Source organism: Mus musculus, chromosome 4, assembly GCF_000001635.26.
Source record: "Mus musculus strain C57BL/6J chromosome 4, GRCm38.p6 C57BL/6J".
In the NCBI taxonomy this organism is placed as follows: domain Eukaryota; kingdom Metazoa; phylum Chordata; class Mammalia; order Rodentia; family Muridae; genus Mus; species Mus musculus.
The window spans coordinates 132,583,127-132,851,383 of record NC_000070.6 but is presented as its reverse complement, the minus strand read 5'-3'; the positions used below and the strand labels follow the sequence as shown (position 1 = coordinate 132,851,383).

General features: G+C 45.5%; 6 protein-coding genes and 1 non-coding gene across 18 annotated transcripts; 5 read left to right on the top strand and 2 right to left on the bottom strand.

The window, feature by feature from the left end:
* Positions 1-8,214: 8,214 nt before the first annotated feature.
* Positions 8,215-24,460, top strand: Ppp1r8 (protein phosphatase 1, regulatory subunit 8). 4 transcript variants are annotated; one of them, NM_001290725.1, is made up of 7 exons: positions 8,215-8,327; positions 10,680-10,740; positions 16,594-16,747; positions 18,267-18,487; positions 20,615-20,759; positions 21,947-22,011; positions 23,181-24,460. In NM_001290725.1, exons 1-7 carry the CDS (start codon positions 8,272-8,274, stop codon positions 23,529-23,531), a joined length of 1,053 nt encoding a protein of 350 aa, NP_001277654.1. In that variant the 5' UTR covers positions 8,215-8,271; the 3' UTR covers positions 23,532-24,460. The 4 variants fall into 4 exon arrangements, with proteins under 4 accessions (NP_001277654.1, NP_666266.1, NP_001342128.1 ...); NM_146154.3 differs by having other exon boundaries at positions 23,178-24,460; NM_001355199.1 differs by having other exon boundaries at positions 8,250-8,575.
* Gm22767 lies at positions 12,837-13,001 on the top strand. The gene has a single exon (XR_003955485.1).
* A 30,559-nt stretch (positions 24,461-55,019) lies between the features above and the next one.
* On the top strand, positions 55,020-69,541 carry Themis2 (thymocyte selection associated family member 2). 2 transcript variants are annotated; one of them, NM_001033308.2, is made up of 6 exons: positions 55,020-55,124; positions 58,766-58,906; positions 61,432-61,839; positions 65,114-66,201; positions 67,886-68,036; positions 68,379-69,027. In NM_001033308.2, the coding sequence occupies exons 1-6, from the start codon at positions 55,031-55,033 to the stop codon at positions 68,486-68,488; spliced, it is 1,992 nt and encodes a 663-aa protein (NP_001028480.1). In that variant the 5' UTR covers positions 55,020-55,030; the 3' UTR covers positions 68,489-69,027. The 2 variants fall into 2 exon arrangements, with proteins under 2 accessions (NP_001028480.1, XP_011248532.1); XM_011250230.3 differs by lacking the exon at positions 55,020-55,124 and adding an exon at positions 55,412-56,285 and having other exon boundaries at positions 68,379-69,541.
* Positions 69,542-72,637: 3,096 nt separating this feature from the next.
* Rpa2 (replication protein A2) lies at positions 72,638-83,024 on the bottom strand. Its single transcript, NM_011284.3, has 9 exons — positions 82,918-83,024; positions 82,598-82,704; positions 80,737-80,838; positions 79,430-79,543; positions 77,483-77,557; positions 76,251-76,367; positions 75,029-75,136; positions 74,637-74,731; positions 72,638-73,594 (listed from the first exon to the last, which is right to left on the bottom strand). The coding sequence occupies exons 1-9, from the start codon at positions 82,925-82,927 to the stop codon at positions 73,510-73,512; spliced, it is 813 nt and encodes a 270-aa protein (NP_035414.3). The 5' UTR covers positions 82,928-83,024; the 3' UTR covers positions 72,638-73,509.
* An 11,188-nt stretch (positions 83,025-94,212) lies between these two features.
* On the top strand, positions 94,213-118,418 carry Smpdl3b (sphingomyelin phosphodiesterase, acid-like 3B). Its single transcript, NM_133888.2, has 8 exons — positions 94,213-94,399; positions 104,693-104,906; positions 106,199-106,296; positions 109,853-109,996; positions 111,583-111,755; positions 112,967-113,147; positions 113,232-113,365; positions 117,625-118,418. The coding sequence occupies exons 1-8, from the start codon at positions 94,339-94,341 to the stop codon at positions 117,988-117,990; spliced, it is 1,371 nt and encodes a 456-aa protein (NP_598649.1). The 5' UTR covers positions 94,213-94,338; the 3' UTR covers positions 117,991-118,418.
* Positions 118,419-118,769: 351 nt separating this feature from the next.
* On the top strand, positions 118,770-126,483 carry Xkr8 (X-linked Kx blood group related 8). 3 transcript variants are annotated; one of them, XM_006538989.4, is made up of 3 exons: positions 118,770-118,969; positions 120,312-120,508; positions 122,814-126,483. In XM_006538989.4, the coding sequence occupies exons 2-3, from the start codon at positions 120,325-120,327 to the stop codon at positions 123,527-123,529; spliced, it is 900 nt and encodes a 299-aa protein (XP_006539052.1). In that variant the 5' UTR covers positions 118,770-118,969; positions 120,312-120,324; the 3' UTR covers positions 123,530-126,483. The 3 variants fall into 3 exon arrangements, with proteins under 3 accessions (XP_006539052.1, XP_006539051.1, NP_958756.1); XM_006538988.4 differs by having other exon boundaries at positions 118,770-119,211; positions 120,245-120,508; NM_201368.1 differs by having other exon boundaries at positions 118,838-119,211; positions 122,814-126,480.
* Positions 126,484-126,618: 135 nt separating this feature from the next.
* Eya3 (EYA transcriptional coactivator and phosphatase 3) lies at positions 126,619-212,359 on the bottom strand. Of its 6 annotated transcripts, XM_006538538.4 has the most exons (19): positions 212,229-212,359; positions 194,596-194,691; positions 193,768-193,806; positions 189,446-189,489; positions 184,150-184,229; positions 181,129-181,195; positions 178,352-178,488; positions 170,491-170,628; positions 161,594-161,679; positions 158,239-158,422; positions 156,501-156,637; positions 152,271-152,354; positions 150,274-150,363; positions 146,974-147,032; positions 144,261-144,421; positions 141,325-141,439; positions 139,421-139,542; positions 132,072-132,172; positions 126,619-130,105 (listed from the first exon to the last, which is right to left on the bottom strand). In XM_006538538.4, the coding sequence occupies exons 4-19, from the start codon at positions 189,472-189,474 to the stop codon at positions 130,025-130,027; spliced, it is 1,671 nt and encodes a 556-aa protein (XP_006538601.1). In that variant the 5' UTR covers positions 189,475-189,489; positions 193,768-193,806; positions 194,596-194,691; positions 212,229-212,359; the 3' UTR covers positions 126,619-130,024. The 6 variants fall into 6 exon arrangements, with proteins under 6 accessions (XP_006538601.1, XP_006538600.1, NP_034296.2 ...); XM_006538537.4 differs by lacking the exon at positions 193,768-193,806; NM_010166.3 differs by lacking the exon at positions 170,491-170,628 and having other exon boundaries at positions 212,229-212,338.
* Positions 212,360-268,257: the final 55,898 nt, after the last annotated feature.

Sequence of the window (268,257 nt, the reverse complement as noted above, 5' to 3'; positions counted from 1 at the left end):
CAAGAAGAAATGTTTAGTGATACAGGTTTTTATCTGTGGAGAAATGAGGATAATGCTACAGTAAGGTTTTGTTTTGTAATTTTAATTATGTCGGAGAGAATATTCTTTCCAATTTTTTGTATTGTGGGGCAGGACTGAGGGAAGTTCATACGTATGTGTAGGTGTGCCCATGCATATGTGTAGCGTTATATGCTACAAATAACAACAACCTTGGGTATTGTTCCTCAGGTGTGTCATTTTTGTTTGAGACAGAGTCTCTTACAAACTTATTTTGCCAAGTAGGTGAGACTAGGTGGCCAGGGAGCTTTCCGGGCTTTGCCTTTCTCTCCTTTCCACCTCCCCCCATAATTTAGTGATGTGTGTGTGTGTGTGTGTGTGTGTGTGTGTGTGTGTGTGTGTATTTCATATCATTCACCCCAACCAATCCCACTAATGTTTGCTTTCCACCCTTGTAACCTCCCCCAAAAGAAAGTATTTCCATGGAAACTGCCATGCGTCCCAGAGTCTACGCCTTTGTCCACACAGCTTTACTTGCAAATATTCATTGTGGTGAGTCCTTGGTCTGCTTCCAGGCCTCTGGCTTCTGCTGCATTATCAATACTGGGTCCTCACTGGAACTCCTCTCCCATACCCTGCTGCTGCCCTGTGTCATGGAGATCCTGCAGCTCTGGTTCTGCAGGGCCCATCCCTTCACATGCTCCAGCAGTTCCTAGATGGGGTACTTGTTGGTGTGAGCCAGCTCAGTGCCCTGGATCTGCCTGCCTGCCATTCAGACTGACATTCACCATCATTCCCAGCTTTTCACTTGGGTTTGAGCGTCCTAAACTTAGGCCCCCAGGCTTGCCAGACAAGTGCTTTATTGTCTGAAACATCAACTCCCACCCACATTTTTGTTAATGCTGGAGAACAAACAGGCTTTATGCATGACAGGTACAAGGCCCTGGATGCTGGATCCAAGTCTCTGTGCTACAGGCCCCCCCCCCTTTTTAAAGGAGTATTTAAATATTAAAATGAGAAGATGGCGCTTGGCTCTTGGCTACAGCTCAGTAGTAAACTGCCTTGGAATTCAACTCCAAGCACTGGCAGGAGAAGGTGATGGTAGATGGCAACTTCATTTGTAGCTCTTCATTGGCAAAATAAAAATTGAGACACCTATTACACCTCCCCACACTTACACATCTGCCAAAGTTTCAAGGCAGGAATGATAGCTTGAAAGAGGATCTTAAAGACGAGGTACTTTGCATGTAAATATCCTTTGTGGAATATTTGACCCTTTAGTGACAGTAAACTACTGTGCTAGATTAAGGCTATCTGTGAGATTTATTGTAGCCCTTTTCTGTCTTTTATTTTTATTTTACATGTATTTTGCCTTCATGCATGTCCATGCACCATATGCATTCCTGGTGCTGGGGAGTCCTAAGAGAAGGATTTGGAGCCCCTGGAAGTAGAGTTACAAATGATTATGAGCAGCCATGTAGGTGATGAGAATCAAACCCAAATCTTCCAAGAGAGCAACAAGTGCTCTTTATGGCTGAGCCATTGATAGACCCCTTAATTTTTTTATTATGTTTATTTGGGATAGTCAAGTATATGTCACATATATGTAGGAGTGAGGAGACAACTTTCAGGAGTCTTCTCTCCTTCCACTGTCTGGTTCTAGGGATTGAACTAGGTTGTCAGGTTTGGAAGCAAACACCTTTACCTGCATAGCCATCTTGCCAGCCCTTGTGTACTCTTACAGTGAATCAAGAAGCTTAGACAGGTAGCCTGAGCACAGCTTGTAAGGATGGTCATCTTGAGTGTTCATACTTCAAACCACCACTGTCCAGTACAGACAGTCTGCAGCACCAACAGAAGACGGCCTCACCACATTCTGATTGCTTCCTCTAAGACAAAGCTAGAGAAACAGCAATTTCTACTTAAATTTTCAGGAGCATTGTCTCCTGCACTTTTTATCTGTTACCCTGCTAAATGAAGCTTCCTGCTTGTAATATCTAGCCATATGTCTTTGTTAGGATTTTACTGCTATGAACAGACACTATTATGACCAAGGCAACTCTTTTTTTTAAGATTTATTTATTATTTATTTTATAGGAAAGTACACAGTAGCTGTCTTAAGACACACAAGGAGAGGGAGTCAGATGTCATTAAGGATGGTTGTAAGCCATCATGTGGTTGCTGGGATTTGAACTCAACCTTCGGAAGAGCAGTCAGTGCTCTTAACCACTGAGCCATCTCTCCAGCCCCCCAAGGCAACTCTTATAAGGACAACATTTAATTGGGGTTAGCTTATAGGTTCAGAGGTTCAGTCCATTATTATCAAGGCAGGAACATGGCAGCATCCAGGTAGGGATGGTACAGGAGGATCTGAGAGCTCTACATCTTTATCTGAAGGCTGCCAACTGAATACTGACTTCCAGGCAGCTAGGATGAGGGTCTTAAGCCCATGCCCGCAGTGACACACAAACTCCAAGACCACACCTTCAAATAGTGCCACTCCCTGGGCCAGGCCAATCATAATTCAAACCACTACATCCACTCCCTGTCTATGAGTCTATAGGGGTCATACCTTAATATAGCATAATACAAAATACATTTAGTCCAACTTAAAAGGTACCCATAATCTATAGCAGTCTCAACATTGTTAAAAGTTCAAAGTCTCTTCTGAGAGCCATCCAATCACTTAACTGTAATCCCCAAACCAAGACAGGAAACCAGCTGGGCAAACTCCAAACTCTGCATCTCCTTGTCTGATTTCAAGGCAGTCTTCAGATCTTCAACTGCTTTTTCATCTTTGTTAACTGCAACAAACTTTCTCCTGGGTTCGTTGCACTACCTGTTAGCAGCTTTCCTTGGCAGATATCCCATGGCTTTGATATATCAAAAATCTTGGGGTCTCCAAGGCAACTTCAACTTCACAGCTTCATGTTCCAATGGTGGGATCTACATGTGATCTTCTGGGCTCCTACAAAGGTGATCATCCCACATAGTACTGGCATCTCCAATACACTGGGGTCTTCCATTGAAACTAGACTTCAACAATAGCCTCTCACGGACTCTCTTCATGGTGCCAGACCTCAACTTCTTTGTATGACCCCATAAGTCCTGGGCTATCAACTGCAACTGAGCCTGTACCTTCACCAATGGCCTTCCATGGCCTCTCACAATGCCAAGCCTCAGCTGCTCTTCATGACCCCTTCATGCCTTCAAAACCACTACCAGCTGCCGACATGAAAACATGAGGTACAACCTTGGCTATTTCTGGAACACAGTTTCTTTGTGCGTTCAAAAAACACTACCTAGAAGATTTCACTTAAGTGATGCTGGTCTCTTTTTAGTCACTACTAATTTCTTAGCTCCAGTTAACTGGCATCAATTATCCCACTAGTCCCTTCTATTTTTCACTCTAAAGCAAGAGCCATGTGACCAAAGCTGCCGAGTTCTGCTGCTTGCAGGTGTTGGAACATGCCCCCCTTGTTCTATTACATTATCACCAGCTTTCTGTTTTCTAACTCCTTCAGTGCATAAGCTTGGCTGTCCTGGAACTTGCTCTGTAAACTGACTCAGAGATCTACATGCTTGTCTCCCAAGCACTGGGATTAAAGGTGTGGTCCACTAAACCTGGATTTTAATTTTTCTTCACCTAGAAATTGCTCTGTTCTAGGCTGGCCTTGAATTTAGAGATCTGCTTGTCTATGCCTAGGATTAAAGGCATCTACTACCAAGCCAGGACCTAAACTTATCTGGGTGGGATCTTGCCCCAGGGTCACTACTCCCTTAATTAAATCACAGGATTCAGCTTCATTTCACTTCCTGGTACTCCTTTAAGATTTGAACCATTTTTTTTTTTCTGTTTTTCCTTTATCACCTTCTTATGCTTGTTTAAAATGCTCTTCACGAGACTTAACCAGAAAACAAAGTATATCTATGATGGGCGTTACTGAAACTTCCTTTTCAATGCAATTAATAGTCTCTTCTCCATAGCCTCAGGCAGACTCTTCAGACAAGGGCAAAAAGTAGCCAGATTCTTCACCAAAATACCACAAAAAAACAAAAACAAAAAAAAAAAACAGTCTCTAGGCCATATATTGAAATTCTTCACTAAAACCTCCTGAGCCAGGTCTGCAAAATTCAAATCATTCTCAGTAACAAAGTCTTTCATATTCCTACTATGATAGTCCATTGAGCCACATTTAAAGCATTCCACTGCTTCCCAAATGCAAAGTCCCCAAATCAACATTCTTCCAAACAAAAGCATAGACCTATCACAGCAATACCCCACTCCTGGTACCAACTTCTGTCTTAGGGTTTTATTGCTGTGAACAGACACCATGACCAAGGCAACTCTTATAAGGACAACATTTAATTGGGGCTGGCTGACAGGTTCAGAGGTTCAGTCCATTATCATCAAGACGGGAGCATGGCAGCATTCCGGCAGGCATGGTACAGGCAGAGCTGAGAGTTCTACATTTTCACCTAAAAGTTGCTAGTGGAAGACTGACTTCCTTGCAGCTAGGATGAGGGTCTTAAAGCCCAGGTTACAAACCTATTCCAACAAATCCACACCTTCAAATAGTGCCACTCTCCGGGCCAAGCATATTCAATCCATGACATTCCTCTTCCTGGCCCACATAGGCTTGTTCAAACACATGAGTCTATGGGGCCATATCTAGCCATTCAATAATTTAAAAGGTACACTTAGCCCAATTTCCAAAATCCCCATAGTCTATAGCAGTCTCAACAATGTCAAAAGTCCAAAGTTTAAAGTTTCTTCTGAGATCCATCCAATCACTTAACTGTAATCCCTGAATCAAGACAGGAAACCAGCTGGGCAAGTTCCAAACAGCACCTCTATGTCTGATGTCAAAGCAGCTTTCAGATCCTCAACTCTTTTTTCATCTTCGTTGAGTGCAACAAACTTCTTTTCCTGGGCTGGTTCCATTCCCTGTTAGCAGCTTTCCTCAGCAGATAGCCCACGGCTCTGGCATCTCAAAAACCTTGGCATCTCCAAGACAACTTCAATGTTACAGCTTCTTTTTCCAATGTCTGGGATCCACACATGATCTGGGCTCCTCCAAAGGACTGGCATCACGTCTCCAGCTCTGCCCTCTGTAGCACTCTAAGCTCAGGTGGATCCACTTCACCACTGCCACTCCTGTTCTTGGTGATCATCCCATGGAACTGGCATCTCCAATACATCGGAGTCTTCTGTTGCAACAAGGCTTCACCAATAGCCTCTCATAGGCTCTCTTTACGGTGCCAAGCCTCAAATCCTTTGCAACTTCAGTCCTGGGCTATCAACTGCAACTGAGGCTCCACTTTCACCAATGGCCTCCCATGGCCTCTTCCAGTGCCAAGCATCAGCTGCTCTTTATGACCCCTTCATGCCTTCAAAACCACTACCACCTGGGTGACTCTTACAGATTACCAAGTACAGCTGCTGCAGGAGGTACAACCTTGGCTATCTCTGAACACAGCTTTTTTGTGCTCTCAGAAAACTCTACCCAGAAGATTTTCACCTCAGTGATGCTGGTCTCTTCTTAGTCACTGCTAATTTCTTAGCTCCTGTTAACCAGTTAACCAGTTAACCTTGTTAACTAATCAATTGTCCCAGTAGTCCCTTCTATTTTTCACTCCAAACCCAGAGCCACATAACCAAAGCTGCTGTGTTCTGTTTGCTGGGGTTGGAACATGGCCCCCATTATTCTATTACCAGGTTTCTGTGTCCTAACTCCCTCACTGCCTAAGCTTGGCTTTCCTGGAACTTGCTCTGTAGATTGATTTTGAACTCAGAGATCTGTTTGGCTGTCTCTTGTAATGCTGGGATTAAAGGCATGTACCATCATGCGTGATTTTAAGCTTTTCTTCGCCTAGAACTTGCTTTGTCCCAGGCTGGCCTTGAACTCAGAGATTTGTTTGGCTTTGTCTTCTGAGATTGAAGGTGTATGCCACCATGCCTGGATCTAAATTTACCTGGATGTGATCTTGCCCCAAATCCCTTAATCTGTTATCTCCTAGAACATAGGTTTCAGCTCCATTTCATTTACTGGTGCCCCTCTAATACTTGAACCATATATTTTATATTTTTCCTTTCTAAGCTTCCTACTCTTGTTCAAAACACTCTTTATGAGACTTAACCAGAGAACAAAGTCTCTGCTGGGCTTTTTTGAGACTTTGTCAATGCAATTGATATAAATCTCTTCACCTTAGACGCTGGTAGACTCTTCAGACAAGGGCAAAAAGCAGCCAGATTCTTCACCAATATACCACAAAAACAGTCTCAAGGCCACATGCTGAAATTATTCTCCACTGAAACCTCTTGGGCCAGGTCTGCACAGTTCAAATCAATCTCATCATATTCCTATTAGGATGGCCCATTAAGCAATACTTAGAGCATTCCATTGCTTTCTAAATTCTAAGTCCCAAAATCCACATTCTTCCAGACAAAAACATGGTCAGGCCTATCACAGCACTACTCCACTACCAGTACCAACTTCTGTCATAGTTAACCTTTTACTGCTGTGAACAGACATCATGACCAAGGCAACTCTTTTTTTTTTTTTTTTTTAAGATTTATTTATTGTTATATGTAAGTAAACTGTAGCTGTCTTCATACACACCAGAAGAGGGCATCAGATCTCATTACGGATGGTTGTGAGCCACCATGTGGTTGCTGGGATTTGAACTCAGGACCTTCGGAAGAGCAGTCGGTGCTCTTAACTGCTGAGCCATCTCGCCAGCCCGACAAAGGCAACTCTTATGCTGAAAACATTTAATTGGAGCTGGTTTATAGGTTCATAGGTTCAGTCCATTATCATCAAGGCTGGAGCATGGCAGCATCCAGGCAGGCATCGTGCAGGAGGAGCTGAGAGTTCTACATTTTCACCTGAAGGCTGTTAGTGGAAGACTGACTTCCAGGTAGCCAGGATACAGGACTTAAAGCCCAAGCCTACAATGATACACTTATTTCAACAAGTCCAAACCTCCAAATAGTGCCACTCCCTGGACCAAGCATATTCAAACCATGACATGTTCTATTGCTGTTGCTTACTGAAACCTGGAGAATTTATTATTATTATTATTATTAATTTTACTGTCTAGCAGGGCATAGTGTTGACTACCTTTAACCCTGTATCTCAGGAAGCAAAGGCAGATGGAATTTCAGATATGTGCTGCCACACCCTCCAACCATTTGTTTCTTTTAAAAACTGTGAAGTCATCATCCCATCTTTCTGCAAAAGTGAAAAAAGGACCATCCACTGCATACGAAGGAATGGTATGTTGTCAGAAACATATGGGACTAGTAGAGCCTGGCTTTTGGCTTTACATAGACTCAGGTTCGAATACCACTCCTTGTAAGGTGAGGCTAGAGCCTCTCTTCTGGAATCAATCTGTCTTGAGTTTTGGGAATACCAAGTGAACTGATCCATATGAAATACATACTTCCCCATAAGCACTCAATAGACAAAACCATTACAACCAGCAAGCTAATGGCTTAGAGGAAGATGGTAACCCTAATGCTTCCTATGTCACTATGACCCACAGAGAAAAATCCTAAGGGGCCATGAATTAAACATTTTTGAGAATTGGTTAAGTTACTAAAAATTGGAGGCTTTTTTTCCTTTTGAGTCTGTGCCTTGCAGCAGTTTGTCCAAAGTTTTCAAAAACAGACTACATGATTTCTGACACAGTCGCCTAATCTATAGATTCTCCCAGATCTAAGAAAATTACTGGTTTTGGGGAATTGAATCAGTGGCCTCATTCGCGCCTGCTGAACACACTACCACTGAGCCGTACACATCAGACTTGGGATCAGAAAGGACAAATGAGTAAGGATTCTGTTTTCAGATGCAGTGTTTCGAAGGAAGGCTGGAAAAAGGGGGAAAAAAAAAGCCATCACTTCTTATCTCTAGCCATCACCTGCTTATCGCTAGATGAAGCCCGAGGGGGTGGGTAGCTGGGAGTTAATGCAGATTGCAGAGCTCTAGGGTTTCTGGCGGAAAACGCAGCGCGAAAGCCGCATCAAGGTACAAACCACTCCTGACCCCGTGACCAAGGAGACACCCGCCCCCAGCCTCTCCAGCAAACACTGCAGACTTCAAACCCAGCCCCTGATGCCCTCCGCCAGAGGCGCTCCCAGGAGAGCGTCCTTGCGTTGCGCGTGCGCACGCACGCGCTGCGCACAGGCTGCTGGGATGCCGCCTCTTCCCTCCCGAGCTCTTAGTTTCCCGGCGTGCTTCAGACCCGCCAAATGGGAGGGGGAGACGCAAGATGGCGGCAGCCGTGAACTCCGGCTCCAGCCTCCCGCTGTTCGACTGCCCGACTTGGTGAGTAATGAGGTTTCTGGGACTGGAGCGGCTTGGCGTGAGTTAACCCGGACAGAAAGGAGAAGGTTGTATTTTTTTTTCCTCTTCCTTTTTTTTTTTTTTTTTTTTTTTGCGATGAAACGAACGTCTCAGAAAGATCCTGGAATGATTGAGGGAAAACTGTCCGCTGTGAGGGGCCGGGCGACGTGTGGAGGATCCTGGAGCTGGGGCCCAGGCTCTGCGGAAACCCGAGTTTTGGGGGCTCGAAGGTATTCAGTTTATACAGCGCTTGGGAGGTCAGCCGCTCACCGGGGTGCTTCAGGCCTTGGCCCCTAACTTGCCCTAACTCATCACTGAGTGCCCGATGCTCTCGGGGAGCATCAAACCTTCCCCGGGTGCTGAAGGTCTGGAGCGCGCACGAGCTGGCTTCCCTACCTCAGTCCAACCTGATGCTGCATCCCTCCGTGGCTGCTGCACCCTCCAAGCGGACTAGGTGCTCCTTGCGGGCAGGGATGGCGCGGGACTGTTCCCCCTTGTTCTCTGACCAGACCAGCACGAAACCCGGTACAAAAGACAGCAGAAGTTGTTAGCATACAGCATTTTCATCCCCTGGGAAGTTCAGAGAAGTAGTAGGATGGTTTCCGCGTTGAGTGGGGTGCAAGATGAATGAATAGGAACTGCTTTGCACGAGGATGCATCGGGGTTAGAGCCCTTTCTGCTGTTGCGGCTCTTCCTGGTTATTAACGTGTTACCTCTCGGGCTTCTGTTACATTGAGATCTTCAAGGGCAAAAACCCTTGCATCATGCTCAGCTCCTAGGCCTGAGTCAATCACATGGTAGGATATTCAGACAAAATATTTTGGCTTTAATGTTCATTTTAATCTGTATCTCGAAGCAAATGGGCTTTTGTTCGATGCACTGTCCTTTTAGCCACTGCCATGAGAGATTGGAGCGGAGCTGTGAGATGTCTGTGTTGAATCTTCAATGAGATAGACTCGATATCGTTTCTTCTGTGCAAATGTAAGGGCCCTGGAAGGTTCAAAAGAACAAGCCCAGGAAGCGAATGAATGCTTGGCTGTTTCCTGGATTTCTTTATTCTTTTAACATATCCATGTGCTTCAGCCTACAAATTCTTTATCCACACTGGTCCCTGGCTGCACTTATTTCAAATTTGGGCCAGCCAAATATAAAGAGACTCTTTCTTTGAGATCACCTGTCATTACCTCAGGGTCTGGTGTATACCAGGAACTGTGTCAGGTGATTTGACATTTGAGCATCCATCCCCTTGAATGATGAAGCGAGGTATAGAAAACAGTCTGATGACTTAGATTTTTTTTCACAAACACCTGTTCAGGGTGCCCCCACACCTCCCTCCCTTTGGAGCTTGGTTTCGTGGGCGTGGTTTTGATTTGCTCTAGTTCCCTAATTACAGATCTCTGATTTGGTACCAAGAGTTCATCTGGGTAATGTTTTTTTGTTTATTTTGTGATGAGAATGATATTGATCAGCCCCCAAACAAACAATTTTTGTTATTTGGTTATTTTAACATATATTTGTTTTAAGGCAAGATCTCTATATGTGATTCTAGATGATCTAGAACTCACCTGTTATACAAACTAGGATGGCCTTGAAGTTGCAATGGTCCCTCTGGTGGGAATTCACATGTGTATTTCTGTACCCAGCAAAACAACTGGTTTATTCTTTCTTTATATTAGGAGTAGTAAATCTTAGATGAAACCCCAGGTTAGACCAAGCATGCATCACAATGTAATTTAGCACAGGGAAGGTGGAGGAGGAGGTTAAAGGTCGTCCTCAGATCCAATCCCACAAAGGTTTGAGCCTAGCTTGTTTTTGGAGACGTGAGACTCTGTCTCCCAAAAACAAGAAGGAAAAACCTTTCCAGGGAACAGGACATTGAGCTGCGTTATTTCTGAAGGGCATAGCCAGTATTAAAATGCAGGAGTTTGGGTGGGGGGTGCTCTAAAGACAGACCCACTGAAATCTCTGAATAATTGAATCACTTGGGAAGAAAGTGTTAAACACTGAAAGAAGCTCTAGCCAGGCAGTGGTGGCGTACGCCTTTAATCCCAGCACTTGGGAGGCAGAGGCAGGCAGATTTCTGAGTTCCAGGCCAGCCTGGTCTGCAGAGTGAGTTCAAGGACAGCCAGGGCTACAGAGAAACCCTGTCTCAAAAAAATCAAAGGGGGGGGGGTGCGGGAGGAAGGAAGGAGCAAGCTCTGACAGTGAATTCATGACGTTTCTGTTTGAATATGAACTAACTCTAACTGTAGGAGAGCCTCAGTGTTGACGGGACAGGGATTGAAACAGTCATGGACTCATCCTTAAAACTGCTGTTTCGCTCTTCTTTTTCAGGGCAGGTAAACCACCACCTGGCTTACATCTGGATGTGGTGAAAGGAGACAAGCTAATTGAGGTAATGAAGCACACCGTTCTAAAGGTTTTCCACCGGGACTCACTTCCCACCCTCTCCTTTACTTTGTCTTCAGCAATGTTACTTCCCTTCTGGGTTTCTGCTTTTTAAGACAGGGTCGGCCCTGGGTATCCTGGAGCTCCCTATATAGAGCAGCCTGGCCTTGAACTCAACAAAGATTGATTGCCTCTGCCTCCTAGTCCTGTAAATAAAGGCATGGCTACCACGCCTGTCTCATCTTCCTGACCTCTTTTTTGGTTTTGGTCCCCTGTTAAAAGCTCATAGGGACCTGGGATGGAGCTCTGTAATAGAGTGGCTGCTTAGCATTGGGAAACCCTTTTGGATTTATTCTCCAGCACGCAACACTCTCACAACTCCTCTCATTACTCCTCTCCCCTTACAAATGAAGATATTTTTAACAGGTCATAGGCCCAAGGCACCCACACAAACCGGAAACCCACTGATTTGTAATTTGTGGAATGCATAGTTCATATTAACTAAAGAAGGTTATGTTATAGATTGAGTTTAACATTTCAGCGACTTCTGTGAGATTCAGGGTAGTATAGTCAGGAAGGTCACTTGTCGAAAAAGAACATAAAATGGAACTAAAATTCATTCGTTTAAACTAAGGGGAGAGGCCAGCTCTGGTGCCACATGCAGAGGCAGGCTGGTATCTGAGTTGGCGACCATAAGGGCTGTACATTGGGGTCCTGTCTTAAAAAATACTAAGGAGAGACAGAATCATACATAAAAATATGTAATTGTAGTTAAGTATTATAAAGGAAAAGTTTAATAGAATTCCAGCTAGAGTCACGTCAGATTTTAGAGTACAGTAACTAGGTATTTTGTTCAACTGGTTTTGAGATAGGGTCTCACTCTATAGCCCTTGTTGGCCTGGAATTCACAGTGATCCACCTGCCTCTCCCTCCCAAGGGCTGGATGTTCTTTTATATTTGAGATAGATTTCTACTCTAGCCTGTATTGGCCTTGAACTCACTGTGTAGCCATAGCTGGCTTTACCTCTTAATGATAATCCTACCTCCGTCCCCCAAGGGCTGGGGTTGTGTGAGTCACCATATCTGGCTTACTTATATTAAGATATATAATTATTTACCAAGAAAAAGAGAGTAAGCCCACTGATTTAATAGTTAGAAATTAAGCTCGAAGCTCTGTTATTGATTATAATTATTTTTCCTTGGTGCATTCAATAAAAAAACATGACATTTCACAGACTTTTAAACTCAAAAGTAAGGGGTTGTTTTGGGGCTGTGGCAGAGGAAATGCGCAGTCTCACACAGTTCCTTTGTCATGGGTTCTTTTATTCAAGGAAATAATTAAAAATATCCTGAAACCTCTTTCACTACAGGTGGTTCCATAGATAGAAAAAAAAGTTTTGTTGTTGCTACACAGAATAGTGAAATTTGAAGACTTCTAGAGATCTACTTTGTGGGCTGGGGAGATGTCTCAGATGTAGAAGCCTTGCTCTACGAGCCTGACAACTTGGATTGGATCCCTGGGACCCATGTAAACATGGAAGACAGGAACCACTTATACACAGTTGCCCCTTGGTCTCTACTTCGTGTTTCCTCCAATGCACACAGACACAAAGAGAAATAATAATAGCATATTAAGTTAAAAGATGAAATCCATTTTGTTATTAGACTTTGGTAAATCTTTAATTTGCAACAAGAGTAAATAGGCAAAGAGGCCCAGTGATGACATTGGGTTCCTTCATGGGAGATGTATCTTTCCAAAGTCCCTTTACCTTCTTCAACGCCCTCTGGCTACTCGTCTCCTTCTGCTGCTGCTGCTCTTCTGTCTCAGGGTTTCTACATATGCTGAATTGCAGAACGTTGTCAAGGTATAATTTTTAGATATCACTATATGGCTCTTATAAGGAGTGGGCCTGAGGGGTGTGTGTGTGTGTGTGTGTGTGTGTGTGTATGTATGTATGCATGCGTGCGCATATATGTTCATGAGTTGTATTTATTTTGCCATGTTTGTGATCAGACAAGGGTCTCATGCATTCTATTTAAGTGTGTTACTGCTTAGCTAGAGCCCTCAGCCTGCCTCAGTGTATTTAAGGATTTAGATTTGACCAGCACTTGATACTAACCGAGCTATCTGTATCCTCGTCTTGTTTAAAGGCTTGTGATATGCTGTGGTAGTTGGGTTGCAGAAGTGCGATATTAAAGTAAAAGCCATGAGTCTTTTAGGCCCAGTGTGTAAAGACACATTCTGAGTTATAACTCAGAGGCACATTTGGATAGTATCAGCAGTAGCCAGCCACAGGTCACAGCCTTGGGAACCAGAAGAACAAGGCACGATTCATTCAGTTTTTATTATAGTTCCTTAATTCTAAGAGGTATTATTTTCATTTAACTTCCCTTTTAATGTTTTTGTGCTTGGGGTGCTGTTGATGGTGAATGTGTGCCTGTGACATGAGAGCCCTTCCTCTCTTTTTCCTTAGTTCAATCTCTGACACATCTTTTGCACTCTAGAATGGTTACTTGTGACACACTATGCTTATTAGCAAACAAGTCCGTGAGGACACCTGATCTTTATAAATAAGAATATGAGTGGAAAGTGCAGTGAGATAAACCTGCATGCGTGCATCCTTACAAGACAGCGCTATGCTTCAGGCCCTGCCACTAATTCTAAAGCAATGTTGTCTTAGTAAGTGGGGCTTTTGTTCTGTTTTTTGAGACAAGGTCTCATCATGTAGCCCTGACTGGCCTGTAATTCACTATATGGAGATCAGGCTAGCTCTGCACGCACAGAGCTCTGTCTGAGTGCTGAGCAAGTTCCCCAGTCACCACTTTGAGATAGGGTCTTTAGGCTGTCTATGAAGCCCAGGTGGGCCTTGGATCCACAGTGGTCCTCCTGTCTCAGCCTCCAAAGTGCTTGGATTATAGGCAGCAGCTACTTCACCAGGCTTCCCATGTCTTCTTAGGAATAGGGATCTTTTTGCTTGGTTTGTTTTGGGGTGTGGGGAGGTGTGTTTTTGAGACAAGGTCCCAGAAGCTGCCATCCTCCTGCTTCTGCTTCCTGAATGCTGGGGTTCCAGGTGTGCACAGACCTGCCTACCTTAATCCATGCTTTAAAATATAACATTGGGGTGACTAATTGGCTGTCAGGCCATTGCCAAATCTGGGTCTCCATAGTAGCATGGCTTTGAAATGAGCTGTAGCAGCAGCAGGTATGTCCTGTCCGAATCTTAAAGCTAAGCTTGGCAGAGCTCAGGTATAAGTGCTTTCATGGGGCAGGGAAAGAATATGAATACTCAAAATATTTATTCCTACATTTTAGTACAAGTGGATTATGAAATTATATAATGTGGTTAAAAATGCTCAGACTTGGGAGACTGGAGAGATGGGTCAGCAACTGAGAGCCCTTCCTGTTCGTCCAGAGGACCTGAGTTCAGTTTCTTGCACCCAGGTTGGGCAGCTTTGAACCATCTGTAACTCCGTATCCAGGGGATCAGATGCCCTCTTCTGGCCTCCACAGGTACCTTCTCACATGACATACATTGCACGCAAACACATAAAATTAAGCTTTTTTTTTTTTTTAATAAGACTAGGTCCCACTATGTAGCCCTGGCCTGGAACTCACTCTGTAGACCCGTGTAGCCTTAAACTCACAGAGATCTGCCTGCCTCTGCTCTGGAAGTAAAGGCATTCACTGCTGTTCCTGACATTTTTAAATGCTCAGGTTTAACTGGGCCTTGTGCATGCATGAAATCTCAGCACCTAGGAGGTAGAGGCAGGAGGGTCAGAAGTCCAAGGCCATCCCAAGCTCTGTAGCTTGTTTGTGGCTAACCTGGAATATAGGAAGTCTTGGTTTTAAAAAAGAAAAGAATTTTAAACTGTAAAGTCATACAAATTTGAACTGTATTTATTTACTTTAAAGAAATTATTATCATGGGGGTGGTATGTCTCAGTATTCTAGCCCTACAACTGGAAGGGCTGTCAGCCGCAGGGGATTGTCCCCACCAGTGATGCAGTGTAAAGCTCATGGCAAGTGTGTGGCAGGTAAGTGCGCAGGAGATTGGAGGACACTAATGTGTGTATCCAGTCAGGAGCCTCTCCCTGGGCACTGCCTGCTGGGGTTCACAGGGGAGGGGACAGGGGACAGCTCTCGATTTCTAACCCGATGCTGACGTCACTTTACATCCTTCCTGAGCGTTTGTCGAGCTTTTCTGGGAAGTTTGTTTTGGTGGTGGTGTTGATGGTGCTGCTGCTGGTGGTTTTGTGTGTGGGGTGTGTATGTGTGTGTCTGTCTGTCTGTCTTAGAGCAGGGCCTTACTGTGTGTAATCCAGGCTAACCTTGAACTTGGCATCATCCTTGTCTTAACATCTGAAGTTCCTTTTTTATTTTGTTTTTTTTTGTTTTTTTTTTTTTTCCAAGATGGGGTTTCTCTGTATAGTTGTAGCTGCCCTGGAACTTGTGGGCCAGGGTGGCCTCCAGCTCTACCTGCCTGGGATGAAAGGCTCGCAGCACCACGCTTGCCTTGAAGTTCTAAAACAAAAGTGCCGTCATTACTGGTTTCTCAGGGGTTAGGAATTTTGGGTGGAATGTGAGCTAGAGCTTATAAGACCTTGTGTTTAAAGGGAAAGGACAGCATGTTGAATGGGGTCCTCAGGTGCTAGACCACTAATATTGGACTAGAATTAGAAAAGGGTTAGTAACAATTCACCGAGTATCCTTGATCTGCTGACTGGTTTATAACCATGACAACAGTAACTTGTTATACAGCATGATTCAGCCCAGAGTACACTTTTTCTGCCCTTCTTACTCACTTGCTAATCAAATAATCTTTTTTTTTTTTTACTTTATGTATATGAGTGTTTTGCCTAAATTTTATGTGTACTGTGTGCATGCCTGATGGAGGCATTTCAGACAGTAATGAGCCACCTTGTGGGTTCTAGGGATCTGAACCTGGACAGCCAGTACTCCTAACCCTGGTGCCATCTCTCCAAACCTCTTTCTTTGTTTTTCCTGTGAGATGGGGCCTTTCTTTATAGCCTTGGCTATCCTGGAACTCATTTTGTAGACCAGGCTGGCCTCAAACCCAAAAATCCACCTGCCTCTACCTCCCAAGTGCTGGGATTAAAGGCGTGCGCCACCACTGCCTGGCTAGTTACATTTAGAAAAAGAAAAAATTCTAAGAATTCTTATCTCACAGGGAGAGGCTACTTACATCTGATAGAATTAAGAGCAGTTTTTATTTTGTTTGTTTTGTTTTTTTCATACCAGCACTATACAGTGGAAGATGGTATTTAGGGAGATGTAATTTAACTTCCTGACAAACAGCGTTAGCTTAGTAAACTGCTGTGTGGGTGCATACAGGTGGGCCATACGTAGACCGTCCATGCGGTGAGTTCATGCCACTGACTTAAGGAGCACGTAGAAACGCACACACAGGGTTTGCTGCTCAGTAGCCCAGATCCCAGTTCTTCATCTGACAGTCCGTTGCCCTGGGGAGGATTTCAGTGGCATGCTTGGAACTGGGTGAATAATGTCCCCTAGGACCCAGGACTGAACAAATGGAATAGCCTGCTATTAGCCTTAGCTAGGAGGAGGAAGAATGCATGCTGGCTGTGTCACATATGAAAGATATTTGGATCTTACGATGGTCATAAGCTTGTATAGGAAAGACTGGGACAGTTGGCTGGGGAAAGCGCCTACAGTGAGCTTATTAGACACTAGAATTTAAAAAGACAATGAGGGATGCTTTTCTTGGTTGCCAGAGAAGCAATGATAGCTATTCAAGTCCCCCTACTTACATGATTGGAAGTTTTTACTAAGCTTGCTTGGAGTAAAAGTGAAGTAATATTTAATCTCATATTCATTTAGAAGCTGATTATTGATGAGAAAAAGTATTACTTATTTGGGAGGAACCCCGATCTGTGTGACTTCACTATCGACCACCAGTCATGCTCTCGAGTCCACGCAGCGCTGGTGTACCACAAACACCTGAAGAGAGTTTTCTTGATAGACCTCAACAGCAGTAAGTTCGCAGCTCCTGCGTCCTGTCGTCTGTGGGGTGGAAATGCTATTTGGGTCTTGGTTTGGGAAGCTTTTTTTTTTTTTTTTAATTTTAATCATCTCATCTTTATTTATGAGTCAGCTATTCTCCTGCAATAGTTGGCTAAGGCAGGAAGATAGTTTGAGGGATTCTTCTAGGAGACATTTATATACAGAGAGTAAAAATGTCATGGAAGATCTTGGAATATTGATGTTCCTCATTAGGCTGGGTGATCCAGTTTAAGCTGAAGTCATGAGTAGGGTCATTAATACGCAGCAATACAGGATGTTTACAAAATGCTTGTTTTGAGCAACATTTATTATTTACAATAGGTTATTTATCCCAGATACACTTTGCTTAAACTGAGTTTCAACAATTTAATTTCATAAGTACACTGAAATTCATAAGGTTTTAAAGTTTGCCTAAAATCTTCTACAGCAGTGCAGTTGAGACTGGACTGAGGACTGCTACAGTTTGCTTTTGCCATGATAAATAGAGTAAAACACACGATCGTACTTCACACACGTCCTCTGCTCTTCAGGTTGGCCCTCCCCCGCTGCCCCCTAAGCAACACACACAGACATACAGCCCCATCTGCTTACGTACAGACTGGGTGAGCCTTGTCTTACAGGTACTCATCTCTTTCCATTTCATAACGTGCAGAGATGCTGACGTGGAAGGATTCAGAACCCCTGGTAGGATTTTTGGCTGGCCTTGGCATTGGCATTGCATCTGTGTTGGCTAATCTCTGCTGCCCTGTCGAGAAGCTAAAGCGTAATGCCACCAGACCACAGTGTTCACGGTCCTTAGAGTTGGAGCTAGAGAGGGCAGCCCACAACCGATGTGTGCCTCATGCCTTGGAGATCATGGCTTCTGCTAGGTTGGAGCCATTTCTGTTGGACCCAGAATGGAGCCAAGCCTTTCTGGCAGCAGAGAACAGGCAATCCTGTTCATGTGGAGAGCAGCGGATTTGAAGGTGTGTAACAAATCCGCAGTGTCCCTGATATAGTGTGAGACAGGAAGAAGTAGACCCAGTGGCATAGCATCTTTACTTTGTTTCTTTTTGTATTTCTGCATACATAGTGACACCTGTTTATATTCCGGGCACTCAGGAAGATGAGGCAGGAGAATTATGAGTTCAGTCAGTCTGGTTGACATAGTTTGTTTGACTCCAAACTGGCTACATAGTAAGTTGGAAGCCAGCCCTAACTATATAGTGAGACTCTGACTCAGAAACCAAGGGCTGGGTTGTACCTCAATGGTAGGGTGCTTGCCTAGGATGGGCAAAACCCTAAGGTTGACCCTAGTACTGTAAAAGAAAAAAGAAACAAAAAAGGTGCTTTTGTGTCAGTGATCCTGAATATGACACTTATTATCATTAAACACTAACAGTTAGGGAGGCTAACTTGATGAACTGTGGGAGCTGCCTGACATCCTGCAAGGGAGCACTGGCTGCCTCTGCGCTGGTCTCTCCCCTTACACTTAAGACTTGCCTTTGCAGCACATGGCACTTTCTTGGGTCACATTCGGCTGGAACCTCACAAGCCTCAACAGATTCCCATCGATTCTACGGTCTCATTTGGCGCGTCCACGAGGGCATACACTCTGCGAGAGAAGCCTCAGACATTGCCATCGGCTGTGAAAGGAGATGAGAAGATGGGCGGAGAGGATGATGAACTCAAGGGCTTGTTGGGACTTCCCGAAGAGGAGACCGAGCTGGATGTAAGTCTGTGTCATTGTCTTTTGGGATCCTTGCTTTAGCAGCGTGGAGCTGTTCTCCCTAATTTGAAATGAAGTGCTGTAGCATCAGGAGGCTCTGCTCAGTCTAGTTCTAAGCCCTCAGTGATGCGTGTGTCAGCTGTGTGACCAGGCTTCCCTGCACTAGTTCCTCTAGGAGACCGTGTGCTGCTCCACTGGCTGTTAGAGGCTGGGACTTACTTTGTTTTGTTTTACATTTTATTTATTTAATTTATGTGTTTGAATGTTTTTGCTTTTGTGTGTGTATGTGTGTGTGTTTAGAATATGGCATTAGGTACCCTGAAACTACAGATCGTTGTGAGCTACCATGTGGCTCTGGAAATCAAACCCAGGTTCTCTGGAAGAGCAGCCAGTGCTCTTAGCTGCTGAGCCGCCTCTGCAGCCAGTTTTCTCCTTTCTTCATGACTGTGTTGAGCTGCACTGTCCAGTGCGGCCTCATTAGGCACGTTTCCTGCATCCCATCTTTACATCCCTAGTGAACATGTTGGTAATTCAGTCAGCTGTGTCAGGAGAGTCTCTGTGACAATATAACTTCTTAAGGATATTCATATTGCAATAGGTATTAGAAATTCTCATTAGCTATGATCTAGCACTGCCTGTGGGAGACTGCCTTAGCATCTGAGAGTCTACATATTTAGATATCCACGGGGAGTCCCTGAAAATACACACACACACACACACACACACACACACAGGGGGTGTGGGGGGCAGGCACGCCTTGGATACCCATGGAACACTATAATGTCCATCCTCACAGAAAGGTCTCTTGAGAAACACTAGCTTACCAAGCCAGTATTTTCATCCATTTAGCCTTTTTGGTACTGACCAGACAGCCCAGGGATCTTTAAAAAAACTAGGCTTCTTTGGGACTGGAGAGATGGCTCAGTGGTTAAGTTCACAGGCTGCTGTTCCAGAAAGGGCCCTGGTTGATTCCCAGCTACCACATGGACCTGGGGTAATTTTAAAGGCCAGCTACTGAGACACATTCAGTTGTCGTTTCCTTCAGAAGCAGCCCACATCTGGGCCGTGGTGCTCGCTGTGTTCCCTCCAGGCTCAGTGCTTCCCTGTCTTTCTGGTCAGTGTGTGGAGTATCTCAGGCTGCAGTGCAGGCTGGAACAAGTCCAGCGCGTTGGAAGCAGCAGGAAGCAGTGCTAAGGCCACACTAATCATGAGATGGGTGGATGGGTGATTGTGAATGGAACTGGGGCCAGGTGTAGGATGGAGAGTCTGCCAAAAGTTAAATGCAATACCGGTGTCCTTAGGAGTTTCAAAGGAGACAGTCAGAGGTGGTGACTTACTGTGATCTCAGCACTGCAGACATTGAGGCAGGAGGATTGCTATAAATGTGAAACCAGTCTAGTCTACATAGAGCTTGTCTGTCTTACCACCACCAGACACATGCACACACCACACATAGCATTTACACGGACATACACATGAGCACACACAAACACAGAGACAGACAGACAGACAGACCAGGATGGTTTTAAAGGCCAGCCTCTGAGAAGCATTCAGTTTTTGTTCTCATTTTTTTGTTGCTTTAGAGTAAATCTTAGTATTCCTTTCAATAAATTCTACTTTAATTCTTAGCATAGAGTCATGCTAGTGTTCCTTCAAAGCCAGGAAAGTAAGCAGCCATACCTCATCTCAAGGGTGACCTGTTCTCACGCGCAGCCTTTCACCTCCTTTTAAACTCATGGCCAGGGAGGATGTTCTGTGTTCTGTCTATTTTTTTTTTTTTTTTTTTTTTTTTTTTTGGGTTTTTTGGTTTTTCGAGACAGGGTTTCTCTGTATAGCCCTGGCTGTCCTGGAGCTCACTTTGTAGACCAGGCTGGCCTCGAACTCAGAAATCCGCCTGCCTCTGCCTCCCGAGTGCTGGGATTAAAGGCGTGCGCCACCACGCCCGGCTTGTGTTCTGTCTATTAATGGTCTTCACTAGGGCAGTGTGGGTCCTTTGAATGCAGAGGCTGTCTTGCTGACGTTGGCAGAGCAGAGTGAGCCCCAAGTGGCTTTTTGCACATTACTTGGTGTTTTCCCCATGAAACTCCCTATGTATTAATTCTGGGCTTTGCTGTGTGAACTTTGACCTAGAACCTGACAGAGTTCAACACTGCCCACAACAAGCGGATTTCAACCCTCACTATTGAGGAGGGGAACCTGGACATCCAGAGACCAAAGAGGAAGAGGAAGAACTCAAGGGTGACCTTCAGTGAGGATGACGAGATCATCAACCCAGGTGAGAGAGAGAGAGAGAGAGAGAGAGAGAACACGCTACCTGCACCTCAGGAGTGAACACGGCCTCCGGAAACTAGGCCAGCTCGTGGGCAGATGTGAACGTTTGTGTTTCTAGCTGGTTGGGTCACTCTGCTTGTGTTTTGAGCTTCTGTGACATTTTTCAAGTGCTCTGATAGATGGTTACACAGAGTGGCAGCTCGTGCTTAGTGTACAGATGCTGTGTAAGTAACTTCTAAGTTCTGTGAAAGATCTCCACTGACAGCCAGGCCATGGTAGGCTGTGGGATAGGAGATGGCCAATGACTTTGGGGGGTTTACAACATGGGCCATCGGGGTATGTAGAAACCAGTCAAATGCAATTTAAAACTTGCATTAAAAGTCGGGCGTGGTGGTGCACGCCTTTAATCCCAGCACTCGGGAGGCAGAGGCAGGTGGATTTCTGAGTTCGAGGCCAGCCTGGTCTACAAAGTGAGTTCCAGGACAGCCAGGGCTACACAGAGAAACCCTGTCTAGAAAAACCAAAAAAAAAAAAAAACAAAAACAAAAAAACTTGCATTAAGAGAAAGTTGGGGATATTCACCCCAGTTACTCTCTCAGGTGTGTTGTGCAGTCTGAGTGACCCGCTGAGCCCTGCTTCTCGGCCATGTGTAGACTCCTCTGGATGCTGGGGTAGAAGAGGACAGGGGCAGAGCACAGCTCCAATATGCCAGGGCCTATGGGTACCGGGGAGTTAGCCTACAGAAAACAGAAACAAACCAGCAAGTCCAGGGCTCGGAGCCTCACCTCCCTTGGTGGACACTCCCTTTGGGGAGAAGCTAAATGTCCTCTAGGGTGGTAGTGCACGTCACAAGCCATGACAAGAAATTGTTTTAATGGGCCACTCAGACCCTCGGGTGAGAGCTGGGACCGTGAAGCCCTGGCTCTGAGTCCTAAATCTGATGAGCAAACAGGAGTGTGTGGTCGCAGCCCCCTGTTGTGACACTGTAGGACAGTGCATCACTGTGTGAGACAGTGATGTCTGCTGCTTGAGCTGCCTTGCTCTGCTCCTCGTGTACTCGGCGCTGTTGGAGCCGTTGGGAAGGCTTAGCACATACGATCCCTAGCATTAGCTATGTTTCCTGTTTGAACGGGCTGACGGCTCTTTGGCTTGATGACCCCATATTCTCCCAACCTTGCTCCGTCTCTGCAGAGGACGTGGATCCGTCTGTTGGTCGGTTCCGGAACATGGTGCAGACAGCAGTGGTTCCAGTCAAGGTAGGCAGCACCCTTTGCGAGCGAGCATTTGAGATGTCATGTGGCCTGGCCTCCAAGCCCCGCTTTAGGATCTAGCTCAGGTGTAGTGCATACACTTGCAAAGTCCTGGCTTTGATCCCTAGCAATGCAAAAAGGAAAAGGAAGAAAACCTGTGGTGTACAGATGAATGTTAGTGTTTGTAATCTTAAAACACATTCTGTGCTTCTCTCCCTATAAAAAATTATTTTTATCTTTTTCTTTTGTGTGTATGAGTGTTTTGACTGCATGTATGTGTGCCACATACATGTCAGGTGCTGTAGGGTAGGAAGTAGGGCCTGGGTCCTCTGGAGGAGCAGCCAGTGCTCTCAGCTGCTGAGCCAGCTCTCCAGCCCTCTTCTCCCAGTTTTCATTCTCTGGGAATACCCTTCCCCTTACCCAGGAGTACTGCAGAAGGACTTCAGGTGGCCAGCCAGACTACAGTGCACTGACCACTTGCTCTGGTGCCGTAGCTACCTTCCCTAAGGGTGCAGAGGGCCACCTTCCTTCTGCCTTCCCTGCTGGCTCGGGATAGAAGAGAAGCATTCACATGTGGCTTTTGCCATGTCCTCTCAATTTATTGTTACACCCTTCAAAAGATTTATTTTCTTGTTTTGTGTATGAGTGTTTCCCTGCACTGCATATATGTATGTATGTATGTATGTATGTGTGTATGTATGTATATGCATGATGTGTGTGCCTAGTGCCTTCAGATGTCAGAAGAGGGTGTCTGATCCCTTGGAACTGGAGTTACACAGAGATGATTGTGAATTGTCATGTGGGTGCTGGGAGCTGAACCTGGGTTCTTTACAAAAACAACAACAGGTACTTTTAACTACTGGGCTCTGTCCTCAACCCCTAGCCATGCCCTTACCTTATGCACAGGGGTGTCTAGATCCTGGGTCAGGTATCTTTAGGAATGGAGAAGTAGAGAAAACCAGGATGCCCTGACTTGGCATATTGGCTTCCTGGTGGGTAGAACTGCCTAAAGGTGGTACATTGCCCCTTCAGTGACAGAGGCAATCATCAGTGATGGGGGGAGTTCAGCTTTGTAGTCTCTAGGATGCAGTCATCTCTATAGCTAGGATGGAGAAACAGCAGCCTCATCTCATGTGCTTTCTGTTTTTTCCCCTCCCTGTGGCAAACCCCAGAAGAAGCGGATGGAGGGCTCTGGCTCTCTGGGCCTGGAGGAGTCGGGGAGCAGGCGCATGCAGAACTTTGCCTTCAGTGGAGGACTATATGGGGGCCTGCCCCCCACACACAGTGAAACGGGCTCCCAGCCGCATGGCATTCATGGGACAGCGCTCATTGGTGGCTTGCCCATGCCATACCCGAACCTCGCCCCTGATGTGGACTTGACTCCTGTTGTGCCATCAGCAGTGGCCATAAATCCCACACCAAACCCTGCAGTCTATAACCCTGAGGCTGTGAATGAACCCAAGAAGAAGAAATACGCGAAGGAGGCTTGGCCGGGCAAGAAGCCCACACCTTCCTTACTGATTTGATATTTTGGTTATGGAGAGGGTGGGGAGGGGGGTGGAGGGATGACAAGGGGAGCTACTGAACTAGGGAGAAAACTTTCCATGTGTGCAGTATCGTCTTTCAGAAAGTCTCCTGAGGTCCCAACCATGTAATACTGAGACCAGGGGTGGGGCTAAAGTACCAGTAAGGACTGAGTCAGGCAGCTTGAAGTGTAGAGAGAGGCTTCCCAGTCCCTTCTGAGCCGACTGTCCTGGCGATGTCCCTGTGCCACCTATTAGGACTGTTTTATGTGAAGTCGCTCATGGGAGGCATCTGGAGCAATGAGAGGGTAGAGCCTCATTAGTTAATATTCCCTTCCCTCGGGAGACCCAAGTAACAGAGCGGTTGCATGGATACCAGGTTGGTTGACACTGTTCATTTAAACCACAGTAAACGAGTGTCCTCTTGTGCCTGTGGTTTTGAGATCTAATAGGCCATTCTGTGTCATGTCTGGTGGCATGAGGCCATTTTGAGTTCCCCTCATCTGTAGCCAGTGTCACAGGACAGGCTAATGGGTTTGTACAGTATTGTTGGACTTTACCTATGTTTCTTGTCCACACTGAAAACTCATTTAGTTCGAGTGCAGCCTCCTCCCTGTGGCCTCACTGTTGGTGTGTGCCCTGAGGCAGTTCCTGGTGAACAGGAAGACTATACTGCAAGGACCAGGTGTGTGTTAGGAGAACACCTCAGTTTTGGTTTGGAGGCTCCTCTCCCCTGACCCCCCCCTCACCCCCCATGAGAGTTCTTCAGATCTCCAGAATAGACCTGGCTAACAGGAGACAAGGTAGGAACCATTGTACGAGCTTTGTACAGATTTGTACATTTGTGTAATAGGCCTTTTCTGCTTTAAGTGTAGCTTTTTACCTGTAACCTTTATTACATTGTAAATTAAATGTAACTTTTGTCAATTGGGTATGGTCTTGAGTCTTACTGCCGGAGGACACTTGTCAGACCCAGGACAGTTGTCCTGAGAATTGGTGCCCTGCCCCTGTTAATTACCACAAATAAAATCAGCCCCTAAAGAATACAAAAATTATCATTAGCGATTCTAATCCCCGTCCTGAGACCCCAAGGTTAGTGTTTGAGGAGGTTGCCCCTTCTGAGGTGTGCGAGACATTAAGGCTGGTGTGTCCTGGAGTCTGATTCACTGTGCAGAGACACAAGGCTTTCTAGAAAGGGACCAAGTTTCAGTCGCACAGGTGGACTCAGCATTTGTGGGTTGAGGACAGAAGGACCAGGGGCTCATTGTCATCCTTAGTTTCGTGAAGAGTTCAGGGCCAGCCTGGGCAACACAAACCCTCAACAACAAACCCAACTTCTAAAGAATGGAGATGTGTAACCATAGCACAAAAGATTGGCTTCGCCAGTTTACACAGGCAAGTCCTCTCATGAAGATCTGCAGTGACCCACTGAGATCCTGTGGCGCCATTCACAGCACATCCACTTTGCTAAGGAGACTTGGACTCACATTAACCTGTCTGTGAGCGCCATGGGGAAGTGACATCTGAGTTCAGGTCTGTAGCTGCTTGTGCGAGGGAGGTCCTCTAAATTGTCTATTGCTGATGCTCTCCTGTGCCTGGCTTCGTCTCAGTTTTCTCTCCTGTTCTGGAGTTTAAAATATCCAGTGCCTTTAAAACTACTCAGGAGGCAGAGGCGGAGCGATCCTAGAGTCAGCCTGGTCTACCGAGGACAGTCGCGGAGTTACACAGAAACTGTCTCAAAAATGAATAGAATAAAAACTAGTGGGTTTGGCTAAAGGAATGTCTTCGGTTAAAAGTGCCTGCTGTTCTTGCAGAGAAGCTCAATTCTGTTCCCAGTACAGTTACAACCTAATTGTAATTCCAGGAAATCAAAAGCCTTGACTGCAAGAGCACCCATACATACACATAAAAATTTTGAAAAAGGATCCAGGAGTTGTCTCAGTAAAGTGCCTGGCACCATAAGTACATGAGTCTGAGTCCAAATTCCTTGTCCTCAACTATGTCATAGGCAGATGACCCCTAGCATTGGGAGGGAGTGTGGGAGGCAGGGACCCCACCCCCACCCCCACCCAGAGCTCGTTGGCTATCCTGTCAAGCCAGATCCAAAAATTGGATGCTCAGTGAGAGACTCTCAGAAAACCAGTTGGAGAGTAATGGAGGAATATGTGCACATACCCCACGGGAATGCACACACCCTCAAAAAGTACTTAAAACACAGCTGGGTGGATGATACATGCCTGTAATCCCAGCACTTGAGAGGTGGAGGCAGGAGGGTCACAAGCCCCAGCCTATCCAATGTCATGAGTCTAAGGTCTAGCCTGGGATAGGTGAGACCTTGTTTTAGATGAGCCAGAAAGAAGTGGCCATGCTAAACTGTCTAACTGGAAGGCTATGATAGAGCTCGGAAGCCCATCGAGACATAGAAGGTCAACATGGTTTCCGGATGACGCTCTAGCCGAGCACTGAAGAATTGTACCCGGAAGAGGAGGACCAAGGCTTTCCAGGTAGAGGAACCACTGCGAGGAGCCATCAAGAGGGGAACATAAACAATGGTATAGTCAGTCGCTGGAGGGGAGCAGAGGCTACCACACAAAGGGTCTCTCCTCCCTGCTACTTGAAAACTTCAGCTGGATGCGGTGGCTCACACCTGAAATTTCAACCTGGGGGTCTGAGTTGGGAAGATTGCAAGTTCCAGGCCAACTGGGGCTACATAGCAAGACTGCCTCAAAAAGGAGGACTGGGGAGCTCAGTGGGTAGCGCACTGCTGCCCACACCTGCTGGTGGGATTTCAATCCCTGAAATCTACTGCACACAGCTGTCCTCTGACCTCCAACTGCTATAAACATTCAGGCACACATGTACAAGCAAATATACACACATACATATATACTTGGGAGGCAGAGGCAGGCAGATCTCTAAAGAGTTCAAGGCCAGCCTGATCTACATAATATGTTCTAGATTCCCCAAAGCTAAAACAGTGTCTCAAAAATATTTTTTTGTTTTTTGGGTTTTTTTGCTCGCTTGTTTGTTTTTCAAGACAGGGATTCTCTGTAGCCCTAGCTGGCCTCAAACTTGCTCTGTAGACCAGGGAGGCCTCGAACTCAAGAGATCGGCCTCCCAAGTGCTGGGATCAAAGGCATGCGCCACCACCGTCCAGCTCAAAAAGTGTTCCTAAAGAGTACAAAAGGCATTCTCAGGTATTCAGGAAGACGCAGAAAAGGGTGTACACATGTCACCTCACCCACACTCACCTTCCTCCTAGGGATTTCTGGTGGGACAGTGACTACTTGTGCTAGAATGAGACCCTGATGACAGGTAAGGCTGGCCCTGGTCTGGGGGAGTCTCTCCCAAGTAAGAGACAGGCAGATGTGCTAGGTCCTCCCCACATCTGTCTGTCTAGCAAATTTAGTTATTAGTCCAACTATTTAGAAAAATGAAAAGAGAATATTTTATATTCTTTCTGGCAGAGGTAGAAGGAACAATGTAGCTGTAAATTCTTCCAAAGTGGGTGACACTTGCTGTCGCCAAGAAGTGGAGGAGAGGCCACTTCATTCTGCAGAAGCAATGACATGACACAATGGATGTGAGCCCTGGCATGTAATGGGTGGGAAGGTCTAGTGGCCTGTGTCCTAAAGGGAGCTAGCTGTACTGGGGCTGGGTGCAGTTCCAGCTATCACCAGCAGGAGGGGCTCTGTGTTTACCATTGGAGCCACTCTGCAAGCATACAATTTCCTAAGGCAATTGCTAGGCCAGGACATTGGAAGGAGGGAAGGGAAGGACTCACTGTTGAGCACCCTGCAGAGAATGCTTTCTGTGCATTGTCTCCAGCAGCCCCAAGGGAGGACTGCCTCCACTTTACAGAACTCAAGGGTTAGTGCACACGGCTCACGATGATAGCTACCACAGCACAGGCAGTTCCTGGCTATTGCCGCTGCCACCACTGCCCTTTGTATTCCCAGGACAGGAGACAGTCTAGGATTTTTTGTTCCCTTCATGATGATGATGATGATGATGATGATGATTAGCCTCTTGGTTGTGTCTATGGTGGAGAAAGTGTTATGTGTACACAAGTGCAGTGCCTCCAGAGGCCAGAAGAGGGCAATAGATTCCTTAGAGCTGGAGGTACAGGTGTTTGGAAGAACAGAAGTGCTCTTAACTGCTGAGCCATCTCTCCGGCGGCGGTTTTTAAAATTTTTTTTCTCGTAGCCATTGCCTACCCATCTGTCTCCATCTCTGGGCCTTTTGGTGGTGGGTGAAGCTTTCAAGTACTGAATCCACGCTTGGGTCAGGTGTGGGTTTGGAATGCTCTCCGCTGGGACAAGGGTACTGCCAGGAGGGGCAGGTGAGATGTTTAAAACCACCCTCAAAAGGCTCTCCAGGTACTCCTTGTCACACCTTGCCCACTGCAGTGGCTCTGTTGGAGGCTTCTGCTCTAACCTGCTGTTGACACATGCAGTGCTGACATCCATGCCTCCCTTTTTTTTTTCTGGTTCATCTACAGCAACATTATTATTGTCTGTGGGAACCTGGGAATGTAGTTTAGTTGCTGGAGAGGTTGCTTAGGATGTATGGAGCTCCATTTCCCGGCACCACATACACCGGACGTTGGAGCACGTACCTTTTTTTTTTTTTTTTTAAGACGTATTTATGTATGTGAGTGCTCTATTTGCGTGTATGCCTACATGGTAGAAAATGACATCAGATCTCATTCTAGATGGTTGTGAGCCACCATGTGGTTGCTGGGAATTGAACTCAGGACCTCTGGAAGAGCAGCCAGTGCTCTTAACCCCTGAGCCATCTCTCCAGCCCCGGTAGCACATAACTTCAATGCTAGCTTTTGGGGAGTGAGGATAGAAGAATCAGGAGTTCAGAGATGGAGAGATGCTCAGAATTTAAGATGCACTGACTGCTCTCCCAGAGGTCCTGAGTTCAAGTCCCAGCAACCACATAGTGGCTCACAACCATCTGTAATGAGATCTGGCACCCTTTTCTGTCATGCAGGGATATATGCAGTCAGAACACTGTGTACATAATAAATAAATCTGAAGGAGGAGAGGGAGTTCAAAGCAATCCTGGGCTATGAAGTAAACTCCAGGCCAGCCTAAGCTACATAAAATCCCATCTCAAAAAGGGTGGGCATTAATCCTACAATGCAGGAAAACAAAGCAAAATTGTCTTGACTCTAAAAATAAAAAGCCGGGCAGTGGTGGTGCATGCCTTTAATCCCAGCACTTGGGAGGCAGAGGCAGGTGGATTTCTGAGTTTAACGTCAGCCTGGTCTACAGAGTGAGTTCCAGGACAGCCAGGGCTACACAGAGAAACCCTGTCTCGAAAATCCAAAGGGGGGGGGGGTAGTGCCTTGACTCTTAAGTCCTTAGCAGCTACCTCAGTTCCTGTCCACTTCTTTGCTCCGCTGTGCCCTCCAGGTCTTCCCCCGCCCCCATCCCTCAGGGAATCTTCTCTAGTCCCACTATGGCTCAGATGGTCACATCTGGGTCTCTGCTGAGAGTGCTCTGAAGGCCTTCCATCTGCCTCAGTGACAGGCAACCTAGTGGTTTACAAGCGCCACATGTTCCTCGGGACTTCACCTGTCAACACCCCCGCACCCCCCCACCCCCCCACCCCCCACCCCCACCCGGGGTTCTGTTTCTCCCCTCTGATTCACTCTCCTGTGTTTCCTGGATTCAGCTGCTGCTCCAATTCTCAAAGCCAGGCTCCTTTCCAGGCCCTGTGGAGAGAACTCGCTACAAAATGTCAAATTGGCCCTGGGCTTTCTGTCTCCAAGGGACAAAGAAAGAAGCAGCCTCCATCTGCAGGAAACAATGTGGGTTGTCTCCAGCTGATCAGAAACCATTGGACTGTGTAGCAGGGCCCCAGACCTTCTTATGCTGTAAGACCTTAGCACAACTGACTCCATGATGGAAGTCCCATTCGGGCTGTAAAACTCAGCATGGAGACAGCAGCACCGACAAAATGAACACACAGCTCTAATCCATCAAAGTCCATATAGTTCTGGGAAAGTCTCTAAACGACTCACCTTGTGTTTTGTTTTTGTTTGTTTGCTTTGGGCTTCTGTAGTTTTGCTTCTGGCTAACTGCTCTTGCTAACTGAAGTGCGTCAACCTAGAACATGGTTTATGTGCTTAAAAGCTCATCCCGAGAAAGGCTCGCTGCTACACAGGGATCCAAACACTTGGTGTAGTTCTTGCCGGCTAGTAAAGGCTGTTGGCTCAAACCCATGTCTGAGCCGTCTTCTCTGGTGGCTACCTCACAACACCAAGGGCAAGAGAGCACTGGTAAGATTGTTTTTGTTTGTTTGTTTTGTATATTTGACACAAGCCAGAGGAAGAGGAAATCCCAACTGAGAGCACACCTTCACTAGATCAGCCATAGGTAAGGTCGGGGCATTTTTCTTGATTAACGGTTGATGTGCCAGCTCTGAGGGGGTAAACTGTCGGGAAGCTGTGGTTCTCCCTGGCCTCTGCTGCAGTCCCTGTCTGCCCTGACTTCACTCAGTGACAGACTAAAAGCTATAAAATGAAATAAACCCTTTCCCCCTCAAGTTGCTTTTGGTCTTTTTTAAAGATTTATTTATTATTACATCTAAGTACACTGCAGCTGTCTTCAGAAGAGGGCATCAGATCTCATTACAGATGGTTGTGAGCCACCATGTGGTTGCTGGGATTTGAACTCAGGACCTTCGGAAGAACAATCAGTGCTCTTAACCACTGAGCCATCTCTCTGGCTCTTTTTTTTTTCCCCCTTCGGTCTTGATGTTTTATCACAGTAACAGAAAAGTAGTGAATACCACAGCAAGGCCACTCTGACCGTGATGGGTCCCTGCACAAACAGGACTACTATGTGACATCTGAGCACAGACAAGACATGAACGTAGTGTGTTGGGGCCTTGATGGACTAGAGTTGCCTTCTTGGTACAAATCCTGACCCTGGATAAAGTCTAGGAGGACTGTCCTATGTGGTAAAGCAGGACCACAGGGCAGGGACATTCGGAAGGCAGAACTCATACAAATAAGGTCAACAAGCTCATTTGCTCAACCTCCGCTGGCAGTGCAATCTCTACTGGCTAGCTGAACTATGTAAAAAGTAATGGGAACATTTTTTGCTTTCAAGGTAGGGTCTCACGCTGGGTGGTGGTGGCACACGCCTTTAATCCCAGCACTTGGGAGGCAGAGGCAGGCGGATTTCTAAGTTCGAGGCCAGCCTGGTCTACAGAGTGAGTTCCAGGACAGCCAAGGCTACACAGAGAAACCCTGTCTCGGACAAAAAAAAACAAAAAACAAAAAAACAAAAAACAACAACAACAACAAAAAAGATAGGGTCTCACCATGTAGCTCTGACTGTAGGGAACAGGTTATGAAAAGCAGGCTGGCCTCAAACTCAGAGCTCCTCCTGCCTGTGCCTTCCAAATGAGTGCTGGGATCATAGGCATGCCCCTCTGTGACTCACCAAAACCTCGCCTAGACTACACAGTTCACTTTTGAAATGAGCCCACAGTCTTTCGTCTGTGTCTACCATGATCCTGACTCTCCTTTCCAGACCCCTTCAGGCTGACGGTTGTTTTGACCATGACACCTAAGCAAACTTAGGCGCTCCTAACTGTAACAGGGTCCCAAACTTTAGTAGGCCCCTCAGACCTTAGCACAACTGGTTTCATAATCGAAGTGCCAGCCAGGCTGTGAAACTCAGCATGTAGTCAGCACCACCTGCCAAAAATGAAAATAAAGAACTAACCCATCAAGTCCACAGTTTTAGGAAACCAGGATGTGCTAAAAATAAAAGCTCGCCGTGATGCTTGGAGAGATGGCTCAGAGGTTAAGAGCACTGGTTGCTAACATTGTCATGGCAGCTCACAACTATCACCAACTCCAGTTCCAGTGGGTCCCAAGCCCACACAGATACAAACGCAGGCAAAACATCAATACATTAAAAACAAAAAAAGTTCACCCTGAGAAAGACTCAAGCTACATTGGGATCCAGAACACCCAGTGTACTCTCTGGCTGGCTAATAAAGACTTTTAAATTTTATTTATGTATTTATGTATCCATCCATTCATTCATTCATTCATTCATTCATTCATTTATTTAATGTGTTCTGTCTTCACACACATACCAGAAGAGGATATCAGATTGGTTACAGATGGTTGCAAGCCACCATATGGGTGCTGGGAATTGAACTCAGGACCTCTCAGAAATACAGTTAGTGCTCTTAACCACTGAGCCATCTCTCCAGCCCTGATAAAGTCTTTCTATTGGCTTAAACCCATGTCCAGACAGCTTTCTGGTGACTACCCCACAACACTAACTTGTTCATAAAAATGGCTTCCTTTGAGAAATACTGTCGTTTGTGGCTGGAGTGTTCTGTTACTGTTGTCTTGATTCTATGGTTTAACAATATTGCCTGAGCTGGCTTCAAATGCCTGGTTTCAAATGATCCTCTTTTTTTGATCTCCTGAGGAAATGGGACTTCAGTTGTGCCACCGTGTCCAGCTAAGGCTGGGACTTGAAGGGCAGTTAGAGGTTATCCAGGCACAGAGTGAAGAGTATCCCATGAGTCTATGGTCCAGGGAAGCAAGAAAGTACTCCAGGGTTAAGAGCATATGCCTGGAGCTGAAGAGACGGATTAGTGGGTAAAGGGTTTGTAGTGCCAGCATGAGGACCTGAGTTCAAATCCCCAGCACCCACATCAAATGTGCACTAAGAGCCCCAGTGCCTTGTGGGGGAAAGGCCTTGCTTCCTTAATGCCATCTATTGTCACCTGCTCTATCAAGTTTTTTGTCTCCTTTGCAAAGTTCCCTGAGTCCTGAAGAGAAAGGTTTGATGGAGACTTTCCATCTAGGACTGGATGCTCCAAGGTAACTAACTTACTCTCTGCATATTGTCCAGTGTTGTTCTCTACTTGTTTATATCTATTACAGGAAGAAGTTTCTCTGATGATTACTATGCAAGACACTGATCTATGGATAGAGAAGCAGGTTACCAGGAGTCATTTGTCTGTTAGCAGAACAAACCTTTTTGGTTTTCTGCTAGATACCTGGCTATTCACAGGTTCTTGGCCACTTAACATGTGTCAGGCATGAGTTCCAATTCGTGGAGTGGGGCTTAAATCCAATTACTATGATGGATTATTCACACATCTTCTTTAAAATTATTTATTATCTCTGTGTTCTGCCTGCATGTATTCTTGAAGGCCAGAAGAGGGCACTAGATCTCCTTATAGATGGTTGTGAGCCTCCATGTGGTTGCTGGGAATTGAACTCAGGACCTCTGGAAGAGCAGCCAGTGCTCTTACCTGCTGAGCCATCTTTCCAACCCTGTCCCCACATCTTTCAAGCATCTATTGCACCAGCATATGATGGAGACAGTGCACCATTGTAGATCAAAGCTGAGTCGATGGCTGCCTTTCTCTTTGGGTGCAGGATACCTTCCAGTAGAATGAACACTAGTCAAGAAGAGATGAAGGCTCTAGTTAGACAGCAGCTCAGATTCTCTGTATTCAGTGAGATATGTAGGTGTTGTCTTTAGATATAGGGTTTACTATCAGTTTGTGGAAAATAACCAATAGACTTGGCAATAGTTTGAGTTGTTGGAGTAACTTTAAAAGGGACCCCTTTGGCCAATGACCCAATGAGATGTAGTATGTTCCTGACACTGAAGGTTTCGTTTAGTGGTGAGAGATGTCTAGTGTGGGCTTTGTCTCTCTGCTATCTAGTGATTATATTTAAATGTTTTTGTTCATGTGTGTGTGGATAAATATATAAATACACATACATACTTACACACACACACACACACACACACACACACACGAGAAAGAGGGGGGAGGGGGATGCATACACACACACACACACACACGAGAAGAGGGGGGAGGGAGGGGAGGGAGATACACACACAAGAAAAAGGGGGGAGGGGAGGTAGGGGAGGGGGGAGAGAGAGAGAGAGAGAGAGAGAGAGAGAGAGAGAGAGAGAGAAAACAAGAATGTACCAGGATCCATGGAGCCATGTTATTAGGGGCTCGAAATTGAGCCCCAGGCCCATGGGGAACCTTGACCAATGTGACAAATTCAGAGCTATATTTTAAAAGGCCATGGTGGGTGGGAAGCTGTAAGGGGCAGGGATCAGCAGCTTGCTCCACTGTGGCAGGAATGTGGCTTACAAGCTCTGGGAGGAGGAGGAAGAGGAGGAGGAGGAGGAGGAGGAGGAGGAGGAGGAGGAGGAGGAGGAGGAGGAGGAGGAGGAAGAGGAGGAGGAGGAGGAGGATTCAGGGCCTGGAGGCTGCTGGCCCAGACACTGGATTCTTCAGAGATGTCATTCAGTCTAAGGACAGCACCTGAGGAGTTGGCTCTAGGAAAGGCACTGAGTTGAAGGTTCTCTGTGCCACAGGATACAGGAGTGGTGGCGCATTTACCTGGAGCCCAACGTCAGGCTACAGACACAGGCTTGCAGATGGGCGCAGAGAAGCTAAAACCGAGGAAGAGAAGGATCCTGAGTGGCATAAAGTGAAGCCACAGGCAGGAGGCTCAGGGTGCAGGGACAAGCAGAATCAGTGTGCCCCACCCCTACTCCTCCATCCCATGTCTCTCCACCCACACCAGTCACTTCTCTGATCTCTGGCTGTGTGGGTCATATTGGTCCCCTGTAGTTCCCTGGCTCATGTCTGCCCCTGTGCCCAAGCACCTAAGCAAACCCAGAGTTCAGGTTTCCTCCACACTCTGCATTCTGTCCCCCAGAATGCCTCTCCCATCTGCTTCCCTCCCAGGCTGGTCCTCTATGGTCTCTCGTCTGACTCACTTCCTAGCCTCCATCCTGCCTCTTCCTGCCTGTCAGGCCACTTTCTACACCAGGACCAGTCTGTTGAAAATCCCACAGGCTTTCTGAAGCTCCTCACTCAAGTAAAATGGGGCTCCCCCACACCAGAACTTTTTTTTTTTTGTTGTTTTTTTTGTTTTTGTTTTTCGAGACAGGGTTTCTCTGTATAGCCCTGGCTGTCCTGGAACTCACTCTGTAGACCAGGCTGGCCTCGAACTCAGAAATCCACCTGCCTCTGCCTCCCGAGTGCTGGGATTAAAGGCGTGGGCCACCACGCCCGGTTCCCCCAGAACTTTTTATGATAAAAGCCAAACTCTGCCTCCCACATGAAAATTCTTTCGGTTCCTTGTTGTCCTCTTGTCTTGCCTCCTGTTGGTCTCCCCCTCTGAAGCCCCAATACTTCCTCTGACCAGCTTTCTCTGGTCCCCAGGCTGCAGAAGCAGGAAGGCCACTTGAGTAACCCTTACACACGGAAACTGCCTTGTCTATTGTGACAACTGTTTCTCCAGGGAACTACACTTTGGCCTTTAAACAAGACCCGCTTCAGGGTCTCCTTTTCCTTCTTCTCCTCTTGGTTCCTAGATCCTACCTCAGCTGAGAACTCCTCTCCCTCCCAGCCAGAAGGAGCAGCTTGCTAGTGTGTAAATTGACAACATGACTGTTCCACGGTATGGGAAATGGGAAGGTTTTCATTTTAGATAGGAGGGAACAGCTGGAGACATCTGGAAGAGTCCAGAGCAGAGAGAGAAGTAGACTGAACAAGGCCAGCAGACTGGCTGTGGCCAGGGCTATCTGCAAGAGGGGCTTGGGGGGGGGGGAGCAGGAGAGAGGGAATGAGGAAGACACACTGGGAGGAGCAGGAGCAGAGCAGAACAGAGAGTGAACATGGCAGGGTTAGCAGGGTTATAAGGAGGAGGGGCTGTGGAGAAAGCAAGAGAGCAGGAGGAAGTTCAGGGTCCGGGTGTGAATCCCAACCATGGAAGAAGAAAGTCCCCCAGCCCAAATCACCATGGCCAAGTTAGTTAAAGCAAGCTTTTTTATTTGTATACAAGGAATGTTTCCCCCTAAGGGTGGGGTTTGCAAGTTCAGACTCTGACTTGAAGGAGACAAGGTTTCTATAGCTCAGGAGTAGGGTGTTTTCAAATGGGGGATTTGGTGGGCAAAATATGTATGGTTGTAAGAGCAGATCGTAAGCATAACAAGTTAGTCAAACCAGCCTTCCCTCCCCAGCACAAAAGTGGGGTTGCCAGGTGGTCCTAACAAGGTAGTCATAACAACGGGTAGTCATAACAACCTTTTTGAAACAAAGGTAGGGTTGCAAGATGGTTATAAACAACTGTCTTAAACAAAGACATGGTTGTGGTTTCTCTAAACAGGCAAGACAGAAATGGTTGTAGTTAAGGCTACAGGTGGGGCATACCTTGAAGAAGAGAGGTTTAGTCATAAACAGGAATGAGCCCAGCTTGACTTTACTTTAAGATTTTAAGGTGGCTTTTACACCTAAGGTGGAGGCAGACGAGTTCATCATTCCCTCCTCGCCTTACCTGCCCCTGCCAACTTTTTGATTGGGTCTTAATGTTCTTTATCTAGGAGTTGGAGGGAGGGACAAAGTTTGTAATGCATCAAAAGATGCACGGCCTGCTTATGAATTATACCTATTTGGTGAGCATAGAACAGATGTTTTAAGGCCCTATGGTCCACCACTAGGCCACCATTTTGTCCCCTTCACCACGGAGTTTCCTTTGGACCTAATATTCCAGCTCCTTGCTGAGGACAAGAGGTGACATCATCTGTGTAACTACTTCCTGCTGAATTTAGGAAGCTGTTGTCAGGGCCCAGGAAGGCTGTAATATTAGCCAGTGGCCAGGATGAGGTTAAGGTGATGGGGGACTCATCAGAAGCATCTTGTTTGCTGACCCAGCTGAAGATACAGGGAACCATCACATCAGCTGGACCGGTTTACATCAGCTTCCAGCAAGTCTGGGCCTTTCTGGTTTTCTAGGTCTACCTGGGACTGGTGTGGTGTAGATCATCTTTGGGGCAGTTTGTAGTTGGTAGCTGATTTCTCGGTGGTGTCTACCAGCCTGGTGGAACTCTGCCAAGGCAGATATAGAATAAGGACAGAAGCTAAGGTTCAAGAACTTAAAGAAAATGCTTTTTGGAGCTTCCCCGTCAGGAATAGGAAATAGTCAGGGAAGCTTAGGCTGTTGATTGACAGATGTATTTATCTGGAGTCTGTTTGACCTCTGAGAGGTGGATTCAAGTCTTACAATGTTTTCAGTTTCTTGACGCTTATATTGTAATCTGCATTGAAATCCATGGTGAAGCCCATACTCTGTAAAACATCCTGAGTAGACCCAGGCCTTTGGGTCATAGCAAATAAAAGCCATGGCTTTTGGTTAAAAGCATGAATGTTTTCTGTCCAAAGGGCTGGATATAGATTGGAGAGAGAGATTTTTAGCATAAGGAGAGGCATCTTTAAGTCTATGTATATACAACCAAAAGAAATTTAAAACCTTGTGACCGATAAAGTGGTCAGTCCTTGACCAGATTGTCAGAACTTCACTGATCAATGGTAAAACTCTGAGCCTTTGAAATCTTACTATTTCAATAGCATAGAGTGAGTTGTATTGATATATCTTACGTCATTTTTAGAGTTTCATCATTTATTTAGACTTTCATATCTTCAGATGTTTATAGTTTAAATTATGTTTAGACCTTTGTAATTTATATAAACCTTAAACTTTTTATCTAATTGTTTATATTTAGACATATCTAAGTGGCGAAGCAAGTTCCCGTCTAAAACTTGTTTATCCTTTAATACAAAGCTTGTTAGTCAGGCAAACCTGCCTATGAGGTTGCCCTTTTCATCAGGCGATTTAAAATTAAGGCCTGGTTTTTATATATGAAATGCATTGACCAGGCACCTGCTGCTAAATTGGCAAAGCTACAGCTAACCATCAACACCATCAGAGGTCAGAGAAGGATAAATTATAGAAGGAAGTACAGGGGCTGGAGAGATGGCTCAGTGGTTAAGAGCACTGACTGCTCTTCCAGAGGTCCTGAGTTCAAGTCCCAGCAATCACATGGTGGCTCACAACCATCTGTAATGGGATCTGATGTCTTCTTCTGGTGTGTCTGAAGACAGCCACAGTGTATCCATAAAAAAATAATAATAATAAATCTTAAAAAAAAAAAGAAGGAAGTATAATCCAAATGGCCTCTGTACCAATTAAAATGACAGAGACTCCTCCCCATAGGGTTGCCCTAGGTTCCCATGGTCTTGATGGCTTTGTTGGGGGCAGTGGACATAGGTCTTCATCTGTCACATTGGGCAGTATTACATATTTAGTTGCTGCACAAGACAATATAGGCCTTTGACTGCCACACCTAGAAGGTCCAAGAGATATTCCTGTGGATGAGGAACTGGGAAAAACTGACCCACTGTGACTACGCAGAGCAGGGCAGTCAACCCAGCAGTGTCCACAGTGTTTCAGGAACTCACTCTGTAGACCAGGCTGGCCTCGAACTCAGAAATTTGCCCGCCTCTGCCTCCCAAATGCTGGGACTAAAGGCGTGCGCCACCACTCCCAGCTGGGGTTTGTAGTTGTATTCCTGTTAAAATTAGCCTTTAAAAACCCTACAGTGCTTGAATCGAATTCTCCTCCATGAATGCCACCCATATGGAGACGGGCAACTTTATTTTCCTGTTTTTTTCCTAGTGCACCACTGCAGAGTATCACAGTTTCTTGCATGACTCGGTTTATCAAAATAACTAAATAAAGTTAACAAAGACAGGATGTTGGATATACAGGCTTAAGTCAGCCTCTGTTAGCCTGCATAGGCCAGGTAAGGAGGGACAGTTTACAGGCCGTGGGTCAATGTCTTGTTGCATCCTAAGAACATTCCAGTAGTTAGTAGTTGTGGTCCTAACTTTAGCTGACTGAGGACTACATTGGGTGTTTTTGATTCTGGTGTAGTCTTGAGCCTTCCTCAGGGTGAGCCCTCAAGCATTTAAACTATGTTAACAAGAACAATTAGCCACAAGCAGAATAAGACTTGCCCAAGACTATGGACATCGATGGATTTGGTCTTTGCTCTTTAAGACCTATGTAGCTTTCTAATTATTAATTCTGTGTTATACTTTTTGTTTTTGTTTTTGTTTTTGTTTTTTGGTTTTTTGGTTTTTGGTTTTTCGAGACAGGGTATCTCTGCATAGCCCTGGCTGTCCTGGAACTCATTTTGTAGACCAGGCTGGCCTCGAACTCAGAAATCGGCCTGCCTCTGCCTCCTGAGTGCTGGGATTAAAGGCGTGCGCCACCACCGCCCGGCATGTTATACTTTTTAAGTCAACCTTTGTTACAGATTCTACATAGTTCTAACCATATCCAATAAACTCATAAATAAACCCTGAGGTACAGTTTTAGACAGTAAAATGAGCCAATATTGTAATATTTTTAGCTGTTCTGCCTTGGTTTTGTTTTGATTTTGTTTTGTTTGTTTGTTTTTGTTTTGGGGGGTTTGGGGTTTTTTTTTGGGGGGTTATTTGGTTATTTGTTTTTAGTTTTGCTTTTGTTTGCCATTAAGTCAGGTAGTTTGCCTGACATAGGACAGAAACTTTCCAACTCCAGAGCCAGCATCCAAGGTTTGTGGACAACAGGTGGGCTGGGACATGCAAAGTTCACCAGTTTGACCGAAGTGGTTTCTGTTGTTGTTTTTGTTTTGTTTGTTTCTTTTTTTTTTTTTTTCAAACAGGAGGCTTTTTCTCAAATGCCTCTTTCTACAACCCAGGTGCTGGGAACCTGCCAGAGACTTCCTAAGTCTTCCATATTCCTACTAGGATGACCCATTAAGCCCCATTTAAAGCATTCCATTGCTTTCCAAATACAAAGTCCCCAAATCCACATTCTTTCAAATAAAAACATGGTCAGGCCTATCACAGCAATACCCCACTTCTGGTACCAACTTCTGTCTTAGTTAGGGTTTTACTGCTGTGAACAGACACCAAGACCAAGGCAAGTCTTATAAAAAACAACATTTAATTGGGGCTGGCTTATAGGTTCAGAGGTTCAGTCCATTATCATCAAGGTGGGAGCATGGCAGTATCCAGTCAGGCACGTTGCAGAAGACATAGGTGCAGGCCTATGTCTTCATCCAAAGGCTGCTAGTGTCAGTTTAGATGATAGTCTGGGCCTTTCTGATTTCTGTCTCAGCTCCTGGAAATGCCTGACACTTTATTCTGGGCCTATCCAATCTCTTGCACCTCCTCCCTCATCATGGAAAGTCCTCACGGTTCCTGAGTTCTGTTGTACAGCCTAGGTATTAAAACCCTACCAACAGGCACTTGGGTGACAAGCTTTTCTTATTTCTCAGCCCTCAGTCTTGTCAGGGTGTCCCCAGAGTCCTAAGATGGGTCAAAAAAAGAACTGGTGGCTCTGACTGAATTCCCAAATAACCAGAAATAACCAGAAATAACCAGATGGGATACACAACTTCTTGATGTCCTGGACAATCGAAATGTTAGATCTTATCAGACACCCCTCTCCATGGGCCCAGAATGGGATCCACAGAACCAAAACAGAAACATAAACACAAACAGATGTTACAGAAAGAGTTAAAAAAGTTTCTGTCTGTGACTTACTAGAGGAGGTAGGAAGGAAGGAAGGAAGGAAGGAAGGAAGGAAGGAAGGAAGAAAGAAAGAAAGAAAGAAAGAAAGAAAGAAAGAAAGAAAGAAAGAAAGAAAGAAAGGAGAAAGAAGGGAGAGAGGGAGGGAGGAAGGAAGGAAGGAAGGAAGGAAGGAAGGAAGGAAGGAAAAAAGAGCTGCTTGCTGTTTTCTTTTTGTCAATTCTCTCAGGCAGTCTGCCAAACCAAAGTGTGCCTCAGAAAGTTGAAATGTCTCCAAGGTGTGTAGCCTCTAGAGCAGCTCCTCAGTCCCAGAGGGCCAGGGGAAGATCTGGCTTTTGAATCTCTAAATTTGAGTTATGGTCTTGATCTCGCTGGGGCCTCCAAATGTTAGTCTCAAAGATGGGAGGAAAAATACCACTAGTCCAAATCATCATGGCAAATTAATTGAAGCAAACCAGTAATTAAAGCTAACTTTTTTTTTTTGGTTTTTCAAGACAGGGTTTCTCTGCGTAGCCCTGGCTGTCCTGGAACTCACTCACTCTCCAAGTGCTGAGATTAAAGGCATGCACCACCACTGCCCTGCTAAAGCTAATTTTTTATTCATATAAACAAGCTCTCTTCCCCTAAGGTGGGATTCAAGAGGTCAACCTTGGATGCAAGAAAGGCAAGGTTTTTATAGCTCAAGGGTAGGGGGTTTCCAAATAGGAGATGTGTTGGGCAAAATAAGCAGGGTTATAGGAGCAGAACATAAGCATAAGGAATTGTCATAACAACCTCCTAAACAAAGATACAATGGCAAGGGGGTTGTAACATGGAAGTCATAACAGGTGATAATAACAACCTTCTGAAAGGAAGATAGGGTTGCAGGATGATTATAAACAACTTTTTGAAACAAAGACGTGCTTGCCATTTCCTGGAACAGGTAATACAGAGCCACTTGTAGAGGGATGGGTTTATTTGGTCTTTACTAGAGGATGTCTTTTAAGCCTAAAATGGAGGCAGTCTTGTTCATTAAGTGGAAGAGGTGAGAAGGGCTAGGTTGTCAGCATGGACTTTGAAATGTGTTAACAGGTACTTGGGATACTGGTGCTGAGGGCGCCTAGAGGCCAGCATAAGCTTTGATAGGCTATAGGAACCACAGGTAGCCATATGTTCTGCCATATATAGGTAAATGACTCATTTTGGCAGATGAGGACCAGTTTCACAAGTTCCTGAGGGAATTCTGGCTTTTACCTAACCACCAGAAATCCTCCTGTAGTCCAGGTTGAGTTCACTGGCCTGCCTTTTAAAGTTTGGGGACCTAGAGTTTCCTTTGAACCTAATGTACAGCTTTTCACCTATAACATGCACAGTCTCAGCCATGAATCTAGAGATCCAGGATGTGCTGGGGGAGATGCAGACAAGCTAAGGTTGCTTTCCACAAAACTTAGGCCTTTGGGGGAAGTAAGAGCAGTCAGGAAATAGACAAGAGTTGTGGGAGGCATCCCTGGCCTGAAAAGGGAACTTGCCAGGAGCCTTCCCACATGTGTGGGCCTCTCACAGGCTGCGGAACTCTGCAGTGAGCTGATCCTGGCCAGGCAGGCTTTCTAAACATTGCTGGGAGCAAAATGAGCCACCAAGGGAAGATGCAAATGTGTGCGATATTCAGACAGAACCCGATTGGGACAGACCCAGCAGCCGGGAACAGAGGGTGTCTGAGCAGATGTGCTGCCTGTGGGACGGGCCCTGGTGCTGGGTGTTAATTCCAAAGAGACCTCCCCAAACCATCAAAAATGGCTTTGGCATCGACAGTGTCCTACATGACAGCCTGGCTGAGCTCACGATAGACTCTGGCAGGGTAAACAGATGGACTGCTGGTGGATACACAAACCTTACACTCAGCCATCCTTAGAAATCTGTCTATCAGAAAGAACTGCAACTTCTCCTGTGTTCCTTCACCTCAGGCAAATGAGGAACATACCTATTAGCACAAACCTATAATGCATCAAAGCTCTCACGACCGACCCTCCTGGATCCTCTGTGTCAGTCAGAATGCAAACAACCCCCATTGCTACTCTAACTTCCTTTTTTTTGTTTGTTTGTTTGTTTGTTTGTTTGTTTTGTTTTGTTTGTTTTTTTTTGTTTGTTTTTTTCAAGACAGGTTTTCTCTGTTTAGCCCAGGCTAGCCTCGAAGTCAGAAATCCGCCTGCCTCTGCCTCCCAAGTGCTGGGATTAAAGATGTGCACTACCACTGCCCAGCTCCTACGCTGACTTCTAACCTCCAGGCTGTTCCAGTTCACAGGCTCCGTCTCTGTCTCTGCCTGTTACCTCTCTAACTGGCAAGGCTTTCCTCATCTTTTTTGATATTCTCTCTGCCCCTCATAGGCGGCCATGGAAGCCTTGAACTTCCCTCCAAATAAACCTTCTTTCCTCCTATGGTGTGACCTGGTTTGATGGTTTTACTGTGCCTTGGCTTACTCTGGGAAATCCTAAAGGACAGAGGGAAAGGGACCTTTGCTTTTCAACATCAGTCCCTTTTGTCTGCTGCTGGGGAAACTGAGTCTGAGAGGCTACAGTAGCTGTTACTGACCCTAAGGAGCCTGGTCCCTGGGAAAGGAGTGGGAGACAGGACAGGTACCCAGGCTCGAGATGCCGCAAGTCCCATCACTCTGCCCTCAGGGGAGTCACACTAAGGCGTGTGGAGTGGAGGAGTGAGGGAGACCTCACATCCTAGAATCTTCCCATCCATTAGTCAGGAAAACACCAGGCTCTGTGTGTCTAAGAATAAAAGAAAAAGTCCAGGCCTCAGGAGCTGTCAGTGGAGTGAGAAGAGAAACCACAGATGTACATGCTGGCTGAGGAGAGTGTGGGAGAGAGGTCATCCTGCCACACTGGGCTGGAAGAGGGTGTGCTCTGGGTGGAGGCTCAGAGGGCAATGCTTAAGTTGAAACTGTAAGCACAACAAGGTGACCAGCTAGGGCTGCCGTGGACTCTAGCAGAGATGATGCATAAGTGGATGTCCTGTGGTGAGGAAACAGGACTCCTGGACCTCAAGTTTGCCTCTTCAAGAAGGAGCTGGGAGGGCACTGCCTTTTGCTTTCTCTCTCCACAATCACCCCTGCGTCCCTCCCCCACACCCCCAAGTGAGAACAAGAAACAGGAACTTCATCTTCTCTCTAGGGAGATTTGCTGTCTTGTTTGTGGGTTTGGCTGGTTGGGTTTTTTTTTTTTTTTTTTTTTTTTTTCAGACATGTTCTCATTGCATTGTTCAAGCTGGCTTCAAACTTCTGGACTTGAGGCTGGAGGTGTGATGTGGTGTTAAGATCCTGTAATGTTCTTGCAGGGGACCCAAGCTTGGTTTGCAGCAACTGAGTCAAACAGCCTGTAGCTACAGAAGAGAAGCCTTTTGGCTTCTGTGGATACCTGCACTTAACACACATGTCCAAATATAGACACACACGCGCATGTGCACACACACAGTGACACAGGGTCTCTCTATATGGCCCAGGCTGTCCTGGAACTTGCTATGTAGACAAGTCCATTCTCACACTGGTAAGAAGATCCACATGACTCTGCCTCCAGAGGTGTGCCCGAATGTCAGGCTGATTTTTTTTTTAAATGGGAGGTCCTCAAGCAAGCTTTGCAAGCAAGCACACACTTTCTTTCTTTCCTTCCTTCCTTCCTTCCTTCCTTCCTTCCTTCCTTCCTTCCTTTCTTCCTTCCTTCCTCTCTCTCTTTCTCTCTTTCTCTCTCTTCCCCCCCACCCCAAAACACCCCCACCAATCTTTTTTTTTTTTTTTTTGGAAACATGGTTTCTCTGTGTAGCCTTGGCTGTCCTAGAACTTGTAATGTAAAACAAGCTGGCCTCGAACTCAGAGCTCTGCCTGTTTCTGCCTCCTAAGTGCTAGGAGGAAGGTATTTCTTTAAAAAAAAATAAATAAATAAGCCGGGACTGGAGAGACAGCTCAGTGGTTAAGTGGCTACTCTTCCAGAAGACCTGGGTTTGAGTCACAATATCTACGCGGTGACTTATGACCATCTATAACTCCAGTCCCAGGGATCTTCTGGATTCCTTGGGTACGAGGCATGTATGTGGTGCACAAAGTTACATGTAGGGAAAACATGTAACACACAAACAATTTTGACATTTCCTTATTGTGTGTGTATGTGCGCACAGGTGTCACGGGATGCTCATGGAGGACAGAAGACACCTTGCTGGAGTCAGTTTTCTCCTTCTACCACGCAGGAGCCAGGGATCAGACTCACGGTGTCAGGCTTTACCCACTAAGCCATCTTGCTAGGAAAGGACGTTATTTATTTATTTATTTATTTATTTATTTATTGGGGGTGGGATTGTGGCAAGTTGTCAGATGACAACTTGCAAGACTCAGTTCTGTCTTTTTATCATGTGGTTTCCAAGAATTTGACTCAGGCTGTTTTGTTTTTAAAAATACTACTGAGTTCATTTTTTTTTTTTTTTTTTTTAGCGATCATTTACTACTGGCCAGGGAGACCGAGTTTGAGAAACTAAATTTTCCTTTGTAAGCAGATGTCAATTGGAGATAGCTCTTTGGTTAGGGATGAGACCCCCTTCTGTCTTAAACCTGCAAGGCTGGGGTTGGAGAGATGGCTCAGCAGTTAAGTGCACCGCGACTGCTCCTCCAAAGGTCCTGAGTTCAGATCCCAGAAACTACATGGTGGCTCACAACCATCTGTAATGAGATCTGATGCCCTATTTTGGTGTGTCTGAAGACAGCTATAGTGTATTTATATATAATAATAAATAAATCTTTTTTTAAAAACCTGCAAGGCTCTTGTTAATCACACAGATTTGAAGAGAAAGACCATTGACCCGAAGCACACAGCCAGATTCATCCAAGTAAGCTTTTTTTTTTTTAATTCATGTACACGGGGCTGTCTCTTCCTAAGGTGGGGTTCAAGACATCGGCCTTGGGCATAGAGGAAATAAGGACTTTTGTATAATTCAGAAGTAGGAGGTTTCCAAATGGGGGATTTGGCAGACAAATAAATAGGGGTTCAGACACAGACTATAAACATAAGGAGGTGTCATGACAACCTCTTGAAACAAAGACATGGTTGCAAAATGGTCATAACAAGGTAGCAACATGATGATCATAGCAACTTTGTCCCACTGTGAGAAACTTTGTCCCACTGAGAGAGCTTTGGGTATGGGACACTTTGGGTATAGGACAAAGGTCAGCAAGTAAAACATCTAGAAAATTAAGTTCGAGGGTCCTGGTAAGGAAGAGTGATGGGGGAGGGCCAGAGGAGAAGGGTCAGGACGCCAATGCCTTTCTGTAGCAGCCAAGGAGCTGATGCTGATGGCGGGTCTGCTACAGTCTGCTGGAGAGCTGTTGAGAGCTTCATTCTTACCTGAAGGCTTCAGCCCCGCTGTTTCACTTCTAGTCCCCAAAACAATGTCCAGAGCGGCAAGAAGAGGGATGAGTGGGTGGCCCAATGGCCCATTAGTCCCCTTTTAGAAGTCACCCAAATTTCTTTTAGCGGCTTAGGGGTGATGATTACTCAGTAACTGCTTCAAAGTTAACAGAAAGGCAAAGAAGGCAGCAGCAGTTAGCTCAGAAGAGAGTTCTCCAAGGAACTCGGGAAACCGCGATAACAATTGGCAAAGATCCAGAACATAAGTCAGGAGGGAGTAACTGTATAACCTTGTGGGGAAAACTAAGAAACAAAGTTACAAGAAGAGAAATCTTTACACTAAAATTAGCGGTAGTCAGCCAGGCTTGGTGGCGCATGCCTTTAATCCCAGCACTCAGGAGGCAGAGGCAGGCAGATTTCTGAGTTCGAGGCCAGCCTGGTCTACAAAGTGAGTTCCAGGACAGCCAGGGATATACAGAGAAACCCTGTCTCGAAAAAAAAAAAAAAAATTAGCGGTAGTCAGTATAACATGAGGTTAAATATAAAGTTAACACAAGGTTAAAAAAGTAACTGAGACTGGCCTTGTATCAGGAACCAGACCTAAGACCTCTGAAAAAAACAAACAAGCAAACCGAAAGTGCTCTTAGTTGAAGGGTCATCTCTCCAGCATGCCCCGCCCCCACCACCCATTTAAAAAAATACTAACACTGGCAGTGGTGGTGCAGCCTTCAATCCCTGCACTTGGGAGGCAGAGGCAGGTGGATCTCTGAGTTCAAGGACAGCCTGGTCTACAGAGCAAGTTCCAGGACAACCACAACAAACAAGCAAAACAGACATACATTTAAAATAAAAATAAAGGCGAAAAAGTGGAAAAAGACAGAGGGGGTGGGGTGGGGTGCCTATACACACGTTAGGTATCTATCTACAGAGGGTAGACAAAGGGAGTCAGAGCCTCTGGAACTGGAGTTCTGGACAGTTGTGAACAATCTGTTGTAAGTGCCAGGAACTGAACTAGAGTCCTCTCCTCTCCTCTCCTCCCCTCCCCTCTCTCCTTTTTAAGACTGTGTTTCACTCTGGAGGCATACCTGGCTGACATGGAACTCCCCCTGTGTAAACAAGGCTCCCCCCAGTGCTGGAATTTAAAGGCATCATCGTTACACCAGGTTCTCACCAGACTTTTATAAAGTTTTATTAAATAATTCTAGGTTGTTGGGGGAAAAAATTGGACATAAAATTTACAATTTTCTTTTTCAAAATGAAACCAGGGCTTCAGCACATTCCAGCTAAGCTATTCCCTGCAATAGGGTAAGCACAGAAAGTATTTATAGTGTTCTGTGACACTATTTCAGTTGGCCTTGCACAACTGAAATTCCCCCCACTGAGCAGCTCCGCCCTGCTTAAGCTCAGCTGCTGTGTAGCCCCTGCTTACCTTTATTCCGCTTTCTGTTTCTGTGGCTTTGACCGCTGTAGCTTCTGCATGGGAGAGGAACCCATGCTCATTATCTGTGAACCCCAAGATCTTCCCATGCTACGGCGTGTAGCTCCATCTCAACAGATTTTTTTCCTCACTATAGGTAAAGTCTACATTTTGTTATCAGCTCATCCATCTCATGACTGACTGCCTCTCCCGTTGGCCACTATGAACATGATGTGCAAATGTCTCTTGGGAATCTCTCTCTTTTTTTTTTTTTTTTTTTTTTTTTGGTTTTTTGAGACAGGGTTTCTCTGTATATCCCTGGCTGTCCTGAAACTCACTTTGTAGACCAGGCTGGCCTCGAACTCAGAAATTTGCCTGCCTCTGCCTCTGGAGTGCTGGGATTAAAGGCTTGCGCCACTACCGCCCGGCGCTTGCAAATCTCTTGGTTTAGATTTATTTGTTCTATTTTTCATGTGTGTAGCAGTCTTACCTGTATGTATGTATGTATGTATATATTGTGCCACATATGTGCCTGCTACCAGAGGTCAGAAAAGGCCATCAGGTCTCCTAGAGCTGGAGTTACAGATGGTTGTAAACCACCATGTGGGTGCCGGGATCTGAACTCAGGTCCTCTGTGAGAGCCGTCACTGCTCTAACCACTGTGCAATCTCTCCAGATTCCCTATTTTCAATTCTTTTTTTTTTTTTTTTTTTTTTTTTTTGGTTTTGGTTTTTCGAGACAGGGTTTCTCTGTGTAGCCGTGGCTGTCCTGGAACTCACTCTGTAGACCAGGCTGGCCTCGAACTCAGAAATCCACCTGCCTCTGCCTCCTGAATGCTGGGATTAAAGGCGTGCACCACCACTGCCTGGCCCTACTTTCAATTCTTTTTTTTTTTTTTAAAGATTTATTTATTTATTAATTACATGTAAGTACACTGTAGCTGTCTTCAAACACTCCAGAAGAGGGAGTCAGATCTCGTTATGGATGGTTGTGAGCCACCATGTGGTTGCTGGGATTTGAACTCGGGACCTTTGGAAGAGCAGTCGGGTGCTCTTACCCACTGAGCCATCTCACCAGCCCCCTACTTTCAATTCTTTTGAGCATTATCTAGTCATATGAAATCGCTGAGTCATAAATTATTCCTTTTTTTTTTTTTTAAATGTAGGGTTTATTCTGTAGCCCAGGCTGATTTTGAACGTTCCTGTTCCAGATACTGAGATTAGAGACGTGTGCTACCATCACCAGCTCAAGAGGTATCTTTACAAATAGCAATCATAGGCTGGAGAGATGGCTCAGCACTTAAAAGCACTGACTGCTCTTCCAGAGGTCATGAGTTCAATTCCCAGCAACCATATGAGAGCTCACAACCATCACCATCTGTAATGGGATCCAATGCACTCTTTTTTTTTTTTTTTTTTTTGGTTTTTCGAGACAGGGTTTCTCTGTATGGCATGGCTGTCCTGGAACTCACTCTGTAGACCAGGCTGGCTTCAAACTCAGAAATCCGCCTGCCTCTGCCTCCCAAATTCTGGGATTAAAGGCGTGCGCTACCACTGTCCGGCTCCAGGGCACTCTTCTAGTGTGTGGCTGAAGACAGCTGCAGTGTACTCATATAAATTAAAACAAACAAACAAACAATCACGGTGGCATGTATGTAGGCTGTGGGAAAAGAAGGCACTAGTCCTGTGGTGGCCCGTGGAAGTCAGAGGACAACTCTGTAGAGTTGATTCTTGCCTTCTACCGGGATCAAACTCAGGCTGACAGGCTTGCTGGACAAGCGCGCTACCCACAGAACCATCTCTTCAGCCACTAGAAGTTTACATACATAATGTGTGTGTGTGTATATATATATATGTGTATATATATATATATATATATATATACATATATATATATAAAATGTTAAGGGAACAGGAATCACAGCTGCCTCCATGAATCTCAGAAATGACAGAAACATCTGTGGTGGCAGTGAAAATAAAGTTCCCGGAATGAGGCCCATTGTTTGGTACTAGCAGCCCAAGGGCCCCTTCCTGAGAGGCACATCTGGCATAGTGAGCAGGGCTGTGGCTTCTTCCTGTTCCAGTTCGGAAGTGACAGATGCAAGGCCGCCTCTGGACGGGGTGAGGGTGCAGCGCCCTGGATTTGATCTGGGAATCACCAAAACAGGGAAGAAAAAAAAAAAGTTAAAAATCCTCTGCATTCTAACCCACTTCCCCAGACCCAGAACCAGTTTCACTTTGGGTTCCGGCTCTGGTCTGAACGCTTCCCCAAGGCCGCTGGCTGTGGGGCTTCCCAAGAGGTACCTGCCTGGGCCTCTCAATTTAAATACCCAACTCGTGGAGCAGCGCCAAAGACAATGGCAGGCTTGGCGTTGGTGGTTCGGCTCGGCTCGGTGTCTGGGGTATGAGGGTCCTGTGAACCCGAGGCTTCGTCTCAGACTCGTCGGAGAGCATAGATATGGGCGCTGGCTCCAACCGAGAAGCTGGTGGAGCCTTCAGAAAAGGAGAAAAGGCTGAAGAGGGTCGGTACTTCCGAGAGAAGACTAGAGTACAGCTGGCTGCCCTGAAAAAAACACCATGAAGATGAGATTGACCACCATTCAAAGGCGATAGAGCGTCTGCAGAAGCCGATTGAACGCCGCTGCCGCCGTAGGAAGATTCAAAGCCTAAAGAGTGGTCATTAAGTGCACGCAGTCGGTCCCTCACTGAGCGGCCCCCGTATCACTCCCCACGTCTGTAGACACATGGCTTTGAATGATTAATATTTGGTCTGTGTGCTACTAACAGATAATAAACTATCACCAGGAAACTTGAAAATAAATAAATACCCAACTCATATTTTACCACAATTACAGTATGCCGATTAACAAAGGGATATTTTACAAAAGAGCATATAGCAGGTGGCAGCTAAGAGGAGAGTCTGGGGTGCTTAAGGGACACAGGTGGGGAAGATGGCTGTTGACTAGGAAGTGCTCTGTTAGTGTGAGCATAAAGGTCACACTTCAGTATCTGTTCTCAATGTGGCTGCTGTGGGAAGTTCTCTATACCTCCAAATTTGGTGGTTTCAAACAAATTTTATTTTTAAATTATGACTCTGTGTGTGTGTGTGTGTTTGCATTCGCAGGCGTGCTTGGGAGGCAGAGGCAGGTGAATCTCTGAGTTCAAGGCCACCCTGGTCTACAGAGTGAGTTCCAGGACAGCTGGGGCTACACAGTGAAACCTTGTTTCAAAAAACAAAAGAAGCCAGGCATGGCGCACGCCTTTAATCCCAACATTTTGGAGGCAGAGGCAGGTGGATTTCTGAGTTTGAGGCCAGCCTGATCTACCGAGTGAGTTCCAGGACAGCCAGGGCTATACAGAGAAACCCTGTCTTGGAAAAGAAAAAAAAAAAAGAAAGAAAGAAAGAAAAAGAAAAAGAAAAAGAAAAGAAAGAAAAAAAGACAAAGAAAAGAGTATGAAGAGGTGGAGGAGGAGAGAAGGGGGAAGAAAAGGCAGAGGAAAAGGAGGAAGGAGGAGGAGAAGGAGGAGGAGGAGATGGAGGAGGGGAGATAAACAAAAAAGAAAGAAAAGAAAAATGAGACACAGTGTCTCACTGTTCAGCTCTGGCCAGCCTTGAACTTGCTATTACACCAGGCTGACCTTGAACTCACAGAGATCCACCTGCCTCTGTCTGCTGAGCGCAGCATGGACCACCAGCCTTGTCAAAAATAGGTAATATATACAATCTGTATTTTCAGGCAGGGTCTTATGTATCTCCGGCTGATCTTGAACTCACTGTGACCTGATGACAGTGAACTTCTGAACCTCCCGCCTCTACCTCCCAACACCATGCCCTGCTGGGGATTGAACCCAAGACTTCCTTCTTGCTGGGAAGACTTCTACAAGCTGAGCTACATCCCCAGCCACAAGAAGTATTTAAAAAAAAATGTTGCTGGGCGTGGTGGCGCACGCCTTTAATCCCAGCACTCGGGAGGCAGAGGCAGGTGGATTTCTGAGTTTGAGGCCAGCCTGGTCTACAAAGTGAGTTCCAGGACAGCCAGGGCTACACAGAGAAACCCTTTCAAAAAAAAAATGTTTTTGAGACAGAGTCTAGCTATGTAACTCTGACTACCTATGTAACCTATGTACCCTGGTAGACCAGGGTGAACTTGAACTCACAGAGATTTGTATACCTCTGCCCATAAGAGATGGGCTTAAAGATTAAAAGTGTATGTCACCATGTCTGGCTTTTTAAAGATTTAAGACTTAAGATGTGTGTGTATATACACGCGTGTGCACATATGTGTCTACAGAGTGGCCAGAAGAGTGTGATTTCTGGAGCTGGCCTTAGTAGTAGTAAGGAGCTAACAGACTTGGGTCCTCTGTGGAGCAGCCGCTGTTCTTACTCACAGGGTCATCTCTCTCTCTTGCCCTAAGAAGAACATTTTAAACTTGGAAACTTCCTAGCTCTTAGGCGTTTCTCTCATTTCTATCTTTTCTGTGGTGAATGCTAACAAAGCCTGCTTCTGCTTTGAGTAAAGTGGGAGGAAAGGATGGAGAGATGACTCATAGGCTAAGAGAACTTGGGGCTTTTGCAGAGGACCCAGGTTGGATTCCTAGCATCTACATGGTGGCTCGCAATTGCCTGTAACTCCAGTGCCAGAGCACCTGACGCCCTCTCTTGACTTCTGTGGGCACCAGGCACAACTTGATGCAAGACACACATGCTGGCAAAACACTCATACACATAAGGGAAAATATGTAAATCTAAAAAGGATTCATTTCAGTTTTCAGTTTATTTTGGATTTTTTTTTTTTTTTGAGACAGGGTTTCTCTGTGTAGCCCTGGCTGTCTTGGAACTCACTCTATAGACCAGGCTGGCCTCAAACTCAGAAATCCACCTGCCTCTGCCTTCCAAGTGCTGGGATTAAAGACATGTGCCATCACTGCCCAGCCAATTTTTTTTTAAAGATTTACTTATTTTTATTTATATGAGCACACTGCAGCTGTTTCCAGACACACCAGAAGGGCATCAGATCCCATTACAGATGGTTGTGAGCCACCATGTGCTTGCTGGGAATTGAGCTCAGGACCTCTGGAAGAGCAGTCAGTGCTCTTAACCACTGAGCCATCTCTCCAGCCCCTTCTTCAATTTTTTTTTAAAAGTAAAGCTGGAGCTGAATATGGTGGCACACGCCTATAATCCCAGTACTTAGAAGACTGAGGCTTCTGGCCAGCCTGAGCAACAAAGTTCATCTCAAAAATTATAAAATAAAATACAAAATGATTTAAAAATAATTAAAAGGCTGGGCAGTAGTAGCACAGGCCTTTAATCCCAGCACTCGGGAGGCAGAGGCAGGCAGATTTCTGAATTTGAGGTGAGTCTGGTCTACAGAGTAAGTTCCAGGACAGCCAGTGCTACACAGAGAAACCCTGTCTCAAAGAAAACAAAATAAACAAATAAATAAATTAATAATAATAATAATAATAATAATAATAATAAGAATCTAGGGCTGGTGAGATGGCTCAGTGGGTAAGAGCACCCGACTGCTCTTCCGAAGGTCCAGAGTTCAAATCCCAGCAACCACATGGTGGCTCACAATCATCCTTAATGCAATCTGATGCCCTCTTCTGGAGTATCTGAGGACAGCTACAGTGTACTTACATATAATAAATAAATAAATCTTTAAAAAAAAAAGAATAAGAATATAAAGACAACAGGAGGGGGCTGGAGAGATGGCTCAGCAGGTAAGAGCACTGACTGCTCCACCGAAGGTCCCGAGTTCAAATCCCAGCAACACATGGTGGCTCACAACCACCTGTAATGAGATTTGATGCCCTCTTCTAGTGTGTCTGGAGATGGCAACAGTGTAATAATATAATATTATCTATAATAATAAATAAATCTTTTTTTTTTCGAGACAGGGTTTATCTATATAGCCCTGGCTGTCCTGGAACTCACTTTGTAGACCAGGCTGGCCTCGAATACAGAAATCTGCCTGCCTCTGCCTCCTGAGTGCTGGGATTAAAGGCATGAGCCACCATGCCCGGCTATAATAAGTAAATCTTAAAAAAAAAAAAAAAGACAACAGGATAAGCCCCCAGAAATCCTGTGTTCTCAGCTTCACAGTTCCCTAAGCATCCCTGAGTGCAGGAGCCTCCTCCCTTCCTCCGCCTTCTTTGTTTTCCCTTCCTCCCTTTCTTCCTTCCTCTCCTCCTCTCTTGTGCTCCCTCATCGTTTCATCCCCCTCCCTGCCTCTCCTCTTCCACCCCTGCAGTAGTGCTGTGAAGATGGAGGTATTCCTGGTGATCTCCTCCATGTCCAGTGACCCTTGGTGAGCTGTTCACAGTACCTGTTAATATGAAAAATATTCAATCCATCATGGAAAGGTCTAGAAAACAGTTGAGAGACAGTAGACAGCCCTTCACCACCAGGGTTCCCTGGAGCCATGAGAACTTCTGTTTTTCTACTTACACATTTTTTTTTTCAGCCACAAGGAAGTCAGTTTCCATTTCATCTTATTTCCGAAAACAGAAGACAAGGCATTAGGAGAAACTGCATTCCGTTTTTAAGCTAGGCTCTCATGACGACCATGTTCTTTGTAACCCAGGGATGACTTGAATCCTGAGCCTCTCAAGTGCTGGGATCACAGCCTGTGCCACGGCACCATTTTTACTTACCTATATCAGAGGACTTGAGTGTCCTAGAGAGATCGGTAGCCATCTCTGCATCACTAGAGGTGTCCAGACAGAGGTGTATCTGGGGATAGACAAGGCATGTCTTCTTCCTCAGACCCAAAGGGTAAGGGTGTGTATGTCCTAAGAGACCCCAACTACACTAGGGAGCTGTGTACCTTGTTTGAACTTGGAGTACTGTGGAAGAGGCATCTGGGGGCACATCTCAGCTGGGGAAGTGGGATCGTTTTTATCTGTTCAACATCTTCATGGTCTGAGGTAGTTAAATGGTACATGCCTGTTATTCCAGAACCTGGCAGGAGGAGGCATCAAGAGCATCAGGAGTCTAAGGAAGCCATTCTCAGCTACACAGTGGATTATGTGAAATCCTGCCTCAAAAACCCAAAACAAGGCAGAGGATGCAGCTCACTTAGTAGAGTGTTTGCTTTGAATCCATGAAGCCCTAGGTTTAGTCCTCAGCATCTAATAAAGTGTGTGTGACCACACTCATTTTAGATGGTGGAAGAAGGAAGATCAGAAGTTCAAGGTCATCTTCAGCTACACAGTAATTTAAGTACAATTTGTGCTAAGGGATACTCTCTCTGTCTGTCTCTGTCTCGGGTCTGTCTCTATGTCTCTGTGTCTGTGTCTGTGTCTCTGTGTCTCTGTGTCTTTGTCTCTCTGTGTCTCTGTCTCTCTCTCTGTCTCTCTCTCTCTCTCACACACACACACACACATACATACACACACACACACACACACACACACACACACACACACACACACACCAGACCTCTGGGTATCAAATTATCAAGTCTTGCCAGGTGTAACTGCACACGCCTTTAATCCCAGCACTCAGGAGGCAGAGGCAGGCGGATTTCTGACTTCGAGGCCAGCCTGGTCTACAAAGTGAGTTCCAGGACAGCCAGGGCTATACAGAGAAACCCTGTCTCAAAAAAAAAAAAAAAAAAAATTATCAAGTCTTGATGTTAGATCTGTTCGATGGAGCCAAGTAAAGAAAGGTGTGGGAATTGTCCTGGTTGTTCTTTGGTCAATTTGACCCAAGTTAGAATTATCTGGGAACCTCTGTTGAGAAATGCCTCCATCAGACTGCTTGTAGGCAAGCCTGTAGTGCATTTTCTCCACTTATGATTGGTGTGGGTGGGCCCAGCCCATAGGGTGTAGGTAGTGCCAACCCTGGGCAGGTGGTCCTGAGTTGTGTAAGAAAGCAAACTGAGCAAACCAGTAAGCTGTGTTTCTTTATGGCTTGTACCAGTCCCAGTCCCTTTATCTCTCTCTATCTGTCCGGAGTTTCTGTTCTGACTAACCTCTGTGATCCCAGAGTTGTAAGATAATAAACCCTTCCCTCCCCAAGTTGCTTTTGGTCATGGTGTTTTATCACATTAGAAACCTTAAGAAAAGATTCAATTTTAGAGATGAAGAGACAGGTCAGGGGAAATAAAGTCCCCATTCAAGAGTTCGGGGCGCTTCAGAGAACCCTGTAGGGCTCCCGACCTGAGGGGCGTGGCCTCGGTGGGCGTGGCTTCCGGACTGTCCTCTGCAAGCTGCCGATCAGTCTGAGCAAATCTAGTCGGAACGCGACCATGGAGCCGGTGCCGCTGCAGGACTTTGTGAGCGGCCTGGACCCCACCTCCCTTCCGCGCGTGCTGCGGGTCTGCTCCGGAGTCTACTTTGAGGGTGAGCGGGCTCTGGGTGGAAGGAGCTAGGTATGATGGGTCATGCCTGTAATGCCAACACTGGGGAGCTGTGGCGGGAGGATGAGTTCGAAGCTAGCCTGTTCTATAAAGTGATTGCAGGTCAGTTTGGGCTACAGAGTTAGACCCTGAGGGATCTGGGGTTGAGTTCAGACGCTGCTGTCCGAAGTTTTATGAATCCGCACCAAAAGGCGCCACCTCCCTGCTCTTCAGCTTTTGTCCCATGGGTGATGAGAAGTCCTGAGTTTAACTCAGGCTTTTTCTCAACTGAGGCTCCTCGGTAATGCTAACAGAAATTGTGTGGCAGCTAGGCAGGAGCGATCTGAACAGCCTAGGAAATCCTGTCTCAAGCAACAAGAACAATTATAACAATAAATGGACAAATAAGTGGGGATAACTCGTCCATCGTTTCAGACAGGCACTAGGGTGCTCACTGTCGTTATTGGGGTTGTTCTGAGAGGACCTTGTTTTGTAGCCCAGGCTGGCCTTAAGTTTGCAGCGATCCGTCTGCCTCTGCCTGAATTTGCCATGCCTGGTTCACTGTTCATTTTTCTTTCTTGCTCCCTCCCTCCGTTCTCTTTTATTATCTTCTTTCCCTTTCTGCAAGGATCCAACCCAGGACCCTGAGCTCTCACCACTAAGATATATTCCAGTTCGTTATTTTAGCACCAGATCAGCCCTCCCGCTGAACTCTCTGCTCCTTGCCTCTGAGTCTCTCTGTTCCTCTGCTGGATTCTCAGATGGAGTGGTCCTCCTACCAGGGGGATCCTTCCCCGCTTTTTGCCTGTACATTTGCTCCTTGCCCATGGCTTTCCGCAACCCATAGCAGAGAAGAGATGGCCATATCAGGACACAGCCACCAGTTACTGGCCAAATAACATGTGACCAGGGACTGACCACTTGGGTAAGGGAGGGAAGAAAAGGGACCGACCGGGCTGCTCTGTGGAGGGCAGAGGCGAGAGTGGAGGGAGATGCTGAGATTCAGGGCTCCTCCCTCAGACAGCAAGCTGTCTCATGGATGCCTGCTTCATTCTACTCCCTGGAGTGAGCGAGCCAGGCTCTGCCACAGCAGCTGCCAGCAAAGTGTTCTGATGGCCAAGCGGGTTATAGACTGACCTAGGAGGATCACACAAGGGCCACCACAGTGAGTCTCTCTGGTCCATCGGAATCTGATGGGTCCCTGAAGTGGGACTCTGGGAGCCTGGTCATTCTTTTCTCCAGCTCAGAACATCCTCCCAGCGTCTCTTGCTTACCTGTGTCACAATACCCGAGTTTCCTCATCTGCTATGACCTGGGGTGATGGGAAGTGGAAGGACTTGGGGTGACGTGAGGACAGACGGATGTCACAGAGTGTCGGTATGCAAATGAGGTGAACGGGAAGGTAGATGACCCTATGGGGCAAGGTGTGGTAGAATTCCTGACCACATGGGATTCCAGTTTTGGAGGTTGATACCCCATGTTCTGCCTCCAGCCACCCTCACCTCCCCCTCCTCCCACCCCCACATTACCTGCCCTGCTGCAGATGGGACCTGGGCCATCTTACATCCTAGACTACTAACACTCTAGCTAGTTCTTAGCTAAGATCCTTAGCATTTTTCTTTCTTTCCGTTTAAGACAAATTCTTCTTGTGTAGTTCAGACTTCTCCAGAGTAAGAGTTCTGTGGTTACAGATATGTACCACCACAGCTGGTCTTCCGAGCCTTTGTTTACATTGATTGACTGATTGATTGATTGATTGATGGGGGGGCACGCATGTGTCACGGTATGAATGTGAAGGTCACAGGACTTTTGTTTTCTTCTTCCTCCACCATGTGGGACTTAGGAAGGGAAGGGTCTTTACGATATCTTGCTGGCTCTTTTCTGTTCATTTTGAGGCTGACCCGGCACTCCCTGTTCAGCCAAGGGTGAGCCTGAGTTCCTACCCTTCCTCTTTACCAATCATTGGAGGAGCTGACGCCACCTCTCTGAGCTATCACTTTTAGGAAGGAGAAACTGCTGTTGATATTTTTTTAGAAAAGGGAAACTGCTGGCCCGTTCCGGAAGGGCAGTCACGCGTCCTCAGGGCAGTGAAGTGCCAGTCACACTCAGCACAGGGCCAGGTATATATAACTCCATGGCTAACAAGCTCCTCTTCTTCGAGGTCCACCTCCGAGCAACTGTGTGCACTTTCCTGAGGGGTTAGGTTGAGGTTGACACCAGTTTCTCCTGACCCTGTGAGCAGCTCTCCAAAAGCTCTCCCTGGGAGAGGGGCTCCAGGTGGTCAAAAGGTCCTGCCACCTGCGGTTTCCCATCCTCTGCCACTGGACACAGACCCTGGGCACACAGCACTGTGAGATCTCTATTGCTTAGCTTCTAGTGTTCTTTAAGGCTTTAGCACTTTGCATCAAGCAAGTGGCTGCTGAACTTGGAGGTGGTGCTCAGAGCCTCAATCTCCTCTACATCCTCTTAAGAACAGCTCACCAGGGGCTGGTGAGATGGCTCAGTGGGTAAGAGCACCCGACTGCTCTTCCGAAGGTCCAGAGTTCAAATCCCAGCAACCACATGGTGGCTCACAACCATCCGTAACAAGATCTGACTCCCTCTTCTGGAGTGTTTGAAGACAGCTACAGTGTACTTACATATAATAAATAAATAAATCTTTAAAAAAAAAAAAAAAAAACAGCTCACCAGAATGGCGGGCGGAGTGAGCTAGCTGGTAGGCATGGTTACTGCCAGTCCAGACAACCTGAGACCAATCCCTGGATCCCACAGGGTGGAAGGAAAGAACTCCCTTCCAAGAGTTGTCCTGACTTTCACACCTATGCTGTGGAATGCATTCAAGATAAACATTTTAAAAACAGAAGCTAAAAGTGACTCATCGGGACGGGGGGGGGGGGGGGGTGTTGTAGCTCAATTGGTCCAGTGCATCTCGCATGCATGAAACCCTGGAGTTGAATCCCGGTACCACAAAGAATTCGGCATGGTGGCGTACACCTGCCTTCGAGCACTCTGGAGGTAGAGGCAGGAGGATCCGCAGTTCAACATCAGTCTTAGTAGAAAGAGATCCAGGACAAGCTGAACTACAGGAGAGTCAGCTGAGAGAGAGAGAGAGAAAGAGAGAGAGAGAGAGAGAGAGAGAGAGCGAGAGCGCGAGCAGCTCACTCATCTGAAGCAGAAAGCAGGCGGTGAGAAGAGCTGTATCTATGTGAAGCCCACCTACCCTGAGCCTGATTTTGTAACTGTAATATGGGAGTCGGGAGTCACTGGCTAGTTACTTCATCACGGGTGGTATCTACCCCCAGAGGCTGCAAGGATGTTGAAAGGGACCCACCCTGACCATGCACACACTCCAGGAGAGCCAGGAGAAAGTGCACCATCAGGCCTGTGGTGGTCAGTGAAGACCGGGGAAGCTGTCCGAGGATGGCCGGCTGAGCCAGCTGCCCTTTAGCAGGGAGAAGTAAGGAAGAAGCCTGAGGGCTACACTAGGGGGGATATGTATGTTTGGAGCCCAGTCCAGACCCCAGTACTTCGAAGCAGAGAGAAAGATATATGGCAGCAGAAAGAGCTGAGTAGAGTTTATACGGAACAGGGTACAGGCCACTCAGGCCTTTGCCAAAAGGAGAAACTGAGTCCATGTCTCCACAGGTTCCGTCTACGAGCTCTTTGGGAATGAGTGCTGCCTCTCCACCGGGGACCTAATCAAGGTCACTCATGTCCAGCTCCAAAAGGTTGTGTGCGAGTATCCAGAGACGGGTCAGACGTTGGAGCTCAACCCCAATTTCACAGGTAAGGCACGCACTCCACCTCCCCTGGTGCTGTAGCCTCCTGTAGGTGTGTCTTGAGCCACTCGTGGGTGGGCTTGCCACTCTCAGCAGCATGCCCGCCCCCCTGGCTTTGCATATGAGGGTGACATATCTACTGTTAGGTAGCCACAAGGCCAAGGGCATATTCAGACGGCAATCTTGAGGATGCCCCGAGTCTGGCTTGTCCCACCCTCTTCTGATCACATCTGCTTCTAGGACTTCAGGTTTGGATCTTTGGATTTGCTCACACATTCACTCATCAAACATCTGCTGACACCCTCGTGTCCTGTGGGGAGCTGGGTGTGTGGACTCAGGATGACAGTACACGATGTCCCGGGGTCCTATCCCCAGCACTGCCTAACCCAGATGTGTGTGCGGCACATGGCTGAATCCTATAAGGGAGGCAGAGGCAGGAGGAGCAGGGGGAGGTCTCAAGCCTGGGAGATATCAGTGGCAGATGCTGCTGCCAAGCCTGATGATGATCTGAGTTCAATTCCTGGCACCTCCATGCTGGAAGGAGAGAGGGACTCCTACAAATAGTCCTCTGGGTTCCACACATGGGCTGTAACATACACATGCATGCACACACTAAATAAATGCAATTTGTTTTATTTTATTTTATTGGTACAAGGTACCGATCGCTGTCTAGCTTTGGTCAATCACCATGTAGATCAGGCTGGCTTCAGACTCATAATGATGCACCTCCTGAGTTCTGGGACTTAAAGGCATGCACTGACATGCCTGGCTTAAATGTGTTTTTTAGTTTTTTTGGTTTTTTGTTTTTTTTCACATTTTTAAAAAAAGATTTATTTATTATTATATGTAAATACACTGTAGCTGTCTTCAAACACTCCAGAAGAGGGAGTCAGATCTTGTTACCGATGGTTGTGAGCCACCATGTGGTTGCTGGGATTTGAACTCTGGACCTTCGGAAGAACAGTCGGGTGCTCTTACCCACTGAGCCATCTCACCAGCCCTTTTTTACATTTTTTAACGTAAGAAAAATGAAAGAGCCGGGCGTGGTGGCACCTGCCTTTAATCCCAGCACTTGGGAGGCAGAGGCAGGTGGATTTCCGAGTTCGAGGCCAGCCTGGTCTACAGAGTGAGTTCCAGGACAGCCAGGGCTACACAGAAAAACCCTGTCTCGAAAAAACAAACAAAAAGAAAAAAGAAAAATGAAAGATCTTTTTCGAGGGCTGGAGAGATGGCTCAGTGGTTAAGAGCACTGACTGTTCTTCCAGAGGGCCTGAGTCTCTGTTTCCTTGGGATGCTTTGACTGTAGCCTGCTGGTGTGGCACCTCTTTCCAGATTCCATTTCCCCTCGAGAACATTTGCTCGCAGAACCACTGAGAGGGTAGTGATCAAAGCCAGGGGACTTAATTTCAATACCATGCTATCGTCTAACTCACAGTTTAAATCCAAAATCCACCAATTATCCTGAGATGCTGGCAGCACTCCCTCCGCCTAAGAGCAAACTCAGATTACAGATATTTTCTGCTTTCTGTCCCTTAGTCTGTTTCAGCTTGGCATGCGTCCTTACACTTTCTTTGTCCTCATTTGGACTTTTTTTTTTTTTTAATCCAGATCAACACTTTTTTTCTTTTTTAATTATTTATTTATTATATGTAAGTACACTGTAGCTGTCTTCAGACGCACCATAAGAGGGCATCAGATTTCATTAAGGATGGTTGTGAGTTGCTGGAATTTGAATTCAGGACCTTCGGAAGAACAGTCAGTGCTCTTAACCGCTGAGCCATCTCTCCAGTCCCAGATCAACACTCCATACCCCCCTGACCCCGGCACTGAGGTCTGGTTCTGGGCCTCTCACACACTAACCGAACAGTCGTCTATCACAACTGTATGCCGAGGTCCCAGACCAGTATTTCAGGAGGATGTCCTTCAGCCCAGACTCTGTGATATTTCCTTAGTTAGATTTGGGTCGTGACTTTTGGGACAGGAAATCACTCTTTCCAGAAGTTGGGCAACTGGGCAACCTGGTGGCAGGACTTCTGGGAGTGGCAGAACCGCAGGCGAGCCGTTGGTTGGTCCTGGCAGAGTGACTGAGGGGTGGGGTGTCAAAGGGTCCCTGGGCTAGTAGATCCTGGGGCTTTAATTTGGGAGAGACAATGGTGCTACCCCAAGATGGAGAGACAGACTGGGTGTATGGGCTTGGAGCTATGGGGGAGGTGTCTAAGTAAAAAAATTATGGGGTAGCTAAGTTAAAGACAGAAGTCAGGAGGTGGGAATGCTCAGGAGTTGTGTGTGTGTGTGTGTGTGTGTAAGAATGTGCCCCGATTCTGTTCCCTGTGTCCCTTGTGTCACCATTTCTGCCCTCACTATTCACACACTCCATCCTTAGACCTCCATCCTTAGACCTTTTAGTCTCAGTGTCCAGACGCCGGCCCATCCCTGCAGCCTGTCCTGGGAGGGATTGTGGCTGGGTTATCTGCAGAGCCTGTCCCCAGCACCCTCCCTCCACATTCTTCCTTCTTCTGCTGCATCCCACAGGCCTCTTCAGCCCACTCACCAGCCTGCGAAGCTACAGAACCCTGGAGGACCTTGTCTCTGCCATGCCCCAGAACTCCACCCGGTGGCCCATTTACTTCAAGTCAACTCAGAGAATTGTCACCAAGGCCAGTGTGGTGCCTGAGGATCAGCCCCTCAGACTTGAGGCTGTGGAAATACACCATGGGATCCGCTATGCGCGCTGCGTCCAGGTCTCAAAGACCAAGGAGCTCCTTCATCTGCCCCTTTCCCAGAAGGGACCCTTCTGGAGATGCAAGCCCAGTGCTCCACAAACTCTGCACCAAATCCTGCAGGACCCAGCTCTGAAGGACCTCACGCTCAGCTGCCCCAGCCTACCCTGGAACTCCGTGATCCTAAAACCCCAGTATATGCTCCAAGCCATCATGCACAGTAAGTTACCTGGGGAGGCGGGAGTGGGAGTAGCTGGGAGCCGTACCATCGAAGATACCCCCAACTCTGGGGCTCCAGATTGCTTACTCAATGTCTGCAATGTAACGGAATATGAATGAAACCAGAAACGTGGTGTAAAAAGAGACAGGAAAAGGGATAAAAACATAAAAGAGGATTTATCAAGGTTAAGTTCCATGACAGCTGCATAGATGCTGTCTCAAAATTGAAAGGCAAAACAATTAATTAATTATTGGGGGTGGGCGGGCAGCTCAGTGCATAAAAGCACTTGCTGTGAAAATTGTCCTCTGACCTCCATGTTCCCTTTGGCATGTGCATACACACACATGCCAATAATAAATTAATTTTTTAAAAAGATTTATTTATTTATTATATGTAAGTACACTGTAGCTGCCTTCAGACACACCAGAAGAGGGCGCCAGATCTCGTTAGGATGGTTGTGAGCCACCATGTGCTTGCTGGGAATTGAACTCTGGACCTTCGGAAGTGCTCTTAACCGCTGAGCCATCTCTCCAGCCCCAAATTAATTTTTTTTAAAGCAGGGTTGGGACAGTGGCTCAGCAGATAAAGGTGCTGCCACTGCCATGCACAAGTTTCATCCCTGGGACCTAAATGGTGCAAAAGAGAACTGGCTTCTGCAGGTTGTCCTTTGACCTCCACTCTCACACCATGGCATGAACACACACCTATCCATATATATAGATGGACTGACAAAAAGACACACAACCATACAAATAAAATAAATGAACAAATGTGAAAGCAAAGATTTTAAAAAGAGTAAAATCAGTAAAGGGGGGTGGGGTCAGGCAGCGGTGGTGCATACCTTTAACCCCACCACTCGGGAGGCAGAGGCAGGTGGATTTCTGAGTTCGAGGCGAGCCTGGTCTACAAAGTGAGTTCCAGGACAGCCAGGGCTACACAGAGAAACCCTGTCTTGAAAAACAACAACAAACAAATAAAAAAAGAGGTTGGGGTCTGGTTCAATGGTAGAGTGTTTGTTAGCCCTTGCATTTCCAAAAATAAATAAAACAAAAAGAAATGTTTTTAAATGCAATTTTTCTTTTTTGAGACAGGGTCTCATGTAGCCCAGGCTAGTCTCCAACTCCTGATCTTCCGGCCTCTGCCTCCCAAGTCAAGTGCTGGAGTATCTAAATGTGGCACCATACCTGGTTAAAAAACAAACCCAAAAGCTTTTAAACTTAGTTATCCCCTGTTTAGTAGATTTCATTTTGTTTATGGAGAAGAAAAGGAAGAACACATGTTCTTCCAGGTCACTCTTGAAGAGGCGGACACAAGCAGCTCCAGGTATCTCTTTTCCTACCACAGCCATTTTACTTTCTCTGTTCGAGTTCACACTACCCCTAACTTGGTCACCGTTTTCATCCTCAAAGTTTCAATTTAAGCGCCTCACTTTGCCTTCCCTGGCTCCCTCAAACATAGTGCCACCCCTTAAATTACCCTTCAGTGATATTTTGACCCTCCCCACGGCCTCCTTAAGTTAGCTTGTTTTTTTTTTTTTTTTAAATTTCTGAGACATCTCACGCAGCCTGCTGTCTTAGTCAGGGTTTCTATTCCTGGACAAACATCATGACCAAGAAGCAAGTTTGGGAGGAAAGGGTTTATTCAGCTTACACTTCCATGCTGCTGCTCATCACCAAAGGAAGTCAGAACTGGAACTCACACAGGGCAGGAAGCAGGAGCTGATGCAGAGGCCATGGAGGGATGTTCCTTACTGGCTTACTTCCCCTGGCTTGCTCAGCCTGCTCTCTTATAGAACCCAAGACTACCAGCCCAGAGATGGCACCACCCACAAGGGGCCTTTCCCCCTTGATCACTAATTGAGAAAATGCCTTACAGCTGGATCTCATGGAGGCATTTTCTCAACTGAAGCTCCTGTCTCTGTGGTAACTCCAGCTGTGTCAAGTTGACACCCAAAACCAGCCAGTACACCTGCCTAGCCTTGAACTCCTTCCTGACCATCCTGCCTCCATTTCCCAAGCTCTGAGACTGCAATGATGCACCATCACACCAGGTTCATGTGTTTTTAATTTTTATTTTAATAAGGAGGTTTTTTTTTAGGCTGGGTGTGGTGGTGCATACCTTAATCTCAGTGTTCAGGAGGCAGAGGAATGAGGATCTCTGTGAATTTGAAGTCAGTCTGGTCTAGAAAACAAATTCCAGGACAGCTAGGACTGTTACACAGAGAAATCCTGCCTCAAAAAACCAACCAAAGAAATAATAATAACAATAATAACAACTATTATTATATTATTTTTAAATTTTGGTATGGGTGTTTTGGCTGCATGTATGTCTGTGCAGCATGTGCATGCTTGGTGTCCATGGAGGCCAGACAGGAGCATCATACCCCTATGGAACTGGAGTTACATGTTAGATGGCTCCCAACCCCCTGTAACTCCAGCCCCTGAGGGATCCAACTGCTCTGGCCTCTGTAGTCACCTACACTCACGTGCTCACATCTATACACAGTTAAAAGTAATAAAGACAAATTTAAATTCTTTTTTTTTTACATTTTTTATTAGGTATTTTCTTCATTTACATTTCAAATGCTATCCCAACTTTTTTTTTTAAGATTTATTTATTTATTATATGTAAGTACACTGCAGCTCTCTTCAGACACACCAGAAGAGGGAGTCAGATCTCCTTATGGATGGTTGTGAGCTACCATGTGGTTGCTGGGACTTGAACTTAGGACCTTCGGAAGAGCAGTCAGATGCTCTTATCCGCTGAGCCATCTCACCAGCCCACAGATTTAAATTCTTTTTTCTTTTCTTTTTCTTTTTAAAGATTAATTTATTTATTATATGTAAATACACTGTAGCTGTCTTCAGACACTCCAGAAGAGGGCTGCAGATCTCGTCACCGATGGATCTGCCAAATTTAAATTCTTAAATAAAAAAATAAATTAAAAATAAAAGACTGAGGGCTGGTGAGATGGCTCAGTGGGTAAGAGCACCCGACTGCTCTTCCAAAGGTCCGGAGTTCAAATCTCAGCAACCACATGGTGGCTCACAACCATCCGTAACGAGATCTGACGCCCTCTTCTGGTGTGTCTGAAGACAGCAACAGTGTACTTACATATGATAAATAAATAAATCTTTAAAAATAAATAAATAAAAGACTGAGCTAAAAATCTATAGAGTAGGAAAAGGGTGGCAGAAAAGAAGGAGTCAGAGCTGAGGTTGGGGCTGTGACTGGGTGACGTGTGCCGGGTCCCTGAACTGCCTTCTCCCCACAGTGCGCAGCAGCATCGTCAAGATCCCGTCTACGCTGGAGGTGGAGGTAGAAGACGTCACTGCTTCCTCCCAACACATCCACTTCTTCAAACCCTTGCGGCTGAGCGAGGTGTTGGCTGGGGGAGGCCCCTTCCCTCTGACCACGGAGATCCTGGAGGTTCCTGAGGGTCCGCCCGTCTTCCTCAGCCCGTGGGTGAGCTTCCTACGCAAAGGCCAGAGGCTCTGCATCTATGGTCCAGCTTCACCATCCTGGCGGGTTGTGGCCTCCAGCAAGAGCCGAAAAGTGCCCAGATACTTCATGCTCTCTGGGGCCTACCAGGGCAAGCTCAAGCGGAGGCCCAGGGAGTTCTCCACCGCCTATGACCTTTTGGGGGCTCTCCAGCCAGGCCGGCCCCTCCGGGTGGTAGCCACAAAAGACTGTGATGGGAATGAGGAAGAGAATCCTGACTTTTCTTTCTTGGCTGTGGGTGATCGGCTGGAAGTGCTGAGGTCAGGCCAGGTCTGTGGGACCAAAGGCCAGGACATAGATGTCCTGGTATGTCAGCGGCTGAGTGAGCAGTCTGGGGAGGAAGAGGAGGACTTGGAGGAGATCGAGGACGAGGCAGAGGACAAAGAGCAAATTCTGCTACCCCTCTACCTCTCTGGGAGCTTTGTGGAGGAGGTGAACGACAGCCGACGCTATAACCTAGTGGATCTCACGGCCCAGTACTCCCTGCCCTGTGAGGTCAAGGTGGTGACCAAGGATACCCGTCACCCCACTGACCCCCTGGCTTCCTTCCCTGGCCTGCGGCTGGAGGAGAAGCTCACAGAACCCTTTTTGGTGGTAAGCCTGGACTCCCAGCCAGAAATGTGCTTTGAGATCCCTCCCCGGTGGCTGGACCTGACTGTGGTGGAGGCTGAGGGACAGCCAGCCCAGGTGGCTCGGCCGCTGTCCATCGCTCCGGTGGAGGAACTGTCAGAAGCTTTCTACTACAGCCTCCGGAAGCTGCCAGCCTCTGAGAGCCAAGCCCCCCCGCCCAGGCCCCCAAAGAGCCAGGGTATCAATAAGAAACAGCAGAACATACAGAGCTGTAAAGAGAGCAGTGTAAAGGTATGGACAGAACCTCACGGGCGGGGAGGGGTCACCCTGGGTCCTTGCTTTGCTTTTCGCCTGGGATGATTCTCAGTTGTATTGAACTTGCAGCTCACTAAGTTCTACTCTTTGTACCAGTTATTCCCACTTGGGCCTCATGATCTTAAAGCTGGTATAGTTAGCTATCAGTATTTTATGATTGGGAAAATGAACTCTGACGGGCATCCGAAGTCAGGGTTACTAAATGGAAGGCCTGACTTTGAGTGTGGAAATTCTGACTCCAAGTCCCTGGTGCTTTTCCTTTCTGTCACCTTCTGGCCACTTCCCAGGGGAACATCGTCTGTTCTTCCCTAGACCTTTGCAGTCCTCCCCCATAGCTCTTAGGATGGCCTCCTGACCTATTTTGATTTATGTTGCTGTGACAAAATGCACCACTGTAGGGAAGGCACGGAGGCAGGGACTCCAGACAGCTGGCCATGACACGTTGGAGCAGAAAGAGCGGGTGCATTGGTCTGTTAGCTTTCTTGCTGACTTTCTTACTTTCACAGAATTCAGAGTCCAGCGTAGGAAATGGTGTCACCCATAGTGGGCTCAGTTGCCCTACGCTGATTGGCAGTCAGGAAAATCCCCCATAGATAAACCCACAGACCTAAGCGATCTAGGTAATTCCCCATTAAGACTCTGTCCAGGGGTGATAAGTGAACAGTTAACACTAACCTCCAAAGCTCCTAAATCTGCTGGTCACCTGCTGGGCACTGGGTTCAAAGCTTCAGTGCTCCACATGGCGTCAGGGTCCCTCATGAATTGACTGCAGCCTGGCATTCCTGGGCCACCTCCCACCACTACTTCCTGCTTCCCACTCCTGCCACTGCAAGGCTCTGGTTTGGCCTGTTGTAACCCATTAGACCCACAGTTAGGACCTTTACTCCTTCTTCAGGCTCCGGAAGAGATGAGGCCCTGACTCCCGGGCCGAGTTGGCCCTGTTCTGTCACCTCACTGCTATGTCCACTGCCATTTTCCACTCACTATCTCTCTCCCTTCCTAAAAAGAGAGCAGAAATTCCACCTCTCCAAGGCTGGTGGGAGCTGCTGAATGAGTCAAGGAGAATCAAAGGTAGGAGAGTGGGGATCCTGGCCTAGGTATCTTTAGGCATCCATCTGTCTTAGTGATTGACATGCTAGGACTTCTCCCACAAGCCCTTTAGTTACTTCCTGTTTATCTATAGCTTGCCAACTTGGTGGCTGACCCCACCTACCCTTACAGGTTGCACTCCTACACACACACACACACACACACACACACACACCAGCATTCTCTTTACAACTGAGATAAGAGAGCCCCAAATCATCTGATCTTACATAGCTAGGAGGATGGTGCGGCTGGGTTTGAACTCAGCCTTGACTCCACAGCCAGTGTGTCTGAGTGAGCTCTCCAAAGTATTCGTGGTGAACTCAACAGAACAGGTACACTGTTCCGGGACCTCAGGAGGCCTGGATTTATTATCATATAGTCACTTGGCAGTGGATAAAACGACGAGTCCTTGAGTAGTTTCAGTCTCACGAGGAACTTCTGTCCACGAGAAGCCTGACCCGGAAAAGCGCACAGCGAGTTGTCACTGTGGGGTGACTCTGTCTCGTAGCCTCAGCAGCTGACTCTTGAACCTCTACTGCTTTCTAGTTTGTTTGTTTTTAATCTTGCTCAGCCTCAAGTTGTAGAACCGCAGAAATCCTGCCCGCAGCCTCAACTCAAGGCGAAGACCTTGGAAGCCCTTCCCAAGAACAAATCAAATGTGTACAGCAAGATTTCTGTCCACAAGAAAGACCGCAAACCCAACCCCCAAACACAGAATTCAGGTGAGTTTGGCCCATCAAACCCATCTCTGATAGCTCTGCTCAGGGGACCCTACTGTGGTCCTAGTTTGAGAGCCAAGCTAATAATGGAATGGGACAGGTGGAAAGGTCTCTCTAGTCTTTGTAGATTCCAGACCCTAGCGATGCAGTCCAGTCCTAGACATGATGCCCTCTGCGACAAACAGGACAGTTAAAATGGCCGCAGAGTTCAAGGAAAGTGAATTGTGGTTTCTGAGCTACAGTCAGGCCCATCCGTCCCCTGTTTAGGAGATGACACTGAAGGGGGGAAGGAACTTGCCTAAAGATAAAGACTTGGAACGACCTGGACTGTCTTTTCTTCTTCAGTGCTGAGTATGAAGCCCAAAACCTCGAGCTCCCTCGGCAAGCACTCTACCATGGAGTCACATCTCCTGCCTGACCCGGATATGGATGACCATGACTATGAAGAAATTTGAACACGTTCAGAAAAAAGTCATCTAAAGTGTAGGGAAGCCACATTTCCAGTTGCCACCACACAGGACTCGGATACTAGCTAACTCTTGGAGGACCTAGGGCAAAGTCTCAGGGGACTTAGACTCCAATGGGCATGGGACCGATACTATCCCTGCCTCTTTGGGTTCCAGGTCGGCTTGTTGCATGTGACACCCTCAGCCTTAGAGCGTTGGTGTCCAGAGAAGCCATTCAGGTTCTGGGCCCTCCTATGCCCATCAGTTGTCCCACTACTAGGCACAGAGAAGGATCAAAGGCCACCAGCTTCAGCATCGCCCTGCCTCTCAGTAAAGAGAACTCAGTTCTGATTGAACTACCCAATGTAGGCCACCTCCTTTGTTTGCTCTGCACTTGTGCAGTGCAGGCTCTGTGCCTAGGGGCAGACAGTATTCTCTTGTTGGTAGAGCCCAGCTCATGATCAATAATACCCAGTAAATGGGCTTGTGTGACTGAATGTAGGGATCTGCCTCCAAGAATAAAATCCTAGGTAGGACACTAGTACTCCAAATCTGTAAGTGGAACTAAGAGAGCTAATTTACAAAGGTGGAGGGACTGGAGAGATGGCTCAGTGGTTAAAAGCACTTTGCTGCTCTTACAGAGGATCCAAGGTCAGTTCCCAGCACCTACATCAGGTGGTTCACGACTGCCTATAACTCCAGCTGCAGGGGATCCCATGCCTGCTTCTGGACTCATGAGCACTCCGTTCATGTGAACACCAAGCCCCTGCAACCCCCCCACACAGTTAGACACAATTTAAACATTTAAAGCTGGGCTTGGTGGTGTACACCTTTAATCTCTGGAGGCAGAAGCAGGGAGATATCTGTGAATTCCAGGTCAGCCTGATGTACATGCTTATTTATTAAACAAAATCAAGAAACTCTGGAGACCCAAAGTTGTGGAAATCTGGCAGGCCTTGGGTGGTTCTCTGACACTGTTAAAGAAAGCTGTTAGATGACTGACTACCCAAGATCACCTTATGCTAAAGCCTCAGAATAAAAATGATACACACTTCTGTATGAGTGAAATGTCTTGTCTTGTCTGTGCACTAGACTCTTTAGAAACCACATCCAAACCTTGAACTATTTGTTTTGGTTTTTTTTTTTTTTGTTTTTTTGTTTTTTTGTTTTTAGAGATAGGGTTTCTCTGTGTAGCCCTGGCTGTCCTGGAACTCACTCTGTAGACCAGGCTGGCCTCGAACTCAGAAATCCACCTACCTGCCTCCTGAGTGAATGAGGGCCTAAATCCTGCCTCCTGAGTGCTGGGATTAAAGGTGTGCGCCACCACTGCCCCGCCAAACCTTGAACTCTTACAGCGAAATAGCTGCCTGATTTTTAGATTGGGCAACAGGCTTAGTTAGTGACTGATGGTCCAAGAGGTAGACTAGACCAGTGGTTAAAGGAGAGGGCTCCAAAGGCAACAGTCTGGACTTGGGTTCCCAGCTCTCCATGGACCAGCTGCTATTTCACTTTAGGCTTTAGTTTCATGACTTGTAGACATGGATTTGAGGATTCAAGGATCAACTGAGTATTTACAAGGCATTTAGTACCTGTACCTGGTACTCACTCAGTATCACTGTTAACCAAGGTCACACAGCTGTGTCTCCCTCCAGTCTCTGGTTTCCAAGCCTGTCATCTCCTCATGGAAGTCACTGTGTTAAAAAACAAACCTGTCCTGGTTCCCTGGACTTTTTTTTTTTTTTTTTTCCGAGATAGGGTTTCTCTGTATAGCCCTGGCTGTCCTGGAACTCACTCTGTAGACCAGGCTGGCCTCGAACTCAGAAATGCACCTGCCTCTGCCTCCCTAGTTCTGAGATTAAAGTCGTGCGCCACCACGTCCGGCTGGTTCCCTGGGCTCTTAACGGGGAGTCTTAAACCATGCTCAGAGCTGGAGACAAGAGGACAAATACAAACTTTGTCCATGCAATTTCCAAGGTTGGTCTAGGCGTGTTGTGTGAAACTATCCATCACATCCTGGGAAATGAGAGAACTGCAAGCTAAGGAAGCCACAGAATTTAGCTGTAGGCCACCAGCTTACAGCTGTTTTGAGACTGGGTCCAATTTGAGTCAGATTCTAGACACTGTACCTGTGTGTGCTCCTGTGTCTGCTCCTCTCTGGGCTGCCTGGACCTGTCCTTGCAGGTCCCCTGACCTTTCTACCTTGGAATGGAATTCTTCAGGTGATTCCTACAAGCTGTTGGCCAGTCCCAACTATGGGGCCCTCATTCACCAGCTTCTACTCGCCTCTCCCCAGAAGCCAGTGTTCACTGTCCTGGAAGATCCAGGGACAGGCCCTAAAGAGAAGCAATATGCAAGATCTTGAGGAAGTTCCGTCCTGGCACTGAACTACCAGTGGGTGGATCAACAGTCAAGGTGCCTCTGGCTTTCACTTCCTCATGTGTTCAATCTTGGCATGCGGTTGAATATGCCTCAAACAGAGGGCAGAAAAGAGGGAGACCAGTTCCTCTAAAATAGGATTTCTGGGTCTGGTGAGATGGCTTTCTTACAGAGGGCCCCTGTTGGGTTCCTCACACCCACCCAGCCACTCACAGTTGCCATCAGTTCTTGGGACTCTCGCTCTTCTGGCTCTGCACAAATATGCACATACGGGCTGGCGAGATGGCTCAGAGGGTAAGAGCACTGACTGCTCTTCTGAAGGTCCTGAGTTCAAATCCCAGCAACCACATGGTGGCTCACAACCATCTGTAATGGGGATCTGACGCCCTCTTCTGGTGTGTCTGAGGACAGCTACTCACATATAACAATAAATAGATCTTTAAAAAAAAATATGCACATACACTAGGCAAAATGCTCATACACATAAAAATAAAGGATTTTTGAGTAGTCAAGTTGCCTCAGTGTAGAGAAAGGAAGCAATTTTTTGTTTGTTTGTTTGTTTTTTTGAGACAGGGTTTCTCTGTATAGCTCTGGCTGTCCTGGAACTCACTCTGTAGACCAGGCTGTCCTCAAACTCAGAAATCTGCCTGCCTCTGCCTCCCAAGTTCTGGGATTAAAGGGGTGCGCCACCACTGCCCAGCGTAAGCGATTTTTTAGCTTGGAAGCTGTGTTTAAAGCAGAGACCAGGGAGTTATCCACTGGGCAGTGCTTGCTGTGTAAGGATGATGACCTGAGTGGGGACCGAGCACCTTTAATAGCCAGGCCTTGTGATACACACCTGTAACCCTAACCCTGGGAGCTGGGGGCCTGAAACAGGCACATCTCGGGGTCACTGGGCAGCTGGTCTAACTGAAGCAGCAAGTTCTGAGTTCAGTGGGTGGCCTTATCTCAGTGATACGTTTGAGGGAGATACCTGTGTCAGCGTTCCTGAATGGTTCGGTTTGGTATCCAATAAAGGCATTTAACAACTTGTGTGTGTTCAAGCAAGTGCCTGAGTCATTGGAACCTCTAGAACTGGAGTTACAGTTGTGAGCTGCCTGACGTGGGTGCTTGGAACTGAACTCAGCCCCCCTGGAAGAGCAGCAGGAGCTCTTAACCCGAGTCATCTCTTTGGGTCTCCCTGCCCCCCATCCCCCCACCCCCGGAGACAAGGTCTCACTATGTAATCCTGGTTGCCTAGAATCTGGTATATAGACCACATTGGCCTCAGAGCTGAGATCTACCTGCCTCTGCCTAAATCGTGATTTGAATTCTATGGAATTCCGCACAAAACCACAACTTTGCTTACCTGGTAACTAGAGGAAACCAGGAACCTGTGAAAGTACCCTGTCATACAACCCATACTGGAACATGTTTTGTTTTTTTCTCAGTCATTTCCGTTATCTAAGAATAGATCCATAACTAATAACATAACTGGTTAGCTGAGCCTTACCTAGAGGTGTGGCTGCTCAGAAGGAACTAGCCTGTCTAGTAAACAGCCAAGTGCTTACCATTATCATTCAGGGTGGGAGCTCAATTAGAAGCAGGCAGTTCTTATTTGCATGTTCCACATCATGAACTCCACTCCCAAATTAGTTTCCATTCAAGACCTTTGACATCTGTGAGCATTTTTCTTCTCCTTCAAGGACAGCTGTTGTGAAGTCTCACCGCAGACAGCTCAAGATCACAGTCAGCACCAACATTAAAGGCACAAATCAGCACGGCCAGGGGCGACAGTTTTGTGGATGGCAGGCAAGTGCTTTACTACTGTGAGCTGTAGCCCCAGCTCAAGGTCTAGTCACAATCTGCGGTGGCCATGGCACATGCTATGCACACCCACAACCCCCCAATAAGCCTGATGACCAGAGTTGAACCCCTGGAATACACGATAGAAGGTGACTCTGTACACTGTACAAAGAGAAAGCAGACTCCACCAAGCTGTCCTCTGACTTCCACACTCACACAGTAAGTAAGCGCTAAAAATAAAACCAACATTTCAGAAGCTATTACAATCGAACTGTTTTATCAAACATATGAACACTTATATTACAGACCACGCAATAACATTTCTTTCTCTCAGCCGCACGAGGCCTCCAGGTCAGAACCTCAGGCTCACTTAAACCTCCTTCCCACGGCGGGCAAGACAAGGGAAGGAAAGTGCAATTCCGAAAGTAACCCCGCAGACCCAGAGGGCAGCGCAAACTGGCAGAGGGTGGTAGGTTCTTCTTTGGCCCTTGGCCCTAGCAGTGCTTGTCCTCAACACGAAGCCTTGGAGAACAGTCGCTCTCAAGCAAGCTGAAGCCCTGCCCTGACATCTTGGCAGTGTTCCTCTTTCAATTCCGACCACCCATCCTGGAGTCCTGACTAGCTTATTGGAATTTCTTACAAGAAATCCAGTCCTGGTTTACTTCCTTCTCAACTGTCTATCTCCCTCTGAACCTCTAAACAACAAGCAACAAAACAGAGAGCACTAAGTTCCAAAAGGACTTCAGCTGAGTGAGACCTTCTACAGCAAAGTTCTGTCCTAGAAGCCTCTGGCCAAAGCCCGCAGAGCTGGGGCCGACAGAGGAACACAGGCCCAGCTGGACAGATTCCAGGCACCCAGGAAACTCCAGTCACTCTGCATCTGTAGACTTAAAGTGATCGTCGTCCACAGTAGAGTAAATGTGGCCCTCGTTGCACAGAAAATCCACTGCTTGCCTGAAAGGAAAAAAAAAGGGGGGGGGATCCCCACATTAAAACCAGCGCCTTTTGAACATAGCTAAATGAGCAAACATCACTTGTTTGTGTACTTCTCTTAGCTGTGAATTCCTCAGTCACTTTGTTCATGGAAGTCTCTCGTAGAGAAATGTCGATACAACCCAAGGGTTGAGGTTATCCATGCAGACCAGAGCTACCAGGGCTGCCTTGGATCCCGGACTCAAATTCCAAAATAAAACAAGGCTTCACTTAGATGCCAATCTAAGTTGACGTAAGATCCTGAAGCTACAGTCAGCTCGCACATGAGATGTGCACAGGGGTCTTACAGCTCCCTTCCCTGGATTCAGGCCCCAGAATCACACACTGAGATGCCGTTTGCTTTGCCTATGGGCAGTAGAGTGGCGGGAAGGGAAAGGTAAGCCAGAAAGAGACTCCTCCAAATCCTTAGGTCCTCAGAGACAGGAAGATGTCTAGTACGAGCCATTTACAGTGTAGCTACCTCAACACAATGACTTTGAGATGGGCGTTATCGACCACCATTTCACAGCATAAAATGGGGAACTGGCCTGGGCATTTACTCCATCTCGGCATATAGTTAGTAAATGGGTTTGCTTGTTTGAGACAGGGTCTTGGTCTCTATGTAGTCAGAGCTGTCCTGGAACTCGCTATGTAAACTCGGCTGGCCTTGAACACACACACACACACACACACACACACACACACACACACACACACACACACACCCATCTCAGTTCACTGCAATGGAATCAGGAGTCTGGAGTAAGAAGGGCTGCCTGATGCCTTCAGGTCCCAACAAATCAGTAAGCGGTGCAACAGCGCCACCTGTGAGTGCTTTTCTGTTTTCTTCCCAGCAGCTGACTCCTGTGTGAGTGAGTCTCAGGCAGCCCAGGTTGGCTCTGAACTCCCAATCCTCCTGCTTCTATCTTTCAAGTGCTGAGATGATAGATCCGGCTTCACCTTTTCCACTCCCCACCAGCAGAAGGTTGTGGACAGATCCAAGGCCACGGACAACAAGACTCACTTGATTGAGGGAACAGGCATATGCTGGAGCTGGCTCCTGAGGTCCTGGAAGTTCAGGCCTTCAGGTCTTGGGCAAGCCTTGATCAAATTCAGCACCTGACAGTTCAGAGTAAAAAGACTTTAGCAACCAACTACTCTGCATCAGCTTACTTACGATAAACAAAGAGGAGCTGGAAAGATGGCTCAGGAGACCCTGGGTTTCCACCCTCTCTATCCTCTACTGGTATCGGGCATTGTGGACATACACATATCCATCTGTACAAGCAGGCAAGCACACACAAGTTAAAAAGGAGGGGTGTTGGTGTGAAGCAGGCTGCAAGATAACCTCCCATCATTTGGGAAGAAACAAACTATCAGACTGCCCGTGCTCTGCAGGGTAAGCAGGCAGCTTACCTGGTTTTGGACCACAGTGAGGCCATTTGCTGGCATGAAGTTATTCCCGCTGAAGTTCCCCGGCTCACTCATTCCTGGGTTGCTCATCGATGGTCTCCCTGCAGAGGCCTGAATTAAGAACAAGATCAGAACATTAGAAAAGCCACCACATCAACCCTACTCCACCTAACTTACTAATAAACAGCAGCAAACAATTTAATCAGTTTCCCTAGTAACGACTGATATAGGAAAACTCTAACAATGAAACCTCGTAAGGAGCGTTAACTAACCCCGAGGCATGCATTCCCTGTCCCCGGAAAGGAGGCTCTGGCACTACGACTTCACATGCCAGCTACAGCGGCTTCCCTGGGCTCGCTCAAGTGAGCATTTATTATCGTGAAACCCTGTTGAGAGAGAAAAGGGCCCAGGCTTGCCTGTGAGTACAGATCCCTGGCAGAGGGCTTGCCCACTATGGATAAGACCGAGAAAGGCACAGATGCTTCACCCTCTTTTAGGTCACTCCTTCTCTGCCTACCACTAGCTGGATTATCTCAAATCCTCTGAATTGAGTTCTACCAACGTCTCTAGTCCCTGGCTGCTCCAGCCTTTTGGTCACCACAACATCTGACCTCTTAGCAGCAGACAATGCTGCCCACTGCTCCCCAGTGGCCCCTCCAGGCTTCTCTGGCTCCCACTCACTCCCACTGCACCTTCTCAGAAGCCTTCCTCTCTGCAGTGCTGATGAACAGGACATCCGCTAAGTCTTGTACCCACTGAACTGAATAACAGGGTCACACGGCCTGTGAGGTTTAACACAGTGCGACCACACAGAGGACAAACTCTATCCTATTAGGCCATCCAGTCAAACACCCATTAGATGTCTGTTGTTGAGATGTTTTTATGGCGTACAGGTTGGACGCAAAATGCTGTTTGGCTTTGAAACTTTTGGTCAGCTATCTTGGTATTGGGTGAGAAACAACTGGAAACTCTGAGAAACATGAGTGTTTCACTTAGACTAAAGGACAGTGGCGAAGCTCGGGGAGAAAATGTGCTGAGGACCACGTGATGGCTGAAGATGGCTCAGCAGTGGGAGCTCTTTGAGCTCTTCCTGAGTTTGGCTGCAGGTGGCACACAGCTTGTAGCCCTACCTGCAGGGGATCCCTCACACACCACACACAGACACGGAAATATGAATGTTAAGTTTGGTTTCCCAGAAAGGGAGGAGTCAGTTGCAGCTGCTCACCTGGCTGTTGGGCTTGCTGAGCATCATGTGTGAATTGACCACTTCCAGGATGTGTGCGGTGAACTCATTCATGTCTTCCAGAGGAATGATCTTAAAGGCCACCAAGCTCTTTTTGTTCTATTATAAGTAAGAGGAAAATATAAGTAAAAGGCAAACATATTCAAGTGACTTTCTGGGCAAAACGCCTGTTAGACTTAAAAATGTGAATATGAATGTGGGCACATGTACCACTGTATGCAAGGGAAGTCAAGAGGGTAGACTTGGTGTGTTGGTTCTCACTTCCTACCTCAAACAGGTTGTCTTTCTAGTATATACACCCAACCAACTAGGTAGCCCCAAAGCTTCTAGAGATTCTCCTGACTGCCTCCCAACTCCTCAGGGTGCATTACAGAGGCTCTGGAGAGTCATCTGGCTTTTACACAGCTCCTGAGGATTGGAACTCAATAACACAGGTCCCTGACATTTGCATGGCACGTGTTAGCTACCCAGTGGGCAATCTCTTAGCTCTACTTAATTTTCTTTTGTGAGGCAAGGTTTCACTATCTTTAGCTATCCTGGAGCATACCTTGTACAACAGGCTGACCTAGAACTGATCAGCCTTTTTGAGACAGGGTCTCACTATGTAGCCCTGGTTGTTTGGAACTCACTATGTAGATTATAGAGTGTGCTCAAACTCAGCTATTTATCTGCCTCTGTGTCCTGGGGATAAAGGAAAACACCTATGTGCCACCACACATGGCTTTAATGTCTATTTTAAGATAGAACCTAGATACTTCCTCTCAATGAAGAGAACAAAATATCTTCTCATTTAATATGCAGACTTGATTATTAAGGATAATTACCCATTCTTCTTATGAAGACATAAATTCAGAAATTTTTTTATTATTTTTTTGTTTTTCCAGACAGAACTTGTTTAATAGCCCAGCAGTCGTGCAACTCGCTCTATCTTACAATTCACTCTATAGACTAGGCTGGCCTTGAACTCACAGATTATCTGCCTGCCCCTGCCTCCCTCGTGCTGGGGTTAAGGGGGCACACCACCACCCCACACGTCACGAGACAGGTTCTCTTCTTGTTCACCAATGTGTGTGTCAAGGCAGCGTGCCTGTGAGCTCCAGGGGCTGCTCCGCCTCTCTCTCCATCGGCGTGCTGAGGTTACAAATCTGGTGAACCTCACGTCTTCATCTCCACCATCTCCCCAGCTCTGAAGCTACCATTTTATTTGACTTTACCTGGAAAGACCTGAGGTGACCAGCGACTTTCACGTATGTTTCGGGAGGAACCACGGCGTTCTCACCACTGGCATCCTGACAGATAAAATAGAAACACATCACTGGTTCTTTTTCTTTACTTTTAATTTTTTGATAGGGTCTCACGTAACGCAGGCTTAGCTTCAAACTTAATATACAGCCAAGGACGACTTTGGGCTTCTTCCTGTTTCTATCTACCAAGGACTGGAGTACAGCCCTGCAAGGGTCACACACAACTTATTTGGTGCCGGAGATAGAACTGCCTGTAATTTTGTTAGTGTTTTTTTTTTGTTTGTTTTTGTTTTGTCCTCCCTTAAGGTGTGAGAGAGACAAACAAGAGAGAGAGACAGGGCTGGCGAGATGGCTCAGCGGGTAAGAGCACTGACTGCTCTTCCAAAGGTCCTGAGTTCAAATCCCAGCAACCACATGGTGGCTCACAACCACCCGTAATGAGATCTGACGCCCTCTTCTGGTGCATCTGAAGACAGCTACAGTGTACTTACATATAATAAATAAATCTTTAAAAAAAAGGGAGAGAGAGAGGCAGATAGAGGGTCTTCTAAATGCAATCTACGTGTCTTGGAACTATGTAACTCAGAATGGTCTAGAACTTATAGCAAAATCCTTCTGAATTAGCTTCCCGATTGCCAATATAACACACATGATCCAAGCACTCCAGGCTGGTCAACAGTATTTAATCATTTCCCCCTGCATTTTGTACGTGTGCCCCTCAGTGAGTGAATGGAGGTCAGAAGGCGTGGGAAGTTGGCTTCCTCCTATCACATAGATGATCATTAAGTTCACCAGCTGAGAGCTGGAGTGATGGCTCAGTGGGTAAGAACACAGACTGCTCTTCCGAAGGTCCTGAGTTCAATTCCCAGAAACCACATGGTGGCTCACAACTATTTGTAATGAGATCCGATGCCCTCTTCTGGTGTTTCTGAAGACAGTGACAGTGTACTTACATATAATAATAAATCTTTGGGTCAGAGCAAGCTGGGCTGGAGCAGGGCCGGAGCAAGCAGAGGTCCTGAGTTCAATTCTCAGCAACCACATAATGGCTCACAACCACCTGTACAGCTACAGAGTTCTCATATACATAAGTAAATAAATCTTTAAAAAAAAAAAAAAAAAGTTCACCAGCTGAGCCATCTTATTAGTCCCTGGTCAATACTTCTTTGCACATTAATTTTATGTGTTAAAGGTATAGGAGTGTATCTGTGTGCTAGGTGTGTTCTTGGTGCCAATGGAGGCCAGAAGAGGATGTCAAATCCACTAAAACTGGAGTTACAGATAGCTGTGAGCTGCCGTGTGGATACTGGGAATTCTCTGGAAGAGCAACCAATGTTCTTAACTGCTGAGTTATTCCTCCAGCCTACCTGGTCAAAACCCTTAAACATGATCTTGGTAGATATCCTTGGTTCCTGGCTGTCCTGGAACTCACTCTGTAGACCAGGCTGGCCTCCAACTCAGAAATCCACCTGCCTCTGCCTCCCAAATGCTGGGATTACAGGTGTGCACCACCACTGCCCGGGCCTTGTCCATTTCTCTAAGGTGAAGCCTCTTGTTTTCACTTCGCAGAGTTTTCTAGTAAAGTGATTGAATATGTCCCAGTAAGCTTCCCGTTCATTTAAACAGTATCTATCCAAGGCCCACTGTGGGATGGGCACCATTCTAGGTACTGGGGATAGCAGTGACCAAGAGAAAAACTGATCTTAAGAGAATTTACTTTCTACTCTCCTACACAGTATTTTGGGTGGTTTTACATTTTTTGTGGTCAAATCAGTTAAGCTCTCGCTTTATGGGTTTTACCCTCGGTATCTTGCTTATGAATGTTTATACAGAGAAACCTGTAACAGGCTAAAACTGAAAGAGCTCAACATCCAAAGCCCAAAGTCGCCCCACCTCGACCCAAGAGAAGACACTCACATCCGTGTCAACCCACTGACGAACATCCATGGGCGGAGCTGTCATATCGTCTATCTTGTAAACAATGTTGGTTGGAGCCTTCTCCGCATGTCTGATTATCCCCACAATAGTGACCTAGGATAGAGGAAGAAATAAACACAGTCTGATTTCCCTGGGGATCAAAGCAAGATGCACATATACACACAAATAATTTATAAACTTTTTTTTTTGAGATAGTCTCACTTGTTTCATGGGCCGGACTGGCCTCATACTTGTGGTAATTAATCCTCCTGCCTGCCTCCTGGGTGCCAAGATTATAGGTGTGAGCTGCCATGTTCAGTCTAAAACTTACTTTTATTTATCTGAACAGATCATATTCATTCAGGAAAACTGAGAAACAACTCCTACAAGTAACAGAGGCTCCAAGGGAGAATACCTTCATATTCTTTTTTAAAATTACTTTTTGTTTGTTGGTTTATTTGGAGATACGGTTTCACTGTGCAGGCCGGGCTGTCCTGGAACTATAATAGATCAGGCTGGCCTTGAACTCAGAGGTCCACTTGCCTCTGCCTCGCATTGGTGGGGTTAAAGGTGTCAGCCACCACTGCCCAGCTTTAAAAAGTACTTTCCACCGGGCGGTGGTGGCGCACACCTTTGATCCCAGCACTTGGGAGGCAGAGGCAGGCGGATTTCTGAGTTCAAGGCCAGCCTGGTCTACAGAGTGAGTTCCAGGACAGCCAGGGCTATACAGAGAAACCCTGTCTCGAAAAATAAATAAATAAACAAACAAACAAACAAAAAATACTTTCCACAAAAATATTGTTATTTTACCATTGTGTGTATGTGTGCCATGGCCCAGGGGTCAGAGGCTATTTTAGGGAGCTGGTTCTTTTTCTAATGTAGAATATGGAGGCTGAACTCAGGTAATCAGACTTGTGCTAAAGGCCCAAGCACTTTCACCCACAGAGCACGTCACTTGCTACATACTTTTCGATTAAGCAAGTCTTACTCCTTTTTCTTTGCATATGCGTGAAGGGTATGCACAAATGAGCAGACAGATGAGCAATGCCCTTGCTGGAGGACATTGGCTGTCCAGGTCTAGCACTATTGCTTTTATTCCCTTGAGACAGAGTCTCTCACTGAACCTGGAGCCAGCAAGGCCCTAGGACCCTCCCGTCTCTGAGCTTCGTAGTTACAGGACCCAGGGGAAGCGAGCCTGGCCTTGTACATGCATACGGATCTGATACTGGGCCTCACGCTTGCGCAGACATCTTCCCACCCCTCATATTTCCTATCTCTAAACGGTTCTTCCACAAAATCTTACAGACCTGTGAAATCTCGACATCTCCAATTCTGAACACTTCATCAGTCAGAGTAGCAGAAAGCAGCTGGGATATGGTACAGGGCACAATATGCTGGGCTCGGACTCTCTGAAAAGAAAAAGTACGCACAGTCAACCCAAGAGAGTAACAATCACTCATTTAATATTTCCATGTGCCAAGCACTTGAATATACCACACTCCTGGAATTGCAAAACCAAGTTCTCCTTACTTTAAAAAGAGACAGAAAACAGGGCCAGAAAGTTAACATTTGTTTCATCTTCCTCTCCCTCCTAAGTGCTAGGATTCAGAGTGTGTGCTACTATACACGGCGAATGCCACACTTTTGAATTCAAGCCCACAGGGATCTGATGCTAGACCTCCAGGTGAATATATGTTTGTATCCTATTGTGGGTTCACAAAGAAAAGGTCAGACTAGAGTCAGGACAACATAGGATAGCCTGTCTTTAGAACGCATCCCAGGTGGGGGCTGGTGAGATGGCTCAGTGGGTAAGAGCACCCGACTGCTCTTCCGAAGGTCCGGAGTTCAAATCCCAGCAACCACATGGTGGCTCACAACCATCTGTAACAAGATCTGATGCCCTCTTCTGGAGTGTCTGAAGACAGCTGCAGTGAACTTACATATAATAAATAAATAAATCTTAAAAAAAAAAAAAAAAAAAAAAAAAAAAGAACGCATCCCAGGGCTAGGCAGTGGTGGCAAATGGTTTTAATCTCAGCACCCAGGAGGCAGAGGCAGGTGGACTTCTTGAGTTCAAGGCCAGCCTGGTCTATAGAGTGAGTTCCAGGACAGCCAAGGATACACACACACACACACACACACACACACACACACACACAGACACCCAAAACAAAACAACAACAAGAAAACAACTGTCTCAGAGAGGTAGGGGTAGAAAGAGCACATCCCAGACATAGCAAGAGCAGTGTTCAGGACACCACGGAGACAACAGGGCCTTGTGAAAAGGCTTGAGAAATGACAAGCAGAAAAAGGACTACGAAGATGCTCTAGGTTTCTTGATAAAATGGAAGAAGTTAGAAGTATAGCTTCTTTTAGGAGATATTCTGGCAACCAGATGGCAGTCTCTGCAGAAAACCTGGTGAGTTTCGTCAAGCTGCTCATCTTTGGGCATCTTAACAGGAGAGTCAGATGGAGTGGGCAGAGGAGCATCTAGCAAAGACACTTGCCTCTCAAGCCACCTACGAGCAATGTAGTTTGTTTGTTTTTTAAGAAAGGATCTTTTTGGGCTGGAGAGATGGCTCAGCGGTTAAGAGCACTGACTGCTCTTCCAGAGGTCCTGAGTTCAATTCCCAGCAACCATACGGTGGCTCACAACCATCTGTAGTGGTATCTGATGCCCTCTTCTGGTGTGTCTGAAGACAACTACAGTGTACAGGCAGGTGGATCTCTGAGTTCCAGGCCAGCCAGAGCTACAAACACCTCCAAAACACTTGGTCATACAATGAATATGTACGAGGCAGAAAAAGCCCAGCAGATTAAGGCTTAGCGTGTCCTTCCTGTCAGTTACCAACAGGAAACAACCCCAAACCTGTTCTGAACACAGTGGACTCTTGTTCTTCAGGGATTTTTGTGCCCTGGGGACAGCGATATTAAACTCTACTAAAGCATACTTTCGAGTGGTAGGGCCAGGAAAATGGAGGCCGGGCGAACCACTGCAGGCTTGCCAAACAATAAAATAATAAAAACCCTGTTCCCCACTTGACCATACAAAAGACAAGGTAGGTAACGGACAGCTTCTGACACCTTGGGGTGTGCCACCCTCCCGCACGAAAACACGTTCCCTCCTGGCCAGGACACAAATGAGAACGGAGCCGTCAGTCTACGTACCGATTTCTTCTCCGCCTGCGACGGTGTGGGCGACCCGAAGCCACCGGGGGACTGCGTGTAGCCGCCTGCTCCGCCATAGGTGGAGCTGCTGAAGCTTTCGAATCCGCCTGCGGGGAACGACCGTCGTCAGAGTCTGCGCTGCGCTCCCCATCTCTATACCTGGCGACCGCTGTCCCCACCGCCCCAGCCGCGACAATCCCCCTGCCACCCCGCGAACGCCGCCGAGCCCGCCTCGGGCCTCTCGCTCCGTCCCGGCCTTCCTGCGCCAGACTCGCCCACTCCCAACACCCTCGCGTGACTCTCCCCACGCCCGCCATTACTATTCCACATCCTGGTCGCAGTTCTCCGGAGAGAGCGGCCCAAGACGCTCGGACACGAAAACTAAGAACACTTGGGAACTCTGTGCCGCTCTGGCGTGGCAGCCTTCTGGCTACTTTGCACTGGCGCCACAAACTCCTTCCCGCGAAGGGACAGCCAATCAGCGCCCTGGACACATTTACCTTCAGCCAATCAGAACTCATGAGTCCCCTCCTTTTTTTTTCGGTATCAAGGCCAAGCTTAGGAAAAACACCCGGCCCCAAGAAGGAATGGAAGCATGCGCGGCCATCTTTACTGAGGGCAAATTTCCGATAGGACAGTATTCAAGAAAACAACCAATCAAAACGATACTTCCGGGGCCATCCTCAAGCATTCTTCACACACACCCCATCTCCGTCGCATGCAACCCTACATCACTTCCGCCGCTCGCTAGCCCCCTTTTCCCGCCAAACTGCTAGTTTTCTGCTCTTCCAGAACTCCCGAGTTCAATTCCCAGCAACCACATGGTGGATCACAACCATCTATAATGGGATCTGCTGTCCTCTTCTGGTGTGTCTGAAGATAGTGATATTGTATTCATAAATAAATACCTGCGTGATGGTGGAAGGAGAGGCTCAACTGTTAATCCCACTGAAGATGAGTAGAAATGATTAAACAATTTTTGGTCAAATTAAGCAAGCTTAATTTTGTCAGAGATGGCTATCTCGCTAAACTGGGGTTTTGAGAAAACAGCATCGCCGGGCAGTGGTGGCACAGACCTTTAATCCCAGCATTTAGGAGGCAGAGGCAGGAGGATTTCTGAGTTCGAGGCCAGCCTGGTCTACAGAGTGAGTTCCAGGACAGCCAAGGCTACACAGAGAAACCCTGTCTCGAAAAAACAAAACAAATACAAAATGAGAAAACAGCATCGAACACAAGAGGTGAGGTTTATATAACCCCCAAAACTGCAAGAATATGGACATTTTCAAGGGTTATGTAGGCACTTGGTCGAACATTTCAGCATTATTTGGCAGAACGTCTATCAGACTGAAATCAGGGTATAGGGTGTGGAACCTGTCGAAATTCAGAAAGTTGGTCAAGACCTGGTCAAATTAAGTTTTATAGAAAAGAGGAATGGACTTATTTTGGTAGTATGATAAGATGGCTTCAGAACTTAAGGTGGAGTCAGGCTGCTCCATCACAACTCCTACAAGTTGTCCTCTACACACACACACACAAGCACACACTCCAGCACACATGTTCATACGCACACACAGGCTTGTATCCAGGGCATAGATAACATGTTCATGTTTTCAAAGAAAGAAACCCTACCTGGGGGAGGGGTTGGCACACGCCTTTAACCCCAACACTTGGGAGGTGGAGGCAGGTGGATCTCTGTGAATTTGAGGCCAGCTTGGTCTACAGTGTGAGTTCTAGGACAGTCAAGGCTGCACAGGGAAACCCTGTCTTGAAGAAAAAAAAAAGAAAACAAACAAAAGAAACCTCATGGCCATACATGGCCACAGTTAAAAAGATCCAAAGATGTCCTGCTGTCTTGCCCCCAGTTTTGTCTCCCTCTCAGTCTCCCGTGATTTCAACCAGTCATTATATGAGTCATACACCTTCGTCTAAAAGCTGATCGAGCACTAGAGCATGTGTTTAGTTTTCTAGAAAGTATGTGGGTACGTGCACATGAGTTTAGGTGCCTCCAAAGCCAGAGGAGGTCTTGGGGGGTCCCTAAATGTGTTATAGGCAGCTGTCCCTTGGCCGTGTCCGTGTCCATTCTGTAATGCTAACTCAGGTGATCAGCAAGAGCAACATGCCCTCTTAACCCCTGAGCCATCCCCGCAGTCCTGTGTGCTCAGTTGTTTAATGGTCATTGGGTAGAGCACATGAGGGGCAAGCCTGCCGACCTGAGCTCTAAACCCTGAACACACAAAAGGCCAAACGCAATGGCACATCTGCAATCCCAGCACTCCTGTGGCAAGGAGGACGCTCCTGTGGAGGAGGCCTCAAGTACCAGCTCCTGAGAGTTGTCCTTTGTCTTCCAAGTGTGCACCATGTCTCACACATTTGACAAAGGTTATTTCAAACCATTAAATGTGTGTAGGTGGGTATAGGTGTGTGTGTGCATGTGTGCATAGGTGTAAGTATATGTGCATATGTGTGTAGGGGTGTGTATATATGTATATATATGTGTATGCATGTATGTGTATATGTGTTTATCTGTGTGTGGTTATAGTGGCATTTGTATAAGTGTATGTGTGTATAGGTGTAGTGTATGTATATATCTATATGTATGTGGTATATATTGTATATGCATATGCATGTTTGTGTATATATGTATTTTGTGTATGCATGTACATGTGTGTATATGTAGGTGTACTGGTGTGTGTTTGTGTATATATATGTACATGCGTGCATTTGTGTGTGTATATGTGTACATGTATGTATGTGCTATGTATGTAAGTATTATGTATATGTGCATGTGTATTGTGGCTGTAGTTTAGTAGAAGATCATTTGTCTAGTATGGGCTTGGGCTTGGGCCAAGATCAGAATTTCTGAGGTTCCTTTTTCCTTCTTTTGTTACAGGCTCCCTGTACTGCCCAGGCTGGCTTTTAACTTTCTTTTACTTACTTTTATCCGTGCTTCTGTGTGTGAGTGCATGCTATGTATGTGTGGATACCTAAGCTTTCCAGAAGAGGGCGTCAGGTCCCCTGCACCTGGAACCATCTGACATGGTGGGTGATGGAAACTGAACTCGGGTCCTCTGGATGACTGTCAAGATTTATTTTAAAATTTAAAAAAAAAAAAAGATTTAAAAGATTTATTTCTATATATGAGTGCTTTATTTGCACATACGCCTTCATGACAGAAGAGGGCATCAGACACAATTATAGATGGTTGTGAGCCACCATGTGATGCTGAGAATTGAACTCGGGATGCCTGGAAGAGCAGACAGTGTTCTTAACTGCTGAGCCAACTCTCCAGCCCCAGTAAGCTTTCTTAACCACAGCCATTCTCCAGGCCCTGCTCTCATCTTCTTGGGTAGCTGGGATTACAAACCTGTACTATTGCTGTTTGCCCTGTAACCTTTCACACTGTGGGCTCATTAAGGAGATGCCATCTTCGAAACCCCTGCTTAGATAGAATATATACATATCTTGGTATAAGCTGAACGTCCTAAATTTAACCATTGGCTAGTTATTTTTAGTAAGGCGTGTTGGTGCAGACCTATCCTGGCAACACTTCCTGAGGTTGGAGGCTCTTGAGTTTGAAGTCAGCTTACAGAATCCCCCAATAAAAAGAGAGATTTGCCACCTAGAGACTGCCACACCCGGGGATCCATCCCATAATCAGCCTCCAAATGCTGACACCATTGCATACGCCAGCAAGATTTTGCTGAAAGGACCCTGATATAGCTGTCTCTTGTGAGGCTATGCCAGTGCCTGGCAAACACAGAAATGGATGCTCACAGTCAGCTATTGGATGGAACACAGGGCCCCCAATGAAGGAGCTAGAGAAAGTACCCAAAGAGCTAAAGGGGTCTGCAACCCTATAGGTGGAACAACAATATGAACTAACCCCTGGAGCTCGTGTCTCTAGCTGCATATGTAGCAGAAGATGGACTAGTCAGCCATCATTGGGAAGAGAGGCCCCTTGGTCTTGCAAACTTTATATGCCTCAGTACAGGGGAACACCAGGGCCAAGAAGTGGGAGTGGGTGGGTAGGGGAGTGTGTGTGGGGGAGGGTATGGGGGACTTTTGGGATAGCATTTGAAATGTAAATGAAGAAAATACCTAATTAAAAAAATAAATGTTTGCCTAATATCTGGTAAAAGAGAGAGAGAGAGAGAAAGAGAGAGATTTGTTAATCTCAGCACTTGGGAGGAAAAGGCAGGTGGATTTCAGAGTTTGAGGCCATCCTGGTGTACAGAGTGAGTTCCAGGACAGCTAGAGCTATACAGAGAATCTTTAAGGACCATTTTATTATAATTTGAGAGAAAAATTGGAATAAGGCATACAATTTAAACATCTTTCTTTCTTTCTTTCTTTCTTTCCTTCCTTCCTTCCTTCCTTCCTTCCTTCCTTCCTTCCTTCCTTTCTTTCTTTCTTTCTTTTCCGAGACAGGGTTTCTCTGTGTAGCCCTGGCTGTCCTAGAACTCACTTTGTAGACCAGGCTGACCTCGAACTCAGAAATCCGCCTGCCTCTGCCTCCTGAGTGTTGGGATTAACTGCCCAGCTCAAGTTAAACATCTTAGGAGCTTTAGAGAGAAGGGGGATGCATAAGAGAAAGGTTTTTTTTTTGAGTCAGGTTTTTTTTTTTTTTAAGATTTATGTATTTTATGTATATGAGTACACTGTTGCTGTCTTCAGACACACCAGAAGAGGGCACCAGACCCTATTACAGATGGTTGTGAGCAACCACGTGGTTGCTGGAAATTGAACTCAGGACCTCTTAACCGCTGAGCCCCTTGAGTTAGGCTTTATGAAAGATTCAGCAGTAAAGGTTGGCAAGGCCTTCAGAGAAAGAATGAGAATGTCCAGAGGATCAGAGCACGTGCTCCCAGGGTTCTGGCCAGTAGCCAGAGAAGACAGAGCCAGGTGGAGACGGTCTACACTGTTGATAGAGCACAAGGAGGCAGAATTTTCTCAACTTTTGATTGAGCAAATATTTATGTGCCACATATTGGGCCATCTGGGGATCCCAGGTGAGCCAAATCAGTTTTCTACCCTCCAGGAGCTCAAAGATAGAGTGAAGGCCAGGCGACAGTGGCACATTCCTTTAATCCCAGCACCTGGGAGGCAGAGGCAGTTGGATCTCTTGAATTTGAGGCCAGCCTGGTTTATATAGTGAGTTTCAGAACAAGTCAGAGCTATGTTGAGAGACCTTGTCTCAAACAAAGAACCCCCAAATTTATTTGTTTGTTTTGTTTTTTGTTTTTGTTTGCTTGTTTGTTTTGTTTTGTTTTGTTTTTTCAAGACAGGATTTCTCTGTATAGCCCTGGCTGTCCTGGAACTCACTCTGTAGACCAGGCTGGCCTTGAACTCAGAAATCTGCCTGCCTCTGCCTCCCAAGCACTGGGATTAAAGGCGTATGCCACCACGCCTGGCTACCAAATTTATTTTATATGTAGGAGTGTTTTGCCTGCAGGTGTGACTAGTGCCTATGGAGGCCAGAAGAGGGCAGCAGGTCCAACAGGGAGTGGGGTTACAGATAGTTATATATATAAGCCATCAGGTGGGTGCTAGAAATTGAACCCAGGTCCTCTGGAAGAGGAGCCAATGCTCTTAGCTGTGGGCCCATCTCTGTAGGCGCCCTAACAATTATTTTATGATCATTTCACTTCTGTGCTCTAAGACCTTTAGTGTCACCTTCCTATGAGTTCAAGATCTTTAGAGCAGCATCCCAACCAGGAACACAGCCGCTATCATTTTATACGTAGCTGTATGAATCAATGCAAAGCCTACATCTCTCCCTAAACTGTCAGCTGTGTGTTATTGTTTCTCCTGCACCCAGCAGTGTCTGGCACGAAGAGGCTGCTTACTGAATACTTATCAAATGAGCCAGTGAACGAAGTGTCTCATGGATGAGTGCAGAAGGGCAACTTGCCTGTGGCTTTCATCTTCCAGGTTAGATATCAGCTCTTGTAGATTCAACCCTGGTGCCGTCATTCATCATCTCTTCCTGGATTAAGTTCTCTGTGGACTTGATCCCCAGATCGGAGGCCACATGTGACCAAAGGTCACTTGCACCTGAGGGCTGCTTTCTCTCCACGTCCATGAGGATGTTGTCAGCAGGTGTTTGCTTTCTATACAGAGATCAGGTTCTAGGCTTGGGGGACGGGGAATGGGAAATGTCCCTGGGGAGTATTCAGCTCCTAGCTGCTGCCCAGGCTACCTCTAAATCCATGCCGCAGACTCCCAGATGCTGGGATTATAGGCATGGGCCACCATATCTGATTCTTTTGTCAGCTTCACCCCAACAAGCTTTTTTGTTTTTCCCCATAGCGTGATGGGTATTGCAGAAATTACAGTTGTAATTACAGTTGTAGGAGTCACACACATACTGGGGAGTCCTTTTAAGAGCCACTGTTAAAAAAAAACAAGTAAAAGCCGGACGTGGTGGCGCACACCTTTAATCCCAGCACTCGGGAGGCAGATGCAGAGGCAGGCGGATTTCTGAGTTCGAGGCCAGCCTGGTCTACAAAGTGAGTTCCAGGACAGCCAGGGCTACACAGAGAAACCCTGTCTCGAAAAACAAAACAACAACAACAACAAAACCCCCAAAAAACCCAAACAAACAAAAAAAAACCAAGAACAACAAACAAACAAACAAACAAACAAACCAAGTGAAACAGCAGCAATAGCTTGGTCCTCAAAGGAAAGCCAATGCCAATGCGCAAGTCCCCTGCAGACTGAACTTTATCAATAAAACAGCTCATGGTCCTGATGCTATGAGGTGGGACGGAGAGCACTAGACAGAAACAATATAATATGTGACAATCCAAGCAACTTAGCATGGAGAGGAGAGGAGAGGAAGAGAGGAGAGAGAGAGGGAGAGGGAGAGAGATGAGAGAGAGGGAGAGGGAGAGGGAGAGAGGAGAGAGAGGGAGAGAGAAGAGAGAGGGAGAGGGGGGAGGGGGGAGAGAGAGAGAGAGAGAGAGAGAGAGGCATCATGAGAAACATGAGTGGGCAGCAGAGGTTGCTTAGAGAAAACACTCCAGACAGAATCCCCTAAGAAAGTCTCAGGTTAATCCCCAGAACAAAAGGAAGGTTTGTTTGTTTGTTTGTTTGTTTGTTTGTTTTATAACCTCTTAGGGGTGTTGGGATCTTTCATGTCACATCATGTAGTTCAGTGTAGCTCATGTGACAGGGAACATGAAGAAGAGCTGTCCAGTCCCAGCACTGACTGCTTCCTAACTCTGTCTCAAAGAGAGCTGCATGGATTTGTGTCCTGATCCAGGCTATGGGATCAGGCCTAAAGGTACAGGCCGGTGTTCTAACAGAAGGTTATTTTGTTCTTAAGAAAGCAAAGTCCAAACACTTGGATTTTTAAAAATCTACTTCCCTTTCCGGTCAGTCATAGATGGAGCCACCTGGTTCCAGCTCAAGAAACACCATAACCACTGAGGCAGCAGGTTCTGGCAGAGGACTGAGTCAGGGCAGCAACCCTACTCCCCTACCCCCTAGATTCAGTCTGAGGTCCACCTGTGTCTGCTGGGATGAGAGCATCTTTTCTTTATTCATATAAAAGCTTAGGGAAGGCGGGCTGGAGAGATGACTCAGTGGTTAACAGAATTGACAGCTTTTGCTGAGGACCTAAGTTTAGTGTCCAGGACCTGTGTTGGGCAGCTCACAACCCCTGTAACTGCAGCACCATCTGCCTTACACCTCTGGCCTTGGAGAACACTAAAAAACAAAAAAAATTAAGGCCTATTCTATGTGCACATGATGTCTTATGAGTTAGTGGTGAGAGTGATGGGGCTTTGTGGGGGAACTAATAAAAAAAGACCTGAAGCCCCCTGCACCTGGCCAGAAGATGCGTGGGTCTCTAGCACCACTCCCCACCCCCCAAGATGGGTTGAGGAGGAGCCGTCCCCATTCATTACAGTTCCAGCTCTAGTGGTTGCTAACTCCCCGTCAGCCCTGGTGCAAGCAGCCCTTGACTCCTTGGTCCCTAGTTCCATGTCCCAGCATGCTTCAGCCCCTAGTCCCCTGTCCCAGCATGCTTCAGCCCCTAGTCCCCTGTCCCAGCATGTGTCCTAGACACCTGCCAGCACTTTGACTCAAAGGAGAGCCACACTGCTTCACTAAGACTAAGTCAACAGCACTCACTCTCTGATTCCATTCTTTCTCTACCCTGGCAGAAAATTCAGATTTGGAAGTTATTTTGACACCCGCTTCCTCTGGGTGACTCAGAGCTCTGAACGGGGACAAAACTTAACCCCGTTGGTACTCTACTCACAGGACAGAGTCTGAACCATTCCAAGGGACAAAGGTTGTTTTGCCTCCTCCCTTCCCCCTTCCCCTTTCAGTTCCTCTTTTCCCCTTGCTTCCTTCCCTCACTTCATTTCCTTTCTTCCTTGCATGTGTAATGCTAAGGATGGTTGGTACCCAGGGCCTAGGCAAGCAATTGGAGCTACATTCCTTGCTATCTACCTTGCTTTATTTTGACAGGGTCTCCTGTAGCCCAGGCTGACTTCAAACTCTCTATGAGACAAGCCTTGAACTAGCCAGGGGGTGGTTGGTTCATCTAGGCAAGCCCATCTTCCTGCTGGAACCTCATTGGCATCATATATACTTTTTTTTTTTTTTTTTTGGTTTTTTGAGGCAGGGTTTCTCTGTGTAGCCCTGGCTGTCCTGGAACTCACTTTGTAGACCAGGCTGACCTCGAACTCAGAAATCCACCTGCCTCTGCCTCCCAAGTGCTGGGATTAAAGGCATGTGCCACCACCCCCCGGCTTCATATATACATTTATTTGTTTATTATGTTTTTTGAGACAGGGTTTCTCTGTGTAGCCCTGGCTGTCCTGGAACTCACTCTGTAGACCAGGCTGGCCTCGAACTCAGAAATCCGCCTCCTCTGCCTCCCGAGTGCTGGGATTAAAGGCATGCGCTACCACCCGGCAGGCAGAACTCACTCTTATGATAAAGGTCTCAGGTACTTTGCTCCAGGGGGGTTATTTTACAAGGGAGTTTTGACACAGCCACCCCGAAACTTTGTTGTGAGAACTGTCATGTGGAGAGGGTTTTTTTCCTCCCAAAGTTTTATGATGTTTAAATGTGTAAGAAATCAAACCGTAGGATCAGAACCTCTAGCAGTTGCGATGCAGTCTCATTGACCAAATCTGACTGTACCGAGGTTTGGTACCTTTAAGGTTTGGTTCTGTGCCATAGTAATACCTGCAGACACCCCACAACACATGAGCACCCTGAACATAGATTTCCGAGATTCCAGGAATGGGAACCAATACATTTCTGCTCTTTACAACTATCCAGTCCCAGGTCTTATGTTAAAGTAACAGAAAATGGGCCAAGACAACTTCTGTACCTCAGACACCGTGCCCTTTTCTTCCCGTGTTCATCCTTCGGAGATGCAAATTGGGCTGTCTGTTTTTTCTTCTCTTTTTTAAGATTTATTGGGCTGGAGAGATGGCTCAGTGGTTAAGAGCACTGACTGCTCTTTCAAAGGTCCTGAGTTCAATTCCCAGCAACCACATGGTGGCTCACAACCATCTGTAATGGGATCCAATGCCCTCTTCTGGTGTGTCTGGAGAAATAAATAAATAAATAAATAAGAAGGGGCTGGTGAGATGGCTCAGTGGGTTAGAGCACCCGACTGCTCTTCCGAAGGTCCAGCGTTCAAATCCCAGCAACCATATGGTGGCTCACAACCATCCGTAACGAGATCTGACTCCCTCTTCTGGAGTGTCTGAAGACAGCTACAATGTACTTACATATAAAAAATAAAATAAAATAAAATAAATAAATAAGAAGAAAGAAGGAGAAGGAGGAGGAGGAGGAGAAGGAGGAGGAGGGGATGCTGGAGAGATGGCTCCACGGTTGTTAAGAGCCCTGGGTACTCATCCAAAGGACCCAGGTTCAATTCACAGCATCCAAACAGCAGCTCACAACTGTTGGTAACCCCTGTTCCAGAGGATCAGCCACCCTCACACAGACATACATTCAGGCAAAACACCAATGCACATAAAATAAAAATAAATTAAAAAAAAAAGATTTATTTAGGCTGGGCGTGATGGTGCACAGGAGGCAATCCCAGCACTCAGGGTACTCAGGAGGCAAAGGCAGGCAGATCTCTGTGATTTCCAGGCCAGCCTGGTCTATGGATCGAGTTTCAGGACAGTCACCCTGCTACAGAGAAACCCTGTCTTTAAAAAAGGAAAAGAAGAAGAAAAGAAAAAAATCATGTTTTATATATATGAGTATTTTCCATATATATATATGCATATATATACATACACACACACATATATATGCATGCATATATAATATATATATATATGCATGCACTATGGCACTGTGTGTGTAGTGGCACTGAATGCCCTGGAACTGGAGTTAAAGACCGCCTTTACCCTCTATGTAGTTGATGGAAACCAAACCTGAGTCCTCTGCAAGAGCAGCCAGTGTTCTTAACTGCTGAGCCATCTCTCCAGCCTCAACTTTGCCTCTGATCCTCTTCTTGGCTTCCCAAAGCTCCCAGCTCAAACATCTAAGCACAGCCTGGCTCCTGCCTGCTTCAGAGCCTCAGAAGCCCCCATCACTCTTTGCAAAACTCTTCCCCCTCCACTCTTCCTCCTGCCTCACTAACGCTCCTCTCCCACCTCCCACACAACCTGTTTTCTCCTGTGTTCATCAAGTTCAAGCTGGTTAGGCGTGGGAGTGTGGCGGTGAGCTAGACAGTTTGCCTTGCTTGAGTGAAGATCTGGGTTTCATCCCTGTACGGACAACAACAGGAGCAAAAAAACAAAAAGAACAAATAGAAATAAATAAACCACAAAAAGACAAAGCCCAAACCATCCCTAACTGCAAGGGAAAAAAAAAATCAAAACAAAGGGAGTAAGTTTATGTCATCTCCTTCCAGAAACCTCTCATCGCCTTCCTCAGACTTGAGTCACAGCTCTCTCTGTCTTCTCAGGTTAGGTAACTTGCTAAGGAGTGATTCAGCCCTCAGGCTCTCAAGGCATGTTCAGGGGGACAACACCATCTTATCTCCCTTTTGCCCAGTTTCTAGTAGTCCTCATCTCCTGGCACGATCAGCAAATAACTCTGTTTGTTGTTTGTTTGTAATATCGTTTCAGGTAGCCCAGACTGGCCCCAAAGTCATCAAAGTAGCCTAGGATGGCCTTGAACTCCTAATCCTCCTGCCTCAAGAGTGCCAGGGCTATCCTTGAGAGAGGGCTTGCACATCTGGTTTTAAGGCTAGCTTTTAAGGCTCTTTGGTTGCCACAGGTAGCTAATTCATTCATCCATCCGTGTTGCAGCTCTGCAAGGAGAAGACAGTAAGTCGATGGTGCTTCCTGCATTTTCTGGAGGCTGACTGAACCGAAATGCCTTCAATTCGACTAGAAAACTTTAAAGCGTACCTCGAAGATCCTATCATTTTGCTCCTAAGTACTTATGAATTTCTTTCGAAAAGTCGGGGAACTCCAACACAGCACCTTGCAACACAGATGCGGTTTCCACAGAGACCTACAAGCTATTCCAGCGCTCACTGGTGCGTCCCTCCTCCAATCAAGCGCACGCCCTGCTGGGCAAGAGAGGGAAAAGCAAGAGCAGCCATCCGCCAAGGATAACTTGGAACACTGGAAGCAGCCAAACGAGTAGTTCTGCCCAGACACGTGGCTGGCCACAAGGTGGGAACCCGCGGCGCAGACGGACTTGGAGGAGCTTCGGCCGCCCGCCGTGGGGGGATCCAGAGGATGACGCTGCTCGGGTGGCTGATATTCCTGGCCCCCTGGGGAGTCGCAGGGGCTCAACTAGGTAGGGCTGCGGGGGAAACCTGCTTGATTTTTGTTTCGTTCTAGGAACTGGGGCTGGGGTCTGTGCTGCCGGGAACCGTTCACAGATCGTGGCTTTAAAAGGAAAGTAGATTAGAGGTTGAAGCGCAGAGACTTAGCCATCAAGGCTGTTTGTGTGTGTAGCTCAGTTGGGAGACAGAGTTCAACGGCAGTCTAGGATGCATGAAACATTGTTCCAAAAGCAAAACCAAACCAAAAAGTGCTCAAGAGGATTTTAAGTGCCAGGGGCAGGACACAGACTTTGCCAGGGGGACAAGGATCTAGTACATGAAAGCTAGACACTGAGAGGGAGCCGGTGGTCGGGAAGATTCGCGAACTCAATCAGGACACTCAGATAGAAGGCTCTGAGGTACAGTGGTTGTTCAAATGAGCGCGTTCCATCTCTGGGACTCCAGAAAAGAAACACAAAACATTGCCACCGAGAGGTCCAGTTCCCCAAACCCATACGGTGGAAGGAGAAAATCTTATTTCTGCAATTTGTCTTCTGTGGTGTCTGTCCACCCAATAGATAAATGTAAAAGAAAACAAAACCAAACCTCAAACAAACATAAACACAAAAGCATTAGTTAGAAGCCCATCTCTGTACCCTGGATGAGTGTAGGAACCAGGAAGACAGAAAGAAACCAGGAAAAAAAAAAATCAGGACTTAAAGGAAGAAACATTCCCTCAGCTGGGATGACACGATAATCACAGTAATCCAGGTTTTGTTTTTGATTTTTAAAGGCATAGTATTCCAAGGTGACCTTGAAGGGGTTTTTTTTTTTCCCTTGAGATAATGGTCTAACTGTGTAGCCCTGGCTAGCCTAGAACTTACAATGTAGATCAATCTGGCTTTGTACTCAAAGATCCACTAGCTTCTGTCTCTCAAGTGTTGGGATTGAAGATTTGCGCTATCACACCAGTCAAAAGTTACACTTGCTTTTTGAATTACAACTCAGAAATAGGAGGTAGATGTAGTCCAGAAGATCTGTAAGCCACTGCCTAAGAAAGTTTATTGTTTTTACCTGTGTGAGTGTTTTGCCTGCATGTATGCACATGTGTGCCTGCTGCCCCATGGAGGCCAGAAGAGGCCATCAGATTCTCTGGGTCTGGAGTTAAAGACAGTTGTTGGTGCTGGGGAATTGAACCTGGGTCCTCTGTGAAAGCAGCCAGTGCACTTAACCACTGAGCTATCTCTCCAACCCCTGTGCACATGATATATTTTACATAATATCATCGCAACAGCTTAGCTTGTGAAGTATCTTTAATGTCCGTTTTACCCAGAAAAACTGACCTTGAGAGAGTAACTAGCCCAGGGTTACACAGCTGCTGAGTCTGGCCTGAAGCAGGCTGTCCAGCTGTGCTCCGTGTATAATCCGGCACTTTGCCGGAGTAGCCCACTAAGGAAGGCCAGAGGCAATTAACAATTGTTGAGCACTTTCAGTGACCCTAGACTTGGCATTAGGTTCTTGGAAAACTGTCTCTTTAAAACTTATTTGAAAATGAAAAAAATAAAAGTCTTGATCATATATATATACACACACACACACACACACACACACACACACATATATATCATGCCTACACACACACTGTGCGGAGATCAGAGGAGAACTTGCTTGGAGGAGATAGTTCTCTCCTTCCACCTCGTGCGTGACTCATGGGTCCTAGGGATGAAACTCAGGTCATCAGACTTGGTGGCAGTTCCTTCACTGCTGGGCCACCTGGCTGTGCAGGTTATTGAATCTCAGGGAGCTCCCTGTGTTGCTCAGGTTTACCTTGAACCTCTGAGCTCAAGTGAGCCTCCAAGAACCTCCTTAGTAGCCAGCACCACCGGCCCACACCACACCTGGATGTTCCCAGGAGACTGGGTACTGTTACCACCATATTCATTTCACAAGAAGCTTGAGGGACACAACGCCTGTCTGCAACCCCGTAGTCAGGGCGAACGTTGCTTATTTGCTGTAAGCCAAATGCCCTTCCGCGCTTTCCCTGGAACTGTGGACTGAATTTTTTTTTTTAAGACTATCTTCTATTTTCTTCACATTGGCTGGAATACACACATGTATAACTTTAAAACAGAAAGTAGATTTAAAAGAGAATTTCAGTGCTGGAGAGATGGCTCAGTAGTTAAGAGCACTGACTGCTCTTCTGATGGTCCTGAGTTCAAATCCCAGCAACCACATGGTGCCTCACAACCATCCGTAATGAGATCTGATGCCCTCTTCTGGTGCATCTGGACTCAGCTACAGTGTACTTAGATATAATAATAAATAAATCTTAAAAAAAAAAAAAAAGGAATTCCAGGGCTGGAGAGATGGCTTAGTGATTAAGAGTACTAACTGCTCTTCCGAAGGTCCTGAGTTTAATTCCCAGCAACCACATGGTGGCTCACAACCATCGGTAGTGGGGTCTGGTGCCCTCTTCTGGTGTGTTACAGTGTACTCACATATAATAAATAAATCTCAAAAAAAAAAAAATTCCAGGAGCTGGATGGCTCAGTGGTTAAGAGCACCCATGTTGAGAGGCTCACAATTGCCTGTTAACTCTAGCCCCAGAGGATCCCACACTTCTGGCCCCCACAAGCATTTGCACTCACAAGTGAACAAACACTCTCACATACACTTGATTAAAAATAACAAAAAGAGCCGGGCGTGGTGGCGCACGCCTTTAATCTCAGCACTCAGGAGGCAGAGGCAGGCAGATTTCTGAGTTTGAGGCAAGCCTGGTCTACAAAGTGAGCTCCAGGACAGCCAGAGCTATGCAGAGAAACCCTGTCTCGAAAAACCAAAACAAACAAACAAACAAACAAACAAACAGAAAGAAATTTGTAAGAAAAAAAACAAGAAACCAGGATCCCATAGCAGCACCTGCAAGTGTCTTCAGGGTCTTCCTGGTGCACAGGGGACGGCCGAGTTCCCGATCAGACAGCAGCCATCTCCACGTTGTGCGCAGCTGTGTGGCCTACCATCCTTACCCAAGAGTTGGGGTGCTGTCCCATCATGCAGCTCCTTGTCCCCCCATGCAGCCCGTGTAACACACCACCTATTCCCCTGCATCATGTGACACAGAGAAGAACAAGTCCACCAGTGTGGGTCAGCAACATTGGGAATGTCCGGAAGGCTGCATCAGGGCTGAGGGAGAGGGACTGGTGTAGTACTGACCAGGGCCATGGCAGCAGCTTCCTCACCTGTGTGACAGGATGGGTACACCTAACTGGGGAGCTGTTTTGGGGGTGGTTATGTAGTTACCATAGGAGCAGGAAATGTTAGTGTTAGCAGAGGAACCTCAACTATTTCATGTGCTTGTTTTGGTTTTTTCAGACAGGGTTTCTCTGTGTAGCCCTGGCTGTCCTGGAACTCACTCTGTAGACCAGGCTGGCTCCAAATTCACAGAAATCCACTGACATCTATCTCCTGAGTGCTGGGATTAAAAGCATGCGTCACCACTGCCCTGTTTACCTCAAGTCTTAGTTTATAGAGAAGGAATTACAACTGAGGTACATTTATTTATTTGGGGTGTATGTGTGTGTGTGTGTGTGACACACTTGAGCTTGTGTCAGGGTGCACACGTAGAAGTCAAAAGGCAACTTACAAAACTCAGTTCTCTCTGTCTACCATGTACAACCCTAGGATCGAATGCAGGTGTTCAGGGTTGGCAGTAGGTGTCTGTCTACGTGCTGGGCACTCATCACGTCCTTTAGATCATTGCTGAATGTCAACAGCAAAGGACTGAAGCCAGAGCAAGGGCACTTTGTGGTGTGGGTTACCATGGTGACGGACAGATCTTGGAGTCAGAGGACCTAGAATTGCAGAGGAACCTTGTGCAATGTTATCGCCTTACTCTGTGGGAAACAGGCCTAAGAGGGAAGAGAGTGGAGGGGCGGGGAGGGGAAGGCCCACTTTCAGAAACAGTGTGGGTCTGGGAATGGTCCTGAGGCTGATGTCTTAGCCTCCACTCCTACCCCTACTCCAGGCTTCTCAGAAGAGCACTTTCATCTGTATCCTTTCCTCTGGGCTTCCATATGCTTGCTTTCCCAGAGAGGAAACGAAGGCTCAGCTAGGGAAGTTCCTAGTTCAAATCACCAGTGCCTGTGTGGATGAGCCTGGCTGCAGAAACAAAGGTGTGTGGTTCCCCCGATTCCAAACATCATTAATCTCCTTTCAAAAAACAACTCCCTGCCTCGGGAAATCTGAGGCCGGAGTCACCAGGGTGACCTTTTTTTTCTTTGGAGACCTAGGGGACCTCGAGCCCCTCTCATGATCTAAAGGTGAGGTGAGGGTAGAGGGGGAGGTTAAATGCGATTGTTAAGGGGCTGGAGAGGTGGCTCAATGGGTAAGGGCACTTGTGGCTCGTGCAGAAGACCTAGGTTCTGTTGCCGGTACCCACGTGGCATCTCACAACCAGGGGTAATTCTACTTCTAGGAGAGCCAACCTTGTCCTTTGGTCTTGACAGGTTCCTGCATGCATGTGGTACTGATGAAGTCATGCAAGCACACACACACACACGTGGCAGAATAAAGGCAACTAACATGTTAGAAATGTGTTAAGGGAGGCTGGGCTTGTGCACGGGGACGTGCCAGAAAAGCTTAAGGAGAGCCAGCACGATGGCTGAGGGTAAAGTCGCTTATTGTCAACCTGAACTGAGTCTGGACCCCACACGGTGAAAGGGGATATCCACTATCTGAAAGTTGTCCTGTGGCCTCTCCATGTAAATGACCCTGAGTAAAAAGGTCTTTGTCTCCGATCCTGAGGACCAGAGTTTAATCCCTGGGATCCACCCACATGATGGAAGGAGAGTCTTGAAAGTTGTCCTTTGACTGCCACCCATGCACTGTAGCACAAACACACACACACACACACACACACACACACACACACACACACACACTGACATACAAAATAAACAAGTAATATAATTAAAATAATTTGATAAAGAATTAAGGGATTAAACTGGGTTTACCTTTTGTAGTCCCAACACTTGGAGACTCAGGCAGACAGAATCAAGATGGTGAGAATAGCCGGGCAGTGGTGGCACATGCCTTTAATCCCAGCACTTGGGAGGCCGAGGCAGGTGGATTTCTGAGTTCGAGGCCAGCTTGGTCTACAGAGTGAGTTCCAGGACCACCCAGCTTTAATTTTTTAAAAGATTTGTTTATTATTATTTATAAGTTCACTGTAGCTGTCTTCAGACACACAGAAGAGGGTGTCAGATCTCATTACGGGTGGTTGCTGGGATTTGAACTCAGGACCTTTGGAAGAGCAGTCAGTGCTCTTACCCGCTGAGCCATCTCGCCAGCCCGAAATTTTAATTTTGATAGAGTAGTTTCCATTTTCTTTTTTAGGTCATAGATATTTTAGTATGCCCTGGGCTCTGGGTCTATGATCAGTAATGGTTAAAAGATCCTGGAGCACTGTGGGTCGATAGGAAGAGGGCCAGGAGCTGAGCTGAACTGAACCAAACTTTCTTTCTTTTTCTTTTTTTCTGTCTGTTTGTTTCCAAGACAGGGTTTCTCAGTATAGCCCTGACTGTCCTGGACTTCACTCTGCAGACCAGGCTGGCCTCGAACTCACAGAGATCTGCCTGCCTCTGCCTCCTGAGTGCAGAGATTAAAGGCTTGCGCCACCACTTCCCAGCTCTTTCTCTGTTTTTTAAAGATTAATTCCTTGTTTCTTTTTAAAAATGATATTTATTTACTTATTTATATACGTGTGCACACGTATGTGCCACTGCATGTCTGTGGGTGCCCGAGGACCATCTTGGGGACCTAGTTCTTTCCTTCTACCATGTGGGTCCTGGAGATTGTCTCCACGTCTTCAGGCTTGGTGGCAAGCGCCTCACCTGCTCTGTCATCTTACTGGTCTAAATTTTCAAAGCGAACATGAGATGGCCTATTGGGTCTGGAGGCCCAAGCAGAAAAGACAAAAATCAGTCTTTCTTTCCAATAGGCCCCATTACCTGCAGGGGACAGTCCCAAGGAGACACACTGGGGAGGCAGGATGTGTCCTTTTCTGCAGTGAGAGGGAGACTTTCAGACCCCCTCAAAGACTGAATGCAATGTACCCAACGACTCTTCCCCGCTTGCTGCATGCTTCTCCCACCTCCCCTGATGCCATCTTCATCTACCCCCAAGATGCTTCGCAGAGACAAACCAGAGTAAAGCCGCCCTCATCCTTGCAGCAAGCAAGCAGTAAACCTAGAATTCCTACTTCCTGCACCTACCCTCAGCATCTCACTGAACCAGGCTTACTTCTATCCATAATAATTAACTAACAATATCCATGAGCAATAATGACTCACAAACAATAGCCACGCGTGGTTTAGTTTTGGTTGGTTTGTTTAAGACAGGACTTTGGAATGTTGCCTGGCTAGCCTGGACATCAGTATGTAGATCAGGCTGACCTACAGTTGTATGTTGTCTTCCTTAGTCTCCTGGGTGCTAGGATTACAGATGTTTGCCACTGCATAGGATAGCTACTTTCCTTTTTAATAGTTCGTTCCCTATTCAAACAGTGTAAGTCTATAAAAAGCATCTGAATTCAAACAAGATCCTTGGCCTGAGGCCTCTGCTCTTATTATTTATTTATTTTGGTTTTTTGAGACAGGGTTTCTCTGTATAGCCCTGGCTGTCCTGGAACTCACTCTGTAGACCAGGCTGGCCTCGAACTCAGAAATCTGCCTGCCTCTGCGTCTGCCTCCCGAGTGCTGGGATAAAAGGCGTGCGCCACCACTGCCTGGCTGCTCTTATTTTTTTTAAGATTTAATTAATTACGTGTGTGCCTCTGTAAGTGCAAGTGTGTGGATGCCCAAGGCAAGCGTCGGGTGTCTGACGTCTGTCACTCTCTGTCTATTCTTTTGAGGCAGGGTCTCTCCTTCAAGATGGGGCTTGTGGGTTTTTTTTACAAGTCCCAGACATCCTCCTGTCTCTTTTCCTGACAAAGCTGGGGTGATGATTAATACTTTTTTTTTTAAGATGTATTTTATTTGTGAGTACACTGTAGCTGTCTTCAGACACTCCAGAAGAGGTCATCAGATCCCATTACAGATGATTGTGAGCCACCATGTGGTTGTTGGGAATTGAACTCAGGACCTCTGGAAGAGTCATCACTGCAGCCCCTTGGTTAATACATCTTAACAGCCAGTTTCCTGGGATCAAAGAATTACAATAGTCCCATTTGCCACCTCTGAGTCAGGGAGGTTGACTTATCTCTCAAATCAGCATAAGAATCCTTACTTTAATCCCTGCACTAAGAGGCAGAGGCAGGCGAATTTCTGAGTTCAAGGCCAGCCTGGTCTACAGAGTGAGTTCCAGGACAGCCAGGACTGCACAGAGAAACTCTGTCTCGAAACAAAAAACAAAAAAACGAAAACAAAAACAAAAAAAAAGAAAGAAAGAAAAAAGAAAAAGAAAAACAACAATAACAAAAAAATCCTTACTTCAGGCAGTGGTGGTGCATGCCTTTAATTCTGGCATTCTAGAGGCAAGGGCAGGCAGATCTCTGAGTTCAAGGTCACCCTGGGCTACAGAGTGTGTTCCAGGACAGCCAGAGCTCCATAGGAAAGCCCTGTCTTAAAACCCCACTCACCCTCTAACCTCTTCAAAAAAAAAAAAAAAAAAAAAGAGTCTTTACTTCAACTGCTTAGTGGTGGCACACACCTTTCGTACTTGGAAGGCCGAATGGGGGAAGGTTCACCTGAACTCGTGCCATCTGTCTGAGCACTGTAATATGATTTTTCTCAAAACAAGGCAATGCGGGGAGGGCTAGGAATATGTTCAGTAGTAGAGCATGCAGGACGCCCTGAGTTTGATTTACAGCAACACACACACACACACACACACACACACACACACACACACCCAACTCACACATACACACACCACACACACCAGACACACACACCCACCACACCCAACATACCACACACACACACCCAACTCAGAGGTGTTGGGGCCTCTGGATGTAGTTTCACTTTGACTAGTTACTGACAACTGGTATGGCCTCACCACTAGCCAGGACTTTCTGGAATGAAGAAATGTTCACTGTGGCTGACATCAGAGAGACCAAGTGGTTGGTGCTTGTGGTTAACTGAAAAAGATCATCCTTGAGGCAGGGCAATGCCTCTGCCCGGGTCCTCCGAGGACACCAGACGGAAGTTGGTAACATTAGGCTGGTTGCATTAGGCTGGCCAGCTTGGCCTAACGCATGGCCAGAGGCACGAGCTAGCAGATGCCATGGCACTTGGAAGGTACACTAACCCATCCACTTGCTGAATAGAATGAGGCATTTAATCCCTTTACCCTGGCTTAGGGTTTTGCTCCTGTAGGAATTATTTCAAATATATTAGGGGTTGAAATCTGTATGGAAAGGTTAAATCCCTTCCTATTATAAATAAAAATTTCGGGCTGGTGAGATGGCTCAGTGGGTAAGAGCACCCGACTGCTCTTCCACAGGTCTGGAGTTCAAATCCCAGCAACCATATGGTGGCTCACAACCATCCACAACCATCCGTAACAAGATCTGACTCCCTCTTCTGGAGTGTCTGAAGACAGCTACAGTGTACTTACATATAATAAATAAATAAATAAATCTTTAAATAAATCTTTAAATAAATAAATAAATAAATAAAATTTTCATTTGGGTAAAAAATTCAAAATGTAAGCTCACACTGTCAACTGAGACACCCATCTAAGACAGTAGGGTACTGGGCTCACCAGACAGCAATCACATCTCCTTAGAGAGTCTGAGCCATAGGACCGGACCCACTGGCCACGTGATCTCAGGCCTGGTGACCTCTGAACTTTGCTTCCTTATCAGGAAAGTGGACCTTAGTAATCCAAGCTTCCCAGGGCTGTGGGCAGGGCAGCGGTACTGCGTACGGGAGGGGTAATGATTTGCTTAATCAGACATTCATACCTTAGTGTAAGCAAGTTTTAGGTCCTTTCCACAAATCAGGCATAGGTCAGGAAAGGCAGGCAAGGTCTTTTTCTTTCCCTAAGCTCCTAAGAGCACCTGTGAAGAGAAGTTTAGGACTGACAGGAGCCAGGGCCTGTTTTGGTTTCACATTCAAGTTCTGGTCCCAGCCTTAGACTCGGCTTCCTGTAGGGAAGGAAGCAGGCTTCATTCACAGTTTGAGGAAGTGGAGGAGGAAGTTACATAGGCGGTGGCTGGTGAGGTAATTCCCCCGGCTTCTCCCAACACCAGCCCAGAACACTGGATCGAGGGCAGAGGCTACACCTACTTTCAATATGCAGTCTGCAGTCATGGAGAGCTGGGTGTGCTGGTGTGCACCAGTAGGCCTAGCACTTGGGAGACTGACGTAGGAGGATCTTGGGTTCAAAGCCAGTTCTGTCTCAGAGAGAGACAGACAGACAGACAGAGACAGAGAGAGACTGGTTATGCAGCTCCGTGCTCCACCTTGCTGGCTTCTATTTCCTTTCTCTGTGTTACATTAGATTCCCTTGGTTTGGAGCAAAATCCTGTCAAACACTATAACAAACTTGCCTCCCACAGTGCATGCTGACGTCCTGTCGTGGTGAGCACACCCATGTGAGGAGCACCGTCCCATGGGATAGTCCATCATCCTCTGTTGTGCTCCCCTCTCATTCCCACACAGACTCCCCAGGGTTTCAAGGTCTCCCAACTCATTTGTGTGTAAGCCTTCTCCCCCAGGTCCAATTTTGGTTTTTTTTTTTTTTTTTTTTTTTTTTTGCTCATATCTCACTGAGGTATGCAGGGTCTGGACCTAGCCATAGGCTCTCTGAGTGACTGAACTTGCCCAAGGCCATCCAGCTCCTTGGTGGATCCCGAGTCTGACTGTTCAAACCTATACACTTTTCTCACCTTAATTTGCAAACCAGCACCTGGTTCAGCACTTTGAGGGTCATATGACCCCGTCTCTTATGCACCTTCTGTCAGTACAGGGATGGCAATGGTAAGAACCTTCAACAGGAAGTCACTGGCGGGGGCTGGAGAGACAGTGGTTAAGAGCACCGACTGTATTTCCGCGAAGGTCCTCAGTTCAAATCCCAGCAACCACATGGAGGCTTACAACCATCTGTAATGACATCTGATGCCCTCTACTGGTGTGTCTGAAGACAGCTACAGTGTACTTACATATAAAAAATAAATAAATCTTTAAAAAAAAAAAGAAGTCACTGGCTGAACAGAGCTGGTCCGTAGAACTTTTTCTGGAAACCTGGTGTCCAGAGGAGCCTGTGTTTATCTCAGGGCCGCTTCCTCATCCAGTATTGAGGGAGGTTCTCTTTCCCCACAGGGAGGTTCTGGCACATCTCCGACCTGCATCTGGACCCCAACTACACCGTATCCAAAGACCCCCTCCAGGTGTGCCCGTCGGCCGGCTCCCAGCCTGTGCTAAATGCTGGCCCCTGGGGGGACTACCTCTGCGATTCTCCTTGGGCCCTTATCAACTCGTCCTTGTATGCCATGAAGGAGATTGAACCAAAGCCTGACTTCATTCTCTGGACAGGGTAAGAGCAGTCGGATTTCACCTGTGAGCCGGGCCCCTCACCTCCTCTGTCTCTTTTAATCTTCATCTCAGGTGAATATGCAGGATGTAGAGAACTTGGCCAATCAGCCTGGCACTTGCTCAGTCCTGGGGTAGACACTGGGGAACTGAGATGGTAGAGACAGGGACTGGCCCTCAGAGGGCCTTAGACTTCCAGAGGATCCAGGTGAGCCCAGGGTCCATACTTTTCCAGCCAGCAGGGAGCCACCTGTGGGGGTATGCAAATTGCACAAGGAACCTGATCCACATAGCAGCATAGGAAAGGACTTCCTACAGGATGTGGTGACCCAGGTGTGAGGACCAGGTTCAAGGACAGTTCCAGGTGCTCCCTCTGCCAGTCTCAGTGGATGATTCTAGGAGCTGGGATGAACCCATGACGTTCTTGACTGTCCCTCATTATGAGATGGGAGTGATCATGCCATGGGCTCCATGCAGGAGGAGTGGAAAGGCTAACCCCCTTAAGGAATATGGCAATGTGTCAGGAGGACCTGGTCAGTCCTCAGTTTCTTTGTTTTGGTGGCAGGTACTGGGGTGGGGCTCTGTTTCCAGACAGGGTCTCTCTGTGTCGTCCTGGCTTCCCTAAAACTCACTTTGTAGACCAGGCTGGCCTTGAACTTAGAGATCTGCCTGCCTCTGCCTCTGCCTCTGGAGTGCTGGGACTAAAGTCATGTGCCACCACTGCCCAGCCATTTCTCAGTTTCTTGGGCCCAGAAATCAATAGACTCCTTTGAGGGGTCTTGCTTGGGGGGAAGGGCTCTGAGGAAGGGCCCTTAAAAACCGTAACACTGTGAAATACAGACTCTGGGAGAGACACTGGGAAACCTGTGATCCCTCCCCAGGTGGAACATTTTTCTAGAAGCCTCTAGGAGCTTGCAGCACCGAATGCATGCCTGTGGAAGATGACTTTTAGGGTCGTAGCTCTTTTGTTATAAAGACATCTCCCAGAGAGCTGTGTAGAAATCCAATGTTTTATTTTTATTTAGTATATGACTCTATGGTTAGGTATCCATTATTATCCATTTTACAGATGAGCCCATTGCAGCTCAGATAGGCTACCAACCTACCCAGGGCTTCATAGCTGGCAATGAAAAGGCAGAATGTGGGTTGTAATTCTGTCCTGCCTGGCTGCCCTGTAGATTGTCTCTCCTGGTCATGGGAATGTGCAGGGCTCATAGCTACAGCTTTCTTCTCATGTACTGTCCTTTCTTTCTCCTGCACCTGTCCCGACCCAACTGCCTCACTGATGTTTTACAGGGACGACACACCGCACGTCCCCAATGAGAGTCTAGGAGAGGCAGCTGTGCTGGCAATTGTGGAACGCTTGACCAACCTCATCAAGGAAGTCTTTCCAGGTAGGACTCACTGTCTGATTGCCAGTGTTCCCTGATTACCTGGGGGGCCTGGCGCAGGGGGTACAGCAGCGATAGGAGAGCTGGAATATGGACCTTCATTGACAACAATGGCCGCCTCCAGTTTTCAAATGCTTGACAGCAACTGTTTCTTACTTTTTACACAGTTGCCCCAGTTCACTGACCCGTGGAAACACAGGCAGCCACTAAAGAGGTGCCTGATATTTCTGTGTCTTACACTCTTCTCTAATGCCAGTCTTACATCTCACGGTGTGTACAGTTACACACAGATGTCCCTGGGCAATCCTCCCCCAGGCTGACACAGGGCCTTGTGTCCTGCCCTGACACTAGCGCTGGTGTCTGCTGTCCTCTGGCTGCCAGGCATCTGAGAGATGCAGCTTGCCTGCCAAAATGGTATTGCTCAGTGTTTCCTAAGTGTTTCAAGCAAGGCAGAATGGGCAGGGAATGGGAGTGTGTGAGCCACCCTAAGGGACATGACAGGGAAAAGAGGCTCTGTGTGCTCCAGCTATCAGCCCTTGAAGATGGTTTTAAACAGGCCATGCAAAACAGAAGGTCCTGAGGGTTGAATCAGGTCCACAGGCTGCCAACTGGGAACCTGAGATAGCAGCCTATCTAGTATCCACCCTATTTCCCTCTGTTCCTTCTAAAAGTCATAGTCATGGGCCCCCAGGACCCATGTACAGAATCACGATGCTGAAAATAATCAACAGCGATGTATCTATCGAGTGCTAGGGACCAGGAACTGCTCTAAGGATTTGGCAGACTTTAGCGCATCCATTGTCATGACAACCCACAGACAGGAGCTATTATAGTTTTCCTAATGAGGAATGTGAGTCTTGGCATCAAGTCAGCTGGTCAAGGTCATGTGGAAGCGTGGGGGCTCTGTGCTCCCATCTGAGCTCTTGTTCCCATGGTTTCCTCCCTTGACAGCAAGCAACATCTGCAAAGACGCCTGGATCTGTCTCCCTTATCTGTCTCAGCCCGGCTTGTTCCACAAAGATAGGGCTTGTTCATCTTCCAGCAAAGGCCGCTACTTAGGATCCAATCTTCCAGCTATAGGCATTATTACCCACAATGCAGCTAGGGAATGGTGGCTCAGGAGTCCCTTTCTAGTGATGAATTCAGACGCATATCCAACCCCAAGCCTCTTTCCTTTGGTCCACATATCACTTCTAGAGTAAATACGGAATCATGGATAGGGAAGCATTTTCCTGAGACCTGGTAGAGGGGTACCTTGTCACACAGGCATGAAGACCTGAGTCTGTTCAGATCTCCTACAATGGCATTAAAGTCAGGGTCAGCAGCAACATCGGTAACACCAGCACTGGGGGACCGAGATAGATTTTGAGGGCTTGCTGGCTAGTCAGTCTAGCCAAGATGACAGCGAGAAAAGCCAAAAAAATAAGGTAAGGTAGAGAAGTGTCTGGGGAAGGCATCTACTGTCCACCTTAGGCCTCCATCCACATGGGCAAGTGTACCCATGCACACCTATGCAGACACACAACACACACACACACACACACACACACACACACACACACACAATCAGAGAACACTTCACTGGCCATGACTTGACACGTGTGTGGACATTACAGATTTTATAAAGTCTATGTGACATCTATTAAAACTGCTAATGTTGAAGGTGCCGCTGACTATGATGTGGCCCTGAGAAAAAGTGCTCCCATTAAAGAATGACGCGGCACCCACTTACAGCCTCAGTGGGAAGACACAGCTCATTTGGAGAGATGTTAAAATGAGATCATAGTGGAAGATATGAGAGCGAGTTAAAGCACGGGCCTGGCAGGATGGTTCTCATTCTGCAGATGGAAACTGTAGTATAGAGAGGTCAAAGAACTCATTCAAAACGAGCAATGTGGCTCCGTGGTAGAGGGCCTGCCTGCCTGCCGTGCACACACGGGCCCTGGGTTGGAGAAGGAGTGGCTGCCCTGGGGAGTTTTGCTTCTCCAGTTTTGATGCACCTATGTTTCCTACCTTCACCTGGCACATTGGCCTTGCCTCTCTAGTGTATCGAACATAGGTGGGCAAGGTGAGACCAGGAGGGCAGCAGCCAAACAGACCTCAAATTTTCCTCTGCCCTCAGCTAGGGGATCCCATTCAGCAACTGTTTCCTGCCTGGGCAAATGGGGAAATGGAGACGCCTGGCCCATGGCTTGGTTCTGAGGATGAGATAAGCTAGTCTATTCAGAGACAAGCTAGTTTATTCCGCCATCCGGTCAGTCAATAAACAGGTTCTTACCGAGCTAACAGCATTCTTATTGAACAGAAAAGGTCTGGCCTTCCTTCACACAGCCTTTGCTTCTGTGGAACCTGGCCCCGCAGTGGCAGTGGTGGACACGGTAAAGGACGCTCCCCTTCCCCATCAGCACTTGGGTTGCCGGGGCTTCGTGTTTTCTCTCAGATGGGTCCTCCTCCTCATTCTGAGGTCTTAGAGCTGGATCTAAGGATTCTTGCTAGGTGAAGCCGACGCTGTTATCTCTCACTTCAGCCTCTTGTGTAGCTATGATAATAATAATAATAATAATAATAGAATTATTTCATAACTAATTATATTAATCATTAAATAACAACAATATTTAATAATATCTTCTTTTTCTTCTTCTTCCTCATCCTCTTCCTCCTCTTCCTCCTCCTCTTCCTCTTCCCCCTCCTCCTCCTCCTCCTCCTTCTTGGTTTTTTGAGGCAGACTTTCTCTGTGTAGCCCTGACTGACTTAGAACTTGCACTCTGGGGCTGGTGAGATGGCTCAGTGGGTAAGAGCACCCGACTGCTCTTCCAAAGGTCTGGAGTTCAAATCCCAGCAACCACATGGTGGCTCACAACCATCCGTAATGAGATCTGATGTCCTCTTCTGGTGTGTCTGAAGACAGCTACAGTGTACTTACAAATAAATAAATCTTAAAAAAAAAATTTAAAAAAAAAAAAAAAAAAAAAAAGAACTTGCACTCTGAAGACCAGGCTGGCCTCCCCCGCACAGAGATCTGCCTGCCTCTGCCTCCCAAGTGCTGGGATCCAAGGTGTGAAGCACTGAGCTTAGCTTTTTCTGAGAATTCCTGTTGTTGTTCATTGTTAAATATTTATTGGGCCCTTACTGCATGCCAGGCCCAGAGCCTAAATGAAAGTGGCAGTGAGTCGGAGGTGCTGTAGCAGGTCCATAATTCCAGCGCTCAGTAGGAGGAGGCAGAGGATGCTGAGTTCAAGGTCAGCCAGGGCTTCACTGTGAGACCGTACATGTCTCAGAGAAAAACTCCCAAATAAACATAACCCTCCACAACTCAAGACATAAAAAGCAAGCACGAGTCTGTCTGGGCTCCCCTACACCTCTTGGTCTCATGACTCTTCCCTCCCCATCCTCAGTGATGCTCAGTCAGATGTTATCTGATGCGGTTTTCTGCCTGTCTTTGCTTTTCTCCTCATCTGCGCTCTCCCTCTTCCCCTCTGGCGTGGAGGCCCAGCACCTACTGAAGACAGCTGGGCGCTTTTGCACATTTCCTTAATGTTTCTTCTTCTTTTCCTTGTAGACACTAAAGTCTATGCTGCTCTGGGAAATCATGACTTCCACCCTAAGAACCAGTTCCCAGCACAGAGCAACCGCATCTATAACCAGGTGGCAGAGCTGTGGAGACCCTGGCTTAGTAACGAATCCTACGCTCTCTTCAAAAGAGGTATCAATGGCGCTTGTTACCCGCTGGACACGTTCTGTATGTCAGGCGGGGTATGATCCCATTGCATCTTCACAGCAAGCCCTGGAATAGGTACAGAATTTATCCCCGTTTTACAGAAGAGAATGAGACAGAGGTCACACAGCTTGGCAACCGATTTAAGAATAGAATCCAGGTTGGCTTCCAGAGTCCTTGTACTTAACTCAGAGCAATAAAGATGATCCTAAACCAGCCGGTGCCAGGCACTGTCGGCAGCACCCTACTGGACGCTCCTAGCAACCGTAGGACAATTCTGGGATCAAACCTGGGCAACTCCTGACCTTGTAGTCTGGCTGGTGGGCTCCATCTCTCGCAGAGCTATTGTGTTCCTACAAAAGCAGGTGTTGCCAGTCTTTGCTACCTTGTGAGTTCTTTTTCCCACCCTTTATCTTCCGGTTCTACCCTCTAACACTAGATAGGAGAGAAAGAAGAAGAGAGGGGAGAGAGGAATTAAGAACCCTCCTGAATCTAATTTCTTTCCTTTTGTTTCATCTTTGATCATGGCTACCAGCAAACTGCAACAGACCTCCCTAAATGACCACCAGCCACCGGCACTGACTCTTGGGGTGCTGGAATTTATGTACCCTCTGAAAAGTTCCCAGCATTCCAAACATCACACAATAGCAGAAATTATCTCCAGCTGGCAAAACCATGCTTCTGTTAGCGCATGAGCCAAATCATAGCTGCTGTGGACAGTCCAAAGCAGCCCCACATCCATGTACGTGGGATTAAGATGAAGGCGTAGTCTTACAATTCCTTCTTCCTCTCTCTCTTCTTTCTTTCTTTCCTTCCTCCCCCCTCACCTCTTTCTTTCTTTTTTGGTTTTTCGAGACCGGGTTTCTCTGTGTAGCCCTGGCTGTCCTGGAACTCAGAAATCTGCCTGCCTCTGCCTCCCAAATGCTGGGATTACAGGCATGCACCACCACTGCCCGGCTATTTTTATTTTTTAAAGAAACCAAAATTCCAGAATTCTCACTACAAATAGGGTGTTTAGCAGTGTCTCTGCCCTCTGTCTGCTAGATGCCAGTAGCATCTTTAGTGTGACCACCAGATGTGCCTCTGAACGTTGACAGATGTCTCTTGTGGGCCACATTGCTCAGTTGAGAATGACTCGTGTAGAGACATACCCAGGCCAACATTTCCCTGACTACTTTCTTCCCTGGCCCTGGTCTCCTGTTGCTGGGACTCCTCATTGGTCAGACCATAGCCCAATGGGCACAGGAGCCCGTACATTGATTTAGTCTAAATAGGTCAGCTCCATGGGCAGAGAGCTGGATGGAAGAGAATCAGCAGTGGATAGAGACCACACATCATTGTTAGTCCACTATCCAGATGAGGAATACTGAGCAGAGAGGTGAAGCAACTTTCCCAAGTTGCACAGCTATATGAATGGTAGAGTCAGGATTAGAACTCGGCTCCAGAACCTTTGCTCTTATCCCCAGATGCCTCTCCTATGGGAAGGGAGGGTGCCAGGGAAAGAGATCAGAATGTGAGGTGCAGGGTGGCTGAGGCACCCCCACTTCAGGCTGTCCCCAACTGTGACCTCCTAGGTGCCTTCTATTCTGAGAAGTTGCCGGGTCCCAGCAGGGCGGGGCGAGTTGTGGTCCTCAACACCAATCTGTACTACAGCAACAACGAGCAGACAGCTGGCATGGCTGACCCCGGCGAGCAGTTCCGGTGGCTGGGAGATGTCCTGAGCAATGCATCTCGGGATGGGGAGATGGTAAGTGCTCTTGCTTCTTCCTGTGTGCCCAGAGACTTCCTGATAGAAATCTTCCACCAGGCACAGACTTACAACCCACTGGGGACACTCACACCCCCGAGGGTCCTGCAGCAGCCTAGCCCCAGGAGACACTTCTGACCATAGCCACCCTGTGAGTTGAGGCCCTGAAGCACACTGCATGTCTTAGGGCCTCAAGAGGCTGTGATGGTCTCATTCCACAGTAAGCAAAAGCCTAGAACCTCAGTGAGAATTGCTCTGAGTTCCCATGTCTTTCTGTCATCACCATACGCACAGCAGTAGTGCGCACTGTGTACCCAAGGAGGTGCATGGATGTTAGGGGTGTCCGTCTTGTCTGCTAAGCCAGCAGCTACTTAAGGACTGGCACAGTGGCTCCTGTGTGAGCCCATGTGTTGCATAGCAAACTCCAGGAGAGTTTTGTGGCTGGTGCTGGTGAGTGCTCACCATGCCAACAGCAGGCATATAGTGCTTTGGGCGGCTCCCCCTCTTTTAATTTGGTAGCAAGCTCCACCAAGTGGAGACTCTTCCAAACGAGAAACTTGAAGCTCAGAGAGATGGCATGTAGCTGGTGTCCAAGCTGAAGTTAGAGGCCAAAGCTCATTCATGCCCTTTATTTTTAATATAAGCTCTCAGGCTGGAGGGATGGCTAAGCATTAAGAGCACTGGCTGCTCTTCCAGAGGTCCTGAGTTCAATTCCCAGCAACCACATGGTGGCTCACAACCATCTGTAATGGGATTTGATGCTCTTTTTTGGCACACAGGTGTACATGCAGATATAGCATTCATACATTAAACATACATTCACACACACACACACACACACACACACACACACACACACACACTCATGTTGACCAGGCTGGCCTTGGACTCCCAGACATCTGCCTGCCTCTGCCTTCCAAGTGTTGGGATTGAAGGTGTGAGCCAGTTGCCCCTGGCTAAGCACATGCTCTCATTTCTGCCCCTGTTCTACATTTTGCAGTGGAAATGCACAGGACCACGTAGCGTTCTCTCACAGTCATGCAGGATCAGCCCCAGCTCTGGGAATCAAGGAGCTCTCTTTGAAGGATCAGGAAGAGTTTGGGGAAGATGTGCTCTGGGGCTACGTTCAGAGGGAGGACATGGGCAGGTTTTGGAAGGTGGAAATGGGGGCTGGAGAGGGCATCTCTGATCGCAGAACCTCATTCTTGCAGGTGTATGTTATTGGCCACGTGCCCCCGGGGTTCTTTGAGAAGACACAGAACAAGGCCTGGTTCCGAGAGAGCTTCAATGAGGAGTATCTGAAGGTGATCCAGAAGCACCATCGGGTCATAGCAGGGCAGTTCTTTGGACACCACCATACCGACAGCTTCCGAATGTTCTATGACAACACAGGTGCTCCATCCTGAGGGAACTGGCCACCTGCCAGCCTCTTCTTTCCTTACCCCTTTTTCAGCCTGCTGTCTTTTCCCCCTAAAGGTGCCCCCATAAACGTCATGTTTCTCACACCCGGGGTCACACCGTGGAAGACCACATTACCTGGAGTGGTCGATGGGGCCAACAATCCAGGGATACGCATTTTCGAGTATGATCGAGCCACACTCAACTTGAAGGTTAGGAGTTTGGGTCTGCTGGGTTGGGGGAAATCTAAGTCTATCACCACCTTTCCTAACCTTCAGCTGACCCAGTTGCTACTGACCACTGAGCCTTGGAGGATGCCTTAGTTAGGGTTTCATTGCTGTGAAGAGACACCCCTGTTCAAGGCAACTCTTATAAAGGACAACATTTAACTGGGGCTGGCTTACAGGTTCAGAGGTTCAGTCCATTTATCATCATGGTGGGAGGCATGGCAGAGCCCAGACAGACACGGTGCTGGTTAAGAGCTGAGAGTTCTACATCTTGCTCAGAAGGGGCAGGAGATTCTCTCTTGTCCTTGTAACGTCTCGCCAGCAAAACACACTCGGACAACCAGATCCTTCTATTATTGCTTACTTCTCAGGAAGACCCCGAACCCGGAAAATGGAGCTGCTTAAATACACCTCTGTGACGTGTCAGCTCCTGATTAGCTGCTCACCCATCACCCCACTATTACACCCCGGGATGGGCAGTGACTTGGCACGAATTTACTCTAGCACCTGCGCACATTGCTTGTTTACTAGTTAGGCACTGAGGAAGCCAGCGCCATCTTGTAATGGCGATTGTTCACGGCTTCCCACAATTCTCTTTCACATTGGGCGGAACTTGAGCACTAGGAGACCTCAAAACCCTCCTACACAGTGACACACTTCCTCCAACAAGGCCACACCTATCCCCACAAGGCCACACCTCCTAATAGTGCTACTTCCCATGGGCTAACCGTATTCAAACCACCGTGGAAGGGAATCTTGGTTAGACCCTTGGGAGTCACCTGCCACCAAATCAGATCTATTCTAACCCCAAAGCCTGTTCTACTTGTCCTGGGTTACTATGACTGCCTGGTCTCCCTGCTGCCCCATTCATCTTCCTAGAACATTGACTTCATTTTGCCTCTCCGTGACTCACAAACCTTAAAGATCTCCCGAGTGCCCTCAAGATAAAATTGTCTCTTTGGAGGCTGGCATGGAAGACTTCTCTCGGTCTGAGTTCAAGCCCATTGCCCCACCTCCATTCATCAACTAGCACTCAGACCCTAACCCTGTGAATACTTCTTCACTTCCTAGGATGTGCTGGGGTTGTAGAAATGGCGAAAGAGATACTACTTCATTCATTCAACAGAAAGTACTAAGCACAGGCCACATACACACCCGGCTCTGTTCAAAGCTTAGGAGATGCAGAAACAAACAATAGAGTAACTACTTTCCTGCGTCAAAATCCCTACAGGAGGAAGGCAGTAAATAGCTACATAAAATTTAACATGGGAGACAGGAAAGGCAGGGTGGTAGCTGAGCCTGCTGGCATGGGACTGGAATACCAGGCAGGCACTTGGGAGGCTGAGGTACAGGACTAAAATTTAAAACCAGCCTGGGCCACATAGTGAGTTCAAGACCAGACAGGAGCTTAGCCAGGAGACCCTGTCTCAGAAGGGGTATGAGGTGGGGGTGGGGTGGGGAGTCAAGGCTACAGCTCAGCAGCAGAGTGATTGCTTAGCATGGTGGAGGGGTGATTTCCAACACTGAAGAAAGAACAGGGAAGGAGAGAGGCAAGAAGGGAGGAAGGGGTGGGGAAGGAAAGTGCAGCTGTTTTTGGAGTGTGTGTGAGATGTGTTAAGTAGATGGGATGAGGGAAATGTCCTAAGTAAGGAGGCATTTGAGTTCTGTGTAAACTGAGAACACAGCTGGCTTTGAAGGGAAGGTAGAGGGAAGAGCAGGTCAGATGCCCCGGGGTGGGGTGGGGGTGGGGGTGGGGGTGGGAAGTGGCTTAGTGTTCCTGTGGGAGAGCAGGGAGACCAGGTGACCCCAGAGGGCAGGAGCCAAGGGTGGAAGGCACCGGGCCAGGTCAAGGTCTGGATCTGAAGAGCAGGGGACAGAAGTGCAAACTGTTCTGAGTCACAGTTTCACAAAATCACCTTGTCTGCTGGGCAAAGAGCAGACTGCTGTGACCAAGGTCTGGAGTGAGGACACCTGCTGGAGAGGGTGGTGGCTGGGCCAGGCTGCTGAGAAGCATCTGAGTCTGAAGATGGTTCAGAGGCGGAGGAGCCAGCATGTGTTGGCAGATGCTTGGTGCATCCTTTCTTTATATATATATATTAGGTATCTTCAGGCACACCAGAAGATGGTAACAAATCCCATTACAGATGGTTGTGAGCCACCATGTGGTTGCTGGGAATTGAACTCAGGATCTCTGGAAGAGCAGTCAGTGCTCTTAATCGCTGAGCCATCTCCCCAGCCCTCTTTTTAAATTTTTTAATGGCTATTTATTTAATGTGCATTGGTGTTTTGCCCAATGCACATTAAATAAATAACCTGTGTGTAATATGTCTGTGTGAGGGTGTAGGATCCCCAGGAACTGGAGTTACAGACAGTTGTGAGCTGCCATGTGGGTGATGGGAATTGAGCCAGCTCTTTACTGTTTGTTATTGCTGAGTCATCTCTCCAGCCCTGATACATCCTTTCTGCCTCAGTCTCCTGAGTGCTGGGATTGCAGCTATGAGCCACAGTGCCCTGCTTGGTCTGGGGGATGAGGGTGGGGGTGGGGAGAGCGAGCTAGGATATAAACTAGGTTCCTCAGAGTTGTGCAGAAGTGCCCATGGGTGGGGTGGCTCAGTGGTTAACAGTATACACTGCTCTTGTAGATCACTTAAGTTCCGTCCCTAGCACCCACATCAGGCGGCTCACAACTGCCTGTAGGGCCAGTTCCAGAGACTCTGACAGCTTCCTCTGGCCTCTGTGGGTACCTGCACACGTGTGCATATCCGCTGCCTCACAAAATTAAAAATTAAATTGTACTTAGGTCCTGGTTCTTCCTCCCAGCCCCTTGCTCCCAGAAACTCAGACTCAAGATATATTTACAAATGCCTTGCCTGTAGAGCTAGGCTCTTCTCTGACTAGATATGATTTAAATTAACCCATTTATTTTAATCAACATTCTGCCACATGGCTGGTTACCTGTGCTCAGGTACCATGTGATCTTCCTTGGTCAAACCTCTCCCGCTTGTCTTTATCCCAGAATTCTTTCTGCCTCCTGGATGTCCCACCTTCTACTCTACCCTCTCCTATAGGCCATAGGTCTTCTAATTGACAGGTGATACATCCATACAATATACAGCATATTCTCTCTACATAAAGTAAATCTTTTAAAAAGTACTCTTAAACACAAAGCCATGTCTTCTGCTCCCGTCTGAGGAATGGAAGAAAGAAAGAAAGAAAGAAAGAAAGAAAGAAAGAAAGAAAGAAAGAGAAAACTGGTGTGTGTGTGTGTGACTTGACAAGGTTAGTTCTTGCCTTCTATCTGTCATGCCTTCCACTGTGTGGATTTTAGGGATCCATCTTGTTGGCCCCAGGCCTGAGGATTTGTAAGAGTCTAGCCTATTGTCTACACGCTCGATTCACTGCTTTCTCTGTACCCTGGAAAGTCACAGGACTGAGGGGACTTAGTGCAACAATGCCATGTGCCTGGCACATGCAGGTCCCACCCATTCACCCAGCTCCTCTTACCGGCCTGTCTGAAGGCACTGCTGAGTCTTTGAACGGGAAACCTTTATCAGCTACAATTTCATAACATCCGCCAGCCAGGCAACCCCCACCCCCACCCCGCTGCCGCCTCCCCCACCTTCCCACCTCCTCCACCACCATTTTTATTCCCCTTCACTCTGTGAAGATTTCCTGAGCATTAGAGCGTCTGTGAAGAGCGCGTGGTGCCTACCAGTTTGGCAGAACAGGAAACTCATACCCGTAGTGAGGTGAACATTCTGCGTCCTAATCCCGCCCTGCCCCTGAAAGCTCGCAGACCCCGAGAAGGCAACATTACTTTTGCAATGCTGTGATTGCTATACCAACCTGTGAAGGCCTGGCAGTTAATGGTGCCGAAGCACTGTGGCAATGTATCAGGAGCCCCTCATATCGCCACTGGGCAGGATCCAGAACCAGGTTCAAAGGTTTCCTTTTGCCAGCTGGAATCCACTACCTAAAAATGCTACAGTGGTTGGGAAACAAACATTCAAAATGAAGGGAGGGGGGGCGGGGGGGCACTTCAGATTCAAACCATAACGACCTCTTTAAGGCCTCCATGTCTTCACCAGGAAAATGGGGGTTCAGATGCAGTCACCTCATTGGAACCAAGCTCAGGGTAACAAACAGCGGCTGTTTGATCGATTTAGAGCGCCTGGGGAGAAGTTGGGTTGTGGGCAGAACGAATCAACTGCTCGTTGCTGACATACCCTGCGCCTCTAATCCAGGACTTGGTGACTTACTTCTTGAACCTGAGGCAGGCGAATGTACAAGAGACCCCACGGTGGGAGCAGGAGTACCGCCTGACGGAGGCCTACCAGGTGCCGGATGCCAGCGTCAGCTCCATGCACACGGCGCTGACCCGCATTGCCAGTGAGCCTCACATCCTGCAACGTTATTACGTCTATAACTCGGTCAGCTACAACCATTTGACCTGTGAGGACAGCTGCCGCATCGAGCACGTTTGTGCTATACAACACGTGGCTTTCAACACTTATGCTACCTGCTTGCATGGTCTTGGTGCCAAGCTGGTGCCTGGTTTCCTGCTCATACTGACTCTGCTGCCAAGCCTGCACGTACTGGAGGTGTTATGACTGTAGGCACTGCCAGCCCACCCACTGACTTGGTTCATCTTTCTCCTGGTAAAATTGGGCAACGTTACCCAATGGAGAGAGATGAACTTTTGCCATCAGTCTCCCCCCGCGGAGAGTAAAGTGGGATGGGACACCTGGATTCACCAGAGAGGGCGCTAAGAAGCACAATTTCTTCCAAGTTTCATGTTTTATCCACAAAACTTGTTTGCGGTACATGTCTTGGTGCATTATTCGCTTTAATACAAACATATCAAACCACCATGAACTTGATCACCACAGTGAAGTGAGCCGACGGGAAGATGGGCCTTGGAGATTCTGTGCTTTCGATGTAGTCCCTGCTCAAGGTCTGAACTGGGAACGTACGTGGTGTGCAAAACCCCTTAGTACTTTTAAATAAAAGACTTTTTTGATTTGGTTTTGCAACAGTGCAACCGTGAGGGATCACAGCTGCGGCCGGTAACTCTAAGGCTCTAGTCTTTCTTAATAGCCACTCTTGTTTCCTTGAGACTCAAAAGCAGAATTCAAGCCGGGGGTGGTGGAATCCCAGCACTTGGGAGGCAGAGGCAGGCGGATTTCTGAGTTCGAGGCCAGCCTGGTCTACAGAGTGAGTTTCAGGACAGCCAGGGCTATTCAGAGAAACCCTGTCTCGCAAAACAAAAACAAAAAACAAACAAAAAAGAAAAACAAAACAAAAAGCAGAATCCAAACCAGTAGAGGCCTAGCTCTGCACAGGGCAGGCTGGGGGCGGGGTCTGGGCGGTGGGGCCAGTGTAGGGGCGGGGCCGCGGGCTCGCTCCACCCCGGACGGGGCGAGATGGGGAAGTTCCGCCCAGCAGCCCAGCCTCCCGGACGACTGCCCCGCCCCCTTCCTGCCGGACTAGCGGGGCGGGAGGGCAGGTCCGCGGTTGTGTGGTTGCTTGGAGAGGATCATGCCTCTGTCCGTGCACCACCATGTGGCCTTAGACGTGGTCGTAGGCCTGGTGAGTATCTTGTCTTTCCTGCTGGATCTGGTCGCTGACCTGTGGGCCGTTGTCCAGTACGTGCTCCTTGGCCGTTATCTGTGGGCCGCGCTGGTACTGGTCCTGCTGGGCCAAGCTTCGGTGCTGCTGCAGCTCTTCAGCTGGCTCTGGCTGACAGCTGATCCCACCGAGCTGCACCATTCGCAGCTCTCGCGTCCTTTCCTGGCTCTGCTGCACCTGCTGCAGCTCGGCTACCTGTATAGGTGAGTGCCCGGCCCTTTGAAAAAGTGGGTTGACAGCCATCAGAACCAGTTCAGTCTTCTTTCCTTGGGCGGAGATGAAAACACAGGGCCAGGAACAGAGGAAGGGAACATCAGGGTCTTGGAGTCAGAGATGCCCCTCACCTTTCTTGTTCATTTCTGTCTTCTGCGAACGTTTGCTTCCCCGTCAAGGACTGAAGAGGGTCCGGCTTGACTCATCCGTGTCCCCGGAGTCAGCCAGGAGTAGACATAGACTGGTTCTTGGAAAATATATGTGGATGGTGTGTGCTTTTCTCAACTGGGAAGGACCCAGGGTCAGTCTAAAGTGAGGACAGTGAGACAGACAATCCCTGGCGCAAGTGCTGGCCTGAGAACTTTTTCTTCCCCGCCTCTCCCCCGCCCCCAAACTGTGACTAGTCCCTTGGGTTGTTAGATAGGAGAAAGCGAAATCAAGGGCTCAGAATCTTGTGATGAAGGCAGGGCTTCATGGTGTGGGTGAGGCTGGGCTAGGGTGGCCGGATCCGGAATCTTGTGGAAGTCTCAGATCTTGGGAAAGCTGTATATAGTCTCCAGCTTGCGGGGAGGGACCTCTTGAATGTTTGCATTTTGCCTGAACAATTGTATCATCTTGAGTACAGCTCAGATGACTGCGAAGGAGAGTTATTACAGGCAGGCCCCAAGAGAAGAAGGTGTTGGATCCCTTGGAGTTACAGGCGAGGCACCTCATGTGGTGCTGGGAGCCAAACTCTGGTCCTCCACAAGAGCAGTGGATGCGATTAACAGCTAAGCCCTCTCTCAGGCCCCTCCTGTTTACTTCTTAATTCCATCTCCCATCTCTGAAATGGGGCTCTTGTGAGTAGGTAGGACAGGGTTGTGATGCGCCTGGGATCGTACCTGACCAGCAAGAGTAGAAGTTGAGTTTGCCCCACTTTACGGACGAGGAAGCAAGTTCCATGAGGTTAGTTAGGTGGCTTGCTCCAGGTTCCGTAGCTTTTAAGTGACAAGCTAGGATTGAAGTCTGCCTCTGTGCACTCAGCTGTAGGAGATGGACGACGTCACAGAAGGTTGACCTGGCCCTCCGGGCACCTGTGTGTCCTGCCTAGGTGTTTGCACGGAATGCATCAAGGGCTGTCCATGTGCTACCAGGAGATGCCATCCGAGTGTGACCTGGCCTACGCAGACTTTCTCTCCCTGGACATCAGCATGCTGAAGCTTTTCGAGAGCTTCCTGGAGGCGACGCCACAGCTCACACTGGTGCTGGCAATTGTATTGCAGAATGGCCAGGCGGAATACTACCAGTGTGAGTGCTGGGCCCAGGGCTGTCACTTTTGCCGACTCTTCTCTCCTCTGCAGGTGTTCTCACTCTTAGGGGGAAAAAAAAAAAAAAAAGAGGGTGCCTGAGTGATAGGCAGCTGGTCTGGATTCAAGCTGCATGAGCTTGGAACAGTGACTCAAACCATCATTCGTTGGTTCTCATCCGAGCACTGGGCGGAATAAATGTGTCTATCCTTGGGAGTTAGGGGAAGATGAAATGTGGGGAATTGCATGCATATAAAGTACAGGGTCTTGTGTGCATGTGTATATGTACAAGTTTGTGTGCATTTTCAGGTACATGCAGAAACCAGAGGTCAGTGTCAGGTGTATTTCTCAATTGCTTTCCATTTCTTATTTTATTTATTAAGGAGGAATTTTCTTTTTTCTTTTCTTTTCTTTTCTTTTCTTTTCTTTTCTTTTCTTTTTTCTTTTCTTTTCTTTCTTTCTTTCTTTGTTTGTTTCTCTTTCTCTCTTTCTTTCTTTCTTTTTTATTTTTTGAGACAGGGTTTCTTTGTATAGCTCTGGCTGTCCTGGAACTCACTCTGTAGCCCAGGCTGGCCTCAAACTCAGAAATCTGCCTGCCTCTGCCTCCCAAGTGCTGGGATTAAAGGCGTGTGCCACCACGCCTGGCAGGACAGCTGTTTCTAAACATTTATGCTTAGACCAGGGGTCTCTGTCATCCCCATGGGACTGAGGCAATGGCGTCCTTGACATGGTTGTGCATGCGTCGGTAATACACATCCACTCAAGACATCATTTGATCCCCACAGAGTGCCTTCATATACTCATTTCTTCTTTGTCACTCTGCTGGGGACGCAGCTGTGAACAAGATCTACAGATCCTCCACCCAGCCAGTAGCCTTAAAACAAATAGTTACACTAGGTGTACCAATTGACCAGAAGAGGCAGGTGGCAGGGCCCCCTAAACCCTCAGAGGAATCTTACAGTGAGAAGCCTTGGGAGAGACTTCCTCAAGGCCACGGGCCCAGCCTGAGCCTAAGCAACGGTCTGCCTCACACCTTATTGAAAGCCCAGGCCACCCCTTTCTGTTGCCCATCACTTCATTCCTCATTCTGCAGTGGCTCTCCAAGGAACCTGTCTTGTCATCACTTGCCGTCATGTTATGTCACATAAGAGGGAGGTGTGCAGAAAGGTGGCTGCCCTTTCTCAGCACTTGCTAGGAACTTGACATTTGTTTGAGATCAGAGTCAGGTTGAGATGGTCTACACTGTTGAGGAGACAGGCTTTTCTCTACTTTTGATGGAGCAGACATTTATGTACCATGCTTTGGGCCACCTGGAGAATCCAGATAAGCAGAATAAGTTTTCTACCCTCCAGGAGCTCGAGGGTAGAATAAAGGTCAGGCCATCATGGTGCAGGCCTTGAATCTCAACACTTGGGAGGCAGAGGCAGATGAATCTCTGATTTCTAGGCTAGACTGGTCTAATGAGTGAGTTTCAGGACAGCCAGGGCTACACAGAGAAACCTTGTCTTGGGGATGGGGGTGGGGGGTGGGGATCATCAAACTAAAAAAGGAGGTAATTGGGTTAATGGGGTAGGTAGGTTGTTACAGAGGCCTCTGACAGCAGAGTGGAATCTAGGTGGGTGGGTAGCCCCAGAATTTATTTGGGCTGGGGTTTGTAGGGTAAGGAGTTGGCAAATAGTTAAGAGATGGGGATAAATAGAGCTTTGATATCAGGCTACAAGTGGGCTCCGAGGACGCAGTAGGTTATCAGTAAACTCCTGCTGAGTGGATACCTTAGAGGAGATGAGAGGAGACACTTTGTTAGGTATGCCAATGTTACTCTCTTCTTGGAGGCCCCGGTGCCCTAGGCAGTGCAGAGCTGGGACACGAACCCTATCATCAACACCTAGATCTTGGAAAGTCAAGATAATGGCCTAGGCTGGACATGGAGGCAAGTGAAGAGGGGTGGGCTGGCCATCACTCCCAGTCCTGAGGAAAGCTAGAATTGGAGGCCTGTTACTACGCTCTGAGACATGTCACACATCCTCTCATACTTAAGAATATCACTGGGACAGCATTTGACAGCAGAGCACTGACCCCTCGAAATGTTCTCCCTCTTCAACTGTTTTTTTTTCTCTTTTTTCTTTGTGTTTCCTTTTCTCTCTCTCTTTTTTTTTCTTTGTGTTTCCTCTTTTCTCTCCAACTGTCTATTGAGCAAGCTGGGGCTTTTAAGACCTGCTTCTGGGTTTCTATGAGGGTTCCTGCGAGTCTGGGGGTTGACAGGCAGGCTGCACCCAGGCTGACTTTTCTCTTCTTGCTCATGGTAGGGTTTGGCATCAGCTCATCCTTTCTTGGCATCTCGTGGGCACTGCTGGATTACCATCGGTCTCTGCGTACCTGTCTTCCCTCCAAGCCACGCCTGGGCCGGAGTTCCTCTGCTATCTACTTCCTGTGGAACCTGCTGCTGCTGGGGCCCAGAATCTGTGCCATCGCCTTGTTCTCAGCTGTCTTCCCCTACTATGTGGCCCTGCATTTCTTCAGCCTGTGGCTGGTACTTTTGTTCTGGATCTGGCTTCAAGGCACAAATTTTATGCCTGACTCCAAAGGTGAGTGGCTGTACCGGGTGACAATGGCCCTCATCCTCTATTTCTCCTGGTTCAACGTGTCTGGGGGCCGCACTCGAGGCCGGGCCGTCATCCACCTGATCTTCATCTTCAGTGACAGTGTTCTGCTGGTCACCACCTCCTGGGTGACACACGGCACCTGGCTGCCCAGTGGGATCTCATTGCTGATGTGGGTGACAATAGGAGGAGCCTGCTTCTTCCTGGGACTGGCTTTGCGTGTGATCTACTACCTCTGGCTGCACCCTAGCTGCAGCTGGGACCCTGACCTCGTGGATGGGACCCTAGGACTCCTTTCTCCCCATCGTCCTCCTAAGCTGATTTATAACAGGCGTGCCACCCTGTTAGCAGAGAACTTCTTCGCCAAGGCCAAAGCTCGGGCTGTCCTGACAGAGGAGGTGCAGCTGAATGGAGTCCTCTGAGGCAGGGTCTGATTCAGCCAGTGAGGAAGATAATGCGAGTGGGGCCTTGCAAGGGACAAGGCGGGCCAGTCATGTGCAAGCCATTTTTTTTCTTCTGAAGCCGATGGAACTGCTGTCAGCAAACACTCGGTTGTTTGTTGTTCTCACCTCTCAGGTGATTGGTGGCGTCCTGGCTCCTGGTTCCCTAGCCCGCTCTAGATGACACAAGATTCTGGGAGAACTCTTCCCTACCCCATCCCATCCATTCACTTCAACCAACAAATGCTAAAGGCACTTTATGTTCTGGGAACACCATCCTGGCTTCTGAACTGCCTGCCACTCTAGCTTCTTTCCCTGCCCACCTGGACAGATCCTGGGTAGACTCCTAAACAGTGAGGCCAGGTATGTCCCTCCAGTGTCCTGATGCTCAGGCCACCTTTATACCAAGTGCCTTATGGACCTGTGGTCTAGGCCATGTGATGCCCAGTAAGTATTTTCATTCTCCTACCTCAGTCTATGTGGAAGAACATATATGCATGTGTTTAACAGTATTAAAGCCTCATGAGATTCTCCAGACCAGTATGTACCACTAAGTGTAGTCTATCACCCTTTACAGACACGTAGAAGGCGCCTGGAACCCCTTAAAACTGACACAGACCCCTGGCATACAAATGTGGGCATAGGTTTGACTTAATTTTGCTTCCCAAGACGCAGGGGCTAGTGAGCCCGAGCCGGTTGATCATTCGGCTAGCAGAACTCATGGGCAGATGCTAGTGTATTCTTTTAGCAGCTCCGTACTGAGCCTAAAGAGGACTTGAGGATGGGGATGGCAGGTTTGAGGGGCTGGATGGAAGGTAAAGGATTGGGGGTTCTTTTTGGGTGAGAGGTGCAGTGGCTTCTGGGATGTGGTCAATAGCTCCGTGGAGGTGGCGTGTTCTGCTCTCGGAGGTTTGTGGTCTTGTTGGGAAAAGGGAACAGGAGAGAGGCTCCAGGGGCAGAAGAAAAGGTTCCAGGTCCCAGTGCTGGGACCCAGATAGTTCTAGCAGTCATTCATTTATTTGTGTGGACGTGAAATAACCTGTGACCCAAACAAGCACCAAGTACTGAAAGAAAACCAGATGGAGAGGTGAGAGGGAGGATGTATGTTGTGGGTGGAAGTTGCAGCTTTATAAAAAACCATTGGGGAGGACCCCTCTGAGAAACTGAGGCATAGACTGTAAGCTACTTCAGCAGTGACTGCAGCATGGAGTCTGCGTGGTTTGTTGGAGAAGGAATCTGCGAATGCTGTTCCCTGTGGCACAGCAACCCCACTGTAAGAGGACTGTGGGGTGCGGTTGGCTCACAGCCAAGGAGGCTGCAGAGATGCAGGTGGGGGCCTGGAAGAGGCTCTGGGAGAAGGTACTTCTTATACTAAAAGGTACAGGCTGACTATGGACAGAAAGGACCTAATTTCCAGACCTGAATTTTACAGACCAGGAAAAGGAGCCAAAGTGGTTGTTGATGTTAAAAGGGTCTGAAAAACAGTCACCACCTCCGTGTTCACTCTCATGGAAAAACGGATGTAATCACACCAGAAGGTGTCATCCTCTAAACAGATGCCCCCACAGGTACACACCTGAAATCACTGTTACTCTCATTTATGAAAATGGTAAGATAGGGATGAGCCAGTGTGACACACCTACCAGTCTGGGCAAGGACATCAGGAGTTCAGACTCCTCAGTGACAATGTCAGAGGCCAGCTTGGGCTACATGAGACCCTGTCTCCAACAAAATGAAATTATTTTATTTATTTATTTATTTGGCTTTTTGAGACGGGGTTTCTCTGTGTAGCCCTGGCTGTCCTGGAACTCACTCTGTAGACCAGGCTATCCTCAAACTCAGAAATCTGCCTGCCTCTGCCTCCCAAGTGCTGGGATTAAAGGCATGCGCCACCACGCCTGGCACATTTTTTTTTTAAATTAAAAAAAGAAAGACGTTACTACCCTGCTCTTGTTTTGTGACACACAATCTGGTCTGAGAGGACCCTGAGCACATCTTCCTTCCTTCAACACTACCGTGCTAAGTTCTTAAAATCTGGGACTTAAAACCAGGTTAGTGACATTACCCGTAGTTAGGATGTTTGGTTTGTTGGGGATTGGTTCTAATGCTCTGTCTTAATTCGGCTCCCAGAATCACACGGGAATCTGCTCTGCTAAAGGAAGCCTGTCACTAGTTGGCTGTGATTGGGAAATAAAGTTGCCCAGGGCTGGCTGGGCAGGAAAGAGGCGGGACTTTTAGGTTGTGAGGGCAAGGAACCCCGGGGAGTTGGAAGCAGAGGGATTTCACTGCGCAGTTGGGTCTGGGGCAGCAGAGATGAAATGATGACTTAGCAAGTCGACTCAGGGAGGTTAGGGGGGTAGAATGTATGCTAGTCGCACGGAGGGTTAGACACGTCCAGCCACTGAGCTAGTCAGAGCATATCAAAGTTAGATGGTGTGTGTCTCTCATTCACAAATCCCGGGAACACTTGGCCAGCCGGGAGTCAGGGGTCTAAGCACTACAGGGTTTGGAAACCAGCCAACACTAGAATCTGCACTTGTGACTGAGCAGGGGTACGGACAACAGCTAACAGTCTACTTGAGCTGCACTGCGGCTCAGAAGATCACTTCCCGGAGAAAATTCACCTTGGAGTCCGACATATCTCACCTTTGGAAGCTAGAAACAACTTCTAATTTCCTTCACTGGAACAATGGGTAAAAAGCCCTCTTGTAAGCTAGTGGGGGCCAATCAGACCAAATGTGGCAGAATGTAGAACACCTGGTTGGTGGGACGGGAAGTCAGGATTTATTGGGTTGCGGCTTAATTAATGCTCAGCACAGACTGACTCCTCCTTGGTAACGTTCAGCACACTCGACAGCTCTGAAATCCATTCCATTTCTATACCTTAAAAAGCAGTGTATTTTAGAAACAATTCAAATAAACATTTCTCTCGCAAACTTACAATTGTTTATTTTCCAGGATAGACCAAAGGATGACTTTGTGTGTGCGTGAAATGACTGACTCAGTTAGTTAAAGGGTGACATCTTGATGAAGGACCCTGGATGGCTTAGAAAAGACAAAGGAGAAAACCGTATAGAAAATAAAAACTTTATTTTTTCAAGTTTATAAGATAGTTCCCATTACATATAACATTATGGTCAAGGACTCTATAGCCACAAATGCCCGCAGTCACATAAATATATATATCCCACCCATGGATGCCTTTTCCTGCTACAGAGGCATCTGGAGTCCAGAGGGAGAGTGGAGATCCAAGTAGAAATGGTCCTGAACTGGGATGGCTCCGCTCAGTGTGAGGAGGCAGCCAGGGAGCCATGCTCACTAGAATTGACTCAGGGTAGAGGGAGGGCAAGCGGCCCGCAGATGAGGCTGGGACACAAGCGGGGTTCTCCCCCTCGTGGTTTAGATGTTTGGGAAGCTCAGAACGCCAACCTGGCATCTACAATGGGTGTGTCTGGGTAGTTCTAGCTGCTTGACCAGTGAGCAGCCGGGAGCACACGCTTACTCAAGGGCCTCAGCTACCTGGGGAGAGTGAGGAATGAGGCCCAAGCTTGGCACTTGGCGGCTAGCCTGCACTCTTCCAGGACAGCACCGAGCTCTGCCTGGTGCTCCTGTCAGTTGTGTGACTCCCATTCAAAGCAGTGTCTATGGAAGCGCCATGAGCTTGCTGCTGCAGCTTGCCAGTCAGATTCTACTTGGAGCTGTGAAGGTTGAGCTTGGGTGAACACGGACAAGCTGTGCCAAGTCTCTTGGGACACTAGCTGTCACCCGACTAGCAGAGAAGAGAACACCCCCAAATCAAAAGCCCAAGTAGGCACCTAAAATGTGGAGCAGGTATCCACTCTCGCGGACATCACCGGCTGCCCCAGGGGCACTGGACAGGGTGATGCTAAGGCACAGTCACTTTTACATTCGAAAGTCAAGCCACCTTGTATCCCAGGACATTCCTGCCACCCCACACACTCCTAGAACTAGCTGTCACCATGAGATGTCCTGACTAATCTTCCAGAACACAGGATCCAGCAGGGAAAAGATTCACCAGCTAATTTCTTCAAGGTGTTCCTTCAGTAAGGACTGCCTTCTAACTTCCAACAGCTTTTAATATTAAAAGGAATTTCTATTTTATGAGTGTTTCTTACACGTATATAAGTGCTTGGTGCCTGAAGAGGCCAGAAGAGGGCAACGAACCCCCTGGAGCTGCAGCTAGAGGTTGTGAATAGCCTTGTGGGTGCTCAAACCTTGGACCTCTGCACAAGCTGCGGGTGCTATTACCACCAAGCTGTCTTTCTCTTACTAGCAGCTCTTGATGCTGCCTGCTCATTTTCCTTCCCAAGCCTCTGTGGGTGGGTGGGAGGGAGGGAGGGAGGGAGGGAGGGAGGGAGTCAGCACAAAGGCAGCAGTCCCTGGAGAGACCAATGCACTCCTCTGTCTACCCTGACAGGGTAGCTGCTTTGGGAACAGTAGCCACTCAGCTCAGAACACCTCCTTGCCTCTCCAGTCAGGGCAAGAGGAAAGGGATTACCTGTTATATTCTAAGAAGAGTCTCCCCTGAAGTGTTTGTGGTGGTACCTGTGTGCAGAAGGGTGTGTCGCCACTTGGCAGTCTGGTGAGCCTGAAGCACAGCACTAATAGGTGGCGTTGTCCAGCACAAGAAACTCCACTGTTAATGAGGGAAGGACTGAGACTTGGAAGTAAAACTCATCCTGGAGTTTCCCAGGTTGGACCACCAAGCAAGGCTGGCCAGACTAGGGTAGCGGTGTGGTGCTAATGGCAGCCTAGGAGGGTCTGACTTAGACTCTAGCTCCTTGCTCCCACCCAGTACCTCACAACAAAGCCAAATGAATGGCCAAGACACAAACCTCACCTCCTGTCTGAGCCCCTTCCTCAACTGCTGGTCTCAGAAGTACTCAGAAGTGTCCAACAGTTCTGAAGGTGGTGTCAGCCTTTCTGTCGTTATCTGGTAGCCTAGCATGAAGAGGAATTTTGCCTCTGGGCTGTGGTATCGCTGCGGACAGTGACTATAGCTAGGGGTTGGTCAAGGACCTCCTGAAGACCAAGGCTGCACATTTCCTCAACTCTAGGGACGTTTAACCCAATTAAACAGGCACCGACATTGGTCCTGAAGGGATAGTGCCGTAAAAAACAAACAAAAAACCCAAACAAAAACCAAAATAAAACCAAAACACAGCTGGGCTTGCGGGCTGGCACTAAGGCCCAGTTTCCCTCCTGACTGACTAGGGGCAGCCTTGAGAGGTGCTCTTGCACCTAGCTCAGGATTGTATTTTTAAGCACTTAAGTCAAGAAAGTCTTTCTGGCCTGGTTTCCCACTTCAGCATGGACTCTAAGCAGTGGGATATTTCATGGGTTTTGACTCTAGCTCTCTGCTCTCCACTCGTAGGCAGAGATCTGTATAAATACAAGGTGGGATCACCGCATGTAAGTGCAGGTGAAGGAGGCAGCTAGAGCCTGCCCCCTTGGCCTTTCTGACTTGCAATGAGTGGGTAGGGGCTGGCCAGAGCTGCACAGAGACAGGTAGCTGTGAGGACAGGACGTGAGGCCAGCATCTGACGACTGAGCCGACCACAGAGGAAGCATCTGCTGGGAACAGGTACTGCTCTGCAGGAGCACGAGGTGAAAGTCCTAAGAAATCTGAGCCCTTCTCTCCAGTCTGGAGGCTGAGCCTCCTGGGACAGAACTTCTGAAGTACAAGCTAAAGGCTTAGATTTATTGTCTATGGGAAGGAGTTTCCAGGGTTGTGCCATTTAGTTACAGATGAAGGAGGACTGCCAAGGAGACCGAGGCTTACAAGATGGGAGATGCCACAGTCTAAAGTAAGTGACCAGGGCCTTGTAGATGGCAAGGAGCCTCCCCAGGGAGCAGAGCACTGGAGCCTCTGTCCTGTCCAGTCACGGAGGTATTTTAGATATTTCCATTACTACTGTCACGGAAACTTTACACACGGCTTTCTTCATAGAAAAGTGGGGGAGGCTGCTGTAGAGACCAGACCCTCACCTATAAAAATAACATACCCATTCACTGGGAGAGACATTCTATAGCTAAGAGACCAGAAGACGATCTCAAGGGGACAGTTTCCATCCACATCAGGAGCAGCTCCCGGTCAGTCCGTCATGCAGCAAGAGTACAACTGTGCCCCAAGCATCGGCTTTTCTTGTTCTTCCTTTTTCAATTGAAACAGAAAAATTAAAGCACGGTAGCGGCAGCCGGTCTGCAGCTCTATCCAGCCACCTCTTGCTGTACAGGGGACATGGGCTGCAGCTCACTCAGAATAACTGCAGTTGTTGGTTCTGATTGTGTTCTCGCCAGCATTTCATGGAGGGAGAAAGAGCAGAAGAGAAGGGGGAGGGGGCACTGAGACCCGAGAGACAGACAGGAGAGAAGGGGCTCAGAGGGTTCTGGCTTCTGGCTCCTGTTGGAGGTAAAGAGAAGCTCACAAGGAAGGAAGGGTCCACATTCCAGTTCTCAGAGGAAGTCAAGCTCTAAAGCCTGGTGCAGGGACACCAGATCTCCGTGGTTTGTGATCCTCCAGAAGGGCATGTTGTGCTGGAAAAGAAGCAAGGATAGTCAGCGCAGCTTACACCCCTCCACCAGACACCTTGAGGCTCTTGGTAACCGTCTATGCTTGCCCACCTCACAGGACTGAAGCATCAAGTCATGAGTAATAACTGTCCAACACGGGACACTATCCTGACATGAGGAACTTTCAGGTTTCAATGCTACCTGTACTTTTATGAGATACCTGTTCCAGCTTTTAAGGTCTTCAGGATCAAATACAATGGCTCAAATAAAAAAATTAGTATTTCTGAATAAGGTGGTGAATACCTGTGATTCCAGCACTTGGGAGACTGAGGCAGGAGCGTTAGAAGATTGAGACCAGGCCGAGCAACAGGAGATCCTGTTACAACTGATAGGCTGGGAAAGAAGCTGATACTAAAGTAAGTCTCACTACCTTGCAGATGGTCAATTTCCTGTCAGTCTTCGCTCTAGCAGGCTCAAACCCTACCCATGCCCCAGATGTCGGCTGTGCAGATGGCTCGCCATCAGGCTTGTGCCCCTTGGCACCATGTACAGTGCTGGAAGGGCCTTGAGTGTTGGAATCCACGTTCTGTGAAGGGGAACCCGATTGGTTTCATTGACTCTGTTCCCTGTGGAGCAGTGCCAGATCAGGGCAGGAATGGCAGGGAGGACACTAACAGTGTGCTGACCCCATGGGCAGGCTGATGGGATTAGTCTCCTCCTCCTTGGGGCACGTTCAGGCAAAGATTAGTTTTCTTTCATAAAAGCTGGCAGAAAGGTACCTGACAGAAAGTAGGTTAAGTTGCATAAAACACTTAGATTTTTGGGGGAGGGGAACGCTTTAGATAGGATTTCTCTGAGTAGCCTTGGTTGTTCTTAAACTCAGAGATCTGCCTGCATTCAAGACTTTTTTTTAATTAAAGATTTATTTATTTTATGTATATGAGTACACTGTAGCTGTCTTCAGACACACCAGAAGAGGGCATCCATTATAGATGGTTGTGAGTCACCATGTGGTTGCTGGGAATTGAACTCAGGACCTTCGGCAAAGCAGTCAGTGCTCTTACCCACTGAACCATCTCTCTAGGCCCTTCCCAACTTTTTTTTTTTTTGGTTTTTCGAGACAGGGTTTCTCTGTGTAGACCAGGCTGGCCTCGAACTCAGAAATCCGCCTGCCTCTGCCTCCTGAGTGCTGGGATTAAAGGCGTGCGCCACCACGCCCCACTCCTTCCCAACTTTTAAGAACAGAGCCAGCACCGGGAAAGGTCAGGATAGCCTGCCTTTCTAGAGTTAACCTGCTCCCCTTAGATGAAGATGAGGCCCACATCAGGATTCATGAGGACCCGAATTTGCTGTGTAGCCTAGGGATGACCTTGAATTTCTGATCCCCTGCCTCCACTCCTGGGCCCTGGAATTCCAGTGTAGCATTACGTATAGTTTTGTGTGGTGCTGGGGTCTGAACCCAGGCTTCCTATCCTGAGGCCTGGTTCTAAGATTCTTGAAAGGTAGGGAGGAAAGGACAGAAGAAATCTAAAAAATTACAGGAAAACTCCATTTGGGGAACAATGATCTTTTTTTCCCTTTAATGAAAAGTGAGGAAGGACGATACATACCACAGATACACAAGAGTTGTAAATATTTTTCAATTTTCCCATTTTCTCCCCATACCACCAGATAGGGTCTCATGTATCCCATGAACTCACTATGTGGCTAAGGATGCCCTTTCAACTTCTAATCTTCCTGCCTCTACTTCACAAGTGCTGTGATTACAGGCAATGCCCCATCCTGGTTTATAAAGTGCTGAGGATTGAACCCGGGAGACCATACATCCTAGATAGCACCCTGCTAAGTAAGCTACACCCTCAGACTTCTCTCCCTCCTACTGCCTCCGGAGTGTAGGGAGTACAGATGTGTACCATTGTACCTGGCTCTCCTGTGCACTTTAACTGCTTCATGCACAACCACATAACTGAACATTTTCCTTCCCAGTTACCTGCTTGGCTGCAATTTCTTCATCTCGTCCATCTCCAATCACTACATATGTGACTTTTTTCCCAAACCTCGAAACAATTCTCTCAAAGCAGCTCTCCTTACCTACAGAGAGAGAGAAAAATCCTATTAGGACAGTCTTCTCTACCCTTTCTAATACCAAAGAAAAGGTCTGCTGCTCTGTTCATCTGCCTGAGCTTGGACGGGATAACTGACCCCACGTGCTGACTACTCACGCGGTCAGGAGCCCAAAGAATGGAGTGTGCCATTACGAAAACAACCCGCTTCATCCTCACATCAAGAGTGCTAAGGCTCCCACAGCCTTAGCATGGAAGACAGTGAGCTGGGGCTGAAGGAGCGGTGAGCAAGCTCTTCTGTGTGTCTCCTACTTTTGTAGCTTTCAAAGCCCCCATCTCCTCCATCTACCTCTCCTTCCTCACATTATAGATAAAGGGCCTTCACAGGTTAGTGACACACCCAAGATACCAAGCCAGCCAGCAGCTAGATTTGGTTTGTGTCTCTACTGTAAATCCACGCTGTAGCCTGGATCTACAGCAAACATTCTCTTTTTAAAGCTCTGTAATATTCTTTTATTATTAAGTTTGTTCTTGGAGAATTTCGTCTGTGTATAATAATGTGTTCTGGTTACTCCCATCCCACTCCCATAAGCCCCAAAGTCCCTTTCTTCATGACTTTCTTTGTCACAGGGTTTTAACCAGGGCCATCCATGTGACCAAGAACTTTGAGCTATCCATGGGAGCCTGCGAGGCACATGGTTGTAACCCAACAGCTGTATATGGTATTTGAAATTCAGATGCTCTTTAGCTAACCTTGGGACCAAACCAGAGCCATGTTCTCATGAGGGAACATTCTGCTATTAGATCACTCTGTAGACCAGGCTGGCCTTGAACTCAAAGATCTGCTTGCCTCTACCTTTCAAGCATGGGGATCAAAGGTGTGCACCACTGCCTGGCTCATGTTCTAAGAATCACTTGGTGGTATCAAAATCAAACCTAAGCTAGAGTCAATACCTAAAACATAAGTATTGCTATGGGAAAGATACTTTGAATGAATAAATAAAAGAAAATTATAGGGGGCTGGCGAGATGGCTCAGCGGGTAAAAACACTGACTGTTTTTCTGAAGGTCCTGAGTTCAAATCCCAGCAACCATATGGTGGCTCACAACCACCCAAAATGAGATCTGACACTCTGGTGTGTCTGAAGACAGCTGCAGTGTACTTATATATAATAATAAATAAAGCTTTGGGCCTGATCAAGCAGGGACTGATCAAGCAGGGTTGACCAGAGCAAGCTGAGGCCCTAAAAATTCAATTCCCAACAACCACATGAAGGCTCACAACCATCTGTACAGCTACAGTGTACTCACATACATAAAATAAGATAAAAAAATAAATAAAATAAACAAATTAAAAAAAAAAGAAAATTATAGCCCTTGGTTTTTGGCCGGTAGTTGCGGGGATAATGGCAAGGCATTGCAGTGCCACCCAGAGCTTCCTTGGACTGGAATCCTGTGCCTTAGCTGTCATGTGCTGGGAACTCAGGTGTGTGCCTCGAGCCAGCCTTGCTCTTCCTTGACCACTCACAAGTTATCGTCCCTGCTCAGTTAAGCAAGGTCTAACTTTGCTTTCTTCCTCCTGCTCCGTTAACCTCACTTTTCATTCCTGCCAGACCCAGTGCCCTAAGAGCCTTCCTCCACACACTTGCCTGCCATCTGCAGGAAAGTGACTATGAACACACACAGAGCAGCCAGCGAGATGGCCCAGTGAATAAAGACGCTTTCTGCCAAGTCTGATGTCCCAGTTCACTCCCCAGTCCCCATCCACTGGAAAGAGAGCTGACTGACACCCACATGTGTGCCTGGCTGCTGGCCTGCATGAGCACATACACACATACAAGTTAAGTCCATAAAAAGTTCTGAAGCTGGTGGGATTGCAGGCTTGTACAACCACTATGGAAATCAGTCTGGCGGTTCCTCAGAAAACTGGATATAGTACTACCGGAGGATCCAGCAATACCTCTCCTGGGCATATATCCAGAAGATGCCCCAACTGGTAAGAAGGACACATGCTCCACTATGTTCATAGCAGCCTTATTTATAATAGCCAGAAGCTGGAAGGAACCCAGATGCCCCTCAACAGAGGAATGGATACAGAAAATGTGGTACATCTACACAATGGAGTACTACTCAGCTATTAAAAAGAATGAATTTATGAAATTCCTAGCCAAATGGATCGACCTGGAGGGCATCATCCTGAGTGAGGTAACACATTCACAAAGGAACTCACACAATATGTACTCACTGATAAGTGGATATTAGCCCAAAACCTAAGATACCCAAGATATAAGATACAATTTCCTAAACACATGAAACTCAAGAAAAATGAAGACTGAAGTGTGAACTCTATGCCCCTCCTTAGAAGAGGGAACAAAACACCCTTGGAAGGAGTTACAGAGACAAAGTTTGGAGCTGAGATAAAAGGATGGACCATGTAGACACTAGCATATCCGGGGATCCATCCCATAATCAGCTTCCAAATGCTGACACCATTGCATACACTAGCAAGATTATGCTGAAAGGACCCTGATATAGCTGTCTCTTGTCAGAGTATGCCTGGGCCTAGCAAACATAGAAGTGGATGCTCACAGTCGGCTATTGGATGGATCACATGGCCCCCAATGAAGGAGCTAGAGAAAGTACCAAAGAAGCTAAAGGGATCTGCAACCCTATAGGTGGAACAACATTATGAACTAACCAGTACCCCGGAGCTCTTGACTCTAGCTGCATATGCATCAAAAGATGGCCTAGTCGGCCATCACTGGAAAGAGAGGCCCATTGGACTTGCAAACTTTATATGCCCCAGTACAGGGGAACGCCAGGGCCATAAAAGGGGAGTGGGTGGGTAGGGGAGAGGGGGTGGGTGGCTATGGGGGACTTTTGGTATAGCATTGCAAATGTAAATGAGCGAAATACCTAATAAAAAATGGAAAAAAAAATCAAAAAAAAAAAAAAAAAAAAAAAAAAAGTTCTGAAGCGCCAGTCATTAAAAAAAAAAAAAAAAAAAAAAAAAGGCCAGGTAATGCTAGTGTATACTTTTTTTTTTTTTTTTTTTAAATCGTTTTCCTTTTTTTTTTTTTTTAATTTATTTACTTATTATATGGAAGTACATTATAGCTGTCTTCAGACACTCCAGAAGAGGGAGTCAGATCTCGTTACGGATGGTTGTGAGCCACCATGTGGTTGCTGGGATTTGAACTCTGGACCTTCGGAAGAGCAGTCGGGTGCTCTTACCCACTGAGCCATCTCACCAGCCCAGTGTATACTTTTAATCCCAGTACTCAGGATGGCCAGGACTAAGCCAAATAAACAACAACAACAACAACAACAACAACAAATGTATCAATCTAGGAACCAAGGGAGTTGATAAAAACCTCTTCCTCTGTACTGCTTGGTCTGTCAGAACAACTGTAACTCTGACACTCCTAGCCAAGTGGCATCTCAGTGGCATGCTGGTCCAGACAATGGTGAACCTGGGTTTCAGGGTCCTACTTAAGAGACAAAGCTCTCTGGGTACGGTGCCAGTTTCAGTGCTAACTTTCCTCCGCAGCATTCAGTTGTTATGCCGAATTTGGTCTAACTATTAAATAATTCAACTAAATAATTAAACCATATTTTCTATTTTGTGTGTGTCTATGTGTGTGTAAGGATAGATGTGTGACCATGCACATGGAAGCCTGAGGTAACCCTCCACTGTCATTCATCCCTCAGGAGCTATATACATACCCAGTTCTAGGAGCCGAGGCTCACTACCTAGTTACCCTGGCTGGCTGGGGAGCACCAAGGGTCATCCTGTCTCTAACTCCCCAGTGATGGATCAGTGTCTGTCACCATACCTGTCCCACAAGGGTGCTTGGGAACAAATTCACATTCTCCGGCTTGTGTGGCAAATATTAACCAACTAAGCTTTCGTGCAGCCTCTGAACCTTTTCCCATTTCTCTTGTTTTATGGTGATCACACCCAGGCATGCGTGCTGGGTAAGCATTCTGACAATTAGATATAACCCCAGACCGGAATTTGTTTTCAAAATTAATTTTTTAGGTTAGCATAATGGCATCTTCATACATGTGATATATTTAATTATGTGTACATGTGTACACACGTACTCACATCAGAGGTGCATATGTGCAGGTGATACAGGGGTCAGAGGAGCTGAGCATAATGGCATCTTCATACATGTGATATATTTAATTATGTGTACATGTGTACACACGTACTCACATCAGAGGTGCATATGTGCAGGTGATACAGGGGTCAGAGGAGCTGAGCATAATGGCATCTTCATACATGTGATATATTTAATTATGTGTACATGTGTACACACGTACTCACATCAGAGGTGCATATGTGCAGGTGATACAGGGGTCAGAGGAGCTGAGCATAATGGCATCTTCATACATGTGATATATTTAATTATGTGTACATGTGTACACACGTACTCACATCAGAGGTGCATATGTGCAGGTGATACAGGGGTCAGAGGAGCTGAGCATAATGGCATCTTCATACATGTGATATATTTAATTATGTGTACATGTGTACACACGTACTCACATCAGAGGTGCATATGTGCAGGTGATACAGGGGTCAGAGGAGCTGAGCATAATGGCATCTTCATACATGTGATATAACTATGTGTACATGTGTACACACGTACTCACATCAGAGGTGCATATGTGCAGGTGATACAGGGGTCAGAGGAGCTGAGCATAATGGCATCTTCATACATGTGATATATTTAATTATGTGTACATGTGTACACACGTACTCACATCAGAGGTGTGTATGTGCAGGTGATACAGGGGTCAGAGGAGCTGAGCATAATGGCATCTTCATACATGTGATATATTTAATTATGTGTACATGTGTACACACGTACTCACATCAGAGCTGTGTATGTGCAGGTGATACAGGGGTCAGAGGAGCTGCGCTGGAGCTACAGGCAGTTGTGAGTCACCTGATGTGGATGCTGGGAGCTAAACTCAGGGAAGCACTGCTGAGCCATCAAAATCCCAGCTCCTTCCTTCCCCAGTGCTGGTTCCTTTTGTCTCCCAAACAGCCCCTCTCCACTCTGAGATTTCTTCCTTCCTCTCACAGGCCTTTTCTAAAAGCTTTTCTCCCCGACCCCAACTTAAACAGAAATTTCATGTATGAGAGAAAGTATGTGGTAGATCTTTCTTTCTTCTTTTCTTTTTGAGACATGGTCTCGCCATAGAGCCCTGGGTGTCCTGGAACTGACTTTGTAGACTAGGCTGGCTGACTGCACAGAGATTGGCCTGCTCCTGCCTCCTGAGTATGTCTTTATGAATCTGGCTTATATAATGATTTCCAGTCATAAATGTAGTATTTTATTTTTCTATATGCCTAGCCCTGAATATTTATATTCAAAGTGTTAAAGAGTTTAATTATATGATAGTCTCTTTAATTAAGTCAGGATCTGCTTATGAAAATCAAATTGGTTCAGATTTCAGACATTTCCCTAAGACCAAGCAAAAGGACCATACTGTGTTCAGAAATAAGGATGAGGAAATCCCATTGCCCTGACATGTCCTGATCAAGGCCTCTGGTGTACCTCCTCCACAAGCCGGGGGGACAAGAAAGCTTATCAGCCACAAGGGAAGGAGAGATGTATACAGAGGGCCACTTCTGACAGACACCTCATTTACACTCCAGAATTACTCAGGTATGAGCGCTTCCCGGACGATGTGGCCAACCAAGTCTCTGCAGAATACCAGTCCCTGGAGTTTCCTATAGGAAAAAATACCTGATATCTGGTGTGGAACAATTGCTTGTAACCAAGAACCTGGAAGGCTAAGACAGAAGGAAGCAACCTAAGCTAGAGACCTAGACTCAAAAAACCAAACCAAACTGCGGCTGCAAAGCCCACCTCTGGCACTTTCAGAAATGATCCTGAGAGTTCCATGTCCAAGGTTACCGAGTGACTACGCAGAATTCAATTATAGCTGGGCATGGGCATGGTGGCACACGCTTTAATCCTGGCTCTTAGGAAGCTAAGGATGACCAGAACTTCCAAATAATCCTTGGCTCCACAGTATGTCTGAGGCCAGCCTAGGCTACATGAGACCTGTCTCAAAAAATATACAAAAAGAAAAGCCAAAAATTTGAGACCACTCAGAGAAACTGGAGAAAAGCCTCCTTGCCCCCATTTCACAGTTCTGTCAAGGAAAACTCAGGCTCTTCCTGTGGTTACACTCAGCACACCACACTGCAGCTTCCAACACGAGCTCTGGATCAGTTATGACTGAGGAAAATCACCAAGTAAGCTCCCTTTATTTTCCAAGAGAATCAAGCCATTCCATTAGTTTGACTAGCCTGTGGGCATTGGGCTAATCACTACAGAAGATACAGCTCTTCGGTGGAAGGCTCTTAGGAAAGGTTCCCTGCGTGGGAAAGCAGAAGCAGAGGAGGCAAGGCTGAGGCAAGCATGTTCCTCAGCGCTTACAGCCCTTCTCAATGGAATGCTTAACCTAGGGGGAGCGGGCCAGCGAACAATAACACAACTCCCACTACTAACTCAGTTTTCTCTTAAACATTTTTTGGGGGTGGGGAGGTTCGAGACAGGGTTTCTCTGTGTAGTCCCGTCTGTCCTGGAACTCACTCTGTAGACCAGGCTGGCCTCCAACTTAGAAATCCACCTGCCTCTGCCTCCCAAGTGCTGGGATTAAAGGCGTGCACCACAACTGCCCGGCTTATTTAAAATTTTTTTTTAACAATTCAATGTATCCATTTTATGTGTGTTTTGCCTACATATATGTATGTGAACCATGCATGTACTTACTGCCCTCAGAGGCCAGAAGAGGGCATCACATTCCCCAGAACAGGAGTTAGGAGCGAGCCAACGTGTAGGTGCTGGGAACTGAACTCAGGCCTCCTGCAAGAACAAGTGCTCTTAACTGCTGAGACATCTCTCCACCAGAGACACGGGTTTTTATTTATCTGTGTGTGAGTGGGTGAGGATCCTCCATGTGCCATGGAGGTCACAGGGCGACCCGTAGAGCTGGTTCTCTCCTTCTGCCCAGCTAGCTGGTCTCAGTCACAGGTTTTCAAGGTAAAAAATGAGGCTGCTGCTGCTGTGGGAGGGAGGAACACATTTAACTAACTTACTAGTTCTTACATCCTAAGCAAACAGGGAAACTGCTAAGCCTCAGCAGAAGACTGCAGGACGGGAAGCCTGTGTGCACTGGGCAGCTTGTGTACCGACAGTAACACAGCCCCAGTGAAACTCCCCGAGAGAGCACGGGAGAGGAGACCGTACCGATTTTGGTAGCACTGTAGATGTTTTCAATAGGAAATATCTCTCCTAGTCCATACAGGAGAACCTTGGCCAGGGCTGGAACCAACTGCGTGGTAGTGATCAGAACATTCGCACAGTTCTTTCTAGAAGGGAATGAGAGAGAGAGAGAGAGAGGGGTGAGACGGACGCGGCCCAGAGGACGGCCTCAAACACTCAGCTCGTTAGTATCTCAATGTCAATATTATTTTCTTTTTCCTTTCCTCTTTCCTTTCCCTTCCTTCCCATGGAGGGTTCCTCTGTGTAGCCATGGCTGTACTAGAACCCATTTTGTAGACCAGGCCTCAAACTCCGAGATCCTCCTGCCTCAGCTATCTTAGTGCTAGGATTAAAGCGATGTCCTATCACATCCAGCTCAATTATCACACTTATTCAGATTTTATTTCCTATATTAAGAGGCAGAAGGGCCAGTGAGATGGCTTATACACACACAGGTGTTAGGAACTGAACCTGAGTCCTCGGTAAGAGCAGTGAGTGCTCTCAACTACTGAGCCACCTCTCTACCTTGGCCACAGTTTTTCACTGCAGTCTGTTGGCTACTATCACTGGCTTCTTGTTATGGATCCCACATTTTAGAAAACAGGTACACAGCTATTTAATGGAGATGCCACTCTCTGTTCTTCACACGACCGCCACTCGGGTTCTGGATAACACAGTAAGCCTCTAGGTCCTTAACCTCCATGGATTTCTATCCTCAGATGAGTTGTTTGTTCCCAAGTTATAGACATAAGGGAGGGAGGGAGGGAGGGAGAGAAGGAGGGAGGGAACAACATGTTACTAGAATGGCTATAGCTGCATTTATTTTCCAGTCTAGGCTGCAAGGCCAAAATCCTGTTAATCATCTTAATTTTTAAAATTACATGTATTTATTAAGCATATTGAATTTATGTTATCAAGTTTGGTAGCAAGCAAACTTGATAACATAAATCAAGCGAAGCTGCTGCTGGCCCCCTTAGTCGTCTTTTTAAAATATATTTATTTATTTTATATATGTGAGTACATGGTTACTCTCTTCAGACACACCAGAAGAGGGTATCAGATCTCATGTTGTTGCTGGGAATTGAATTCAGGACCTCTAGAAGCCACCAGTGCTCTTAATTGCTGAGCCATCTCTCCAGCGCCACCTCCACTTTAGTCTTCTTAACACATTGTTTCTCTTCTTTTTCTTTTTCTTTCTTTCTTTCTTTTTCTTTCTTTTTCTTTTCCTCTCTCTCTCTCTCTCTCTCTCTCTCTCTCTCTCTCTCTCTCTCTCTCTCTTTCTTTCTTAAGATTTATTTATTATTATACATAAGTACACTGTAGCTGACTTCAGACGTGCCAGAAGAGGGCATCAGATCTCATTAAGGATGGCTGTGAGCCACCATGTGGTTGCTGGGATTTGAACTCAGGACCTTTGAAAGTGCTTTTACCAGCTGAGCCATCTCGCCAGCCCCTCATTTTCTTTTTGAGACAGTCTCATAAAGCTCAGACTGCCCTCAAATAATTCAATATATAGCTGAGGACAGGCTTAAACTAACTGCTGGTCCTTCTGCCTCTATTTCTGACTTGGGATTAGAGGTGTGTACCACTATGCCTGGCTCTAGATCCCTTTTCATTTAAACCCTGTTTTCTTTCTCTCTCCCTCTCCCTCTCTCCCTCTTACTTGACACCCCCACCCCCACCCCCATCTCTCTCCTTATGGTGTTTTGAGAGACAGGATTCTCTGTGTAGTCCTGGCTGTCCTGGCCTCATATTCATGAGATCAGCTCTTGCCTCCACTGCCACTACTGAGGCTCATTCCTGTAGTCTCTGACTTTAAAGGATGGCCTAGCTTGTTTTAAGACTGGAAAACACGCTGAGAAGATGGGATATAAAGTCCATTTCCATACCGAGACTGGATGAGAAGCAAGGACTTGAGCGCAGTTCCTAACCAGGAGTCCGTCAGCACCTCGATCTCTGCTCTGAGTCTCTGCAGTGCTTCCTTCCTCTGGGGGCTGAGGAGGCCTTTCAGAAAAGCAGACCCACTTGTTATCTGACAACATGAACTTGTCATAATGGCCACTTGGATCATTAGCTTGATGGGATTTAGGGTCACCACTGACACAAACCTCTGGGTAATGTCTGTGAGGGATCACTGAAATGAGATTACGGAGGTGAGAAGACCACCCTAAATGCAGGTGGCACCATCCCATGGGCTGGAGCCCTGGACTGAATAACAAGGAGAAAGCAAGCTGAGCACCAGTACCCTCCCATCTTTGTTTACCGACTGTGGACTCAGTGTGCCCGGTGACTCCTGCTCCTGCCACTGTGTCCTGACTACAGTGTGGGCTGTGAGCCAGAGAAACCTTTCCTTCCTTAAGCTGCTGCTGTCCCGTGCTGTGCTGGAGACAGACAGGTGACCAACGCACTTGCTATACGAAGATGCTGGAGACAAGTCACCAATGAATGCACTTGCTATATGAAGAAGCAATGTCTCCAAGTCCCCGTGTGTACACTCCCATGTTTTAGAAAACTTAGGTTCCATACAAGCTCCTTCTTTGTTACCAATGGGTGTTATCTATAGACTGATGGAACACACTTGAATAGCCCTACTCCACAACACAACACCAAGAACCACACAGGGACAATGACTGTTAGAACAGTTCTTACCTCTAAAGACAAAGAACAAAGGGAAGTTGCTTAGGATTCCACAGAGAGTGGGAATGGCCGGGATGGGGATCCTTTCCCAGCTGCCATTCCCTAGTGACAGCACCAACTTCTGCCTGTACTGAATGTTTCAGCCAGGATTCCAGAGGGAAGGACCAACCCCCGTACTAGAATCACTTCTGAAGCAACTCCAGCGATAGCAGACTCACACACTGCTCTAGGAGTCTAATTGATTCTGCATAAAACGTACCAGGTCTCATGTGGGAGCCCACTGTTAGATGCTCTGAGTTCGTATATTCAAAGAGCAAGTGCGACTCAGAAGTTTCTGTAGCAAAGGTTAAATAAGCCCTACATTCTACTCACACTACAAAAACATATAGGGAAGTATTCCTTGGAAAGCCCACTGACCAAAAGTCAGGGAATGCGGCCATCTTATTTACTTGCTATATGACTGTGTGTGCTGTTCCTGCCTGCATGATGGATGTTAATTTCTCAATGCCAAATGAGGTATTTAAAGAAGACTTCTAAGGCCTCTCCCACTTTGAACAATTCATGACTTTTAGATATACTAACACCTACAATACTTCTGGGCAGACTATCTCACATGGACACTGCCACTATAATCCCAGGCCTACCTCTCATCCAATGTAGCATCTGGGTCTATTTGACTTGCCATGATGGATATAGACAGCTGCTCTTTAAAATACGGTAGTCTACTAACTAGTACCAACTGTGGTTGTAAGTCAAAATTAGTAATAATACTACACTATGTGGTATATATTGAAGTGGGTATTGGGGGGCATGTCTAGAATTCCAGTACTTGGGAGCAAGTTCAAGCATGGTTCTGGGCTGCCTAACAAGACTGTCTCAGCAACCAACCAACCAACCAACCAAATAACACATCTAAACCATAACCCCAAAAGCTAAGTGGTAAGGCTTGTTGCAAGGGAAGGTACTACTGACAAGAGGTAGGGCCTAGCTGGCAGCAGTAGGCAGTGTGCTTGACTGTGACATTAGGAATCACACTGCCCGCTCCTCCTCCCCCTCTCTGGGCACTGAGGTGAGCAGCCTCTCCCTGCCATGATGTTTTGGTTTACCACAAGCCCAAGACAACAGGGCCAATGGTCACATGATAAATAAGTCTTTCCTCCTGTTAAATTGATCATTTTAGGTATCTTTATCACAGCGATAAAGTTGACTAATACAGCACATTTTCTTTAAAGTGGTACTTGTCTAAAGGAAATACCACAGTTGTCCACAGTGATGTTAAAAAGAATTAGAATAGGGCTGGTGAGATGGCTCAGTGGGTAAGAGCACCCGACTGCTCTTCCGAAGGTCTGGAGTTCAAATCCCAGCAACCACATGGTGGCTCACAACCATCTGTAACGAGATCTGATGCCCTCTTCTGGAGTGTCTGAAGACAGCTACAGTGTACTTACATATAATAAATAAATCTTAAAAAAAAAAAAAAAAAGAATTAGAATATAGAGCATCTTCCAAAATCAGCATCCTAATGGCATCAATGGTGCAGAGCCTCAACTATTATCTCCATTTTTTTTTTTTTTTTTGAGATAGGGTTTCTCTGTGAGGTCCTGGCTGTCCTGGAACTCACTCTGTAGACCAGGCTGGCCTTGAACTCAGAAATCCGCCTGCCTCTGCCTCCCGAGTGCTGGGATTAAAGGCATGCGCCACCACCGCCCGGCTTATCATCTCCATTTAAAAAAAATTTTTTAAATTTATTTTAATTTTATGTGTATGTTTTGCTTGCATGTATGTATGTATACAGGATGCATGTCTGATGTTCACAGAGCTCAGAAGACATCAGATACATTCAAACTGGTGCTACAGATGGTTGAAACCTACTGTGTGGGTGCTAAGAACTTAACCTAAGTCCTCTGCTAGAGCAGCCAACACTTTTAACTGCTGAGCCATTTTTTAGCCTTTCATGCCCTATTCTAACTGCCACCAACGGTACAGAGCCTTGCCCAAAGTCTTCTATTCTAAAGGCCATGGGTGGTGCAAATTCTTCAAAGGGTTTCAGTTAGATCTCTACTTTTTTAAAATGCAGAATTAACACGGCACAAATTCCTAGAAAGTTGCAAGGCAGAACCAGGGCACCCTGGGAAAGGACCGCAGGAAAGCACCAAGGATCCGGTTCAGAGCAGTTGGCCACACTTACCACCCACATTGCTTTTATGCTTGTCGTAGATTTCCCTCACTTTTCGGTAGCGAAAGGCCAGTTTCCTCATCCAGTCCACACCTCCCTGAACGCCCACAGATGAGCCGTGGCTACCACTGCCTCCTGAACCACTGAAACCATCTGTGGAGAAACTGTAGTTGCTGAAAGAAAAGAGCATAATGAAAATCAAACTCAGTACTCACAGGACTTGAGTGTGTCACCTGAGATTCTGTGGCCTGTTCTTAGTATCTGATAAACAGAGCTAATGCTTTAACAATCCTCACTAGCATTTGTTATTTCTCCTTTTCCTTTTTTTTTTTTTTTTTAAAAAGAAAATGCTTCATGTAGACCAGGCTAGTTTCAGCTTCACTATGTAGCTGAGGCTGGACTTGCTCCTTTAATCCCACTGTCTCCACCCCTAAGTGCTGGAAGAGCAAGTGTGCTCCAGTATGTATGTCCAGCCTCTCCTTTCCTTCCCAGGATGAATTGATGGTGACCACTGAGGAAGAGGGAAATAACATAAGCACTAGTGCTCCACAGAGGCTCACTTGGGATGACAGAATACTACTATACAGTGACAAAAGGGCAGACTACTCAATTAATACAACTATATAAGCATGATTATGGCTATAGAAAAAGAAGAAATCTAGAGATGGCCATGGTGGACGGACACACACACACACACACACACACACACACACAGAGGCATTTGGGAAAATGAAGCCAGAGGATCCTAAGTATAAGGTCAAATGTGCTACATAACAAGTTTCAGGATACCTTGAGATAGACCCTTTTTCTTTTCTTTCCTTTCCTTTTCTTTTCTTTTCTTTTCTTTTAAGACTTATTTATTTTATTTATATGAGTACACTGTAGCTGTCTTCAGACACACCAGAAAAGTGCATCAGATCCCATTATAGATGGTTGTGAGCCACTTAGTGCTCCTAACCACTGAGCCATCTCTCCAGCCCTAGACTGTTTTTCAAAAGAATCAAACATATCAAAATACGGTTCAATACATTAAGTGTAAGGTTCTATGCTAAATAAAGAGGCTGGCTAAGAAGCTGGATGGTGGCAGCACACGCTTTCAATCCCATCACTCAGGAGGCGTAGGCAGGTGGATCTCTTGAGCTGGGGGTGAGTCTGGTCTACAGAGAGAGTTCCAGGAGTAAGGACTGAGTTTTAGGAAGTTACCCAGAGAAACTTTGTCTCAGAAAGAAAACAAAACATAACAACCCAAACAAACAAGAAAAGCTGCCAAGACATAAAATAGGAAATCTAGTCAGTCACAGGTAAGAGAAAACAGATAGACAGATAAGCCGAGAGGCCCGAAGATGCTCGAAGATGCTTCACAGGAGGCTTTCCTAACACGGCAGAGAGTCCACACATGGAGGAGCTGCTGCTCTGCAGGCAGGGGTTCCTGATTGGTTCTAACAAGGACGGTGTGTTCAGCTCTGTTATATATTTAAGAAATTATACATGTTTTTCATCCTAGCACTCAGAGCTGAGTATGAGGTCAGCCTGGTCTCTACATAATGAGTTCCAGGACAATCAGGGCTACACAAAGAAACCCTGTCCCAAAAACAAACAAAACAAAACAAACAAACACCTATCGATGAAATGCTTAATACTAGGGATTCACAGGGGAAATATTTACCTATGAGGTTACCTATAAAACATTAACATTAACATGAAATGATAGGACAGTCTTTTTCCCTAAAGTCTTTAAATGTTTGGGTACTTAAAAAAAACTGATTGACTGACTGACTGATTGTATATGAGTGTTCTATCTGTATGTACATCTACATTCAAGAAGAAGGCACCAGTGCTCACTCTAGATGGTTATAAGCATCATGTGGGTGCTGGGAATTGAACTCGGAACCTCTGGAAGAGCAGCCGGTGCTCTTAACCACTGAGCCATCTCTCCAGCACTTATGTATGATACTTTTTGGCCAAGGCCACTGAAATGGCTCAGTGAGTAAATGTGCTTTGCCACACAAGACTGGTGACCTAAGTTCAATTCCTGGACACCAAGTAAAGGTAGAAGGAAAGAACTGACTTCACGTTCTCTGACCTCCTTGCATACACACACACACACACACACACACACACACGCGCGCAAACACACGCGCGCGTGCGCACACACTTTTAAAAAGATCAACAGGTCAGAAGAAACAGTAGCCAACAGAGGAATGAGGAGACTGAGCTGACAGTGAGACTGCCCTGCTGTAGTCTTCACTGAAATACAACAGTCGAGACAACAGTTCATAGGGATATTCCTGACACCATCAAACCTTCACTGGGTAAAATTCCTGATGTTTGTGTGCAACTAGAATGACCCAGCCTAGCAGCTTGCTTTCTCCCAGCAGCAAATCTATATAAAAGGAAGCCAGTAGCAGAGTCAGCCTTCACTCCAAGATGCTGCTTCACCACCCAGTATTGTTACCTGGTACTTCTTGAGGCCTTGGTCAAATGCTACACCACTGAGGCCTCTAACTGTGCCATCTGCTCCCTTTACAGATCAGCACCACGTCACTTCCTCCTTTGCTTGTCGTCAGTTTTCTATCACTGCCTCACTACACTCTATGTCACGGTTGTTACATTGGCTTCTGGCTCTTCTAGCTACACTGTGAACACTGTAATCCTTTCTCCCTCTGAATGCAGTGTTCTGCACATCCTGGGTGTGCTGATGTTCAAGGATCACTGTTTACCACACCTCAAATCCTGGCCATTGTCATCAGAAGCCACATCTTCCACATGCACCTGGTCACACTCCTGTTAAAAGACAAAATGCACATTTTTATTCCAGGGAGCAGAGGTGCCCCCACTACCATGACATTGTATAAAAAGACCTACCTGTTCTGGAATTTGTTCTGGGTACCAGGCTGGTCTTGAGTTCAGAAATCTGCCTGCCTCTGCTTCTCAAGAGCTGGGATTAAAGGCATGTGTCACCACAGCCCAACTTGTTTATAATTAATTTTTGACTTGTTTACAATTAATTTGGGAGATTAACTGGGAAAACAATGTTAGGAAAGTATGATATCAAAATTAGGAATAGGGGCTTGGAGAGACGACTCAGCAGTTAAAAGCAGTGGCTGTTCTTTTAGAGGTCCTGAGTTCAATTCCCAGCAACCACATGGTGTGTTACAACCATCTGTAATGAGACCTGATGTCCTCGTCTAGCATGCAGGCATATATGCAGAGAGAGCATATTAAGTACACAAATCTTAGTTAAAAAAACAAAATAAAAAACAACAAAAAATAAAACAAAAACCAAACAAAACAAAAAAGCCCAATCCGAATAGTTGGAAGCAAAATACAGACCTAAATTTTCAGCATAAAGCACAGGTCATCTAAGTCAGTGCTTACATCTAGATCATTTTCTAAGTGTCACACGATTGGGGAGTGGTAGAGAGAGGAGCCCAGATGCACCAACTGCCTAACTGGCTGCTGTCTTCCCTGACCCCACTAGGGCACTGACACTAGAATCCTCTGGGGAAGGTTTGTAAAATTCCTATTCTTGGGTCCATGTCAGGCCTGCTGGAACATCTGGATTTGAAGCACTAGACTCTCCAATTCTAAGACTCCGCAGAAGATTCTTTAGGCCCCTGAAGCTGAGAACTACTGACCTGGGGGGCAGGAACACATTCAGGTCAAATTCTTCCAAAACTTTCAGTCCTGAATTCGGACTACGTCTAGAAAATCATTACAAATACAATTTGGGAATAATTATCGACACACAGTAGGTTCTCAACTAATGTTTACGGATTAAAAACTATGCTGTTCACATTGTCAACAAGTGTAGTTGAGGGAAGACTAAAGTTTTGTAGAGCTGGAATTTACCCCAGTTTTGCTGGTTTGCTGAAGGACTGTGGCCTTGCTTTGTTTGTCAATGTTCTTTTACTTTATAATTGCTGCTTTAAGACCCATCGATGTAGCACATGTGCAGAGTATAAAGCCATGAAGTGGTGACCCTGCTCCCTCTCAGCCTCTGTCCTGTTTCCCAACAGCCCTCTCCTCTGGCCACAACAACCTATTACTATTTTCTTCAACAGGATGCCTGCTCAGGCCCAGGTTGGGAACATGCTGCACCCAGCCGGAGGATCTCGTTCAGAAAGTCTCACAGCCCCAGTCCTGTGATCTGTTATACCATGTTCACCCCAAAGGGAAACTCAAAAGGCAACGCCCGGAGCTCCTCACCTGTACTCCCCGAGTGTTCTATTTTCATAAGAGCTGAGTACATAAAGCTTCACTTACTCATAAATGATACACTTGCACAGAAATACAATCAGGGTCAGGAGTGCTACTGTGTGCCTATAACGTCAGCACTTAGGTAGCCCAGGCAGGAATTTAAAGCCATCCTGGGTAATGCACACTAAGGCCTGTCTCAAAAACATCTCCAATCCAAAACCAACTAACCAACCAAAACCCAAAACAGAACAAAAATACTTAAAAGTTTCTACAAGAAAATACAGAACAATATTTTGCCATTTGAACATAGGCAAATAAACCTTAAATAGGAGTCAGAACATTTTAATATAGAAGAAAAATATAATAGATTCATATAGATTTCAGGGTTATCTGTGCCATAAAATGACCTTTGACAAATTACACTGAAAAGAAAAATAGTCAACAAAAGTGGAGAAAACCCATCTGATAGCAGTAAGATTAGTCATCTATCAATTAGAGACCATGAAGGTAAATTAACTAACTACACAAACACAGACAGACAGACAGAAAGACACACACACACACATGCGCGCGAGCTGCGCACAAGGACTTAAAGACAGACAGCTCAGTGGTCAAGTGTACTGGCTTCTCTTCCAGGGGAGCTGGCTTGTTTCCCAGCACCCACAGGACATTGGTGACTCAAGTACCAAGATCTAATGGCCTCTTCTGGCCCTCCATGGGGCACTGCACCTATGTGAGCTTGGACAAACATGAATAGAAAACACCCACACACTTAAAAGAAAAACCAAAAAGCAGCAGCATCAGGACATGACAGCGGACACTTCTGATCCCAGACCTGAGGAGGCAGAGGCAGGGGGCTCTCTCTGAGTTCAAGGCCAGCCTGGTCTATATCGTTTGAGGCCAGCTACTGCTACACAGTGAGACTGTCTCAAAACAAACAAAAACAATTAACACTACAAATAATGAAACCCTTTATATATTATTTAATAATAACATACTGGACTATGTTTTTTTTTTGAGACAGGGTTTCTCTGTGTAGCCCTGGCTGTCCTGGAACTCACTCTGTAGACCAGGCTGTCCTCGAACTCAGAAATCTGCCTGCCTCTGTGTCCCGAGTGCTGGGATTAAAGGCGTGCGCCACCACCGCCCGGCATGGATCACTGACTTTTATATTAGTGTTCCTGTACTTTACTTACAAATAAACTAACCAAAACAAAAATCAATGTTTATCTTATTTTTTGGAAACAGGTCTTCCTGCCTTAGTCTCTTTAGGCAGGGGATTATAGATGTGTGTCAGCAGACCTGGCTGCTGTCAGAGGAGCCATTCTGAGAAACCCACATACTCTTTCTCTTAGTGCCACGCTTTCTATTACCTCCAAGCTGGGCTAGCTCAGCTGGCACAGTGGTTGCCTAACACACACCAATGGTCTTTACTCCCCAGCTCTGTGTAAACGCTGGCATGGTGGCACACTGCTAACTCTAGCACTCAGGGGGTAGAGGCAATAGTGAGTCTGAGGCCCTTCTGGGCTACATGAAACCCTGTCTCAAAACAAAATGAAACAAAACATCCCACCTCCAACTCTGCTTAAAAAAAAAAAAAAATTTCAACTGAGTCTAAGCCAGACCTCCCAAGATGTAGAGATTCAACTATGACACTGTTCTTCCTGGAGCTAGAAGCCTATGGAGAGCCTGTCAACAGAACCCCTTCCCCCGTTACCCCTGTTTTCCTAATCTCTTATCAGGCACTAGCAAACACCTTATAGAATAAAATATCTCACAGGGGAAAAAGAAAAAAAAAAAAGAAAAACCAACTTAAACTACTTACCTCTAAGTCATTGAAAAATAGATGTGTATCAGCCACTTCAAAAATCATTTCTTCCATGGTTAAACCTGAGCCAATTACTACTGTTGGGTCCTGGAATTAAAAAAAAAAAAAAAAAGTGAGAATAGGTGGTTGATGCAGTTCACAGCACTGGTTCTAACGTTCAGATGTTTTAAAACTACTTTGAGCCTAGTCCAACACAACAGGACTTCAAATCTTACAGAGGCAATTCCAGTCACATTTATAAGAATCTGGGCTTATAAAATACAGAGGTTATGGATAGTTATTAATAAAAATGTCAAAGCCAAGGAGTGGTGGCACATGCTTTTAATCCCAGCACTCAGGAGTCAAAGGCAGGTGGATCTGAGTTTTGAGGCTAGCCTGGTCTACACAGCTAGTACTACACAGAGAAATCCTGTCCTGAAAAAAAACAAAATAAGAAAAAACGCTTACTAATGTAATATGCACAGTCCCTTTCCTGCTTCTGTGATACAAGGAATACCAGACACCCAACAGTCCAATCAGCCAGGAAGGAAAGAAGGCCAGATCTAAGTATGTACAGGGCAAGCACTGCAGGCTGCTTTAAAAGAAGCACCGTCTTAGGAATACAGTTTTGAGCAGAAGTATTTAGCTGTCTTAGGAATGTAGTTTTGGAGCTTCTGTCAGCTGCTCAGCTGTGTAAAAGCAATCACAAAAGTTTTTTCTGACAATCCTAGAAAACCACAAATAGCAAGACAGCAAACAGTTATTTTTATAATTTATTTCTAGAAATAAAAATGATCCTGAGATTATCTGTGGCAAAGCACAGCTCTGCAGTCAGGAGGCTGAGGCAGGAGGTCAAGAACACAGAGGCCCTGTCTCAAGACAAAGAAACACACAGTGCTAATCACAACTCACTCTTCTGCTAAAAGTACGTCTGCACTGAAGAGTAAACACTGAATTTTGTCTGGCACAACTGGTTATTTAAAAAGCACATCTATTTTAGATCTGGGGCAGTGGCTCACACCTGTAAACCCAGCATTTGGGAAGCTTAGAGGCAGGAGGATAACTGAGATTTAGAGGCCAGCCTGTGCTACAGAGTAGATCTCATCTCAAAACAAAATACAACATAACAGAAGTCATGTGATGACCTATTTTAGAAATATTATCTATAAGATTAATCTACTTATCTCTAACTCATTTTTGGCTAAATGAAATTCTTAGAAATAAACAAGTCAGTTTTTGGAATATATAATCCTGAGATTTCATTCAATTTTGAGTCTTCTTTCTACACTTTAATGCTTATGAAGTACATTAAAAAGTACACTTATATCTGCATACAGACACACATCGTATCAGAGGACAACTTGTGAGGAGTTAGCTCATCACATCCACTGTGGGTACTGAGGACTGAACTCAGGTCATTAGGCTTGGCAGCAAGCACTTTTACCTGTTGTTATCTTATCAACCTGAAAACGAATTCTGGAATAACTTCAGAGTCAGTACTGCTTCTACATCAGTTGTTTAGTGTTACCATCAAAGCTACCTAGGTATGTAGCCTGCCAGACACAAGGCACATAGTCAAGTTTTATACATGAGAAGCTCCAGGCCAACAGGACTAGGAACACAGCTCAGTGGTACACCGCTTGCCTAGCATGTGTGAGGGCCTGGGTTTGATCCCAATATTTTTTGGTTTTGTTTCAAATGTTTATGTATATGGGTGTTTTGCTTACATGTTTTGTCCTTGTATCAGATGAATACAATGTAAGGAGAGGCCACAAAAGAGTGTTGGATCCGCTGGAATTGGAGTTGTAGATGGTTATAAGCTGCCATGTGGGCACTGGGAACCAAACCAAAGTCCTTTTTGTAAGAGCTGTAAGTGTTCTTAATTATATGCCATCTCTTGAGCTCCAATCCCTAATACTGTCAACTATATATATGCAAAGAGTCAATAGGGCACGAGAGGCAGCAGAGAAAACAACTTTCAGGGAGGGACAGTTCCAACAGAAGACTCCAGTTACCTTTCCATACTTCTGAGCATAGGATCCAGTGAGAAGGGAATGAAAGATGATGATGGTTTCGTCCAAGTCCCAGAGAAATACCCGCTGAGGGGGGAGACAAAACAATGAGTTATCTGTCAGTCACAGTGGAATGAGAAACCAAAACACCAAAACCAAAAACAAGAAAAACTAAACTAAAAAAAAAAAATTACAAATGTGTGAAAATGCAGTAACAAAATTTTAGAGAATCAAAATTAAAAACATTAAACATTAAAACATTAAAGAAGGAATGGCATGGGGGCATGACTTTATTCTAGCAGTTGGGAAGCAGAGGCAGGGGGTCTACGTGAGTTTGAAGCCATGTAAATTTAGAGAATTCCAGGCCAGACAGGGCTATCCAGTAAGACCCTGTCTCAACAAAAAGCGGGGGTTCGGGGGGGGGGGGGGGAGAGAAAGTCAGAAAGCAAGCAAGCAAACAAGCAGGCAGCTGGCACGGGTGTATGCCTGCAACCCCCAAACTGGGGAAAGACAGGGATCACTAATTGCTGAGGCCAGCCTCAGCTGCACAGCAAGAGCCCATCATAAGAGAAGAGGGAAAAAGAAGCCTCAAGCCTCAGGACAGAGCTTATATCCTTCAGGCCTAGAAAGAGCCAAGAGAACAGAATAGAGAAAAGACAAGGAAAGCAACAGTGGGTTCTTTGAAAATTTCAACAGAACTAACATTTACCAAGACGGACGAAGGAAAGACAGAGACTCAAATGAATAAGACCATCAGTGCAGGTGGGGACAGAGCTGTGGACATCATAGGTATAAATGGACCCTGACGGGGACTCATCAACACTTGTATGTCAATAAAATGGAAAACCAGGTGGAATAGTCTAATCTTAAGAAACACATAACACGCTGAGCGTGTTGGCCCACGCCTTTAATCCCAGCACTCAGGAGGCAGAGGCAGGCGGATTTCCAAGTTCGAGGCCAGCCTGGTCTACAAAGTGAGGTTCAGGACAGCCAGGGATACACAGAGAAATCCTGTCTTGAAAAACCAAAAAAAAAAAAAAAAGGTTCTCTCCATAGACAAAATTAATCAGGGATTATGTAATATAATACTTAAGAATTAATTTAAGAGACGAAAAACACATGCTAACCTCAAAAGAAAAAGAAAATGCACTGTGCGTGTGTGTTAGGAGTTGAAGATAATGTGTTCAATACATTACTAAAAAAAAAAAAATCTGATAATTTAATGTAATGAGTGATCTGAAACAAAAAATATAAGAATCAATCCCATCAAAAGTTAATGCTCAGGAGGCTGGAGAGGTGGCTCAGCTGTGAGAGCACTGGTTGATTTTCCAAAGGTCCGAGTTTAATTCCCTTCACCTACATAGCAACTTACAGCCATCTGTATCTGTAGTCTCAAGGGGTCTCATAGCTTCTTCTGATGTGCAGACACATGCAGACAAAATACCATATACATAAATAAACGAATCTTTAACAAAGTAACGTTCAGGAGTAAATTTAACCAATGAAACAAAAGATTTGCACAATATAGTGAAAACCCTAACATACTGCTGAAGATGGAAAAACATGGATGTAATATCCACAGACTGAAAAACAATGTTGCTAAAATGGCAAGGCCAAAGCACTCTGAATCACACCCAGATCTCCACAGTGTTATCTAACATTTTTTTATTTAGACTCGTTTATTTTTATCTTAAGTGTGTGGCTGTTTTGCCCACATGTGTGTGTATGTGCACCATGTGCATGCTTGGTGAAATCATCTCTGAAATCAGAAAATGAGGTTGGATCTTCTAGGACTGGAGTGATGGACAATTAGTTGAGCCACCAGGTGCGTGCTAAAAACCAAAACTTGGTTCTCTGCAAGAGCAACAAGTACCCTTAACCCGCTTCTCCTGTCCCGCCATAGTGCTTGTTCAACTTGTGTTAAAACAGTGTTTTACAGCCGGGCTTAACCCGCTTCTCCTGTCCCGCCATAGTGCTTGTTCAACTTGTGTTAAAACAGTGTTTTACAGCCGGGCTTGGTGGCCCAAGCCTTTAATCCCAGCACTCGGGAGGCAGAGGCAGGCGGATTTCCGAGTTCGAGGCCAGCCTGGTCTACAAAGTGAGTTCCAGGACAGCCAGGGATATACAGAGAAACTCTGTCTTGAAAAAACGAAAATCAAAACCAAAACAAACAAACAAACACAGTGTTTTACATAACACTGGACTTAATTACTACCAATTTTAAATAAACAGATTAAATAAAGAAGAATAAGAAACTGTTCAAAAAATTCATAGGGAATCTGAAGAGATTTCCAAATAGGAAATGCAGTGAACAACTACAGTGAGATGTCACTTTACACACAATAGGGTAGCTTTTGTTTTTTTTTTTTTTTTTAAAGGGGTGGGGCCAGGCATAGCTCTGTGAGTTCCAGCCCTGCCTTATTTACAGAGCAAGTTCCAGCAGCCAGAGGTATACAGAGCACCTTTCTCACCACCACCACCACCACTTAAAATACAATTTAAAAAGGGGAAAGGAGAAATAAGCGTTGATGAGAATGTGGTCAAAGGTGGCAATGTAAGAGTGTAAAGTGTAGAAGTCTGGTGGCTCCCTATAAAGCGGGACACACACTCAGATCCAGCAATCCCATTCTTTACAATGGCCTAGAAATGAAAGCATTCTGCAACATACACAAACTAAGCAAGATGCAGTACGCATGTACATATATAGTCCAGTACCATTCAGCCATTGAAAGAAATGCAATTAGGATCAATGCTGCAACACATAAATCTCAAGAGCATCATACTGACTGAAATAAGCCTGGTAAGAGTACACATTAGATATGGCCAGACCAGGCAAGTTCACAGTAGCAGAAAGCAGAGTCATAGTTGCTATGAGCTAAGAGTATAGGGAGCTACTGTTTAATAGGGAGACAGTCTGTTTAGGATCAAGAAAAGGTTCTGAACAAAGGCAGAGTGGCTCATACCGGTCATCTCAGCACTTAGGAGTGTGAGGCACAACTGCCCAGGAGTCCAAGGCAAGAGTGAGACTGTCTTAAACAAAGAAAACCAAACACAAAACCACAAAAATGTTCCAGAAATATATAGTGCTAATAGATCTAACAGACTGAATTATGCTCTTAAGATGGTAAAGTTGGGGCTAGAGACATGGCTGCTCACTAGAAGTTGGACTCCCAGAACCCAGCAACCTTAATTAGGCTCACAGGTCTGTAACTCCAGTCTCAGGGGATTGAACACCCTCTCCTGGCCTCTGGACACCAGGTATGCACATGGTACAGTCATACATGCAAACAAAACACCCACACATTAAAAAATACCCACCCATACTCAAACATTTTCAAATCTTAACAAAACAGTACAGTCCTTTTTAAAAAGGTTTTTAGGTGGAGTCTCAGGCAACTATGAAGCCAAGAATAACCCTTGGATTCCTTATCTTCCTGCAATCTGAAGTCACAGGATTACAGGTTTGTAATATGTCCAGCAAAAATAGTAAAGTTTTATGTCATGTGCACTGTGGTACAATTGCTAAAAATGAGAATTGTCAGTTTTCCTAAGAATGATATTAAAACTTTAGTTTCCTTATTTCTTGTTATATTTGCTCCCCAGAAAGGAAGAAGACAGATTCTATGTACAGCTTCAACTATCTGTGTCAAAGAGCATTATTTAATTATATCTCTTTTCTTTATTAAGTATCATCAAAGAAAAACGAAGGCCACAAAAATAAGATGATGTAAACTTCTATCACTAGATTCTGTATGTCTTCCTATTCTTTCCAGTCGTGACTGCAGTCTGTGGCCACAGGACGTCCCACAGTGCTCAAAGCGCTGTGGTGTGCTGGCACACTCGTCAGGCAGTCAGCCTCCTATGTCTCCCACAGATGCACTCAAACTATCCCCCCCACTTTCAATTTCTAGATGGAAACACTATGACGTCATTCACAGCGCCCTCGGCTCTCTCCTGAGGCGCAGGGCATTCTATCTGCTCTCCGAATGTGGAGAACAGTTTGTTCCTTCTGATAAAGTTACCTGAATCCACAAAGGTGAACGGGTTGGAAGGGATATATAAGCTAAGCTGTGGGCATGGAGGGATTTTCTTGTACCTGGATTCTTTTCCTCTTGGCCAATTAAATGCCCCCACAGGAATTCAAGCAGACACAACATACAACATTATCTCTGAAAATTCCAAACAGAGGTGAGGAAGACAGAGTAGGTAATGCAAGTGAGTTTCTTCACGTACTTCCAATTCACTGTCCTGGGAAGAGCTGGCATCAGCTTTCCTCTTGCCCCGGTTCTTGACAGTCATGTTTTTCCTGGCCTGATCATCAGCATCTTTATTTGGTGTAGTCTGGGACAAAGGTGGGCTTGCAGAGGAGTCTGTTCAAAGGAAAAGCAAGATATACACCGTCAGCAGTCTCAGGCTGTGAGAACCACAACAGAGATAGGGGTCTGCAAGAGGAGCAGTAAAAAAGACAAGAGTCGTTATTTTAAAAATAAAGGAACCTGGAAGAGAAAGGAGCCCCTTACACCACAATCTGGCCAGGACCCCCAAGTAACCAGAATGGCCTACACAGACAGAATCCACCTACTGAGTCATCTTCTGCCTACAGACAACATGCGCCTTCCTAAAGACATCCAAAGGACAGTCTAAACAACAAATTATGCCTACTTATGGCCAGAATGTTTGTGACCTCCAGTTTAATTATACTAGCACCCCTCTCTCATCCCTAAATGTACCTTATGAAAAGCACCTCATAATTTTATTTATGAAGTAATGTTCCTGAAATGAAGCAAATGTTCCTGGCTGAGAGATGGCTCTGTGGATAAGAGAGAGCACTTGCTGCTTTTGCAGAGACAGACATGGGTTTAAGTGGAGCCACCTCTAACTCCAGTTTCAGGGTACAAAGCCCTCTAATGATCTCTGAGGGCAGCAGACAAACAGTGGTATACATACTTATATGCACACAAAACACATGCAGATATAAAATAAGTAAATCTAAAATATGCAAAAGAGAAATAAATCAGATTTATAGTCTTTTAAAAAACTATTATTATTGTTATTTTACATGAATGAGTGGTTTGCCTGCACGTATGTCTGTGCACTGCATGCAGTGACACAGGAGGTTAGAAGAGGATGTCAGGTCTCCTGGAATTGCTGGAGTTCCAGACAGTTGTGAACTTCCCTGTGGATGCCTGGAATTGAATCCAAGTCCTCTAGAAGAACACCCTGTGCTTTTTTTTTTTTTCCTTCTTTTCGGTTTTTCGAGACAGGTTTTCTCTGTGTAGCCCTGGCTGTCCTGGAACTCACTTTGTAGACCAGGCTGGCCTCGAAAGGGCTGGGATTAAAGGTGTGTGCCATCACACCCAGCTAGACAGTGCTCTTAACTGCCTAGTCATCTCTCTAGTCCAAAGATGAAGAACTAATCTCTAATCTAACTTTGTTTCTCTCTGGCTCATCCTGAAACTCTGTGGTATAATCAAGGACTGGGCTTCCTTAAGCGGAAGGGAACTCCTTGGGCTGCTGGTGACAGTGCAGGCAGGGCCAGGCCTCCCAGGACCACTCACAAGCAGTCTCTGGGCTCCCGAGTCAAATGTTAAGATTGCTGGGAAAAGACTGTAGCTGTACTTAGAACCTTAAAGAAGTTTAAGACACAGAAGGAGCGCCTGCTCTGAGTTCCTAGTGGGGTTTAAAGACACTCCTATATTAAAACTGGAGCCCTGCAACCTTCAACAAATAAGCTCTTGGTCTGAAGATATGGGACAGCAGAGTGTGCACTAGAAACATATCTCACTGTGGTACTTTTCTGTTCTAAGCATCTACAAATATTCACCACACAGTTTCTCATCACAGTCCTGTTTGCACAGTTAAAACTTAGAAAGGAAAAGCAACAGCATGGTGAAACTAACTCATCCCAGAACAAACTCCTTTACCACCACTTGGAAGCACTGTTGGATGAAGTCTGGTCCTCTGCACTTACCGGAGGGAAGCCTCTGTGTGGCTGGTGCAGGCACCATAGCACTAGGCTTCTCCGTCTGGTATGTTGTAGCTGCTAATGTTGTGGTCTCAGCATCACTGTTAGTCTGACCTGTGACTCCAAAGCTGGAACTGGGGTAGCAGGCCTGGTACTGATTCTGTCCAAGAATAGTATAGGTGGGATAATCCTGTGGGCCGAAGGGAGGAAAACAAGACTATTACAAGAGATCAAAATTATTTCATAAAACATTTACTTATTTTCCACCTATCTAACAGTCCCAAGTAATCAATGATTTTCAAAGTGCAGAAACCTGAGTACAGATGCATCATCTAAGTGGACAATATGAATTTGGTTAAACCTGCTGTACTGGCTAGTTTTGTGTCAACTTGACACAGCTGGAGTTATCATAGAGAAAGGAGCTTCAGTTGAGGAAATGCCTCCATGAGATACAACTGTAAGGCATTTTCTCAATTAGTATTCAAGGGGGAAAGGCCCCTTGTGGGTGGGACCATCTCTGGGCTGGTAGTCTTGGGTTCTATAAGAAAGCAGGCTGAGCAAGCCAGGTGAGGCAAGCCAGTAAAGAACATCCCTCCATAGCCTCTGCATCAGCTCCTGCTTCCTGACCTGCTTGAGTTCCAGTCCTGGCTTCCTTGGTGATGAACAGCAGTATGGAAGTGTAAGCTGAATAAACCCTTTCCTCCCCAACTTGTTTCTTGGTCCTGAGGTTTGTGCAGGAATAGAAACCCTGACTAAGACAAATTGGTACCAGCAGAGTGGGGTATTCCTGTGACAACCTGACCATGTTTTGGGGAGGTCTGTGGAAGGACTTTGGAACTTTGGTCTTGAAGATCCATTTGTTGTAAAGAGCTCTGTGGGATGTTGTGTAGGAGCTTGGAAGATAATGTTGAGAACAGTGCAGAAGATGGAGGCCTGGTTTGTGAAATTTCAGAGGGAAAATTAAAGACTCTTTTCAGGGTCATTGCTGTTTTGATTGTGAAGATTCTGTAGTTCTGGTTAGCTGGGGCTGAAGAATCAGCTGTGATTAACAAGATACCAGAACTACTAAAGCAAAAACTTTGCATTACTGGGACTATTGATGCTGGTTAGCTGGAGCTAAGAAATTAGCAGTGATTAAGAAGAGACCAGCATCATTGAGGTGACATCTTCTGGGAAGTGTTTTCTGAGAGCACAGTGGCTGTGTTCCAGATATAGCCAAAGTTGTACCTTGTGCTGTGGCTGGACTTGGTAATGTGTAAGGGTCACCCAGGTGGTACTGGTTTTGAAGGCATGAAGGAGTTGAGCAGAGCAGCTGAGGCTTGGCACTGTGAGAGGCCATGGAAGGCCATTGGTGAAAGTCCAGCCTCATTTGCAATTGATGGCCCAGGACTGAAGGGGTCATGCCGTGTTTTGGAGATGCCAGTACCATGAGATGACCACCAAGAGCAGCAGCAGCAGTGGAGTACAGGCATCTGGAGCCTAGAGGATGACGCGTGTGCTACAAAGGGCCTGGCTGGAGAAGTGACCCAAGCCCTTGGAGGAGCCCAGAAGATCGTAAGTTGGATCCCAGACATTGGACGGTTGGAGATTGACTTTTGCTTTTGATTGTGGCTGTGCCCTGATATTTTCCCTCTTGAAGGAAGAAACTGTTTTAGTGGAGCCCACAGTTAAGAGACTTTTAATTGTAAAAAGACTTTGGATTTTAAAAGAGATGGATATTTTAAAGAAATTGAAATTTTAAGAATATGTAAAGACTGTGGGACTTTTAAAGTTATTTAGATCTTGGGGATGAATAAGAATGTAAGGGTTGAGGCTTACTAGTGATGTGTTTGTGTGTCAAGTTGACAAGGGGTCAACTGTACTGGTTAGTTTTGTGTCAACTTGACACAGCTGGAGTTATCACAGAGAAAGGAGCTTCAGTTGAGGAAATGCCTCCATGAGATCCAACTGTAAGGCATTTTCTCAATTAGTGATCAAGGGGGAAAGGCCTCTTGTGGGTGGGACCATCTCTGGGCTGGTAGTCTTGGTTCTATAAGAGAGCAGGCTGAGCAAGCCAGTAAAGAACATCCCTCCATGGCCTCTGTATCAGCTCCTGCTTCCTGACCTGTTTGAGTTCCAGTCCTGACTTCCTTTGGTGATAAACAGCAGCATGGAAGTGTAAGCCGAATAAACCCTTTCCTCCCCAACTTGCATCTTGGTCATGATGTTTGTGCAGGAATAGAAACCCTGACTAAGACACCTGCTTCAGGAGTAAGTTATAATGTGAAAAACTAAAGACACTATCCTTCGAAGATCAAAACAAGGGCTGTGAAAGGAGAGATCCTATATGGGGCTGCACGGCATACAGCTGGGAACGTAAGAGAAACACTGGGCCACTGTGAACGCACATGAACTCAGCTCAGGAGTCAGGCAGGAGGATGAATGTAAGTTGAGAGCAGCCTGGTCTGTGGCGTATCCCAGGAAGCCAGGAGTACAGAGTGAGGTCCTGCTTCAAAAAAAAAAAAAAAAAAAAACTCTCCCACCCAAAACAGAACAGCCCCCTATGAGCCCCAAGGTACGTGTGGACTTAAAGAATAAACACAGCACCAGAGAGACAGTGAGGCACAGGAAGTCAAGGAGGACATTAACTGTAGCCAGAAATCACAGCCCATGGAGACAACAGCAGTCAAAGAAGTTGCTGTAGACAAAGTCTGAGCGTGTTAAAAGCAAAACAAACTCTAAAACACTGAAGACTTGATAGTGATCTTTAAGCACACATATAACAGTGATCAAATAAATCACAGCGGGCATGGTGATAGTGGTGTACACCTTTAACCCTAGAAATTGGGAGACAGAGGCATGAAAACCTCTCTGAGTTCAAAGTCAGCCTGGTCTACAAAGCAAGTTCCAGGACTGCCAGGACTACACAAAGAAATCCTCTTTCAAAAAACATGGAAAGAAAAACAAACCAAACTACAAACAATAGTAAGCAGGTGAGTGGAGGTAGTATTTACTCATGCCACAATAGTTCTGAGTTCCTTCTGAGTGAGTGCCAGGGAGGTGTTAGGCTCTGGGAATATAAAACTGATCAAAAATAGAAAAATAAATCCTGGTCCTTTTTGGAGTGCACACACTAGTGAGAGCATTGGGGAAGGCTGGGGTTAACAGATAATGCCTCAGACAGAACCATACTCCTGGGAGGATTAGCAAGGAACAGAGAAACAGGAGAGCAGCCAGAGTTCTGAGGGCATCCAGCAACAGGGCTCAAGAGTCTACACCATTCCTAGTCGTTCCCCTGATGGGCAAGCTGACCATGGAAAGAAGAGAGGAAGTGAAAGTTGGGTGAATCATCTCAAGGAAGATGAACAAAGGGGCACAGTACCTGGTTTGAGATGCTGGCCACAGCTGCTGCTGGAATATTGGCAATTGCAGATGAAGTGGGTATCAGGCTGGCATTTGTGCTTGAAGCTACAGGATTGAGAGGATTAAGAGATATTAAATGTAATTAGATGTAAACGGCTTAAAGATATGGAAAACAACCCGTTTTAACTGAACATATTGGCAAGGAGACAAAGAATACTGGGTAAAGAGGCAAATGCTGGAAGCTGGAGAGATGGCTCAGTTGTTAAAGAGTACTGGCTGCTCTTCCAGAAAACCTGGGTTCAAGTTCTAGCACCCATATGATGACTCAAAACTGCATGTAACTCCAGGCCCTCCTTCTGGCCTCTGTGGTACCAGGCATACATATGATACACAGACATAGAAGAAACAAAACACCATATACATAAAATCCATTAACAACTTTTTAAAAAAGCAAACACTTGTTTTGCATGCAATACCACAGTGGGGCTTGATTACAAACAAAACCCTGGAGGATTTGCTTCAATTTGAGTCTATGGGAAGTCCTAGACGGATGCATCACAGCTCACACTGACGCACCACACCAGTGAAGTCAGCACTAAGTCAAATCATCCTAGTCTTTTCTAGAAGCTGAAGAATGACTCCCCTGCACGTGACGTGACAGTCTGTAGAGCTCTGGTGAGTCCGATGTTGTGGTATTGTTTATGGCCATTTGCCCCGAATTATGTCTCTGCTGAGGGACATACTTACATTGAGAAATAAAGCTAACTCCCCCACCTCTAAAATGCTTACAACGGCTATATTCAAATAATGGGTTATTAGTGTGGGTCAGAAAGCACTATGAGGACCAGCAGGATGGCTTAGCAGGTAATGCTGCCTGGTGCTAACCTGAGAACCTGAGGCAGAGAGGCCTGGGGTCCACATAGTGGAAGGAGAGCTCTGACTTCGAGCTGTCCTCTGACCTTCACACGTGTATTGCGGTGTTCGTACACACACACACAAATGTAATAAAAAATTTTAACACCACTATGATTTGTTATTTAGAAACTTTATCAATAAACCCTCAAAGACTCAGAAGATTAAAAAATCTCATCTGGTCAGGTAAAAATGTATTCTATCAAATAACTACTTAGAATGTCTTTAAATTTTACATATTTTTGTAAAAACAGAATCTATCAGGTTCTAAGCTCAAACTTCAGTGATTAGGAAATAGCACATGGCTTTGCTCAGGTGACAGGGTAGTAGTCAGTGTTGCCAGGCATCAGTTCTGAACTCTTCTCTCTCACGACAAGCAGGGAAACACGGTTCCTGCTGCAGCCACCCACCAGAAGGACCAAATTGAGCAGCACAAAGTTCTCCAGGGGAAAGCCAGCAAGAAAACCTCCACTAAGAACAGAATTCAGGGAAAATGAAGTAGGAAGTACGCAGGGCAGACCAGAACCAGGTTCTGGAGGGCACTGTGCTGAAAACCACGTCTAGACAAGGACAGTCACTGCTCCTGCCGCAAGCTCAGCCCGCTGAAGAGCTTGGGCCAGAGAAGAGTGTTCAGTCCAGTTGATAATCCCAGTGGTCAAAAGTCAACTGGATCTCCTACCTCCTCCTCTGGTGTCCTTTCCTCAGTCTCTGAAATCTACAGTGTTCTGCCCCAGGGCTATGACAGGGCTCTTACTGGCTTCTTTCCTAAACACAAGTAAATGAAACGCATTTGCTTCCCATCAATAGTCACTGCTATAGCTTAATCCATTCACTTTACAAAGAGGAAGCATCAAACAGCAGCACACAGGATAGATAAGTCCTAAGCAGTTTTAATCATTTTGTGGAAAAGACTTTCTGGTAGTTCCAGAATATAAGCAATGTGTTCTCCTAGGCAGGCCTGAAACAGAACAGACTGAACAAAAATGACATCCAATGGGAGAAGAGCTAGCTTTCTCATTTCCAGACCAACTTCCCTTTCCTTCGCTTGTGGCTTGAGTTTCTTTTCTCCTCCTGCCCAGCATTCTCTTAATTATTAACACTAGACACTTGCAGACTCAATTATACCTGGTCACTATACACATGGGAGAGATGTACTCTGGCAAAGTAGTTTCAGAAATGTAAAAATCAGCCAAGCATGGTACTCGGAGACTGTGGAAAAGGAGGACTAGTTCAAGGCCAGCTTCGTATTCGTAGTGAATTCAAGACCAGTGTGGGCTTCATGAGATCTAAACTCCCCAAACCAACAAAAACCAACAATAAAAGAAATTTAATAACCCTAAATCTAAAAAATAAGTGGTATATTTTAGGTTCGTATAACTACCACGAAAATGTATAAAACCTCTATATGCTTTACCCTATAAAGAACTATGATTAAGAAGTTAGAAATGAAAAATTGCTAATCATCCTACAGACATAAATTAAAGTGCAGGTGTAATAAACGCAACAATGTTCTTCATGATAATGTACCCTTTCTTCAGAGGACTTAGAGGATCTTACTCCCTCACAGTTTGTGTTTTCCACCAGACTCTAAGCTCTACCAGGACATACCTTGCTATTTTATTATGTCCAGCATCTAGCAAAGTGCCTGACATTTGATGAGGCTTAGCCAGGCAAGTGATGGCACACTCTTCTAATCTCAGCACTCAAGAGATTGGCTGATCTCTGAGTCTGGAGTCAGTCTGGTCTACTGAGCAAGATAGTCAGGGCTACATAGAGAAACCCTGTCTTGAAAAACCAAAACCATCCAACCAAACAAGAAAGATGAGGCTTAATAACTATTTGTGAGATTCAGTCTTGCACACACTAGGCATGAGAAACAAAGTCTTTTTGTCTGTTAGAGGCTGACAGTCAGGTTACCACTCTTTTTTCTTCTTCTTCTTCTTTTTTTTTTTTTCTTGAGACAGGGCTTCTCTGTATAGCCCTGGCTGTCCTGGAACTCACTCTGTAGACCAGGCTTGTCTCGAACTCAGAAATCCGCCTGCCTCTGCCTCCCCCGCAGTTACCTACTCTTAAGAGAGCTATATATTCTCAGTATGTAACCAAAATACTTAACAAAAACACAACCAAGTCCTAGCCTTTGGGACCTAGAGAAACTGCATGTCTAGGCTGCCAGGATGGGGGATGGGTCACTTGCTCATTCATTCATTCGTCAAACCCATACTGTTTACTAAGTGCAAGTACTATTACATGGGCGTGGCCTATATCAATGTACTTAAAAATATAGGAGGGGAAAAAGACTCCTGCACTCAAGAAGCTTAGTAATAAATCAAAATAATTTCTCCTAAACAAGGATTGGTGAGGTGATCCAGTGGATAAAGTTACCCGCTACCAAACGGGAAGACCTGACTTCAACCCCAGAACCCACATAGTAGGAGAAAACTCACATCCAAAGTTGTCCTTCAACTGCCAAATGCATGATGGGGCACGTGCTCATACATGCTTCATGCACAAACATGTACAATAAATGTTGGAGTAGAGATTTACATCAGCAGTGGATAGAGTCTGAACAGAGCTATGTGATAATGGATTAGAGATAGAGAAACCAGTAAAGATTCATGTATTTAACCTAAAATATATACGTGTACTTAAACACAGGTTAGAGCACATGGACTGGCTAGTTTTGTGTCAACTTGACACAAGCTGGAGCTATCCCAGAGAAAGGAGCTTCAGTTGGGGAAATGCCTCCACAAGATCCAGCTGCAAGGCATTTTCCCAATTAGTAGTCAAGGGGGGAGGTCCCTTTGTGGGTGGTGCCATCTCTGGGCTGGTAGTCTTGGTTCTATAAGAGAGCAGGCTGAGCAAGCCAGTAAAGAACATCCCTCCATGGCTTCTGCATCAGCTCCTGTTTCCTGACCTGCTTGAGTTCCAGTCCTGACTTCCTTGGTGATGAACAACAGTATGGAAGTGTAAGCTGAATAAACCCTTTCCTCCCCAACTTGATTCTTGGTCATGATGTTTGTGCAGGAATAGAAACCCTGACTAAGACAGCACACACACATATTTCTTGATCTGTTAACAGAATATCTAAAAGAAATGACACCTGGGCTAGAGAGATGGCTTAGCGGTTAAGAGCACTGACTGCTCTTCCAAAGGTCCTGAGTTAATTCCCAGCAACCACATGGTAGCTCACAACCATCTGTAATGGGATCTGATGACCTCTTCTGGTGTGTCTGATGATAGCTACAGTATACTCATATACATAAATAAATCTTTTTTTAAAAAAATGACACCTGATACCATAATTGCAATGTGCCCATAACTTGTTTTGTTTTTTAAATTTTTTTTAGTACTATTGCATGTGTATGTGTGGTGGTTTGAAAAAGAATGGACCCCACAGGCTCATTTGTGTGTGTTTGCACGTGCGCCATGGTGTAGTAAGTATGGGGATAAGAGGATGACCTGTGGGAGGAAGCTGGCACTTCCTTCCTTTCCACTGGAGACTGAACTCAGATTGCATGGCTTCCATGACAGACAAGAAACTTTACCCACTGAGCAATCCTGTTAGCTCCATCGCTTTTTCTAAAAATTATATCTATTTATTCATTTATGTTCACACATTTATTTTTTTTTTTAAGCTACATTTAGGCTGGAGAGATGGCTCAGGGGTTAAGGGCACTGACTTCTCTTCCAGAGGTACCGAGTTCAATTCCCAGCAACCATGTGGTGGCTCACAACCATCTGACAATGGGATCTGATGCTGTCTTCTGGCATGCAGATACAGTACTCATAGACATAAAAATAAATAAATCTTTTTAAAAAAGGTGTTGCTCGGGGCTGGAGAGATGGCTCGGCGGTTAAGAGCATTGACTGCTCTTCCAAAGGTCCTGAGTTCAAATCCCAGCAACCACATGGTGGCTCACAACCATCCATTACCAGATCTGACGCCCTCTTCTGGTGTGTCTGAAGACAGCTACAGTGTACTTACATATAATAAATAAATAAATCTTTAAAAAAAAAAGAAGGTGTTGCTCTAAAACAGTTCCAGTCATTGGTGCATTTGTATGTATTTGATACGAAGGTCAGAGGGAACACCAGTCCGCTCCTCCCACCGTGTACCCCGGGGACCAGATCAAGCACCTTACCCAGATAACCCTGATAACCCCCATGCTTGGTCTCTACTACCATTCTTTTCAGTAAGAGAAACTAAGACTCTTCAGAGAAATGACTCATCAGGACTTGATAATATATAAGATGTCTTGGAGCACCTCGTGTCAGATACTAAAGAGTTAAAAAAAAAACCACCCAAAACCAAAAGAAGGGTCAGTAGTGGTGTTAATGTAAGAAGGTGCCAGCCAGGCAGTGGTGGTATGTGTCTTAATCCCAGTACTCAGGAGGTAGAGATAGGCAGTTTAAGGCTAGCCTGGTCTATACAGAGTGAGTTCTAGGACAGCTATGGCTACACAGGAAAATCTTGCCTTAAAAAACAAAAAGAAAAAAATGTAAAAAGACTAACTGTGTTTCCTGTGACCACATGGGATAGCAAATAAAGCTGTTCTGGATTAAAATTCAAAGTATAAAATAAATGTCTATGAGTCCCGAAACAAATGATCAATAAAGAAAGTGATGGGAGAGAAATGGATGGCCGTAAAAGGGGCAGAGAACCTTTAACATGGATGTAACTTCTAGATCAGGTGTGGTGGCTCACACCTATAATCTCAGCACTTGGGAGGGTCAGGAGTCAAGGTCAGCCAGGGCTACATGGTAAAAGTCTGTCTCAAAAGCACCACACACATACCCCCACAATGGAAAGACAACTTAGAAAGTAACTTTTCAGTGAAGCTAGCTGACAAACATGCCTTGAGCCAATTGGTCAAGGTTAAGTCCAACTGTCCTAAGTGATGTGGCTAGAATGTACATTTGATATGAGGTGGTGCTTTACCTCTGTGACCCTTTGAGAAACCTGTAATTCCACTCTAGTCATGAATAAACATCAGATAAGTTCTACTGGAGGGGCACCCCCAAAGCCACCAGATGATCGTAAATCAGAAACATCAGAGCCGAAAGTCTATAGGAACCTAGGGAGACATGACCATTAGATGTAAGATGCATCTTACGTTTCATTAAGTTACCTCCTTAACTGATGATAATTTCCAATATCAGTTCATCAATCATACCAAATGTAGCCTACTCATAAGAGATGCTAATTGCAGGGAAAACTGTAGGGTGTACACATTAGCTGATAATTATGTAATCTTGTAAAGCCCCTAGCCCCCCCTTTTGTAAATAGTTACGCAATAAGCACTCCAATAACTAAAATCACTTGGTTCATAGAGCTAAGTAACTTATTTTTCTGGATTCTTACTCTCCCCAGCCTACGAGCCCCTAGTACAGGTAGCCCTGGGAGATGTTAATCCATATCTTGTTAATTCTTTTCAGTCCTCTTCTTCCTTCTTTACTGCCCTGTAAATGCCCAAGCTGTAAGCCGATCTTAGGCTCTGGTTCTTGTATTAGGGACTCTGCACAGTTCTTTTCCTGAATGGAGTCTGTGCTATTGCTGAGTTGCTAGCCCCCTTCCCCCCACCTATCTTTCTCTCTTCAACCTTGCAGTACAAATTATTTGAGGACCATGTACACCCTGCCCAATTGTTCTATCAACCTAAAAGTGTACTAACAAGAAAGTCTGCTAGGGCTGGAGAGAGGGCTCAGCAAGTAAGAGCACATCCTAGCGTGCAGAAGACCTTAGTTAGGCTCCCAGGAAGTATTCTGGGAAGCTAACTGCCTGTAACTCCAGTCCAGGAGATCCATCGCCCTCTCCTGGCCTCTATGGCATCTGCACTCACATGCACATACCCACACTCAGCTACACAAGTTTTAAAAGGGGTCAGAAAAATGGCTCAGCACTTAGTTACAAGCACTAAACACTAGCAGTTACTACTAACAGAAAAACAAAGGAAACCAGGTTAACAGGTTCAAAGGAAAAAACATCCTCAACACATGACAAGTAAGGACAGTAGTTAATGACAACACATGACAAGTAAGGACAGTAGTTAATGAAAGTCAAGCAATCCTTTACTTCACTTATTCTGCAAGGGAAGAGAAGTGTTAAATTCAAGACAAAACTACAGAAGAATAGAGAATTTATACCTCAGGACCCTTACTCTTCCTTCATGACCTATGTGTATCCCTAAACAGGGATATAGCTAAGAGGGGCCTGGTATCTCACTGCTTGTAGCGGATCCCCAAAGCCTATTGTCTCAGAAATAAAAGGAAAGTTAGAAATGGTACTGTGGGGCTGGTGAGATGGCTCAGCAGGTAAGAGCACCCGACTGCTCTTCCGAAGGTCCGGAGTTCAAATCCCAGCAACCACATGGTGGCTCACAACCATCCGTAACGAGATCTGACTCCCTCTTCTGGAGTGTCTGAAGACAGCTACAGTGGACTTACTTAAATAATAAATAAATCTTAAAAAAAAAAAAAAAACTTAAAAAAAAAAAAAAAAAAAAAAAAAAGAAATGGTACTGTGTGCTACTCCCAGATGGGCGCAAAGGCCGAGTTAGGAGGCTCCTCCTATGTTGGGCCCACAGGTTCAAGGTGAGCCTAGATCATGTCCTTAAGTTTTGTTTCTCTTGGGTTGCTCCTGTTAGAGAGAAAGGAAACAGGGAGGAGCCAGCAAGGAAAGAATGAAATGTAAAAGAGGAAACTCTGAAAACCTGAGGTAAAGTTAGGTTAGACCTAGGTCTTAACAAAGTGGGAGGCCGGAGGGATGACTCAGAGCTTAAGGGCACTCACTGATTTCCTAGAGGACCTGAGTTCTCTTCCTACCACCCATGTTGGGCAGATCACAACAGCTATCTCTGGTCCCTGTAAGCACCATAGGGGTACCTTCATATACATGCATATATACATACGCTAATAAAATTAATCTTAAGAAAACAAAAACAAAAAACCCAAAAGTGGCCTAGAGCTGTTACTACAGAATCAAACAAGTCCCAAATCAATGAACTGAAAACAGTTAAACTAAAAATCTTTTTCATCAGCAAGATTCCTATCTACAGAGGTTGTGGGTGACCACACTCATCCCTCTAGAAGTTTTGTTTGTTTGTTTTCTGAACACAGGGCTTCTCTATGTAGCTTTAGCAGTTCTGGAACTCACTCTGTACACCAGGTTAACTTCAAACTCAAGAGATCTGCCTGCCTCTGCCTCCTGAGTGCTGGGACTAAAGGCATACATCATCACCCGCATAGTTTATTTTATGAGGAATAAAATGTAACAAGCTGTAAAATAAATAAACAAACAACAACAAACAACAGAAGCACTGAGCAGAGGAGACGTCAGGTAGGTGGCCACTGCTCTCCACGCTAGAGCGGTGGATTCGGGAGAGTAGACAAGGAAGCATCACACTGCCCTTCTACATACTCATCCTGATTATAAAAGGCCAACCTCGTCAGAGGAGAACTCAGGGAAGTAAAGTTGTTTAAGTTCACCCTGAATAGAAATAAAAATGAACTTCTTTTTTCTTCACACATGCTAGGCGAGCACTCTGCCACTTACCTATACCCGCGCCCCAATGGTGAGCATTTTGAGCAAAAGAAATATTCTCACCAAGAAGTAGTAAATTGGAGGGTGTCACAAAGCCACCAGCCGAAAAGCAGTCACATCGCACATTCCACTGACAATTCACATGGAAGCCAACCAAAGTCTTGACTCAAGGAGTCGCCAACTTCCACGTGAAGATGCCACTGAGGACAGACTAGCACAAAACCAAGAGAAGCTTTCTAGGTATCAGCATGCAAGAGGCTTCACTTCTAGTAAGCAGCTCGCATTCAAAGACTAAGCTACAACCACACTGCATGGATTTGCCTAACACAAAGAGCATGCACAAACGCATGCCGCTCCCTTTACTTTAGACGGTGCTCCTGTATCATCCAGTTGGTTTGGATATACGGGCAATTAAAAAAAAAAGATAAATGTTAAATAACAAACACACAACCATGCCTATTTACCTTGAATGGGATAAGAATAATGTGCTGAGCTTGGCTGGCTTGTGGTTAACCCTGTAGTGCAGGTAAGAACACTGTGTTGACTTGGAGATGGAGTCTGAATTAAACCACTTTCAGGTTTCATACCTGGCCACAGTGCACCTGAATCAGATGATAAAGTGGACCAATTACAAACAACACACAGGGCTGAGGAGCACAGCTATGCTTTAAATACCAACTGGTAGGTTTCAAGTCGAAATCTTAGATTTGCTTGTAGGAGAAAATTACTGGTTCGCCCACTTATAACTCAAGCAAATATTTTCAAAGAGTTAGAGGAAGGGGCCATAGGAACAAAAACTGCTAAAATCCCCAATAGCAGCACATATGTTCCTTTTTCTCAATGGTTGGAGCAATTGACCAGTATTCAGAAAAGAGTACACCAAACTGGAGTACTTGTCAGAGAGAGCGATTGATGTCAGTGTACAATTCAAATTGTCAACTTGGGAGATAGCCTAGATAACTTAAAACTCACTTACCCAAAGTATAAACACATTCTCTAAATGGTTTAGTACACTTTTCTTAAACTGATTATTTTATAAACTTTGTTTCCTATGTTAGGAAAGACACGCCTGCTTTTAAAACAATAAAAAAACATTACATAGGCCCCAGATGTGGTTCAGTTGGTAAAGAGCTTGCTTCACATATATAAATCCCTGGTTTCAATCCCACCACATAGAGTGGACATGGTGGTGCATGCCAATAACCCCAGCATTCAAGAAGTAAAGGCAGATCCTGACTACCTAGCAACTTCAAGGGTATCCTCAGCAATATGATATCATGTCTCCAAAAATAAGATAAAAATTATATATCAAGGCTGTCTACACTTTATAGCATCACACTGTATAAAACAAAAACAAAATAACATTTAAGGAAAAAAGTTATACATGATTCTATCATCCAAACATAACTATTAATGGATTGCAGAAGTTCACCCACATTTCCCAGGGTGTCCTACCCCATCGCTCTGCCTTACTCTGTGAGATAGGGTCTGTTGCTGAACATGGAGCGAGGCTGACAGCCAGCAGTGATGCGCCTTGCCTCTAGGCCCCAACTCTCGTGCTGGGGTTATAGGCACACACACTGCCACACCTAGCTTTTCTACCTGGGTGCTAGGGTCTGACCTCAGATCCTTACGCTTGAGAAACAAGCACTGATTCAGATGGGCCATCTCTAAGGGCCACTATTTTATTTTTTAATTTACATATAAAAGGTAAGAATCGGTGCTATGATTTTTGGTAGTTTGGCATTATATATTTTTGTTAAGCATATCATATTTATTGTTCACAAAGTGTTTATATTTCCCAAGTAGGGTTAGATCCTAAAGACTTAAGAGTTGTGAACATGTTTATTAACACACAGTATTAAACAACATCTCATCAACACGAATGCAACAAGTAAGAATTTCCCATTAGCCTTATTGCTTAGTATTTTACTATCCAAGGCCAGGTTTTACCATGTGGACCAGTCCTCCTGAGTAATGAGATTAGAGGTGTGTGCCATCATGCCAGGCCAGAAACTCAAATACATTTTTTTTTTTTTTTTGAGGAAAAGAGGAATAAAAGACAATATAGAAACTGCCTCTAGCATCATCTTTTAGGTATGTGAATATATTTCTTTAAAGGTACCCTATATATAACTCCTTATATTAAGAAACATGAATTCTATATAACTTTTGCACAGAGCAAATGAGGAAACCAAACAGTATTTTTGGTTTTTTGTTTTTAATATACTGTGTCTGTGTGTGTGCCTGTGAACACAGATGAAAGTCAGAGAACAGCTTCTCTCCTTCCATCATGTAGGATCCAGTTATCAAACTCAGGTCATCAGCCTTGCCAGCAGGCACCTTTACCGGATCAGCCATCTCAGCAGCATTTCTTTATTCCTTTATGCATTCATTCATTCACTCATTCATTCATTCACTTACTCATTCATTTATTTTCTTAAAAAGACTAATTTGTTTATTATATATACGTTCACTGTTGCTATCTTCAGACACACCAGAAGGGGGCATCAGATCTCATTACAAATGGTTGTGAGCCACCATGTGGGTGCTGGGATTTGAACTCAGGACCTCTTAACCTCTGAGCCATCTTTCCAGCCCTCACTTACTTTTTGAACCAGGGTCTAACTACATAGCCCAGGATGGTCCTGCCTCTGCCTCCCAAGGGACAGAGCTACATCTGTACATTATCACATCTATTTTTAAAGCTTCAATTTTTTTTTTTGTACATACACGTGTAGGTTTTTAAAATTAATTTTTTAGTTAGCATACGAAATAATGGGTTCCACTGTGGTACTTTCAAGCATGTGCTGATTCATGCCTCCCCTCCCCCGCCCCCACGTGCATACATGCACGCACACACACCTCCTTGCCCTATAGCCCACTCTGCCTGGCATTTCTCTGATAGGTCTTTTGGCTTTCTCATCACATGCACTCACTCCATCACTTACTCTTTTCCCCTTCCATGACTTTCTGGTTACAAGAGCCCTCTCTGCTTATACACAATTTAGACCTAGGTTCCACATACAAGAAAACATTTGGTGTTTGAGCTTGGCTTGTTTTACTTAACATAATTTTTTTTAAATGCCATGATTTCATATTTCTGGGATTTGTTTGTTTTTGTTATTTTAGACCTTGAACTCCTTCCTGACCCTCTTGCCTCTATTTCAGAATGCCACCACACCTGGTTGCAATCCTGCTGACAGACAATAAGGACGGTTCCATTTCCTGACTACTGTGATAACCACTGTTATCCAAGTACCCTGTGGTAGCTGCCCTAGTGTCCTTCAAACATAAGCGAACATGGTGCAGCTGGGCCACACGTGTTGGGGTACATTGTGTGAAGGTATGTCTCTACATTCAATTGTTAATTCTGTATCACTGGTCTCATATTTTGTAAATATTCATTTTTCCTTACCTGCCTAAGGCATTTTAGAATTGACTTTAATAAAGAGCTGTCGGCCAATAGCTGGGCAGGAAATGGAAGGAGGAACTTCCAGGTAGAAAGAGGGTTGTAGAAGAACTGAGAGGCAGGAGATTTGCCAGTGGACAGAGAGGTGAACGCATAGATCAGAGTGGAAAACAGAGGTAGAACTGGCCAAGTGGTGGTTAGAGTAGTCAGGAGACTGCCCAAGAAGAGGCCTAAACTTTAAAATATTAGTAAGCGCCCATGTCATTATTTATAATGCTGCTGCTGGGTCTAAGATAGCCCCGTTATACACAGAGTAGTTCAACTTAACTTTTTTGAAAAACCTCCACAATTGCTATACAAATTTACATTCCCAGTGACCATGGATATTTTTAAGAATGTAAGTTACAGGGCTGGTGAGAGAGGTGAGGCCTGGTTAAGAGAATGTCCTGTCCACGCAAAGGATCTGAGCTTGGTTCTCAGCTTCCACAGCTGTCTGCAGTTCCAGTGCCAGGGCATCTAACACCTCTGGCCTCTATAGGCATTGTTCTTAAGAGTACACACATCCTTACTTAAATGAGTGTTGCACTCATGTGTGCGCACCCTCTCAAACAGGATGTGTGCACTTGTGGGTGGGGCAATCAGCCTTTGGGGAGCGGCTCTCTCCTTGCACCTGTCTATGGGTTCTAGGGGTTGAACTCAGGTTGTCAGACTGGCACTTCAAGGGCCTTTACCTGCTGTTATCCTGCTGGTCCCAAGTAAATGACTGCTAAAGACACTGTGGCACATGCCTGCTACCCCAGCATCTGAGAAGTAGAGGCAGGAGGATTAGGAGTTAAAGACCAATTAAAATATATACAGAATTCAAAGCCAGCCTGATCCAAAAGAGAACATAAGGCCTGTGAGGTAGCTTAGCCTGTAGAGAGAGGCACTCAATGCAGGCCTGATGGGTGTTTGGTTTTCCTGATCCCACAAGGTGGCAGCACAGGACTGCCCCTCACACTCACGCCTGTACTCAGTTACAGGCACACAGACTTAACAAAATTGAAACAAAACAGATACAATAACCTTAAGAAATATGACAAACAGGGCCAGTGGTTGAGAGTACTTTGCTAGTCAATCGTTAGGACCCGAGTTTGCATCCCAGCGCCCATGTAACAACCTATAGGCATGGTTTCAGTCTGTTCCTGGTCTCAGGGCTATACTGTGTGGACCGAAGCCTGCTGGGCTTGGCTGACTGTGAGCCTACCCCAAAACTCAGAAGCCAGGTTCAGGAAAGACTCTACCTCAAAGGGATGAATGAGACAGAGTGACAGAGGAGGGTACTTAACCTTAATAACCTGCTTCTGCCTGCACCTGCACACACCACACCCACACACACACACACCCACACACCCCACATACACACACACACACACACACCCACACACACACACCCACACACACACACCCACACACCCCACATACACACACACACACCCACACACACACCCCACACACACACCCACACACACACACCCCCACACACACACCCACACACACACACCCCCACACACACCCCCACACCCCCACCCCCACACACACACACACACACACCCCACATACACACCCCACATACACAGACGCACACAAACAAATATATTACAAACATATCCTATAGCTTCTCTGGAAAAGTGGAAGAAAATATATCTGTCATACACACTGTCCCTAACCTAAATCTGTTATCCGTAAGTCTCACATACTACTTATTGAAACACAATGAACAACGCCTTGGGGAACCGTTGAGAGGCTTCAGGAAAAAGGGCAGAGGGCCTTTGACTTCAAGTTCCTGTTGTTTCCTGGACTGCTCTTAGCCATGATTTCATACCTCCTGTGTTAAACATTTACATTCCATTTATAAGACATATTTATTCTTGTTGAATGTCAGAATATAGCTACAGAACCCAATCTGGTTAGTATACCCTGGATCTGGTATGGCCTTCTGCCTTTCCTGCTTTCCCAGATATAATCTATAGTATGTGCCAGGCAACTGTGTTTCAACTGCTTTGTTCTCAGAAAGTCCTGAGAAAGGGCTGCTCTGTTAATATTTAGTATATACTTATTGGCATTTATTTACATGGTTTCATGATCATGTTTTTCTGAACCTAGCCTTCCTTGGATCATTGCTTTGTTACACTGGTGTATAAAAGTACACAAGTATGATTGTCTACAGCATCGGACTGTGTCTGCCTCTTTCTTTCTTTCTTTCTTTCTTTCTTTCTTTCTTTCTTTCTTTCTTTCTTTCTTTCAAGATATTTTCTTTATTTACTCTTCTCTTCTCTTCTTCCTTCCTTCCTTCCTTCCTTCCTTCCTTCCTTTCTTTCTTTTTTAGTTTTTCGAGACAGGGTTTCTCTGTGTAGCCCTGGCTGTCCTGGAACTCACTCTGTAGACCAGGCTGGCCTTGAACTCAGAAATCCGCCTGCCTCTGCCTCCCCGAGTGCTGGGATTAAAGGTGTGCGCCACTATGCCCGGCTTTTATTCACATTTCAAATGCCATCCTGAAACCTATACCCTCAAAGATCCTCTGATCCCAGGTCCAGCAGAGATCTGTGTATGTAATCTGTGTACTTAATTATTACAAACATTCAAAATTAACAATTACTCTTTTTAATACAATACCTTCTCAAAGTTCTCAGCAGAGTTCTATCTACATAATTTCCTTTTTTAATGTGAGAGAGATGTGATGACTATAAAGGGCACTGTTAGAAAAGACACAAGGAGCACCTTGTGAGGTGTTTTATTAACTGAGTTTGGGGTAAGAAAAAAACTTTATAATTCAACAACAAATGGGATCAAGTATTCAGTGATCACAAATTTTGAGCAGAACGAGGAAGAAGAAATATGAAAATAATTACTGTACAACTGCTAGCCTATTATGAACCATCTGAGGAAAGCTTAGCTTAATATATGCAATAATAAATAACCACGAGGCTGGAGAGATGGCTCAGCAGTAAGAGCACTGGCTATTCTTCTAGCAGTCTTGAGTTCAATTCCCAGCACATACATGGGTTTACAACTATCTGTAACTGTAGTCCCATGGGACCCAATGCCCTCTTCTGGTATGTAGATACACATGTAGACAAACACTCATATACAAAAAAATACATAAATAGACTTTTTAGAATTATTTTGTATAAATGAAAAGAGATAACCACACATAGCTGGGTGAGGTGGTGCAAGCCAGGAATCTGCAGAACATCAGGAAGTCTGCAGCAAGAGGACCCTACCATGATTATCATCTAGGAGTCCTATGTGGGGGACGCCTGCAACCCCAGCACTTGCGAAGCTGAGGCTTTAGAATTAGAGGTCAGTTTAGCTATAAAACACTTCCTCAAAAAACGAGAGAAAATGAGTCTTTGGAGTCAGGTGGAGCACATCTTATGTAGGGTGCAAAAGGCCATGTGACAAATCCCTAGACAGCAAAACCAGCAAGCATACAAACAACTTCAGGTCTTAGCATTTACCAAGGAGCCTAAGAAGGTTACGAAGCCTAAAAATGAGACAGCTGTCACTGACACATGACACTGGCCAAGTGAACCAATAGAAGTAGGTATGGAGAAACTAAAAGCAGGCAACATTAAAATGCCCCAAAATCTGTGTAAGAATTTCTCTAGAAGTTAAAAAATAATCCTTAGCTTGTTTAAATGATGTCTCAAAGATGTAACTTTTTTTAACTAAAAAATTTTTTTAGATTTATTTATGTGTATGAGTATTTTGCCTTCGTATATGTGTGTGTGTGTGTGTATGTATGCCTGGTGCCCAAGGAGGCTAGAGAAGGTGGTAACTAAATTCTTAAAACTAGAGTCACAGACAGACATGAACTATGGGTCCTGGCAACTGACTCTGGACCTGTGGCAAGAGCACCAAGTGCTAAGATATCCCTCCAGCCCCCAAACATAACTTTAACACGTTAAGTTAAATTAATATTAAAATTTAATATTATTAATTTATTTATTAATATTTAGTGTTATCAGTGTTAAAACAGAGGAGCAATAAACATATTGTACATATCTATAAATGTATACATGTGTAGAAAATTTGGGGCTGGTGAGATGGCTTAGTGGTTAAGAGCACTGACTACTCTTCAAATCCCAGCAACCACATGGTGGCTCACAACCATCTGTAATGAGATCTGACGCCCTCTTCTGGTGTGTCTGAAGACAGCGACAGTGTACTTTTTTTTTTTGTTGTTCGAGACAGGGTTTCTCTGCATAGCCCTGGCTGTCCTGGAACTCATTTTGTAGACCAGGCTGGCCTCAAACAAACAAAAATCCCAAAAAACAACAATAAACAGAACAAAACAAAATAAAACCCTACTATGAGACATAGTCTAGCTGAATATTTAGATTTAATGATTTTAGCTGAAATCATTCTCCTCACAATGCATTTACTAGGTTTACCTTAGCACAGCACTATGTCCTATATAAAGTGAGTCTAGTCAGTCTCTCAACCAATGATTCCATGCTTCTAACTGGTGTGATGGTGCCCACCTGTAATCCCAGTATTCAGGAAGTTGAGGCAGGAGTACAGGAACTTCCAAGGTCACTGGCTACACAGCAAGTTCAAGACCAGACTGAACTAATGTAGCAAGATTTTGCTTCAATAAGGCAAAGGTGAGAAAGCACAGCTCAGTGTCAGACCTCGCATGGTGGGAGCATGGAGAACGGGGCACTCGATCCAAGGGTCAGAGTCAAGAGCTTGGAAATTATCAAATTTTCGTGGGTAACCAAATAACTATAGAAAACCGTAAGCGTAACTTCTACCAAACGCTTAGTAAGTAAATACTCCTCACCAGCCACGCTTGCTTTCTGAGCAGGGACAGAGGGTTCTGACTGACGAACACATCCTTGAGAACTGCTCACAACAGGAGAGCTTACCGAAAGGAGGTAGTCCGTAAGTTTGGGTTGCCTGAGGGTAGACAGCGTAGGGTTGAGATTGCTGCAGTGTCTGGTACTGAGTCTGCCCAGGATAAGTGGTTTCCGAAACAGGAACTGAGAGGATGTGTGCATAAGGTCTAGGAAAATCAAGAAAATGAAAATTTCCATATGTGGCTCACTTAATTAATGAAAATGGGCAAACCAGTTAACATTACTGAAACAAAGAATCTAGGAATGAGATTAACTTTCCACAGTAAAATAACTTTTATAAATGGTCAGAAAACCCAAGTTTGGCCCTTTTCAGGTTCCATTATTAATCTTTCCAAAGAATAATTTTATGAAAAAAAAATCAAAGTTTCAAATATCTTCCCAAGTTCTAGCTATTACCCTACAAATGACTGTGCTACACCAAGGCCCTAAGTGAGAATCAAGGATGGCTCACTCAGTGATACCCTGTGTTTGGATAATGCTAAAGTCTGGGCTGCAGACAGTCAGCTGGGAGAGCCTTGCCTAGCACTCATCTGACCCTTACCATCACAGACCCCAGACATCGTGGCTCAAGTCTGCTATCCCAGGACTTGGGAGGAGGAGGCAGGAGGATCAGAAGTTCATGGCCACCATTCACCACAGAGGGAATCCAGTCATCCTTGACTATGGAGTGAGTTTGAGGCCAGCTACTTAAGACAGAAAACAAAGCAAAGCAACACTTTAGGACAATGAAGAATGAACAGAACAGAACTTGTCACCCAGAGCACTTGGCCAACCACAGTTCTAAGACAAGCAAACTGAGGCTGATGGAGCAAGGACAAGCAGCCGCATCAAAAAACAAGGTAGCCAGGTGGTGGCACATCCCTTTAATCCCAGCACTTGGGGAGTAGAAGCATTTGGAGCTCTGAGTTCGAGGCCAGCCTGGTCTACAGAGTGAGGTCCAGGACAGCCAGGGCTACACAGAGAAACCATCTCAAGAAAACAAAAAACCAAACAAAACATACATTAAAAACCAAACCAAACCAAACTCAGGAAGTAGAAATGTGCTCCAGTATCCTCAACTTGTCTGTGAAACAGGAGCCAGCTTGGCTAATAGACTTCAGAAGTCACTTTAAGCTTCAGCACACTGCCACTAATTGGTGCCAGCCACACCAGGGACAGCCAGGGAATCAACTTCACTAGTGAAACCACAAAACTTCACCCTGACTTGCTGACTTGTAGATATCCACTCTACAATACCATATATATATGTATGTATGTGTGTGTGTGTGCATCTTCTACTTATTTGGCATATTAGGTTGTATGAAAAAGTGCTATTATGTATCATCAAAGTTTTAATAAATAACATAGGGTAGAAGGGTTATATCTTAACAAGGCAAAAGATCCCCCCACCTCCACCTCCACCCCCAACCCAAAAAACCATCTTTGGAAGCAGATAATAAAGAAAGACTAGAAAGAAGTAGCGTGTGCACTGAGCAGGTAAATTATCCACAAAATAGAGACAGGGTGTTCCAGGGCAAGAATAAAGCCCTGGCAAAGGAATAGAGAGAGGAGGCAAAGGGCTTCAGCGTCCAGGAGGAAGCCTTACTCTAATCCTAATGGAGGCACACTGAGGAAGGACAGGAACATGTAAAAAGGAGAAAGATAGGAGTGTGGCCCTCAGTGCCAGGCTAGAGTTCAGACAAATCCAAAACAACTGGAAGGCCCTAGACTCACTGCTTTCTAGAATGGATTTAGAAGGGTGTAAAAATGGAGGTCTGGTTAAACAAGGAGATGAATGCAATGGTTCCAGTAAGTGGGGAGGGGGTGAGGAGGAAGGCAAAGGGCACAGCTGAACAAAGTGTCTGAGTGCAGCAACTGCTTATACTTAGGGATGGATTTGCTGTATGCAACATACTCATGTTCTAACAGTCTCAGAGACTTGCATTAGCCAGATCTAAGCCTGAAACATAATTCAGATAAGAGTTGTTACTCAAGTCACATGAGAGTACTTTGAAACAGTATCTCAAAACAGTTAATTTCCAGATATTGTAAAGAACATACTCTCCTTTCCCATGCTTTCACAAAAAATACCACGTTAGTTAGAATATTTCAAAAGTGAAATGAGAAGACTCATTATCCCAATCTTTAGTCTCTGAAACTAATAACACGGTATAACTTACATAGCAGAAAGCTTGTGGAGTTGAATGGCACACCAAGGAAACAAAGCAGCTTCCTTTCCTAACAGCCTGCTAGGGATCTCGCACCTCTGCAACCAATCTCTTCATGAATCCCGCATTTGTAAGTACATAAGAATGCGCTGGTTTAATGGGTGCAGTTGTTTCTGTGTATGGGCACAGGCCCATTCTTAATACACAACTGCAACTTGCTACAAACATTGCTCTGTACCCTAACCACCTTAAAGATGACTAAACTGGTTGTTGGCAAACACTGGCCTTATGCTGTGAAGGCCTAAAATGTACTTCTTTGTAACTTCAACCTTTATGCTTATCCCAGCTCAAGCTCAAAGGTTTGCAGTTGCTGATCTGAAGAGATGCTGAGCTGTTTTTACTGATCCATACGTCAATGTAGAGAAAGGATCAGATCACATGAGTGCCATGATTAATGGGTTCCTATGTAATAGTAATCTATTCCAGCCACTACCTGATTTGTACAAGGATGATACATAGAGTATGTTTAGATGTGATAAAAATTGGAGTAAAAGACAGAGAACAAGGGAGGTGAAAAAAGTTAAATATTAAATTTGTAATGAGCCTAGAGAAAAGTTTGGAAATAATTATTCAACTTACTTTGCAGAATACATTTGTGAGGTATAATCATTGGATGAGCGAGGGATGTAATCGGTGCATGTCATAACTGAAAGAAAGATATTATTAGGTAAAAAAATTAGAACATTTTAAAAAGTAATTGGAAAATTTATATATCTTACTATATAGTTCTTCAAGGTGAATAACACACAAGCTGGATGCCAAAAAATTTCCAAGAGTGCAAAGAAAACTCCTCATCTCTACATTTACAGACCTGTATGTAGAGTTTAAAAGGCAGTGAAAGAAGCAAGACAGGATGGAGGGGGATAGATGGACACAGAAAACATCTGAAAGGAAGAAGCTAATCTTTACTTCCTCATCACTGACCTCAACTCTCTATAAAGCAAAACGTCCTAGGTGCTCAGGTATGCTCAGTGGAAAACTTAGAAAGCCAAATCCATACCTAGGAAATCACACAGTGCTTCCTCAATGTCCTCAGACTGGATGCTTACTCCAAGTGGAAAAAGCCCTAAGAAGGACTAGTGAGAGACAGCTTTGGTAGAAGTTTCCAATCTCACACTATTGCTACGTAGAACCAACAGCAGCACAGACGGGAGCAGGTTTTTGTATTATCACTTTCTGCTCTATACTAAAGGCTTAAAGTCTGGCCAAGCAGATGCTCCAAGACTTGCAGTGAAGTGTCCACCTGGTGTCCTCTTGCCCTCCATGACTTTATCTGGAAAAAGCTGCAATGAAAGCTTGACCATCAAGATCACAACTGGGATAAAGGCTATAAATCTACAAATATGTGGCTCAAGACTGATAGGTGCAGAAAGCCACTCGTTAGGCTCCACTGCAGTTCATTATACACAGAGCTGCACCATAAATACTTGGCCAGGCTCCTGCCCTGTTCTGACTTTAGCATCACAAAAGGAGCTCTTCTGTTGCCAAGATGGACTGAAGAGGAATATCTGGCTTATATGTAAGCTACGTTCCCTGAAAAAGTGACTTGTACAGAAAGGAAACGTCAGGAGAAGATAAGGGGCCATTTCATAACTGGGAGAAAGACAAACTAATACCTATGAGTTTATTACAAAAGGTATGGTCCAATGCCATTGTTTGAGGTCTTTAAAAGATTATTAAAAGCTTGAAGATCACTTTTATCTGTATTCAGACTGACAGAAATGAAGGTTATCTCAATTAGATACTAATATTTTATCCATCCTGGGACATAGACTAGGGCAGTTCAAATTCTGTGAGATGATTTCCACTCCATTGACAGGTACTCAAACGCTTATCAACCCCTCCTCCAATGACAGACTAAGCCTGGAGCTTGGCAGTACCTGGAAACAGTGATCGATTACAAAGTCAGGGCATAACCCGATATTATACAGTAGAGGGTTTAAAGTAGTACACTGCTTTGGACACAGTAACAATGGTGAGGATGAGGCACAGAGCAGAGGTATAACTGCACACCATCTCATCAGCTCAGATGGATGGAATAAGGAAGACAGGGAAGGAAGTGCAGGATGACAGTGAGACAACGTCCTAGGATGAGCATGTTTGGGAGAAGATCTACTTAGGTAAAAGGAAAAAAAAAAAGAGCTTCTTACATATTATATATGACTTTGCTTTCAGACACTAACGATTAAGTAGGCAGTTGGATACACAAATGAAATCAGAAAAATCACACAGGAAATAAAAATGTGGTATTTGGGCATGAAGCTCCACGCCTTTAATAAAAACACTCAGGAAGCAGAGGTGGGTGGATCTCTGTGAGTTCAAGGCCAGCCTGGCCGACCTAACAAGTTTCAGAGCAGCCAGGGCTACAAGAGAAACCCTGCTTCTAATCCCTAATAAATTAATTAGGCATTTGTTAGCAATGTATGACATTTAGAGGAATGTAATGGATGGAAGCATCTCTGAAGATGATGTTAGCTTAGAACCCAAGCCTGAGGCCTTCTAACATTCAAGTACAGCTAGAGGAAGGGTCATCAAAGAAGATAAGTGAGAGGAAACATGCTGAGACACAGACTATGAGGAGAGAGAAACATCTACTAGAATTGGCAATATGACAGCAATTGAGGACCTTGCTAAGCAGTTTCACAGGAAGAGAGACAAAAGAAGGTAAGTCAACCAGCTGAGGAGCGAACAGAGGGAAACCAGCAGGAGCAATTCCTTTCAGTGGTTCTGACGTATCACGACACACAGAGACCTGTATATAAAAGATGGCAGCTACCAGAGCCAGTGTCTGAGGAGAATTAAGAAGAAGAGTGAAATCTGCAGGAGTGGAGGGAGATAAGCATCATAGCAAATCTTGGGGAAGGCCAGAGAGGACACAGAACACAAATACAGGACTTATAGTTGATAAGAGCAAGAACCCCTCCAGTTCTAACAAGGAGGACATAAGAAGGTATAGATAGGAACACAGGGAAGCCTAGAAGTGGGACAGTGTAATCACGGAGCTGCTTGTGTGAAGCTTTTATCTGAGAAGACAGAAGTTAAGCATGAGGACAGGTGAGTGAGTCCTGAGGTTTTCAAAGACGCAGAGCTGTAAGTTAAAACAGAAACAGTCATTAGAGAAACGAAGAAAGGAAGCTAGTTATGACTAGCTGTAACTACTCAATGAAGTATATAATTCTATCCAATAATGCTTAGTTATCTGTGCACATTTCTAGAGAAGAGAGAGAGTTGAGTTAAATTAGGATTGGGGTTTAGGATGAAAAAAATATAAAAGACATTAAGACTGATAGGTAAGATTCCTTGGTTTTAGTCAGGCATTAGCCCACGGCTTTTTTGATTTCTAATAAAATGCTACTACTTTTAGAAGTTCAACCTGCAAACAAAACTGAAGTCACCGAGTATGACTCCTTGATGAGGCTATCCATGAGGCTTGCCCTCAGCTGGTATGTCAAAGATGCTTATCAGGGTACACAGTGAACAGGGGAGAAGAGCCTAGATAGTCTGGACAACCCAGACTCTCAGTGAAACCCAATTATACAAGAATAACATCATGTGGTTATGGAAACACCACATCCACGGTGCATAAAACATGGTACTTACTTTCCTCTGACATGCTGAGATTTGACGCAAGGCTGGATGTCTCAGGCTTCTCATCACTGGCATCTGGGTTGTTTACTTGACTAGGAGAATAAAACAAGCACAGGAGGCCTGAGCTGCTGCAATGCTCAACCCATCATAAAGTCAAACCCATCTCCTCCTCGGCTAGCTCAGTGAAAAGTAAATCTAGATCTTTCTAGTCTTAGTTTTACGAACTAAGTTGAAAGAAGGCCAGGGCACTACCTTCAGCCTTCGACTGCTCTTTTTCATAGCCCTAGATTCCTTGAAAATTTTGTATCACTGGGAAGGCTCAGCTAAGTCACAGACTAGTCAATTTTTTTTTCTCTAAGATCACTCAATAAATCAACCCTGAATATCTAACAGTGCTATCACTTTAAAAATATTATATACATTGTATATGGATGGACCATAATGTGTCGACGTGTTTATACTATGAAACAGTGAACCAAGCTAGTTAACACACCCATTAGCTCACACACTTACTCTTTGTGGTAAGAACATTTGAAATCCATTCGCTGGTTATTCTGAAAGATACAGTACCTTATTTCTATACTTTTCTGTGTATATGTTACTTTGGTTAAAAGTATAACAAAGTAGGGAGATCTCTTTTTAGAGACAGTGGGTCATCATCAGCTACAAATCTTAATTTGAAGTTTTTAGAGATTAAATATATTTGTCGCAGAGGAGTTCTGAACCCTTAAAACTGTTCAGTTTGGTGTATTTCTCCTATTAAGAGAGTTCAGTTGGGTGTGTGGTGCACACCTATAATCCCAGCACTGGGGAGATTTAAGGCAGAAGGATCGGGAGTTAAAGGCCATCTTCTAATAAATGAGTCTGAGACCAGCAGAGGCTGTAAGAGTCCCTGAGAAACTACAATGCCGCAAGCATGCCCTAAAGTTCTGCAATAGGTTGAGTCCTTTAGAATGTCTTCCTCCTTTTCTTTCCCTTTAAGTCCCAGTACTTCATCACTTCCAACCACAAGAGCATACTGGTTAGAGTACAGATTCTAAGCACATGGAGTGACTCACTCCTACTTCTAGTACTTGGGATGCTGAGGCAGGAGGATTTATCATAAGTTTAAGGTCAATATGGTTTATAAAATTAGTTTAAAGCCAGTCTGCAAAAACAGAATGAGACCCCATCGTGAAAAAACTAGTTAACTTTATCACCGAGTGCAAGCATTAGAGCTGGAATGTCAAGTCAGAATTCACATTCCAATAGCTAGCTGGATGCAATAGCTAGCTGGATGACTGAACAAGTCACTAAACTCTCCGGCCTGTCTGTCAGTGAGGACACAAACAGAACCCACCTCACTGGGTTAGAAGGGTAAGGACATAAAAAGTAGGCAAGTCCAGACACAAGAACACAGTAATCACAGCTGTTCTATTTCTGTTTTCAGCCATGCACCCTTCCCACATTTACGTTGCCTGATAAACCCTGTTTTACTTTTCTCCCCAGGGAGGAAAAGACTCCTGCGCCAGAGGCACGGTATCTGAGGCTAAAACTGCCTAACTGAGGTAAAGCAGCAGCATTTAAAGCTCTCCTGTGGCCTCTGAGGCTAACCTCTACTATCAAAGTACTACTTAAAAAAGAATTTTCTTCTGATGTATTTTAAATGTTAAATTAATTTTTCAGTTACATTTACTTGTTTGTTTGGTTGATTGGTTGGTTTTGGTTTTTTTCGAGACAGGGTTTCTCTGTGCAGCCCTGGCTGTCCTGGAACTCACTTTGTAGACCAGGCTGGCTTCGAACTCAGAAATCCGCCTGCCTCTGCCTCCCAGGTCTCACAAGTGCTGGGATTAAAGGTGTGTGCCACCACTGCCCAGCTGTTTTTTGAGACAGGATCTCTGGCTGGCTTGAAGTTCAGTAAGACGGGCCTCGACTCAAGTTCATAGATCCATCTGCTTCTGTTTCCTAAATGCTGGGTGTAGAGGCATGCATCACTATGCCTGCTACATTTAATTTTTTTTTAACTATCATTTTTTAATGTATATGAGTTTTGCCAGCATGCATGTATGTGAACCACATGTGTGCCTGGTACCCACGGATCCAGAAGAGAGCATTAGATCTCCTAGAACTGGAATTACAAACACTTGCGAGTCAGCATACGGGTGCTGAACAAAATCCTGCTCCTCTGCAAGAGCAGCAAGTGCCTTTAACGGCTTAGCCTGGAAATTTCATTTTTAATGTTAAAATTTCAAAGTTCAATTTTACCTCTGTTCAAATGATTTCACTTTTGAACACCAAACTACTATCCAAGTTAGGACCATGGAAATTAAAGAGAAAAAGAAATAAATGACATAGATTAGTTATACTGGAACAAACCGAAATGGCTAAATTATTATAGTGACCTGAATTTGAGATAAAAGTTAAGGACTTCTGAATCCCATCTCAAATCTGCTTTAATAGAATTCACGCAAGGAAGAAATTGAAATTGGACCCAAATTTCTGACTGCAATGATAGTTTATCTTTCCTGTATATTTGGGATAAGTTAAGTTTCAAACTCATATCCACTGCTAAAGAATATTTTTAGATCCTGAATCTCAGAAGTAATATGACCTCATATACACTGGGCATACCATCTCCAAAGGGCGTTTGATTCTAGAATTTTGTTATAGTCTGCTTCATATGCAACACAGGGTGCACAGACTAGAAACACACCACCAAGACAGTAAATTCACTCTAACTTTGTTAATATTTAAAATTGTCCCTAGAGAAATTATATACTGTCTGAAAATATTATTACCTTCAGAACATATAAATGTAAATTTTTGCTTAACAAAAAATTGCTTAAAAAAATAAAAATGACTTAAAAAGGTCAGACTTTATAAACTGCACAGTTCAAATACTTTCTCATTCAATAGAGTTCCTGTCTATTATCAATGATTGATTGATGAAAGAGAAACATAAACGTATTATTCATCCTTAAAAGGAAGGATATTCCTTCCTGTGGTGACCCATGCCTTTAATCTCAGCACTCGGGAGGCAGAGGCAGGTGGATCTCTGAGTTTGAGGCCAGCCTGGTCTAGAGAGTGAGTTCCAGGACAGCCAGGGCTACACAGAGAAACCCTGTCTCGAAAAAAAAAAAAAAAGGGAGGAAATTCTGGTCCATGCTATAGAGACTTTATGCTGTATGTATGTATGTATGTATGTATGTATGTATGTATGTCTTTTTGACTATGTACATAATCTTATAGCCCTTTACATGAAGCTTTTAGAATAGTCAAGCCCACAGACTAATGTCACAAAATCAGAGCAGAAACAGGTTGGGGCGGTGGGGGTGGGGGTAGGGATGTACAGGGAAGTTTTCAGTGTGGGAAGGCAAGAAGTTAGAGATGGATGGGGCTGACAGTCACACAAGTTTAAGGGCTGTGGGATGTAGCTCAGTGATAAAGCTCCTCCCGGGACACACAAGGCGCTGGATTCAATCCATAGTATGGTAGATGGAGGAGAAGGTTTAAGGGCATGGTGGCTCAACTCTTTAAATCTCAGTACTGGGCTGGAGAGATGGCTCAGCGGTTAAGAGCACTGACTGCTCTTCCAGAGGTCCTGAGCTCAATTCCCAGCAACCACATGGTGGCTCACAACCACCTGTAATGGGATCTGATGCCCTCTTCTGGTGTGTCTGACAGCTACAGTGTACTCATATAAATAAAACAAATGAATCTTTAAAAAATAAAAATAAATAAATGAATCTCAGTACTTAGGAAGCTAAGGGTCACAAGTTAAAGGCCAGCATGGTGTACGCAGGAAGAAGGGGTAAAGGGTACATTTTATGTTAAGGTTACTTACTAATAGATTTAAACCTTATCAAAGAGGGAAAAAAAAGAGAGAGAGAGAGAACTTCAGGAAAAGACAAAATTAGTAGGTGCTTTGGTTAGCAGAGCAGGAGAAATGACTTCTCAGAAGGAAAGAGAAAGCATCCACGGCAGAGCTGACGAGAAGCAGGATGCTTTTATTTATTTATTTTTACATTTTATTTATTTAATTTTTTGGTTTCTCAAGACAGGGTTTCTCTGTGTAGCCCTGGCTATCCTGGAACTCACTCTGTAGACCAGGCTGGCCTCGAACTCATAGAAATCTGCCTGCCTCTGCCTCCTAAATGCTGGGATTAAAGGTGTGCGCACCCACCACCTGGCAAGATGCTTCTTTTTAATATCTCTTAATTTGCCTTTGAATTAGGTAGCAAGTTCCCCTGCTGAGTGAATAAAAAAATGGGAATTAGGGCTGGTGAGATGGCTCAGTGGGTAAGAGCACCCGACTGCTCTTCCGAAGGTCCAGAGTTCAAATCCCAGCAACCACATGGTGGCTCACAACCATCTGCAACAAGATCTGACTCCCTCTTCTGGAGTGTCTGAAGACAGCTACAGTGTACTTACATATATTAATAAAATAAATTTAAAAAAAAAAAAATGGGAATTAAAGAGAAAGGGAGGAGACCAGAAGCAAAGATAAAAGGAAGGAAGATTTAGGATGATTCTTAGACACTGGAGACCAGACCCACACGCAGGTGTCTGCGCGAGATGAAAGCATCCACGGAACGAGCCTGCGCCCCCAGTGCCAACACAGTGTTAGTGACGGGGCAGGTGAACAACCTGGGTCTGAGAAAAGTTGTGGGTGTATTGGCAAGTAGATTGGGAATATGTATAGAATAGGTGGACAGTTGTGTTGATGCAAGAACATACTCTTGCTGGCAAGCACAACACTGGAAAAGAGCAGAGAAAGCTAACATTCCCAAGTCTGTCTACATACAGTAGTAGATGATGGCATAGGAGACAAAACGTGTGGTGCTAAAAAGAGGCCTCCTTTCTACAGGAGTGGACAAACATCTAGGGCATCACACTCGACTGATAGTTAATGCCAAATTCTATATTTGCCTTATTTCAGTCTCTTCTTCCAAGTTTGTATACTGTATATTTGACTGAAGAATATATCATTTTTTCATTTGAGTTTCTCTACAAATGCCTGAAGGCATAACAACAAAAGATTTATATACACCTTAGAGGAAAAGCTGTATTGGAGGAACAGTTGTTTGTTTTTTTGTTTGTTTGTTTGTTTGTTTTGCAGTGGAGTCTTGCTAAGTTGCCCAAACTAGTCTCTGGTTTGGGGTTTAATAAATCCAACTAAAGAGAAGTTTTAATCTGAAATCAAGTAATTTCCAAATGAAAGGTGACAGTGAGAAGTAAGAGGCAGTCAGCACAAAGCACACCCCACACCAATCAGCACGAGGTAAAAATTAAAACAGATGGTTAAAAAGAAGCCCAGTTTTACAAATACCTTAAAGTCTGTTCTCTTGGTTCCTGCATCTTGGCTTTTTTCACCTGTAAACATCAGCACACACAGAAATCAGTGCAGTGATCCGACTCTGAAACCCTAGTTCTTCAAACACAGCTGTGTCTTGGCATCTCAAGCAGCAGGGCTTGAGGGACTCTCACTATAGGAAATTCTGTAGCCTCCGGGCCTTTATATTACCTCACATAGTTCTCATGTACTTCCGCCATCTTTCAACCACTAATAATATGTAACACAATGTAAGCACTGTGTGAATAGTTGCTATACTGATTACTAGGGATTAGGAAATGGGAATGCCTGAAGACTGCATATACTAGAGATAGCCTCTGCCCATTATATCCACCTTCAGTTGGTTAGATACTGACACATACTGACTGACAGTTGGGAGAGAAGTTTGACTATATATTAACTAATATGTTAGTGTTTCATTTTGTTCTGACCTCAAGTGTCATTACACATAAATGTGGAACTTTTGTAATAGTAGTTACTTTCAATAAGCCAAACAAGAGGTTGAAGAACTCCAGGATGGCATGCGGACCCTAATAAAGAATCTAACCCCACTATAAAAGTGGGAGAAGGAGATGTAGCCCAAGGAAGGAAAACAATGTTTTAAACAGAAACTAAATTAGGGAAAAAAAAAAAAATTCAACGACAGTTTACTACCTGCCATAATTTTAGAAGAGAAAAAGGTTCAGCTATTGTTAAACCACCAGGTTTACACCTTTAAATAATATCCTATGGTTTTAACTCAATTGAGAGCCATAGTATGATAACATATTCATTTAGTCTTAGTGCTGTGGGGGAACAGGACAGGTAGAACTCTGAGAGTTCGATGTCAGCTTGCTCTATAAAGCAAGTTTCAAGGACAGCCAAGGCTATAAAGAGCCTGTCTAAAACCAAACAAGCCAAAAAAAAAAAGAAAGAAAGAAAAGAAAAGAAAAATAATTAGCCTAAGGTGAAACCTGATAAGCTGAATAATTTAGTGAGGTAAAGAGGGAGAACTTGTATCAGAGAGTGGAGAAAAGCTGCTATGTTCAGAAAAAAATATATATATATATAAAAAACAGGCAGAAAGGGTTTACTGATAGTAAAGAACACGAAATTCAATGTACTGAAAACCCACTGCACCTACGAGTAGCATGTCTGAAGGAAGAGATCATGACAGCAGGCAGCCTAATCACCAAGATCCATCCTTAAGAATCAGGTTAGGGAGCTCAAGTCGACCTTGAGGATAACAGGGAGCCTTTGAGCACTTGCGAGATAACACAGTCTACTCTGAACTTTAGGCACCATTCTGATAAAACAAAGATAGAAAATGGATAGGAAGGAAACATTGAGTGTAAAAACATAAAGAGGCTGCTGGACCAAGGCAGATGGGAGCCGATGCCCTAAGTAAGTTTCTGAGTAAACTGAAGACCACAGCTGACTGTGCTGGGTTTGGATATACTTCCCTATATTGTCCACTTCATTATAATAATGTTTAAACTGTGTGCTAACTTCAGGAATTAGATAGGGATGAGTTGCTAAACCAAATTGCTTGAGACACAAAACCACGTACACACATCCACACATCCGAGGAATCCGGTAACAAACGAAGGGGAATGAGGTCAGCAATTTAAAGCATTTGTCATCCCTCTAACAGGGAGGGGGGGGGGAATAAAGCCAGTATTCCTTATTCATAGTGTAACCTGCCAAAACAGGGAATAAAATGGTAGACAGTCTCCCCCTTTTGCTGGTTTCAGGACAGGGTTTCTCTTTGTAACAGCCCTGGCTATCCTGGAACTTGCTTTGTAGACCAGGCTGGCCTAGAACTCATTACTCATAGAGATCTGCCTGTCTCATCTCCTGAGGGCTGTGATTAAAAACATGTGCCCCCACACCTGGCTAAGTAGATCCTTTTTCATTTTTTTTGGAAAAACAGTCACATCTAGCAAATAATAATACCAGGCTGCACTTAGCTAATAAGGAGAGGAAACCATCAAATTACAATATAGTTTTGTAATGTTATCATAAGCAACCTTACAAAATATGGCAATCCTACGTACAGGTGGAGGACCCTTTCTTTCTCTCTGCCGGTGTAAGACTCGGCTTGAATAGAGAAAACAAAGAGTAACTAAACCTAGGAAATACTCAAAGGCGAGCTCGGAGATGAAGCACCTGCTTAGCATGAGCGAGGCTCTGGGTTCAATCTTTAGTAATGAAGACAAGAAAACAAAAACAAACAAGTAAGACAACCACCACCACCACCACCCACACACCCACACACCCACACACACACACTCACCCACACACCCACACACACACCCACACACTCACACACACACACACACACACACACACACACACAGGAAATAAAAAGTAAGAAAGGGAGGAGAGGGCTCACTGCAATTTACAGAGCGAGCATCCATGAAAAAATGATGTTAGCATTACCTGGTGCTCCGAAGAATTTGCCAAAATTTTAGTTCATTTGAGCCACTCATTCTAAAAGTTGAAACTGTCAACATTACTACCAAATGTCACAAATTCTTTCCAGGTTCTCAGTCTGAGGATGCGGTTAATGTGTTGACATCACAGCAGCACAGGTCTGCAGTTCCACACCCACTCCCACCCCCTCCCTGCCATTGCTGTTGAACAAAGCAACAGCAAAGCAGCAGCAGGGCTCCGCAGCTGTTCCAGATGTCTCGCTCATTCGCTGCGACTTTTTCTGAAGAAAATCCAAACTGCTCTGATAATTGTGGCTCTAAGTCTCAGGTCAACAAGACAACTGATTAAGTAGCACGTGACTGTGCTCTGAGCACTCAGAGGCAAAGGCAGCAGGACTGCCTGTAGTTTAAGACCACCTGATCCTGAATCACAAACTAGGATTTTTGTCTCAAGGAAACAAGTGGGTTTATGAAGTAAAACTTACTAGTCTGGAAGGTGGTGCATTCCTGAAATCTCAGACCCAGGGAGCTTAAGGCAGAGGCTCAGGAGTGTCAGGACAGTCTGGGCTTCTCTTAGTAAGACACTGCCTCCAAAACAGAAAGGACCAGTTGGGGAGACTGTCCTTGATAGCCTACAGACTACTCCCCTCTGTGCAAGAGAAAGACTGCAAGCAGAGCTGACTCGGTCGTTCCTTCTGAGCAGACTGCAGCAGAGCCAATTGTTCTATTATATTTGGGATCTCTACTGCAACCTGTGGACAGCTGATCTCCTGAAAATAGACCACTCTTCTTCTAAAGTCTTTTCTTTAAACCGTAAGTCCTCCATGTTTCCTTGGATTCTGTACTTGTCTACTTGGCATCTACTAATTATAGGGCCTACCTAGAGGACAAAGCTGTTTGTATCTTACCTAGAATCTACCTAACGGAAATACTCCTTCTTTAGATATTGTTTGAGACAGGGTCTCATGTAGCCGGTGCTGACTTAGAATGCATTTTGCAGCAGAGGCTGACCTCATGCTCCTGCCTCCACTTCCCAAACATCTCCACTACGGTTTCCATTGATGTGATCAAAAGCCACTTGGGCAGCAAAGGATTTATTTCATCTTACACTTCCTGGTGGTAGCCCCTCACTGAGGGAAGCCAGAGCAGGAACTGAAGCAACAACTGTGGTGGGTGCTGTTACAGGCATTAAGGTGGGAGCCATCTTCTCAATTGAGACAACCCTAGCTTCTGTCAAGTTAGCAAAAAACAAATCACTATACCAAGTGTGGGACTCCTGGTCTGCACCAGCTCAGCGGGCCACCCAAACTCTTACATTCCTGTTTTCCCTGTTCTCAATCACAAAACAGCCGGTTAGAGCTCCTATCTCTAGCTGCATATGTAGCAGAAGATGGCCTAGTCGGCCATCACTGGGGAGAGAGGCCCCTTGGTCTTGCAAACTTTATATGCCCCAATACAGGGGAATGCCAGGGCCAAGAAGCGGGAGTGGGTGGGTAGGGGAGCAGGGCGGAGGGAGGGTATAGGGAACTTTCAGGATAGAAATTGAAATGTATATAAAGAAAATATCTAATAATAAATAAATAAATAGAATTATTTTAATGAGTCAGACCATTTCTGTCTGTGTCATCTTTATGTAGAAAATCTAAGGAAGACTAAGGTCATGGTGTTCCTTGGCTGCTTTCTGTCTCCTTACTGACACTGGTACCCTCCCTGTGATCTGTCGGGTGCAGTGTGCCTTTTCCAACAGCACTGACATGTCCATGTGTTCACATGGTTGCCCTGACACATTTACACTAGGAGCACAAGCAAATAAGAAAGTGAGTTTCTCTAACAATAACCACACAGCAGACATTGTAGGTTTAAAGTGCTGCTTCAGTGTCTTACCTTCCTCTAACGTGTAGGCTTTGCATAACGCCATAGAAACTGAACAGAGCATGAAGGGACGGAAGCAGAGTAGAGGAGATGAGCCGTTAGCAGGTTAGTCTCACAGTTCTTGTTACTTTACTTAGGAAGGGAGTAACTAGTGAGTCCCATTTCAATAGTATGTTAACATTTACATAAGTCTTTGATTTTATAAATAGACTTTTGTCTTACTAAACACTCGGGGATGCCATTCTCCTCGGTACATTTAGTATCTATAGTTCAACTGTTTGCTAACAGTGCACTTCCTATATATGCTGTTCAGGATGATTTCAACACTATCACTCCCCTGATTATTAATAACTCACAAGGATAGGGAATCACATTTAATAATTTCAAAAGGTCTCCTTATCAGCTGCCTGTGTCTCCCTAGCTTTTACAGTTACCTTGGCTGAGAGGGTAACAGACGGCAAAGTAATCATGACTATGCTACTCTCACACATACAGAAAGGGCAGTGCTCATCTGGCAATGCTGAGTGCACCAAAGAGAGTCCTTAGCATTAAGGCAGCCAAGTTTGAGTTGAACATCAGCATGTCAGGCGAGGTAGTGCACGCCTGCGACCCCAATCTGGGAGGAGGAGTGAGGTAAGAGGATCGCACATTTGAGGCCAGCGGAGACTGCATATAGCCAAGCAAGAGAACATAAAACATTGCTTTCTTAGAAGAAAATTACTAAGGAACCTGTTCTTTCCTCCCATTTCTCATTTGGACTCTGTACGTGCAATTGAGTAATATTCAAATCTCTTAGATTTGCTTTTATACAACCAAACTGAACTTGAAGGAAAAACTCACCGGTTGCTCTGGTAGGTCTTGCTCTTCTTCCATGAGGACGACTATCTCCTAACACACTTAGGGGACTGAATTGCAGGTCTCTGCGGTCTTCACAAACTGTGTGTAAAAAGAGGGGAATGCAAAGCTTTATATGCTTATAAACTGTTATCATCGAGGCCATCACAGAATAACTTTTTAATATTTTGCTACTCAAGCTAGCATTCTACGTTAGTTCCAATCTTGAAATCTCAAACTTGCACGTGGCTCCTCAACACGTTCCAAGTCACGAGAGCTGTACACAATGACTTACTTCTGTAAGTAAGGCCCTGCAAAAGCCAACACGTGGAGCCACTTCTACTGGTTACTATAGTGCCTAATGCATTAAACACTTTACAATGACAGCCATGTGAAGATAATAAAACAATTTTTTTTAAGGATTAGGGTTACATTTAAAATGATAGAGACTGGTCTAGCAGGTCAGTAAGTTATGATAACATCTAACCTGCTTTAATGTGGAACATTTACATAACTGTTAACAGACACACAGAATGGCTTTAAATAGGACAAACTGGAAAATCAATTAAATATATCACAATCAACTATCTATCTATATGTAATCAATTTAAATGAAAATGTAATTCTTCTGGATCTCGATAAAGCAAATAAACAGGTAAAGTGAAACCTTAAATATGAGAATTAAGGAAAAATAATTATGTAAAGCTAGGATCCAGTTTAATCTGAAATAATGAACTTCCACTAAATATACTAGGCAATTATTTAAATAAATCTACTTTTCAAACCCTACTCCTCTGGTTCTAGTTTTTAAACAAAAGAAGAAAATCACCATCTTTGACCTGCTCACGGAATACATTATAAAAAACGAAATCCTCCGTCCCTACTTAACCAAGGCTGGCTGTTTCCCCGAGAAATGCTGCTTAAGTCTCACCTGTAGGATTCCTCCTACCAACTTTGTAACGAAACGTGACAGACAGTTAAAGTAAGTTCAGACTCCTGCTGCAGCGATAATGAAACAAACAAGAGAAGCAGAGAAAACCAAAGCCTTTGTTTCTGCCCGTACCCACTCAACTTGTGTGGCTCTCGTTTGTACAATACAATATACTGTTTAGAGCCACGCATAAAATCAGGAAAGGACAGAAAACAATTACAAGCAGATGAAAAACTTTAACAATTAGATGATAAAGCTTTACTCCTTCCTCTGCTCTTAAATGTCAAAAGAAAACCAGTTTAAAGGTCAGAAGTATTTGATGCTCAATGCACTCACGTGTGGCTCATGCAGAGCCTCAAAAGCTGTGTTGCAAGTATATGACGCAGACAATCTGCACTGTGGAATTACAGGATGCAAAATGAAAGCTCACGGCTACAACCTTCCCCGACTTGTTTTGCTCAACACAGAAGAGTATAATCTATGTGACCATGAAACTGATTTGTAACTAAGAAAAAATGAACACTTTTTGTCTTACCAGTTTATGATTACTTTAATTAAAATCTCTGTGTGATGACTGCACTATGCAAACATACATTAGTAAATGTATACCTTCAAACCGTAAGAGCAAACAAAATAGGATCAGATTATTAGAGAAACTGAGCGTCTTCACTCTTTAGTTGTTGACAGTGAATCTTACCGACACAGAAAGTGAGTGATAACACTTCATGGTTTCTCAATCAGGATATAAATGTAAAAACTGCAGTCTAAAGTTTTTTCAAGAACTGCTCTAAGCAAAGAGGAAGGGGAATCTCTTCCCTGAGGCAGAGTTAAAATGTACATCGGGATAGGGGAAGGTGAGGACAATTATTAAAAACGACAGTAATAGTATTTTTAATTTAATTTTTAAACACAACACTAACTTACTTTAAAATCTGAATATTAAAAGAGAACACAAATTTTTTTACAGATCAAAAAGGGGTGATAAGTTTAAAAAGAAATATTACTTAAATATACATAATCAAATGTTCAAACTATTCAAACTAAAACAGAAATAATTTAAGGTAAGGTAAGTTATAAGGTGACTTCATTATGGAAACATTAGAAAATAATTTCCTCTACTTCTGTTTCTTCTTTGAAAATAAACATTCTTGTTAACATCTCAAAAACTCCCAATCTCCTTCCTCTCAGCTTTTCAACTGAAGGGATAAAAGGACAGTTTCCATATTTCAGAGAAAAGAACTTTGAAAACTCAGGTTTAATATTTTTAAGTAACTGGTCAATTATCATTAGTAATTTCCATCATTTTAAAACAAAAGCTGGGTGTGGTGGCACACATCTGTAATTCCAGCATTCAAGAGGCTGAGGCAGGGGAATTACAGCAACTCTGAGGACAGCCTCAGCTATACAGGGAAATACTGTCTCAAACAAAAATCAAAGGAAACAAAAACAATACCACCAAAACCAAATCAAATCAGAGTAGCTTACAAAGAAACAACGCTGTTCATTTCAGAACCTCCTCAATCCTGGCGAGTGTATTGGGGACACTTGCCAATTCATACTCTAACACATCTGTGAATAGATATGTGAATAGCCATCAATTATATTATACCTAAGTACTATTGCTATCAATAGAGAATTCTTCCTTCTAATAATTTTTAAGTTGAAATATAAGTCTGCTAATAGAAAGATTCAAGTATTTTTTACATTTTCAGCATTTTTTTTAATGTGCTACAACTTGTATTCTTTTCTTTTTTTCCTTTTCTTTCTTGTGATTCTAGAGAGCAAAGCAAGGGCCTCACACAGACTAAGTACTCTACAGTCTACCACTGAGCATATAACAGCTCAGCCATAAAGCTTCTAACATTACGTCACCCCAACTTTTTTTTTAATTGACACAGGCTACATAATAGAAAGTCACACTCACTAGCAACCGAGGAAGCTGTATAACATAAACACAATTCTTGTTTCCACTCTGAGTAACGAGAGTACAGAATTGTTGCAAACATCTTAGAATTCTTATTCCCATGGATTAGTTGTAGTTTGTACATATTTTTACCATTAGTGAAACCTGACAATATTCTGTGGTAAGATGCAGATTTAAAAACACCAAATAATAACAGCTATGATACAGAAGTGAAAAGATTTCAGTGCTATGAAAATGAGCATAGTAAGAATGCAGTTACTAGCTGATGAAGTTACAAACATGCTGGGTTAGTCTTTTAGTTTAAATACCTTTCAAGCACTTGAGCAATAAAGTCTCAATAACTTCCAAGTTTCCGTTCTCACTCCTAGTTTCTAAATACACTTGCTTTATCATCTTGTCTGAAGATGAGAACTCGTTAGTATTCATATGCCTTCATGGAAATATGAACATAAGTAACATATGGGTTTAATGGGTTATATTTAGGATATATATGTACATACAAATATACATGCATGTAATAGCAATTAATGAAAAAAGAAGCTATAACTTTGAAGAAGAGGAGAGAGGGAAATACAGGAAGGTTTGGGAGAAATGTGAAATTAAACTGCAATCTCAAAAAAATATATCAAGAAGAAAAATAGTATTTCCTAAGAGTTCACATTTCTCTACACTGTCAATGAAAAAGCTAAAAACTGGTTTGATTCAAAGAAGCTGACAGTTCTGTTCTTCTGACAGTTCTGTTCTTTTGTCAACTTTTTCAGGAGGTTGGGGGGGGGGGGCGGAGAGCCCTCACAATGTTGCCCAGGCTTGCCAAGAAATCCTGCTCTCAAGTGACAGCTCTCTGCTGAGTCACCTCTCCCGTGCCAACATCATTTCCTCTGTTTATTCTGCAGGGACACTGGGTTTGTGCGGTGCACATGTGGAGCTCAGAGGACAGCCGCAGCAGTCAGCCCTCTCCTTCCACCATGTGGGTTCTGGGGATTCCATTCAGGCCACCAGGCTTGGCAACAGTGCTGTTACCAGCTGAGCCATGAGTCCTGGAACACCCAACTTTAGAATACTATTGTAGTTTCATATGGTCATAAACAAAGCCAAATCTTTGTATAATAGCACAACTACTTTTATTTTCATGGCTAAGAAGTTAGAAAGTAGATAATTAGTAATAAATACTTTATACTTCAAATTTCTAGATTCCTACTTCATAATCTTTCTTTTGTAGCTGAATCAAAGCATTATTTATCTTGTGATCCCTATGGTCCTAAGAACTTAGTCTATTTCAATGTGCTATGCTACTGCAGAAAGGGGAATTAAGTATATATTTATATATACTGTGCCTATGTAAAAGTATGTATGCATCACTCTTGATTACAACTTCAAGAGACGTGTATAAATAATGCAAGATACCTGAGTATATTATATACAGCAAAGGAATTTACAGGCAGTTAGGTGGGCACAGAAGTATTCAAAGATTAACACAGTTCCTTTTTTTTCCAGGACAGGTTTCTCTGTGAATATCTGGCCATCCTAACGTGCTCTTACCAGTGACTAACAGTGGGTGATGCAAAGGAGGAATCTGGATTTTATACATTAGCTTTCAAATAAGTAAATAAAGGCTTGTTCCAATACTTATATATTTCTTCCTGAAAATTAGACAAAAAAATGGCAATAATAACGATTGTGAGGAAGAATGGAGGCTGTAAAAACTGAACATCTCAGCACCAGCTAGAGATAGAGAGGACAAGGGCAGGGTGAGAGAGCGAGTGCATTCCTTTCACCGCCTCACTCAGCTCTCGCTCTATCCTAAGACACAGGCAGCATCTTGGAGTCACCAGATTTAAACAACCTGCCAAAGACCAACTGAATGATGTTACTGTAGGTTAAAGTAGAAATCCGCTATAAAGACCAAGAGGATAGTGATAATGGCTGCACATGATTAAAATACTTGGTATGTCCATTCTCTCTCTCTCTCTCTCTCTCTCTCTCTCTCTCTCTCTCTCTCTCACACACACACACACACACATACACACACACACACACACACACACACACACACACACACAGAGCAGACTAGAAAGACAAACTTATGATCAAACCTAAAAAGTATTTACAATATGAAATAAACAGCTGGGTGCTGTGAAACACAGCTTTAATCCCAGCAATGGGGATGCAGCTAGCTATGAGGCTAGCCTGGTCTATATAGTGAGTTCCACACCAGTCAGAGCTACAGAGACAAACTAGTGTGTGAAACAGTGAGAAGAGCTGATTATCAGTGCGTAGAGAACATTCACCTCACGTGCTATCATTAATTACAAATACATGAAGAACCAAGCTTTCAAAACTTTGAGAGGAAAAACAGAGTTCCACAGTATTCCACCTTTATCCATAAAGAGAGAAATTTATGAGCAACGGAAGAAAACAGAAGAGAGAGATTAACAAATCCTGTTGTATAAAATAAACTGTCTTAAAAATAAAAAACCCTAAAAGTTACCTGGGTTAAGAAGATAAATCAGAGCTCGGAGTGACGGCGCACACCTTTAGTCCCAGTACTCAGGAGGCAGAGGCAGGTAGATCTCTGAGTTTGAGGCCAGCCTGGTCTACAGAGATTCAAGGTAGCCAGGGCTACACTGAGAAACTGTCTCAAAAGACTTAACAAGACAAATCAAAACAAACAAAAAAGAAAGACAAACCCCATTCAGATCCAGGTATAAAGTGGACACCAGACCAAGCTCTCAGCACAGAGGAGAATTATCTGCCCCAGAAGGACAAATAGCAGAGAATAAAGGACAAAGACTGGAGACAGAGGACAAGAGAGAAGGGGAAAAGAACAAGGGAGAGGGGGAGAGAAATCTGCCTCAGAGGGACAAAGGACTGCCTCTGGTTGGAGCAGGGAACAGAGGTGAGCTAAGGTAAATGGCAGGTTATAAAGGGAAAAGGGGCAACCCCAGGTCAGGATGAGTTGGTTTGTTTAGTTGTCGATGTTAATTAGGGCAACCAAAGGGGGCTTTGACTGCTGAACTTCAATACTTTGATAGCTGGACCTTGGTGGCCAGCTTTAGGAATGTAATCTAAATGTTCTCAGCAAGGAGGAGAGGCAAAGGCAAAACCTGTCAGTGCCACACTTGCCTGCCTTCAATGATCACAGTATGGAGGAAAACTTACTACATTTATGAAAGAAAATAAAACTAAAACCCAGAAATATGTCTCAAATTTTGGAAAACCTCAATTATTAGAGAAAGAGTTGTTAGTAATTAAAAACTCTTCCTACCCATCTCTCTGACCCCTGCTTGTGGTTGTAAATCTGATATTTAACAATTCTGGCTAGGCATGTACACTTAGCACCTGAGTGGGAGTCAGGCGGTGACCTTTAGCTCTCAGCTATGTAGTTTTAAACCTGTGAGTCTCTTCCTCAAAAAGCAAAAACAATAACAACCAATCCATTTAAATCGCCCATTTTTCCTTGGTCCTATGAGGTCTGTGACTAACACTAAATTTTATTATTCTTCACATGAAGCAGCACACAGCAAGTTATCAATGATCAATACATAGAGGAAAAAACCGTGTGAGGAGGAATAGACTGGTGTGCCAAGGAAAACAAGCAGTTCCCACTGGACGCCTGCAATGGTGGGGAACTTCTCTGGCGCTCTCTGGAGGAGGCTGCTAACACCCTGGTTCCTTACAGGTGGCCCAGAACTATGAGCAAACATTTATTTCTACTGTTCTAAGACTCCAGAGCAGTGGCACACCTTTAATCCCTGCACTAGGGAGACGAGGCAGACGGATCTCTGAGTTTGAGGCCAGCCTGGTCTACATAGAGTTCAAGGACAGCCAGGACTACACAGAGAAACCCTGGAAGGGGTGGGGTGATTTGTCACAGCAAATAAAAAACAAATAGTAAAGAATTTACTTTATTTCTTATTAACTCTCTGGGCTTGCTGGCTATCTCCTGGGTACTGATGAAATATACAAGCTGAAAAAAAATGGAAAATGAAAAAAAGTATGGACATAACAGGAAGTGGCTGTACATCCAAATGACCAACTACTTCTACACAACCAAGACTGGAAGCTGGGTGTGGTGGCACATGTCTGTAACCCAGGACCTGGGAGGCAGAAGAGTCAGGAGTTCAGGGTCACGCTCACTACTTAGTGAGCTGGAGAGCAGCTGTAATACTCTATAATGGTAAAATGTTATGTGTTGTTTGACCTTGTCCTCCTGTCTGTCCCATACTCCATCATGTTTATTTCAACTGTTTTTCAAAACCCCTTTTCCTAAGACAGTCTGGTCCCTTAACGCTGTACTATCAAGAAGGAAAACTGCCAGCAGCTAAGGGTATTAAAAAAACACCGTGTCCTTGAGAACAGCCAGAGGTAACAGACAGACATTACTGTTGTTTATCCCATCTACAAAAATGTCTACGGTGGGAACAAGCCAGCAATTTATCCACAGAAAGCTCCCCCAGAGAGCGAGCGAGAGCTCTCAGCAGGAACTCAGCTGACTGCCTCATCTTCCCCAGAAGCTTTCTGCTGGGGGCTGTAAGCCCTGATTTGATGATCCTTTGTCTGCTATCTCTAGAGGTCATTACTGGATGTTGTGTTTTGCTCTCTGTGTGCTACTATTTCTTCTTTTACTTTTGCTTGCTGTGTATGTAAATAAACTCACTCATTTGAAACTGAAACATGGCTACTGTAGACCACTCTCAGGACATTAGGAACAGCAGCCTGGGCTGTGGAAGACCTTAAGAAACAAAAACAGAGCTGGGCGTGGTGGCGCACGCCTTTGATCCCAGCACTCGGGAGGCGGATTTCTGAGTTGGAGGCCAGCCTGGTCTACAGAGTGAGTTCCAGAGAAACCCTGTCTTGAAAAACAAAAAAAAAAAATAAAATAAAATAAAATAAAGAAACAAAAACAGTAACAAGTAAAAAGGAGGGGAGGAGGAACATAAAACACTGAAAAACATTCCAAATAAATGGAAAATTTGTCTAACAGATCTGGCATATAACTCCGAAGTTAGCACCCTGTTTTTACGCTAAGTCCAATTCTAAATTTAGATTGAAGAAAAAGGTCCTCAGTAAACAGCAATACCAACAGTTCCAGGTACTCTATTATCTTGATAAATCTTTTCAATGCTTTAAGAATGATCTCAAATACCAGCATTTGTAAAACAGCATTTAAACTGAACATATCTAGCTAGGCATGGTAGCACACACCTTTAACCCCAGCACTGGGAAGGCAGACAGGCAAATCTTTATGAGGTTTTACTGAGGACCTTTTATACTATACTAAATATTTAATTGTTTAAAATATTTTAAGGCAGGGTCCTTAAGTGGCCGAAGGTGGCCCTGAACTCCTAATCCTCTTGCCTCAGCCTCCCACGTGCAGGGACTACAGGCATAAACCACCTCACCTAGCTTAACTGTTGAAGTTTTTAACTCTGGAACTAGGGGCTATGACCTTCAAAGGCCATTTTTAATTAGGCCCAGTCCTAAAGTTCCCTAGCCTCCCAAATAGTGCCATGAACCAGGAAAACAAGCCATGGAGACCTCTCTTTCTCACTATTAGTTTCCCACAGATAACTGGTAAGTCTAGGTTATGTATAAGCAAACAGTTTTTCCTTAGAGTAGAGGAAGTAGATGAGAATCTGTTCCGCTGTTTTTGTGTGGAGATTTTAGTCATCCACAGCCACCTCTACTGCCTACAAGAAAGATGAATTACACAGTCTGATGTGAAAGTGTAGGCCCCCATCTCAGCATGGAGGCTGCAAAGATAGGAGGATTGCAAATTCAAGGCAGATCTGGACTACATAGTAAGACCCTAACCTCAAGGAATGAAAGAGAAAGAGAATAGAAAGAAGCTGGGAGGGAGGGAGGGAGGGAGGGAGGGAGGGAGGGAGGGTTGCACAGTTAGGCAGTGTCTGCATATGAATTTATTTCTTCTAAACATCACAAAATTATCTGGGATTTAGCCGGTCTCCTATACCAGAGCTTTCACTATTTTAGGGTAATTACATCTTTAATGTGGGGAGAGGCAGTGCCAGCTCTCACTCATTTTGCTTTCTGCTTCCTCTGCTTTTGTTATAGAGATCTACTAAGGCTGCCCTTGCTTCTTTCTTTCTCCAGCTTAAATGCATCCGTAACGTATCTGATGTCTGTATGTTAGACACCGGTCTACATATAGTAAGTCAGTGATGCATAGAGAGTCCACAAAGTAAAGTAACCTTTATTCTAATGGGCATGATTCAAAAACTAAATAAGATGATGTCATTTCACGAAGTAGTAAGTACTAGAGTAAATAGAAATGAAGCCAAGCAAACGCAAGAGCTGGGTGTGGTGGCTCATCTCTGTAACCTCAGACTGGGAGGTGGAGGCAGGAGAATCAGAAGTTCAAAAGAATGGAAGAAACAAAGTCTCAAAAGGGGGCAGCGTAGTGGGGGAGAATGACAACAGAGAAGCGACTTGGAGTGGAATGATAAACTCTCTGACTTGGTAATTTGTCAGCAGAAATCTAAGGTAATGAAGATGAGAGTTGTGTGTTGGGAAGGAAGGTTTTCCTTCCAGGAATGAACATTTGGTAAACAAGAGTACAGAAAGTAAAAATAGTATCTTGGGATTTCTGAGAAATAGTAAGAAGACTGGTGCTAGCAAATTATTGTCTAGTAATATTGGTAAGGACCCTGGGAAAACAACCGGGGTTAAGCCTTTACTCATTGAATAGTGACTAGACTGCAGGGAAGGAAATAGATGTCTGCCTGCCATGGGCAGAACCTTCAATGTGTTGTAAGAATGTTCCCAGAGAAATGCTCAAAAATGAGAGCAATGGCCAAGAAACTGAGGGATGCCCCAGGTGCTGTCCATTCTTTTTGTTAGCTTGACTGGCATCTGGTACATTGCTGAAACTTCAACACGTGTTTCCATTTTTTTTTTTTTTTTTTTAAATCTAGTTCCGCCATTAACCCAATCAACCCAATCTCTCTGGTTCTTATTTTTCAAACTCCATTGAAGTCTTGTCAGCTGAAGGTAATGTTTGTCTTTTAAAAAAAAATCTAAAATACAAACTAGAATATCCTTTCAGAATCCTTTATACACAAAGCACTACAGAACAAAACATCCAGTGGACCTATACTCAGCCCCTTTGTTCAAGCCCCATAACTTGGCAACAACACAAATCACATACTTTTTTGAGGGGGGTTGGAGATCTGCAACCACACTACACTTGCCCTGATAAACTTCTGCAGACAGACAAAAGCCATCACTACATCAGGCAACTCCTTCTATAAGTAAACAGCCCCAGTCAACAGAAGTCAACTTCTGGCTACTTTATTGGGAGGCACAAAGGAGATATGTTTTAGTATTGTCAAATGTAGGAATATTTATGCTAGCTTTACACTTTTATTAAAAGAATACATCGTAATTGCTGAGAAAATTATCCACACAGACTACATTAAATTCTTAAAAGTAAGAATATTTTATCAGGAATATATTAAGAACAAGAATTGTTTTCACAATTTCTAATTTTACTTCTTGGAAAACCATCCTTAAAGTTATCTACAAAACTTTCTCTAATGAAAACTAACACAAACTTTCCCTCACTAGCTTCCAATAAAAAGAGATGCATTGCACAGAAAAACTTCCAAGCCTCTGTATAAAGTACTAAGGAATGGGTTCATCTGAATTTGCTAATGAGAAATGAGTCTGAAGCTGGGGAAATGCTCGTTGCATAAGTATGAGGACTAGAGTTCTGATTCCTGGAAGCCAAATAAATGTTGGGTGTGGAGGCCATTTGCAATTCCAGTGCTGGGAAGGTGCAGACAGGGGATCCCCAGAGCAAGATGGCTAGACAGTTAGCCACATCACCAAGCTCTACTTCACAGATCGACAAACAAACCCCCCCACTCTTTCCCAGTGCTGCTGCTTCAGCCTGCACAGTGAAGAACAGCAATGAAGGCAGTTTTAACTTACTGTACCTTTTCTTTTTTATTTATTTTATCCACCCCACCCCCTTGCTCCGGGCCATAGGTTTTGTTTGTTTGTTTCTCATTACAGATGGTTGTGAGCCACCATGCAGTTGCTGGGAATTGAACTCAGGACCTCTGGAAGAGCAGTCAGTGCTCTTAACCGCTGAGCCATCTCACCAGCCCTTATTGTACCTTTCCAACAAAGTAACCTCTGTAAGAGGCAGGCCTGGCAAGAAAAAAAATTTGGGGTCGGACTCCAGAATTTACCAGCTCTGATACTAGCGAGGGGCATGAAATCTCATATAAGGCCTCCAGGACTGCAGTTATTTCATGTGTAAGGATGCATGTGAGAAGCACTGAATGGCATCAACCTGACTGGCCTCAACTAAGAAAGGATCCTAATGATGCTCTGGAGCTCACACACTCTCACAACAATCACCTCATGATTCAAGATTACTGCAGTAGTAGGGGAAATCTTTTAATTTTTTAAAATGTTTTTATTATGTTAATTATATACAAGAGCTGGGAAGATGTTTAGCAGTTAAGACTAATACTGCTCTGGTAAAGGACTTGGTTCCATTCCCAACACCCATATCAAGCAGCTCATAACTGCCTCTAGCTCCTCTTCCAGGGGGTCTGACACCCTTTGTCCTCTTGCACTTGCACACATGTGCACAAAAACTCATGTAGCTATACACACATACACATAAAAATACAAATATACATTATACACAGAGTGGGTTTCACTATGACACTTTCATTTACGTAAATCATCTGATGACAGCCACTCCTCTCGTTGTTTTTTAAGACAAGATCTCAAGTAGCAGACGCTGGGCTTGAACTCAGTTTGTAGTTGTGGATGACCCCTAACTCTGGATTTGCCTAATAGTGCCTCCAAAGAATAAGGATTGTATGCTCTGCTGGTATACTGCAGTCAAAAGCATGGTGCAGTAGGGGCTCCTCTCCATTGTTTTACATAATTATTCAGCTAAAATCTTTACAAAATGGAGGACAAAGCCTAGTAAACCCAGAGGCTGGAGAAATGACTTAACAATTAAGAGTCCATGTTCAGTTCCCAGCTCCATGTCCAACAGCTCACAACTGCCTGCAACTCTAGCTCCAGCAGGACTCTAATGCTGTGGCCTCGGAGGGCACCTGCAATAGGGTGCACGCACCCACAAGAAGATGAGGTCTTGCTGTGTGGCCCAGGCTCATTTTCCTGCTGTGGCCTGAGTCCTGGGACTGTAGGCACAGGCACCAGGCCCACCTGAACTCACCTTTCTTTCTTATTCCTTCTTTTCTTTCTATCTTCTTTACTACAGATTTTTATAGTTCAGTTGTAAAAGAATTCACTAAATAAAAAATAACTGTACTTATAAAGAAAGTATATTAAGCTGTGTAGAGACTTATGCAATAATCCTAAACTCTAAATGGTTTCAAGGCAATATGAAATCATAAATCTAGCTTTAAAAATCACATACCATTGTCACCATTGACATATTCTTAGGTCTAAAAGTTAGTTGTTCATTTTCTGTGTATTTAGTTTCTATTTTTAGTTTGGTTTGATTTTTTTCCTGAGACAGAATCTCACTCAAGCTTACCAAAATCCCTATGTCCTCCCAAGTGCCAGGATTACAAATGTGTACAGTGTTCCTCCTAAATTAGTTTAATTCTATTAATTCTTATATTTAACTCAGAAATTTATAAACAAGATGAGATGCAGAATTTAATGTAATTGCTGGTTCTATACATAAGATCATCTAATTCATGTAAGCAATCTAAGTATAGCAATGTTATAATGGGCACCCAAATTATATTTATGGAAAGAACTATACTCCAATGATTACTGTTCATTATTTTACTGGAAGAAAAAAAGATCTAGCTGGCATAAATATAACCAAACTAGTAAGTTAAAGTGCGCCCAGCAAGCTACAGGGGATCTTTAAGATACTGAACATTAACTGTGTTCCACCGATTTGGTGACTTCTCTAAACTGAACCACTATTCCGGTACATGTGCTGGCACAACCCCAACACTTGGGAGATGGAGGCAGGGGTCAAGAGATCAAGGCCATCCTCCTCTTACCGAAGTTGGAGGTCAGTCTGGGATAAGTGACCTCCACCTAAAAAACTATAACTATAACTAAAGTTTTTTTCTGATTTAAACAAATATGAGGCCCATGCTCTAAATGTCTGATTTTGTTTGTTTTTCAAGATAGGGTTTCTCTGTGTAGCCCTGGTTGTTCTGAAGCTCGTTTTGTAGACCAGGCTGGACTCAAACTCACAGAGATCCACCTGCCTCTGCCTCCTGAGTGCTAGGATTAAGGAGTGCGCCACCACTGCCAGGCTTAAATGTGTGATTTTTCAAATTTCTATAAATAAAGTACTTCTACATTCACTAACTAGCTACTTTATGACTTGGTTAACGGTACCAAACAAAATCAAGATGGTATGTTCTAGCATGTGCTGTGTTCTCTGATGTAAAGCATTTCATAGGTCTGAGACTTAAGACACAAACTTGTCATAGAAACATGCACTTACATTTTTAAGTTAATCAGAATATAAAGTCCAGCTGTTTTTCTTTGTACTTCATCATAAATAGAATTCAACCTTTGGTATAAATAAACCACTTAGGTGAATTTTTTTGGAACAATATCCCAGTCCTAACATAGTATGTTTCTATTTGAACTGGTCTTCCTCCATTTAAATGATACACAGACTACAATAACATGCAATACACAAAAATCTTTTAGATAAAACGCTTCTACTAAAGCTACTAACAAGCTTTCTGAGCGCCTTTTACTTGTGAACGCAGAGGAGGAAGTCATGAGGTAGCACAGGCAGATCACAGAGCCAAGGTGCAATGGTAAGGACATGTTCCAGGTGTATTTGGCTTCTTGAATATTTAAAACCGCATCATCCTTTAAATATCATAGTACTCAAGGGGGGGGGAATTAAAGCACTGGGGGGGAATTAAAGCACTGCGACAAAATATAATGGGAAATAAGTTGACAAAAATGATAACCAAAAATGATCAAGCAAAAACCAGAAAACATGGTAGGTATAAAACATGCAGCAATGCTTTTTAAATTGAGCACTCAGGTTTAAAAACTGAAACAATCGTAAGGTAAACAGTGCTACAGAAAACCTACACTGATTTTTCTTCGTAGCTTTAAAAGCACAGTGTCTTTGGTGACTGGAGAGTTGGCAGCCGTGGTGGTTTGAAAACAAATGGCCTCCATAGGCTCATATGTTTAAATGCTTGGAGCTCAATAAAACTGGGAAGGACTGGAAGATGTTGCCAGGCTGGAGTAGGCGCGGCCTTACTGGAGGGTGACCTTGTTGGGGATGTATCACTGGGGGTGGTGGGCTCTAAGGTTTCAAAAGACTCAGTCTGAGCTCCTGCACGTCCTCTCCCCATCTGCTTCCTGCCGTGATAATCATGGATTAACCCTCTAAAACTGTAAGCAAGTCCCAAGTTTAATACTTTCTTTCATAAGAGTTGCCTTGGTCATGGTGTCTCCACACATCAACAGAGCATTGACCAAGACAGCAGCTAAGTAAGAAAGGCAAGTTCTTCAGTAGCTAGAAAGGCTATCCCACATCCCGTGTTCTATCCCACATGCAGGGAGATGAACACTGATGCTCCACCAATAATATCAAATCTTTACCTCATTTAGGGACTCCTATGAACAATATAGATCACAACAGGAAAGTATCACTTGAAAAATCTAACTTATTCTGCACTAACAGTTTGTTTCTCTGGTCCCTTTTAAAAGATAAATCCAGGTTATACATTTTGTTTTGGAGACTTCACTCTGCAACTCTGGCTGGCCAGGGACTCAGATAATCTACCTACCTCTGCCTCCCAAGCGCTGAGACTAAAGGCCCGTGCCACCATGCCTGGCCATGGCGTGTATTTTTAATCCTAACGGTTTCATTCCTATAACCTAAGTCCATCAGAATCACCTACAAAGACTATGCTGTGCGCACAGTCTACAGTGTTCAGAGAACTAGAACCCATCGCTCTGAATGCAAGTGCAGAGCTTCTTTTTTTAAGAAATGATCTTAGTGGGCTGGAGAGATGGTTCAGTGGTTTAAGAGCACTGGCTGATCTTCCAGAGGTCCAAGGTTTGAGTCCCAGCATTCACATAGTAGTTCACAACCATCTGTAACTCCAGTTCCAGGGAATCTTAGCACATTCTTTTGGCCTCTGAGGGTACCAGGCAGTCATATTAAAAAGAAGAAAAACATTTTTTAAAGATTTATTTATTTTTATGTATATGAACACATTACCACTGTCTTCAGACACACCAAAACAAGGCATCTGATCCCATTACAGATGGCTGTGAGCTACCATGTGGTTGCTGGGAATTGAACTCAGAACATATATGGAAGAGCTGTCAGTGCTCTTAACTGCTGAGCCATCTCTCCAGTCCAAGAAGAAATTTTTTTTTAAAAAAAAGAAGAAAAACGGGCTGAGATGGCTCAGTGGGTTAGAGCACCCGACTGCTCTTCCGAAGGTCCAGAGTTCAAATCCCAGCAACCACATGGTGGCTCACAACCATCCGTAACAAGATCTGACTCCCTCTTCTGGAGTGAATGTACTTACATATAATAAATAAATAAATCTTTAAAAAAAAAAAAAAAGAAGAAAAACATCATCTTTTTTGTTTGTTTTTTGAGACCGGATGTCTCTGTGTAACAGAGACCTGGCTGTCCTGGACTCACTTTGCAGATCAGGTTGTTCTGGGACTCCCAGATACCCACCTGCCTATGCCTCCGAAGTGCTGGGAGTAAAGGTGTGTACCACTGCAACTGGCCCATCATTAATTCTTAAAGCTGGATTATCAATGAAGGAGTATATTTAAACTCTAAATTCCCTTTGGTTATAGGCTATAAAAACCTCACCAGGTTCAGACTGAAAATATGCTTAAAATGCAATCGAGTAGGCCAGGCATGGTAGTGTGTGTCTTTAATCCCAGCACTGCAGAAGCAATGGCAGGCGGATCTCTGTAAATTTGAAGCAAGCCTGGTCTACAAAGTGAGTCTAGGACAGTCAGACAGTCAGAGGTATATAAAGAAACAAAACAAAACAAAAAACCCAACCCTGCCCACCCCAAAACTATCAAACACAGTGGAACAGACCTGTAATCCCAGAGTCTAGAAGGCCAGAGGATCACGAGTTCAATGCCATCTCCAAACTACATAGCAAATCCCAAAAGTTCCAGGTAACAGCCTAGGGTCAAAACACACCACAAAAACAGAGGGAAGGAGAGGAAGACGGTAGTGGAGGGGTGGAAAGGAACATAAAGTTCAGAAATGAAAAAAAGTTGTGCACCAACTATATATGTAAAAAAAGAAATATTCGTCAAACCTCGAGGTAAAGAAGTCAACGGAGCAGCTACGATTACTGGGGTTGTTGCTGGGAAATGAGGAGGTCAGGCTGAACAAAGGCTCCTCTTCCCAGTTTGTGTAGGTGCAGGGGAGGACAGATAAATGTTCATAGGGGCTTCCCTGGCCAGGTTAATCCTGAAAGCCAACCAGAAGGGTCTTTCTCTGTGGCATCTAGGACTAACATGGCCAAGCTCCAAAGTCCTTTGCTAAAAATAGGTGAAGGGAGTGGCCCAATTTTGGAATATGGCAGTCTATGTTCTATTCTCTTATGTGTATATGAGGGAGAACTGTGCCAAGAGGAACCAATAATAAACGCGGTTATTTGTTCTGTACATATTTAATTATTAATACTGAATTTTAGACTGATCACGCACAAAATGACGAAAAGAAAATGATGGTTGCAATGATATGCTACAAACACCCCAAAAACCGGAAGGGAGGAAAAAAAAAGAATTATCCAAATTTGTACCTCTAGATATACCTTAGATCACAAAATTTGAGAAACAGGACATTAACCATTATAAAGTCTAACCCTTTTCACATTATAGATGATTTTAAACCTCCAGAAAATGTAAGATAAGATGTCTTAAATTTTAAAATGCTAAGATCATGATTTCTAAACCATGGTAGCAACACTAGAGAAAAAGAAGTTAAAAAGAACGTTCTAAGAAACAATGTCTGGCTTATAAGGAAAATGATATTACATTGGTGAATCTTGGCAGAAAACAGCAACACCACACCACATCACAGTCGTTTAAAAGTTTAGAAACCCGGAGTCCTCTAACTTTAAATCCATGCAGAGTGAAGAACATCCGCACTTTTGCCTCAGCTGTGCACATCCATTCTCGTGGGACAGAGGACTCAAAACAGACAGGACGAAGACCTGTCAATTCAGGAGATCTCACAAGCCCGCCAGCGAGTCCGCCACCTGTTCGCTGCTGCCCAGAGAGCCCAGCAAACTGAGGCAGTGCGAGGACCTGGGGACGCCTTTGTTGTTCTCTAACTGGGGAAGCGACCTCAAGTCTAACCTCGCGCCTCCAAGCTGGAGCAGTCGGCCAGGATCTGGACTCGGAGGAAGCCCTCTCGCTCTGAAAGGGCAGGCGCAACACTCTTGTCATCTACCAGTCCCTGGAGGGGGGAAGGGTCACAGGCGAGGAGGGCTGGGGGACAGAGCCGAACCCCAACGCTCCGGGTGGAAAAACAGTGGATCGGGAAGAAGTGCTGAGAGAAGGGGGAGGCAGAGACCCGGCGCCTAGGCGAGAAGGGGCGAGGCCAGAGCGACGCCCGGGAAAAGCTCGAGGGCAGACCGGCAGGCAGGGACGAGGGGGACGGTGACGGGACCCCCTACCCAGCACGACCAAGGAGGACCTCTTCAGCCGGGACCCCGAACGCTGCACCCGAGCCACCGCGCTCACACCCTGGCGGCGGCGGGGACTCACCAGACGGCTGCAGACACTGCCCAGCACGACATGGGACGATTACGGACCCACTCTGGAACCAACAGAGTGGCGGAAACCGCGGCGTTAGCGTGACCCGGATGCGCATCCCTAGCCACCGGAAGTAGATGCGGGACCGCCTAACAATCCACACCCCGTTCCGACAGAACCCAGAGGACCAGTCAATCGTCTCGGGGCGGGGCAAGGCTTAGGTCCCGCCCACCTCGCAGACCCAGTTGCGTGATTGACTCCCTGGATCTTACGCACGAGATGACTTTCCGAGGATGCTGGTGCTGCTAAATTGCCGCCGCCTTCGTGAAAAGTACTCCCGCCCTCCCCAAAACAAAGTCAGATCAGGCTGATCTCGAACTGGGGACCCTCCTCCTTCAGCCTAGGGCTTGTGCCTCCATGCCCAGCCACCGCTCTCATCTTTGAAAGTAAGTTCTAAAAAAAAAAAATGTGTGTGATTCCTACCGTAAAGGGACGACGAAGTTGAAAAATGTTGACTGCAATTGGTCGAGTTAGAAAGACTAGGAGAGGAAAAATGGATGGGAACTTTTGAAGACACTTGAAAGGCTAACTCAAAGTGAACATTTCTATCCGAAAATTTAGTTTATACCTAGTATTATATTACACTTGCAGCTGCCTTCATTTTGTGCAAATTGTTTTCAGGAACATTTTGTTGTTTTTGTTTTTGTTTTTGTTTTGGTGTGTGTGGGGGTGGTTTTTTGTTGTTGTTTTTCCAAGAAAAGTTTTTCTCTATGGACCTTGGCCTAGAATTCCCTCTAAAGATCAGACTGGGCTCGAAATCAAGAGATCCACCTTCTTAGCTCAGAAACATTTTTTAATGCTTCATTAATTCTAAAATACAACTCAAGTGTGGACGAGGAATGGAGTTGAAGACAGGCTTTGTATAGTTGTCAGTGTATTCAATTCCATTCATGTTTGAAGGGAAAGACCCTCAAGAAAAAAAGACCCAGGCTGGTGAGATGGCTCAGTGGGTAAGAGCACCGGACCGCTTTTCCGAAGGTCCAAAGTTCAAATCCCAGCAACCACATGGTGGCTCACAACCACCCGTAATGAGATCTGACTCCCTCTTCTGGAGTGTCTGAAGACAGCTACAGTGTACTTACATATAATAAATAAATAAATCTTTAAAAAAAAGAAAAAAAGACCCAGAATTACAAATATTAGATTAACCCACAAAGTTTAAAAAACAAAAACCTAGCTTTTCAATACAAATAAAAATAAAAGATTTTTATTAACTGCTTCTATTTCAACAATTTTCTAAGCAACTACTTTTTGGGGAGCGAGCATCTTAACTGCTCTTTCTCACACATCACACCTACTTAGCACAATCAGTAGATGCTGTCTTCAAAGTCTTTGCAGAATCGGACCATTTTCCACCTGTGTTGGTATGAACCACAGTCAGTATGTAATTCTGAGGGTCCCATTCATGTTTGCTACCCTATACTCAATACAGAAGAGAGCCTCCCGTGAAAGCCTTAATCAGATCGTGTGCTTCTTCCAATGGCTCTGTCTCAGTGTGAACACTAAAATCCTTACATCACCTACAGGACTCAGAAGACTTTACTCTTCGAGTAGAACTCTAACCTACTTTGTCCTACCTTCCTTCCACTTACAACAGACTGGCCTCTGCTGTTCTCCCAGCCTGCAGGCAGGCTCTGGTGCTGTCTGCTTTCTACTCCCTCTACCTAGAGTACTTTTCCCTGAGACAGCTCTTTCTTTCACCTTGTCACCCCCTTTACATCTTCGAATGAGCCTTCTCACTGAGACCGCCTCTGACGCCTCTGATGCTGTGCTAGAACAGGAGCGATTGTCTCCCTTGTACTTTCCTACCCCCTGATAATTGTTCTCATGACGTTTGTCCAATCAGTTTCTTGGGGGGTTGGCGTACGGTCTCCCCACCAGAATATAAGTTCTGCAAGGGCTTGGATTTGGGTTTGGAGGAGTGGTTGATTGGTTGGTTAGTTGGGATTTTGTTTTTTGGTTTTTTGGTTTTTTTTTTTTGGTTTGGTTTTTGTTTTGTGTTTTTGAGATAAGGTCTCTTGTGTCCCAACTAGATTTGTGGTTGAGAATGGATTTGAACTCCTGATTCCTCTGCTTTCTTCTCTCAGGTACTAGAATCACAGGTGTGAGTCTGTGCCCTACTGGCATGTTTTTTTTTTTTTTTTTTTTGGGGGGGTGTATTTTAGCAATGTTTAGCAATATGTTACTATGTAACATATGTTACATAGTAAACAGTCAATTCATGAAAGCATAGATTAATTGCTCATTGGTTTGTTTTTTGTTTGTTTTTTTTTTTTTTTGACTGACATGAACCACCAGCTCCACCAGAGGGAGCCCACAAACAATGTGATGTCCCCAGACACTCTTCCCAAAGTACACACTGGACATACACATCAATCCTATGCTTATTAGCAATTACAAAACAACGCTCTAGGGCCGACAGGATGCCTCAGCAGGTAAAGATACTTGCCTCCATACTCGGTGGCCTGGTTTCAATCCCTAAGACCCACATGGCGGGAGTAAATAACCAGTTTCTGCAAGCTGTTCTCCCTATCCCCTCTCCCCCATACAAGCTGTACTTAGACTCATACACATATACATGGGTAAATCGATAATGTAAAAAAAAGTCTGTTTTTGTAGTATATATATAGACATATGTACATATATGTATACAGTTTTACTATGTAGCCCTGGCTGTCCTGGAACTCTCTATGTAGACCAGGCTGGCTTCAAACTCACAAAGATCTGCCTGCCTCTGCCTCTCTACTGCTAAGATAAAAGACATTCCCCACCACTCCCAGTCTTTGGCATCTTTTAAGGAAAGAAATTCTTGCTCCTTACTGGTCTCATTTGACCAGTCTTTCCCAACTCTCTCTCAGTTTGCATGCCTAGCCTCCTCTCACATAGTGACCTCTAGCTGGAGCCATCTTGCTTTGTATTTGTTTGTGTGTTTTGAGGTCATGGTAGCACAAGCCTGTAATTCCAGTACTGCAGAGGCAGAGACAGGAGGACTGTTCCAAGTTGGAGGTCAGCCCAGTCTCAGTACTGAGACCTTGTCTCAAAAACAAACGTATAAAAACCCAAAAACTATAGGGCTTGACGTAGAGTCTTACAAGTACACACAGAAACTACAACTGAGTTCACTCTATAGATGAGGTATTGTATCAGGGAAGAATTAAGAGACTTGCTTGAGGTCACATGACTAGCAAACAACAAAACTGGGGATGGTGATGCATGCCTGTAATCCCAGCACTCAGGAGGTTGGGGCAGGAGGGTGGTGAGTTCAAAGCCAACCTGGACTACACAGCCAGGCCCTGCTTCAGCAACCCACAGAGCAGCAGTTGCCAGTGGAGCCTCTACCATGCAACCCATCCAAAGTGTTGCTTTTCCCTTTTCCACGTTTTTAGTCTTTTTCTTTCTTTTAGATAATTGCCTGTGTTCCCTGATGCTCTGTGCTTTCCTAGTCTTCTTGCTAAGCAACCCTCCCAGGGCCCAGCTCTCTGTCATGGCTGACCTCTGCACCTAACTCAAAAGGCACCTTTCTCTGCTCTGTCTCCCTCCTCCTTGGGGCTGCCAAGACTTACAGCTTGCCTGTCCTGTTGTGTTTCTCTTAAGATCCAAAAAAAAAAATTATTAAAAAATTACAGAAAAAAAAAAACAGTCAACAGGGACTTAAACTAGGTCAGGATGACTTCAGAGCCCAGGATCCTAGACTGCTGGGTCAAGCTTCTCTCCCACTCAGGAAGAGCAACAGGGGAGCCAAGTATGAAGGTTTGTATTTACTTACAAGTTTCTCAGTGATTTCATGCCTCTCTCCTCCTTCTCCTCCTCTTCTTCCTCTTCCTCTCCCTCCTCCTTCTCTCTCCCCTCCTTTTCTTCTTCTTCCGCCTCTTCCTCCTCCCTCTCCTCTCTGTTTTTTGAGTTTTGTTTTGAAACAGGGTTTGCTATATCTCTCTCTGTCCTGAAAGTCTTTCTGTCTTTGCTTCCGAATGGGAGACTCCAGGCATATACCACAGTACCCCTATTTAATATTATAGCCCATGGAAATGTTTTGTGAGTTATTGTTGTCCCCTGACTTATTACAGTATTTCTGAGGACAAACCTAAATGAATATACCAAAAATGCTGTTATGATTCCTTCAAGCTTAGTTGCAAACACTCACATATCTATATAATTTCCTTTTCTTTTTTTTTTAAATAGATTAGGACTAATTCACTCAAATTAACACAAAAGAAGGCTATTCTAAGGCCGAGCAGTGGTGGCACACGCCTTTAACCCTAGCACTTGGTAGGCAGAAGCAGGTGGATTTCTGAGTTCGAGGCCAGCCTGCTCTACAGAGTGAGTTCCAGGACAGCCAGAGCTACACTGAGAAACCCTGTCTCGAAAAACAAAACAAAACAAAACAAAACAAAAAAGGCTATTCTAGACAGATATTACGAAAAACAGCCAAGGTACAAATCAAAACACAAAACTAAATAAGACAAAACACTAAAGTAAGACTGACCTCTGAATTGAATTATTTCTAGTTTAGTTTTTTGGGGGGGGATTTTTTTTTTTTTTTTTGATTTTGAGACAGGGTTTCTCTGTATAGCCGTGGAACTCACTTTGTAGACCAGGCTGGCCTCAAACTCAGAAATCAGCCTGCCTCTGCCTCCTGAGCACTGGGATTAAAGGTGTGTGCCACCACTGCCTGGTTTGATTTTGTTTTTATTTTTAATTTTTTGGGGGGCAGACTCTCACTATGTAGCCTTGGTTGTCCTGGAACTCAATATGTAGACCAGGCTGGCCTCAAACTCATAGAAATGCAATCTGCCTCTGCCTCCTGAGTACTGGGACTAAAGGCATGTACTACCACTCCCAACTTATTTCCAGTTTAAAGATCATGTATGACCCATGTTTTTAATGGTCATCAATGTAAACCTTCATGCTTGACAATGATCTGGGCTTATATCTGTCAGTGTTTTCTATTCTTAGTATGTATATGTATGTGTGGTGAGTTCATGTAGAGGTGCGTGTTCATACATGTAGGTGCACATGTGTGCAGATGCATATACACCTGTGTGCATGGACACATGGAAGGCCAGGGCGGATGACGAGAGTCTTCCTTATTCCCTCTCTGCTTTATAGATTGAGAATGGGTCTCTCCCTCAACCTGGGGCTCGGGTTTTTGGCTACTGTGGCTATGCAGCTTGCTCCAGAGATTCCTGTTTCCCTATAACTGGAATTATAGAAGGGTCACCACGCCCACCTGGATCTTACAGGGGTTCTCAAAATCTGAACTTTAGTCCTCAAGTTTGGGCTTCACCTATTGAACCATCTTCCTGGCCCATCTGTTGTTCTCAGCACATATTTAATTTGGGATTGGAGGATTATGGAGTAAATCCTGGCTGGGCCTCACGTTAAGCTCCTTCTCTAGCCTCAAGATAATTTCTAGATACCATTTAGCTTATTGATATATGGTCCCAGCCTAATGTCAGATTTGCTGTGTAACCCAGGCTGACCTGCTAGGTAGTACCACCGCCACTGATTACTGTATGATAACCCAACTCTACTGACCTGGACTGCTGGTATATCCGTGAAGTGTTTGTGAGTGGGCCGAACTGCTGCTGCTAATCTATGAACTGAACTGCTGATGTCCAGCCAACATAGACAGGAGTTGCTTCAAAGAAGCAAGGAAGGAGGGCTTTATCACACACAAAACTTGGCATGGCAGTGTGCACATGCAATCACAGCACTTGGGTGGGTAGGGGCAGAAGGAATCAGGAATTCAGGTTACAGAATATAGTTTTAGAAGCAGGTATGGTAGTCTTGTCCATAATTCTAGTACTAAAACAAAACTAGGGCTGTCCATGCCTTTAGTCCCAGTTCTCAGGAGGTAAAAGGAGGTAATCTCAGTGAGTTTGAGGCCAGCCTAGTCTATATAGTAAACTCTAGGTCAGTCAGTTACCCTGTCTCCAAAAAAGTCAAAATAAAGACTCCAGTGTATGGTTGGAAGGTCGGGGACTGCATCTCTAGGTCAAAGGCAGGAGATGACAGAGGAGTCACTCTGGAGGATATAAAGAGAATGTAGAGAAGACAGGCAGTCGCGGGAAGACAAGCTCACCTCTGCTGCCAGTCCTCACTACAGATAACCACTGCCAGTACCAGATAGGCTAGTTCTCCCAATAAAAGTACCTTTCGACCAAGTACAGACCTGCACTTGGATGAACGCAGCCTTGGGAGAACTCACTGATGTAGTTAAATGTAGTCTACTCATTTTTGGGTTTTTTTTGGGGGGGGGTTGTTTGTTTGTTTGTTTGTTTGTTTCTAGACAAGGTTTCTCTGTGTAGCCCTGGCTGTCCTGGAACTCACTCTGTAGACCAGGCTGGCCTCGAACTCAGAAATCCGTCTGCCTCTGCCTCCCAAGTACTGGGATTAAAGGCATGTGCCACCACTGCCCAGCATCTACTCAGTTTTAAAAGCAGATGTGGTAGTCTCGTCCATAATCCCAGCACTTGGGAACCAGATGCAAGAGGATCACCACAAGTTCAAGACCTGCCTAGTCTTCATGCAAGTTGAAATGCCCTCTGTGGTAGTTTAAATATGCTTGGCCCAGGGAGTGGCACTATTAGGAGGTAGGACCTTGTTGGAGTAGATGTGGCCCTTGTGGAGGAAGTGTGTCACTGTGGGCGTGGACTTCAAGACCCTCATCCTAGCTGCCTGGCAGCCAGTCTTCTCCTGATTGCCTTCTGAACAAGATGTAGAACTCTCAGCTCCTCCAGCGCAATACCATGCCTGCCTAGATGCTGTCTTGTTCCCACCTTGATGATAATAGACTGAACCTCTGAAATTGTAAACCCCAATTAAATGTTGTCCTTTTTAAGAGTTACCTTGGTCATGGTTCTTCTCACAGCAGTGGAAACCCTAACTAAGATACCATCTCAAGAAACAAACAGTAGCAACAGCAAAAAGCTACAAGATGCTAGAGAGAAAGCATAGAGTGCAAATTTGTAATTGCTTCCATGGATTATCAAAGATGCTGGCTGTAGTGTTAAGGAGACAGGCAGCACCATGTCTGAGAGAAAGGGAACTGGGGATTCCATGGAGCCACCTAAGTGTTTGGACTCAGGGATCACGTCTCCAAGTTGGGTACTGCCATCCTCAGGGCTTATGAAACTATGCTATCCTCTTTGTCTTCTCGAATTCATTTGCCAAGCAGTTCTTTTTTTTTTTTTTCCAAAAAAAAAAAAAAGATTTATTTATTTTATATATATATATGAGTATACCATTTCTCTCTTCATACACACCAGAAGAAGGCATTGGATCTCTTTACAGATAGTTGTGAGCCACCATGTGGCTGCTGGGAATTGAACTCAGGACCTCTGGAAGAGCAGTCAGTGCTCTTAACCTCTGAGCCATCTCTCCAGCCCACCAAGCAGTTCTGTAAAACAAACGTGTGTACTCTAACTTTCCCCTGACTTTTGCCAGTGCGTTTTTAAGTTCTAAAGAATTGAAATGCACCCACATAGCAGTTAGCTATGGGCATACCTTGATATGACTATTAGATAAAGCCTGTACCACCCGAAGCGCTTCTGGAAGGTATGAAGAATAGTCATCACAAGGCTCAGCAGATGAAGGGGTCTGCCGAGAAAGCCTAGTGAATTGAGTTCAGTCCCCCCAAAGTCACCTGAAGATGGAACGAGAGAACCGACTCCACAAAGTTGTCCCCTAACCTCCATACACGCATCGTGGCATCTGTGCTTGAAAACACACAAATTATAGAGTAGGAAGGAAGAGTTTGACATTCCTTACAAAACTGTTGTGAAATATGTGTATGATATATGTAACCAGGAAAAAAAACTAAATAAATAATAACCTGTAGTGGCAGTTTTGGGGATTTGGTTTCATTTTTTTAAAAACACAGAAATATTATAGGAATGTTTTTATTTTAGTCCCGGGTGTGGGTACATGAGGCTGCTTCCGATTGAATACAGCAACTATGATTTGCCTCGTGCCCTAGCAGGGGAGTGGTTTAGCCAGTGGTAAATAGTTTCCAAGATTGTGTGATGCTTGGCATTCTGGGGACTTTTCAGAGGGTATATAAATGCCTCCCTGAGGATTGTTGTGGGTTGATAGTCGCTGTTAGTCACAGTTTGTGAAGTAGTCCAAGATCATACTTGCCCCCAATGAACTTGACGCCCCTTATCAGCAGGAAATAGTATTAGGGAGTTGAAAGGGTGGGAAAAGGGTAAAGAAGAGTTGAAGAAAGAAGAGCCCACAAAGTAGCCAAAGCCCGACTACACTAACCTATTAATTGCATTAAACATGGTAATGGTACCCTTGCTCATGTATTGGGTTTTGGTTTGTTTTTTTGAGACAGGGTTTCTCTGTGTAGACCTGGCTGTCCTGGAACTCACTCTGTAGACCAGGCTGATCTCAGAACTCACAGAACTCCACCTGCCTCTGTCTCCTGAATGCTGGGTTTAAAGATGTGTGCCACTGGGGCTGGGGAGATAGCTCTGTGGTTAAGAATACTGGCTGCTCTTTCAGAGGACCTGCATTCAGTTTTCAGCACCACAAGGCGGCTCACACCTGTCTGTAACTCCAGTTCCAGAGGAATTGACACCCTTGGACAGTCATGCAGGCAGAACACCAGTACACACAGAAATAAATAAATCATTTTTAAAAAGGTGTGTGCCATCAAAGTGTATTGTATTTTAAAAACTAATCACCTTTAGTTTTTGTCCTGGCTAGTTTTGTGTCAACTTGACACAGCTGGAGTTATCACAGAGAAAGGAGCTTCAGATGAGGAAATGCCTCCATGAGATCCAACTGTAAAGCATTTTCTCAATTAGTGATCAAGGGGGAAAGGCCCCTTGTGGGTGGTGCCATCTCTGGGCGGGTAATCTTGGTTCTATAAGAGAGCAGGCTGAGCAAGCCAGGGGAAGCAAGCCAGTAAAGAACATCCCTCCATGACTGCTTTCTGACCTGCTTGAGTTCCAGTCCTGACTTCCTTTAGTGATGAACAGCGATGTGGAAGTGTAAGCCCAATAAACCCTTTCCTCCCCCACTTGCTTCTTGGTCATGATGTTTGTGCAGGAATAGAAACCCTGACTAAGACAGTTTTGAAAAGAGAAATTATAAATAAAAACCATATAAGCAAAAGCCCTTTGGGATCTTAATTTTTTGAGATAGTTTTTCATGTAGCCCAGGCTGGCCTTGAACTTGCTGTGTAGGTGAGAATAACCTTGAATTTGTAACTCTCTTGTCTCCACCTCTTTGGTGATGAGATTAGGTTGTTGGGGACTGAACACAAGACTCCGTGCATGCTAGGCAACTGCTAACTGAGCTACATGTGTCACCCGTAAACCCCAATATGTTTTAAATGATTTGGGGGGTTTTATAAGACGGGGTTTCATATAGCCCCAGGCTGGCTTCAAACAGACTAAGTAGCCAAGTATAACCTTGAGCTTATGTTCCTGTGTCTACTCTCCAGAGTGCTAGGATTACAGGCATGTTCCACCTGGCCTAGTTTATGTGATGCTGGGATCAAACATGGGGCTTCAAGCTAGGTAAGCTCTCAACCAACTGAGCCACATTCCCATCCCCTGAGAAAAAATGTAAGACTTAGTTAACAGATCTTCAAACAGAAACATTCAGGGTAGCTGTGGTGGAGGCAGGAGGATCGCAACAGTTGAGGTAGGTTTGGGTTACTTGACAAAATGTGTCAAAAACAAAACCAGAGGGTAGGGAGGGAAAGGAACGAAGAGGAAGAGGTGAGGAAGGAGGCAGCTGGGCAGTATATGGTGTTTTGGAGCTTCTGCCCAAGGTCTTTTTCCTCACTGTTTGCAGCAGCCCCATTTTGACACTTTTTGGATGCCCCGATGCACACACACATCCCCATCCTTCTGTCATGCCCAGCCCTCTGCTGCTAGGATGCCTTTTATTTTGATTAACACACACTTGAGACAGGGTCTTCTTGCTCAGATGTCCAGTAACAGCTGTCTTGGCACAGTGGGATGCCACATGACTGTGGACTGTCTTCATGAACAATGTTAGACCCACAGCCAGTTCCTTGACATACTAGTGCCAAGTTACTTTTTCTGGCCAAAAGTCTGGATTCTAGATTTCTGTCACTGTCTTAACCCTGTCAGATCCAGATGGGACTCCGTTTGTAAATAGTCATTGCTTTCCTCTTTGGCGCCCCCTGCTGTGGGGATGACTGACAGCTGCCTACAACTAACCTGAGCTAGCCTCACCCTTATCCCTGTTTACTCACAGTGTGAGCTGCATCAAACTGAGGTCACCTGGAGGTTTTCCGCCAACAAGAAAGAATATGTATTTTAATTTTATTTTTATGTATAAATGTTTTGCCTGCATGTATGTCTGTGCATCACATGCATGCCTGGTGCCCACAGAGGCCAGAAGAGGACAGTTAACTGAAGTTATAAGCTGTTGTAACCTGCCCTTTAGATGCTGAGAATCCAACTTAGGTCCTCTGGAAAGCAGCCAGTGCTTTTAACTGCTGAACCACTCTCTTGCTCCCTCTTTCTCTGCTTTGAGACAAATTGTAACCCAGGCCAGACGATGGAGCTCAGGTGAACCTTACATCCTATCCTCCTGCCTCTGCCTCCTGAGTGCTGTCATTACAGATGTCAGTGAGCATGCCCTGAAAATAGCTTTTCTGTATCCAAATCCTTCTCTTAATAATACCGAAGAAGTTGAGCATGGTGCCACATACCTATGACCCCAGCCCTCAGAAGACAGAGATGAAGGGATTAGAAATCCCAGAACAGCCTTGGTTATATAGCAAGTTGGTAACCAACTTGGGTCAAAGAAACAAACGAAAAAGAAAACAAATGAGAGACTCCAGAAATACTGGGAGCTACAAGGGCCATTTAATTGAATTATAAGAAACTACACTGTTCTCAAAGTCTGTGGTACGAAACAGCAGTTATTCCCGTAAGATAAGGAGCTGCATTTGTTTTGGAAGGCAGGTTCACTCCTACTCAGAGACAAATTAGTGACGTGCTGTGACCTGACTGAGCTAACCCTGATCTAACATACAGAAGCCTAGGAAGATGCTCTTACACTTGGGAATATATCTAAACAGATAACTTTGTGTGGAAAACGTGATAAAAAATGTGACTAACACATCGGGGCTGAGATGTAGCTCAGTGGTGGAATACTTGTTCAGTAGGCCTGAAGACCTGATTTTAATTCTAGGACACATAGACACACAGACAGATACACACACACACACACACACACACACACACACATCATATACACACACAGACACAGCACATAAACTACATAACACAAACATACACAGAGGCACACCCATGTACACACACACACACACACACACACTCAAGCTAGATTAACAAAGGATTTGTAGAGATACCTTAGCAAATAAGAACACTGCCTGTTTTTCATGAGGACCTGGTTCAATTCCCAGTACCCACATGGTAGCTCACAACACCATCTGTAAGAAAACCTTCTTCTGACACCATCTTCCAAAGACACCAGGCATACATGTGATGCATAGGCATATACATACAGGCAAAACACCCATACTTTTTCTTTTTGATATAGAGAAAATTTTCATTCATACAAGAGCCAATACCTGGGATTTGGAATATATCTTACTTTCTTCTGAGTACCCCTGTTTCTTATAACCCTTGTCTATCAGCCTGTATTAAAAAAATAAAATCCCCAACTCTGTTTGTGGTTGCTGTTGTTCTCTTTTAAACACTGAGCTTGCACGCCTAGCATGCACGAAGCCCTGGATTCAGTCCCTCGCAGCACATAAACCAGGTGTGGTAGTGCACACCTGGGTTCCCTGCCTGGGGAGGATCAGAACTGTGTCATGTTCAGATGTTCAAAGCCAGCCTGAGCTCTGTGAGCCTCTGGCCTTTGGAAGGAGGAAGGGGAACTGAGAGATGTGTTCACTTCCCAGCACTCAGATGGGATGGCTTACAACCACCTGTAACTCCAAGTCCAGGGTAACTGACACCTCTGGCCTGTGAGGGCACCTGCACTCCTGTGTACATAAACATACACAAACTCACAGATACATAATTTTAAATCATAGAAAAAAGTTTTTTTTAAAGATTTATTTATTTTTTTATTATATGTAAATACACTGTAGCTGTCTTCAGACACACCAGAAGAGGGAGTCAGATCTCGTTACGGATGGTTGTGAGCCACCATGTGGTTGCCGGGATTTGAACTCAGGACCCTCAGAAGAGCAGTCAGGTGCTCTTACCTGTTGAGCCATCTCACCAGCCCCCAGAAAAAAGTTTTTTAAAGATTTATTTATTTTATGTATATGAATACACTGTAGCTGTACAGATGGCTGTGAGCCATCATGTGGTTGCTAGGAATTGAACTCAGGACCTCTGCTTGCTCTGGCCCCGCTCCAGCCCAAAGATTTATTTATTACTATATGTAAGTAGCTGTCTTTTGACACACCAGAAGAGGGCGTCAGATCTCATTAGGGATGGTTGTGAGCCACCATGTGGTTGCTGGGATTTGAACTCAGGACCTTCAGAAGAGCAGTCAGTGTTTTTAGCCACTGAACCATCTCACCACCCCCAATAATAGAAATTCTATGAAGAGAAGACTTTGTAGTCAAGAACACTTTTTGCTCTTGAAGAGGACCTAGATTTGATTCCTTGCACACACATGGTGGCGCGCAACCATCCATAAGTCCGGCCCCAAGAGAGCCAGTGCCCTTTCCTGCCCTCTACAGTCACCAGGCAAACACATGATATACAGACATGCATGCAGGCAGAACACATAGAATAAATAAATCTAATGAAATTAAACATTTTTAAGCCAGGTATGGTGGTGTTTGCCTTTAATCTCAGCACTTGGGAGGCAGAGGCAGGCAGGTCTCTATGATTTTGAGGCCAGCCTGGTCTCTGTAGGGTGTGCCAATCTTAAAAAAAAAAAGAGAGAGAAAAAAGAAAAAGCAAAATGTAGCAAAGGGTACAATTGTTGAATTTTGAAAGAGAAGGTAGAAATATCATTATTCTGCATTATTCTTTCAACTGAGGGTGTCTGGAGAAGTTAGAATCATACACCCCGTCCCTAGAGAACAGTGTTGTAGAGGGCATCTGCTGGCTGTGCCCACACAGATTAGTCCTTTCAGTAACAGGCCCACACTGGCCTGCAGGGGATTCCTGCCCAGAGTGGCCAGGAATGTGCCTCCTCCTCTCCTTCATAAGAGGGCACAGTGCAAATCCCAGCACAAGTCCCCTGTAAGAGCCAGGTGGGCTGGTGCAGGAAGATCAAGAGTTCAAGGTCACCCTTGGTTACTGAATGAACTCTAGACCAGCCTGGGCTATGAAAGACCCTGTCTCAAAACAAACAAGCAAGCAAAAACAAAACAACAACAACAACAACAAAAACCACATTTTAAATGCGGAGAGGGCGGCTGGGCAGATGGATCAGTGGGTAAAATTCTTGCTGCACAGCCATTGTGATCTGAGTTTGGATCCCTGGAACCAGTGTGAATTTGGGCACACTGGCATGAGCCTGTAATTCCAGTGGCTTACAACAGAAAAAGACAAGAGATGCCCTAGGACTCAGTTAACCTAGAAAATTGATGAGCCCCAGGTTCACTAAGAGACCCTGTCTCAAAAAATAAGGTGGAGAGGGCTGGAGAGACAACTAGATGATTAAGAGCACTGGCTGCTCTTCCAGAAGATCCAGGTTTGATTCCCAACAAATCTCTGGCAGCTCACAACAGTCTATAACACTAGTTCTAGGGATGGAAAGATGTTTTCTGGCTTGTGGGGCATCACTTGTATAAATCTACATGCAGGCAAATCAGCTGTACACATTAATATTTTTAAAAAAACAGCAATATTTAGGGGCTGGAGAGATGGCTCAGCAGTTAAGAGCACTGGGTGTTCTAGTTAAGGACCCAGGTTCTGTTCCCAGCATCCAAGTCATGATTCATAACCATCTATAACTCTGGTTCTAAGGTACCTAGTGCTCTCTTCTGGCCTCTGATGGTACTATATGCCTGTGGTGTACAGACATACATGCAGCAAAACACACCTAAACACATGAAATGAAATTTTAAAAATAAACAAAATTTAATAAAGAGTAATAAAAACAGACATGGACCTTTGGTTTACACACACACACACACACACACACACACACACACGCACACGCACGCACATAGCACATACATACACACCACACACAAAAAATTAGAGTATGTGTAGGCTTATATTTTTCAAATCCTACTTTTAATAGGGGTTCTTAAATGCTTTAACCACCCTTCTAGGCCTCTATCCACCAGAGGTAGTGGAAAGGAAAGATTATTAGGATGTGGGGGAAGTAGACGTGTTTAGAAATATTCGCTGGATGGCTCAGCAGTTAAGAGCACCGACTGCTCTTCTAAAGGTCCTGAGTTCAAATCCCAGCAACCACATGGTGGTTCACAACCATCTGTAATGAGATCTGACGCCCTCTTCTGGAGTGTCTGAAGACAGCTACAGTGTACTTACATATAATAAATAAATAAATCTTAAAAAAAAAAAAGAAATATTCTTTGGGGCACTTGTCAGGATACCAAGAGTCTACTTCAGTGGTGTCAGGATAACGAACACAAAGCAGCAGCAGTAGTGGCAGCAGCAGTGACTCAGCAGAAACAGCCAGGCCTCCACTGACTCTGCATGAGTCAGCAGGATCAGCCAGGACCAGCACAGATACCAGGAGCAGTTCTCTGCAGTGCCTCTCTCAACAAAGAGCAGATCAGTGAAGACAAAGGGGTGAGCATTGCAAAGCTAGCTATGCAAGCCCCTGTCATTGTCTCTTGAGTCCTACTTATACTCCCGCCAAACATCACAGGTCTTCACACAGTCTTGCCTCAGCAAAGCACCACAGCACCACATGTATCAGCTGATATCAATCAGCCAGAGTCCGGGGAAGTGGCAAGAAGCCACCAGAACCCGCCAGAAGCTCTTTGGTGTCTATGAAATCATGACCAACGATGACCATTCAGGAATGGCAAGGCATACCAGCACCATCCAGTGTTGTCTGCTGTCTGTTGGGTTCTTCTTAACACCATGCAGTCTTTCATGTGTTTGCCCCAGCAAAATACCATCCAACACAACTGACTTCCCAAAGAAACTATAAGTTTCTGTTTCAAGTGTGAATGGTGTCACATGCCTGTAATCCAAGAACTTGAGGGCAGGAAGCAGCTGGGTCTCTGTAAATTCAGGGCCAGCCTTGTCTGCATAGAGAGTTTCAGGCCAGCCAGGGCTACATAAAGGGACACTGATTTAAAAAAAAATAGTTAAATAAAATAATAAAAAGAATGTAACCTGGGTGCATTAGTTGGGAAACTGTTCAGCCCTCCCTGCTGGATTTGGGGGCCACTCTGGGTACATTCCAAGACTGTAGTTCATACTCAGCTTCTCCTTCCTAGAGAGACCCTGTAATCCCCATATCATTATTTTTGTTATTGTTAGGAACAGAACTTTATACCAGCTGTGGTAGTAGCACATGCCTTTAATCCCAGCACTCAGGTGACAGAGTCAGGCAGATCTCTATGAGTTGGAGTCCAAACTAGTCTACAGAGAGAGTTCCAGGACAGCCAGAGCTACACAGAGAAACCCTGTCTCAACAAAACAAAAACAAAAAACCTTGAACCTTTCTTTCACTAACAGTACATGAACAAGAGCTGATTCAGTTCCACAAAAAAACAAACAAACAAACAAATAAACAACATAGAGGAGAGTCTTTTTTTTTTTTAAGGCAGGGTACACTGTAGCTGTCTTTAGACACAACAGAAGAGGGCATCAGATCCCATTACCGATGGTTGTGAGCCACCATGTGGTTGCTGGGAATTGAACTCAGGACCTCTGGAAAAGCAGTCAGTGCTCTTAACCTCCAAGCCCTCTCCAGCCCTAGAGGAGAATCTTCATGTGAGCAGTCTGGTGCTTTTATGTAACAGTTGTCCATCTTCCAGGCAAGACAACAGTGAAATGAACTACAAGCCGTAAAACCCACCCAGAGCATCCAGAGTGGGAATGAGTGCAAGGTGAGAATGTCACATTCCCCTGCCAGGGCAGGCAGTGGGAGGAAGAGCTTCGGCAAAGGAAACAAACAAACAAAAAAACAAAAAAACCTAACCCCATAGAAAACTTAAGCGCACAGTTCTATGCAGGCTGAGCTGGACACCACAGAACACTCACTGTCCAGCATGCCGAGCTAACTTTTCATTATATGTGCTAACTGAATGCTTGTAACATCGTAATTAGGATCTGCTATTTGAACACACCTGTCTCCATTTTGCAGGAAAGTAGGGCTCAAGTCCAGACAGGAACACCCTCTGCAGCATCAGGCATCCCCCAAAGCGCCAGCTCTCTGGTCCAGCCTCATGTCCGTGTGGACAAGGCTCTCCCTCAAGGTTTCTAAGTCAATCTGGAGAGAAACCAATGGATGTCGCGTGGCCTTGCTTCTTTCCACCTACTCGGGACCCAAGAACTTTGATGACATTCAACTTGCTTTGTCCCAAGGCCCCTATGAGCCACCCACGCTGCTTCTAAGCACCAGGTCTGAGTGAGCTCTATCCACCTCCATGCCGTGGCCCCTGTTGGTAGCATCAGCAAGAATGGGACTTTATCTATTCCATTCTAGAGATTAATGGCTCAGTTAAGCCAGAGCTTTGGCGGGGAGCTGATCCAGCCTCCATCTCGGCTTTACCATTCACTATAAGTGGCTGCTGCCCTGTGGCAGTAGCTTTGTCTCCCAACAGCTTCCCATGCTGGAGCTTGGTCTTGAGTGTGGCCTTGTAGTGGTGCTGGGACTTTAAGAGGTGTTAGGCCTGTGAAATGGCTCATCTGGTAAAGGCACTTGCCACCAAGCCTGATGACCTGAATTCAGTCCCCAGGGCCACCTCCCTCAAACTCTCCTCTTACCTTTGTGTATTGAGGCACACATTTACACACATACATGCATAGATAAATAAATGTAATAAAAGGGGAGGGCCCAGTGGAAAGGCTTGGGCTATCAGTGTGGCACCATTATGAATGGATTAATACCTCCTCCTTTTTAGACAGGGTCTGGCTATGTAGCCCAGACTGGCTGGAAACTTGCCATCCCACTGCCTCAGCCTCTTGAGTGCGGGCACCACCGTGATCAGCTGGTAAGATGAGTCTTACTCGGTCCATCTTACCATAACCTAGGAGTGTTTAGTTCTTGTTTTTAAAAGTTTTGGTTTTCTCTTCCTTCCTTTTCTTCTCTCTCTGTTGGGGGCTGGTCTGGTGCTGCTTTGTATTCAAATGCTCAGTAGTGCCCCGCCCAGGGCTGGTTGCTCCGCCCCCCTCATGAGCACATCCTCAAGCACTCCAAGTGATGCTCTTGGAGCCTTGCTCCCTAATTTAAAGCTATTGGTTAAATAAAAGTGCCTACAGCCAATTCCTGTGGGAGAACAGAGAAGCAGGCTTTCAGTTACCAGGCTAGTGGCCACAGGTAGGGATGACGAGGAGCAAGAGATGGGAAAGAAGGAGGGAGGAGAGAGGAGGCCATGAGAGAGGATGGACCATGAGGACTTGGCCAAGAGAAGTGGACCCTGAGGACAGGCTGATGGAACAGAAATAACCTGGGTGAGACTCAAACAGCAAGAAACAGGAGACATATGGCTGGGATATAAATTAGACTAGCTCACAACCTGCCCAGTCTAGTCTTATAGCTTAAAAATAAAATACTAAGATCTTGTGTCTTTTATAGGAGCTGGCTAGATTTTATAATTCATTTACACCTCTTGGCTCCCCTCGTTTCCTCTTCCCCTCCTTCTCCTCTTTTTCCTTCTCCTTCTGTAGATAAGGTTTTCTGTAGCCCAGGCTTTGAACTAGCTATGTTCAAGGATGACCTTGACTTCTGATCCTCCTGAGATTTGAAGCTATAGTTCAGAAACACCACACTGGGCCTCAGACGACTTCATTTTTCTACATCAGGGTTGTGCTGGAACTTTTCCTCATGTTTCCTCTTTTTTAAAAAAGGGGGGGTATAGGTGTACTTTTTGGCTATTTTATTGAGTTCTTATATCTACCACCCTTCCAACCCTTATTCCACCCCAATCCTTCCAACCCCCCATCACTAGGTAGGAGAGAAAGAAGGTTAGAAAGGAAAGGGGCTTAGGTCTCTCTAGACTACTTCCTGCTGGTTAGGGGCACTGGGTTCCTAGGGGCATGTCCGATCTTTGTCGTCAGAATACCCAGGAATCCAGCAATCAGCATAAGCAGCAGCAGCAGCAGCAGCAGCAGGGAGGAGCAGCAGCTGTTACAGGCCCTCTCAGGCCTCTCCTATTGATACCCTCTCCAGAGTCCCTAGAATTAAACTCTCTGCAACCGGCAAAGAATCACACCCTGCTAGAATCACACCCACTAGAACACGAGACAACCATAGTTAAGGGCTGTGGACCAACTGAAGCAGTCCCAGATCCCACACCTGGGTTTAAGACAAAAACATAGCCATAGACAGCTGGGCAGTGGTGGTGCACACCTTTGATCCCAGCACTTGGGAAGCAGAGGCAGGCTGATTTCTGAGTTCAAGGCCAGCCTGGTCTACAGAGTGAGTTCCAGGACAGCTAGGGCTACACAGAGAAACCCTATCTCAAAGAAGAAAAAAAAAAAAAAAAAAGGAAACCAAAATTCTTACTGGAGGCAAGGGGAGCCTGGCTCAGTGGTTAAAGGCATTTGCTGCTCTTACAGAGAAGCTGAGTTCAGTTCCCAGCACGCTATCAGGCAGCTCAGAACTGCCTGTGATTCCAGCTCCAGGGCATCCAGCACCCTCTACTGGCGGCCATGAGTTCTGCGCTCACGTGCACATGACCCCCACACAAATGCCTTGTCCTAGTTAGGTTTCTATTGCTTCAATGAACCACCATGACCAAAGCAGCTTACAGAGAAACTGGGTTATTGGCTCACACTTCCACATCATAGACCATCACTGAAAAAAAAAAAAAAAAAAAAAAAAAGACATAGTCCATCACTGAAGGAAGTCAGGACAGGAACTCAAACAGAGCAAGAACGTGGAGGCAGGAGCTGATGCAGAAGTCATGGAAAGGTGCTGCTGACTGACTTTCTCACCACAGCTTGCTCAGCTTGTTCTCTTAGAGAACCCAGGATCACCAAGCCCAGGGATGGCACCACCCACAATGGGCTGAGCCCTCCCACATCAATCACTAATTAAGAAAATACAGGCTTGCCCACAGCCCAATCTCATGAAAGCAATTTTTCAATTGGGGGTCTCTCCTCTCAGATGAGTTTAGCCTGTGTCAAACTGACATAAAGTCAGCCAACACACACAATTAAGAATTCATTTTTTAAAACATTTTTGTTATTTTATATGTATAAGTGTTTCAACTATGTATGTATGCAGCATGTGTGTGTGTGTGTGTGTGTGTGTGTGTGTGTGTGTGTAGTGCCAGCAGAGTCCAGAAGGAGGTGCTGCATCTCTTGGAACTTGAGCCACAGGCAATTGTGAGTCCTCTCTGCGAGAGCAGTAATGCACTTTCAACTGTCGGATCGTCTCTCCAACCACCCTGCCCCTCTGCTGCTCTTTTTAACTAGAAGTTGAATGGAAAGTGAACCAATAACAGACAGGAGGGCAAGGTGGGGCTCGAACCTGTTCTCCTTCCATCTGGGCCTGACTATATCTTCAGGTACAGCAAGGCACGGACATGAGGCTCCTCACCTCTGAACCTCAGTCTCTTCAGCTACATAGCAGAGCGCCTCCCTCTTAACTTGAAGGGATGTGATAAGGAGCCCGAGAGTCTCGGAAAATTTAGGTACCTGGCGCAGAATAGTCAGGGATGATGTCAGCATTCTTCCCGCCCATCATTGTCTCAAAGAACCCCTAACAGCATCCCAAAGGAGGAAACAGCAAGGCTTGCCCTTTCCTGTTGCTCCCTCGACTTTCTCACAGTCACACCCTCCTTCGCTTCCCTGAATTTTATCCACTTTGTAGTTGGGGATGGAAAATGGGAAAACACGAGCTAGAGAGGCTTGTCTCCAGGGACTCAGCTCAACTCAGAGCAGCCATGTTTAGATGCTATTTGGTCACGAGCCAGAGCTGCTGTTTAGAAACCCACTTCCGTCCTGGACTCCGCTACCTCAGGGAAACTCAGTAAGCCCTTAAAAGTGACAGTAAAATGAATCATGAGCTGGAGAACAGGAATTCTGAGGAAAATTACAGAATACAGACTGGTTACACTGAGGAAGCAAAGGGCAGAGGTAACAACTGAGCTGTTGAAAAGCCACACTCAGCTGCAGGGCTGGATGTATACCTGAGTCGCCAGCGTTCATGAGACTGAGGCAGAAGAATTTCTACTAGTCCAGGCATGAGGCTGAGGCAGGAGAATAGCTTCTAGTTTTAGGCATGAGGCTGAAGCAGGGGAATTGCTACTAGTTCAGGGCAAGCTTGGCATAAGTAACAAAACCCTGTTTTTTAAAAAAGAGACTCATAGAGTTGAGGCTGTGGCTTGTGTGCATGCATGGGGGGCGGGGTCCTCAAGCCTAAGTGCCAGTGCCCGCAGGGGGCGGGGTCCTCAAGCGCAGGTGCTGGCAGAAGACAGGACAGGTCGATGCTGTGCATTCAGAGGAATGAATGGCAGGAAATTAGAAGGGTCTTGGCAAGTCTCTTGAGGCAGGAGCCTGAAATAGGAGGCCCTGGCCTGCATGTATAGAAATATATGTGTGCCACCTGTATGCAGTGCTCATGAAGACTAGAAAAGAGTCAGATCCCCTGGGATCAGAGTGACAAATCAAAGGGGAATGTCAACAGCCAAGACAGAGAAAGGGGCAAGAAACATTTAGTCTCTCTAGGGCAGTTTTAGTATATAAGAGAATCATGTGGAGGGCTTGTTAAAAACAGACTTCTGGAGCCCAGTCCCAGAATTCCCGAGTCAGTACAAGGGGGAAAGCAAAAGAACCAAGTGTAGTATATTTCTAGCAAGTTCCCAGATGGTGGTATTACAGGTCCAAGATCCATATGGAAAGAACCGCCCTAAAGAAGAACCGCGGGATGACTCAGTTCCTCATGTGTCCCGCCTCCAGTGTCTCTACCCACTGAGAAATTCTAGCTGACCCAGGATTGAGTAACTTCTGTCACCAAAAAGAAGAAATCCTGTGACTGGCAGCCTTGTAGGTTGGGAGGGAAGTTCTCTGAAGGCAGGGATGGTAGACACACAAAACTAGATGTCCTCAAAGCTGGTACTGAACACGCCCTCTCTGTTTGGAGCAACGTCTTCTCCAGCAGTTTCCATCAGGGTTAAAAGTTCTAAAAGAAGCCAGGCAGTGATGGCCACACCTTTGATCCCAGCACTAGTGAAGCAGAGGCAGGAGGATCTCTATGAATTCAAGGCAAGCCTGGTCTACAGAGCGAGTTCCAGGACAGCAAAAACCCTGTCCAAAACAAAACAAAACAAACAAGCAAAAGTTCTAAAAGAAAGTATGGTGTGTGGCAGGATCCTACAGGTTAGTATCTCTATTGAAACTCTATTCAATTTCTAGACCAAGAGAGGAGACTTCTGCTGTGGCTGCTTTGTTGAATACAGACGCCTAGAAGATGCAGGAGACTGCACTGGGTGCCCTTTGGACCAGTTAGACCTCTGAACAGGACATGTGCCATTGTGAATCTCAACCTAAGAGAGGCTGACAGGCCAGGATTGTTGTTCTAGTTATTTTTGCATCACTGCAACAGGATGTCAGACAGGAACAACCCGAAGAAGGATAGGTTCATTTTGGCTCGTGGTTTGAGATGGTTAGGTCCCCACGGGCTAGGTCCGAGATTGCTTGCCCTTGGGCTTGGTGGCAGAAGCATTGGACTCGGGAGTTTCTTTACCTCACAGCAGACAGGAAACAAAGTAAAAAGCCATTCTCCTGGGGCCTCTTTAACCTAGTCAGGCCCCACCTGCTTCAATTTTGCCAAACTCCCAAAATACTACCACTGCCTAGGGACCAAACCTGAAGTGCATGAGTTTATGGGGACTTTGCACATCCAAACCATGGCACTTATTGTCCCTTAAAAGCTCAATGTCTCTGGTGCTAGAGAGATGGCTCAGCAGTTAAGAGCATGGATTGTTCTTCCAGAGGTCCTGAGTTCAATCCCAGTTACCACATGGCCCCTCTCAACCATCTGTAATGTGCTCTAATTCCCTCTTCTGGCATGTAGGTGTCCATGCAGATAGAGCACTCATTTACATTTAAAAAATTCAAACATCTCATTCTTGCACCAGATTTGTATCCTGGGCAAGACAGAAAAAACTTCCTTCTCCCTTCCTAGGTCCTGAGGCAAGCCCAAAAATTATACAAAATTAAAGTATGGGAAATAAATTAAATTAAAGAATAGGAAACAGTAGGATGTGGTGACACCTGGATATCAACATTTAAGAGATGGAGACAGGAGGTTCAGGAGTTCAGAGCCAGCCTGAGCTATATGAGATCCTGTCTCAAGCAAAAAGAAAAAAATTATTCAAATTTTTTACACATTCATGGGAGAAATCATAAAGCCCAAAAGTTAATATAGTTGATGGATTTTTTTTTAAATGAGACAGGATCTCATGTATCCCAGGCTAGCCTCATTTTTTAATGAGACAGGATCTCATGTATCCCAGGCTAGCCTCATTTTTTTAATGAGACAAGATCTCATGTATCCCAGGCTAGCCTCAAACTCACTATTTGTAGCCAGGAATGACTTTGAGTGACAGTGTGAATCATCATACCAACTTGTATTTGGTGCTGGCAATTGAATCCAGGGCTTTGTATATACTACTTGAGCACTCTGTGCTAACTGAGCTGCATTCTCAGCCTTCATTCATTCATTCATTCATTCATTCATCTGCTTTTCAGACCAAGTCACTAAGTAGCCCAGGCTGGCCTCAGATTCACAATCATCCTGCCTCCATCTCCCAAGTATTGAGAGCATAGGTTAAGAACCTCCCGATCCAGTTGATAAATTCAGTACAACTAATAACCAACTCTAGGATTAGGACAAAACAAGGGAAGTAAGGAAGAGGGCCCTGTGGGACAGTGACTAGACAGTGACTATTATCTCAGTAGGGAGAGACCAGCGGAACACAGGTTGATCTGCGTTCGTCTCTTTGGTGTCAGCTATCCACGTCTGGAAAGAAGACTGTTCTCATCCTGCCACCAGCAGGGACTCACGAGAGAGACGGTCATAGGATGCTTTTAGGCAGGAAGGGAAAAATCAGCTTTTCCTGAATTTACTGTATCTCAAGTGCTTTCAGCTTCAAAAAATTGATTTTCTAAACTAACAAAAAAAAAGTTTTAGGGCTGGAGAGACAGCTGAGCAGTTCTTCACTTCTGTTGCCCCTGACACAGACTTGAGCTCCATTCCCAGCAGCACAGCAGGTGGTTCACAGCCACCTATAACTCTAGCTTCCACAGGCATCCACACTCATGTGGCACACATTCACACAAACACACACAGGTACACATAACTTTAAAAATAACAAAAAATAAAATTCAAAGTACTGAAGTTGAAAGAAAATTAAATTCAAGGTCCATGACTCACGCGGCTTGCTAGTTAGGAGGGCTTTTTGAGCCAAGAGCAAAGAACAAAGGCTGTTGCTATTAAGTCATTCCAGGAACTGGCTATCCATAAAGATAGAGGCATACAAAGACTATCTCAGCCAAGTTAAGCACCTGACCCTCAGAATTGCTGTCACCCTGCTCTGCACGTACAATTTGCTGATGTTTAAACTGTCCAATTGTGTGTAACCTCGCCAATTCTTCCCCTGCCACCAACTATTTTGTATATAAACCCCTAACTTTTGAGCCTCGTGGTCAACACCTCTGTCTCCTGTGTGAGATACGTGTCAGCCCAGAGCTCCGACATTAAACTACCTCGTGTGTTTGCATCAAGATGGTCTCTTGTGATTCCTTGGGTGTGCATGCCATCTCGGGATTTGTGAGTGGGGGTCTCCCCACTGAGGTCTTTCAAAGTGACATGTCTAGAGTGGCATGTCCCAAATCCCTCCATTCACAGTGAGTTTCCTACCTCAGAAAAATTTTGTAAAGAAACAAAACAAGCCTTTGGCTGCACTTCACCCAGCACCTGGGAAGCAGAGACAGGCAGATTTCTGAGAGTTCAAGACCAGCCTGGTCTACAGAGTGAGTTCCAGAACAGCCAGGGCTACACAGAGAAATCCTGTCTCAAAACAAACAAACAAACAAACAAACAAATAGATTTGTTGTTTGTAGTTGTTAGCTTATAGGTGATTCTACTAGACTCTTCCCAGGAACCTAACCTAGCAATAATGGCTTACCAAGTGTAGGCTGCCTATAAAAGGAGCTGCTACCCCTGCTCGCTCTCTTCTTCCCACATGTTCTGTCTCTTCCCAGCATTCCCTCTTCCCCTTCCCATAACTCCCCTCTTCTTCAGGTCCTCACTCCTCTCCCTCCCCTGCCCACAAGCCCCCTTTATACCAGATCTGTTACATAATGTAATTACTCAAGGCCATGGGCCTACCAGGTACCCACTTGCTGCTTTATATTTCATAATGGTAGTTACTTAAGCCTAGGTTGTCATCCTCATGTGTATGTGTGTGCACCTGAGTTCAGATGCTTACAAAGACCAGAAGAGGGCATCAGATCCCCAGGAACTGGAGTTACAAATTTGTGAGCCACTGTGTCTGTGCTGGGAACCCAGCCTGGGTTCTCTACAAGAACAACCAGGGCTCGCTCGCTCACTCGCTCTTTCTTTCTTTCTTTCTTTCTTTCTTTCTTTCTTTCTTTCTTTCCTTCCTTCCTTCCTTCCTTTCTTTCTTTTTTAAGATTTACTTATTTCTATGTATATGAGTACACTGTAGCTAGACAGATAGTTGTGAGCCTTCATATGGTTGTTGGGAATTGAATTTTTAGGACCTCTGCTCACTCTGGTCAACCTTCCTCTCTCCAGTCGGCCCTGCTCGTTCAGGTCAACTCTGCTCACTCAATCCCTGCTTGCTCTGGCCCAAAGATTCATTTATTATTATTATACATAAGTACACTGTAGCTGTCTTCAGACTTGCCAGAAGAGGGCATCAGATCTCATTACAGGTGGTTGTGAGCCACCATGTGGTTGCTGGGATTTGAACTCAGGACCTTTGGAAGAGCAGTCAGTGTTCTTACCCCCTGAGCCAACTCACTAGCTCCAGGGCTCGCACTTAACAGCTGAGTCATCTCTCCAGTTCCTAACACCGGGTCTACTTGAATTTACAGAACAATATGGTCAAGCAGTCTACCTATAATGCCCTCAATTGAGAGTCTGAAGGATCTCCAGTTTGGGGATAGCCTGAGCAACATAGTAAGTCTATATCTCAAGAGGGGGAATGTAACACATCAACATGAAACATATTAAAACCGTTATGTTAATATTTGCAGAATAATGAATGTACTAGACCACATGCATAAAATTGAAGGCAAAGGCGTGATTTACTCAGTAGTCACACCAGAAACATTTGATAAAATATAACACCCTTTCAAGATGAAAAATGGCTGCTTAGGGATGGAAGGAAGTCCTCCCTTTCCCATGCTGATAACGATGCTCTACTAAAATCCACCATCCTTGCTGGTGAACATCTGAGCACTTTCCCGAGACTGGTGAGACTCACGGCTCCAGGGAGGAGTTACAGAGCTCAGTGAGCAGAGGCTCCTGCTGCCAAATTCCACGACCTGGGTTCGATCTCCGGGACCCATATGGAAGAAACAGAGACCCAAATCCCACAGTCACCTGCTGATTTCAAGACACACACACAGTGGCACATATGAGTGTAACAGAAACACACAGAGATAAATAATAAATACAAGAGAATGATTCTCAGAGGCAGCAGGAAGAGGGATTCGGGAGTAGACAGAGTCCTTTATGGGTTACTCTGGAAGTGCTCAGAACACTCTGAAGTTAAACAGCAGCAATGGTACCCCATAAACCTGTGTACTAGCAGTCACTGGCCCCACTGCTTCAAAGAAGTGAGCTTTCTGATATATGAATTATGTCTCAAATAAATAGTATTTAAGTGCCGGGCGTGGTGGCGCACGCCTTTAATCCCAGCACTCGGGAGGCAGAGGCAGGCGGATTTCTGAGTTCGAGGCCAGCCTGGTCTACAAAGTGAGTTCCAAGACAGCCAGAGCTATAAAGAGAAACCCTGTCTCGAAAAACCTAAATAAATAAATAAATAAATAAATAGATTTTTATTTTAAAAAAGTATTTAAGCGTATGTGAATATGTATTATATATATGTATGTGTGTGTGTGTGTATATATATATATATAAACTTACACTGGAACGACTATGATTTGTATAGCAGTAAAATGTTTTTACATTGTTTAAAATGTTTAAACGTTGTCAGCAGTTTGCCTAAAGCAGGATTCGTTGTTATATATAATTCTCTTTCATTTACAAAACCAAACAGGAATGAACCCAAGATTTTAATTTTGTTTAAACAACAACAACAACAACTTAGGGAGGCAGAAGCAAATGGATCTCTATGAATCTGAATCTAGCCTAGGCTACATAGTGAGCTCTGGGCCAGCCAGGGTGAATCTGAATCTAGCCTAGGCTACATAGTGAGCTCTGGGCCAGCCAGGGTGAATCTGAATCTAGCCTAGGCTACATAGTGAGCTCTGGGCCAGCCAGGGTGAATCTGAATCTAGCCTAGGCTACATAGTGAGCTCTGGGCCAGCCAGGGTGAATCTGAATCTAGCCTAGGCTACATAGTGAGCTCTGGGCCAGCCAGGGTTTAAAAACCAAAATGCAAACAACAAATTTAGACATTTCATATTTTTGCCTCTTTCTTTTTTTCTAATGTTTAAGAACAAAGATTTAGACCCGGGGATGCAATCCAGCTAGCACAAGGCTCATCTACCACGCTGTGGAGAGATGAGGTAGGGGAAAGAACAAGGGAGAGAGGAGGGGGGGAGGGGAAGAGAGAGAAAGCAAGGTTTTTATTTCCTATCCTTGTAACAAATACCGTGGTGGGCCTCTCAGCCCCAACCCTTGATCCCTCCTGGACCCAAATGAATGCCTACTTGGTTGACCTGGCTCTGATCCTCTGCATTCTGTTGGAATCTGGGGTCTAAAGCACAGACTGGTTGTGGAGGAAGGACTTCCCATAGGGAGACAGGCCAAGCATCCGTAGCTGACCATAGAGCGAGGGACCAAGGTCCCAGCCCGGTGCCTGACAGCGGTTCTCTTGAGGACACAGGGGAGTAGAGGGAGTAGAGGGATTAGAATTTCTGGAAGGCCTGCTCCGTGCCTCCCACGGATTGCAGAGCGGGAAGGTGACAGAGCCTAAATCAGTCTCTCCATTTCTCCACTGAGAGGACAGATGTGGATCAGAGAGGCCACCGTAGACAGATACTGCACAGCTCTGATAATGAAAGGTGAGTGGAGGCACCATGGAGCGACACTTACCACAATCTGGGAGGAGAAATCAAGGAAGACCTCCTAGAGGAGGAGGTGTTTCCCGCTGAGGCCATAAGCACTGTGGAGGCAACGGAGAGACCCGTACACTGCAATGAAGGAGAAATTGCTTACGTAAGCAGGGGAAACCGGAGTTTCAGCTCTGATCCTTTTTCTGATGGGGACTTTCTCACTCCCCTGTCCCCCACCTCCTTCCCCTTCACAGCTCTGCCACACCGTCATCAGCTCTGCCCACAGTGGGGCTTTCCAGAGACATTGTCACACTGGTTGGGACAGTGGGCTACAGCGACACTCTCTCCAGAACTTCCCCTCTTGGGAGGAAGAGTTATCTTTTTTCCTTTTTCCAGGTTTTGTATCTGGGCACAGGTGTGTGCCACGCGTGTGGATGCCTGGGGCTAATGTCCTGATAGCTCCATTCTTCCATCGTATTCACTGGGGCAAGGTCTCTCAATCAATCCCAGAGTTCCTTGATGTGGTGAGTCCTGCTAGCCAGCTTCCTCTGAGGTTCCAGGCTCTGCTTTCTGAGGCTAGATTGACTGCCTCACCTAGTGGCGCTTATATGGGGTTCTGGGGATCTGAACTCTCCTCCTGACAATCACACGGCAAACACTTTAAGGCTGAGCCATCTTTCCAGCCCTGAGTTATCTTACTCATAAAAACACAGTGAGTAACTTGACCACAGTGATGAATGGTGAACACCCCTGTGACTGTCCTAGAATGCATTGAATTGTGTGCTTTTAATGTGTCAATTAAATAGTATGCAAACTGTGTATCAGTAAAACTACTTTTTAAACAGTAGTAAATGGACCGGTGCAAGAACACTTGTTTAACATCCAGGAGGCCCTGGATTGGATCCCTAGAATTCAGGGAACAATCATAGCAGTAACAAAGGAAGTGTGGTCTGATGGTTGCAGGACTGTTGCAATCAAAGCATTGCTATTTTGCAGCCCCAGGACACACGTCATTATCTTTCTGAACATAATTTGCCTCATTGTAAGGAGGAGTTAAATTTTTTATTACATTTATTTCTTTTGTGTGTTTCCGTGTGTGCCCACCTGTGTTGATGTGTATGCAAGTCAGAGGACAGCTTGCTGGAGTTGGTTCTATTTCCACCATGTGGATTCCAGGGACTAAACTTGGTTTGTCAGGCCTGGGCAACAAGCACCTTTACTGTAGAACCATCTGACCAGCTTGTCAGAGAGAACTAAGCCATGAGTCAAAGTCCAAAGTCCTTCTTTCCTCCCTCCCTTCCTCCCTTCCTCCCTTCCTCCCTCCCTTTCTCCCTTCCTTTCTTCCTACCTCTTTCTTTCTCTTTCTGTCTTTCTCTTCCTTCCTTCCTTTCTTTCTCTCTTTTCCTTTCTTCCTTCCCACCTTTCTTTCTCTCTCTTTCTTCTTCCTTTCTTTCTTTTTTCTTCCTTCCTTCCTTTCTTTTTTCTTTTTTCTTTCTTTCTTCTTTCTTTCTTTCTTTCTTTCTTTCTTTCTTTCTCCCTTCCTTCCTTTCTTTCTTTATTGTTGTTTGTTTGTGAGACAGCCTCCAGTAGCTTAGATAAGCCTGAACTCCATATGTAGCCAATGATGATGGACTTTGGGTCCTTCTGCCTCAGCCTCTTGAGTGCTGGGCCTATGTCTGGTCTATGAGATTCTAGGAATCAAACCCAGGCCTTCATGTGTGCTAGGCAAGCGCTCTATCAACTGAGCTACAATCCCTGGCTCTGCAGCTAGAGATCTTGTTAGCATCCTGCCTCTGCCATTAGTAATCACTCCACATCCTCATCTGTTAAGTGGAATAAAAGAGACCTATGTCACTGGATGGTTGAGACTTTTAAGACTGAGTTGGTACTTAGAAATTTTTCAGAATTATGCTTGACATAAGGTTCAATAAATAGTAATATTTGTAATTATTTTACACCCCACATACTGTTTGAGCTCTACAGATCAAGATGTAAACTGCTCAAGATGACCACTGAAACCTAGTAGTGAACCCCCCACTGCCCAGGAACAGGCCCTGCCCTCAAGGTGTGTGCTGTGGTTTGAATATGCTTGACCCATGAAGTGGCACTATTAGGAGGTATGGCCTTGTTGGGGGAAGTATGTCACTGTTGTGGTGGGCTTTGAGGCACCTAGCTTTGAGCTCCTAGCTGCCTGAGGAAAGTCTGCTCCTGGCTTCCTTTGGATGAAGATGTAGAACTCTCAACTCCTGCCTGGACAGCTGCCGTGTTTCCTGCTATGATGATGATGGACTGAACCTCTGAACTTGTAAGACAGCTCAGCTAAATGTTGTCCTTATAAGAGTTGCCTTGGCCATGGTGTCTCTTCACAGCAACGAAACCCTAACTCAGGCATGGTGACCCACAAATGGAGGCAGCCTGCCAACCATGCTCTCTTTCCAACAAATGTGAGCTCCAGACGTCTCCATCCATAGCTAAATGGACCAGAGTGGATCCTCAACCAAGTCAGAGCAGCAAAAGTCTCTTTCCCAGGAACCTAGAATTCATTTTCTGGGACTGTTAACAGGTCACGGGGAGCTGGGAGGTGACACACCTCAGGCTGGGGCAGCCTTTTGTGTTACACGACTGTGCATCTCTCAAGGCAGAGAGAGGATCATGAAACAGAGTTATAGAGAACATGAAACACCAGAGGCTTGGAGGAAGACAGGCAGAGAAACTTTAGCCTCGGATGTCAGTTCTAGTCCATTTTCTGTCATTGTCACAGAATATCTGAGTGTGGGGCTGGAGAGATGGTCCAGGGGTTAAGAGCACTTTCTGCTCTTACAGAGGACCAAGTTCAGTTCTCATCACCCAGGTCAAGTGACTAACTACAACCTGTAGCTCCAGCTCTATGGGATCCAGTGCCTTCTAGCCTCCACTGGCATCTCTCTCTCTCTCTCTCTCTCTCTCTGTTTCTCTGTCTCTGTCTCTCTCTCACACACACACACACACACATCTCTCTCTCTCACACACACACACACACAAACACACCTCTCTCTCACACACACACCTCTCTGTCTCTCTGTCTCTCTGTCTCTCTCTCTCTCTCTCTCTCTCTCTCTCACACACACACACACACACACACACACACACACACACACACATGTGTATAAAATAAAATCAATCTTTGAGGGTGAGGATTTATAAAGACAGCTTGCTTAGCTCACAGACCAGAAGGCTATAAGGCTAAGATCAGACGGCCCCATCAGTTCAGCCTATGGCAAAGGCCCCCCTTGCCTGAGTCACCTCCTGATGAGAGAGGGAGGGAGAGTTCACATGATGAGACCAGATCACTCACATGACCCCCTCCTCCCATCCCCAACCCTTTCATTTTCTAATTTTAGAAACTGGATCATGTGTAGCTCACGCTGGCTTCAAACTCAGCATGTAACCTTGAGATCCCAGTCTTCAGCACGGTAGTGCTGGGATTCCAGGCATTCTCCACCATAGCTGGCTTATCCATGCACACGAGGCAAGCACTTTACCAGCTAAGCCACCTCCCCAGCCCTGGTTCATAAACCTCAGAGATGACCACTACTCAATAACATACACAGCTAATTCTCCTGATCCCAAAGCAGAGAAATCCAGGGACTATAGGCTTGCTCTTTGAAAGCAACTCATTCTCTCAAACGCCAACAAGAGGGCTGGAGAAATGGCTCAGGGGCTAAAGCAGAATGCTCAGGTCCAGTTCGTGGCTCAGAGACCATCTCTGACTCCAGTTCCAGGGCATCCAACACCCTTTTCATAAATCTTTCCCAGCTCTTACCACACTCGAGACCAGGCCTCCTAGGAGACAAACCACAGCTGATCCTAAAGCGCTTCCAATTCACTCAACAAATGTATCGACTGTCTTCCCAAGTTCGCGGTCAAGATACAGGTACACCAAAGGAGAAGCTTCCTGCTCCCAGGAGACCTACGGTGTATCAAGGAATAGGCACTAAAGAGGAAACAGAAGTCACAGTTGCAGGCAGACACAGCGGCGGCATCTGTGACACCAGCAGGTGGGAGCTAAGGCAGGAGGATCATCACACGTCTAAGGCCATCAAGACCCAGTCTCACAACTACAAATTGTTGCTATTGGGGCTGGAGAGATGGCTCAGCTGGTAAGAGCACTGACTGCTCTTCTGAAGGTCCTGAGTTCAAATCCCAGCAACCACATGATGACTCACAACCATCTGTAATGAGATCTGATGCCCTTTTCTGGGGTGTCTGAAGACAGCTACAGTGTACTTACATATAATGAATAAATAAATCTTTTAAAAAAAGAATTATTGCTATTATTTCAGGAAGGAAGGAGTGCCATACATGCTTTCAAAACAGAGTGAGGAGACAGAGATGGTTGAAAAGGTAGCTCTTTCTCTCTCTTTCTTTCTTTTCTTCCTTTCTTTCTCTCTTTCTTTGTAGCTTATTTATCTTACTCGTTACACTGTGATGAATTGAGCAGACATGGCATTAGGAAGACTGCCAGATCTGACTCTGGGTTTCCAGAAGGGAAGGGATTTTTCCACTGGGTGCTGAGGTGTGTTCTGAAGACTCAAGAGCATGGGCATGAAGAGGGTCAAGTCCCTGAGGTGGAAGTCATGAACTACAGTCATGCACCAGCAAGAAAGAAGCCTCGGCCCTTAAGCAGGGATAAGGGAGGGATGGAGGTGGAGAGGGAGGAAAAGGTTAGGAACAAGCAGATCTCCAGAGGGTCGGTGAGGAACTTGGAAAGACTCAGGTCCGCTGAGGAGTCACTGAGAGGTTCTGTGCAGAGGTGCAGCTTTCCCCCCCCCCCCCCCGAGACAGGGTTTCTCTGTGTAGCCCTGGCTGTCCTGGAACTCACTCTGTAGACCAGGCTAGCCTCGAATTCAGAAATCTACCTGCCTCTGCCTCCCAAGTGCTGGGATTAAAGGTGTGCACCACCACTGCCTAGCTGGCTAATTTTTTATTAGATATTTTCTTCATTTACATTTCAAATGCTATCCCCAAAGCCCCCTATAGCCTCCCTGCCCCCCACCACCACCCTGCTCCCCAACCCACCCACTCCTGCTTCCTGGCCCTGGCATTCCCTTGTACTGGGGCATATAATCTTCGCAATACCAAGGGCCTTTCCTCCCACTTATGGCTGACTAGGCCATCCTCTGCTACATATGCAACTAGAGACACAGCTCTAGGGTAGGTGGGGGGTAACTGGTTAGTTCATATCGTTGTTCCTCCTATAGGGTTGCAGACCCCTTTAGCTCCTTGGGTACTTTCTCTAGCTCCTTCATTAAGGACACTGTGTTCCATCCAATAGATGACTGTGAGCATCCACTTCTGTATTTGTCAGGCATTGGCATAGACTCACAAGAGAGAACTATGTCAGGGTCCTGTAAGCAAAATCTTTCTGGCATATGCAATAGTGTCTGGGTTCACTCTGAGTAAGGTGTGCCAGCTCAAACCTGGAATCCTCTGGAAGATTGTTGTGGGTCTGAGGCCAGCCTGGGCTATAGAGAGTCAGTTCCAGGCCAGAGCAAGCAACAAAGATAAGAAGAGCCTGTCTCAAAAGCCAAAAATTAATTAATTCAAGTAAAAGATCGCTCTGGTCACTGTTCGAATTCTGAGGGGGGTGGGTGTTACATAGATCCAGGCCAGCTGTATTGGCAGCCAGAGCTGTTGATAGAGGCCACGGTGAGGAAGAGAGTCTTGAACTATTTTGACAGTTCCACTTCCTGCTTCTGGTTCCTCATAAAGTCAGGCTTCTTGCCCCTGAGTTCATCCAAATTCCTCTTTGATCTCCTTCCAACCCTCACTCTTACCCTGTTTCCTTCTTGCTTGGGTAAGCTAACGTGGAAGACGGTCTGTTATTTGCACCCAAATCACCCTGACAATGAGACTTGCAGGTTCCATAACCTGCTCCAACTCCCCCACCGCCCAGTGCCATCTGCCCAGCAGTAGGGAACAAGGTTTGACTTGTGAGTAATACACACAGGAGTGGCCAATCTCCCAAGGAAAACGATCTTCCAGGGAACTTCTAAAGGAAGCTGTCCAAGATGACTTTACCTTATGGTGTGGAAAGAATGCTTATGAGGGGCTGGCGAGATGGCTCAGCGGGTAAGAGCATTGACTGCTCTTTCAAAGGTCCTGAGTTCAAATCCCAGCAACCACATGGTGGCTCACAACCATCCATAACAAGATCTGACTCCCTCTTCTGGAATGTCTAAAGACAGCTACAGTGTACTTACATATAATAAATAAATTAATTTTAAAAAAAGAATGCTTATGAGATGCCCAGAGATGGCTACCACACCAGATCAGAAGTATAGGTAGCACTCACAGGCACTGACATGTGTAGCTTATGTGCTGGGCTTTGTCCTAAAGAGTTTGCATGGATTCGCTCATTTAAGCCTCAGGGGAATCATAAGGAGTAGGCTGTCACTGTTCCTACTTTTACAGATAAGAATCACAAAACTGGGGCTGGGGTTTAGCTCTGCAGTAGTCTGGATGGATGAGCCGCAGGGTTTGGTCCCCCAACCACACACACAAGAATAAACTCACAAGCCAGTCAGCGGTGGTGGATGCCTTTAATCTTCCTCTGCATTTGGGAGGCAGAGGAAGGCAGATCTCTGTGAGTTTGAGATCACCCTGGTCTACAGAGAGACTTCCAGCACAGCCAGGGCTACACAGAGAAACCCTGTCTCAAAAAAACAAACTAAAATAAAATAATAATATTCATAAAAATGAGTGTGCAGGTGAGCCCAGCTGTTCTGGTTTCACACTCTCCCCCAGTGCCTGTCTGTTTCCTGAGACAGTTGAAATCAAGCTATACTGGACTCTAAAATATCCCATGTTGTATAAAACAATGACTGTGCCATGCCCTAAGGGTCTCCACTGTACAAACAGCTTTTGACTCTGTCTCAAGGGACAAGAACGACTATAGCTGGGTGGGCCCAGGACTGTCTCTCAGTCACCATCCCTTCAGCACAGACCGGCAAACTACTTATTGCTGAGGAGAGATGGGGTGAATCAACACCATGGGGACATAGTTGGATTAAAGCCATATTAGTGGGCTGGAGAAATGGCTTAGCGGTTAAGAGCACTGCCTGCTCTTCCAGAGGTCCTGAGTTCAAATCCCAGCACCCACATGGTGGCTCACAACCACCTGTAATGGGATCAGATGCCTACTTCTGGTGTGTCTGAAGGCAGCTACAGTGTACTCATATATATATGATAAATAAATCTTTAAAAAAAACAACATATTAGGAACAACATATTAGGAGGAAGCTGGAGAGATAGCTCAGTGATTAAGTGTGTGTGCTTTTTCTTGAAGAGGAGCTGGGTTCAGTTCTCAACACCGACATCGGAGCTCACAACACCTGTTACCCCAGTTCCAGGGGATTCAATGCCTCTGTCCTTTGCAGACACATATTCTCATGTGCACATATCCCCATACACACACACACACTCCTCACACACACATTTACATACACTTTGACACATATGCACACCCATGCACATAATTAATCATAAAATAATTCTTTAAGAATATGTAAAAACCAAGCCCAAAGCCGGACATGGTGGCACATGCCTTTAATCCCAGCACTCAGAAGGCAGAGGTAGGCAGATTTCTGAGTTCGAGGCCAGCCTGGTCTACAGAGTGAGTTCCAGGACAGTCAGGGCAACACAGAGAAACCCTGTCTCGAAAAACCAAAAACCAAAAAACAAAAACAAAAAACCAAAACCAAAAAACCAAGCCCAAGAACTTAGCGGATACACCAGACCAAGGAAGGGGTGTGCCACCCTACCTTGGAACTCCGTTGTATGAGAGACACCTAGCACTACAATGGTCCCACACCAGCCTATCATCTGATACTTGCCATGTGTGTGCTAACACTTTTGAGAATTCTGGAATTTCTGATTCTTTTTTAAAAAAAACACACACAAAATGTAAAAATGTGCTTTTGTTTTAATCCCAAGTGTGGGGTGTGGGGTTTGGGGCGTGGGGTGTGGGGTGTGGGATGTGGGGCTTGGGGTGTGGGGCTGCTTCTGACTGTCCACAGCAGCTGACTGTGATCTGCCTCGTGCTCTCGCAGAAGTGTGGTTTTGCCAGCTGCAGAGAGTTTCTGCAGTTGTGTGATGCTTAGAATTCTGAGAACTTTTTAGAGGGTGTTGTATAAATGCTAGGGCCCGAAGAGATGGGATGGGTGGTTGTTGGGTATTTAGGAGGTTGGTTGTGGTTTGTTAGCCACTATGGTCAAAGAAGAAGCAAAAGGAAAGATATTAGATTCAGGGCTCTCTTCCCCCTCTATCCTTGTTTCCTCCTATCTAGTGTTGGGGGGGCATAAAATGGGGGGAATAAAGGGTGGGAACAAGAAGAACCCACAAAATAACAAAGACCAGCTACATGTGTGCATCAGGAACCAGCAGGCATGGGACTCCCCGGCTGTCTCCGGGGCTTCACCTCTGCTATTGATGCACCTCGGTTGCCTTCCCGTTCACCTGTTCCCTCTCTGGCCTTGAACCTAGACCTGGACCCACTCTTCCTGCTCCCAAACCCCAGTGCTGACTTCTTTCTCCTAGCAGAACTCTGCAGCTTGGCTCTCAAGTTCCAACTCCAGCAGCTCCAGAAGCCGCTCCTCCCTCCAGGCGCTGGTCTGGTTCCTATCTTAGGACAAACTCACCCTCCATCTACCTTGGAGACCCTCGGACTCTGCTGCAGCCTCTGGAACTTGTATTCATTCCGTGGACCCATATGAACGCATGTAGACTTATAGCTGTGTTTAATGTATGCTTTGTGGTGTGTGATATGAAAGTTCATATAAATTAGGGCGAAAAAGAACCTGCATTGTCCTTGATCCTGTTACCACTGGAGGTGGGACTGTCTAACAGATTCCTGTCATTAAAACTGCTAAACTTAGCTGGGCAGTGGTGGTGTGTGCCTTTACTCTCAGCACTCGAGAGGCAGAGGCAAGCTGGTCTTTGAGTTGGAAGTCCAGTCTACAGAGCCAGTTCCAGGACAGCCAGGGTTATACAGAGAAACCCTGCCTCAAAACAAACAAACAAACAAATAAAAAGGAGCTGCTGGCCGGGCGGTGGTGGTGCACGCCTTTAATCCCAGCACGTGGGAGGCAGAGGCAGGTGGATTTCTGAGTTCGAGGCCAGCCTGGTCTACAAAGTGAGTTTCCAGGACAGCCAGGGCTATACAGAGAAACCCTGTCTCGACACAAATCCTAACCTTGTGGAAAGACCCAGATGACTGTTGTCTAGGTTTCTAACATAGCACACGCATGACCCAGTATCTGGTGTAGCTCATGCTGGCTTTGAACTTGCTCGGTAGCTCCTGATTCTCCAGCCTCTACCTCCCCAGTGCTGGGATTGCAGGCAGCTTGTGCAACCAAGCCTAGGGAATGTGGCAGTGTCAGATCCAGCTTTGTGCAAGCTAAGCAAGCATTCTACCAACTGAGCCACACCCCAGCCCAGGCCAATGTCTGCCGGCACACAAATAGCACTCGATTGAACAGGACTGACTTACTCACTGTGGCAAGCTTGGCATCCCTGGCCCCAAACACCTCCACAGCCCTGAGCAGCCGTATCACATATTGTTCTGTCCTTTTTATAGACAAGGAAAGCAGACCCAGGGAGCTGGCATAGCTTGACCCACCATGCTGGACAAGTAGAAGGAGAGAGAGGCACCTTCACAGCTCAAAGCTCTAACCGATGCTTATAACTATTCGGCTACCCTGACTTACTTAAGGTGAAGGAAAATGATGGATGAGGGATGAAGGGGAAGCCCTTGAAGTAGAGGCCAACAGACCCTCAGGAGTTCCCGGGAGCCACTCTAGGTGGGAAAGGCAAAGACTGGCAGGAACCAGCCAACCTTCCCTTATACAGGGATGGCAACACACAGAGAAAGAAGTGTACTGGCTGGTTGGTTTTGTGTGTGACACAAGCTAGGGTCATCAGAGAGGAAGGAGCCTTGGTTGAGAAAAGGCCTCTATGAGATCCAGCTGTTTGGAATGTTCTCAATTAGTGATCAGTGGGGTAGGGCCCAGCCCACTGTAGATGGGGCCATCCCTGGAATGGTGGTCCTGGAGTTCTATTAAGAAAGCAGGCTGAACAAGCCAATAAGCAGCACATGACCTCTGCATCAGCTTCTGCCTCCAGGTTCCTGCCCTGCTTGAGTTCCTGCCCTGTCTTCTTTTGATGATGAACAGTGATATGGAAGCATAAGCCAAATGAACTCTTTCCTCCCTAACTTCCTTTTTGGTTATAGTGTTTCATCAGAGCAATAAAATCCCTAAGACAAGAAGGATGTTGTAGTCTATCTTGTGTTGCTAAATAAAACAAAGCATTGAGAACATAGCTCAAGCCGGGCGGGGTGGCACACGCCTTTAATCCCAGCACTTGGGAGGCAGAAGCAGGTGGATTTCTGAGTTCGAGGCCAGCCTGGTCTACAAAGTGAGTTCCAGAACAGCCAGGGCTACACAGAGAAACCCTGTCTCGAAAAAAAAAAAAAAAAAAAAAAAAACAACAAAAACAAAAACAACACAAAAAAACAAGCAAATAAACACACACACACAAAAACTAAAAAACAATGATAAACAAAACCTGAAAAGAATCAAGTTGTCTAATATAAGTCATGCTAAATGTTATTAGTTTAAAACCAAATGCCAAGCCAGGAAGTAGTAGCTTATGCCTTTAATCTCAGAGCTCAGGAGGCAGAGACAGGCAGATCTCTGAGGTCAAGGGCAGCCTGGTCTACAGAGTGACTTCCAGGACAGCCAGGTCTACACAGAGAAACCCTGCCTCAAAAAAAAAAATAAATAAAAATAAAAATAAAACCAAATGCCAGGGGAGTACAAATGGATGGCTATTACAAAGCTCTTTCAGCCAACGGATGTCACAGACCACTGAGCCAAAACAAAACAGAAAACAAACAATGAAAAGAGAAAAGCAGAAGGCGCTGCATGGACTATCACCTCACTTAGCTCAACCTCCTCTCCATCAGCCCTGCCCTGACCCCTAACTCTGCTATTTTTGCCCCGTTTGGCACCTTTGAACTTGTGGAAGATTCTGACTCAGCCTGTCACCCCTCAGTCCTGGTTCTGCTTTCTCCTGCCCACTTCAGCAGGAACGCCCTGTGCAAGTGTGGCCATTGTATGTCTTGGTCAGCAATCACTTGTTTGTGAGATTGAATTCCTTCAAACTCGGAGAAAGAAAGACTCAAAGACCAAGAGTCATCTAGAAGCCGAGATAATAATCACAGTCATGATTGGGGACAGGACACCTTTACCTACCTCTCTATCTAGGGAGACACCATACTGTATTGTTATGCCGAAATGAATGTGAGCCCTCCTGGTATGAAGAAGGGACAAAGGATAAGGAAAGGAGAGAGAACGCTCAGAAGAGACTACCCCGAGAAGAACTATTATCTATTTTACCATCTGCTAGATTGGCTACGGCAAGACTAAAGAGCACAGCAAACGAGTGAGATTGGAATGTACAACCCCAAATGCAGCACTTACAACATCGAACATTTTGAGAGGAAGATAAGTGAGAAACTGGAGTCTCCAGAGGGAATTTCTTCCCCACCCATATTTTACCCAAAAACAAAGCACTGATTGTCTATATGTAACAGAAGAGGAAAAACACTCCTATTGCTGGAAACAGAGAGCTGCTGACAGGATTAATCAGTTCCAACCAAGCCTTTGGAAAGAAACCCTAATCTTCAGTAGTCCGCCCTTGTCATCATCCCACGGTTAATTGCCCATTGTCCAGACCCCACTTCCCCACAGTCTTTTCCTGTCTTCACAGTTCATGACTCCTGTTAAAATGACATAAGCCAGGACTGGAGAGATGGCTCAGAGGTTGGGAGCATTGGCTGCTCTTCCAGAGGTCCTGAGTTCAGTTCCCAGCAACCACATGGTGACTCACAACCATCTGTAATGGGATCTTCTGGTGTGTCTGAAGATAGCGAGAGTGTACTCATATACATAAGATAAATAAATACATTCTCTAAAAATATATATATAAACCAGACACACAAACACATGCTGCTAATCCAGCACTTGGGAGTCTCAGGGAGGAAGATTGCAAGTTCATGACCAGTCTGGGCTACACAGCAAGACTGGACCACAAGGCAAGACACTAAGATCCAGGGGCTGGAGATGGCTCATGCCTGTCATCCTGGGAGGCAGAGGCAGGACAATCATAACGTAAAGATCATCCTCGGTTCCATAGCATGTTTAAGCCTGATTTGGGCTAGGGTGAGATCTGTCTTAAAAAGGAAAACCAAGCCAATGGCATGGCTCAGTGGTTAAGGTCATCTTCAAGCCTGGTGACCCGACTTCCATCCCTGGGACTCACAGGATAGAAAAAGAGAACTGACTTCCTTGAGTTGTCTCCTGACCTCCATGTGTGCATCATAACACATGCAGAGTCCCCCTCCCCAGTAAATGAGTTAATAGAAAGAAAAGTAAATAAATACATAAAGAAAGTCACTAGCCTGTGTGAGTCCCTGGCTCCAACCTCTAATACTGAAATAAATTAATGAACAAATAATGAAGCAAAAAAATTTAAGTGGACCTGGAGAGATGCCTGAGCAGTCTAGAATGCTTGCGGCTCTTGCAGAGGACCAGTTTGGTACCCAGCCCCTACATCAGTGGCCTCACTTCTAGCTCCAGTTTCAGGAGACACAGTGCCCTCTTCTGGACGACAAGGGCACCTGCACTCAAACACACACACACACACACACACACACACACACACACACACACAGTTAATTAAAATAACTCATTTATTGTTTGTTTTTCTGAGACAGTCTCTCTATACAGTGCTGTCTGTCTTGGAATTCACTATATAGACCAGGCTGCTCTCAAACTCATAGAAATTTACCTGCCTCTGCCTTCCACATGGTGATTAAAGCATGCACCACCATGCCCAGCACAAAAATAAAATAACTCTAAATAAATAAATAGATGAATAAATAGTTTTTAAACTGGGGCCAGTGAAGTGGCTCAGCAGGTAACAGTGCCTGTCACCAACCCTCATGACCTAGTTCAATCCCTAGAACCTGCATAACGGAAGGAGCAAACTGACTCCTGCAAGTTGTCCCCTGATCTCCACACTTGCTCTGTGGCACTATTTGTGTGTGTGCGCGCACACACACACACACACACAAATGTAATTTAAAATGAAGAAAAATATTCTTCCATGCATGAGTTTTAATAGCTACTCTGTCATCCTTTGCAAGGCCACAAAGCCTCATGTTCGTAGACTCTGAAGTCAACCTGCCATGTTTTTAATCCCACACATACCAAGTGTATATGATGATCGGTACGGAAGCACTTAAATCCATAAGCCTGCTATTTAGTTTTTCTGCACCACGGATGAAATTAGGAAACAGGATTTGGTAAAGCAAAGTAGATTTGTTTACAGTTTGAAGAAACTGGGGAAAGAAAGTGAGTTTCTCTCTATCACTTGTGGAGCACAGGCCCAGTTTTACAGAAAGATGAAATCACTGGCGTGGAGTGAGATGCCTGTAGTCCCAACCCTCTGAAGGTAGACGCAGGAGGAACAGGCATTCACTGTCACACTCTGCTACATAGAGTTCAAGGCCAGCCCTATGTACCTTCTGCACACGAGACCCTGTCAAAGAAAGAAGAGGAGAGTGGGCAGGAAGGAGAGAGAGAGAGACTGAGAGAGAGAGACTGAGAAAGAGAGAGAGACTGAGAGAGACTGAGAAAGAGAGAGAGACTGAGAAAGAGTGAGAGACTGAGAAAGAGACAGAGAGACTGAGAGAGAGAGACTGAGAGAGAGAGAAAGACTGAGAAAGAGAGCGACTGAGAAAGAGAGAGAGACTGAGAAAGAGTGAGAGACTGAGAAAAAGAGAGAGACTGAGAAAGAGAGAAGGACTAAGAAAGAGAGAGAGAGACTGAGAAAGAGAGAGAGACTGAGAAAGAGAGAGACAGAGAAAGAGTGAGAGACTGAGAAAAAGAGAGAGAGACTGAGAAAGAGAGAGAGACTGAGAAAGAGAGAGACTGAGAAAGAGAGGACTGAGAGAGAGAGAAAGACTGAGAAAGAGAGCGACTGAGAAAGAGAGAGAGACTGAGAAAGAGTGAGAGACTGAGAAAAAGAGAGAGAGAGACTGAGAAAGAGAGAAGGACTAAGAAAGAGAGAGAGAGACTGAGAAAGAGAGAGAGACTGAGAAAGAGAGAGACAGAGAAAGAGTGAGAGACTGAGAAAAAGAGAGAGACTGAGAAAGAGAGAGAGACTGAGAAAGAGAGAGAGACTGAGAAAGAGAGGACTGAGAAAGAGAGAGAGACTAAGAAAGAGAGAGACAGAGAAAGAGAGACTGAGAGAAAGAGTGAGAGACTGAGAAAAAGGGAGAGAGACTGAGAAAGAGAAAGAGACTGAGAAAGAGAGAAGGACTGAGAAAGAGAGAGAAACTGAGAAAGAGAGAGAGAGACTGAGAAAGAGAGAGAGACTGAGAAAGAGAGAGAGAGACTGAGAAAGAGTGAGAGACTGAGAAAAAGAGAGAGAGACTGAGAAAGAGAGAGAGACTGAGAAAGAGAGAGACTGAGAAAGAGAGAGAGAGACTGAGAAAGAGAGAGAGCAAGAGACTGAGAGAGAGAGACTGAGAAAGAGAGAGAGAGACTGAGAAAGAGAGAGAGACTGAGAAAGAGAGAGACTGAGAAAGAGAGAGAGAGACTGAGAAAGAGAGAGAGCAAGAGACTGAGAAAGAGAGAGACTGAGAAAGAGAGAGAGAGACTGAGAAAGAGAGAGAGCAAGAGACTGATAAAGAGAGAGACTGAGAAAGAGCGAGAGAGAGAGAGACTGAGAGAGAGAGACTGAGAGAGAGAGAGAGATTCAGGAAGGGAATCATAACTCAGTGACTGCCGAACACCCGTCATAAATGGCATACATGTCACCCTCTTCCAAGGCTCAGGGAACATCTTAGGAAAAGGGTTGAGAAGAATATGAGAGGCAGAGGAAAGAGCTGGATGCTGTGGTACGGCTAGGCCACTGAGCTCTTCTCTGGACGCTCAGCAGACACAAGCCCTGCACAAGAGGAGATCCATCAGCATCGTGCCACGCTGTAGGAAGGGGTTCCATGGCTCACCCAGCCGTGAGGACTTAGCATAGTTAATTGACTGACCAGGGAGGGAGGGCCTGTCCCCTTAGTGTTGAAGTCACTGATACAGTGCCCGGGCTCTGTAAGCAATCACAGTGAAACTCACCGAGTCTCACACACATGAGACAACCAAAACCACACAAAAGTAGAAAGGGGACAAGAGAGGACCTATATCCGCACAAGGGGACAGGAGGAAGTGATGGAGTAAATAGCATCTAACTGCATCACAGAATGTTTTGAAAGTGCCACCATGAGACCTATCACCCATAACCAATGCATGTTAACAAGAAGTCCTCACACCAGCCCTGCGCTCCTCAACTGTGAGATAAGCTGTCCGAACAGTGTCAATGTCTTCCTGTCTGGGAGAGAAGTCCCTGTCCCCGTGTCACGCAGACTTTAACCTTTACTGACCTCAGTTTGGGGCTCCTGGGGGATTTTTAACTCCTTGGAATCTTCGCTTCAATAGTTTAATAACCAAAGTGGAGGCACCCGCGCCTTCTCTATATCTCCTCTCCCACCAGAACCATGGCTCTGAGTCCACTTTGAGAAAGGAATATATGGAACTCGAGTGTTTGGCAGCCTACACGTCCCCCAAATCACCAACCACATAAGGTTATTCTTTCTCATGTGTGTGTGTGTGTGTGTGTGTGTGTGTGTGTGTGTGTGTGTGTGTGTGTGAGTACACATGCCTGTGCCTGTACTGTATCTGGAAGTCACAGGACTACTTTATAAAGTCTGTTTTCTTCCACTTTTATGTGTGCTCTGGGGATAGAACTCATATTCTCAGACTTGCGAGGCAAGTCAAGCCATCTCACCAGCTCTTGCCTTGAACTCCTGGTCCTCCTGCCTCTCCCTCCTGTGTGCCAAAATTACAGGCATGTGCCACCATGCCCAGCTTGTTCACTAAAACTTCTTGAATAACTGGCATGTGTCAGAAACTCGGAGGTGCAGCTAGGGAGACAAGAATACACCCATGACTTCATGGGGTTTATTCTAGTAAAAAAAGCTAGACCGTGCTTTCTATTGCCGTGATATTAAACACCATAACCAAAGGCAGCTTAGGGAGGACAGGGTTTGCCTGGCTTTCAAGTCCATATCCCAGCAGCAGCAGCGGGAGCAGCAACCACCACTCCCTCTCAGGGCTCTGGCATTTATATACTCTCTCAAGTGTCCCCAGAATTCCAAACATAAGCTATCTTCAGCTGGCAGAATCACGCCCCTGCCGAAGCACAAGACGAATCATAGTCAGCAGTGTGGACTATCTGAAGCAGCCCCGGATCTCACAGCTGGGATTAAAAGAAAAACCTATTCACATAGCATAACTGGGTTTTTTAAGAAACCAAAATTCTCACTACACCTGCAGGAAGGAACGAAAGCAGAAACCATGGCTGAACACAGCTCCCTGGCTTTCTCTCTATGGTTTGCTCTCCTCCTCTCTCATACCCCCCAGGCCCACCCGCCTGGGGGTAACACTGCTCCTGCAGTAACCATCAGTCAAGAAAATGCCTCCCACAGTCAGTCACACAACCATGCCTGCCAGCCAGTCAGATAGAGGCATTTTCTCAATTTTCTCACTTCCCAAATGACCCTAGCTTGCATCCAGGTGGCAAAAAACAAAACAAAACCTCACCAGCACAGACAGTAATGGGTAAAAATGCAAACATTTAGTCCCACAAAGGAAACAAGAAGATGAGAAGTTTGAGATCGGGGGCTGGAGAGAGTCAGAGCTTAAGAACACATACTTGCAGAGAACCAGAGTTAGGTTCCCAACACGCACACTAGGCGGTTCACAACTGTCTGTAGCTAGTTCCTAGGGATCCAACTCCCTCTTCTGATCTCTATAGCTACCAGGCTTACGTGCACAAACCCACACACAGACACACACACAGACACACACACACACATATGATTAAATGATGATGATGAAGATGATGGTAAATTAATAATAATTAATAATAATAATATAATTAACAATAATAGCCTGAATGAACCACATGAGACTCTTGTCTCTAAAAAGTCAACCGACAAACAAAAGGAAAAAAAATATAAAAGAATCAGTAATTCTCGGGAAGTTAAAGTTGGCTTGAACTCCCTGTCGCTAAGTTGGAACCCTGGAATCCCTCCCAGTATCTAAGGGAGTGGCTGTGAGGGCTGTGACCTCTGACCCTGGCCCTATTCTAGCTTGACTTCTCTTCTCAGGAATTCCTGTCATCCAGGAATTCCCAGCCATCCACTAAATACCACAGATAAACAAGCAGCTCACTGAGAATCTCCCTGCAAAGTAGAGCCCATCAGCAGCTATCTTTCTCCTAGAGGCCCTCCCCACCCCACCCCCTACTCCCCTCCCCTTCCGAAGGTCACCCACAGTTGATGGTAGGCTGAATTCTCTCAGCTACCCACAGTCTCTTGTTGGGAGCTGTCATGAGAGGCAGGGCAACGAAGAGGAGGGTTTAGAATCCACGTAACCTGGGACAGACAGCTTAACTTTATGAGCCCAGTGTGTCTGTCTGAACATTAGATTAAAGGTCTCAAACCTCAGAGAACTCCCATGGAAAAGCACTTAACCATGCTTCCACATTCCACAGCCTTCCCCTGCCACTATCCACAACAAATTCTGGACTTCTCTCAGCTTCTCCTGGTCTTGACTTTTCCCAAGACAAAGAAATTTGACAAGAAAACCCTGCCAGGATCAAATCAAATGCAAAGCTTTTTCCCTGATTGTTTTTTTTTAATTTAATTTAATTTTATTTTATTTTTCTTCTCCCCATTTTACACTGAGAGAAACTGAGTCTTACCCACCACTAATGATCTCTCCTTCCCTCTCTCCTTTCCTTTCTCCCCATGTGCCAGGTGAGCACTGTATCACTGAGCCACAACCCCAACCCCTTAGGAGTTTTGTTTAGTTCTTGTTCTTAAGATTTATTTATTAAAGTGTCTATGAATGAAAGAGAGACAGAGACAGAGAGACAGAGACAGACAGAGAGTTTATTTGTGTGTGAGAGAGAATCTATGCACTCCACAGGGATGCCGGAGCCTTCAGAAGTCAGAAGTGGATGTCGGGTTCCCTGGCATTAGAGCTGTGGGTGGTTGTGTACTACCAAGTGGGAGCTAAGACCTGATCCAGGCTCCTCCACAAGAGCAGCAATTGCTCTTAACTGCTGAGCCATCTCTCCTGCCACTTGTTTTGATTTTTGAGACAGGGTCTCACATTATAGCCCAGACTAGTCTGGAACTTTAATACATAGCTCAGGCTGATGTTGAACTCACAGCAGTCCTCCTGCCTCAGCCTCCAACTAGCTTGTTTTGGTTTTTTTCCTCTTATCTCTCCGCCATAGTACGGGGATTACAGGCATGCGCCACCACACCTGGGAGGAACAAATTTCTAAGATGATGCAATTCTCTCCTCTGACTTTCCACCACGATGATATAATTTATGTTCAAAGAGCCTCACAAATTCATCTGATGTGTCTGTCACCTAAGATGACAAACTGCCATCACGTGAGGGGGCACTTCCACATTCTAGGTTTGCAAATGGCAAAGCTTGCGGAACTGAAGGAAACTTATAGAAGTGGATGTCTCAGAAAGGAGAAGTCGCGGCGTTGAGAAGAAGACTAAGATCCTCAATTTTCAAACTACACAGTGTGGGTATGTTTTTCTCTGTCTAAGTTCCCTCTTCAAAGAAATTATCCCTCCTGGGCTCTAAAGAACTCACCCTGCCCACCTTTGCTGTTAAAGGTACAAAAATCAAGTCATCTAGGAAGTAATTTAAGCAACAATAAAAGCCAAAAAATGCATAGGGTGTGGTGGCACACGCCTCCAGTCCCAGGATTCACAAGCATTAGGAGTTTCAGGCCAGCTGCAGGCCAGCCTGGGCTACATGATAGGGCCCTCATCTCAAAATAATAATAATAACTTAAATGTTTTAAATTTAAAAAAGAACTTAGAAAGCCAAGCATGGCGGTGTCTGCCTGTGACCCTAGAGCTCAGGAGGCAGAGGCAGAGAGGATAGTTGCTAGCTTAGGTCAGTCTCACTCACACACCAAACTTCAGGCCAGCCAGGGCTGTATAGAAAGATCCTAACGAAAACATAAGCAAAGAAACAAAGTTCTGTAACTGTAAGTACTGGCAAATATAGGGCAGTCAGTACTTGAGAGTTTGCCGATAGTGTACCTGGCACAACAGGCCCCCAGACCTTAGCACAACTGACTCCATGATGGAAGTCCTACTAAGGCCATGAAACTCAGCACAAAGCCAGCACCACGGCCGAATGTGAAAACAAAGACCTAATGAACCAAAGTCCATAGTTCTGGCAAAGTCTCTAAATGTACTTGCTTTTTGGCTTCTGTAATCCTGTTTCTGGCTTAATGTTCTTGTTAACTGAAATATGTCAACCCAGGGTTTGGTTTGTATGCTTAAAAGCTGAGAAAGGCTCAGGGCTACCCTGGGATCCCAAACACCCTGTGTAGTCTACTGTTGACTAGTGAGGACTTTCTATTGGCTTAAACCTGTGTTTGAGAGGTCTTCTCTGGTGGATACCACAACACTCAAAGCAGTTTGGAGTTCAGAGTGGTTAGCTCAGGTCTGTAATCTCATCATTCAGGAAGCTGAGGCAGGAGGATTTCAGTGAGTTTGGGGACAGCTGGAACTACATAATGAGTTCCAAGCCAACCATGGCTACAGAGTGAGACCTTGACTCAAATAAAATAAGAATAATTAGGCAGAAAAAATAAATAGAACTGTGATGGCCCACACCTTTGAACCCAGCACTCTGGAGGCAGAGGCATGCGGATCGCTGAGTCTGAGGCCAGCCTGGCCTATAGAGCCAGTTCTAGGACAGCCAGAGCTAAACAGAGAAATCCTGACTCAAAAAACCACTAAGAGGAGGAGGAGGAGGAAGGAGCACAGTGTAGCATCTCAACGTATGGGACTCCTGGACCTTGTCTGTGTCCACAATTGCTGTCCCCACGGGAGGGAACAGGGCTCTCAAGGATAATAACAATGTTGATTTATTTCTGGAGTCACTTCCCGTGATGGCCAGCAATGGATGCAGGCAACAACATTAGTTCTGGGGATTGGAAGTATGGGGGTGTGAATGGTTCTCAGGGGTAGAGCACTTGCAACATGAGTTCTATATTGCAAAACAGAACTGTTTCTGATGCCACCCACTCCATCTAACTGTGCCACCAGCCCTTGCTAGCCATGGGCCAGAGGCCGGGCTGCATAGGTTAACAGGGAGCTAAGAAGACAGAGGAAGTGGCACAGGGAGAAAAATGCCCCCATCATGGACTCATTCTCTGCCGTGAAATAGTGTCACAGGAAGCTACTCTCCCTGTCCCCAAACCTCTTGTCACCAGCCACTTAAGCCAACAATGCCTTTTCCCTTTCTGTACAGTTCCAAGAGGATGCTCTTTTCAGGACCCCAAGGACGTGGGTCCCATGTTTCTTCCCAACGCGGCTGTGCTGAACACATCCTTCTCTTGCTCCTTCACCATTCACTTCTCTCACCGGACTTTGAAGGTGATTGAAGGTTACACAGGTAACCCAAGTCGGGCCACTAACCTAGGACACAGGTGACTCTCTCCCATGTAAAGGTGAGCTAGACCCATTCCTCAAACGTGTTTTCCCTTCTTAATCTGTCACTTGTTACAAAGATCTGTCCTTCCTGAGAACTGTGGGGGACAGAGAGAAACTTATTTTCCTCCCTGGCCACGTGTGAAGCAATCCACAGTTGTCGTGCCTTCGGTTTCAAATGCGTGAGTTTGCTAAGCATAGAGCAAACAGCAGAAAGGGCAGAGTATCAGGTCAAGCACTTACACCATCCACCAGAAACCCCGCTGGGGACGCCTGGAAAACCACGCAGCCCCAGCTCGAACCTCTGACCCACAAAGAGGGTCCCAGGCCGAATGTCTTCTCCTGGGTCAGTCTGACCAACAGCTATTCTCAGGAGTTGTGGGATGTTTTCCCAGTGGTAGGATTTTTTTTGTCGTTGCTATTTATTATTAAGTTTGATTCTGTGTATTGTATAGATATGGACTGTGAATGCTGGTATCCAGGAAGGTCAGAGGTGTCAGATTCCCCCCCCCACCCCCCCCCCCCGCCCTTCCCAAGATCTGTAGTACAGGTGGTTGTGAGCAACCTGACCTGGGCTGAGACCAGAACACATCTTTGTTGTAGTTTTGTTTTATTTTGTTTATTTATTTATTTATTTATTTATTTATTTATTTAGAGACAGGGTTTCTCGTAGTCCTGGCTGTCATGGAACTTGTTCTGTAGACCAGGCTGGCCTCGAACTCACAGAGCTCTCTCACTTAGCCTCCTGAGTGCTAAGATTAAAGATATGCACCACCACCGCCCAGGTCAGAACACACTCCCAACAGCTGAACCACCTCTTCAGCCCTTCCTCCACTGCTGGCTTTTTTTTTTTTTTAATGGGATAACCGGTACCTGAGTCTCCTTGCTTTAGGGGAGTTGTCTGCGAATGACTTGCCTCCAGCCATGTACAAGGACATTGCTTTTATTCTAACAATCCACTCTCCTTCTGTCTGTCCTATTTCTACACTCTGGGCTGTTTGTCATTTTCTTTTCCCGTTCGTTTGTAGAAGTGGATCCCATCCCAAGACAACAGGGTCTTGGAGCACACTGAAGGACAAACATGCTTAGGTCTGAGTCAGGGTTCCAACCTCACCTCTCCAGTTTCTCAGTGACTTTAAACCGTACCTGAGATTTTAGTAGTAGACTGTGTACTACTCCCCCAGGCAACTGGCATACTTGCATCTCAGTGGGCACAGCTTCATCCTGGGCTTCTTAAACAGGAGTTCTTTGGTTTAGGAAGAGCAGGAGAATAGACATGCTAGTCCCTCGTTCCTCCTACTCCCCCTTCTTGCCTTCCTACATTCTGGCTGCTGCTGATAGCAAAAGCCATTTGTCGTGAGACATTCCCTAGGTCAGTAGCCATTAGCAGGCCAGAAAACCCGAGCTCAGTTACCTCTTCCCTTGCCTCCCTCTGCCATAGGTGAACGTGAACTCTCTTCTGGAATGATGCCCTTGTGGGTCAATCCCCAGCCTGGGGCACTATTGGTACTAACAAGGGGGATAGAGAAGTTCCCAACAGTTACCAGAAGAGAGACTCAACTATAGCCAAGAACAACTCTCGAGGACTGAGACTATAGAGCATTCACAAGACACTAACTTCAGTCTCCAACAACAACAACAACACACACACACCAGTTACCAGTGAGTCAGGCATGGTGATGCATGCCTGTAATCTCAGCACTTGGGAGGTATAGACAGGCAGGCCAGCAGTTCAAGGCTAGCCCAGTCAATACAGCAAGTTGAAGGACAGCTTGCACTTACATGGAACCCTGTCTGGAAGCATAAGTAAACAATAATTAATAACCTAAATTAATAATCACTAATAACCCACACCCTACCCCAAGTATCAAATCATGTTTCTCCTCTGGAGAGGAAGGAGAAAGGATTTGGCTCTTATTATGCCTACTCTACTAATACACTGAAGCTTAGGATGCGAACTGATTTCCAGGATCGCACAGCCAGCCAGTCAGTGGCAAAGCTGAGCCTGCGATTCTAATATTCCTCATCTGTATCACAGGCTCACTCTTGTCGTCTAAATACAACATGGTGGCTTTCAAACATGGCCTCTCTGAGCATGCAGCTGGGAAGAGATGCTCCCAGCGAGCCCCGTGAGCACCGAGTACTGAGTAGAACCATCTGTTCTGTTGGGAAATGCTAGTAAACAAGTCTGCCACTGTCACTTGACAACAGGGACCATCTCTCTTTTTTCAACTTGGCCCTGCAGTGTGTGGCTAGACCATTAAACATTTGTGGAATTTAAAGACAAATGGTTTTCGTTTCCCTGAGTCACCTTCCCACAGACAGCCACATGCACAATACCACATGAGCAACTGACCAAACTCTTTCACACACTGTGACTCAGACTTCGTGGCCTCAGAGGCAGGAAATACTACCTTGCACATGAGAACCTGCTGTGAGGAAGTCCTCCATGGGAGTATCAATTTGCCTGCTCCTCCTTTCTCACTTTTTAGAACTGAATTATCTTTGCTACTTTTTCTGTTTCTGACAAAAACAACTTCAGGGAGAAAGGGTTTTGTTGTGGCTCTCAGTTCATGGGTACAGTCTATCACTGTGGGGAATTCAAGACAGCTGGAGCGTGAGGCACAATTGGGAAGGGAATAAATTCAGGCTGCTCCCTTGATCCTGTTAGACCTGCGGTTCTCAACCTATGGGTTATGACCCCTCAGAGGTTAGACAATCCTTTTAAATGGGTCAGCCAAGACCATCAGAAAACACAGATATTTACACTGGGATTCATAGTAGCAAAATTACAGTTATGAAGTAGCAACAAAAATAATTTTATGATTGGGAGGTCACCACAAGGTGAGGAACTGCATTAGAAGATCGAAACACTAGTTAGGTTGAGAACCATGGTGTTAGACAAATCATGATCCCAATCAGGGAATGGTGACACCCACAGTGGGCAGGTATTCCCACCTCAATTAACATAATCAAGATAATCTCCCTCAGGCAAGCCCAGAAGTTCATCTTCCAGGTGACTCTAGGTTCCATTTTATGGAGCTAGAGGGGTGATGGATTGTATTTAAGAATACTTGCTGTTTTGCTGGGTCCCTTGGCAAAGGACCCAGGTTCTGTCCCAGCTCCTAAATGGTGGCTCACAACCATTCATTACCACGGTTACAGAGAACCCTCTTCCGGCCCCCACAGGCACCAGGCACAGAAGCAGAATCACACACTTGTCCTTTGGTGCCTGTCTTTGCTTTCTATTGCTTAGCATAACACCTTCAAGGTCATGGATGGTTTACCTCGTGTCAAATCGCCTTCCATTTTAAGCTAGGCCTATACCACCATATTATCACTCATCTGTCAGCAGACAAATAGGTTGTCTGTACCTTTGTCTGCTGTGAATAATGTTGTTATGAGTGTTCATGTACAAATAACTGCTTGATTCCTTGCTTAGAGTTATTTTAGATATACTTCTAGGAGTGAAATTACTAGATATTGTGATGGTTTCTCCCTGGCACCATCCCCCTCCCCAGAACTAAGAATTGAGCCTAAACCTGGCGGTGATGGCATATGCTTTTGATCCTAGCCCTCAAGAGGCAGAGGCAGAGGCAGAGGCAGGTGGATATTCGTGAGTTTGAGGTCAGCTTGCATACAGAGTGAGTTCTAGGACAGCCAGGGCTACACAGAGAAACAAAACAAAACCAACCAACCAAAGCATTGAGCCTGAAGCCTCACAGGCTCAGAGTGGTCTACTGCTGAGCTAAACCCCACTCCTGTTCTCTTGTTTGTTTTAAACAAAGTCTCACTCTATGATCCAGGCAGCCCTCAAACTCCTTCTGCTTCAGTCAGTCTTCCAATCTTGAGATCGCAGTCTGGCGTCACCAGAAGGAATCACAACAGTTTCTACAGTGACTGCATCATTTCACACCCTCATGAGCAAGGCACAAGAATTCCGATTTGGAGGGCTGAGGGTGTACAGCCTCATTTGGTGCAGTCCTACCCTGCATGCTCAAGACAAGGGTTCGAGCCGGGCATGGTGGCGCTCACCTTTAATCCCAGCACTTGGGAGGCAGAGGCAGGTGAATTTCTGAGTTCGAGGCCAGCCTGGTCTACAGAGTGAGTTCCAGAGCAGCCAGGGCTACACAGAGAAACCCTGCCACAAAACAAAACAAAACAAAACAAACAAACAAACAAACAAACAAAACAAAAAAGACAAGGGTTAGGTCTCTGGCACAGCATAAATTGGACCGGTTGGTGTCCACCTGAAACCCTACTACTGGGGAGGTCAACAAAAAAGGAGCAGGAAATCAAGGTCAAGGTCATCCTCACATACGCAGTGGATTCAAGGCCAGTCTGAGCTCCATAAGACCCAGACTCAAAAAAAAAAAAAAAGAAAGTCTATTTTTTTTCTACATCCTCATCACTACTTAATATTTTCCGGTTTTCTCTCGCTGTGGTTTTGGTTTCCCCTAATGATCAGAGATGTTGAACATATTGTCATGTACTTATCAGCCAGTTATATGTTTTCTTCAGAGAAATATATATTCAAGTCATTTTGTCTATATTTTTAATCAAGTTTGACTTCCTGTTATTGAATTGTAGGGGATTTTTGCATATTGTAAACCCTTTGCCACGCAGTCAGTTTGCAAGCGACTCTCCCATTTTAGGCACTGTCTCCTCTGTTGAGTGTGCCCTCTCATGGTCTGGCTTCTTTTTAAGGAACTATCATGACCATCAAAGACTGAAATCCCCCTGACTCATGTGTGTTCTGTCTCTGATTTCTTAAAACACTCTCTAGGCAACCAAGTGGTGGTCTTTAGTCCCAGTATCCGGAAGGCAGAAGCAGGAGGATCTCTGAGTATGAGGCCAGCCTGGTCTACAAAGCAAGTATCAGGACAGCCAAGGCTACATAGAGAAATCTGTCTCAAAAAAAAAAAAAAAAAAAAAAAAGCAAAAACAAAAAAACAAAAACAAAACAAAACCTCCCAAACAACAACAAAGTCCACCCCCTGGGAGACCTGTAGAATAACCTAGAAGTCAAGGGATGGCTGGCTGGTCACACTCCGCTCCTTTGCACACTTTCCCACTCATAAGGCTCGCACTAGGTTATACAACGTGGACTCCGTCACAAAGGGAAGAAAGCTGGTGTCTTACAATGTTGTAAATAGGAGACTCTGTGGAGTGGAGACAATCTGTTTGGCCAGGGGCAACATTTGTGACATTTAGTCTGTGCCAGGGACAGTCCTAAGCAGCTCTAAGCCCACAAAACTGTCTATGACATTGGTAATATGTGTTAGGGTCCAGGATTCTCCTCACAAGCCACACAAACACCGATCACAGTCGGCCAAGGAGAGTGTTTTGAGCACCAGTCCCAGGAACATGAACCAGATTCGGGAACTTAACCCTGACCCCAAGATCCTTCAGGGCTTTTAAGCCCAAATCTGTAAACATCTGTGCCAAGCTATGTCACCGATCAGGATTTAGGGATAGGGGTTTCCTTAGGAACAGGCCTTTGTTGTACACTTATCCTGCTCCCATTGGTTGGGGCATTCAGCTGTGGCAGGGGACTTGCCTTGTCTAATATTCATGTCTACCAGAATGGGACTTGTTTAACATTCTTGTGTTAACTTGCTAACCAGGATGTCAGTTACCCACGTGCATGTTTCTTTCTGCCAAGTAGGAGGTCAGCTCTCAGGGAGGTCTTGGGAACTGGTCTTGGGAACTTAAACTTTACTGGACCACTACTCAAAATGGAAGCTTTATTCCAAATACTTTCTTATATTGGTGCAGATGTCTCTCTTAGGCCAGGGTCTATCCCAGAGACAGCTAATACCATAAAAGCTTATACACGGGTGCAGGAAGTGGTGTGGGATGGTTGGTTTGGGTCCAAGTTTATTGTTGGTAACTATACAAAACAGTTCTATTGGCTTTTATCGTGATTGGTTTCTAAGGGCACAAAACATAACAGAATATGTGATCAATCTTGCTTTAGAAAGTTTCCTAGTAACAGAAGAAACATATGAGAAAGTTTCCTTTACAATGGCAGGCCAGGTAACTGTTACTTAGGCCTTAACATTTTACCTAGGCCTTAACAATATGTATTCTTTAAAAGAAAAGAATCTGAGAGCCGGGTGTGGTGCCCCCCACCTCCCTGCTTGTTCCAGCCTGCTCTCTCCGGGGCATATACCTTTAATCCTAACACTCAGGAGGATCTGACTTTGAAGTCAGCCTGCTCTGCAGAGTGAGTTCCAGCTAGGCACAGAGAGACCCTGTCTCAATAAGCAAACAAATAAATAGCATTTAGACAAATTTTCACTATGCAACCCTAGTTGGTCTGATAACTACCTATACAGCCCAGAGTGGTCTTAAAGTTGTAGCAATCCTCCTGCCTCAGACTCTTGAGTGCTAGAACTACAAGTGTGAGCCACCACACCTGGCCAATATTCCCATTTAAAAAAAAAAAAAAGGTCCAGCAATGTTCCATAGTCTGTCCGAAATCACAGACTAGAGGCTGAAGAAAGGAGCCCTGGCCACAGGGGTCCAAGGCCATTTTATTGCTCGCCCTGTGACATGGCACAAGCTCGCCCTGTGACATGGTACAAGCTTCGGAATCTGAATTATTTGAATCTGAGCACAAATGACTAACGAGTACCTGACTACAGCCTTTCTTTTTTTTTTTTTTTTTTTTTTTTTTGGGTTTTCGAGACAGGGTTTCCCTGTGTAGCCCTGGCTATTCTGGAACTCACTTTGTAGACCAGGCTGGCCTCGAACTCAGAAATCCACCTGCCTCTGCCTCCCGAGTGCTGGGATTAAAGGCATGTGCCACCACACCGGGCTCTGACTATAGCCCTTTAGTAATCAGAGGGAGTCCAACTAAAAGCAAGATTCGACTGCACATTATGTAGCATGAAAGTTCATGAAAAGAGAACCCATTGAAGTGGAGAGGCTCTCCTGGGACCCCAGTCCCCCCCCCCCCCCCAGCCCCGGAGGATTTGCATGCAGTTAACTGGGTGAAGTGACAGGTAAGGTGTCCATGCTCCAGTAAACAACCCTAGCGAGACTCTGGGTCACACACTAAAAAGAGCCCTGAAAGCAGAAGTGGAGTTAGTCAGGAGGAGGGAGGGGATGGAGAGGGATAAGCAGGAGTTGAGGGAGGACCAGGTAGCAAAGGGGGAGGGGTGAATGTGACCCAGTGCCTTTTACACAAGTACAAGAATGTCAATAATGAAACATGTTATTGTGGATAGTTAATATGGGCTAAGAACATATTAGGCTTGGTGCGATGCATTCACACTCTGAAGTGTGAATCTGAAGTGTGCAGGTGGATCTTTACACAAAGCCAGCCTGGTCTACAGAGTGATTCCAGATCAGCCAAAACTACATGGCGAGACCCTGCACCCAAACAAAAGAGACAACAAAATCCTCCACAAAACTCTGGGTAAGGGTGTGGACTGGTGCAGCCATTTCAGAAGCAAGTTGGAAGTCCTTCGTCAAACTAGACAGAAGACCTGGCAACACTGCTTCAGGATATGCAGCCCGAAGAAACTCTGCCAGTGTTGCCAGATGGTTCTGGAGCCCTTCACGCTGACAAGTGAAACCAAGTCTCACAAGCAGTAAGTGCCCCTCCTGGCTCCAGCAGTATTGGCGCTCTGGTTCCCTGGGGTCCCTAGAAACGCAGGTCTGTGCCTGTCTCCCAGTGTCTGAAGTGCCTGATCACGCCTAGTACTTGTGCCTGGGAAGAGTCCCCATGAGGCTTCAGGCTGCATGTGCTATACAAGAGACCTCCAACATCAGGGCTTGGATGGGCTCCTGAACTAGCAGCAGGCACAAAGATGCCTAGAAGAATTGGTGTGGGCTGGTGAGATGGCTCAGTGGTTAAGAGCACCGACTGCTCTTCTGGAGGTCATGAGTTCAAATTCCAACAACT

Coding starts and splice junctions, on each gene's coding strand:
- Ppp1r8 (NM_001355198.1), top strand. CDS start 8,442: ATGAAACGAACGTCTCAGAAAGATCCTGGAATGATTGAGGGAAAACTG. Junction 8,576..10,679: donor CGAGTTTTGGGGGCTCGAAG/GTATTCAGTTTA, acceptor CTTCTTTTTCAG/GGCAGGTAAACCACCACCTG. Junction 10,741..16,593: donor AAGGAGACAAGCTAATTGAG/GTAATGAAGCAC, acceptor ATATTCATTTAG/AAGCTGATTATTGATGAGAA.
- Themis2 (NM_001033308.2), top strand. CDS start 55,031: ATGGAGCCGGTGCCGCTGCAGGACTTTGTGAGCGGCCTGGACCCCACC. Junction 55,125..58,765: donor CTCCGGAGTCTACTTTGAGG/GTGAGCGGGCTC, acceptor ATGTCTCCACAG/GTTCCGTCTACGAGCTCTTT. Junction 68,037..68,378: donor CCCCCAAACACAGAATTCAG/GTGAGTTTGGCC, acceptor TTTCTTCTTCAG/TGCTGAGTATGAAGCCCAAA.
- Rpa2 (NM_011284.3), bottom strand. Junction 80,839..82,597: donor CGCAGGCGGAGAAGAAATCG/GTACGTAGACTG, acceptor TTTTCTTTTCAG/AGAGTCCGAGCCCAGCATAT. Junction 77,558..79,429: donor GTCAGTGGGTTGACACGGAT/GTGAGTGTCTTC, acceptor TTTATCTGTCAG/GATGCCAGTGGTGAGAACGC.
- Smpdl3b (NM_133888.2), top strand. CDS start 94,339: ATGACGCTGCTCGGGTGGCTGATATTCCTGGCCCCCTGGGGAGTCGCA. Junction 111,756..112,966: donor CATCTCGGGATGGGGAGATG/GTAAGTGCTCTT, acceptor TCATTCTTGCAG/GTGTATGTTATTGGCCACGT. Junction 113,148..113,231: donor AATGTTCTATGACAACACAG/GTGCTCCATCCT, acceptor TTCCCCCTAAAG/GTGCCCCCATAAACGTCATG.
- Xkr8 (NM_201368.1), top strand. CDS start 118,919: ATGCCTCTGTCCGTGCACCACCATGTGGCCTTAGACGTGGTCGTAGGC. Junction 119,212..120,311: donor CAGCTCGGCTACCTGTATAG/GTGAGTGCCCGG, acceptor TGTCCTGCCTAG/GTGTTTGCACGGAATGCATC. Junction 120,509..122,813: donor CCAGGCGGAATACTACCAGT/GTGAGTGCTGGG, acceptor TGCTCATGGTAG/GGTTTGGCATCAGCTCATCC.
- Eya3 (XM_006538537.4), bottom strand. CDS start 194,628: ATGGAAGAAGAGCAAGACCTACCAGAGCAACCG. Junction 184,230..189,445: donor CCAAGAGAACAGACTTTAAG/GTATTTGTAAAA, acceptor TTATTCTCCTAG/TCAAGTAAACAACCCAGATG. Junction 150,364..152,270: donor ATGCTCAGAAGTATGGAAAG/GTAACTGGAGTC, acceptor TTTTAATTCCAG/GACCCAACAGTAGTAATTGG.